Source organism: Mesoplodon mirus (genome assembly GCF_964341445.2).
Source record: "Mesoplodon mirus genome assembly, chromosome: 3".
Taxonomy (NCBI): domain Eukaryota; kingdom Metazoa; phylum Chordata; class Mammalia; order Artiodactyla; family Ziphiidae; genus Mesoplodon; species Mesoplodon mirus.
In genome coordinates, this window is record NC_138978.1 from 87,753,250 (window position 1) to 88,041,607 (window position 288,358).

General features: G+C 39.1%; 4 protein-coding genes and 1 pseudogene across 8 annotated transcripts; 3 read left to right on the top strand and 2 right to left on the bottom strand.

Moving 5' to 3' along the window:
* Window positions 1-46,256: 46,256 nt before the first annotated feature.
* LOC309799822 (protein SPO16 homolog) lies at window positions 46,257-62,939 on the top strand (the record flags this gene model as incomplete). Its single annotated transcript, XM_082613409.1, has 5 exons — window positions 46,257-46,325; window positions 59,691-59,784; window positions 61,265-61,433; window positions 62,062-62,140; window positions 62,805-62,939. The coding sequence occupies 5 exons, from the start codon at window positions 46,257-46,259 to the stop codon at window positions 62,937-62,939; spliced, it is 546 nt and encodes a 181-aa protein (XP_082469535.1).
* A 679-nt stretch (window positions 62,940-63,618) lies between these two features.
* GLMN (glomulin, FKBP associated protein) lies at window positions 63,619-108,673 on the bottom strand. The gene is made up of 19 exons (XM_082613406.1): window positions 108,593-108,673; window positions 107,681-107,756; window positions 107,135-107,260; window positions 100,850-100,969; window positions 99,465-99,573; window positions 97,796-98,036; window positions 96,199-96,301; window positions 88,984-89,171; window positions 87,092-87,145; window positions 85,630-85,660; window positions 85,435-85,524; window positions 84,476-84,517; window positions 84,305-84,378; window positions 82,994-83,078; window positions 79,799-79,905; window positions 78,948-79,011; window positions 65,585-65,696; window positions 64,707-64,789; window positions 63,619-64,597 (listed from the first exon to the last, which is right to left on the bottom strand). Exons 2-19 carry the CDS (start codon window positions 107,717-107,719, stop codon window positions 64,487-64,489), a joined length of 1,779 nt encoding a protein of 592 aa, XP_082469532.1. The 5' UTR covers window positions 107,720-107,756; window positions 108,593-108,673; the 3' UTR covers window positions 63,619-64,486.
* Window positions 108,674-108,733: 60 nt separating this feature from the next.
* RPAP2 (RNA polymerase II associated protein 2) lies at window positions 108,734-192,468 on the top strand. Of its 3 annotated transcripts, XM_082613402.1 has the most exons (13): window positions 108,734-108,840; window positions 109,584-109,629; window positions 116,295-116,409; window positions 117,991-118,089; window positions 118,298-118,363; window positions 120,577-120,665; window positions 134,885-134,920; window positions 136,975-137,911; window positions 143,007-143,089; window positions 145,721-145,801; window positions 157,365-157,433; window positions 188,228-188,377; window positions 191,736-192,468. In XM_082613402.1, the coding sequence occupies exons 1-12, from the start codon at window positions 108,768-108,770 to the stop codon at window positions 188,367-188,369; spliced, it is 1,836 nt and encodes a 611-aa protein (XP_082469528.1). In that variant the 5' UTR covers window positions 108,734-108,767; the 3' UTR covers window positions 188,370-188,377; window positions 191,736-192,468. The 3 variants fall into 3 exon arrangements, with proteins under 3 accessions (XP_082469528.1, XP_082469530.1, XP_082469529.1); XM_082613404.1 differs by lacking the exon at window positions 188,228-188,377; XM_082613403.1 differs by lacking the exons at window positions 188,228-188,377; window positions 191,736-192,468 and adding an exon at window positions 166,233-166,572.
* Window positions 192,469-205,761: 13,293 nt separating this feature from the next.
* LOC309801116 (small ribosomal subunit protein uS2-like) lies at window positions 205,762-206,609 on the top strand (annotated as a pseudogene). Its single transcript has one exon. The product of its transcript is annotated as a small ribosomal subunit protein uS2-like (transcript).
* A 59,964-nt stretch (window positions 206,610-266,573) lies between these two features.
* GFI1 (growth factor independent 1 transcriptional repressor) lies at window positions 266,574-273,729 on the bottom strand (the record flags this gene model as incomplete). Of its 2 annotated transcripts, none has more annotated exons than XM_082615525.1 (6): window positions 266,574-266,752; window positions 269,459-269,624; window positions 270,672-270,809; window positions 270,931-271,412; window positions 273,112-273,294; window positions 273,615-273,729. In XM_082615525.1, 6 exons carry the CDS (start codon window positions 273,727-273,729, stop codon window positions 266,574-266,576), a joined length of 1,263 nt encoding a protein of 420 aa, XP_082471651.1. The 2 variants fall into 2 exon arrangements, with proteins under 2 accessions (XP_082471651.1, XP_082471650.1); XM_082615524.1 differs by having other exon boundaries at window positions 273,606-273,729.
* Between the last annotated feature and the right edge of the window lie 14,629 nt (window positions 273,730-288,358).

The window sequence follows — 288,358 nt, forward strand, 5'->3', positions numbered from 1 at the left end:
CTGCCAATGCAGGGGACACGGGTTTGAGCCCTGGGCCAGGAAGATCCCACATGCCACGGAGCAACTAAGCCCATGTGCCACAACTGCTGAACCTGTGCTCTGGAGCCCCCGAGCCACAAATACTGAAGCCTGCAGGCCTAGAGCCCATGCTCCACAACAAGGGAAGCCACCGCAGTGAGAAGCCCGTGTAGCAGAAGGAAGAGTGTCCCCTGCTCAATGCAACTAGAGAAGGCCTGCATGCAGCAAGGAAGACCCAACACAACCAAAAATAAATAAATAAAATAAATAAATTTATTGAAAAAATAAAAACAGTGTCGGGCCATGTCTAAATGTAGGTCTTTGTCATTTATTTTTGCCAAAAACATGGCTATTCCTTTCTGTCTGCATCTATGGGCTTTTTTCTCATCAAGAAAGTGTTCTTCCCATCAAACATTTGATTTTTCTCCCATTTGTTTTGGCTTCTTCTTCATGAATACCTATTACCTTTTCTCGCCTTTATCTGTATCACCTACCTCTGACCTTTCTCTCTTTATCCTGGAGTGTCTCAAATAATCCTCATTATGTATTCAATATTCCTCCAGAATCAAGTTTTTCTTTATTGCCAATGTGGATATTTTAATTCTGTGGTTGTATAATTTTTGTATCATTCCATTCCTCCTTTACTTCATTCGTAACATTCTATTGACTTTCCACTTCAGCCTGTTGTCTTACATCTTTCTTCTCATACTTTGGATGCATGTTTATAGAACATGCATGGCTTTTTGTACTCTAAGGATGCAAGTCGTCTCTTAAAGTTTTCTTTTGGATCATGCTTTTCCTTTGAGTCTTTATGATGCCATTTCCTTTCTCTTGCTCTGAAATATTCTGTTATAGGCTCCATGTTGACTTTTTTCTCTACTCATAAGTAAGAGTCCTTAGACTTCATATTTATCAGCAGACAAAATGTGTATATTTCCCTTGGTCCTATTCCCTACCCACTTGTATGTATGCCATTTCTTATTTCAATATCCATGTCTACTAGGCATGCACCTACTGCTGTTTGCTCTACTGGCTTTTCCTACCCGACTGTTTGATCATCTGTTATTCTGAAATGGTGGAGCACATGAAAAACTACAGTATTCTCAGTCTGCACTGCTCTTAGGTCCATCCTCTCTCTGCCCCTACCTACAGTGCTATACTAGATTGGGACATTTCCCAACATGCAGTCCACTCCCTCTTTCCTGTTCAGCTGTTTTTTGGGAGCTCATCTCTGTGGGTGTAGAACAACAGGACAAGGTAATGGAGGTAAAGGGAGGAAGAGAGACAGGTGATTAATACAATTCTGGCTGCCTCAAAAAGTGGTGCCTACCAGGTAAAGTGATAACCACAAAATTTCTAGTTGGTGTAGGCCCTTGATCTGAGGCAGAGTGCAAAGAAATCGATACTATGTATCTTTTATCCTTTTTCAGACAGTAACTGAATTATATGACAAAACTTGGCTAGGCCTTGAAAGAAGGCTAGGTAGGAATTTCTTTATCCAGCTCAATATTAAATTTAGGGATTTTTGGAGGCCCTGAACCAAGATGGTAGAGTAGAAGGACATGCTCTCACTCTCTCTTGTGAGAACACCAGAATCACAACTAGCTGCTGGACAATCATCGACAGGAAGACACTGGAACTCACCTAAAATATACCCCACATCCAAAGACAAAGGAGAAGCCACAGTGAGATGGTAGGAGGGGCACAATCACAATAAAAACAAATCCCATAACTGCTGGGTGGGTGACTCACAGACTGGAGAACACTTATACCACAGAAGTCCACCCATTGGAGTGAAGGTTCTGAGCCCCATGTCAGGCTTCCCAACGTGGGGGTCCGGCAATGGGAGGAGGAATTCCTAGAGAATCAGACTTTGAAGACTAGTGGGATTTGATTGCAGGACTTCGACAGAACTAGGGGAAACACAGACTCCACTCTTGGAGGGCACACACAAAGTAGTGTGCACATCAGGACCCAGGGGAAGGAGTAGTGACCCCAGGGGGGACTGAACCAGACCAACCTGCTAGTGTTGGAGGGTCTCTCTTGTAGAGGTGGGGGGTGGCTGTGGCTCACCGTGGGGACTAGGACACTGGCAGCAGAAGTTCTGGGAAGTACTCCTTGGCGTGAGCCATCCCAGAGTCTGCCATTAGCCCCATCAAAGAGCCCAGGTAGGCTCCAGTGTTGGGTTGCCTCAAACCAAACAACCAACAGGGAGGGAACCCAGCCCCACCCATCAGCAGTCAAGCAGATTAAAGTTTTACTGAGCTCTGCCCACCAGAGAAACAGTCAGCTCTACCCACCACCAGTCCCTCCCATCAGGACACTTGCACAAGCCTCTTATATAGCCTCATCCACCAGAGGGCAGACAGCAGAAGCAAGAAGAACTACAATCCTGCAGCCTGTGGAACAAAAACAGCATTCACAGAAAATGGACAAGATGAAAAGGCAGAGGGCTATGTACCAGATGAAGGAACAAGATAAACCCCCAGAAAAACAACTAAATGAAGTGGAGATAGGCAACCTTCCAGAAAAAGAATTCAAAATAATGATAGTAAAGATGATCCAGGACCTCGGGAAAACAATGGAGGCAAAGATTGAGAAGATGCAAGAAATGTTTAACAAAGACCTAGAAGAATTAAAGAACAAACAAACAGAGATGAACAATACAATAACTGAAATGAAAATCAAACTAGAAGGAATCAATAGCAGAATAACTGAGGCAGAAGAACGGATAAGTGACCTGGAGGACAGAATGGTGAAATTCACTGCTGTGGAACAGAATAAAGAAGAAAGAATGAAAAGAAATGAAGACAGCCTAAGAGACCTTAGGGACAACATTAAACGCAACAATATTTGCATTATAGGGGTCCCAGAAGGAGAAGAGAGAGAGAAGGGCCAGAGAAAATATTTGAAGAGATTATAGTCAAAAACTTCCCTAACATGGGAAAGGAAATAGCCACCCAAGTCCAGGAAGTGCAGAGAGTCCCATACAGGATAAACCCAAGGAGAAACACGCTGAGACACATAGTAATCAAATTGGCAAAAATTAAAGACAAAGAAAAATTATTGAAAACAGCAAGGGAAAAATGACAAATAACATACAAGGGAACCACCATAAGGTTAACAGCTGATTTTGCAGCAGAAACTCTATAAGCCAGAGGGAGTGGCATGATATACTTAAAGTGATGAAAGGGAAGAACCTACAACCGAGATTACCCGGCAAGGATCTCATTCAGATTCGATGGGGAAATCAAAAGCTTTACAGGCAAGCAAAAGCTAAGAGAATTCAGCACCACCAAACCAGCTCTACAACAAATGCTAAAGGAGCTTCTCTGAGTGGGAAATACAAGCGAAGGAAAGGACCTACAAAAACAAACCCAAAACAATTAAGAAAATGGTCATAGGAACATAATATCGATAATTACCTTAAACGTGAATGGATTAAATGCTCCAACCAAAAGACATAGGCTTGCTGAATGGATACAAAAACAAGACCCATCTATACGCTGTCTACAAGAGACCCACTTCAGACCTAGGGACACATACAGACTGAAAGTGAGGGGATGGAAAAAGATATTCCATGCAAATGGAAATCAAAAGGAAGCTGGAGTAGCAATACTCATATCAGATAAAATAGACTTTAAAATAAAGAATGTTACAAGAGACAAGGAAGGACACTACATAATGATCAAGGGATCAATCCAAGAAGAAGATATAACAATAGTAAATATTTATGCACCCAACATAGGAGCACCTCAATACATACGGCAAATGCTAACAGCCATAAAAGGGGAAATCGACAGTAACACAATCATAGTAGGGGACTTTAACATCCCACTTTCACCAATGCACAGATCATCCAAAATGAAAATAAATAAGGAAACAGAAGCTTTAAAGGATACATTAAACAAGATGGACCTAATTGATATTTATAGGACATTCCATCCAAAAACAACACAATACACTTTCTTCTCAAGTGCACATGGAACATTCTTCAGGATAGATCACATCTTGGGTCACAAATCAAGCCTCAGTAAATTTAAGAAAATTGAAATCATATCAACCATCTTTTCTGACCACAACGCTATGAGATTAGAAATGAATTACAGGGGAAAAAAACGTAAAAAACACAAACATATGGAGGCTAAACAATACGTTACTAAATAACCAAGAGATGACTGAAGAAATTAAAAATGAAATCAAAAAATACCTAGAGACAAATGACAATGAAAACATGATGATCCAAAACCTATGGGATGCAGCAAAAGCAGTTCTAAGAGGGAAGTTTATAGCTATACAAACCTACCTCTAGAAACAAGAAAAATCTCAAAGAAACCATCTAACCTTACACCTAAAGGAACTAGAGAAAGAATAACAAACAAAAACCAAAGATAGCAGAAGGAAAGAAATCATAAAGACCAGAGCAGAAATAAATGAAATAGAAACAAAGAAAACAATAGCAAAGATCAATAAAACTAAATGCTGTTTCTTTGAGAAGATAAACAAAATTGATAAACTATTAGCCAGACTCATCAAGAAAAAGAGGGAGAGGACTCAAATTAATAATGTTAGAAATGAAAAAGGAGAAGTTAAAACAGACACCACAGAAATACAAAGCATCCTAAGAGACTACTACAAGCAACTCTGTATCAATAAAATGGACAATCTGGAAGAAATGGACAAATTCTTAGAAAGGTATAACCTTCCAAGTCTGAACCAGGAAGAAATAGAAAAGATGAACAAGCCAATCACAAGTAATGAAATTGAAACTGTGGTGAAAAATCTTCCAACAAACAAAAGTCCAGGACTAGATGGCTTCACAGGTGAATTCTATCAAACATTTAGAGAAGAGCCAACACCCGTCCTTCTCAAACTCTTCCAAAAAATTGCAGAGGAAGGAACACTCCCAAACCCATTCTCTGAGGCCACCATCACCCTGATACCAAAACCAGGCAAAGATACTATGAAAAAAGAAAATTACAGACCAATATCACTGATGAATATAGATGCAAAAATCCTCAACAAAATACTAGCAAACAGAATCCAACGACACATTAAAAGGATCATACACCATGTGGGCATAGAGGGAACCTACCTCAACATAATAAAGGCCATATATGACAAACCCACAGCAAACATCATTCCAATGGTGAAAAACTGAAAGCATTTCCTCTAAGATCAGGAACAAGACAAGGATGTCCACTCTCACCACTATTATTCAACATAGTTTTGGAAGTCCTAGCCACGGCAATCAGAAAAGAAAAAGAAATAAAAGGAATACTAATTGGAAAAGAAGAAGTAAAACTGTCGCTGTTTACAGATGGCATGATACTATACATAGAGAATCCTAAAGATGCCACCAGAAAACTACTAGAGAGAATCAATGAATTTGGTAAAGTTGCAGGATACAAAATTAATGCACAGAAATCTCTTGCATTCCTATACACTAATGATGAAAAGTCTGAAAGAGAAATTAAGAGAATTTACCACTGCAACAAAAAGAATAAAATACCTAGAAATAAACCTAACTAGGGAGACAAAAGACCTGTATGCAGAAAACTATAAGACACTAACGAAAGAAATTAAAAATGATACCAACAGATGGAGAGATATGCCATGTTCTTGGATTGGAAGAATCAATATTGTGAAAATGACTATACTACCCAAAGCAATCTACAGATTCAATGCAATCCGTATCAAATTACCAATGACATTTTTTTTTTTTTTTCTGTACGCGGGCCTCTCACTGTTGTGGCCTCTCCCGTTGCGGAGCACAGGCTCCGGACACACAGGCTCAGCGGCCATGGCTCACGGGCCCAGCCGCTCCGCAGCATGTGGGATCTTCCCGGACCGGGGCACGAACCTGTGTCCCCTGTATCGGCAGGCAGACTCTCAACCACTGCGCCACCAGGGAAGCCCCCAGTGGCGTTTTTAACGGAGCTAGAACAAAAAATCTTAAAATTTGTATGGAGACACAAAAAACCCCGAGTAGCCAAAGCAGTCCTGAGGGAAAAAAACGGAGCTGGAGGAATCAGACTCCCTGACTTCAGACTATACTACAAAGCTACAGTAATCAAGACAATATGGTACTGGCACAAAAACAGAAACACAGATCAATGGAACAAGATCCGGAGCCTGTGCTCTGCAACAGGAGAAGCCACAACAGTGAGAGGCCCGCGTACCACAAAAAAAAAAAAAAAAAAAAGAATGAAGCAGATAACATAAAGAACGTGCAGTGGAGCCTCAAAGGAAAATGATTGTTCAACATTTGCAATTGACTAAAAGGGAAAAAATACTGAAATACATTAATTATTTTAGATCTATCCAAGTGTTCAAGCCACTAAGTAGATTCAAGGCTTCATTGTTGCTTCTGAAATGGAGGCATCTCACAAAAAACATTAAGATATTTTTGCAGTCTCATAACAGATTGTCACTCTGCAACTAATGTGGAAACATGGCATTGCAAGGTTTATGAAATATCTATTTCTTATTGATTCTACGCTTTCAAGTTGAATTTTACATTTTCAATCCAGGAATCAATAATTTATGGAATTTATGGATATATTTTGAAGGTACAGGCAACAAGATTTCCTGATGGGTGAGATGGGGTAAATGAGAGGCAAGGTATTTAAATCTAACAATAGGAAAAATGTGAGTTATTAACAGAGATGGGGAAGACTCTAGGTGGTACAGTTTTGCAGGGTGGAAATTAAAAGTTGTCTTGCCATGTGAAATTTGAGATGTCTGTTAGTGGAAATATTAAATAGGCAGTTGTATATACCAATCTGGAGTTCAGGAGAAAAGTTAAGTCTGGAGATAGAAATTTGGGATTTGTCAGCATACAGATTACATCTAAAGCCATGAGTTCATGAGATCACCACAAGAGTAAATACAGTTGACCCTTGAACAGCGCAGGGGTTAGGGGCACAATCAAAAATCTGTGTATAGGGAGACTCAAGAGGGAGGAGATAATGGGATATATGTATATGTGTAGCTGATTCACTTTGTTATAAAGCAGAAACTAACACACCATTGTAAAGCAATTATACTCCAATAAAGATATTAAAAATATATATATATAAAATATAGTAAAGAAAAAAAAATCTGTGCATAACTTTTGACTCCCCCAAAACTTAACTACTAATAGCCTATTGTTGACAGGAAGCCTTACCAATAACATGAACAGTCGATTAACATATATTTTATTTAATATATTGTATTCTTACAATAAAGCTAGAGAAAATATTATTTAGAAAATCATGAGAAAACACATTTACAGTACTGTACAGTATTTATTGATACAGTAAGTTTCCATCATCTGTTTACAAGATGAGTCATCTATCAGTACCTACATCAATATTGTCTTACATGATACAAAACACTGTGGATGTTATATGTATTACTAACACTAGACATCAAAACTGAAAAGATAATGTGAAAAATAAATTAATTTTTATTTACAGGTATAACAACTCATGCATTGGTAAAGAAGCAGCAATATGATTGTTCTATGGTAGCCTAATGTTTTTGATACAATTGCTTCATGGTAACCTAGCCTATACACTAATGAATGAATCATTAAAAATTTTTTATGGCATACATTATTGCAGTCATATTCATAATACAATACTGGAAACACTGTTACTTAAAAAGACACACTTACCTGTGATAATAGGCTGATATGCAGTTTCTCCAACTATGAGAAAGAGGCATACTGTATGGTAATGTAACTGTTTGAAAGCAAAGTTATAGAACAGTAAGAAAACTAACACTATTAATTTTACATTAAATATCACTCATGTCTATGTAAAGATAGACTAATATTTACATATATTTTATGCATTCATGACATGCCTAATTTTTTCTTATTTTTTTCAATATTTCTAGGCTAATGGTTTGTGAGTTTCTTCAAATTGTCACAGATCTCCAAACAGATTTCCAATATATTTATTGAAAAAAGTTCATGTATAAATGGACCCATGAAGTTCAAGGGTCAACTATATAGCCAGAGAAGAAAAGAGGTCCAAGGATTGCAATTGGGGTGCTTCCAAGAAGTTGGGTATTGAGGGAAAAACAATAACGGATGTTGCAAAGTAGCCTGTGAGGTTAGAGGAAAACCATGAGAGCATGGTGTGGGAAAGCCAAAGGAGAACGTGTTTCCAAGAGGAGGAAGTGATCAACTGCAACAAATGATACTGATTGACCAAGTAAAATTAGTATTGAAAACTGCTGAATTTAGCAAGGACCTTGACAAGAGCAATTTCTGCGGCATGGTGGACATTTTAAAAAACCTAATTGGCTTTTAAGAAAAAGCTGTAGAGGTAGAGATGTGGCCTAGACAACTTAGGTTTGAACCCCAGCCCTTTTCTCACTAGCTATATCATCATGCCCAATACCTTAATCTCTATGAGCTCCAGTTTTCTCATTTTTAAAATGAGAATAACATAAATTTTATAGCATCTATGGAGAATATTAATAGAATCATGTATGTAAAGCAGCTGGTATAGTACCTGGTACAGAGTAGTTTCTCAATAAGATTAGTTTTCCTTTCCCTCCCTATTCTGGTGAGTTGCCCAGAACTTCAGTACCCTCCCCAGAATGGACACTTCTTTGCACTTGCCAGGTTCCCTACCACAACTGGAGTCTCTGCTCTCAACCCAGCCAAGTATCCTTGTAGTATCACAGTTGGAGAGGGAACTGCTGTCCTGCATTCAGCCCACTGAGGCCCTCCGCTGCTTAATCTTGGATGTCTCCCCTACGCTTTTGCTATTAGCCTGCTCTGAAACGTGAGGACCTTCCAAGGAGAGTTCTCCGGCCCACACCAGCTGCTGACTCAATTCCTTGAGCTCTCAAACCCAGAAGGGGTGGCTCCAGCCAGGTCCTGACTCTTGTAATAAGTTTTGCCGTGCCTTAACAAACTGTCCAGAGGCAGCAAAAGAGGGCACAGAATTAGAATATCAGTTATAGGAAACTCCACATACAAAAGGGCTACCTTGGAATAATTAATCCACATTACAAGTGTGCGCCAAAGGACTTTTTCCTGGAGCACTCTCCCCCATATTTTATAAAGTAAGACACAAATAGTTTTGCATTCTAGCCATTAGGCTCTAGGCAAATGGTGGCTTTTCTTTACTTTTGAATTTTTACAATTGTGAGCACCAGTGCCTAATAACTTGCTGAGCTTCAGTTAGGTCTGAAAAAATGGAGTCCCAAGAGGAAGTACAAAGGCCTCTATAAGTTACATTTACGGCCATTAATGAAAATGTATTTTTTCCATAATTTGGATAAACCAGAGGTCACCTTGATTTTATGTTCACAGTGGTACTACAAGAATTGAGCCTAAATTTAAGAAAATTGTGAAAAATCAACTGCAGGCAACTCAACCTAACCTGAAAAATCCCTCGGCTTTTTCTTAATCCCTTACCGGTTGGAGCAAATTTTACGCTCTAAAGAGCGGGGCACGCCGGGCTGTGCTTAGCGGGGTCTGCGGCTGCGCAGAAGCCCTGCGAGCAGAGAGGGCCGAGGCGGCAGAGCGCGGAGAACAAGCCTGGGCTTCCTGCTCCGCCCGCGGAGCTTCTCGTGGAAGGCTCTGGAGGTGTGGGAGCAGCAGAGCTGTCCTGGACGCCGTGCTGATCAGGTGTGTTTGCAGGCTTGGGGATGAGGCTGCCGAGAACGTGGTTCTTCGCGTTTTTCTTTCTTGGTTCTTTTCCAGTGTGGTTTTTCCTCACGCGTGTCGAGATCAGATCTTTACCTCAGGGCTTTGGCGGGTGAGAAAGGATCCTCCCCAGCCTTTTCTTCCTTTGGGAATCGTGTGGAAAGGGGTTTTCTTGGGTTTTTCATTTAGAATTGTAGAACTGCCTCCTTTTCCGAAGCTCTGTCTTCCACCCCCCGGATGTATATTTGACTTCGGGCGGTGTTCGTAACCTCTTCCCTCCTTCCACTCCCGAGAGTGGGAGAAAGTCCTAAAAAGAATCGAAGAGGCCGTGAAAACCACTGTAGGCCAGACTCTCACTTGACGACGGAGGAGACTGAGCGGGTTATCGATGTACAGGAGGTTATTGTGCAATGTTAAATTTATTTAAATTTGAAAACTTGGGAAAGACAAAACCGTAATGACGGAAGCTTAGAGTATTAGGGCCTTGGACCTGGCAAAGGCGTTAAGAGGCCATTGGGTCCAACCTGATTTTCAGATGAGGGAACGGGCCACCTGGAGGTGTGGTGAGTGGCTCACAATCAGCGATGAGTGGGGCTTGGTTGCTAGTCTAGGAGCGTTTCCCCACAGAGACTGAGGGAACCTTGCTGCCTCAGCCCTGTTTATCTGACGCGTTCTCAGTCGTTAATAGTATGCTTCTGGGGGTCTGTGACCCCAATTCCTTTCTCACTTATTAGTGCATAAAATTAGTTAACCTTCTAAGTTTAGTTAAATTAGTTAAAATTGTTTATGAAACCTGTATAGAGGGGTGTGAGGATTTAAATGACTATACAGGTATCCCTTGGAGATATTGCAGGGTTTGGTTCCAGGCCTTAGCAATAAAGCGAGTCACATGAAGTCTTTTTGTTTCCTAGTGCATATTAAAGTTATTTCATACTATACTGTAGTCTATTAAATGTGCAGTAGCATTTTGTATCTAAAAAAATAATGTATGTACTTTCATTTTAAAGTAGTTTTTCAAAAGCTAATCATAGTCTGGGCTTCCCTGGTGGCTCAGTGGTTAAGAATCCGCCTGCCAATGCAGGGGACACGGGTTCGAGCCCTGGTCCGGGAAAATTCGCAAATGCTGCAGAGCAACTAAGCCTGTGTGCCACAACTACTGAGCCAGCATGCCACAACTACTGAAGCCTGTGAGCCTACAGCCCATGCTCCACAACAAGATAAGCCACTGCAATGAGAAGACCATGCACCACAACGAAGAGTAGTCCCCACTCACCGCAGCTAGAGAAAGCCAGTGAGCAGTAACGAAGACCCAAGGCAGCCAAAAATAAATAAATAAAATATATTTATTTTTTTAAAAAAAGCTAATTATAGTCTGACAAGGCAGGGTTGCCACAAACCTTCAATTTGTCAAAAAAAATCAAAACAAACAAAAACCACAATATCTGCGAATCACAATAAAGGGAAGCAAAATAAAACGAGGTTTGCTTGTATGTTTTGTGGATGTATTATCAGGTGGATTGTCATTAGCTAGACAGTAAATTAAGTTTATGGGAGGAAATAAAAATTTCAGTCCTTCCCCCAGACAGCCATTTACTCATTCAGAAACAAAGCATATCTGCTTTGTGCCAGATGTTGGAGGTACAGTATTGGATAAAACAGGTCTCTCTGCTCTCATAGAGCTATTAACTTGTCATTCATTCATTCATGCAATGAATGAGGAAATTATAGAGAAGCTGGTTTCAACCCAGCAGGGAGAACTTTCTAATTATTAGAATTGTTCAAAAGGAGAATAAAATTGCCTTAGGAAATATTAGTTCACCATCACTGAAAGTTACTTTCACTTGGATTAGTTGGTTTCTAAATTTTGCTTTAAACTAATTTTTTTATTAAGTAACATGGAGATTATAAATTTGGTTGACATTAAGGAGATTATGATCTAGGGGAAATGAACTATGTTTATAAATAATTTTATGGGGCAAAATATGAGAAGTGCTTAACAGAGGTGTTGTATGGTGGATTTTGAGGAAGGAGAGGTCTCATTTAGTTTGAGGGAGACAGAGATTGTTTCTTGCAGGAGGCAGAATTTCTTTTTTTTTTACATCTTTATTGGAGTATAATTGCTTTACAATGGTGTGTTAGTTTCTGCTTTATAACAAAGTGAATCAGTTATACATATACATATGTTCCCATATCTCTTCCCTCTTGCATCTCCCTCCCTCCTGCCCTCCCTATCCCACCCCTCTAGGTGGTCACAGAGCACCGAGTTGATCTCCCTGTGCTATGCGGCTGCTTCCCACTAGCTATCTACCTTACGTTTGGTAGTGTATATATGTCCACGCCACTCTCTCACTTTGTCACAGCTTACCCTTCCCCCTCCCCACATCCTCAAGTCCATTCTCTAGTAGTTCTGTGTCTTTATTCCTGTCTTACCCCTAGGCTCTTCATGATATTTTTTTTTCTTAGATTCCATATGTATGTGTTAGCATACGGTATTTGTCTTTCTCTTTCTGACTTACTTCACTCTGTATGACAGACTCTAGGTCCATCCACCTCACTACAAATAACTCAATTTCATTTCTTTTTATGGCTGAATAATATTCCATTGTATATATGTGCCACATCTTCTTTATCCATTCATCTGATGATGGACACTTAGGTTGTTTCCATCTCCTGGCTATTGTAAATAGAGCTGCAATGAACATTTTGGTACATGACTCTTTTTGAATGATGGTTTTCTCAGGGTATATGCCCAGTAGTGGGATTGCTGGGTCATATGGTAGTTCTATTTGTAGTTTCTTAAGGAACTTCCATACTGTTCTCCATAGTGGCTATACCAATTCACATTCCCACCAACAGTGCAAGAGTGTTCCCTTTTCTCCACACTCTTTCCAGCATTTATTGTTTCTAGATTTTTTGATGATGGTCATTCTGACCGGTGTGAGGTGATATCTCATTGTAGTTTTGATTTGCATTTCTCTAATGATTAATGATGTTGAGCATCCTTTCATGTGTTTGTTGGCAGTCTGTATATCTTCTGTGGAGAAATGTCTATTTAGGTCTTCTGCCCATTTTTCGATTGGGTTGTTTGTTTTTTTGTTATTGAGCTGCATGAGCTGCTTGTAAATTTTGGAGATTAATCCTTTGTCAGTTGCTTCATTTGCAAATATTTTCTCGCATTCTGAGGGTTGTCTTTTGGTCTTGTTTATGGTTTCCTTTGCTGTGCAAAAGCTTTGAAGTTTCATTAGGTCCCATTTGTTTATTTTTGTTTTTATTTCCATTTCTCTAGGAGGTGGGTCAAAAAGGATCTTGCTGTGATTTATGTCATAGAGTGTTCTGGGGAGGCAGAATTTCTAATGGGCCTTGAAGTAGAGGTAGGATTTTTTTTTTAAATAAACTTTATTTTTTAGAACAGTTTTAGATTTACAGAAAACTTGAGATTCCACTTCACATTCCACTGCACGTTGCATTCCACTGCAATGTGAAGCCCATGCACCACAACGAGGAGTAGGCCCTGCTCACTGCAACTAGAGAAAACCCGTGCGCAGCAACAAAGACCCAACGAAGCCAAAAATAAATAAATAAAACAAATAAATTTATTTAGAAAAAAGAAAATTTAAACAAAAGTATGAGGAATAAAGTAAAAAAAAAATGCTTCTATGGACATTCTTATACAAGTCTCCTAGTACACATTGCATGCATTTCTTTTGAGTATATATTTAGGATTGGAATTGCTGGGTTATAATTTATGTGTATTTTCAACTTTAATAGATAATGCCTGTCAAGAACTGTGAAAGGTCTTTTTACTCTACTTGCAACCTAACAAGCTAACGTATTACTGTTTTATTAATTCTGGCAGAAGATAAAAGATGCCTGGATCAGAAACAAAAGATTTTTAAAAGTTTGTGGCAAAAGCAGTAACAAAAGTTTCAGGTTCTTGTTCGTTCCTCTGGCCCCAAATTCCGCAGGGGTGTGGGAATAACATAAGTAAACCTAGGTGAATGTACATTCAATTAGTTGTGTTAACAGAGAGAAACACTGAAGGGAAGAACACTTGTTAATTAGTAGTAGCAAGCCTGCTTGCCTCATTCCTCAATGTTTATCACAAGTGAAAAATGGCCCAGATAAAGAGTAATCAGGGGCTTATATTTACATACCCAGCAAAAACATGTAGACACTAAAGGCCCCTCACAGATTATCTACCCCAATAATGCCTAATCATCTTCCAAAATGGTTATATCAATTTGCACTCTACCCATGTGTAAGAGTCCTTGTTGCTTCATATCCTTACCAGTTTTTTTTTTTTTAATTCTAAATTTTGTCATTCTAATGCAGCCATTCTCAACAGGAGTTCTATGAGAGAATTAAACCTGTAGAACATGGTTTGAGTGATTATTTTCTCAATTCTACCAAAGTTGGTAGGTGACTAGTACCATTTTAGATGTACAGAAGAAAAGTAAAGTCATATCATGGATGTCTTAGGGAGGGCTTGGCAAACTACGGCCCATGAGCCAAATCTGGCCCTCCACACTTGGAGCCAAGAATAGTTCTGGTTCAAGTGACTGGAAAAAAATCAAAGAAAAATAATACTTGTGACACATGAACATTATATTAAATTTATATCTTAGTGTCTATAAATAAAGTTTTAAGAAATACAGCCATGTTCATTTGTTTAGTTATTATCTGTAGCTGCTTTCACACTACAATTGCAGAGTTGAGTCACTGCAGCAGAGGCTGTATGGCCCACAAAGTCTAAAATATTTACTCTCCAGCCTTTTACAAAAAAGCTTGCTGACCCCTGTCTTAGGGCATTAGAGTTTCATATCCCAGAACCCTAATTAAGAAGGCTGTCATGCGTACAAAATGATATCTCCTTGTGGTCTTAATTTGCATGTAATTTATCATTTTGAGTGTGATGTAAATAAAGTGAGTATTTAAAAGGTAAGTAGAATTTTGGCAGGCAGAGATCAGGGTGGTTGTTTCAGATGGAAGAAAATAGTATGACATGGTAGTGAGGTGAGAAAGTATAGGGTTTCTTTGGTATAATGGGCAGGACTGACTATATAATTTGCAGTCACAGTGTGAAATGAAAACATAGGACCTCTTTTTTAAAAATTAACATTTTCAAGACAGCAATAGGGGATAATAGCAATAAGCCAAGTACAGGATCCTTTTAAGTGTGGAGCCTGTGTGACTCCACAGATTGCATGTCAGTGAAGCTGCCCATGTTAGTGGGAAGTAATTCTGGAAAGGAAACGTGGCATCAGTCTTTGGGGAGAGGAGCTTGAATGCTAGGCTAAAGAATTTGGATTTGATTTCTTAAGCCTTAGGGAGCCATTGAAGTTTTCTGAACAGAACAGTAATCTGTGGGCTTCCCTGGTGGCACAGTGGTTAAGAATCCGCCTGCCAGTGCAGGCAACATGGGTTCGAGCCCTGGTCCAGGAAGATCCCACATGCAGCGAAGCAACTAAGCCCGTGCGCCACAACTACTGAAGCCCACGCTCCTAGAGCCCGTGCTCAGCAACAAGAGAAACCACCACAATGAGAAGTCCGCACACCACAGCGAAGAGTAGCTCCCACTTGCTGCAACTAGAGAAAGCCCGCGCAGCAATGAAGACCCAGTGCAGCCAAAAATAAATAAATTTTTTAAAAAAGAAGAGTAATCTAGTTATAAATCAAGTTTTAGGAAAATTATTTGGGAAGAGTTTGTAGAATAGATTTGAAAGGAGGCAAGACCAGTTAGGAGGTAAATACAGTAGCTCAGGCAAGAGGTAATAAACATGGTACTAATTGAAAAAGGAAGAGGAAAAAGGAATAGATCTAGCATTGGACTCATTCACTTTTTTTCTTTTTCTTTTTTTATGGGAATAACAGTTAATATAGATCTACTCTTTTAATAAAATTTTAAGTATATATTATTGTTGACTATAGGTACAATGTTGTACAGCAGATTTCTAGAGCTTATTCACTCATAAAAGAAAATTACCTGATATAATAAAGGCCATATATGACAAGCCCACAGCTAATATCATGCTCAAATGTGAAAAAGTGAAAAATTTTCCTCTAAGATCAGGAACAAGGCAGATATGCCCACTTTCACCGTTTCTATTCAGCATAGTACCAGAAGTCCTTGCCAGATCAGTTGGGCAAGAAAAAGAAATAAAAGGCATCCAAACTGGAAAGAAAGAGGTAAAACTGTCCCTGTTTGCAGATGACATGATTCTATAAAAAAAACTGTTAGAACTAATAAATCAATTCAACAAAGTTGCAGGATACAAAATCAACATATAAAAATCAGTTGCATTTCTATATAGGAACAGCAAACTATATGAAAAGGAAATTAGGAAAATAGTCCCATTTACAAGAGCACCAAAAAGAATAAAATACTTAGGCATACACTTACCTAAGTAGGTGAAAGACTTGTACACTGAAAACTACAAAACATTGATGAAAGAAGACACAAATAAATGGAAAGACATCCTGTGTCTATGGATTGGAAAACTTAATACTGTTAACATGTCCATTCTGCCCAAAGTGAACCCATTCATCTTCACTCTGTAGGTGTATATGACCTTTGCCACCATCCTCTCTCAGCCTGAATTTCCTAAAGTGTAAAATTATATAAATACTTTCTTTTCCTTTTCACATTTGTTGCTCAAAACCCAGCCAAAACTGAAGTTCAGTGCAAAATTTCTTGTGTTTTCCTTTGAGCATTCCTCATAAGATATATATATTTAAATATGTGTATATGCACATTCTCATTCCATTTCTAACTGACCTTTTGTTTTGTGATAGTTACGTCTCTACTCTGAGCAGCCTTTAATTTTATTATCAAGTTTGAATCACTTCAGTTTCCTCTCTCTCCTCTTGTCTCCACAAACTGCCTCTGCTGGAAGGAAAAGCCTGGTTTGTGGATGCCAATTAAATCAAATAACAAAATGTTTATTAACTGTCTACTGTGGACTAGTTTGGAAGAAGATCAAAAATTGAAATATCATTAGAGAAGGCTTCATGGAAATGCTGAGGCATAATCTAAACTACAACATAACCATAGGATTTGAACATTCTAAGAGGAGTGAAAATAACAGACATGAAATTCTGTTACTTATAAACGTAGACCAGCTTTCCTTTTACTACTTTGAGCACCCAAACTTTCTCTGTAAAAAAATTAAAATTGAGTTCAGACTTCTGGCCTCTAGAACTTTAAAAGAACAAATTTCCATTGTTTTAAGCTGCTAAGTTTGTGGTAATTTGTTAGGAAACTAACACAAGTCTACTTCACAGTCTTTTGTGATTAATTTTTGCTATTTTTTAAATTTGTTACTTGTTAATTGTTTTTGTTAGCTGTTTTTCTTTCAATAAATGTTTTGCAAACATCAGAGCAAAATTATATATTTAAAATGTGATAGGCAGAGTCAAGATGGCAGCTGGGAAGACAGGAGTTCATGTCTCCCCACAACTAGGGTGACTGCTGGACGCTAGTGGGGGACCTCGATGCCCAAGGAGACAGGAGGAGCCCCCAAGCGAACCAGTAGGACGTGGGGGGACTGAGGCAGGAGGACAAGTGGCGGCCGGACAGGACCAGCGCCCCTGAGGGGTGGCTGGGAGGGGGGAGGGGTTCCCACACCTGGAGGGACTCTTGGGGGCTTGGATGGGGGGAAGCATTTCCCCTGCCCAATCAGCCCAGGAAGCCTGCCCAGCTCTCTTGGTCCTATGCCCTCAGAGGCCCCTCCAGGCTGCATTGGCCCTAGGGGCGTAGGAGGGAGGCCGGGGGTGGGGGTGGGGGACAGGAGAGGCAGGTGGGAGGGACCCTCCAGGAGGAGTGGGAGAGGCTCAGAAGGCATTTGCTCAGCCCTCGAGCCCAGGAAGCCTTCCGGGCTCCCAGTCTGGATCCCCCGCCCTCTGAGACCACAGGCCTGGCCCCCTTCTGCTGAGCCTAAGCCCCACCCCGCACCATCCCCAGGGCCTTTTCCAGCCCTGTGGGTCCAAAGCATAGGCTCACATGCCTAAACCCCACCCCTGCCTAAGCCCCACCCTACAGCCAAGGCCTTTTCAGCTTTTTTTTTTTTCCCTCTTTTTTACTATTGTGGTTCTGTTTTACCTTCTGGTTGTTGTTTCATCTCTATTTTTATTTTTATATTCTTTCTAACATATCTCTTAGTTTCCTAGTCTAATTTTATTTTTTCTCTTTGTTATTGTTCTCCTTTTTTTTCTTTTTTTTGCCACCCTGCACAGATTGTGGGATCTTGGTTCATGAGCCAGGGGTCGGGTCAAAGCTTCTGCAGTGGGAGCTCTGAGTCCCAACCACTGGACTAACAGAGAACCTCAGACCCCAGGCAATATTCTTCGGAATGAGGTCTCTCAGAGGTCCTCATCTTGGCACAAAGACCCAGCTCTACCCAAAAGCCTACAAACTTCAGTGTTGGAAGCCTCAGGCCAAACAACCAGTAAGACAGGAACACAATCCCACCCATCAAAAAAAAATGAGATGGCAAAAATATATGTCACAGATGAAGGAGCAAGGTAAAAACCTACAAGTCTAAATAAATGAAGAGGAAATAGGCAATCTACCTGAAAAAGAATTCAGAGTAATAATAGTAAAGATGATCCAGAATCTCGGAAATAGAATGGAGACACGGATTCAGAAAATACAAGAAATGTTTAACAGAGATCTAGAAGAACTAAAGAACAAAGAGAGATGAACAATACAATAACTGAAATGAAAAATACACTAAAAGGAATCAATAACAGAATAACTGAGGCAGAAGAACGAGTAAGTGAGCTGGAAGACAGAATGGTGGAAAAAATTGCCAAGGAGCAGAATAAAGAAAAAAAAAATGAAAAGAATTGAAGACAATCTCAGAGACCTCTGGAACAACACTAAACGCACCAACATTTGAATTAGAGGGGTCCCAGAAGAAGAAGAGAAAAAGAAAAGGTCTGAGAAAATATTTGAAGAGATTATAGTGGAAAACTTCCCTAACATGGGAAAGGAAATAGTCACCCAAGTCCAGGAAGTGCAGAGAGTCCCATACAGGATAAATCCTAGGATAAACACACCAAGACACATATTAATCAAACTAACAAAAATTAAATTCAAAGAAATATTAAAAGCAGTAAGAGAGGGCTTCCCTGGTGGCGCAGTGGTTGGGAGTCCACCTGCCGATGCAGGGGACATGGGTTTGTGCCCCGGTCCGGGAAGATCCCACATGCCATGGAGCGGCTAGGCCTGTGAGCCATGGCCGCTGAGCCTGCGTGTCTGGAGCCTGTGCTCTGCAATGGGAGAGGCCACAACAGTGAGGGGCCCATGTACAGCAAAAAAAAAAAAAAAAAAAAAGCGTTAAGAGAAAAGCGAAAAATAACATACAAAGGAATACCCATAAGGTTGTCAGCTGATTTTTCAGCAGAAAATCTGCAGGACAGAAGGGAGTGGCAGGATATACTTAAAGTGATGAAAGAGAAAAACCTACAACCAAGATTACTCTACCCAGCAAGGATCTCATTCAGATTCGATGGAGAAATCAAAAGACTTTCAAACAAGCCAAATCTAAGAGAATTCAGCACCACCTTTACAACAAATGCTAAAGAAACTTCTCTTGGTGGGAAACACAAGAGAGGAAAAAAAAACGCACCAAAACAAACCCAAAACAATTAAGAAAATGGTAGTAGGAACATACATATTGATAATAACTTGGAATGTAGATGGATTAAATGCCCCAACCAAAAGATACAGACTGGCTGAATGGATACAAAAACAAGACCCATATATATGCTGTCTGCAAGAGACCCACTTCAGACCTAGGGATACATACAGACTGAAAGTGAAGGGATGGAAAAAGATATTTCATGCAAATGGAAAACAAAAGAAAGCTGGAGTAGCAATACTTGTATCAGATAAAATAAACTTTAAAATAAAGACTGTTACAAGAGGTAAGGAAGGACACTACATAATGAACAAGGGATCAGTCCAAGAAGAAGATATAACAATTATAAATGTTTATGCACCCAACAGAGGAGCACCTCAATACATAAGGCAAATGCTAACAATCATGAAAGGGGAAATTGACAGTAACACAGTAATAGCAGGGGACTTTAACACCCCACTTACACCAATGGACAGATCATCCAAACAGAAAATAAATAAGGAAACACAAGCTTTAAATGACACAATAGAGCAGATAGATTTAATTGATATTTATAGGACATTCCACCTGAAAACAGCAGATTACACTTTCTTCTCAAGTGTGCATGGAACATTCTCCAGGATAGATCCATCTTGGGTCACAAATCAAGCCTCGGAAAATTTAAGAAAATTGAAATCGTATCAAGCATCTTATCTGACCACAGCACTATGAGATTGGAAATCAATTACAGGAAAAAAACTGTAAAAACACAAATACATGGAGGCTAAACAGTGAGCTACTAAATAACCAAGAGATCACTGAAGAAATCAAAGAAGAAATTTCAAAATGTATAGAAACAAATGACAATGAAAACATGACAACTCAAAACCTATGGGACACAGCAAAAACAGTTCTAAGAAGGTAGTTTATAGCAATTCAATCCACCTCAAGAAACAAGAAAATCTCAAATAAACAATGTAACCCTACATCTAAAGCAACTAGAGAAAGAAGAACAAAGAAAACCAAAGTCAGTAGAAGGAAAGAAATCATAAAGATCAGAGCAGAAATAAATGAAATAGAAACAAAGAAAACAATAGCAAACGTCAATAAAACTAAAAGTTGGTTCTTTGAGAAGCTAAACAAAATTGATAAACCCTTAGCCAGACTCATCAAGAAAAAAAGGGAGAGGATGTAAATCAATAAAATAAGAAATGAAAAAAGAGGAATCACAATTGACACCACAGAAATACAGAGGATTGTAAGAGACCACTACAAATAACTATATGCCAGTAAAGTGGACAACCACGTAGAAATGGACAAGTTCTTGGAAAGGTACAGTTTTCCAGACTGAACCAGGAAGAATTAGAAAATATAAACAGACCTATCACAAGTAATGAAATTGAAATTGTAATTAAAAATCTTCAAACAAACAAAAATCTAGGACCAAGTGGCTTCACACGCAAATTCTATCAAACATTTAGAAAAGAGCTAACACTGATCCTTCTCAAACTCTTCCAAAATATTGCAGAGGGAGGAACACTCCCAAGTTCGTTCTGTGAAACCACCATCACCCTGATACCAAAACCAGAAAAAGATATCACAAAAAAATAAAATTATAGACCAATATCATTGATGAACATAGATGCAAAAATCCTGAACAATATACTAGTGAACAGAATCCAACAACATATTAAAACGATCATACACTATGATCAAGTGGAATTTATCCCAGGAATGCAAGGATTCTTAAATATATGCAAATCAATCGATGTGACACACCATATTAACAAATTAAGTAATAAAAACCATATGATCATCTCAATAGATGCAGAAAAAGCTTTTGACAAAATTCAACACCCATTTATGATTAAAAAAACTCTCCAGAAAATGGACATAGAGGGAACCTAGCTCAACATAATAAAGGCCATATATGACAAAACCACAGCCAACATCATACTCAATGGTGAAAAACTGAAAGCATTTCCACCAAGATCAGGAACAAGACAAGGATGCCCACTCTCGCCACTCTTATTCAACATAGTTTTGGAAACCCTAGCCACAGCAATCAGAGAAGAAAAAGAAATAAAAGGAATACAAATTGGAAAAGAAGAAGTAAAACTGTCACTGTTTGCAGATGACATAATACTATACATAGAAAACACTATGCCACCAGAAAACTACTAAAACTAATCAATGAATTCGGTAAGGTTACAGGATACAAAATTAATACACAGAAATCTCTGACATTCCTATACACTAATAAAGAAAAATCAGAAAGAGAAATTAAGGAAACAATCCCATTTACTATTGCAACAAAAAGAATAAAATACTTAGGAATAAACTTACCTAAGGAGGCAAAAGACTTGTACTCAGAAAATTATAAAACACTGATGAAAGAAATCAAAGATGACATAAACAGATGGAGAAATATACCATGTTCTTGGACTGGAAGAATCAATATTGTGAAAATGACTATACTACCCAAAGCAATCTACAGATTCAATGCAATCCCTATCAAACTACAACTGGCATTTTTCACAGAACTAGAACAAAAAAAATTCATAATTTGTATGGAAACATAAAAGACACCGACTAGCCAAAGCAATCTTGAGAAAGAAAAATGGAACTAGAGGAATCAGGCTCCTGGACTTCAGACTACACTACAAAGCTACAGTAATCAAGACAGTATGATACTGGCACAAAAACAGAAATATAGATCAATGGAACAGAATAGAAAGCCCAGAGATAAACCCACACACATATGGTCACCTTATTTTTGATAAAGGAGGCCAAAATATATAATGGAGAAAAGACAGCCTCTTCCATAAGTGGTGCTGGTAAAACTGGACAGTTACATGTAAAAGAATGAAATTAGAACACTCCCTATCACCATACAGAAAAATAAACTCCAAATGGATTAAAGACCTAAATGTAAGACTGACACTATAAAACTCTTAGAGGAAAACATAGGAAAAACTCTATGACATAAACCACAGCAAGGTCTTTTTTGACCCACTTCCTAGAGTAATGAAAATAAGAACAAAAATAAACAAATGGGACCTAATGAAACTTAAAAGCTTTTGCACAGCAAAGGAAACCATAAACAAGATGAAAAGACAACCCTCAGAATGGGAGAAAATATTTGCAAATGAAGCAACTGACAAAGGATTAATCTCCAAAATATACAAACAGCTCATGGAGCTCAACATCACAAAAATGAACAACCCAATTAAAAAATGGGCAGAAGACCTAAATAGACATTTCACCAAAGAAGACATACAGATGGCCAAGAGGCCACATGAAAAGATGCTCAACATCACTAATTATTAGAGAAAGGCAAATCAAAAGTACAATGAGGTATCACCCCACACCGGTCAGAATGTACATTATCAAAATATCTAGAAACAGTAAGTGCTGGAGAGGGTATGATGAAAAGGGAACCCTTCTGCACTGTTGGTGGGAATGTAAATTGATACAACCACTATGGAGAACAGTATGGAGGTTCCTTAAAAAACTAAAAATAGAACTACCATATGACCCAGCAATCCCACTACTGGGCATATACCCTGAGAAAACCATAATTCAAAAAGAGACATGTACCCCAATGTTCATTGAAGCACTATTTACAATAGCCAGGACATGGAAGCAACCTAAATGTCCATCACAGATGAATGGATAAAGAAGATGTGGCACATAAGTACAATGGAATATTACTCAGCCACAAAAAGAAATGAAATTGAGTTATTTGTAGGGAGATGAATGGACCTAGAGACTGTCATACATAGTGAAGTAAGTCAGAAAGAGAAAAATACCGTATGCTAATGCATATATATGGAATTTTTAAAAAATGGTACTGATGAACCTAGTGGAAGGGCAGGAATAAAGATGCAGACATAGAGAATGGACTTGAGGACACAGTGGGGGAGGGAAAACATAGGGTGAAGTGAGAGAAGCATCGACATATACACACTACCAAATGTAAAATAGATAGCTAGTGGGAAGCAGCCACATAGCACAGGGAGATCGGCTCGGTGCTTTGCGACGACCTAGAAGGGTGGGATAGAGAAAATTGGAGGGAGGCTCAAGACGGAGGGGATATGGGAACATATGTATTCATATGGCTGATTCACTTTGTTGTACAACAGAAACTAACACAGCATTGTGAAGCAATTATACTCCAATAAAGATGTATGAAAAAATAAAATGTGATGGAGAAATGAAAAAAAATTATACATTTAGTAATAACAGTCTCATGTGCATTGGGTTTGTGTTTACCAGTATTTAACATTTATTGAAGCTTACTATATTTAATTATTTATTAATGCAAAGTGCATTTCAATAATGACTACTACTTCACTTACTAGGTGCTCCACTGTTTTATTTCAAGTGCTTTATGTATAAATCATTGATCTTCCTAATAGCCCTATGGGGCAGGAAGTATTATTACCCCTATTTTAAAGATGAGGAAACTGAGGCATGAAGAAGTTAAGTGATTTGCCCAAGGTCAGATCATTTACAACTGGTAGGTAGCAGAGCCAAGGATTCAAATCAGGCAGGCTGGGTCCAGAGGCCACACTTTTAACCAGTATGCTATCTTGCTACTTTTTGATCTGATTTAATCCTCACAAAATTGTGGTAAAAGAGGGACTCTTCTCTGCATTTTAAAGTGGAGACAGCTGAGGTTTAGAGAAGTAAAGTAACTTGCCCAAGTGCATGTTAACTAGTAAGTGACAGAACCAGGATTTGAATCTGGGTACTCTAACCCCAGAATCTGCACTCTTGACCATTATGTTATACTGCTCCGAAGATGACTAAGACAGTCTTTTTAAAAACAACCTTTAAAACTGCATATTTTAGCCTTTAAAAAATCTAAATACTCTTGATCCCATACTTTATACTTTGATTTTATGTTTGAGAATTTGCAGTATCTGTAGCTCCCAAAGCCATACTGGGTATATCTCCATGCCAGATAAACATTGCGCTCTCCTGAGTTTGTCTCAGTTTCCAATCCGGAAAGGTATACTTATCTGGGGCTTCCTTTCTTCTTTTAAGAACTCACCTAGTGCTGTCTTCTCCTTCCCTCCATGTACATAGAACTTATTATTGATATACCCTCACCGTGGTGATTTCTCTGTTTTAAGAACATGAAGAATAGCTGCTTCTTACAAAAATGTAGGAGATTCCTGTTTCGATAACTAGATCTCTTCCATTCCATACTATTGTAAAAGATCTTACCACTGAAAAAAGATGCTGTAGAAGCAAAGACTTTTTACTAGCCATATAAGCAGTACAGGTTATTTTATCTAAATTTAAATGTGTTTTTCCTTTTGGAAAATAATTGGGATATGGTAACTTTGGGGACATTTTTCAGTGACTATCAAAGTGCTTCAAAATGGTTATTTTTTACTTTTCCTGACAAAAGATTAGTTTTGCTTTCTTTGCTTGATTTCAGCTGCATGGCATTAATTTTGGTTTGCATTACCATGGGAAGAGTAAGCAATTGGTAATAGAGTAGCTAGAATTGTAGATTTCAGAACCCCACCATTGGAAGTGTTTGGAATAGCTCCAGTGTTGAACACCTGTGCTTCTTATTTTGACACAACAGAATTTGTTAGTTAAAAAATGATACACTCATTATTATAAATATATATATAGCTATATTGAGGTATAATTGACGTGTAATAAATTGCAGTGTATGATACCATGTTTTGATACATTTATACACCTTTGAAATCACCACCAATCAATATAAGGAACATAGCCATCATTCCCCAAAGTTTCCTCCTACCCTTTCTAATTCTCCCTTCTGTTCTCATTACTCCTCCATCATAACCAGTCTGTTTTCCATCACTGTGAATTAGTTTGCATTTTCCAGAGGTTTATTTAAGGGGAATCACACAGTATGTGGTTTTTCTTTTCTTTCCTTTTTTTTTTTTTTTTTGGCTGCTTTCAGTCAGCATAATAATTTTTTAGGTTGATCCAGGTTGTTGTGTGAATCAATAGTTCATTCCTTTTCATTGCTGAGTAATACCAGTGTATAGATGTATCCCAATATCCATTCATCTGTTGAGGGACATTTTAGCTGTTTCTAGTTTTGGGCTATTATGAATAAAGCCTTTGTGTTTAAGTCATTGTATAGACATACGCGTTCTTTTTGCTTTGGTAAAATACCTAGGAGTGGAATGGCTGGATTATATGGTAGGTGTATGATTAACTTTTAAAGAAATTGCCAAACTGTTTTCCAAAGTGATTGTATCTCGTATTTTACAAGTAGCAGTGTATGAGAGTTCCAGTTTCTCCACATCCTTATCAACACTTGATATTGTTAGTCTTTTAAATTTTAGCCATTTTGTTAGGTGTGTAGTGGTATCTCATTGCGGTTTTAATTTGCATTTCCCTAATGACTAACGATGTTGAGTATATTTTCACATACTTATTTGCCATTTATCTTCTTTGGTGACATATTTGTTCAAACATTTTGCCTATTTTTTAATTGGGCAGTTAGGTTTCTTGTTAATGAGAGTCTATTTATTTACAGAAATAACTTTTTTTAAATTGAAGTATAGTTGATTTAGTTTGTGTTGGTTTCAGGTGTACCCCAAAGTGATTCAGTTATATATATGTATATATTTTCAGATTATTTTCCATTATAGGTTATTACAAAATATTGAATATTCTTCCCTGTGCTATACAGTAAATCGTTGTTGCTTATCTATTTTATGTGTAGTAGTTTGTATTTGTTCATCCCATACTCCTAATTTATCCTTCCCCCCCTTCCTTTTCACTTTGGTGACTATAAATTTGTTTTCTATGTCTGTGAGTCTGTTTCTGTTTTGTATATAGATTCATTTATATTATTTTTTAGATTCCATATATAAGTGATATCATATAATATTTGTCTTTCTCTGTCTAACTTACTTCACTAAGTATAATATTCTCTAGATCTATCCATATTGCTGCAAATGGCAATTTTCATTCTTTTTTATGGCTGAGTAATATTCCATTGTATATATACACCACGTCTTGTTAAGCCAGTCACCTGTTGATTGGCACTTTTGTTGTTTCCATGTCTTGGCTATTGTAAATAGTGCTGCTATGAACATTGGGGTGCATGTATCTTTTTTTTTAATAAATGTATGTATGCATTTATTTATTTATTTTTGGCTGCATTGGATTTTTGTTGCTGGGTGCAGGCTTCCTCTAGTTGTGGCAAGCGGGGGCTACGCTTCATTGCAGTGCCCAGACTTCTCATTGCGGTGGCTTCTGTTGTTGCGGAGCATGGACTCTAGGCGTGCGGGCTTCCGTAGCTGTGGTGCATGGGCTTAGTTGCTCCACAGCATATGAGATCTTCCTGGACCAGGGCTCAAACCCATGTCCCCTGCATTGGCAGGAGGATTCTTAACCACTGTGCCACCAGGGAAGTCCCATGGGGTGCATGTATCTTTTCAAATTAGAGTTCCCATCTTTTGCAGATATATGCCCAGGAGTGGGATTGCTGGATCATATGGTAGCTCTATTTTTCATTTTTAAAGAACCTCCCTACTGTTTTCCATAGTGGCTGCACCAATTTACATTCCCACCAACAGGGTAGGAGAGTTCCCTTTTCTCCACACCTTCTCCAGCATCTATTATTTGTAGACTTTTTGATGATAGCCATTCTGACAGGTATGAGGTGATAACCTCATTGTGGTTTTGATTTGCATTTCTCTGATGATTAGCAATGTTGAGCAGTTTTTCATGTGCCTGTTGGCCATCTGTATGTCTTTGGAGAAATGTCTATTTAGGTCTTCTGCCAATTTATTGATTAGGTTGTTTGGGTTTTTTTGTTATTGAGTCGTATGAGCTGTTTGTATATTTTGGAGATTAAGCCCTTGTCAGGTGCATCATTTGCAAATATTTTCTCCCATCTGTAGGTTGTCATTTCATTTTTTTTTAATTTATTTATTTTTGTCTGCTTTGGGTGTTCATTGCTGCGCATGGGCTTTCTCTAGTTGCGGCGAGTGGGGGCTACTCTTCACTGTGGTGCACGGGCTTCTCATTGTAGTGACTTCTTTTATTGCAGAGCACGGGCTCTAGGCTCACGGGCTTCAGTAGTTGTGACATGTGGGCTCAGTAGTTGTGGCACACGGGCTCAGTAGTTGTGGCCCACGGGCTTAGTTGCTCCGAGGCATGTGGGATCTTCCCAGACCAGGGATCGAACCCATATCCCCTGCATTCGCAGGCAGATTCTTAACCACTGCACCATGAAGGAAGTCCTGTCATTTTGTTTTGTTGATGATTTCCTTTGCTGTGGAAAAGCCTATGTTTGATTAGGTCCCATTTGTTTATTTTTTCTTTTATTTATTTTATTCCTTGGGAGACTGATCTAAGAAAATACTTCTCCTCTTTAGGTCAGTTAATGTTTTGCCTATGTTCTCTTCCAGGAGTTTTATGGTGTCATGTCTTATATTTAGGTCTTTAAAACCATTTTGAGTTTATTTTGTGTATGGTGTGAGGGAGTGTTCTAGTTTCATCAGTTTACATTGTAGCTGTCCAGCTTTCCCAACACCACTTGCTGAAGAGACTGTCTTTTCTCCATTGTTTATTCTTGCCTCTTTTGTGGTAGATTAATTGACCATAGTTGTGTGGGTTTATTTCTGGGCTCTCTATTCTGTTCCATTGATCTGTATGTCTGTCTGTGTGCCAGTACCACACTGTTTTGATTACTGTGTGTTATTTTGTGTTTTCATATAAATTTTAGGATTATTCTAGTTCTGTGAAAAATGTCATGAGTGTTTTGATCATCTTTTAGATGGTAGGTTAGGTTGTTTATTTGAGATTTTTTTTGTTTCTTGAGGAAAATCTATATCACTACAGACTTCCCTCTTAGAACTGCTTTTGCTGCATCCCATAGATTTTGTAAGGTTGTTTTCATTTTCATTTGTCTTGAGTTATTTTATGATCTCTTCTTTGATTTCATCATTGATTTGAGAGTCTTTAAATATATATTATATATACAAGTTGTTTACAAGAAATACATTTTTCAAGTGTTTTCTTCCATTCAGTGGCTTGTATTTTTACTCTCCAGTGTCTTTTGAAGGGGAGAAGTTTTTAATTTTGATGAAGCCCTATTTATCAATTTTTTTCTTTTATAGATTGTGACTTTCGTTTCATATCTAAACATTCTTTGCCTAACCCAAGGTGACAAAGATGTCATTTTTTTTCTAGAAGATTTATAGTTTATGTTTTGCCCATATACCTATGATCCATTCTGAGTTAACTTTTGTGTATGATGTTACTTATATATCCAATTTCTTTTTCTTTCTTTTTAACATGTTGACAATAAATGTTCCATCACACTTTGTTGAAAAGACTATCTTTCTCCATTCAGTTGCCTTGGTACCTTTGACAAAAATCATTTAACCATAAGTGGAAGGGTTTATGTCTTTATTCAGTTCCCATGATCTATTTCTCTGTCCTCATGCCAATATCACAGTCTCTTGTTTGCTGTGGCTTCATAGTAAGTTTTTAAATCAGGTAGTATAAATCCTCCAAATTTTTTCTTCTTTTCCAAAATGTTTTGACTATTCTAGGTCATTTACATATGAATTTTAGGATCAGCTTGACCAGTTCTACAAGACAAATAAACAAACACCTACTAGAATTTTTTTTTTTTTTCGGTACGCGGGCCTCTCACTGCTGTGGCCTCTCCCGTTGTGGAGCACAGGCTCTGGACGTGCAGGCTCAGCGGCCGTGGTTTACGGGCCCAGCTGCTCTGCGGCATGTGGGATTCTCCCAGACTGGGGCACGAACCCGTGTCCCCTGCATCGGCAGGCGGACTCCCAACCACTGCGCCACCAGGGAAGCCCTAGAGTTTTTTTAATAGGGATTGTATTTGTTGAATCTATAGATAGATTTGGGAAGAATTGCCCTTACTAATATTGAGTTTCCAATCCATGAACATTTATTTAGATCTTCTTTACTTTTTTTTTTCTCATTAGACTACCAGTTTATTATTAAAAGGATTTAACTCAGGAACAGCCAGATAGAAGAGATGCATATGGGGAAAGGGCATGGAGCTTCCATACCCTCTCTAGGTATACCACTCTCCCTGCATCTCCACATGTTCACCAACCCAGAAGTTCTCTGAACCCCATCCTTTTGGGTTTTTATGGAGGCTTCATTATATAAGCATGATTGATTAAATCATTGGCCATTTGTTACTCAGATCTTCTGTAATTTCTTTCACAATGGTTGGTTGTTCTCAAGATATGTCTTACACTTATTTTGTTAAATTTATTTTTAAGTATTTTATTCTTTTTCATATTATTGTGAATGCAGTTGTTTTCTTAATTCCATTTTTAGGTTTTCATTGTTGGTATACATTGATCTTATATCCTGCAATCTTGTAAAACTTGCTTATTCATTTTAGTAGTTTGTGTGTTTGTGTATTCTTTAGGATTTTCTAAATCAGGATAATGCCATTTGTAAATAAAGTTAATTTTACTTCTTTCCTTTCCAAATTATATTCTAAATGCATATAAAGTGACCAGAGCAGGTATCTTTGCCTTATTTCAGATCCTAGGAAGAAAACATTTGGTATTTCACCATTAAGTATGATGTTGGCTGTAGCATTTTCTCATGTCCCCTTTATTAGGTTGAGGAAGTTTCTTTCTATTCCTGGATTGTTGAGTTTTTGTTTGTTTGTTTGTTTGTTTTATTAATTTATTTTTGGCTGCATTGGGTTTTCATTGCTGCTTGCGGCTTATTCTAGTTGCAGTGAGCAGGGACTACTCTTCGTTGTGGTGAGCGGGCTTCTCATTGCGGTGCTTCTCTTGTTGAGGAGCATGAGCTCTAGGTGCACAGGCTTCAGTAGATGTGGCTTGCAGACTCTAGAGTGCAGGCTCAGTAGTTGTGGTACACGGGCTTAGTTGCTCTGCAGCATGTGGGATCTTCCCAGACCAGGGCTCGAACCCGTGTCCCCTGCATTGGCAGGTGGATTCTTAACTACTGCACCACCAGGGAAGGCCCTGTTGAGTGTTTTTATTAAGAATGTATGTTGGATTTTATCAAATGCTTTTTCTGCTTTTAATGAGATGATCATGTAATTTTTGTCCTTTATTTTATTAACATTCTATATTACAATCATTTTTTGTAACATAAAACCAATCTTGCATGCCTAATGTAACAGTCTTGCATTCCTAACATAAATCCCACTTGGGTTAAAAGGTCTATCATTCTTTTCATATTAAATTTTATATTAAATTTCTGGATTCAGTATGCTAGTATTTTGTTAAGGACTTTTCAGTCTATTTCCATGAAGGAACATGGTCTCTAGTTCTCTTTTCTTGAGATGTATTTTTTGGCTTTGATATCGGAAATACTAACCTCAAAAAATGAATTGGAAACTGTTTCCTTCTCCTCTATTTTCTGAAATAATTATTTGATAGGATCCACTAGTGAAGCCATCTGGATCTCAACTTTTCTTTATGGGAAGGTTTTTCATTACTAACTTGATTTCTTTACTTGTTTATAGACCTTTTTAGATTTCTATTTCCTTATTTCTATTTCTTCATTATTGGTAATTTATATCTTTCTATAAAAGTGTCCATTGCACCTAAGTCATTAAATTTGTTGACACAAAGTTGTTTATTTAATATAATATTTTTAACTTCTGAAATGTTGGCAGTGATTGTCCTTCCTTCATTCCAGTCTCTGTAGTGTATATCCTATCTTTTTTTCTTGGTTATTTTAGCTAAATGTTTGTCAATTTCGTTGATCTTTTCAAAGAACCAACTTTTTATTTCATTAATTTTCTCTGTTGCTTTTCTGTTTTCTAGTTCATTAATTTCTGCTTTAATCTTTGTGACTTCCTTCTAATTGCTTTGGTTTAATTTGTTCTTCTAGTTTTAAAAAAAATGGAATAGGGTACTAACTTGAGACCTTTCTTCTTTCCTAATTTAGTATATTAAAGCTATACATTTCTCTCTAAGTGCTGCTTGAGTTATATCCCATAAATTTTGATGTGTTTTGTTTTCATTCAGTTCAAAATATTGTCTGATTTCCATTGTGTTTTCTTCTTTGACTCCTGAGTTATTTATAAGTGTGTGTGTTTAATTTCCAAGTATTTGGGAATTTCCCAATTTTTTATTTATATTGATTTCTAATTTAATTCTACTGTGGTTAGAGGACGGACTTTTGTTTCATGTATTTTGTGTTTCTGTTAGATGGACATACATTTATAGTTGTTATATATTCCTGATATGTTTGACTCTTTTATCATTATAAAGCATCTGTCTTTCTCTCTAGTGTTCTTTCTCATCTTAAAGTCTATTTGTTTTTTACTAATATAACCACTCCAACTCTCTTATGGTTACTGTTTGTATGGTGTATCTTCTTCTGTTCTATTTCTTTCAATCTACTTATATCCTTGAATCTAAAGACAGCATATAATTGGATTTTGCTTTGACTGGAGCATTTTCTTCATGTTAAATATTCCTTTTTCTTTCTTTTGCCTTCTTTTGGATTTCCAAAGTTGTTTTCTTTGTGTATATCTATTTTTCTCTATTAGCTTGGTCATCTTTTACCATAATTGGATGGCTAACTCAGATATTTCAACATGCGTTATTGACTTATAGAGGTCCAACAAAATGACTATGTTTACCACTTTATGAGCAACTTAAGAACCTAAAACACCTTAGGTATATTTACTATTCTCCTACCTTTTTTGCTATTTTTGTCATATATTTCAGTCCTATATCTGTTTTAAACTCCACTATATGTTATCATTCTTATTTATAAAGCCATTACTTATTTAGAGGTACCTATATATTTTATATTTACCCTTTCCATTACTCTTGTTTTTTTATGGCATCTTTGTGCTTCCATGTGCTGTTTGCAGAAGAATTACCCTTAGTATCTCCTTTGAGTGTGGATCTACTAGTGACAAAGTCTCTGACTTTATTTTTGTCTTAATTTTTTTTCTTTCTTTCTCCCTCATTTTCAAAATATATCCCAAACATAAAATACCACGTTGGCAATTATCTTCTTTCAGCACTCAGAAGTTATTATTCATTTATGTCCTAGCTTACATTGTTCCTACTGAGAGGTCAGCTTTCAGTTTTATTATTCCCCTTTCAAAGTAATATGCCTTTTGCACTGGCTTCTTTTTTTTTTTTTATTTTTATACAGCAGGTTCTTATTAGTCATCAATTTTATACACATCAGTGTATACGTGTCAATCCCAATCGCCCAATTCAGCACACCACCACCACCACCACCCCCGCGGCTTTCCCCCTTTGGTGGCCATATGTTTGTTCTCTACATCTGTGTCTCAATTTCTGCCTTGCAAACCAGTTCATCTGTACCATTTTTCTAGGTTCCACATATATACCTTAATATATGATAATTGTTTTTCTCTTTCTGACAGACTTCACTCTGTCTGACAGTATCTAGATCCATCCATGTCTCAACAAATGACCCAATTTCATTCTTTTTTAAGGCTGAGTAATATTCCATTGTAATTATGTACCACATCTTCTTTATCCATTCATCTGTCGATGGGCATGTAGGTTGCTTCCATGACCTGGCTATTGTAAATAGTGCTGCAATGAACACTGGGATGCCTGTGTCTTTTTGAATTATGGTTTTCTCAGGGTATAATGCCCAGCAGTGGGATTGCTGGGTCATATGGTAGTTCTATTTTTAGTTTTTTAAGGAACCTCCATACTGTTCTCCATAGTGGCTGTATCAATTTACAGTCCCACCAACAGTACAAGAAGGTTCCCTTTTCTCCACACCCTCTCCAGCATTTGTTGTTTGTAGATTTTCTGATGATGCCCAATCTAACTGGTGTGAGGTGTTACCTCATTGTAGTTTTGATTTGCATTTCTCTAATAATTAGTGATGTTGAGCAGCTTTTCATGTGCCTCTTGGCCATCTGTATGTCTTCTTTGGAGAAATGTCTGTTAAGGTCTTCTGCCCCTTTTTGGATTGGGTTGTTTGTTTTTTTAATATTGAGCTGCATGAGCTGTTTGTATATTTTGGAGATTAATCCTTTGTCCATTGATTCATTTGCAAATCTTTTCTCCCATTGTGAGAGTTATCTTTTTGTCTTGTTTGTGGTTTCCTTTGCTGTGCAAAAGCTTTTATGTTTCATTCGGTCCCATTTGTTTATTTTTGTTTTTATTTCCATTACTCTAGGAGGTGGATCAAGAAAAATTTTGCTGTGATTTATGTCAAAGAGTGTTCTTCCTATGTTTTCCTCTAAGAGTTTTATAGTGTCCGGTCTTACATTTAGGTCTCTAATCCATTTTGAGTTTATTTTTGTGTATGGTGTTAGGGAGTGTTCTAATTTCATTCTTTTACATGTAGCTGTCCAGTTTTCCCAGCACCACTTATTGAAGAGACTGTCTTTTCTCCATTGTATAGCCTTGCCTCCTTTGTCATAGATTAGTTGACCATAGGTGCGTGGGTTTATCTCTGGGCTTTCTATCTTGTTCCATTGATCTATGTTTTTGTTTTTGTGCCAGTAGCATATTGCCTTGATTACTGTAGCTTTGTAGTATAGTCTGAAGTCGGGGAGTCTGATTTCTCCAGCTCTAGTTTTTTCCCTCAAGACTGCTTTGGCTATATGGGGTCTTTTGTGTGTCCATACAAGTTTTAAGATTTTTTGTTCTAGTTCCGTAAAAAATGCCATTGGTAATTTGTTAGGAATTGCATTGAATCTGTAGATTGCTTTGGATAGTATAGTCCTTTCCACAATATTGATTCTTCCAATCCAAGAACATGGTATATCTCTCCATCTGTTGATATCATCTTTAATTTCCTTCATCAGTGTCTTATAGTTTTCTGTATACAGGTCTTTTGTCTCCCTAGGGAGGTTTATTCCTAGGTATTTTGTTCTTTTTGTTCCAGTGGTAAATGGGAGTGTTTCCTTAATTTCTCTTTCAGATTTTTCAACATTAGTGTATAGGAATGCAAGAGATTTCTGTGCATTAATTTTGTATCCTGCAACTTTACCAAATTCATTGATTCACTCTAGTAGTTTTCTGGTGGCATCTTTAGGATTCTCTATGTATAGTATCATGTCATCTGCAAACAGTGACAGTTTTACGTCTTCTTTTCCAATTTATATTTCTTTTATTTTTTTTTCTTCTCTGATTTCTATGGCTAGGACTTGCAAAACTATGTTGAATAATAGTGGTGAGAGTGGACATCCTTGTCTTGTTCCTGATCTTAGGGGAAATGCTTTCAGTTTTTCTCCATTGACAATGATGTTTGCTGTGGGTTTGTCGTATATGGCCTCTATTATGTTGAGGAAGGTCCCCTCTATGCCCACTTTCTGGAGAGCTTTTATTATAAATGGGTGTGGAATTTTGTGAAAAGCTTTTTCTGCATCTATTGATATGATCATATGGTTTTTATTCTTCAATTTGTTAATATGGTGTATCACATTGATTGATTTGTGTATATTTAAGAATCCTTGCATCCCTGGGATAAATCCCACTTGATCATGTTGTATGATCCTTTTAATGTGCTGTTAGATTTTTTTTTTTTTTCGGTATGCGGGCCTCTCACTGCTGTGGCCTCTCCCCTTGCGGAGCACAGGCTCCGGATGTGCAGGCTCAGCGGCCATGGCTCACTGGCCCAGCCACTCTGTGGCATGTGGGATCCTCCCAGACCGGGGCCCGAACCTGCGTCCCCTGAATCGGCAGGCAGACTCTCAACCACTGTGCCAGCAGGGAAGCCCTTGTTGAGGATTTTTGCATCTATATTCATCATATTGATATTGGTCTGTTATTTTCTTTTTTTGTAGGATCTTTGTCTGGTTTGGTATCAGGGTAATAGTGGCCTCATAGAATGAGTTTGGGAGTATTCCTTCCTCTGCAATTGTTTGGAAGAGCTTGAGAAGGATGGGTGTTAGCTCTTCTCTTAATATTTGGTAGAATTCACCTGTGAAGTCATCTGGTCCTGGACTTTTGTTTGTTGGAGGAGTTTTAATCACAGTTTCAATTTCATTACTTGTGATTGGTTTGTTCATATTTTCTATTCCTTCCTGGTGCAGTCTTGGAAGGTTATGCCTTTCTAGAATTTATCCATTTCTTCCAGGTCGTCCATTTTATTGGCATAAAGTTGCTTGTAGTAGTCTCTTAGGATGCTTTGAATTTGTGCAGTGTCTGTTGTAACTTTTTCTTTTTCATTTCTGATTTTATTGATTTGAGTCCTCTCCCTCTTTTTCTTGATGAATCTGGCTAATAGTTGATCAATTATGTTTATCATCTCAAAGAAACAGCTTTTAGTTTTATTGATCTTTGCTATTGTTTCTTTCTTTCTATTTCATTTATTTCTGATCTGACCTTTATGATTTCTTTCCTTCTGTTAACTTTGGGTTTTGTTTTTTATTCTTTCTCTAGTTCCTTTAAGTGTAAGTTTAGATTGTTTCTTTGAGATTTTTCTTGTTTCTTGAGGTAGGCTTGTATAGCTATAAACTTCCCTCTTAGAACTGCTTTTGCTGCATCCCATAGGTTTTGGATCGTCGTGTTTTCATTGTCATTTGTCTCTAGGTATTTTTTCATTTCCTCTTTGATTTCTTCAGTGATCTCTTGGTTATTTAGTAACGTATTGTTTAGCCTCCATGTGTTTGTGTTTTTTACGTTTTTGTTCCCTGTAATTCATTTCTAATCTCATAGCGTTGTGGTCAGAAAAGATGGTTGATATGATTTCAATTTTCTTAAATTTACTGAGGCTTGATTTGTGACCCAAGATGTGATCTATCCTGGAGAATGTTCCATGTGCACTTGAGAAGAAAGTGTAATCTGCTGGTTTTGGATGGAATGTCCTATAAATATCAATTAAATCTATCTGGTCTATTGTGTCATTTAAAGCTTCTGTTCCCTTATTTATTTTCATTTTGGATGATCTGTCCATTGGTGTTAGTGAGGTGTTAAAGTCCCCCACTACTATTGTGTTACTGTCAATTTCCTCTTTTATAGTTGTTAGCAGTTGCCTTATGTATTGAGGTGCTCCTATTTTGGGTGCATATATATTTAGAATTGTTATATCTTCTTCTTGGATTGATTCCTTGATCATTATGTAATGTCCTTCCTTGTCTCTTGTAACATTCTTTATTTTAAAGTCTATTTTATCTGATATGAGTACTGCTACTCCAGCATTCTTTTGATTTCCATTTGCATGGAATATCTTTTTCCACCCCCTCACTTTCAGTCTGAATGTGTCCCTAGGTCTGAAGTGGGTCTCTTGTAGACAGCGTATAGATGGGTCTTGTTTTTGTATCCATTCAGCAAGCCTATGTCTTTTGGTTGGAGCATTTAATCCATTCACGTTTAAGGTAATTATCGACATGTATGTTCCTATGACCATTTTCTTAATTGTTTTGGGTTTGATTTTGTAGGTCCTTTTCTTCTCTTGTGTTTCCCACTTAGAGAAGTTCCTTTAGCATTTGTTGTAGAGCTGGTTTGGTGGTGCTGAAATCTCTTAGTTTTTGCTTGTCTGTAAAGCTTTTGATATCTCCATCAAATCTGAATGAGATCCTGGCCGGGTAGAGTCATCTTGGTTGTAAGTTCTTCCCTTTCATCACTTTAAGTATATTATGCCACTCCCTCTGGCTTATAGAGTTTCTGCTGCAAAATCAGCTGTTAACCTTATGGGAGTTCCCTTGTATGTTATTTGTTATTTTTCCCTTGCTGCTTTCAATAATTTTTCTTTTTCTTTAATTTTTGCCAATTTGATTACTCTGTGTCTCAGCATGTTTCTCCCTGGGTTTATCCTATATGGGACTCTGTGCTTCCTGGATTTGGGTGGCTATTTCCTTTCCCATGTTAGGGAAGTTTTCAACTATAATCTCTTCAAATATTTTCTCTGGCCCTTCTCTCTCTTCTCCTTCTGGGACCCCTATAATGCGAATGTTGTTGCATTTAATGTTGTCCCTGAGGTCTCTTAGGCTGTCTTCATTTCTTTTCATTCTTTCTTCTTTATTCTGTTCCGCAGCAGTGAATTCCACCCTTCTGTCTTCCCGGTCACTTATCCGTTCTTCTGCCTCAGTTATTCTGCTATTGATTCCTTCTAGTGTGGTTTTCATTTCAGTTATTGTATTGTTCATTTCTGTTTGTTTGTTCTTTAATTCTTCTAGGTCTTTGTTAAACAATTCTTGCATCTTCTCAATCTTTGCCTCCATTCTTTTTCCGAGGTCCTGGATCATCTTTACTATCATTATTTTGAATTCTTTTTCTGGAAGGTTGCCTATCTCCACTTCATTTAGTTGTTTTTCTGGGGTTTTATCTTGTTCCTTCATCTGGTACATAGCCCTCTGCCTTTTCATCTTGTCTATCTTTCTGTGAATGTGGTTTTTGTTCCACAGGCTGCAGGATTGTAGTTCTTCTTACTTCTGCTGTCTGCCGTCTGGTGGATGAGGCTAAGAGGCTTGTCACACTGACTTCTTTTACCATTTTATTCTTTGTCTTTGGTTTTCAGTAGTTTTACTTTGTTAATCCATTACTTTGTTTAATCTGCTTGGAATTTACTATGAATCTTGAACCTACGACTTGATGTCTTTAGTCATTTTTAGAAAAATTTTGGCCAATCTATTTTCGTATATTGGTCCTCCCTTATTCTCTTCTGTTTTTCTCAGATTTCAGTTATTTCTATGTTAGATAATTTCATATTTCGCACTAGTAATGTCACGTATGTGTAGTTTTTCTGTATTCTCCATCCTTTTGTTTTACCTACTTTGTTCTGAATATTTTCTTCTGACCTATCTTCTTCATTTGTGTTTAATCTGCTTTCACCCATCCACTGATTTATTTCCAATTTTTGTACTTTTCTTTTATAGAATATCCATTTGCTTCACTTCTGTGGTTTCGAATTCTCTGCCAAAATTGTCATATAATATCTTGAATATATCAGTCACAGTTATTTTATAGTCTGGGTAGGATAATGCCAGTATTTTAATCTCTTGTCAGTCTCTTCTTTATAGTCAGCTTTTTCTCTAGGCTTTTAGTCTGTTCTTATCTTTTTGTATTCTTGGGTGTTTTATATTATGTGCTTCATGTTATGATTGCAAAATTATAGTGTTAATTTTTAATTGGAGGCTCTGGATGATGTTTTCTTCTTCTGTAGGGGATTTATTTTTTGCTCTGGCAGAAAGTTTTGCTAGATAGTGTGATTAAGTGAGACTCTTCAAAGTCCTAAGTGAAAGCAAATCACCTCCCCACTTCCCACCTCTAACCACTTGAGACTGCTAAAAGGTCTGCTCAGCTTCTCAGGCTCTCAGCCACAAACTTCAAACATAAAATGCCATCAGGGAAAAATGGCACCACATATTGAGTTTCTCTTTATGACTTAGTTCTCTCTAGGATCTTGGTTAGCAAAGTCTTGAGATCTAGGCTGGGCCATTTCATGAATACATTTGGTCTTATGGTTCTCAGTGGAGGCAGCCTACTAAACACTTGCTTTCAAAGTTCAGTATTTTAAATATCTATTGAGTGTCTACTATGTGCCAGTCATTGTGCTGAACCCTGAAGGTCAAATATGAAGACATAGTCCCTACCCTCAAGAAATTTACAGTTGGAGAGCAAGACAGGTGGATTAACAGGTGATCTCAATACAATGTGGTAAGTCACAAAACTATAAAATGAGAAGCTTGACCTGTAGAGAGTTGTTGTAAAAATGAGTAAGATGTGTGACGTGCCTAGGACAATACTTGGCAGTAGGAGGTGCCTTATCTCACTGAGAGATGTTAGAATAAGTTATATGAGGTGTTGCCTACAGTTGAAATCATTTTCTTCATTACTAGAAGCTTACTGTTAATATTAACAGTGTATCTTGTCACTAATGTTGTAGGGGCATAATTCATTGACCAGCTACTTAATAAACAGTGCTGTACTAAGTGTTAAGGAATTATAATAAGAAGGTAAATTCCTATACCAATTAGAGGGCAGTTTTCTAATGATACTGGTTAAAGAAAAATACTTGTGGAATAATATTTGTCTGGGAAGGTTTTTTAGTTTGAGATATGAAATTTGGATTTGTAGAGATAAGAAGGGATGTTTTGAGAGAATTTTGGTAGAGTTTAGAATATGGATGGTATATATAAGTGATAGCAAGGGAAATAAAGAAGGAATTAATCAAGATAACACAGGTTTCTAGTTTAAAATGGCAGATTGACTCCATTTATTTATCTTCTCTGCTTCTCCAAACACTTATGAAATGATAGTAAATAATTAAAAAACAAATTAACCTACATAGACAAAGATATTGTGAGGAGTAAAATAGCAAATGGGAGATTTAAATGAGTATTGGGAAGCTGGAAACCAGAGAGGAGTGGTAATTGATTTGGTTATAAAAGAAAGTTATCTAAGTGCCTACAAAAGGAGAAATTAATGAGAAGAGAAGAGGTTTGCCTTATGAACCCCTTGAGAGGCTTAGTACTGTACTTGAAGTATCAGGTATTGGCACACATTGGTAGCAGGGCATGGAAGGAGGGAAGATTAGTTGAAAGTTTATATACAAATCCATTAGAATCACCCCAGGTTCTCTCCTCTATTCTGAATATCTAGGCAAACTCACCCTACAGTTCTCCTGTGGAGGAAGCTGGAGGTTTATTCTCTGGAGAAGCTGAACTGGGAAAATAGATTTGGGAATACCAGGCACAACAGAGGCTTGGGGTGAGGTATGTGGCTGAAAACATAGGAATTAAGTGAAATATGTACATTAAGCTATTAAATCCTCAGAATCCTTGCTTTCCACCTCTCCCAGAAAGTTTATAATCCCTTAGGTAGGAGATTGGAAGATTATTCTCCAGAGAAACTAAACAACACTATTAAATAGAACTCTACACATTAACTTGGGGAGATTATCTCTGTGAAAAGGCTGACTTGCTGCCTAAGCATTCTACTGTATGCAGTAAACTCCAATTGATAAGGCATGGCCAAAAAATAAAAATCTAGTTTGCTTTTTAATGGCTCAATTTAAATTTTTTTTAATTTGTCTTTTATACAATTTTTAAAGGTTACTTTCCATTTTTAGGTATTACAAAATATTGGCTATATAATCTATAAAAATTTTGAATCACTATGTTGTACATCTGAAACTAATATAATATTGTAAATCAACTAATATAATATCATACCTCAATTAAAAAAAGTATTTTGGATTAGTTGTAAATGTATATTGCAAACTCTAGGGCAATCAGTAAAAAAAAAAAAAAAGTTTTTAAAAATTTCTTAAGAGTTGATTAGGGAAATCACATGGAAGATGACCTGAAAAAATTGAAAACAGGAAAAGACGTTAAGGATCAAGCTATGAGTCTAATACCCAACTAACAGCAGTTGCAAAAAAGAGAGAAAACAGAAGAGTGGGAATATCAAATAAATATTCTAAAACAGTTTTCTAGAAATGAAGAACAAGAGTATTCAGATTGCAAGGGCACACTGAGTACTCAGCACAGTGTAGGTAAAAAAAATCTACCCAAAGGCACATTTCTATGAAATTTCAGAACAACAGACATTAAGAAAGACACCAAACATTAAGGTATAACTGTCAATTAAATATAGAGATAGGATAAAGACTTTTCAGACATGCAAGGGCCCAAAGTATATCTCTATCTTTATATCTACAGATAAATGTATCTGCCATGCATCCTTTTTTTTTCAGAGAACAACTGAAGAATGGTTCAGCAAAACAAAAGAATAAATCAAGGAGAGGGAAACATGGCTCTAACTTAGGAGAGAGGTGAAAGGAATTCCCAGGACCACAGCTAATGAATCAGGCCCAGAGAAATATCCAGTTTATATCGAAGAGGGAAGACTAGAGTCTGCAGGAGTGAGAAGAGATCTCTAGGGGAGAAAAATGTAACTGAGGGATTATTTGTGTTGGAGCATTTGAAAAAAGTACTGAAAGTCTTATGAAAGTGGTTTATTGTTTTGGTTTGGTTTAAGGAGTTGACAAAAGTATATAATGATGGTAATAATACAATATATTTATATTTTAATATGTGTTATGTCATGTGATTTTCTTAACCATTCTCTGAGATAATGGCAAGCCCAGTATTATTCTTCTCATTGTTTGTCATTGTATTCACGTGAAAATAGGCTCAAAGACATTGAGTGATCACAGTGGTAGATAACAAGACTAGATTCCTGGTCTTTCCACTACACCGTGGATCTTCTACCAAAAGGTCTGAATGTGTGCCTTATGTTATTCTTCTAAACTAGCTTAATCCATCTCTAACAGATCTCTAACACATAAGAAAGGCACATGGCAAAAACCTCCCTCTTCTTAGAAATCAACCAGGAACCCCCTTACTTGTTCCCAGTTTGCTGTGACCTTTATTTTGCTTCTGACCTCTGTACTTATTGTTTGAACTTGGTAAAAGTGCCAGGCACTGTGCTAGGCATTGGGAATGCAAAGATGAATAATACATGGTCCCTCTCCTTGAGGAGCCTCCAATGAGAAGTCTTTTCATTGAGAATACAGCTATGTAAACAAATATTATAACTATAGTAATGATTGATATAATAAAGATATGTTTGGACTACTATATTTCCTAATTGCCTGTAAAGAACAGGAAAAGCACAAACTGCTCATTATTAAAATTAAGTAGGAATTGACAAGGAGAGGAGGGGAGTTTTAGTTAAAATATGTAAAGGGACGAGGTGTGAAAAAACGTCTTGTTTTGGACTACAAGGTCTTCAGAATAGCTAGAGTATATGTAATATGTTGGGGAATGGCAGGATGTGAGGATGAAAAGGAAAGAATTTGTATACCTTGAGTTTAGACTTTGTTCTATAGGCCATGGTGAGTTATTGAAGGATTTTAATTGGGGAGGAATATGATATTTGTGGTTTTGAAAGGTAATTCCATGTTATTTCAAAGTCAGTTATAATTGGAAAAATTTGGGAGCAGATCAAATGCCCAATTTAAATTACCAATGATAATTGAAGGGTAGCAGAATATGCCACCTCAGAATATGCCTATTTGGCATAAGGATTATTTTGAGCTGATTATTTTTAAGAAACAGGCACAGAAGAAGTTCTGAAAACAGGGTAGAAGTTACTCTTTTGTGAGGGGCATTTACATTTATGAAGGAAACCTCCATTTGTAAGTGTCTCCTTCTCTGTGTCTAGAGGAGAAGGATGACTCTAAATCACAAGAAACTCTTATCAGTGTAAATGGCACCAACTTAAATCTGCATAACAAACTTCACCCTTGCTTACTGTGCTTTTCCTGATACCCTTCCATAACTGGCCGCCCTCACAACATCTTTCTTTTGTCCTTAACTGAAGATGGTATATAAGGTGGTGGCTTGAGCCATCTCAGGGATTTACTCAATTTTTCTGGGTATCTCTCAGGTATACATGAGGTATACATGTTAATAAAATTCTGTTTGTTTTTCTCTTATCTGTCTTTTATTATAGGGGGTCTAAGCCAAGAACTCAGAAGGGTGGAGGAAAAATTATTTTTCCTTCCCTACATAATGGTCAAATAAAGTGTGGCGTATCCATACAACAGAAAGTTACTCAGGCTTTACATATTTTTTAAAAATATGTAAGGAATGTGCTATGACACAATGTTAAATGAAAACACTTGAGAATAAGTCCTAAATATATGGAGAGATATATTCATAGATGGAAAGTCTCAAGTTCATAAAATATTTAGTTTTGGGACTTGACTGGCAGTCTAGTGGTTAAGACTCCACACTTCTGCTGCAGGGGGCATGGGTTTGATCCCTGGTCAGGAAACTAAGATCCTGCATGCCATGAGGCACAGCCCCAAAAAAGAAAGAGTATAGTTTTTTCCAAATTGTTTTATAGTGAAATGCACTTATAATTTTAAAAAGTCCCCCAATAGGGTTTTCTGTTTTTGTTTTTATTCTTTGGCATTTTATTTATTTTTTTAAAATATTTATTTATTTATTTATTTGGTTGCATTGGGTCTTAGCTGTGGCACGCAGGCTCAGTAGTTGTGGCACTCAGGCTTAGTTGCCTGGCGGCATGTGGGATCTTAGTTCCCCAACCAGGGATTGAACCCACATCCCCTGCACTGGAAGGCAGACTGCACCACCAGGGAAGTCCCTATTTTTTGGCATTTTAAATTTAGGTTGTTTAATATTAAGTCCCTTTTAGGTTGTTTAATGTTAATGTGTTTCAAACAATGCAGATTCTGCATCTGTGGCTCCAGTCAGATAACCAGTAGTACAAATTAGCTTCAAGATACACACACTGACAGATGGGAATTAATGACATCTGCCTTTTCTACTGTGTGAAAAATCCAGAATATATTAATTTAATTTTACCAAGAATTAAAGGAGGCTTTAAAAAATAAAATTTAAATGAAATAATTTTCCTTTATAAAAAAAAAGGATACACACACTGAACAAAAGAGGTTGAGGGAGCTAAGCAGGGTATGGGGGGAGCCAAGGGGAGAAGGAAGGAGAAGAAACAATTGAACACACATGCAGTCTTTTCCATACCGCCTTCAATGATAACCTGCTTCACAGGGAAAGTAAAAGTAGGCAGGAGTGAGCAACCACGGATTGTTGAACTGTTACCAGTACCATGCTTTTCAGCAACATTTCAGCAGAGTGTGAAACACTTTTTACAGCAAAACCATTACAACAAACTCCCCAAACAACCTTTAACCAACAGGGTTTTTTAAAGCAACTGACATGGTGACCCAAAGTTTACAGGGAAGAAAAATGACCAAAGAATAGCTACAGCACAACTGAAAAAGAATAAGATGGAGGGACTTCCCATAAAGATATCAAGACTTTTTATAAAACTATGATAATTAAAAACAGTGTGACTTTGATTTAGGAATAATCAAACTGAGCAGTTGAATAGAGAACCCAGAAATAGACCTATGTATATATGGAAACAATGTATGACTAAGGTGGTATTATAAATGACCAGGGGGAGGAAGGACGACTGAATAAATAGTATTGGGACAGCTAGAAAGCCATATTTTTAAAAAATGAAATTGGATCCCTACTTCAGACTCTATACAAAAATCCAGATGGACTAAAGACTTAAATTTGAAAGGCCAGACTAAAAATTTAGAAGACAATGAAGGAGAATATTTATGACTTTGGAATAGGGAAGGAAAAGAAACAAAAAAGCACTAACCATAAATAAAAAGATTGATAAATTTGACAATAATGAAAATTTTAACTTGTGTATATCAAATACTACCATAAAGAAGGGGAAAAGACAAGTACAAACTGGGAGAAAACACACATAGCTGATAAAGACTGATATCCAGAATACATAAAGAAATCCTATAAATGAATGAGAAAAGGAAAGCTAATAGAAAAATAGGCAGAAGACATAAGCTTGTCACAGAAGTGGAAATATGGCTTAAGGGTGTTTAGTCTTAATAATCAGAAAAGTACCAAATTTAGACCACAATGAAATTCAATTTAATGCTACTAGCTTTGCAGTAATTAATTTTTACCTTTCTTCCCACCCACCTACCTCAGACATGTATACCTTCAACTTTAATGCACTGAACTTCTTAAAATTCTGGTATTACATCATTTTCTTTTATTGTCTGGTTGCCAGCGTATAGTGCTTTGTTGTTATTGCTGCCTAGAATGCTCCTTTCTTCCCTTAGTGCAGTGGTTCTTAAAGTGTGGTCCTCAGACCAGCATCAAGCATCACCAATGTATTTGTTAGAAATGCCCCACCACTGAACTGTCATTTCAAGGATGTTTGTATAGTGAATAACTATAAGTTAGAGATAGTATTTCACTCTAGAGCAGAGGGCAGGTTTCCTTGCAGCCCCATTAAAAAAGGTTGGGATTTCCTGAGCTCAGGGTTCCTTTCCTATAATGCAACCCACTGTGTGTACACAGTGTTACCTGGCTTTTGTCTCATCACCCGACGGAACTGCCCTTGGGGAACTGCTGGAAGAAAATGATGATACTCTTATTACTGTGAGTAGAAAGCTGTCCTTTGTCTCTAATCCAAGAGTCATGTCTTTTGTTATACCAATGAAACTCTGGCAGGCTAACTTTTCAGTTTGCAAGTGGGATAAAATTTCAGACCTTTCATAGTCCTTGACACAACTCTTCCTTCTTTAAGTTAATGCTCTGAAATGGGAACCATTGCTTTTGATAATTCTTAATAGGAAGCATAATATTGAATGAGCTTAATGTATAACAAGACAGACATTTTTTCAGTTTCAATTTTTTTTTTTTTTTTGGCTGTGTTGCGTCTTCGTTACTGTGTGCGGGCTTCCTCTAGTTGCGGCAAGTGGGGGCTACTCTTTGTTGCGGTGCGCAGGCTTCTCATTGCAGTGGCTTCTCTTGTTGTGGAGCACGGGCTTTAGGTGCGCGGGCTTCAGTAGTTGTGGTGCACGGGCTCAGTAGTTGCAGTGTGCGGGCTCTAGGGCATGCAGGCTTCAGTAGTTGTGGTGCACGGGCTCTAGAGCGCAGGCTCAGTAGTTGTGGTGCACAGGCTTAGTTGCTCCGTGGTATGTGAGATCTTCCCAGACCAGGGATCGAACCCGTGTCCCCAGCATTGACAGGCAGATTCTGAACCACTGTGACACAAGGGAAGTCCCAATTTTAAAAAAAATATATTTATTTATTTATTTGGCTGCACCAGATCTTAGTTGTGGCACATGGGATCTTCATTGCCACGTGCGGAATCTTCATTGCCGTATGTAGGCTCCTTAGTTGGGGCATGCAGACTCTCAGTTGTGGCATGCAAGATTTAGTTCCCAGACCAGGGATGGAACCCAGGCCCCCTGCATTGTGAGTACGGAGTCTTAACCACTGGACCACCAAGGAAGTCCCATCAGTGTCAAATTTTGACCTTCAAATATTCTTTAGAATGTCTCCATTACCCTAATTTTATTTCTTTCTGTAATTTACTCATTCATCAAGCAAACATTTCTATGTGTTCTTTTTGTTCTTAATTTTCTCAGATTGTTGGCACCACTAGAAGCTGGTTTGATACAGAGAGATGGCTGAAAGTGATGGAAAAGAAAAAATTAAATGGACAACCACCATTATTATTAGCTCATCTCTTAAGGTAAAAGAGGCATTTGGGCCATTGATCTTGAATTTAAAATTAAAAGCAATAGAACAATATTTTAAAATATCTTTAGCTTGATTATTCGAAGTTGTGTGAATCAGCAAGTACATAATCTAAAATGTATTTTAAAGATAAATTATGAATGTCCCTACATACATTTTCCTACTACTCTAAATATTTGAAGGTTGGAAATTTTCTAAGTTCCTTTTTTTTTCTCACTAAGCCTATTCTAATAGAGATGTTAAATGATTACAGAAACAATGCATATGCACATATATATTACTTAAGGTTTTTTGAAAGATAAACAACAGAAACTGATCTGTCTAGACTTAGTGGCCTTGGGAGGAGGCTGTCTCCCTCCAGTTTGGATGGGGAAGGAATGGGAGTTGAATGCCTGAGGGCAGTTGGTCAGTCCACAACTGTTTTTAACTCCTCAGCCAACAGGATTTCTCCATTGCCCTGATGTTTATCTTATGGACACCACCTAATATCTAGAATGAAGGGGCAAGAAATGATTATTCCATGGTAAAGAGAGAGGCTAGAATAAGACTCTGAATACAATCTTTTTTATTCACCCTATCCATTCACTGCTGCCTCAAGATGCACTTTGCTCCGTTGGCTTTAGCCATCTAGCACCATACCAAATACCCATTTAAGACAGCTTCAAGGTTCATTGGAATTTTTCATGCTTCTTTTTGTTAGGTTTCTGGAATCCATATTTCTCTCTTGTTTCTTTAGCTTTTCCAGACTGATTTTGAGAGGGAGAGGGCAACCCATGCTAATGTGCTTGTTTTGTGCTTTCTATTTGTCCCACCTTTTCTTTTTTTATTATTTATTTGTTTGTTTATTTATTTGGCTATGTCGGGTCTTGGTTGCGGCATGCGGGATCTTTGTTGCAGCATGCGGGATCTTTCATTGTGGTGTGCAGCCTCTTCATTGTGGCACGCAGGCTTCTTTCTAGTTGTGGTGTGTGGGCTCCAGAGCGTGCAGGCTCAGTAGTTGTGGTGTGCAAGGTTCTAGAGCACATAGGTTTAGTCGCCCTGCGGCATGTGGGATCTTAGTTCCCCAACCAGGGATCGAACCTGTGTCCTCTGCATTGGAAGGTGGATTCTTAACCACTGGACCACCAGGGAAGTCCCATGTCCCACCTTTTCTCTGTTTCTTTTTTCTCTTCTTTTTTGCCTCCGTTTGTATTGATTGGTACTTTTTTCTCATTTTTTTTCTTAACTAGCTTTGAAAAGTTTTTTTCTTAACTAGCTTTAAACAGCTCTATTTCTGTTTTTTAATAGTTACCCTACAAAATTTAACATGTGTACTTAGCCCCACAAAATCCAAAGTAAATAATTATTTTTATCTTCCTCTTAAATGACAAACAAATCTTAGAACACTAATTCCAATCAGCCTTTTCTTTTTCTTTTTTCTTTTTTTTTTTTTTTTGTGGTACACGGGCCTCTCACTGCTGTGGCCTCTCCCGTTGCGGAGCACAGGCTCCGAACGCACAGGCTCAGCAGCCATGGCTCACAGGCCTAGCCACTCCGTGGCATGTGGGATCTTCCCGGACCGGGGCATGAACCCGTGTCCCCTGCATCGGCAGGCGGACTCTCATCCACTGTGCCACCAGGGAAGCCCCAATCACCCTTTTCTGTATTATATTTTGTTATCATATACAGTTTAATTTTATCAATTTTTTAACTCAACAAAGTGCTATTATTTTCTAAAGTTAGCATTTGTTTAGATTCACTCATGTCTTTGTTACTTTCTTTGCTCTTCTTTTCTTCTTTTGGCTCAGACCTTCCATTTTGGATCATTTTCTTTTTTATCTGAAGAATATAATTTAGAAATTATCTTAATGAGGATCCTCTCAGTTTTTGTTAGTATCAAAATACAGTTGACCCGGGTTTCCCTGGTGGCTCAGTGGTTGAGAGTCCGCCTGCCGATGCAGGGGACACGGGTTCGTGCCCTGGTCCGGGAAGATCCCACATGCTGTGGAGCAGCTAGGCCCGTGAGCCATGGCCGCTGAGCCTGCGCATCCAGAGCCTGTGCTCTGCAACAGGAGAGGCCACAACAGTGAGAGGCCCGTGTACCGCAAAAAAAAAAAAAAATAGAGTTGACCCTTAAACAACGTGGGGTTATAGGCAGTGACTCCCTCACAGTCAAAACTTCACGTTTAACTTTACATTTGGCCCACTGTATCAGCAGTTCTGCATGCGAGGATTCAACCAAACTCAGATTGTATAGTACATGTATTTATAGAAAAAAATCCACATAGAAGTGGATCCACACAGTTCAAACCTGTGTTGTACAAGGATCAACTATATTTTTGTCTTCCCCTTGATCTTGAAAGATGTTTTAAAAATCAATTTAATTCAGGTATAACTTACATACAATAAAATACACACATTTTAAATGTACAGCTTAATGAATTTTGACAAATGTGTATACCTGTGTAACCATCACCCCAATCAAAATATATAGAACATTTTTGTCACTCCAGAAAGCTCCGTCATGCCCTTTTGTAGTCAGTCCTTTTCCAGTTCCCCACCTCAAGCAACCATTGATCTGATTTATCACTATAATTAGTTTTGCCTATTGTAGAACTTCATATAAATGGAATGATACAGTTTGTACTCTTGTGTCTGGCTTCTTGCATTAAGCATAATGCTTTTGAGATTCATCCATGTTGTTACATATAACAATAATTTGTTATCTTTTCTTTGCTGAGTAGTAGTGTGTTGTATGAGTGTATGCCAGTGTATCTATTCACTAATAGATATTTGGGTTGTTTCCAGTTTTGGGCTATTATGAATTAAGTTGCTCTGAACATTCATATATGTCTCTGTTAAGACGTGTTTGAATTTCTTTTATAAATACCTAATAATGGAACTCCTGGGTCATATGATGAGTGTATGTTTATAAGAGATTACAAACTGTTTTTCAAAGTTCACTACAAATGAACACTGAATCCATTTAACTATATAGCTAAACTAAAACTAAATGCAGGGGTTATGGTTTTATATTCCCATAAGCAATGTATAAGAGTTCAAGTTGCTCCAAGTTGAAAAATATTTTCCACTAGATTTACAGTTATTTTCTCTCAGTGTACTGAAAATATCTTCACTGGATTCTGGCTTCTATTGTTTTTTGTTTTTTCTTTTATTTGTTTTGTTTCAATTTTTTTAATATCTTTATTGGAGTATAATTGCTTTACATTGTTGTGTTAGTTGCTGCTATATAACAAAGTGAGTCAGCTATACATATATCCCCATATCCCTTCCCTCTTGCCTCTCCCTCCCACTGTCCCTATCCCACCCCTCTAGGTGGTCACAAATCACTGAGCTGATCTCCCTGTGCTATGCGGCTGCTTCCCACTAGCTATCTATTTGACATTTGGTAGTGTATATATGTCAGTGCCACTCTCTCACTTCATCTCAGCTTCCCCTTCCCCATGTCCTCAAATCCATTCTCTACGTCTACGTCTTTATTGCTGTCCTGCCCCTAGGTTCTTCAGAACATTTTTTTTTTTAGATTCCATACATATGTGTTAGCGTACAGTATTTGTTTTTCTCTTTCTGACTTACTTCATTCTGTATGACAGACTCTAGGTCCATCCACCTGACTACAAATAACTCAATTTCGTTTCTTTTTATGGCTGAATAATATTACATTGCATATATGTGCCACATCTTCTTTATCCATTCATCTGTCAATGGGCACTTAGGTGCTTCCATGTCCTGGCTATTGTAAATAGAGCTGCAATGAACATTGTGGTACATGACTCTTTTTGAATTATGGTTTTCTCAGGGTATAATGCCCAGCAGTGGGATTGCTGGGTCATATGGTAGTTCTATTTTTAGTTTTTTAAGGAACCTCCATACTGTTCTCCATAGTGGCTGCATCAGTTTACATTCCCACCAACAGTGCAAGAGGGTTCCCTTTTCTCCACACCCTCTCCAGCATTAATTGTTTGTAGATCTTTTGATGATGGCTGTTCTGACTGGTGTGAGGTGATACCTCATTGTAGTTTTGATTTGCATTTGTCTAATGATTAGTGACGTTGAGCATCCTTTCATGTGTTTGTTGACACTCTGTATATCTTCTATGGAGAAATGTCTATTTAGGTTTTCTGCCCATTTTTGGATTGGGTTTTTTGTTTTTTTCATACTGAGCTGCATGAGCTGCTTGTATATTTTGGAGATTAATCCTTTGTCAGTTGCTTCGTTTGCAAATATTTTCTCCCATTCTGAGGGTTGTCTTTTCGTCTTGTTTATGGTTTCATTTGCTGTGCAAAAGCTTTTAAGTTTCATTAGGTCCCATTTGTTTATTTTTGTTTTTATTTCTGTTTCTCTAGGAGGTGGGTCAAAAAGGATCTTAGTGCAATTTATGTCATAGAGTGTTCTGCCTATGTTTTCCTCTAAGAGTTTGATAGTGTCTGGCCTTACATTTAGGTCTTTAATCCATTTTGAGTTTAGTTTTGTGTATGGTGTTAGGGAGTGTTCTAATCTCATACTTTTACATGTAGCTGTCCAGTTTTCCCAGCACCACTTATGGAAGAGGCTGTCTTTTCTCCATTGTGTATTCTTGACTCCTTTATCAAAGATAAGGTGACCATACGTCTGTGGGTTTATCTCTGGGCCTTCTATCCTGTTCCATTGATCTATATTTCTGTTTTTGTGCCAGTATCATACTGTCTTGATTACTGTAGCCTTGTAGTATAGTCTGAAGTCAGGAAGCCTGATTCCTCCAGCTCCATTTTTCTTTCTCAATATTGCTCTGGCTATTCGGGGTCTTTTGTGTTTCCATACAAATTGTGAAATTTTTTGTTCTAGTTCTGTGAAAAATGCCAGTTGTAGTTTGATAGGGATTGCATTGAATCTGTAGATTCCTTTGGGTAGTAGAGTCATTTTCACAATGTTGATTCTTCCAGTCCAAGAACATGGTATATCTCTCCATCTGTTTGTATGATCTTTAATTTCTTTCACCAGTGTCTTATAGTTTTCTGCATACAGGTCTTTTGTCTCCTTAGGTAGGTTTATTCCTAGGTATTTTATTCTTTTAGTTGCAATGGTAAATGGGAATGTTTCCTTAATTTCTCTTTCAGATTTTTCATCATTAGTGCATAGGAATGCAAGAGATTTCTGTGCATTAATTTTGTATTGTGCTACTTTACCAAATTCATTGATTAGCTCCAGTGCTTTACTGGTAGCATCTTTAGGATTCTCTATGTATAGTATCATGTCATCTGCAAACAGTGACGGTTTACTTCTTTTCCAATTTGGATTCCTTTTATTTCTTTTTCTTCTCTGATTGCTGTGGCTAAAACTTCCAAAACTATGTTGAATAATAATGGTGAGAGTGGTCAGCCTTGTCTTGTTCCTGATCGTAGTGGAAATGGTTTCAGGTTTTCACCATTGGAATGATGTTGGCTGTGGGTTTGTCATATATGGCCTTTATTCTGTTGCGGTAAGTTCCCTCTATGACTATTTTCTGGAGGGTTTTTATCATAAATGGGTGTTGAATTTTGTGAAAAGCTTTTTCTGCATCTATTGAGATGATCATATGGTTTTTATCCTTCAATTCGTTAATATGGTGTATCACATTGATTGATTTGTGTATATTGAGGAATCCTTGCATTCCTGGGATAAACCCCACTTGATCATGGTGTATGATCCTTTAATGTGCTGTTGGATTCGGTTTGCTAGTGTTTTACTGAGGATTTTGCATCTGTGTTCATCAGTGATATTGGCCTGTAGTTTTCTTTCTTTGTGACGTCTTTGTCTGGTTTTGGTATCAGAGTGAGGGTGGCCTTGTAGAATGAGTTTGGGAGTGTTTCTCCCTCTGATATGGTTTGGAAGAGTTTGAGAAGGATAGGTGTTAGCTTTTCTCTAAATGTTTCATAGAATTCGCCTGAGAATCCATTAGGTCCTGGGCTTTTCTTTGCTGGAAGATTTTTTTTTTTTTTTTTTTTTTTTTTTTGCAATACACAGGCCACTCACTGTTGTGGCCTCTCCCATCGCGGAGCACAGGCTCCGGACGCGCAGCCTCAGCAGCCATGGCTCACGGGCCCAGCTGCTCCACAGCACGTGGGATCTTCCCAGACCAGGGCACGAACCCGTGTCCCCTGCATCGGCAGGCGGACTCTCAACCACTGCGCCACCAGGGAAGCCCTGCTGGAAGATTTTTAATCACAGTCTCAATTTCAGTGCTTCTGATTGGTCTGTTTATATTTTCTCTTTCTTCCTGGTTCAGTCTCAGAAGGTTCTGTTTTTCTGAGAATTTGTCCATTTCTTCCAGGTTGTCCATTTTATTGGCATATAGTTGCTTGTAGTAATCTCTCATGATCCTTTGTATTTCTGCAGTGTCAGTTTTTACTTCTCTTTTTTCATTTCTAATTCTATTTGAGTCTGTTTGAGTCTTCTCCCTTTTTTTCTTGATGAATCTGGCTAATGGTTTATCAATTTTCTTTATCTTCTCAAAGAACCAGTTTTTAGTTTTATTGATCTTTACTATAGTTTCCTTCATTTCTTTTTCATTTATTTCTGATCTGATCTTTATGATTGCTTTCCTTCTGCTAACTTTGAGGTGTTTTTTTGTTCTTCTTTCTCTAATTGCTTTAGGTGTAAGGTTATGTTGTTTATTTGAAATGTTTCTTGTTTCTTAAGGTGGAATTGTGTTGCTATAAACATACCTCTTAGAACTGCTTTTACTGCATCCCATAGGTTTTGGGTCGTCGTGTTTTCATTGTCGTTTGTTTCTAGGTACTTTTTTTTTTTTTTTTTTTTTTTTTTTTGCGGTATGCGGGCCTCTCACCGCTGTGGCCTCTCCCGTTGTGGACCACAGGCTCCGGACGCACAGGCTCAGTGGCCATGGCTCACGGGCCCAGCCGCTCTGCAGCATGTGGGATCCTCCCGGACCGGGGCACGAACCCGTGTCCCCTGCATCGGCAGGCGGACTCTCAACCACTGCGCCACCAGGGAAGCCCTGTTTCTAAGTACTTTTTGATTTCCTCTTTGATTTCTTCAGTGATCTCTTGGTTATTAAGTAGTGTATTGTTTAGCCTCCACGTATTTGTATTTTTTAGATATTTTTTCCTGTAATTGATATCTAGTCTCACAGCATTGTGGTCGGAAAAGATACTTGATATGTTTTCAATTTTCTTAAATTTACCAAGGCTTGATTTGTGACCCAAGATATGATCTATCCTGGAGAATGGTCCATGAGCACTTGAGAAGAAAGTGTATTATGTTGTTTTTGGATGGAATGTCATATAAATATCAATTAGGTCCATCTTGTTTAATGAATCCTTTAAAGCTTGTGTTTCCTTATTTATTTTCATTTTGGATGATTGGTCCATTGGTGAAAGTGGGGTGGTAAAGTCCCCTGCTATCATTGTGTTACTGTCGATTTCCCCTTTTATGGCTGTTAGCATTTGCCGTATGTATTGAGGTGCTCCTATGTTGGGTGCATAAATATTTACCATTGTTATATCTTCTTCTTGGATTGATCCCTTCATCATTATGTAGTGTCCTTCTTTGTCTCATGTAATAGTCTTTATTTTAAAGTCTATTTTGTCTGATACGAGAATTACTACTCCAGCTTTCTTTTGATTTCCATTTGCATGGAATGTCTTTTTCCATCCCCTCACTTTCAGTCTGTATGTGTCCCTAGGTCTGAAGTGTGTCTCTTGTAGACAGTATGTATACGGGTTTTGTTTTTGTATCCATTCAGCCAGTCTTTTGGTTGGAGCATTTAATCCATTTACATTTAAGGTAATTATCGATATGTATGTTCCTATTACCATTTTCTTAATTGTTTTGGGTTTGTTATTATAGGCCTTTTCCTTCTCTTTTGTTTCCTGCCTAGAGAAGTTCCTTTAGCATTTGTTATAAAGCTGATTTGGTGGTGGTGAATTCTCTTAGCTTTTGCTTGTCTGTAAAGTTTTAAATTTCTCCATCAAATCTGAATGAGATCCTTGCTGGGTAGAGTAATCTTGTTTGTAAGTTCTTCCCTTTCATCACTTTCAGTATGTCCTGCCACTCCCTTCTGGCTTGCAGAGTTTCTGCTGAAAGCTCAGCTGTTAACCTTGTGGGGCTTCCCTTGTATGTTATTTGTTGTTTTTCCCTTGCTGATTTTTTCTTTGTATTTAATTTTTGATAGTTTGATTAATATGTGTCTTGGCATGTTTCTCCTTGGATTTATCCTGTATGGAACTCTCTGCACTTCCTGGACTTGATTGACTATTTCCTTACCCATATTAGGGGAGTTTTCAACTATAATCTCTTGAAATATTTTCTCAGTCCCTTTCTTTTTCTTCTTCTTCTGGGACCCCTATAATTCAAATGTTGGTGTGTTTAATGTTGTCCCAGAAGTCTCTGACACTGTCCTCAATTCTTTTCATTCTTTTTTCTTTATTCTGCTCTGCAGTAGTTATTTCCACTATTTTATGTTCCAGGAAACTTATCCATTCTTTTTCCTCAGTTATTCTACTATTGCTTCCTTCTAGAGAATTTTTAATTTCATTTATTGTGTTGCTCATCATTGCTTGTTTGCTCTTTAGTTCTTCTAGGTCCTTGTTAAACATTTCTTGTATTTTCTCCATTCTATTTCCAAGATTTTGGATCATCTTTACTATCATTACTCTGAATTCTTTGTCAGGTAGACTGCCTATTTCCTCTTCATTTTTTTTTGGTCTGGTGGGTTTTTACCTTGATCTTTCATCTGCTCTGTGTTTCTGTCTTCTCATTTTGCTTAACTTACTGTGTTTGGGGTCTCCTTTTCACAGGCTGCAGGTTCATAGTTCCCATTGTTTTTGGTGTCTGCCTCCAGTGGGTAAGCTTGGTTCAGTGGGTTGTGTAGCCTTCCTGGTGCAGGCGACTAGTGCCTGTGTTCTGGAGGATGAGGCTGGATCTTGTCTTTCTGGTGAGCAGGACCACGTCCGGTGGTGTGTTTTGGGGTGTCTGTGACCTTATTATGATTTTAGGCAGCCTCTCTGCTAATGGGTGGGGTTGTGTTCCTGTCTTGCTAGTTGTTTGGCATAGGGTATCCAGCACTGTAGCTTGCTGCTCATTGAGTGGAGCTGTGTCTTAGTGTTTAGATGGAGATCTCTGGGAGAGCTCTCACCGTTTGATATTACGTGGAGCCAATGTCCTAAACTTGGCTCTCCCACCTCAGAGGCACCGGCCTGACACCTGGCCGGAGCACCAAGACCCTGTCAGCCACATGGCTCAGAAGAAAAGGGAGAAAAAAAAGAAGGAAAGAAAGAAAGAAAAATAAAATAAAGTTATTAAAATAAAAATTATTAAAAATTTAAAAATTAAAAAGTAATAGTAAAAAGAAAAAAAATAGAAAGAAAGAAGAGAGCAACCAAACCAAGAAAACAAATCCACCAATGATAACAAGTGCTAAAAACTATGCTAAAAACAAAACAAAAACAAACAAACAAAAAAATGGACAGAGAGAACCGTAGGACAAATGGTAAAAGCAAAGCTATGCAGACAGAATCACACAAAGAAGCATACACATATACACTCACAAAAAGAGAAAAAGGAAAAATATATTTATATCATTGCCCCCAAAGTCCACCATCTCAATTTTGTGATGATTCATTGTCTATTCAGGTATTCCACAGATACAGGGTACATCAAGTTGATTGTGGAGATTTAATCCGCTGCTCCTGAGGCTGCTGAGAGATTTCCCTTTCTCTTCTTTGTTCACACAGCTCCTGGGTTCAGCTTTGGATTTGGCCCCGCCTCTGTGTGTAGGCCACCTGAGGGCGTCTGTTCTTTGCTCAGACCAGACGGTGTTAAAGGAGCAGCTGATTCGGGGCCTCTGGCTCACTCAGGCCGGGGGGAGGGAGGGGTACGGAATGCAGGGCGAGTCTGCAGTGGCAGAGGCCGGTATAACGTTATGCACCCCATGTGTTCTCCCGGGGAAGTTGGCCCTGGATCACAGGACCCTGGATCACAGGACCCTGGCAGCGGCGGGGCGGCACAGGCTCCCTGGAGGGGAGGTGTGGCTAGTGACCTGTGCTTGCACACAGGCTTCTTGGTGGCTGCAGCAGCAGCCTTAGCATCTCATGCCTGTCTCTGGTATCTGCGCTGATAGCCGCGGCTCGCGCCCATCTTTGGAGCTTGTTTAGGTGGTGCTCTGAATCCCCTCTCCTCGCGCACCCCGAAACAATGGTCTCTTGCCTCTTAGGCAGCTCCAGACTTTTTCCCGGACTCCCTCCCAGCTAGCTATGGCGCAGTAGCGCCCTTCAGGCTGTGTTCATGCAGCCAACCCCAGTCCTCTCCCTGGGATCTGACCTCCGAAGCCTGAGCCTCAGCTCCCAGCCCCCACCCGCCCCAGCGGGTGAGCAGACAAGCCTCTCGGGCTGGTGAGTGCCGGTTCGGCACCGATCCTCTGTGCAGGAATCTCTCCGCTTTGCCCTCTGCACCCCTGTTGCTGCGCTCTCCTCCATGGCTCTGAAGCTTCCCCGCTCCACCACTTGCAGTCTCCGCCCACGAAGGGGATTTCTAGTGTGTGGAAACTTTTCTTCCTTCACAGCTCCCTCCCAGTGGTGCAGGTCCAATCCTTATTCTTTCGTCTCTGTTTATTCTTTTTTCTTTTATACTCCCCAGGTACGTGGGGAGTTTCTTGCCTTTTGGGAAGTCTGAGGTCTTCTGCCAGCATTCAGTAGGTGTTCTGTAGGAGTTGTTTCACATGTAGATGTATTTCTGATGTATTTGTGGGGAGGAAGGCGATCTCCACGTCTCACTCCTCCACCATCTTGAAGGTCACCCTCAGTGTTTCCCTGTCTTATTTGAATAAGGAACATCTTTTAATATCTCATGAGACTAATATTTAATGAAACATAATTTGGAAAATCTAGTCTTAGCTCCTTGTTTTTTTTTTTTTTTTTTTTTTTTTTTTTTTTTTTTCCTTTTTGCGGTATGCGGGCCTCTCACTGTTGTGGCCTCCCCCGTTGCGGAGCACAGGCTCCGGATGCGCAGGCCCAGCGGCCATGGCTCACGGGCCCAGCCGCTCCGCGGCATATGGGATCCTCCCAGACCGGGGCACGAACCCGTATCCCCTGCATCGGCAGGCGGACTCTCAACCACTTGCGCCACCAGGGAGGCCCAGCTCCTTGTTATTTTGAAAACTTAACTCTTGAACTTACCTATTTTTTCGTAATTTAGTACTTTCTAATTTTATCTTTATTATTTTCTTCTACTATTTTCTTTATACTTCTCTTAGTTGGCTCCTGGATAGGATAGAATTGAAATTCATCAGCGTGGCATACATGGTCCTAATGATCTGCCATCAGTTATTCCTAACACTGTCTCCAAATTAACTGACTCATACACAACTGACACCCTTAAAAGAATCATACTTTCAGGTCTGAATGCCTTTGTCTATGTTTTCTGTCTACGTTCTTCTCACATTTTTCTTCTTCCTTCACTTGTCTGCTTAATAAACTCTTTTCCATTTAAAAGATTTACCTCAAATTTTATGAAACTTTCCTGACTCACATCTGTTACATCCTTTTATATAGTTTCTGGTTCTTTGCCAAAATTTTCAACCTTGCCTTTCATCTCCTTGAACATAGTAAACAGCTATTTTAAAGTATATACATGATAACTTTACTATATGTATCCCCTATGACTCTGCTTCTATTACCTGTTGTTTTTCATAGTTCTCTTTCATGTAATTTTGTTTTTGTATGTCTGATTATTTTTAACTGTGTGTTGGAATTTGTATTTGAAAAATTGTGGAAATAATTTGAGGCCTAGAATGGTGTTATATTTCTCTAGAGAAACCTTAATTCTGAGAGAGAATTAAACCTCTAATGTCCTAAGCAGGGTTGCCAGATAAAATACAGGACACTCGTTAAATTTGAGTTTCAGATAAACAATGAATTTAGTGTAAGTCCATCCCAAATATTGCACAGGACATAGTTATACCAAAAAATTATGTTGTTTATATGAAATTCAAATTTAACTGGATGTTCTATTTTTTTATTTGCTAATCTGGCAACCCAAGCCCTAAGGCTTCTATTGTATGTAATAAAGGAGCTTATCTCCTGTTTAGATGATACTAGTCATGTGAGAATTGAGAAAATAGTCATTCAGATAATTTTTTGTTCTGTAGTTGAAATGAGGAGACCTAATTGAGAAGGGTCGCTCTAGGGAGTGCTTCTGCAAGGTACTTGGGAGCACTAGTAATACAATTTTAAGGATTGAAATGGTTTGAAGCTAGGCTGCAGCCCCTGTGAGAGCTGTTCTACTTTTGTCAAAAGCTCTGTTCGGCCTCTCATCTATCTCTTCCTGAACTGACAGATGCCCTCAGGAAAAAAAATCACCTAAGTGCTGATCTCTTATCTTTGAATTTCTGTATAGGTCTTGGTCTTGTAATTTTTCACTATCCTGCTCTCTGATGCATTCAAGCAGATTTTTTAAAATTTCCAGCTTTTCTAGTTGCCTTCAGCAGGAGGGTTGGCCTAAATTAATCTGCCATCACTGGAAGCAATGTGTAATTTTAAAACAGCAGAAGAAAACTCATGCGAAGAGTCTTAATTGAACTCTAGGTCAGGATCTGTTTGAGTACCATAAAATACTCTTTTTAGGAAGGAAGAGAATCAAGTATTCTATATCTAATTCCAACCTGTGTGCTTAAAATATACATGTTCTGAGGCTAAATATAAAGTTTATAGAAGGGATTTTTATCTACTTGGAGACTAACAAGCTTGAGTTTTAACCAATCCATAAATAGTATAAACCACTTATATTTTAGTGCTTTGGGTAATATCTAATTACATGGGTAGAATAGGAAATTAGATGAATTTTGAAATGCTTAGTATTTAAACCAAAAGTCCTATTGCTGTCTTCATGTTTTCTAACTCACCTAAGGCTTAAAACATTTGAAAAGTATACTAAAAGTAATTGTAATGTAAACATGAATTGGAGAATTGGTTGTCTCCTTGTGGTACTCTGTATGGCACTTCATCTAAGAAACACACCACCATACACCTTCTATTTATACATTAATGCATGTTGGAATCCATCTTCAAGTTGTTTTACAAAGAGAAGTTTGTGTTTGCTCTTATAGTTTAATTCTTTAATACTGTCCTTATTTTCTTCCCTAAGTAACATAACTACTACACAACTCATTTCCAAACCACAGTATGTTTCAAAACTAAATATTTTTATTTTTTTTTAAACTTTTTTTCTCCATAGAAAGAGCACATTTGGTATCTCTGTTGATGATCAAATCTTTAAGTGGTACAGTTATAAAAGAAGCTATTAAACTTATTTTAATTTTTTGATTAGCTTTAATTAAACTCTTTAAAACATGTCTTAAGTTTGTATTTCTGAAATTTTTTTTAAGAGTTATGAAGTGGCAACTGCCCTAGAAAATCGAAGCCATAAGGTTCGGTATTCAGATTCAGTGGAAAATGGATCAATTATATTTTCTCTTTCTGGTACAGTATATTTGCTAACTTCCTTGATTTAAGTTTCTTAATAAATAAGTAAGTGTAAATTCTAATAATTTGGTAGTTCAGTAACTAAGTAATAAGCTTAAGGTGTTACCTTTTGGGAGAGGTAAATGTATAAAACTTTGTTAGTGCTGCAAAAGCAGTACATATGGCCAATTACAAAATATATTCCTTTTTAGATTACAATTGTTGAACTAAAGCTGAACCAGTGGGGTCTGGTAGAGGATGGTACAAACTACTTGCTTTGGAACGAAGTTGAAAATAGAACAAAGCCACCCTCCCCAACAGTCAATACTTAAAATATTACCCATGTTAACAGAGGCCAACATCACGATATTGGTCAAAATCCATATACAAAAACAATATAGAAGAATGTTTTTCATGATTTTGTACAAGAGTTTGCTGAACATAATATTGATATAAACAAATGCTAACTAAAGGAAACAAATGGGGACAAATGTTCCTGAAATCATAAAACTGTACAACTGTGAGTCATGGGCAAAGTACAGGAAGGAATTAGATTAGGATATGAGAAAGCTGGGGACATGGGAAGGAGGCAGCTCTACTTCTGCTTGGAAAATGACATAAGTGATTAAAAAAAAACATGGAGGTGAAGGATTTTATTAGAATGGTTACAAACAGACCTGTACTCTAGCAGAGATTTTGGAAAACAGGCACTTTCAAAAGCTCCTAGAAATAGACCTCCAGGCTGAAAATGGTCCAACCTCAAATGCATCTTTCCTGGTTGAATAGAGCCCTATATGCATTCTCTTATTTAATCCTTTCAACAAACCTATCAAAGAACTATTATTCCAACCTTACAGATGAAGAAATTTAGGTTCAGAGATGTTATATAAATTTTTAGCTCAGGTTGATTCAATTAGTATAATCACATAGTTGCTTTCCTCAGATTGTGTCTTCTCCTCATCTTTTAAAGAGCTAAGTAGATTGTTTCCCTTCTGGACCATTCTTATAGGCCTGATGCTGTTTCAGAGATCCTAGATATCTGCTTACTGTTTTAATTTATATAATAGTTTATGTTCTGATATAAAGGATTCTCCAAGAAATAACTAAAGGCTTGCTTAAAACAACTTTTCTTTAATTGATTTCCAGCTTTTGAAAATCATAACATGAAAAATTAACATGTAACTAAAATTAGGCATTACTTTCATTGTGGACAGTGCCTTGGAGTAAAAAAAAAAAGGTTACTGACCAAGAAAGGGTTTTTCCCTTAAATATTTAGATTAAGTCATCCTTTTATATACAGAGCACTTCAAAGAACTACCTAATTATTTTGTCATGTAAGAGTTTCATTATGGTAATTTCCATTTGTTATGGGTTTAGGGCCTGGGCACTTACAGCTACGTTTTACTTATAGTTATTTTTGTTGATTTTACTGAGTTTACAAAAAAAAATTTTATCAGTATGACGAAGTGACATTTTATATTACACTCACCTTTCCTAGGAGTTGCATTTTTATTGATGGATGCTAAAAAATGCTTTATGTCTGCTGAAGAGACATTTCTAGCCAAAATTGAGAAGTTTATTAACATTCACCGAAATAGTTTTTTGGTTCTGTCTGCTGCCCTGCATGGGCCTGAGGAATGGAAACTGATGTTCAGGATTCAGCAGAGGTATGGACAACAGCACTACAGACCTATTTTCCTGAAATTATTTTATTTTTATTTTTATTTTTTGCGGTAGGCGGGCCTCTCATTGTTGTGGCCTCTCCCGCTGCGGAGCACAGGCTCCGGATGCGCAGGCCCAGCAGCCATGGCTCACGGGCCCAGCCGCTCCGCGGCATGTGGGATCTTCCTGGGCCGGGGCACGAACCCGTGTCCCCTGCATCAACAGGCGGACTCTCAACCACTGCGCCACTAGGGAAGCCCCTGAAATTATTTTATTTACTTCAGTTCTGAATTATATTAGGCAAGCGAATTATGTTTTGCCAAAAGGTAAACTTTATCATGTTAACCTGTCATATTTAATAAAATGCAGGCCAAATAGCTAGTCTATGAATCAGGGTGACAAGTTTCAGAGTGCATGCTGATTTATGGGATTCCCCAGCAAGACTAAATCAGAAGTGAACACTGTTTAGTCAATTAAGTTCTGGCTGTAAAGCCATATCAAATTCTCTGTGGAATAAGGCAGGCATGAATGAATAAACAAATGACAAACAATAAGAGGTTTGTCTCTTCTTTCCACTTAAGGTTACAGATGTAAGTCATATGAACTATTTAACTTTTGAATTTTTTTTTCCAGATTCCTGGGTAGTAACCTACGGATACTTCCAGTACACAACACAATAAATGCTATTAATCTTATGTGCACCATAGCTAAGGTAAGTCACCTGAGGAAAATGACATACAAACATACACACTGATACACTTTAAGGTTCTTGACTTCAAAATGCACACCCTCTTCGGTAGAACTGACAAATATTCTGCTTCTGTTCCCCTCAGAGAAGTTGCTATTTCCGAACACATGCAATTCTTTCCCAAGCCTGAACTTAGCCTCTCAAGTCTTCTCAATTTATTTCCAGTACCAACTACCAGGATAAGTCATTTAGGGCCAAAAGAGCATTTGGCCATATATACACAGTGTTGGCCCTATTAGTTACTTAAATCTTCTTTCAAATTCTAAAGTATAAATATTGGTAGTCATGAACTGTCAGAGTGCATACATACTATCTTATAACTTCACTGGTTATCCACTTTCTTTTCATACTTACTCTCTTCTGTAAAGTGTGCTCCCAACTCCCATAGGCAGAGTTAGGTGTTCCTTACTCTTATACTTGGAACAGATCCCTGTTGAAGCAATTCTTAATAGTATTCTATTTTTTGGCTTGCACGTCTGAAATCTCTGAGATCAGGTATTTTTCTATTACTCTAATACACAGTACTGATTGATGCTTGTTGAATAAATAATGTTAGGTATTTTATGATGTGACCCTGTAAAAATACCTTATTTCTCAAATAATGTTGCATGTTTATATCTTCTTCCAGATCACCTCCAAACCACACACAGATAGCATCTGCTACAGAATGATAACAACTAAAGCTTACATCATTGAGCAAAGTCCAGTTTGGAAAACACTTCAAAAGATAAAACTGAGTAGTGATACATTTAACCCAAATTAGATTATCAATTACAAATGTTCTTTTGGAAGAATATTAAAATAAAATACATACAATTAAAAATTATTTTATTTTCAGGAGTTCTGTTACTTCCTTTAATAATGTTCAGAAAAGGGACTTCCCTGGTGGCACAGTGGTTGGGCATCCGTCTGCCAATGCAGGGGACGCGGGTTCAATCCCTGGTCCAGGAAGATCCCATGCCACAGAGCAACTAAGTCCGTGCGCCACAACTATTGAGCCCGCACGCCCTAGAGCCCATGTGCCACAACTACTGAGCCCAAGCACCACAAATACTGAAGCCCGCATGCTCTCGGGCCCACGTGCCGCAACTGCTGAGCTCACGTGCCCCAACTACTGAGCTCGTGTGCCACAACTACTGAAGCCTGTGTGCACCCAGACTCCGTGCTCTGCAACAAGAGAAGCCACCACAATGAGAAGCCTGCAACGAAGAGTAGCCCCCACTCGCTGCAACTAGAGAAAGCCCACGTGCAGCAATGAAGACCCAATGCAGCCAAAAAAAAAAAAAAATGCAGTATCTGCAAAATGCAATAAAAAATGAGGTGTATAAAAAAAAGTTCAGAAAAAATTGGTACATATATTATAAAACTCAGATGCAGTTTCTTAATGATACAAATTAAGTTGGATGAACAAATATTTAATTGCAAATAAATATACAGCATTTTCTAATTAGCCCCTTAGGTTAAAGGAAAAGTCATATATACTTTTTTATAATACAAGCCAGCCAGTATTTCTAAAATTAATCTTCACAGATGCTTTCACATTGTAACTACTGCTGGAGAGCCAGTGATAGGACTTTGCCCCCTAAGACTCCTGAGGCAGGGAAAAAGAAGGAAATTAAGAGAAGTAGTCAGCTGGTCCAAACTCAAAATTTCTCTCTAAGCTCTCAGCTCTTAGTGGTATGATAGCCAGTTTGATACTAGGAGTTCTAAAATGTAACACAGCATCTAACTGGAACATAAAGTGTATCAGTATTTTTATAAACTCACTACAACTGTATGAATGAATAAAGGCAATTCCAGTACATTTTATGAAGTCATAATATAAAATTATTGATTTGTATTGGATTTTCAATAGTAGTATTTAAAATACACATGGGCATTATTTACCATGTAGATATCTTTTTTTTTTTTTTTTTTTTTGCGGTACGCGGGCCTCTCACTGCTGTGGCCTCTCCCGTTGCGGAGCACAGGCTCCGGATGCGCAGGCCCAGCAGCCATGGCTCACGGGCCCAGCCGCTCCACGGCATGTGGGATGTGGGATCTTCCCGGACCGGGGCACGAACCCGTGTCCCCTGCATCGGCAGGCGGACTCTCAACCACTGCGCCACCAGGGAAGCCCGTAGATATCTTTTTAAAACCAAACAATACTACTGATCCATAATGTGTCATTGCTGAAACGGATAAATGAGAAAAGCTACATTTATTTTCTATCAGTGTGTTTTACAGAAAAGCTTTTATAAAGGTATTAAATAAACATAATGGAAAATATAGTATATTACTAGTTTTTATTTAGGGGATGGAGCTTTCACTTTATCCCATATTTTCCTCAGAGGTAGACTTTGTTTTTATTTCAATGAGTTCTTCTACTCGAGCCAGAACACTTTCAATCAAATCAAATGTGAAAAGAGCTGAATGTAGGACCTGCAATGCCAAGAAAAATTAGTGTTATTAAGGCTGCCTTTAAAGCAAAACAAAGCAAAAAAGAGAAAAGACTTCAGCTGTATGTAGCTTAGGAAAATTTCATATCTACCTTAAGCTGCATTTCAGGAGGCATATTCAGGATATCTTCTCTACCTACAGTTATAGAACAAAAATCTTTAGACTTCTGGACTTCTGTAAGAGAAAAAAAAATCGTGTCACACTTAATCATTAAAACAACTCTCAGATTTCAATAATAAATTTATAAGCTACTTTAATCATTTACTAACTTAAAAATGCCAGTTATTTGTGTAAATTAAGCCTTATTGTTTAATAGCTCAGGGTATGCTAAATCAAGCTATGAACAAAAATATTAAAATTCTGCAACATGTGAATTAATGTTTCTTTAGGTGAATAGTATTTTGGCATGTATAGGATGAATGAAAATTTTAAAACTTTTTTCTTCAATATAAAATCAGAAATATACCTGTCACACTAAAAAAGACAAAATTTTTAGTAATGCCTACAGAAATACCACCATAGTGAAATGGAAAAGACCACAAGATTATTATAATAGAATTGCTGACTTTAAAAAGTAATTCTGGATCTAAGATTCTTTTTCATAATTTGTACAAACTGAGTAGAGGGTGAAGTGGGGGATGGACCCCACAATACTAAAGGAAGTATAGTGACATCCAAACAGAAATACTTGTGATACAATTAGACTCTTAATCAGACCTTGAGGTTTGAAACCAGAATATGCTTCAGTTTGCTTTAAATCTTTGTTAACCCAATTTCAGTGTTAACTGGCATATAGATTTGCCAAGAAACATTGTAATTATAAATAAAATGACTTAGCTATCACAGTTCCCTGTTTGCTCTAAGTTAGACAAGCACAAGATAAAGTTCTTTATTTTGAATATAAATGACAGTTCAAAAAAAATGACTAATTTTTAGACCTAACTGAAAATGAAACTTCACATTACCAACCTTGGCTATTTTTAATTTCTGCTTCATAATGTGCTTTTGACATATTAAGACCTGTATGGAGTGGCTTTAAGAAATTATTCTCAATCTTTTCGAGTTCTGTCCATAATCCAGTCTGTTTGGAAGAATTAATGAAACAATTAGTTATTTGGTTCAATATGTATTGATTGCCTACTAGTATTAAACATGTGCTGACAGTTGGAGAAACAGAAATGAGTAAGACATGATCCTTGCCTTTCAAGGTAGAGTTGACTGCTTAATAATATTCATTACTACATCTAGTTATTTTATCTAAATACCAATCAAAACAAAAATGAACTTGTTCATACACTCATTACTGTGCCATTTGGATAGCTCCTGGTTTTGAGATCTGTAACTCAGAAGTTTTATCCATGAGAAAATTATTTGAGAATAATCCACACAGTCTGAGACATTTCTCTTTCCTTATAAAACATCCCCACAATGACTCTACCTTATAAGTCCCTTCAACTCTTTATCTTTCAAATGATATTCCTGTCACATCTAGTTCCAGGGGATTCTTCTCCTTCTCTATTGATGGAAACTTTTCTAACACAAAGCTGATACAGACTTTCTTGGGGACCAATATACATGGAGATTTTACCTACCTAAGATAGCCTAGGGTTATTTTGTCATTTGTATTAGAGGTTTTTATTCCAAGAGCATTTCCTCCTATAGTACTAAAGGAAGGGAATCATAAAGTCTTAATTAAAAAAAAAAGAAATCGCAAAAAAAAAAAGAAAATTCATTGGTATTACTAAGTTTCCAGGCACTTATTACAAAGGAAAGTATCTTAGGCAAAAAAGGGAAACTTAGGAATCCAGTTATCCTTAACTAGAACTGGATCACATGAAAATCTATTTTGTAATGAACTTATTTTGATCCAGGTAGTATATAACATTTAACATATATAGCCCTCCAAAATAAAATCTACACGTCTGTGTTGAATAATTTATAATTATTGTCACATATATCCTTTTAATTTAAATCTGTCCTTTCTCATTATTCCTATATTGCTAGGAAAAGTGGAGTTCTTGAGAGGAACTATCAAGAATCCAAAACCTCAAAAATATGCACACTTTTTCACTCAGAATCTATGAACTTAATCTGGGGAAGAATTAAATATGTATGTTATAATGATTCCACTGAAGAGATGTTTATAAAAATATGTTTAAGTAGTGAAAAATTGTAAGTAATGACAATTTTTCACAACAGGAGCAGGGTAAATTGTGGTATATCCACACAATGGAAAACTACACAGCCGTTAAAATAGTGTTCTTCACTACATATTGGTGAGTGGAGAAAAGGTTACAGCATGACTCGTATAATATGATCTTTTTTAAAAAAGAAGTATGTACAGATTTGCTGGTATAAAGCCTAAAAGGGCATACACTATAATGTCAAAAATAAATGATGAGATTTTGATTATTACTTTTCTTTTTGCTTATTTATCCTAATTTTAAACAATGAACCTGTTTTAACTGTATACTTTAAAAAACATTTTTTAATGTTTTTAAACTTCCATTGAAATTATAAGTTTTCTTGTCCTCACATGGAAACGTGGCTTACACATTAGTACAGCAGAAACTTCAACCAGTAGTCACACAGGATGTCAAGCATGTTACTCTACCACACGCACCCACTGCTCTCATTTCTCTTATGTTCCTCTCTCTCTCTCCAGCGTTTTCTTTACCTTTCTCTATCCTGCCCGCACTTTTTTAAACCTTGTTTCCCTTTACCTCTAAGCTTAAAAGTAGAACCCACTACTACTGGCCAATATCACGGATGGCTTTCAAGGCTACAGAGGTTACTGATGATCCTCTACAGATTAAAACACATTCAGACATAAAGAATATAGAGAAAACACCTTTTTTACTCACACCTAGCTTTGTTAAATGTAAACATCCTACCATATTTACTTTACAAAATACATTAGATATGGTTGAAGCCCTCTTTATCCAAGAGAAAGCCAGTAACTAAGCTATGTAACATTTTCTAAAACTTGAGGTTTTAGCATTCTTAATTTATACAATATGTCACAGTTTTGCATGTTTAAAACTTATACAAATGATATCACAGTGTACATATCCTGCGTTAGCTCCCTTTTGTTCAATCCTATGTTTTTGAGGGTTATTTATGTTATAGCTCTAATCCTTTCATTTTAATTGGTATATAGGCATCCCATTATACTATACCTTTTATCCTGTTACTAGTTTTTTTAGTACTTCAAACAATGCTCACTGAAATTGCTGCGTATGTTTTCCTATTCACATGGAATAAAAGTTTTTCTAGGGTAGCGTTTTTCAAAATATTTTTACCATGGCCCACAGTAAGAAATATAATTTACATCACAATTCACATTTATTTATATAGTTGAAACAAAAGTTTCACATAATGTCCTTTCTATTTATAACATCAAATATAGCCTGGTCCTTTCCTTTTTATATATTATTTTTTAATGTCAGGTATATTGAGGTATCATTTACATACAGTAAAATAAACATTTTTTAGCTGTACAGTTCTGAGTTTTGACAAAGATATATAGTTGTATAACCACCACCACTATAGTTTCATGACCCCAGAAGTTCCCTTGTGCCCCTTTGTAGTCAGTTTTCTTCCCCCACCCCCAGAGAATTACTGGTCTGATTTTTGTTTATATAATTTTTGCCTTTTCCAGAATGTCATATAAATGGAATCACTACTGTGTAGCTCTTTATAGTAGAGTGATATTGTGATTTATAATAAATATATACTGTATTTGGTCTCCATCCTGTTCCTGGCAAAGAGCTCCTAAGACTCTTGAATTTCCTAAGTGAAGAACAGTAAAACTGTCTTTTGTTATTTATAACAAGCCCTTTCAGCCATGAATATGACTTCTGGAAAGCCCCTAATAAGAATGGGGGCTGGTTGCCAGAGGAATCAACCATGTGATTAGAGGGTTCCAACTTTCAGCTCCTCTCACCACAAACTCCTGGTAGGAGAGAGGGGCTGGAGACTGAGCTCAGTCACCAATGGCCACTGATTTAATGAATCATGCCTATGTAATGAAGCCTCCATAAAAACTCAGAAGGATGGGGTTCAGAGAGCTTCTGGGTTGGTGAACACGTAGAGGTGCTGGGACAGTAGTTTAGGAGAGGGCATGAAAACTCAGCGCCCCTTCCCTCATACCTTGCCTTATGCATCTCTTCCATCTGGCTGTTCCTGAATTACATCCTTCTATAATAAACCAGTAATCTAGTAAGTAAAATGTTTTCTTGAAGTTCTGTGAACAGCTTTAGCAAATTAATCGAACCTGAGGAAGGGGTCGTGAGAACCTCTGACTGAGAGCCAGTCTGTCAGCAGCACAGATCAATACCTGGACTTATGATTGGTATTGGAAGGGGGCTAATGTTGTGGGACTGAGCCCTTAGCCTGTGTAATCTGATGCTCTCTCCAGGTAGAGTGTCAGAAAGGGACTGAATTGTAGGACATCTACTTGGTGTCAAAAAAAATTGCTCGCTATGGGAAAATTGCTACACATTTGGTGACCAGAAGTGTAAAAAATGAAGTGAAGTACTGAGAGTAGAGCAGAAACACTGGAATGTTCTCCCTCTACAGGTAGAAACTGACAAAATTATTCTAAAATTCATATGGAGAAGCAAAGGATCTAGAACAGCCAAAAATTTTTTTAAAGAAAAAAGTTGGCAGACTCACACTACTTGAGTGTAAGACTTACTATAAAGCTACAGTAATCAAGATAGTGTGGTACTAGTGAAAGAAGAGACACAGGTCAATGGAACAGAACAGAATACAAAAGTATACCCACACTTATATGATCGACTGATTTTTGACAAAGGTGCCAAGACAATTCAAGTTAAGTATAGCCTTTTCAACAAATAGAGCTGGAGTTGAAACAAAACCTTAACCCATACTTCTTCACCATATAAAAAATTTACTTGAAGTGGATCATAAACATAAAATCTAAAGCTATAAAACTTCTATTAGAAAATTTGTGACCTTAAGTTAAGCAAAGATTTCTTAGAACCCAAAAAAGCATAAATCATTCAAAAGAACAAAACTGATATGCTGGACTTCATCAGAATTTTAAATTTCTGTTCTTTGAAAAATTCTATTAAGATAATAAAAATACAAGCCACACAGACTGGAAGAAAATATTTACAAAAACCATACCTAATAAAGGACATATCCAGAATACAGGGAAAAGTTTCCTTTAAAAAAAGTTGGTCTAAGTTGAAAAAATTTTCTTTCACTCTTACTAATAGAAATTATTTGAAATCTTATTCCCAAAATGATATATTTAATGTCTTATATTCATTCTTTGGTGTAAATGAAGAACTCAGCTTCACTAATTAATTTTCTTCAGCCAACAGGTTTAACCTAACTACTGATTCAGGATTTTTAAAAGGAAATATATCTTTTATCAAGCATTTTTCTTGAATGTTTTAAATTTCTCCTTTAGAAAGTAATGATTAAAAGTTTACAAAAGAGAAATGAGATATAACAATATATCTAATTTTATATTCAGACTGAATTCATTAATAAATTCTATTCAGTAATGTCAGAAACATATATTAGTTAAAGCAATTACATTTAAGCCTTCCTTCTGTAACAGGAATGTCTTCTGCAACCAACAGATAAGTTTAACATACTGAAATATGTAATCATGTCTTCCTGCAGTTTCAGATTTCATTTCTTAGGCATGCCAGAAAATCAGACACATAATGTCAATTTTGCCACTCAATATTATCTTTGAAAATATCTGCCACATAAGATTGCTTTCCAACTAGAAAAACATGAATATTATCCCTGAGTTCTTATGCCCTACTTAGAACTTTCCATAGGAACAATAAATGAATTTTGATATGATACAATGGTCATGCTTAGCTCTAATCATTGAAAAAAGTTTCAAGAGTTTGGTTAATCAGTGAACCTTTAAAATTAACAATTTTCACCACTTTTACAAGATATTTATAATATCCAGAGGGATTTCCTTGGATACCAAAGCTTTTCAAAATAAAATACACTAACTTCAAACAACTTTGGTAGTGCTTCTGACAATTTAAAAAGATAATTGCCCATAGTTCTGCTCTGTTACTTGTCGTTCCTGTAAAAAAATTTCTACTTTAAGTTTTAATGACCCACAATGTGTTTCCAATTCAGTAAATGTAGGTAATCTTTAGGTGTGTGTAAGGTTGAGCTGAAACAACAGAACATCATATTGTTTTGCAAATACCAGATATCAATTTAAGTGTTGCACAATTTATAATAAGTCTCATCAAGAAGCATCATAACCTTTGCATACGTTTTGCAATATAGATTTGATAAAACATCACGTTACCATTAAAACATACTTCTAAATAAATCAATAGACACAATCAAACACTGTATATGCTGGGAAAATAATCTTTCCAGGTCCAAATGAGCCATTTTCTCATTTGCCAAATAATATGCAATTATACACGCTGATAATAAGGTTTCTTTTCTACCTCTACAGAGACTAAAAGAATGTTGGTAACTTTTCATCTTTCAAAACATTAGGGGGCCTCATTCACAAGTTCAGCATGTTGTTTCTAGCTGTCTCTAATTATGAAGGTTTTAAGCTTTCATTTGCAAGAAAAATTATACTTTAGACTATAAGTTTCATTGGGTATTTACTTTTTTTTTTTTTTTTTTTTTTTTCTTTTTGCGGTATGCGGGCCTCTCACTGTTGTGGCCTCTCCCGTTGCGGAGCACAGGCTCCGGACGCGCAGGCCCAGCGGCCATGGCTCACGGGCCCAGCCGCTCCGCGGCATATGGGATCCTCCCAGACCGGGACACGAACCCGTATCCCCTGCATCGGCAGGCGGACTCTCAACCACTGCGCCACCAGGGAGGCCCTGGGTATTTACTTTTGATGAAACTATCTTAAATAGTCTTAGCTTTAAAGTCTTACACTCATTTTCTTTCTTTTTAGAATGTGGCTCAAATTAAGGCTAAGTTGACTAATTATAGAGTCAATACTTTTTTGAATATTGTCACTCTTTTCAGTTTCAGATACAGTTGAATGTGAACATGTTTCTGTATTTTTCACTTATTTTTGTTATTGTCATGAATTTGAAAAAAATAGATCTCCCTCAATAAAAGTACATTCTGAAAATACAGATTAAAATAATTTGCTTGTAAAACTTCACAATTTTACTGACAGCAGGTACAAGTTATTTCCCAATTAACTACATACTATGTTACTATAAAGTTAAACTGTACAGTATCATAGCCTTTCTGCTAACTGACCACTAAATACATCATAAGAGATATTGGTAAGCAACATGCATCTTATTCCTAGCCAATCTGTCATATCCCCTCCACTTTCAAACACTGTTCTTTGCAACTGATCACAAAATTTGCTGCAATATCCATAACTCTAAGAATCGTGTAAGCAACCTGATGTTTCAATTATATTCTATTTCATTTTGTAAAAATTGCCAGTCTGAACCACTAAATTGATTTAATGACTCTCTAATATGCTTGGTTATGACTAGCAATTTGAAGAACACTGCTCTAATTATTAGCTTAGGAGAGAAGTTGCTGAGTTAAGAGTATTTATTCTTCAACTCCACTGGATAATGCCAAATTGCCCAAAAAGGATGATCCGCTTTGTTTCATCACTGTGCTGGATCCTAACCTATGCTACCCACCTTTTTTAACATTCGCCATTTTGATGGGTGCGCAGTGGTATCTTACTGCAGTTTTAAGTTACACTTCCATAAACACTAGTGATACTGGGAATCTTCTCTTGTGGTTATTGGCCATTTGGGTTTCCTCTTCTGTGAGCTGCCTTACAATATGTGTATACTTCACCTATTTTGCTGATGTGTGGTCTTTTTCTTCTTGCTTTGTAGTTACTTTTTTGATACTAACTATTGGATGGAGAAAGGAAGACATTTTTTTTCTCTTTTTGTGGCTTTTTCAGTTTGTACACATTTTCTTTTCTTGAATAGGTTTTAGTTTCAATGTTATTAGGTTTATCAATCTACTTTTTTGTGGTTAGTGCTTTTTACTTAAGGAACCCTTAGGTCACACAGATCTTCTCTTATAATGTGTTCTAAAAATTTCTAAGTCCATTTGCAATGTTAAGTCTTTAATCTGTATGGAATTTTGTTTTGTATATGTGAAATAGGCATCTAATCTCCCCTTCCCCATACATATGACAAATTACCCAGCATCATCTATTGAAGAGTCCTACTCTTCCCTTCCAATTTGTAATGGCATCTCCATTTCAGACAGGAAGTTCAGTGCAATGGTGTAATTAAGAATGTTAGCTCTTGGAGATTGCCCAAGTCCAAAAACTGGCTCCTTCACTAGCTATGTGACTTTGAGCAAGTTCTACTTACCCTCACTATGCCTCAATTTCCTCATCAGTAAAATGAAGAATAAAGTAATACTTACCTTGCAGGAGGATTAAATGAGTTAATACGTGCTTAAAGCACAACTTGGCAAATGGTTCTTAATAAATATAAAGCTACCATTAGCAGCAGCATCATATATTATCTATTATATATTTTTTCCACAGATATCTATTTTTAGGTTCTCTACTGTTTTCTACTAGTCAATCTATCCAGTCCCATGGCAATACTACTCTAAACTACTGTGGCTTTATAATAAATTACGATATCTGGCAAGGCAAGTTCCTGTGCACACACCTTGCTCCTCAAAGGTGCTCAGCCCTGGGCTTCCCTGGTGGCGCAGTGGTTGAGAGTCCGCCTGCCGATGCAGGGGACACGGGTTCATGCCCCGGTCCGGGAAGATCCCACATGCCGCAGAGCGGCTGGGCCCATGAGCCATGGCCGCTGAGCTTGTGCGTCCGGAGCCTGTGCTCCGCAACGGGAGAGGCCACAACAGTGAGAGGCCCGCGTAATGCAAAAAAAAAAAAAAAAAAAAAAAAAAAGGTGCTCAGCCCTTAACTGTTCCGTATGAAACATAATCAATCATCAAATTTTAAAAAACTAATGGGTGCTTTTAATTATACGGAATTTTTAGATTAAGTTGAGAAGAACTGACAGATTTTTTTTTTTTTTTTTTGCGGTACGCGGGCCTCTCGCTGTTGTGGCCTCTCCCGTTGCGGAGCACAGGCTCCAGACGCGCAGGCTCAGCGGCCATGGCTCACGGGCCCAGCCGCTCTGCGGCATGTGGGATCTTCCCGGACCTGGGCACGAACCCACGTCCCCTGCATCGGCAGGCGGACTCTCAACCACTGCGCCACCAGGGAAGCCCAAACTGACAGCTTTAAGATACCAAATCTTTCCATCCACATATGTATTCAAATCTCTACTTATATCTTTTTTTATATCTCTCTATAAAGTATTATAATTTTCCTCAAAAAAGTTTTACACATATTTTTACATGTTTTCCTAAGTATCTCATATTTTTGTTGCAATTATAATAAAACTATTTTCTGGTTGACTAAGAATTTTTATCACGATTATGTACTGAATGTATCAAATGCTTTTTTCTTTTCCTGTAACTATGTATTTACTTTACTTTAACCTATGAATTACATTACCTTGCATTACTGGAATAAAACCAGCTTAGTCCAATGACTTAAACAAATTTTTTTTTGCTAGATCTGGTTTGGTAATATTAGTATCTATATTCATAAGTGAGATGAGCCTGTAACTTTACTTCAGCATACTATCCTAGTCTGTTTTGGTATTAAGGTCATATCTTACTAAACAGATGCATAACATTAAGCACAACTATTCTGTTTCTAGTGTTTTGAACATTTTATATAAGACTTGAATATCTGTTTCTTGAAGTTATAGTAAAAATTATCTGACCTTGTGATTTCTCTTAGTAGATTGTGGCAGTTTTGTGAGATTATATTTTCTAACAAATTCTATTTTATTGAAGTTTCCAAATTTACTGGTATGTTTTCATGTAATTTTCTTCCTGTTTTTCAATCTGTGCTGTATTTATACTTCCTTTTTAATTAACATATTATGTCTTCATGCATTTTAAAAATCAATCTAAACAAGTATGTATCAGGAATTTTTACAAATCGAATTATATAAGATACCCAGCTGATTCTGATTAGGACCATATGCTGAGAAACAATAATCTAGAATGGCCCTGTCCAATGCCAAGGAGGAACTGAATTTTTAATTAAAAATTAAAAAAAATTAAAATTTAAATAGTCACATGTGGCTACTGTCTATTGGACAGTGTAACACTAGGAGGTCTTTATTAAGACTTTAGTTGTTCTTCATGGCAATAATTTAATACACAGCCCATAATCTAAAACTTATAATAAGGTAATAAAATGTGCCAAAATCAGGCTAAAGAAAATTTGTGCACACTCTGTTCAGCATAATTCCACAAATTTTCCATGTGATGAACAACAGTAATATTTTTAGAAGCATGTAGGAGTTAAGAAGCTATGGAAATAAGAATATTTTCTCTCTCCTACATTAAGATTACTAGATCTTTAAAAAAAAAACACTACGAAGAAAATCATCTTAACATTTGTTTTATCTTCAGTGCCTAGAAAGTAACAAGATGTTAAAAAATAGTACTAAGGGGGCTTCCCTGGTGGCGCAGTGGTTGAGAGTCCGCCTGCCGATGCAGGGGACACAGGTTCGTGCCCCGGTCCAGGAAGATCCCACATGCCGCTGAGCGGCTGGGCCCATGAGCCATGGCCGCTGAGCCTGTGCGTCCGGAGCCTGTGCTTCACAACGGGAGAGGCCACAACAGTGAGAGGCCCGCATACCACAAAAAAAAAAAAAAAAAAAAAAAGTACTAAGGATAAAAATTTGAAATGTTCACAAATGCTTACTTTAAAATTTTATACCCAAGTAACTCACTGGTGGAGTAGTTCTGAGATCTTTTCAGTTCTAGAGCTTAACTATACATTTCAAATTTCATTGCAGCCTGTCTCACAAAAGAGAGAAGGCAGTTTTATACCACAGTGAAATTTATTGCCAGAACAGATAGGGACCTTGCAAAGGACAGTCAACCATGATAATGAAGAAACAAAAAGAAGGAAATGAATAAGACCCAGTTTTCCCTTTTCTAATTTGTGTATCACTTCTTATTTATGAAGTAATATTGTAGAACTTCTATCACTTGTAATATTAAGGAATGTGCATAACCTTAAGTCATTTGGATCTGCAAATAACACACAAGGGATATGTTTTAATCTTGGAGAAAGAAACAATTTAAATGAGAACCTAAAATGTGGATTATATAGAACTATAAGTATGTGTTTGTATGCCAGATATTTGTTGTGTTTTCCTAAATGAAAAGCATATATGCATACATTACATAATTCAATTTTTAAAAATTCCTGATACATACCTCTGGCCTTTACAATCTTACATTGCTTCCCTTGACCCTGCTCCCATTCTACATATTACAATCACAAATTATTTAGGAAAAGAATAGGTAAGCAGGTGGACAGGAAAGGATATGAGTAGATGGGACAGAAGGTGAGGGATAAATTATTATGGGCTATGTATTAGAATAAATTACTATAATTAAGCAATTAACACTTACTTAAAGATACCTACCAAATAGTAGGGAACACTAGGTCTAAAAATTAAGTTGGTTTTACCAGTACAGATAGAGGGAGGTTCAAGGTCCAAGAAGTTATGTCAAACTGAAGTGTGGGAGAAAGTGCCTTCAACTTATGCAAAGAGATAAAGAGACATGAAATAGTAAGGTAAGGAGGGGAATGATTTATGAAAAGAATAAGTCAGTTGACAGTAACCCAATATAGCAGGGAAAGAAGTGGATTATTATTCAATTATGAATCACTTTTTTTTGTATTTTAATGATTCTGTTCTTATTTAATTTTTCTATACACCTTTCTGATTGCTTTTCAGCTTTTCATCTGACTAGTTACCACCTCAGCACACTTAACTGCTCAAAAATAGGTACTGGTAGGAATCCTTTTGAATAAAACTACCCACAATTCAGCATCACTAGAGTATCATTTTGTTTCTCCTTTAATCACAATTTCTAAAACTCAGAAGGCTCTTATTTTTTGATTACCCACAGCAGACAGATTTGCCTCTCATTTATATACATGACCTACTGTGACTGCACTTGGAAGAAATGCTTCCATGATGAACAAGCTGCCTCAAAGATGTTAGGTTGCCACCTTGGACTGATTTTTTGGCCAATTTCCTTAGTATGATAATTCTTACAAGTAACTTGAATGGCAATACTATGGAATATTTGATCCCTAAGAAAAAATTTTAAAAACCATTAAATAAGAAAGCAATCTTATAAGCTGGTTATATCCTTTTCTTCACTGTACAATGTTCAAGCCAAATAAATGTGAGGCATTATCTGTGGATATCATAGTAGACATTGCACAATGCTAAAACTGCTTTGCCTCCCCTCTCTAGGCAGAGGCCCGTTTGCTGCCCCTGTAGTACACTGTGCTCACTTAATCAAAAAGATTCTTTTTTGTCCTGTCAGGCAAATCAGATCATTTCTGGGTATGGCCTCATCCTGATGAAAGTAAAAACTCATACCATACTCCAAGGACATCTTCCTGAAGCCTCAGGGCTTCCACTGCCACTGAATTTACTTGTTATCTTTCTCTTTTTATTACAAAAAAAGGATTTAGTTTGTGATTCAAAGGTTCTGGTCACTGCCTGGGGTCATAGCTATTTCTGCCACTTACTAGGTATATGCCCTTGTGCAAGTTAAAGATCCTTCCTGTGCTAACACTGTCTATGAAAAATAAAAACTAAAGAGCACTTATAGCATAGTGAAGAATAAATGATAGCACCTGGCCAGAACAGAGCTGCCACTGGCAAGGGCTAGGGATGGGTGTGGAGTGATGGCATCAGAATTAACTGGGAGGAAAAAAGGGAACTTATTGTGATGATAGTAATGTTCTATATTTGGTAAGGATTTGGATAACAGATCTAAGCATTGGTTAAACCTCAGTGAATGTACAATTAAAATTTAGGCATTTCATTTTATATGAACTTTAACTCAAAGAAAAACTATAGACAAATATTTAACTCTTCTTAATGAAATACATGCTGAAATATTTATGGTAAAGTATGCTGATGTTTGTAATTTACCTTGAAATGCATCAAAAAATAAGAGACTAATGGATGGATAGAGGGTGGAGGGATGGATAAGTGATAAAAGCAGAGTAAAATGTTAACGATAGAATCTTGGTGGTGGGTAAATCAGTGATCGCTGTAAAATTCTTTCAACTTGGCTTTATGTTTGAGGGAAGGAAACTACTACTTTTTCCATAAACTTCTGATCCCAAATTATGATTTACTTAAATTAAAAAAGAAAAAAAAACCCTCTGGCATTCTTATATAAAAATCAATTACTTGCATTTCATTTATTACTTTCTAAAAAGTTTAATCACGCATGTAATTCAGGTAGTTACAGTTAATAAGATGACACATATACAGAAAGCAACTATTAGAATAAAGTAGGTAGGGACTTCCCTGGTGGCACAGTTGTTAAGAATCTGCCTGCCAATGCAGGGGACACGGGTTCGAACCCTGGTCCAGGAAGATCCCACATGCCGCGGAGCAACTAAGTCCGTGCACCACAACTACTGAGCTTGTGCTCTAGAGCCCGAGAGCCACAACTACTGAAGCCTGAGCACCTACAGCCTGTGCTCCGCAACAAGAGAAGCCACTGCAATGAGAAGCCCGCTTGCCGCAATGAAGAGTAGCCCCCACTCTCCGCAATTAGAGAAAGCCCAAGTGCAGCAACGAAGACCAAATGCAGCCAAAAAAAAAGAATAGAGTAGGTAGAAAGAGAGAAGATAAAAAGCAAATGTAATTTTACTGTATGACAAATCTCCCTCAAATAGTTTTCTATTTATTGAACACCTCTAATGGTGCACTATTTTAAAAAATTTCAACTGCCTACACATTATTCAAAAGGTGCTGTTAATGGATTTAGTGCTGAAAATGCTTCAATTTGTCATTTCTGATGAGGGGATATCAAATGATCAGATGATTTTATTTTATATAGCTCAGACTTAAGTCATGAGCAATAGGTGGAGGTTAATGAACAAGATATGCAAATATACGTTGAGTTTCAAAAGGTTAGTTAAGTTAGGAGCTGCAATTTATCTACCTAACAAGGTTAAGCAATGTTTATAGCAAGAGAGCAGAGGTACAACAGGAAAAGAAAAGGGAAAGCTGGATGTGGAGTGGTAAGCGCTCCTGGGAATTAACTTCAAGTTCAAAGAATAATTGTTGGCACTTATCGGAGCTTTATAGCTGGGTAAAATATTAATTATGGCTTAAGTAGGTATTGATAAGAAAATACAAAACGCTCCTTATGCATTTGAATAATAGTTTTTTTCAAAAAATTCACTTACTTGATTGTCATTTTCATTATCTTTGATAACCAAATACCTCAGTAAGTTTAATGAAGCCATTATCCTGTTAATTAAAAATATATAATTTGTTACGTACAGTACAGTTTCATATAATCAACAATTTCAATGAATAAAGGTAAGTTAAAACCTTGGGTATATTTCCACAATTATGTTTGCCATTAGAAGCTTCTCCCTTTAAAATATCTTATCAGGAAATGACGAGGTGGCCGAGTGGTTGAGGCGATGGACTGCTAAAATATCACACATCTCACTCCCTTAACATAACGTATTACTTTTGTTCTCCAAGTTCACAAAATATAATTGTGAAAATTACTATTCATTTTTCCCCCAAGGGAGACTTGTTATCTTTAATGTTCGAGAGTACTGTCTTTTGTTTCCTGAAGTTTAAGATTCCTTTAAAAAATGCTTACAACCATTTCTCAACATTCATTCGAGTATACTGAAAGTAAAATTACTTGTATATGAAAAAAATTGATGTATGTCCTGGAAATAAAACAATAAAATCCAAATGTATAAGCCTTTTATAAGTGATATACACGAAATTCTTAGTGTTTAGTCACCAGTGCTATAGTCCCAAGTCTCTATGAGCTAGGTACATCAAAGGTACAAAATCATACTGTTAGTCATAGTTCTGGAAAGAAGAATTTTTGATTTTGTTTTTATATAATATCTAATTACTTAAATATGAAAATCTTTATGTAATTTGATGAACTAACCATTGATTATAAAATCACAGGAAAATATGTTTTATTTTAGTTTAGGTTCCCAAAGCAGGTGTTTCACATTTTATTCTGAATTTACTATGTGAACCTTAGTAACGGTCACCTCACCTATCTGAGTTTTGCAGTAGATCTGTTTCAGCACCCTCTGGGAGAAAAAGTACCAAGTCTAGAAGGGAAATCAGCTGCGGTCCTGTAAACCATTTGTTATATGTTCTCTGAGAATCAAAAGAAAAATTGAGAAAGGCTTTAAATAGTAAGTTGTTAGATATATGTGTTTTTCTAATACCTTGATACTACAAAAATAAGCTATTACACATTTAAAATATATATTTTTAACTTTAATTTCCATTCTTTCATTCACTATTTCTGGACACCTAGAACAAACTCTGCTAGTTTGAAAGCACTGGTGTGCTCTTTCTCTGTTCTCTATATGGAATTACTGAGCATTCACAAATAGACTTCAGTTTCCATTAACATTTCACAAGTATACAGCAAAACAAAAAAGTTGTATTATCAGTTTAAAAAATTAATACAATTTAAATCTATAGTTAACAAGTTTCAAAATCCAGGTTTTTAAAAAAGAGTAGAAATGGAGAAAAAAATATACAGGCATACCTCATTTTACTGCACTTCCCTTTACTGCATTTTTTACATATTGAAGGTTTATGGCAACTCTGTGTCAAGCAACCCTATCAGCACCATTTTTCCAACAGCATTTACTCACTTCACATCTGTGTCACATTTTGATAATTCTCAAAATTTTCAAACTTTTATTAATATATATTTGTCATGGTGATCTGTGATCAGTGATCTCTGATGTTACATTGTTAACTCCTTTGGGGCACCATGAACCACGCTCATATAAGACGATGAACTTAATCAAAACGTGCTGTGTGTGTGTTCCAACTGCTCCAATGACTAGCCATTCCCCCATCTCTCTCCTTCTCCTTGGGCCTCCCTATTCCCTGAGACACAACAATATTGAAATTAGGCCAATTAATAACCCTACAAAGTATTCAAGTGAAACGAAGAGTCATATATGTCTCATTTTAAATCAAAAGCTAGAAATGATTAAGCTTAGTGAGGAAGCATGTCGAAGGCCGAGATAGGCCTCTTGTGCCAAACAGTTAAGCCAAGTTGTGAAGGCAAAGGAAAAGTTCTTGAAGGAAATTAAAAGTGCTGCTCCAGTGAACACATGAATGATAAGAAAGTGAAACAGCCTTATTGCTAATATGGAGACAGTTTTAGTGGTCTGGATAGAAGATCAAACAAGCCACAACATTCTCTTAAGCCAAAATGTAATCCAGAGCAAGGTCCTAACTCTTCAATTTTATGAAGGCTAAGAGAGGTGAGAAAGCTGCAGAAAAAAAGTTTGAAGCTAGCAGAGGTTGGTTCATGAGATTTAAGGAAAGCAGCCATCTCCAGAACTTAAAAGTGCAAGGTGAAGCAGCAAGTGCTGACATAGAAGCTGCAGTAAGTTACCCAGAAAATCTAGCTAAGGTAATTAATGAAGGCAGCTATACTAACCAAAAGATTTTCAATGTAGATGAAAACAGTCTTACACTGAAACAAGATGCCATCTAGGCTTTCACAGCTAGAGGAGAAAATTCCTGACTTCAAAGCTTCAAAGGACAGGCTGACTCTCAAGAGTAATACAGCTGGTGGCTTGAAGTTGAAGCCAATGCTTAATTTTTACCATTCCAAAAATTCTAGGGCCTTAAGAATCATGCCAAATCTACTCTGCCTGTGCTGTATAAATGGAACAAAACCGGGCCTCCCTGGTGGCGCAGTGGTTGAGAGTCCGCCTGCCGATGCAGGGGATACGGGTTCGTGCCCCGGTCTGGGAGGATCCCATATGCCGCGGAGCGGCTGGGCCCGTGAGCCATGGCCGCTGGGCCTGCGCGTCCGGAGCCTGTGCTCCGCAACGGGAGAGGCCACAACAGTGAGAGGCCCGCATACCGCAAAAAGAAAAAAAAATAAAAAATAAAAAAAAAATAAATGGAACAAAACCTTGATGAGAGCACATATGTTTATAACATGGTTTACTGAATATCTTAACCCTACTGTTGAGACCTACTGCTCAGAAAAAGACTACTTTCAAAATATTACTGCTCACTGACAATGTACCTCATCCCCCAAAAGCTCTAATGGAGATGTAAAATGAGATTAATGTTGTCTTCACGCCTGCTAACACAGTATCCATTCTGCAGCCCATGGAAAAAGGAGTAATATCAATTTCAACTTTAAAGTCTTATTCTTTAAGAAATACATTTCATAAAGCTATAGCTGCCATAGACAGTGATTCTTCTGATGGATCTGCACAGAGCAAATTGAAAACCTTCTGGAATCATTCCTGATTCATGGGGAAAAGGTCAAAGTATCAATCTTCACAGGAGTTTGGAAGAAGTTGATTCCAACCCTCAAAGATGACTAGGAAGAGTTCAAGACTTCAGTGGAGGAAGTAACTGCAGTTGTGGTGGGAATAGCAAGAGAACTAGAATTAGAAGTGGAGCCTGAAGATGTGACTGAATTGATGCAATCTCAATGATAAAATCTGAACGGATGAAGAGTTGCTTCTCATGGGTGGGCAAAGAAAATTGTTTCTTGAAACGGAATGGACTCCTGGTGAAGATGCTATGAAGACTGTTGAAATAACAACAAAGGATTTAGAATATTACATAAACTTAGTTGATACAGCGGTGGCAGAGTTTGAGAGGATTGATTCCAATTTTCAAAGAAGTCCTAGTGTAGGTAAAATGCTGTCAAACAGCATTGCATGTTACAGAGAAATCATTCGTGAAAGGAAGAGTCAATCTGTGTGGCAATCTTCATTGTTGTCTTATGTTAAGAAATTGCCTCAGACACCCCAACCTTCAGCAACCACTGTCTTGATCAGTCAGCTGCCATCAACATTGAGGCAAGACCCTCCACCAGCAAAAAGATTACAAGTCACTGAAAGCTCAGATGATGGTTAGCATTTTTTAGAAATAAAGTATTTTAAAATTAAGGTATGTACATTGTTTTTTTAGACATAATATTGCACTTAACAGACTAAAATATAGTGTAATTAACTTTGATATGCACTGGGAAAACCAAAAAATGTGTGTGACTCGCTTTACTGAGATTTTTGCTTTATCGTGGTGGTCTGGAACTAAACCCGCACTATCTCTGAGGTATGCCTGTACCCTAATACTAGAGATATAAAACATCCATAGAGCAAAATTCCACATTAATATATTCCACAAATGAATAAATATATACTACAAAATAAATTGATAAATGACACCTTAGTTATGCTCTTACCTTTAATGACATGTCAATTTGATTTTTGATGTTTTGAATAATAAAGGCCTCCACACCTGAGTGATTACTTGTATTCAATAAGCACCTTTAAAGCAAAATTACAATACATTTGAAATGATCTAGACTGCATTATAATTAAATGATGATAAAAGTTTTACAAATTCAAATGGAGCATGTGCTATTTCTAGGAATACAAAAACCAGTGCATACAATTAGCAAGGTGATCAACCAATTACAAAGTCACCTATTATGATTTCTGCCCTCACTAACTGGCAAATTCTATTTTAACTGGGTCTTCCCAACACGAAATTTCTATTAAACCAAATTTGAATCTTTTTATGCATATAGTTGAAATGATTTAACATGGAAAGGATGGTGACTAGTGTAACAGCCTAAAATCTCCCCAAATTATTCCCTGTTAGACTAGTCTGGTTAGACTAACTTAATTGCAAAGAAAGGAAACTCAGTAATGAGCTTAAGAAGAAGGGGGAGATTTTTGGGTAGGAATACAGGTAGATCAGAATAGGAAGCTGGTATAAGACATAAGCATCAAACTGAGGTTTCATAAACCTGCTCTGACTCTATCAATAGAAATGAAAAGAAGATAGAATCAAGAGTGCTAGTATTGACCAACCCCAAAGAACACTTCTTAGCACTCTGACATTGCCCCAATTTGGTTTTAACTCATTCTTATTACCTAGGTATCAACAAACTAAGGTTTGCAGGCCAAATCCAGCCTACTGCCTGTTTTGTTTTATTGGAACACACTTACTCCTACTACAAAGTTGAGCAGCTGCAACAGAGACTGTGTGGCCCACAAAGACTATACTTACTTATGGCCCTTTAAGAAAGTTTGCTGATCTTCAACTCAGAGAGTTGCTAGAATCTTTTCCTCCTCAAACAGTACTATTAATAAGCTCCACTGTTAAAGTGTATATAGCCTGTCAAAAGTTATAACTCCAGAGCCATTAATTTCAACCGTGAATAATGGACATTATTGACATATGTAAAGCTCTAGCAGGAGCCCCACCAATCTCAGTTTAATCTTCTAAGTCTATTTTAATTTTAGAGTATTTCAATTAAACTGAAATATATACTATTATTCATGTAATATATATTTATATATGTATCCATAATTTTTGATTAACCCTTCACTACCTATCACAGAGAAGAGAATTTATTATGATATGGCTTCCAAGTAGAGAAGAATTACATGTAAAACATACCAAAATACAGTAACCTAGAATAATTAATGGCATTAATTTGGTTTTTAATCAACCACACATTTTGCCATTAACCACTGATACATACCTAAATAAAGTATATTTGCCTTGTGGATCCAACTTGTTAATATACAGCTGAAGCATAGCTAAACCCTTTTTCCTCTAAAATGGAACAAATAATATGGTTACGTAAACTAAAGATTAAATTATTTATTAAAATTTCTCACTGCAACTCATTTAGTTCCAGACATTTACATACCAATGTCTCAGTGGGGCAGAGTGTCATTACTTTAACTAAGCCCTGGAAATAAAAAAAAATTTTAATTCAAATGTTAGATTATATTGACTACAGAGAAACAACTATATTATCAATGGACACTAAAAATTCAGAGAAATGAGGGTAAGAGATTTAAAGATGAAGTAAATTTTTCCCTGAGCCTTTCATTCTACTGTTTTGTCTACAGGGAGCTTAGTACAATCCATTTTGTAAGTGCTATTGAGTGGGTGTTACAAAGTATATCATTAGAAGTAATTTTCAATTATGTCTAGAGTGGCAAAAAAAATGAAACCGAACATACAGAAATATAATCCATTAATTTAAAATAATCAGGCTTATTATACTAACAAAAGCCATATTTTTCTATTTAAATAGAGGAAAAACAATTTTCTACATTGACATCTAAGACCTACTTGGCTATGATAACTAACAAACAGTATAACTAATAAACAGGCAAAATAAATCACAGGAGGGAAAAAAAAATATCTTTGTAGTAATGAGTTATACACGCCTTGATGGAGTCCTGAGGACTTGAGTTATGATAAAAGTAAAGGAGCTTCATTTTCCAGGGTTTCTACAGAACCAAAGTGTTGAGGACGCAAGTTTTATTTTTCCACTAGATGCTATGCTGTCAACTATAGTAGCCACTAGCCACATATAGCTACTTAAGTTTAAATTAATTTAAATTAAATAAAATTTAGAATTCAGTTCCACATTTGAAGTGAACATCCCAAGTGTTCAATGTGGCTAGTGGCTTTCAAACTGTATGGCACAGATAATAGGACAATTTTACCATCACAAGAAGTTCTACTGGACAGCAAGGCACTAGAGTTTTCAAAGGATATGGAGAAGAAAGTGGGAGAGGAGTCTGAAAAGACCTTTACTTAAGTTCAGAATAGGAAAGGGGCTTTTTTCAAGATTAGAATACATATTTTACTTACCTGAGGTACAGTAAGAAAACTCTTGATTTCTAAGTACTGGTGAAGTAGACTGTTGTCCTCTACTCTCAATAAACCATTCTCCAACAGATCCTACAGATGAAAATATACGCAGAGATACATACATGGTAAAGTCAACAGCTGTATTTGTTAACATGACTATGTATTTAAATTATAATGGGTGCAAACAAATCTTACCAATCCTTTGGAGAAAACAGACTCCTCTGTTCTGGAAGAGAATATTAAAATTTATCAACGTGGTTTTCTAAACTGCTTTAGAATTATTCTTCATTTTAGGAAAAATAAAGCAAAAATTGAAATTTAAATACTTAAAAAATGCATATTAAGGAAAAATTCTGTTGAAGAACCTAGTCAAACTTCTTAACCTACCTTTGATCTGTCTTTTGATTTGGCTACTGATATCCAAATCTAACCAAAAGCAGCCCACTCAGGGCTTATTTCCCGGTATCAGATCAGTAGATCTTCAACAGCAAGTGCTAAGAAATCAATTATACCTGATATAATACTAAGTATTCTAATTGATTAATAGGTAAAATCTTTTCAATTCTTTATATATATATATATATATAAATTAATGCTTTCCATTTGTGATTATTAAGTTTTACAATCATTGTTAACTAAATATTTAAGATCTGTGGCAAAAAATATTATCTCAGGCTCCAGGTTCTTATTCTAACCATACAAGGAATTAAAAATGTTATGTTTTTTGGCTCAATGACTAAACAGTTTGGAAATCTTAAGATTATAGAACTTAAGATTGAAATCAATACATATTCTCATTTTATGAATATAACAGAAGCTAAGTAAAAATGTAAAATCATTAAGACATACATAATACAGTAAATTTACAAAGTTAATAACTACTTGTGCCAGGAGACCCTTGGAAATTCCTGCCTTGTAGGCCGAGGCTTTGGACATTTGCCATATTACAAATCTTCCTTCACCCGGGAAGAGATGGGATTAATAAACTGTCACTAGTAATCCTAGAGGATAGTACTGAAAGGCCCTGACTGATCTCAAGAGATAATTTAAACATGTTATAGAAAAAGAAAACAAAGCATATAGAGTTTTGCAAAATTCTTAAATATCTGTCTGGGAAAACTATGCATACCTGTTACTTGGTAATTTTTTTTAAAAAGAGGAAGTCTTCCTTCTTATTAGTGCCTCAAATGAGAAAAGCTATTGAATGATATCACTATCAATAATCTAAGCTATAAAAGGTGGAGTTAAGACACTTCCTTCCTTCTGATGCAGTTCACAGATTGTGTCCATGAAGCAAAACCAAGGATGAGTTTCTTTTATTGACCACCCCTCCTTAGATCGGACGAGGCAGCAGTGGGACAGAGGTGGTTTAATTTATCAACTTCTGAAATAAGCAAAGAAACCTTAGAAGCAGATGACTGGAAACCTCCTTAGAAGACAATATTTTAAAATTATCTTTAGTTTAAAATATGAGATTTTGTTGTAAAATCCTCTTTGGTTCATTTCTATCTCTGTTGTGAATATCTGCTTCACTATTTTATAAAATAATCAATTAATTAACTAGGGTCTGGCAAAGAGAAAGTAGTCTCCCCTGATCTTGACAAGGACTATTTTAACATTACTGTTTAATTCTGAGATGCCATCTAAATGATCTTACCTTTGTAAAAGGACTTCAATATGCCCCATATTAAACTGCAAAAGGTATGATGGGCTAAAATAGAAAAAAAAATGTATATATAAACACACACACATGCACACACACACATATGCATGCACTTTTAGAAGTTTTACATACATAAATACTGTTATGGGTTGAATTGTGTCCCCTCAAAAAAGATATGCTGGAGTCCTAACTGCCAGTACCTCAGCATATGACCTTATATGGAGAAAAAGTCTCTCTTTTTTAAAAAGTTGGGGTAGTGATGGGCAGGGACAGAGCAGGAACCCCCCACCCCGGGGACAGGATCTTTACAGAGGTAATCAAAATAAACTGAGGTCATTAATATGAGTCTTAATCCAGTATGACTGGTATCCTTATAAAAAAGGGAAATGTGGACAGAGACAAGCACACAGGGAGAATTCTATATGAAAATGAAGGCAGAGACTGGAGTGATGCATCTACAAGCCAAAGAACATCAAGGACTGCCAATAAGCCACCAGAAGCTAGGAAAGAAGCATGGAACAGATTCTCCTTCACAGCCCTCAGAAGGAACCAATCCTGACCACACCTTGACCTCAGACTTCTAACCTCTAGAATGATAAGATAATAAATTTCTGTTATTTTAAGCTATCCACAGTTTGTGGTACTTTGTTATGGCAGCTCTAGCACACTAATGTACATACCTACGTCATTTTGGTGGTAGAGTGTGATTAAGGGTATATGCTCTGGGGTCAGACAAAACTATGTTTGAATTCCACCTATCCTACTAACTAGTTGTATGATCTTGGGTGGTATGTATCGTAACTTGTCTAAGCTAGTTATTTTCATCTGTAAAATGAGATAGTGCTCTATTTAAAAGGGTTATTATAAAGATTAGATAATGTATACAAAGCTGTTGTAGTGTTTAATACATGGTAAACATACAAGTGGTAGCTATTATTGCTATATTTACGTACAAATATATCTCCAGGTATATTCATACCTAAATATACAAATTACACAAATACGCCCAAGGCCTGCAACACAAATATACAATCTTTATTATCATGGACCTTAAAGTCTAAAAGGTATTACATTATAGAAATATGTATTTATTTTTTAAAGTTTTGATTAAAAATTTAGTTTAAAAACTTTATGGGAAATGAAACACAAGGTCAAAGTCATTATAACAGGAAGATTCAGCCTAAATTGGGTGGTAAAGAAGGCTTTCCTCAGAAAGCTACATTTAGGATAAAGATGGTTCTAAGCATGTACAAAGGTCTTATAGCAGGAAGGTTCATGACATGTGAACAAGAAACCAAAAGATCTGTGTTACTGGAGCACAGTAAACAAGAGGAAAGGTGGTAGGAGATGAATCAGGACAATAAAGCAAGGACCAGATCATGCATAAGCTTGTCTCATGGGAAGGCATTTAAGACTTTATTCTTAGAGCCATTTAGGAAGCCACTGAAGGGTTTTCATTAAGGGACGACTCTTAAAAGCTTCACTTTCTATGTGTTGAGAATAAATTGGATTAAAAGGGATTGAGGGTAGATATATAAATATCCACTCAGGATTACATTAATAATCCAGTGAAAAGATGATGGCAATTTAGACCACCCTATTGGTAACTGGCCCAACAGCTTCAAAACCAAGCTCAGTTTAACACTTTGTGACTCTTGTCCCAATCATTCCTTATGTCTATTTCAACACCCACCCACCCAACCACTTTTACTACTTGATGACTACTGGCTTTAAGGGATTATATGCAGTAATATTTAGCATAAAAATAGGTTTTGTTTATACTTCATTGAAAATGTACTAGTACATTAATAAACACATATTGGACATTAGATAAGTGAGTTTGATGCTATTCCTTTCAGAATACATAAATAAACAATAACTCTTACCTTAAGACCATTGGAAGCTGATCAATACTGATGCCCTGTACAAATACTAGATATGCCAGAGAAGCCATAGAGTCTGATAACTGTTTGTCTTCTTCTTCCTCAAATTCAAGATAATCCCAAGTCTTCTCTTTCCTTCCATGATTAAAAATCATTTTGAGGAAAGGATGTCCAATTGCTGATAAAAATCCCTGTGAAACGGATAAAAAAGGAAGCTATAGCAGACACTCTACTGTGCCCTCTCCCACCCCATATTCACATCCTATAAAATCCCCATCCTATAAAATCCCCTCCTCTTGAGTGTGGGTGGGACCTGTGAGACTTGCTTCTAACAGAATATGGCAAGATGCCACCCCTATGATTAGATTATGTTATATGACAAAAGTGAAGGGATTTTTGCAGATGTAATTAAAGTCCCAAGTCAGCTGATTTGAGTTGAGAAGAGACACTATTCTCCATGGTCCCGACTTAACAGGAAGAACGTTTTTAAACAGGATCCAGGCCCTCCTTAAGAGTCAGAAACTTACCCCTGCTGGCTTTAAAGAACTAAGCTGCCAAGTTACGAGGGGGCCTATGAAGAGGGCTGTCTGTCAAGGAACCACAGGCAGCTTCTAGAAACTGAAAGTGTTCCCTGGCCAGCAAGAAAATGGGGACCTCAATCCTATAGCTTCAAGAAGATAAGTTTTTGCCAACAACCTGAAGGAACTAAGTGGGTGGGAAGATGAAACAGTTCTGGAGATGGATGGTGGTGATCGTTACACAGCAATGTGAATGTACTTAATGCCACTGAACTATACAGTTAGTGGTTAAAATGGTAAATTTTATATATATTTTATCACAATTTAAAAAATGCTTCAGAGATATTTGAGAACAATCTAAAAATGTGAGACATACAAGTATCATGAAATGATAGTAAACTACTCAAATGAAGAATACTCTAGGAATGCGCTACTGACCACTGTCTGCCTGGATATGGACTGGGCAGGAGGAACACTGGCCAGTGGCTGAAGAGACAGAGGAAACAGTACTGATGCCTCAGGTCATATGGGCTCTTGTGTTGTAAGAGAAAGAGAAGCATCCCTGCCTGAGTTAACTGACTACAGTTTTATGTTTGTTCATTTGTTTTAAGGGGGGAAGGAAAGAGAAAAAGAGAGACTTAAGAAATACAAGGTCACTGCTATGCCTCTTATACCATTTCCAATTCTAGTGTGCTGGAAAGCACCTGACCTTCAGAATCCAATGAAATTAATCTGAGTTTTGGCTCTACCACCTATTAGCTGTTAGATACTGGGTGGGTGACCTAACCTCTTTAAAGCCTCAGTTTCCTTATCTAGAAAATGACATAATACGTATGTCAATATTTATTGAGAAGCTCCACAAAAAAAGTTTAAGAAAGTTAAGGTCACAACAAACTACTATACAGAAGTCAAGGGAATGACAGAAACAGCTAAGCTAAAGCTGACCTTCCACATATTCACTCATTTATTCAATAAATACTTGAGTGCCAGGCACTGGGCCTGCCATTGTAGAGAATTAGAAAGCCAAATAATACTTTTCTGGTCTTTAGGGAGTTAAAACCTGCCTACTCCAGATGGCTCCATTAGTCATTTCAGAACACAAAAATCAACCATGGAAAATAATCCTCAGTCACAAGAGACTGCTATTCAGCCACCAGATGCTAAATACATACTGATTTTCGAAGCCTTGCATTCTTGTTATATCCATAAAACAAAAATTTACTGTATTCAGATTCCAAATGTCCTCTTAATCATGAAGCTCCATTACTTCATTCAGCCAATGCTAGATGTGTTTTGGGTTTTTTTTTTCCAGAGTAAGGTTATTAGCCTTTTAGAAAATCATTATATGTAACCAGATCCTACAGTGCTGCTGTAGATATTTGGGGTCCCCCGTGTCCAATTAGGGTCTTCACTATCTATCCACACACCATCCAGCAGCCTTGCTCAGATCCAGCATACCTGCCCCTCTACAATTTCTCATGGCAGTCTTTGCCCTTTCATGAAATGTCCCTACGCTGCTGCCCCTGGGACATTCAAGCAGTCTATACCAAAACAACTTGTGCCAGAGAGATGGCTGAGGCATGCCACATTTACCTATACTTCTTCAGCATAGAACAGAAGGCACCTCCTCACTTCACTTCCTACCCTGATTTCACTTCTATTTCTTAACTGCTTTGTGCTTTCTCACTGCTGGCTTTACTTCTAATGTGCCTTCCACTGACTGAGACCATGGAACCTCTTCCCTATACCCTCAACCTCTTCATAGGATGCTTACTCTATCTCACTGCTCTCATTAAACCTGACTGGTTTCTGGTGGGAGCTGCTCATACTCTTACACCTCTTACACTGCACAGCCAGGAAGGCAGCAGGAGGAAAGGGTGGTATGGGTAGAGGCTTAGTATTATCTTGGTGCTTCCTGCACTCTCAGGCAAAAGCACATTTTCCTTTGAGGCAGGTGCCATACTGCTCTTTATGTGTCCTCATCTCTGTCATACGCTGACTTCCTGGTCATTTCCCCATGTTCACGGAAGACTGGTACCTGCTCACATCCTTTTTCTCTATCCAACTCCTGCTATGATCCTAGAAAATTGAATGTTCATGTAGATAACTCCTGTAACAGGCCAGCCTCATGGTTTTTCTGACCACTAAATTCTAATGACCTTAATTTCTAATCCGTTTTGGCACCTAATTCCATCCTGGGTCTCTATCAAAATTTGGAGCTATTCCATATTAGATACCTAAACTCCAGCATCTCATTTTCTGACCACAATTTCTTATTTTACGTCCCATGCCAACCTACTCATCTACCTCTAACTTCTCTAGTCTTGTTATGCCTTCATTTTAACCTACCCATCTGTCGCCTCTTAATCCCCTTCTTTCCCTAACCAACCAACGCACTATTAGTTATTTGAACTATCTGCACCCTATATTTCCATTAGCTACGTCTACCCAATAAAATGCCAGCCTTGGAAAAACAGCTACAAACCACCTTCTCTACTTCTGCACTCAGGTAGCTGAGTACTGCTCGAGAAAAACCACACAAAAATAGTATTATCACTATAGTTGTGGTCTCCAACCACAGTTGCCAAGTGCTTAGCACTACTGACTAATGTTTTCTTCGTCTTCTACCTCTCTTTTCTTTCCACTCAATATTCCAAACCTTTACCAGTTTCCTGAAGCCCCTCATTCAGTCCTCATTTCCACCTCTTATTCTTTTTTTTTTTTTTTGCCGTACGCGGGCCTCTCACTGTTGTGGCCTCTCCCGTTGCGGAGCACAGGCTCCGGACGCGCAGGCTCTGCGGCATGTGGGATCTTCCCGGACTGGGGCACGAACCCGTGTCCCCTGCATCGGCAGGCAGACTCTCAACCACTGCGCCACCAGGGAAGCCCTCCACATCTCATTCTTAAGGGATCTGAGGACAGTGGGTCTGATACCCTCAATTATAATAATATTAATAATTATATAATAAGAATAATATAATTCCCTCAATTATAATACTCCATTTCTGCTACAAATTTTTCTACCTGCATACCAGTTCTTGCGTCTTCCTCTCCAGGTGTCCTCAATCCCATGCCCAGCTGTCTGCTCTCCTTGAGCCACATTATTTCAGTTATCCCATAACACTTCTCTTTTCCCCTGTGATGGTTCCCACCCCTTCAGTCTATAAACATGCTCACACCTCCTGTCTCCCCCAGTTACCTTCCTATCTAAGGCCGTGTCTTCTCTATTGCCTCTGTTCTTCCTTATTCATCCAAACTCTTAAAGAACAGCTTATACTAGTCATCTCCTTTTTCTCATTTTTCATGCACTCCTTTATCTAGTCCACTGATTTTTGTCTCCCACACTCCACTCAAACTGCTCTTGCTAAGACTGTCAATGCCATCTTACTTCCTAAATCCAACGGATGCTTTTCAACTCCTACTCTACAGACTATCTCTGCTGCAATTAACAGTAGCAATCATTTCCTTCTTCCTGAACTCTACTGCCCCAGTTTCTGTGATATTTTCATCACCTCTTTGACTCTCCTTTCTTGGTCTCTTTGGTGGGCTCATCTTAAGTGCTGGTACCCTACAGGATTCAGTCCTGAACGCTCTTCTTTTCTCACATTGATCTACCGCTTTGGGTAATCTCATCTACTCTTTTCCAAAATTTGCTCCTTGAAAACCTGTTCTCTCTGGGTATTAGAGATACATATATTAGAAATTATTGTTAATCTTGTTAGGTGTCATAATGGCATTGTGGTTTTTTTTTTAAAAGTCTTTACCAATTAGAGAAGCATACATAAAGACTCACAGATGAAATGATATATCTAGACTTTCTATAAAATACTACAGCAAATAAAGAGGGAGGCTGGGGGTGGGGGGAGGGATGAACTGGGAGATTGGGACTGACATACATGCACCACTGTATATAAAATAGATCACTAACAAGGACCTACTGTATAGCACAGGGACTCTACTCAGTACTCTGTAATGGCCTATTACAGAGTAAGAATAAGAGTGGATCTATGTATATGTATAACTGAATCACTTTGCTGTACACCTAAAACTAACACAACACTGTGTATCAACTATACTCCAATAAAAATTAATTTTAAAAAATTAAAAACAATAAACTAACTACGTTGTTTATCAACTCAAAAAAAAGAGGGAGGCTAGATAAAACAAGACTGGCAAAAAGGTTGATAATTGCTAAAGCAGGGCAGGAGGTACATGAGAGTATGTTATATTGTTCTATTTTTATGAATGTCTTAAATTTCCATAATAAAAAAAATTTTTTTAAGTACAAAACCCCCTACTGCTTGCTGTGTATTCTCTATCTTAATTTTTGGCAACTTCACCTGTCCTGTTAACTAAGCAAAAACCCTTGTCCATAACTCAACCTTTTTACTATTCTTCTAAATCCGATCCATTACCAAACTTTGCTAATTTTATCTACCTATAAAGTTCTCAAATCTGCCTTCTCTTCTTTCCATACTCAGGCTCTCATCATTATCATTTAACTCCCAAAAGACACCTAACCCATCTCTCTACTTCCACTCTTAGTTAAGTTCATCCTCCAATAAAGTGATGAACTCAAAACAGTTTGATTACATCACCCCCAGGCTTAAAATCCTTAACAGTTTCCAACTTTCATAGACATCTTGGGGTACATATATCACATATGGTGCTGTTTATGTTGGATCCAGAGGTTTACACTGTACTCTAGCATTGGCAACAATGAAGAGGCCCCAGGCTCTTATGTGCTCCTGGGAAAATCCCTTCCCCCATCCCTCTCTATCACTCATAACCTCTTTACCACTACCTTGACCATCAGCATTAACCCCATTAAACTATGTATCTGTTTATATCAGTTACCAAATCATCTCTCATCCTCAGAAGCTATTTCCCCTAAAGGTCTGGCATCTCCTCTCCTAACTCCTCCTATCCCTCCTCAAATTTCAAATTCAGGATACAGAGGGCTGACTGTAAGTTATACACAGATTTTTGACTGAGCAGAGTTGTGGTGCCCCTACCCCCTGAGCATTGTTCAAGGGTCAACTATATAATAGGATCTTTTAAAAAATTATATATGTATATATTTATTTATAAGTATTAGGGTAGAAAAAAGTCTGGAAGGTGTTGTGAGATAACAGAAAATATATATATATTGGTCTCTGCTACTGGTTGCTGGCACGGGGCTCCTGAAAAACCCTTGTTTTTCTTTTTCTTCCTGAAACCCTTATAACTTCCTAAGTGATAAGAGCACTAGGAACATCTCTTGTTCTAATGTTTGTCTTTAACCCTGTCCCTGATAAAGAGCTCTAAAACCTCTGTAAATTCTTAAGTGATAAGACACTAGGAGCATCTTTTGTTCTATTAAAGTGACTCTGAGTGGACACTAAGATGGTTCCTGGATGGGGGGTGGTAATGAGAAAGACCAAGCCATGATTAGAAGCTTGGAATTTTGAGCCCCATCCCCCAGTTCTGTAGAGAGGGGAGAGGGACTGGAAACGGAGTTAATATCTTATCATGCCTAAATGAGGAAGCCTACATAAAATCCCCAAAGTATGGGTTTCAGAGAGCTTCCAGGTTAGTGAACACATCCACATACTGGGAGCGTGATGCACTCCAACATCATGAGAACAGAAGCTCATGCACCTGAGACCCTCCCAGACCTTGACCTATGTATTATTATCTCTTCATTTGGCTGTTCATCTGCATCCTTTATCATATCCTTTAATAAACTAGTAAACATAAGTAAGGGTTTCCTTTAATTCTGTGAGCCGTTCTAGCAAATAATCGAACCCAAAGGGGAGGAGGTCATGGAACCTCTGATTTGTAGCCAAGTCAAAGAGAAGTTGTGGGTAACCTGGGGACCTAACACGAGCACTTGGCATCTGAAATAGGGAGCAGTCTCATGGGACTGAGCCCTTAACCTGCAGAATCTGATACTATCTCCAGGTAGTTAGTGTCAAAATTGAGTTTAACTGTAGGACACCCAGCTGGTTCTGCAGAATTGCTTCGTGTGGGAAAGAAACCCAATGGGCCTTCCCTGGTGGCTGCATTGGTAGGCTGATTCCCTCAGAGGTTAGGAATCTGCCTACCAATGCAGGGGACACGGGTTCGAGCCCTGATCCAGGAAGATCCCACATACGGCGGAGCAACTAAGCCTGTGCGCCACAAATACTGAGCCTGTGCTCTAGAGCCCATGAGCCACAACTACTGAAGCCTGAGCGCCTAGAGCCAGTGCTCTGCAACAAGAGAAGCCACCACAATGAGTAGCACACGCACCACAATGAAGAGTAGCCCCTGCTCGCCGCAACTAGAGAAAAGCCCATGTGCAGCAATGAAGACCCAACACGGCCAAAAATAAATAAATAAATAAATTTATTTTTTAAAAAAGAAAGAAAAGATAAAAACCCCACACATTTTGTGACCAGAAATGCCAGAAGTGAAGTGTTCTGAGTGAAAGTAAAGGAAAAAGACACAGAAGGAGAACTAGATTTTTCCAATACAGGTGTTAATATTATTTATATCTAGTTATTGAAATTATTGCAGTTTGTTTTTCATCTTTTTGTTTATCTATATTCTATAAAAAATACATATTGCTTTATTAATAAATGTATCAATTTACATGCCCATGTGCAGTATATGAGAATACAGCAGGTAATATTTTAGATTATAGCAGATTTTATAACATTAAATTAGTTGTACTTACTATTATTTCAGATGCAAAACACCTTAAAGGATCATCTCCAGTGTCATCAGACTGCTCAAGGAATTGTGCTGTCAGCAAAGGGTATTTCAAGCTTCTGAGACAACTAAAATTTAAGAAATGGGTAACGATGAATACAGCACTTCCTAAGTATAAAATAACTAGTTTTCACATGAAAAATAACATAAGCACCAATAACCCAATGGCCTGTAAAACTGGTGATATAAGATCCTTCTTACTAGTAATGGGGAGAGCATGAGAATACCTTCCTAGATTCAATGTAGAGTCACTTCCATGTCTGGACTATACCAATGGATACTGAATATTTGTCTTAGGACCAGTGCTAGTGTATACGTAGTTTTCATTAGTTTAAGGAAAATCAGGACAATACAGTAATTTTTTCATAAAGCTGTATTTGTTTTATTTAGAAAATCAAATTTATTCTGTGATTAAGCCTTACCTATTTTAGTTAAAATATGTTTTCTTTCATGAAATAATGGGTTTTATAAATGGTAAAAAAATGCTTTAATGTCCTAACCTGACAAAATAGAAAGCTAACAATGGTTTTAGTCTCAAAATTTTAAAAATAAAATTACTGGTCCATGTTGTTCAATATAATCCAGTCCAGCACTATCCAAGAGTCCCATATATAATTAAAAAATTTTTAGTAGTCACATTAAAAAAGTAGTAAGACAAGAAAAATTAATTTAAATAATTTATCTTATTAACCCATATATCAGAAACATTATTTCAATATGTTACCAGTATAAAAATTATTAAGGTATTTTAGTATTTCTTTTAATAACAAGTCTTTGAAATACAGGGAGGATTTTACACTTAGAGCACTAAATTTGGACTAACCATATGTCAAGTGCTTGACAGCCATACTGAACAGTGCATACATAGTCTACAGCAGGGGTCCCCAACCCCTGGGCCACGGACCGGTACTGGTCCGAGGCCTGTTAGGAACCGGGCTGCACAGCAGGAGGTGAGCGGAGGGCAAGCAAGCGAAGCTTCATCGGCAGCTCTCCATCACCCCCCATGGCTCCCCATCACTTGCATTATCGCCTGAACCATCCCGCACCTCCCGCTCCTCCCCATCCGTGGAAAAATTGTCTTCCACGAAACTGGTCCCTGGTGCCAAAAAGGTTGGGGATTGCTGGTCTACAGTACCCCTGGAGTGAATGCTACTGGGTTCTCTGCTACTGTTTTTATTGTCAAATTGGAAGTTCAACTGTCTGGTGCATCTTCTGCTGCTTTCAAAGGCAGAGTAAAAACATAATTCCCCTGTAGAAAACCAGATTCTTTGAGCTACACCTATCTATTTCCTTCACTGCTATTATTCACTTACCATGATGAGTAAAGGCAATCCATAAAAGAATATAAGTAAACTAAACAAATGGATTTTGGCTTCATTTTTTTAAAAATATCGATGCTTCATTAAATGCCCATGTTATATCAACTGAACCCCATATTCTTCTAAAATTCAAAATTAGAAACTAGATTTAAATTTCCATTGCACACAAATAAAACAAAGAAACATAAAATAACTGAACTATCCCTTAAGTCCATTATGAATTATTCTGAAAAATATACTTACAATTTCAGTATTTCATCCTTTAATTTTTCATTTTCCATTGAGTTTTCCTTGTTATCAATGACATCTTCCACAAAAGGCTTAGTGAACTCTATTAAGGCCTTGCAGCACTGACAAAGGCCATAGTCATCTGCTTGTATATGTTGTTTTGAGTATGGAACAGGAAGGAGAGACAGCTGACTCCAAAGCGTAGACAATGCTAATCCAACTGAATATGCCTTCTTGTTACGAAGTTTCTGAATCACTAAAACAGAGAACAAGTTGTTACTTGAGGCAGCCTCATCAAGTATGCTAAACATGGGAGAAGTCCAATAAATGCAGAAGTACAACACATATTTCTCCCCCATATTTTGACAACTCTGATATCAGGATGACATATCATAGCTTAACTGGCAGTATTTTTTTCCTTCTTAGGGGTTCATAAAATAATGGAGCATCTTACAATCATGGCACTTTACAACAGATGCCATGAAATTTTGTTTAGGTATGTTTATACCACAGGTTACATACTTAAAACGAAAACACTTCTTTCCATACTTTTTGGTTGTTATAAGTATAAAATAGGAACAAGTGTCTTGTAAACTATAAAGCACTGTAAAAATGAAAGGTAGTAGTATTAGATTTTTTTTCTAGAAGACTTTAAATATTTTAAGTTATACAAAGCTGTTGGGAATTCACATTTAAAATAAATTTACTCTAGCTTCTGATTTTGGGTCCTTCTACCAGACTCCGAGTTATATGTAGGTTATAAAATGAAAAAGTGGTCTCTTCCCATGCATAAATACTGTCTGCCTTGGTTGCCAAAGTCCATTACTTACCAATACTGTTTTTACACTCAGTTATGGAAACTTTTCTTTCCACACTTGTTTCATTGTTCAGTAGTACCTTTGTTATTCCCAATCCCAACCTCCTAAAGCAAAGGCTGAGCAATGCCCTGCCCGATACTATTCTTAATTAAGATACATGACTACCACAATGCTATCAAACTGAGCACTGCAGAGGCAATCCTTTAAATATGTTTACAGGATAAATTCTAAATATAAGTTGCAGATAGGAATGTTAAGCAAAAAGCTATAGGTCACAACAAAGAACATGAAAAAGAGCATGACATTCAACAAAATATTTACTGGGTACCATCTCTGTGCCAGGTGTTGCCATCTTTCTATATGAGCAGCAGGATTCAAACTGGCATTGCTATTACTAGTTTAAGCAGAGTACTAAATAATTAGGCATAAACTATGGGACTTCCCTGGTGGCACAGTGGTTAAGAATCCATCTGCCAATGCAGGGGACACAGATTCAAGCCCTGGTCCAGGAAGATCCCACATGCCGCGGACGAAATAAGCCCGTGCACCACAACTACTGAGCCTGTACTCTAGAACCCACGAGCCACAACTACTGAAGCCTGCGCACCTAGAGCCCATGCTCCTCAACAAGAGAAGCCACTGCAACAAGAAGCCCGTGCACTGCAACGAAGAGTAGTCCCTGCTCGCTGCAACTAGAGAAAGCCCACGCGCAGCAACGAAGACCCAACGCAGCCAAAAATAAAAAAATAAATTTATATAAAAATAAATTAGGCATAAACTTTGCTATAGTGTTGACATCTTGGAGTAATATCAAGGCACTTACACAAATAAAACAAGAAACACTTAGATGTCAATATACTCATTACCTGTTTGTAATGGCCGAAGTAAAAGAAGAATAATTTGGGATATCTGTTTTCCAGAGGGCTCTTCAATCAGCTCAAGCAAACCCAACAATAATTCCTTTGGATTACATAACTATAAAAATATTCACAATTGAACCTGTTTAATGCAAGTTGTATTTAAAGCCACATGATTATTATTTTTAAAAGGCATACACTGAGATAGTATAATTATTTTTGTTTAACAGTAAAACACCTCATAAAAAAGTTTTTTAAAAATACACTAGCAGGGAGAATGGATACATGTGTATGTATGGCTGAGTTCTTTTGCTGTGCACTCGAAACTATCACAACATTGTTCATCGGCTATACTCCAATATAAAATAAAAAGTTTAAAAAAAATTAAATTAAAAAAAATACACTAGCAAAACACAGAGTCTAAGATTCTGTGAAAGCAAGAAGTCAAGGGTCTCCCAATGGACAACTACATTTAAGAGACTTAAATTACTGACTAATGGAAAAGTTAGAGAAATAGGGGAAAGGAGAGCCTGAACACCAGAGCTGAGGTTTCCTTTGAGCTTTGGCTGTCTACTCTGAAGGCTGCCTTTGTCTCCCAGGGCTTCCAGCAGGTGGGATCTTTCTGTCTCATACTGCCAAGGTAGTTAGATGAGTGCAGAGTCTCTTTTGTTTTTCCTGAACAGACAAAACTTTGTGTTGCTTTCTGACTGGTCATATCTTATCGCCTCACTTGCCTTGTTTTTCTAAAAGCTCTCATAGTTAATAACTAATATCTAGGGAGTTCCCTCTTTTCAAGTACATATTTGTGTCCATTTACAGTGATCTCTAAGTGGATTCTTATAATGTCCTTTTTCTTAGAATTTCTCTCTTGTAACCATCATTTTTAGCTTATAACTCTATTAACCTTTTACTCAGAGTCTATCTAAGGCTGTCAGTCACCACTAACCTATTTCCTACTCTTATTTCCTCTGTTATCACTGGCATTCTAGGTTTTTCATATTCTTTTAGGGAACATACCATAGAAGAAAGAACACTCAGATTTGATTTTAGTTCCAGCGTTGCCAAAACATCAGTGTGGCCTGAAACTACCTCTTTAAAGCATGAATTTCACATCTGAACAATAAGCTACTTTTTAAAAAAATAGAGCTTTTTAGGTCTCTCTCTGAAGATTCTGAATCAGTGGGTCTAAGATGAGGTCAGATAATTCTCACATCCAGAAAATTTGGGAAAAATGAAATGGACTGACCCATCCAATAAATAAGGATGGGTCTTTTTTCCAAAGAGTTCCCGCCTATACTTTCATGAATTAAAAGCTTTCTCACCAAAAACATTAAAGGGAATTATAAAATATTGCTGTGTATTGTGACAAAGAGAATCTAGTTGTGTTAACTTACCTTTACCAATAAATCAAGCATCAGAAAATAATACTTTCTTTTATCATGTTCCTCATCATTCCATAAAAGGCATCGAACAACAGGACCAACAAGATTCCAGCCCATATTCTTAATGATGACCTGTAAAAACATTTTCAGAGTACAATAAAGCAAATACTGCCATCTACAGGACTCTCAGTGAGCTTTCTTAACCTGGAGGAGCTGACAATTTCCTCTAAAACAGGAAAGGTGAGGCAAGTGAATCCATGGACATCTCACCATTGACTTCCTAGGGTTGGCTGTTAACAGGTAACAGCATTCTAAAATAGTTTTTAATACTTTCACTGAGGAAAGGCAAATGGGTCTTTACTTTTAACCAGGTAATTTGGTCTTTCCCAGGATTTAAATAGCTCCTCTAGGGCTTCCCTGGTGGCGCAGTGGTTGAGAATCCGCCTGCCAATGCAGGGGACACGGGTTCGAGCCCTGGTCCAGGAAGATCCCACATGCCGCGGAGCAACTAAGCCCGTGTGCCACAACTACTGAGCCTGCGCTCTAGCGCCCACAAGCCACAACTACTGAGCCCACATGCCACAAATATTGAAGCCCATGCGCCTAGAGCCCATGCTCCCCAACAAGAGAAGCTACTACAATGAGAAGCCTGCGCACCACAACAAAGAGTAGCCCCCACTCGCCGCAACTAGAGAAAGCCCGCGTGCAGCAATGAAGACTCAACGCAGTGAAAAATAAATTTAAAAAAAAAAAAAGGTGTATTATAGGCTGCCAGTTGTTTGGAGCAAAGGGAAAGGCTTCACCCCAACTTCTCAACATCTGGCCTTTGGGTGACTTAAAAGATAAAAGGATGGGGCTTCCCTGGTGGCGCGGTGGTTGAGAGTCCGCCTGTCGATGCAGGGGACACTGGTTCATGCCCCAGTCTGGGAAGATCCCACATACCGCGGAGCAGCTGGGCCCGTGAGCCATGGCTGCTGAGCCTGCGCGTCGGGAGCCTGTGCTCCGCAACGGGAGGGGCCACAACAGTGAGAGGCCCGCGTACCACAAAAAAAAAAAAAAAAAAAAAGATAAAAGGAGATACCAGAACATTTTTATGACTGAGTAACAATTTCTAGAAATCTTCCATTAAGTAGAAAAACTTCTTCAGTCATTTGCTTCTCGTGATTAGAACTTGATGACATGTTTTACTGTAAGTGTTCCGCTTATTGAAATCCAATGCAAAACAGAAAATGTTGCAATGCAAAATGAAATGTTGGTGTCATTCTCTTTTTAAGGCAAGAAAGTCAGTTTTCTAGCCAAACTCTATTTTCCCTTCAAGTGTATTCGTTTTCCACTTTCCCCTGGCCTATTTTTTAAAGTTCTCTTTCTTAATTTAGGCTTTTTCAAAATCAACTTTAATAAACAGAAATTCCCTACTACCCATTCTAAACTTAGAAATCTAAGTTATAGCTCATAAAGAACTTTTCAAAGGAAAAAATACAAGCCACTCCAGAGCAAAACCACTGATTTTCAAAACCATAACAATATACTAGATTTCTCTGGCCTGCATTCTACTTCAACTCATTAGTATTTATCAAGCATATATGTCAGGTCCCTAGAATATTCTAGATGCAGGAAATAAAGCAAGAAACACAACAGATAAGAAATCTATTCTCAGGACTTCCCTGGTGGCGCAGTGGTTAAGACTCCACACTCCCAATGCAGGGGGCCCGGGTTTGATCCATGGTCGGGGAAGTAGATCCCACATGCATGCCGCAACTAATAGAGTTCACATGTCACAACTAAGGAGCCGGTGTGCCACAACTAAGGAGCATGCCTGCTGCAACTAAGACCCAGGGCAACCAAATAAATAAAATAAATAAATTATAAAAAGAAAAAAAAAAAAGAAGTACTGCTTTTAAAAAAAAAAGAAATCAATCCTCATAGAGTTTACATTCTAGGTTCGTTTGAAAGAAAATACATCTAGGAAGAAGACAAATAGGTACAATACCCCCTCTGTAACCCCAGTCTTATAAGGTAATAAAGGTAGGGTATAAAGTATAGCAGGAGGGACTTCCCTGGTGGCACGGTGGTTAAGAATCCGCCTGCCAATGGAGGGGACATAGGTTCGAGCCCTGGTCCGGGAAGATCCCACATGCCCAGGAGCAACTAAGCCTGTGTGCCACAACTACTGAGCCTGGACTCTAGAGCCCGTGAGCCACACATACTGAGCCTGCATGCCACAACTACTGAAGCCCGCGCGCCTAGTGCCCGTGCTCTGCATCAACAGAAGCCACCACAATGAGAATTTTGCGCACTGCAATGAAGAGCAGCCCCCGCTTGCTGCAACTAGAGAAAGCCCGCGCGCAGCAACGAAGACCCAACGCAGCCAAAAATAAATAAATTAATTAATTTAAAAAAATGCTAAAGTATAGCAGGAGAATAGTCACTTCTACCTGGGGAAGGCAAGAAAGGCTTCCCAGAATAGGTGATAGCTATGCTAAGGCTTGTTAAAGAAACAAGTTTATCAGGCGTAGATAGGTGGGAAATACATTCAAGGCTCTTAAGCAGCATTGTGCTAGGACTTAACATGGCCTAGAGAACTAGCAACGGAAAAATGTCAGGGTATGTGGATACATAGTTCAGAAAAGAGGATGTGCTATCTGTTTACATCTTTATTTACCAACTGTAAGTTTTAATGTTTGTCTTATCAACCTGCATGAGGTCCCTATATGTTAATATTCACTTCACTGTATTTATGACAAATTGTCATTTGGTTTTTTGGTTGTCCTAATTTTTTTTTTTTTTTTTTGTGGTATGCGGACCTCTCACTGTTGTGGCCTCTCCCGTTGCGGAGCACAGGCTCCGGACGCGCAGGCTCAGTGGCCACGGCCCACGGGCCCAGCCGCTCCGCGGCATGTGGGATCTTCCCGGACCGGGGCACGAATCCACATCCCCTGCATCAGCAGGCGGACTCTCAACTGCTGCACCACCAGGGAAGTCCGTCCTGATTTTTTATACAGCAAAATACAGTGATTTTTTTTCTTTGGTCCCTTTTCTAGTGCTTTTAGGTCTAAAACAGTTTTCCCCTTGAGATACATAAACACTCATTTAAATTAGAAAAAAAAAAGGGGCTTCCCTGGTGGCACAGTGGTTGAGAGTCCACCTGCCGATGCAGGGGACACGGGTTCGTACCCTGGTCTGGGAGGATCCCACATGCCGCGAAGCGACTGGGCCCGTGAGCCATGGCCGCTGAGCCTGCACGTCCGGAGCCCGTGCTCCGCAACGGGAGAGGCCACAACAGTGAGAGGCCCACGTACCACAAAAATAAATAAATAAATAAATAAAATAAAATAGGAAAAAAAAATATAAATACACAAATACTTATATACATATATACACATATATATACTTATATATATATATATACTTATACACACACACACACACACACACACATATATATATCACCTTTCTTTTCATTCAGTAAGATTTACATTGGAAATATGGCATAAAATGCAGCCTTAAATTGATTTTTTTTAAACAAATAGCAAAACAATCATGTTTTTTATCTAATGGGATAGACAGTTCCATTGATCTCTCTGAATATTCTTTTTGCACTAGTTTTTTCTTCTGCCTGGCACACTCTTACCCAGACAGTCCCATAGCTTACTGTGGGACCGCCTCTGCTTCCTTCAAATTTCTATGCAACTTCACCGAACACAACCCATCCCCCTAACCATGCTGCATTATTCTCTATAGAATTTATCACTTTCTAACCTACTAAATGATTTATCTGTCTTTGCTAGAATTTAAGATCCATATGGGCACTGATTTTTGTTCATTACTGTATCTATTCCCAGCATCTAGAGTAGGGCCTGTTACAAAACAGATGTTCCAGGGCCTCTCTGGTGGCGCAGTGGTTGAGAGTCCGCCTGCCGATGCAGGGGACACGGGTTCGTGCCCCGGTCCGGGAAGATCCCACATGCCGCGGAGTGGCTGGGCCCGTGAGCCATGGCCGCTGAGCCTGCGCGTCCGCAGCCTGTGCTCCGCAACGGGAGAGGCCACAACACTGAGAGGCCCGCGTACCGCAAAAAAAAAACAAAAAAAACCCCCAAATGTTTCACAAATACAGGTTGAATGATGTCTATTACTTCTAAGCATGACAAATTATCCTCTCTCCAAAGATTTGATATTATGTCTTGTTTTCTTCTATCTTTTGTGTGGCCTGACTTTTAATATTTAGGTCTTTACTAATTGGGAATTTATGTTATATGTTATTATAACACATATAATTTTTCCAAATTACTAAATATCAACAGTGCTGATGTTGAAAACCCCTGCACTGTAATGTCTTAGGACAAAGTACCATTCCTGTGACTTTAAAAAAAACTTTTTTACACAAAGCAGATTAATAGTAAATCTTGATCAATATTGATTGTGTCACCTGCAAGTAAACTAAGGTGCAGTTTTAAACTCTGTCTTATCAATATCTGAACCTTTGAATTTAGAAGACCACATTACAAAGGTGATCCTCAAGCTATGACGGCTAACCCTCACTATGCTTAAGTCTATCACAATCACCTAATCTCTAAGAGTGACACACAAATCTACACCTTAATCTTGTATTTCTCTACTGAGCTCTAAACATTTACTTTTCCATTGCCTGCTGCATCTTAAACTCAACGTTGCCAAACAATGCCAACTTATTTGTCCTCTACCAGGGAACTTTCTCTCCTCAAGTTGCCTGTTTCTGTTCAGGATGTATTGTCTTCTCAGAGGCTAGAAACCCCATCATCTTTGTCACCTCACTCTCTCTCACCCTCACAATCAGTCCTCTCTCTTCTACTCTAAAACTTCCTTGCAAGTGCTACACTGTGCTAACCAGAGGCAGAGCAGAATCGTTAAGAGCTCTGGAAACAGGCTGCACAGGTCTGAATGCCCGATGCCACATAAAAGCTGATACTTTTGTGCAAAGCACTTATCATTCAGTGACTCTTTCCTTATCTAGAAAATCTCATCTCATGGGATTCAGGAGAGACTAAGTGAGTTAAAAGATGTAAAGCACCTAAGACAGCACCTGGCACACAGTAGATCTCAATAAATATTATTAGCTTTTATTAATTTTATTATTAGCTAAAAGTAAGGTACTCTCAAAGATAATCCTCTGAGAATGCAATTGGGAAAAATCAAGGAGTTAAAGAAAGCATTAAATTTATTTTATTTGGGGCTACAAAGGTATTATAAACACATATCAAAAACAAATGTACTAAATAAAATGTGCTAATTTTTATTTTAAAAAATTATAAATAAAAAGGGATATGACCTTTAAACTAGTAAGAGATTCTATAACAATGTATGATTTAAAAGTTTTAGTAATCTCCTAAATACAATCAAGGTGCCCTGGATATAATCCTAGGCCAGCATGACTAGATTGTGATATCAACAAAGAAAGAAAAAAAATTTTTTTTTTGGCCATGCTGCATACCATGCCGGATCTGAGTTCCCTGAGCAGGGATCAGACCTGCGCCCCCTGCAGTGGAAGTGCAGTCTTAACCACGGGACCGCCAGGGAAGTCCCCACAAAGAAAACTTCTGTATAAATAAATAGGACTATAAATGAAGAATGATTATGTTCCTGGAAAGAAGATGATCTTCCCTTATATAAGAGGGGTGGGGATGGGGGAGGGGTTCAAAGACACAAAATTAGGCAGTGTTGTCAACACTGTGTCCCAGCTGTTCCTGATCCCAAAAACATCCTTTCTCATTGTGCAGAATTATTTCTCAGACAATTGTAGCTGGATGATATTGGCCAGTAAGGTCATCCAGCTCTCCCAAAATATGATCTTACTTAATATTTGGTTTCCCATATACACCTGGCTGAAGGAAAAGAATGTGCTGATGACCAAAAATGAATATGTAGCCTGCCTGATACTTATATTTCTCAATGTAAGTTGCTAATTCAAATACCACTTTGATCTCTAAACCAGAAGTAATCCCCACTCCTCTAAAGCATTTTACTTATATTTCAACTATAACACTTATTCTGGAGAAGCTAAATGAGTTAACAGATGTAAAGTATCTGTTTATTCTGCCTCCTTATTCCTAGTTCTTTACATGTTTATCTCTTCCACCAGACTGTAAGCACCTTAAAGTACATAATTAGTTCTAATTCCTTTTTATTTTCCACAGTTTTCTACTGTGGAAATTAAGTTGATTCTTAAATGTTTGCTGAAAAAAAAAAAGGATGAATAATAGCATCATGTAGCTATTCTCTTCCTAGTAAAGACTGAAAAGTACATACAAAGATTATACTTACCTTATTCTTTTCATTTTGAATAATTTCTAATAGCTGATCTATGTGCCCTTCATCTATGCATCTTTGGCCTGCTAACTGAAACAGGCCAAAATCTTCCTCTTTAAAGTCTTGCTCTTCTAGGATTTGCTGGCAGAAACAAAATAAACAAAAAAAACAGTAATTTTAGGCAAATGGAAATTCAATAACTACTTGACTTATTTTATCTCTCTCTAAAAAAAGAAATGTTTAAATTCTAGATAAGGTGCACATAAGCATATATATGAAAATTAGGATTAGCCTAAAAAGACTTTAATAAATCATCTTGAAATCCACTGTACCAAAGAAATCTATGAGAAGGATCAGTACTAAAATTATAAAGATTATTTCTCCAAGTGACATACTCCAATCTGTCTTCTTGCCTTCATGCTATTTATTCATAGGTCAAAAAAAAGCAAGGATTAAAGAAGATTAACAATTTGAGTGACCGCAGATGTAATTAAAAGTAATCTGTGCTCTGCCCATATTCTGAAAGATTATTTAACTTCATAAAAAGAAAAAATTACTTACACATCTCTTTATTATGGAATGAAGTTCCTCCACAGCCATTCCTTCTTATTTTTCCTAGTTTTGATGCTGAAATGTACTAACATAAGACAAACTGTTAACTATCAGTAATACTATATTGAAATATTAGTAAGTTGTTTCATTCTGATTATTAATAGATACAATAAAGAAAATGGAAAGTTTTAAAGCTGAAATGGTTTTACTGAAAGTTAGTATGTTAGCCTAAGAAAATTTTAAAAAAGAAAAGCCTCCTGTTTCATCTTTTAAGTTTCCTTGGAGCATAATTTTGAAAGATAAACTCAAGGAAAAAAAAATCCTCTAGTGCATTCCCAAGAGGCAGCACAAATATGGACTACAAGGGCTTAAAAAGGCAGTCTTTTTTTCTCCAAAAGGTGGGCCTGAAATCAGTTCTAATCATCAGGGAATTTTTTATTTTTTAACGTCCCAATTGACAGAAAATGGAGTGCAACACAGCTCACCCGGAGGGGGTTAAAGTTGAGATGTCCTCCACCGCAAGTGTGACCGGGGCATTTGTACGAGATGTAGTCCCCCCAATATAATCAATCGAGCTAGTGAAATCACTGTATCGCACGGAGACAAGGCAACAGGCCGCCCTCAGGACAACACCGTTGCGTTCCCACAAGCCATCGTTTACCCCGGAGGGAAGGCCCGTTCCACGCCCCGCAGGAGGGGCGGGGGTCGGCAGTATCCTCACAGCAGCGCGCTCCAGGGCGGATAAAACCCCAGCGCGCGTGCAGGAGGCATCCAAGGGAAGCCATTTCTCCCGGTTCCTGCCTGCGTCGGCCTTCGGGCCCCAGACCTCGCGGGGGCGGTCTGCCCGCGGCGCCGGGTTCTCTGAGACTCACCGTCCACCGCGAGTCCCGGCCGCCCGGGACCCCCGGTACACCCACTTACCCGCCGGGCCTCTCGCCCCGCTCCTTCTCCTCCTGCTCCTCCTCCTCCTCCGGCAGAGCAGGCCGTTTACCCGGCCCCGCCCCGCCCCAGCCGGCCCCGCCCCGCGCAACGCGACGGGAGGCGGAGTCTTGGGGGAAGGGCCCCAGGGCCGGTTCCGTCGCCGACGACGCTCCCCATGGCCGACTGGGTCGGCAAGTGCTCTGCCGGCCGCAAGGCCCGGGGTCCTCGCGCCTCCCGAAACGTCGCAGGTAGGAAGAAGGGACTGTTCCTACGTTTGGAACTGAGAACTGGTCCCCGACAGAATTCCAGACTGAGGCGTGCGGGGCGCTCCCGAAAGGTTGCCCCAGGGGAGGAGGTCTTCGGGGCAGAGAAGGCCGAGAGATTCCCACCGCCGAACTCTGGCCTTCTGGGAAAGACCTTCGGCCAGACCCCCATCTCTTTACACTAGTATTCCGAGATTTCCCCCAGAATGGGCTGTGCTCCACGGTCTGAGGGAATGAGCAGTAGAGGTCCTGGGAGCCTGCAGCTGGGGTCGCCAGAGTGGGCAAGTGACCAGGGCAGCGTCGGTAGGCCGAGTGCAGCTGACCTCGACTCAGGCACTGGTCCTTCTTCCAGATATGCTGCTGCTTTGGTGCCCTGGTTCTCTGAGGTGTCAGACCCCTCTTTACCCGGGAGCAAACATTTAGGGGGACGGAGAGTGGTTGCCCCTAGAAGTACCCAGATCTCGGACTTTCAGGAGTGCTTAGTTATGCAACTGTGATACAAGAAAAAATTCAATCCTGAGAGAGATACATTTTAGCCAAGAAAAATAATTAGTTTGCAAAACCAAATTGGATTCCCTTACCATTTCATTTGATTTTCACACAGGATTGGAAGTGAGATGTGTGGAAAAGAAGAAAAGATGGTCTACAGTTTATTTGGGCAAGAATCTGTCCTGTAACCTGGTGTGTTTGTGTAGACTTGACCTGTTTTTTGTTTCTTTTAATTGTAGGTACTAAGCAGACAAGTGCCTTGAAACAAGAAGACGCTTCTAAAAGGTATGAGAACTACTCACACAGCTGCTTTCACTTATCTGTTAATCACATACTAATTGAACCATTTTTAAAAACAATAATGGGTGCTACCTCAGAGAAAATTATTTTGAAAGAAGGGGAAGATCTGGGAAGTATGATAAATTCTCACATAGATTGTTATTTTCCCTACTCCACGCCTTAAGAAAGTCCAATGGACACTTTTAGATTGCTGGTGAAGGCATGAGTATCTGTAGAAAGATGTCAATGGGAATAAACATTCCTGAATTAACCAGGTACTTTTTTTTTCATCTCTTCACAGTCTCCTTTTTTTGCATTATATGCCAGAGACTCCAAGAAACCTTTTTTTTTGTTGTTGTTGTTTGTTTACATCACGTCCATATTTTCAGCAAAAAGTTGTCCTGTACTGTTTATAGGCATCTCCTAAAAAGGATTTATCGCCTGTCAAAAAGGTTTTTAGAATAGATGTAGTCTATGAGGATGATTAAAGTATACATATCTATAAGGTATCATTTTATCAAGTATTGGCTTTGGCCTTAATTTACTCATTCTTTCAAAAATTATTTACTGAATGTAAGACATGCCAGGTTTGTGTTAGGCCCTGAGGATATGATTTTTAAAAATTTTTTAAATTGAACTATAGTTGATTTATAATATTAGTTTCAGATGTACAACATAGAGAGTAAATATTTTTGTAGATTACACTCCATGTAAAGTTATTACAAAATAATAGCTAAATTTCCCTGTACTGTACAATACCTTCTTGTTGCTTATTTATTTTATACATAGTTTGTATATCTCAATTCCCATACCCCAGTCTTGCCCCTCCCGCTGCTGTCTCCCCACTGGTAACCACTAGTTTGTCCTCTATATAAGTGATCTTATATAATATTTGTCTTTCTCTGTATGACTTACTTCACTAAGCATGATACCCTCTGGGTACATCCACATTGTTGCAAATTGCAGAATTTCATTCTTTTTTATGGCTGAGTAGTATTCCATGGTGTGTATAAACCACATCTTCTTTATCCATTTATCTGTCGATAGATACTTAGGTTGCTTCTGTATCTTGGCTATTGTAAATAATGCTGCTATGAACATTGGGGGGCATGTATCTTTTCAAACTAGTGCTGTAATTTTCTTCAGATATATACCCAGGAGTGGAGTTGCTGGATCATATGATAGTTCTAGTTTCAGTTTTTAGGGAACCTCTGTACTGTTTTCCATAGTGGCTGTACCAATTTACATTCCCACCAACAGTATAAGAGGGATCCCTTTTCTCCACATCCTCGCCAACAATTTGTTATTTGTAGACTTTTTGATGATAGCCATTCTGATAGGTGTGAGGTGATAGCTCATTGTGGTTTTGATTTGCATTTCTCTGATGATTAGAAGTGTTGAGCAGTTTTTCATGTTCCTGTTGGCCATGTATATATCCTTGGGAAAATGTCTATTCAGGTCTTCTGACCATTTTTTAATTGGGTTGTTTTTTTGTTTTTATATTGAGTTGTATCAGATGTTTATATATTTTGGGTATTAACCCCTTATTGGTCATATCATTTGCAAATATTTTCTCCCATTCAGTAGGTTGTCTTTTTGTTTTGTGGATGGCTTCCTTTGCTGTTTAAGCTTTTAAGTTTAATTAGGTCCCATTTGTTTATTTTTGCTTTTGCTTCCTTAGCCTTAGGAGACAGATACAAAAAAATATTGCTGAGTTCTATGTCAAAGAGTATTCTGACTCTTTTCCCTTCTGAGAGTTGTATGGTTTTAGAGGCCCTGAGGATATGATTTTGAACAGAATACACACAGTTCCTGTCTAGTGGAACAGAGAAATACCAATTAAATTATCACAAATAAATACATAATTACAAATTACGATAAGTGCTATAAAGGAAAAGACTGATGAAGGAACTGAAAACAGGGTCCAGTAAAGCTGGAGGTTGGCAGGAAGGGTGGTAGGTTTTCAGGGAAAGGCTTCTCCAAGAAAGTAATAATTAAACTAAAACCTGAAGGCTAAGTAGGCATTTACCAAACCAAGAGTAGTGAGGCGAGACCTCCAGCCAGAAGTGGCAATATTTGTGACAAGAAAAAGCTTAGTCATTTAAAAAAAAGGAGAGATGCTGAGGGTGGTATGCAGCATTCTGAGCAAAGGAAGAAAGCAGCATAGGAAAAGGTTAGAGGTGGGTTCCATTCAAACAGTACCTGGTAGGCCATGGTGAGAAATTCAGATTTTCTAAGTGCAAATGGGAAAACTTTAATAAAGTAGTAGAATTTAAGTTTTAAAAGTTGTAAGATGTTAGGGATAGTGATCATTTGGGAGTGGAGAAATCAGATAAATTTGAGATCTGTTTTGAAGAGTATTCTCCTGTGGAGCAGCATGATTATAGTGACTTGGCTTTAGGAAATATTATTGGGTGGGCCAAAAAGTGCCTTCAGTTTTCTAAGTAAAAATAAAAGACACATTTTTCATTTTCACCAAGAACTTTATTGAACATCGTATTCACCCTTTTGTTCCACTACCTTCTGCCATTTTTTAGGCAACTTCATAATTCCATCTTACCAAAACTTTTTATCTTTTTGAGCAAAGAACTGTTCCAGGTATCTTTTACAGTCTTCCAGGGAATTGAAATTTTTTCCATTAAGAGAATTTTGTAAAGACCGAAATAAATGGAAATCCAAAGGTGCAATGTCTGGTGAATTGGGTGGATGAATCAGAACTTCCCAGCCAAGCTGTAACAGTTTTTGCCTGGTCATCAAAGAAACATGCTGTCTTGTGTTATCCTGATGAAAGATGATGAGTTTTCTGTTGGCTAATTCCGGACGCTTTTCGTCAAATGCTGCTTTCAGTTGGTCTAATTGGGAGCAGTACTTGTTGGAATTAATTGGTTTTCTGGAAGGAGCTCATAATAGATGACTCCCTTCCAATCCCCCCATACACACAACATCACCTTCTTTGGCTGAACACCGGCCTTTGATATGGTTGGTGGTGGTTTCATTTCACTTGTCCCATGATCTCTTCCATTCCACACTGTTGTACAGTATCCACTTTTCATTGCCCATCACAGTTTGTTTTAAACACAGAATGTTTTCATTACGTTTCAGTTGAGAATCTCATGCGGAAATACAGTCAAGAAGGTTTTTTTATTGTTGTTTTGAAGGTTTTTTTTTTTTTTTTTTTTGGCTGTGTTGGGTCTTCATTGCTGCACGTGGCCTTTCTCTTATTGTGGTGAGCAAAGGCTACTCTTCGCTGCGGTGCACGGGCTGCTCATTACAGTGGCTTCTCTTGTTGTAGAGCATGGCCTCTCGGCGCACAGGCTTCAATAGTTGTGGCTTGCGGGCTGTAGAGCACAGGCTCAGTAGTTGTGGTGCACAGGCTTAGTTGCTGCACAGCATGTGGGATCTTCCCAGACCAAGGGCTCGAACGTGTGTCCCCTGCATTGGCAGGTGGATTCTTAACCACTGCGCCACCGGGGAAGTGCTGGTCAAGAAGGTTTTTTTCACTTAACTTATGTGGAACCCAAACATCAAAGCAATTCACGTAACCAACCTGGTGCAAATGATTTTCAAGGCTTGATTTGGATATTTTGAGTGTATCTTCTATCTCCCTTGTGGTATAATGTTGATTGTTCTCAATTATTGTTTCGATTTGATTGCTGTCAGCTTCAACTGGTCCACCCACCTGTGGAGCATCATCCAGTGAGAAATCTCTAGCACGAAACTTCTCAAACCATTTTTGACATGTTTGATCAGTCCCAGCACCTTCTCCGTACACTGCACAAATCTTTTTTTTGCATTTCAGTTGTGTTTTTACCTCTCTTGAAATAATAAAGCATAATATGCCAAAAATGTTGCTTTTTTCTTCCATCTTCAATGTTAGAATGGCTACACAAAAAATTCACCAATTTTGATAAGTTTTTTTTTTTAATGTACGCTGATATGACAGCTGTCACATACAGTCTAACAAAATTGTTCTGAATGAAGTTAAAGACAACTAAGTGCTACTAGAGCCATCTTATGGAAAAAACCTAACAAACCTTTTGGCCAACCAAATACAAAAGTAAAGTTTAGTTTATAATGATAACAATGTAATTTGCAACTCTCTTCAACATGGATCTGGCCATAAGCTTGAGGAGATTATATTTTATTCTAAGCACTGTGATTTGAAGAATATAGATAAGCTGAAATGCATTTTGAGTAGATCACGCAGGATGATGAAACAATTAAAAATCCTTGGGGTAGCCAACTAGTTGTTGAAAGGAGTGATCCTTCATAAATTTATTCCAGCTGAAAAATACTTCCACATTCAATCCAGGTGAATAGTATTAAACCAGAAATTAAAGAGCTTTGCAAAAATATAAAACAATTCCTCTCTTCACAATAAATTTTTCATTTAAAAATATGTTAAGCACTTCCCTGGTGGCTCAGTGGTTAAGAACCCACCTGCCAATGCAGGGGACACGGGTTTGAGCCCTGGTCCGGGAAGATTTCACATGCCGCAGAGCAACTAAGCCCATGCACCACAACTACTGAGCCTGCGCTCTAGAGCCTGCAAGCCACAACTACTAAGCCCATGTGCCACAACTACAGAAGCCCGTGCACCTAGAGCCCATGCCCTGCAACAAGAGAAACCACTGCAATGAGAAGCCCATGCACCACAACGAACAGTAGCCCTCGCTTGCGGCAACTAGAGAAAGCCCACGCACAGCAACAAAGGCCCAGTGCAGCCAAAAATAAATAATAAATAAATTTATTTTAAAAAATATGTTAACATGTAATGGGTGCATTCCTATTAAATGAATTAATAAATGAATGCTTGAAATTTTTCTCACCTTTAATCCTAGTATGGTAAATATCAACAGGTGTAATATCTATATAAGCGAAAGCTAAGAGTATAAAGGAGCACTGAAACCAAAAAGTTTGAGAACCACTGCCGTACACCACACTACCTGTCATTTGGGTTAGAGGGCAGCAGTGAGACAGGGCTATCCATGGGAAACAGCTGTAGGTATCCATCAGTTAAGAGGAGTGCGGCTGTTCCTGCAGGTTGAGGTGATTAACCGCTTAAGTTAGCAACTCCTAATGTACATTCTGTTCTGATCTTAGTATATGACATAGCTTTTAGTGGTAGGCAGCAAAATGAGAAAAATAAAACAATGTTTGTCATGAAGCTGAATATATATATTCAGTACAAAGAACTGTCTTTTAACCTCTGTCCATGTCTTTTTTACATATTTGACATAAGATTGGTCTTTATGAAATGGTGGGAGAACAGGTGTTAATTGCAAGTTTCTTCTTGTTTTAATGTCCCTGTTTGTCCCCAACTGGCAATCTTGTGTCATTTCTCCAAATTGTTTTTGTAAGACATATTGCTCCAGGCCAGGAACTAGTCTAAAGTCTTGGAAGTCAGTGAAGGAAGGGAGAAAAGGTGAGTACATTCTAGGTCCAGGTGTGAGAGCCTAGTGAATGTCCAAGAGGGCAGCAAAGGTTGTTCTGGTAGGCAAGTAGAAACTAGTGCAGGAAAGGAGCAAATAAGTCACCAAGATAGTTGGTATCTTTGGTCCCATGGCAGTGGTTCTCAGCCCTGTTACACGCTAAGATTATCTGGAACACTTAAGAAAACACCAGTAACCAGGCCCCGTCCTCAAAGATTGTGATTTAATTAGCCTGCAGTGGGACCTAAGCATGGTGTCTTTTAAAAAAATCTCATCAGGTGATCCTAAAGTGCAGCTAGACTTGAGAACCACTGTCCTAGGGCCATTGTTTGATCAGATAGCCTCTGCTTTTATATTCATGATGTGCATTCATGGGGCCAGCAAAGGCTGACAGAGTCCCACTGGTGCCAGGATAAGGTCCAGCCCTCCTAGGAAGATTGTTGCTTTCCTAAACTATATACTCATATCAATATAGTTATTTAATAAGACTTTACAACAAAAGTAAGTAAATACTTCTTTGCAAATATGACTCTGTCCTGTCAAACTGGGCCAGCCACTACTTAACTTTTGAGAATTAGCACAAAGAAATTTTTACTTATAAGAACAGCCGAGGGCTTCCCTGGTGGCGCAGTGGTTGAGAGTCCGCCTGCCGATGCAGGGGATACAGGTTCGTGCCCCGGTCCGGGAAGATCCCACATGCCATGGAGCGGCTGGGCCCATGAGCCACGGCCGCTGAGCCTGCGTGTCCGGAGCCTGTGCTCCGCAACGGGAGAGGCCACAATAGTGAGAGGCCTGCGTACCGCAAAAAAAAAAAAAAAAGAACAGCCGAAATCCTCTTTTACCTCTCCAGTCACTTCTGATTTCTAACGATTTCAGGGGGAAAACCTCCATTTTTAGGTACACACAGGAGTGATAGAGTATAAAATCTAACTGGCAAAAAGATTTCCCCTCATTTTCTTTTCTGTAGGAGACCCTAAGTTCTTCCTTGTCCTCTGAGCTCTGGAAGTCAAATAATCCTGTTGTTATGGCAGACATCGATGTGTGCAGTGTAACAAGTAGCTTGTTTCCTTTTTGAAAAGTATTGGATCAAAAGAAACAGCATTTAAAAATATACATTTAACTTAAATAGCAAAATAGTAAGTCGTTAGTGTTGTATTTTAAAATATAGAAAATTAGCTGTGCTAAAACTTACAAGTAGAATAACCTTTAAATTAAAAATACATATTTTTTTAATTTTAGGAAAGCCGAACTAGAAGCAGTTGTCAGAAAGAAGATTGAGTTTGAGAGAAAAGCTCTACGTATTGTTGAACAGCTTTTAGAAGAGAATATTACAGAAGAATTCCTAAGGGAGTGTGTATGTGTTGGTAAATTATTACTTTTGTTGTATAAGATCTTTAAATATGTGTAATGTGAAACTTCTTTGCATTATTGAAATCTTTGAATCTATTGTCAGCTACATGCTATAGAATTTATGCATTTAAAAATTATCAACTATTATGCATTCCTTGTTTTATAGTGACTTTAAAATGCACTAAAGAGAGATAACATGCATATTTTACCCCTTTGTGCTAGTTCTTTTAACCAGTCTGCTAATCTCACCTGATTTTCATTGCTTTGCACTGCTGATCCCCATGTCACTTTTCATATTCTGTATGTTATCCTATTTTAATAATGGAAGATCATTATTTTTGTTAATGTAATTTCATTAATTTTGATATTTTAAAAACCTGAAATATAGACCATTTATAGTTTAACACATAACAAGAGAATTACCATCTGCATTAAAAAACTTTTTTTTTCGTTAATGGCTTATTGCATTAAAAACTTGAATGGAAATGTTTGTTATATCCTCATAATCCTTAAGAGAAAAAAGAAATGGAAAATTAAAGCTCAGAACTTTTATTGCAGAAATAATTCTTAGTGTGGCTTAGAGATTTTCCTAAACAAGAGGAATATAAATCTGATAATATTTAAATTCATACAGGTAACTGCATCAGAATCTCCATACTTGATGACTTTAAAGACAAAGACAGACCAGAAATGTTGGTTTGTCTCAAGAACTGAGATTATTTGGAAATGAAAATGTCAAAGGAAAATATCTGGCGTTAGCTTATAACTATCACCTCACTGTTCTCTGTACAGCTTTTTCAGGAGATAGAAGATTTTGCACAAAAATTTGTTCAGGAGTCAAAATGACACCTTTAGTATACTTTGAGATTGTGCTTTAAGAAATAGGTAAAATTATATCTTATTATTTTATTTGGTTTATTTTTGAGTAATACTTTTTTTTATTATTTAATTGTTTTTGGCTGCGTTGGGTCTTTGTTGCTGCACACGGGCTTTCTCTAGTTGCAGCGAGCGGGGGGCTGCTCTTTGTTATGGTGCGCTGGCTTCTCTTGCGGAGCACGGGCTCTAGGCGCACGGGCTTCAGTAGTTGTGGCTCGTGGGCTTAGTTGCTCCATGGCATGTGGGATCTTCCTGGGCCAGGGCTCGAACTGGTGTCCCCTGCATTGGCAGGCAGATTCTTAACCACTGCACCACCAGGGAAGTCCCAAGTAATACTTTTTTAAAATAAAATATACTATTAATATTTTCCTTTGGTATAGCAGTCACTGTAGCATCACTTCTTCCTCCTTTCATGAATTGTACAATCTACAAGGATGCATAGTCTACCATGGCAGAAATTTTTTGGGCTTTGTGGGTTTTTTTTTTTTTTTTAATAATAGCTAACATTTTCTGAGTACTTAGTATGTGTCAAGAAGCACTTTTTTGAGTCCTTTTCCTTTATTTTCTCTTTAATTCTAACATCAAACCTATGAGATAGGTACTGTTATGATCCCTGTGTTTTCAGATGAGATCGGTAAGGCTTAAAGAGCTGATAAATAAACTTTTCCAATAATCTGGTGGGGGAAATGCCCCTCTCATTTCTTTATAGGGGAAGTTCATCACACCTGCTCACTATAGTGATGTCGTGGATGAGCGTTCTATTATCAAACTCTGCGGCTATCCCTTATGTCAGAAGAAGCTAGGAATTGTAAGTAGCTACTTTTTTTTAACATGTAGACTTTTAATTTTTATATTTAGCAAAATACTGTGTAGAAAGAACAATAAATGAAACTGAGGTCATGAACTAATGATGTGGGTTAGCCAAAGATATGATATGTAGATTACTTACTCTTGTTAACTGTAAAGTTCATGTTTATTATTTGAATTCTTTTTAAGCTATATGTTCTTTTCTTTAGGTACCAAAACAGAAATATAAAATTTCTACTAAAACCAATAAAGTCTATGATATTACTGAAAGAAAGGTAAGTTTAAAGGCTATTTTCAATGTGGCAGTTAATTTTTAATATTATACTAAATGGAATTCTAAAAATATCTGTTTAAAATCTTGCCTTTTAGAAAATAGCCATGTTAAAAGTTTTTCATTTATAAATATTTCATTCAAGGTGTTAAAAAAAAACTCTTTGCTTACACTTTACTTAATATGTGAACTTTTAAAAATTAAAAGTGCATATTGGCACAAATTTAGGCGAGTGAATCATAGGACAGAGTAGAGAGCCAGAAACAGACTCACTACTTATGTGGACACTGGACATATGACATCAGGAGTATTTTAGATCAGTGGAGAAAGGATGGATGTTTTTAAATAAATTGTACTGGCATGATTAGTTATCCATATGGAAATAATGAAAACTGACACCTATTTCAACGTACATACAAAGATAAATTTTAGGTAGATTAAGGACCTAAAGGTAAAAGAGATACCTTTTCAAAGACAGTATGAGAGAATATCTTTATAAACTTGGGCTAGAGAGAATTTCTTAAATAAGATAGAAAATTATAGACCATAGAGGAAAAATTGATACATTTTTTTACATTAAAATAGAAAACATTTACTCATTAGAAGTTTCTTTAAAAAGAGAGTGAAGGGCTTCCCTGGTGGCGCAGTGGTTGAGAGTCTGCCTGCTGATGCAGGGGACACGGGTTCGTGTCCCGGTCCAGGAAGATCCCACATGCCGTGGAGCAGCTAGGCCCATGAGCCATGGCCGTTGAGCCTGCGCATCCGGAGCCTGTGCTCAGCAACTGGAGAGGCAACAACAGTGAGAGAGGCCCACATACTGCAAAAAAAAAAAAAAAAAAGAGAGAGAATGGAAAGATAGGCTACAAATCAGAAGGAGTTATATTTCTCACATGTAACTAACCGTAGTTTCCTAACCAGAGTACGTCATCTATAAGAAAAAGACAAAGACTTAATTAAAAAAATTTTACAGAAGGAACTTGAATGGCTAATGAATATATGAAAAGATGCTCAGCCTTATCAGTAAGCAGGAAAATAGCAAATGAAAACACATTGAGTTACATTTTTACAGTCCCCAAATCAGCAAAATTATAAAAATCTGACAGCATTAGTAACTCTGTATACTGCTAGTCAAATAAAAATTGGTACAACCTTTTTGAGCAACTGTTTGGCAAAGTCAAATTTACATATTCTTTGTGACCATTCTTTCTATTCTTTGGTATAAATCCTTGTCCATATGCACAAGTATATATGTGTATAAATGTTCCTAGTAGGATAAACAAAATATGGTACATACATAGAATGGAATAATTATTTGACCTTAAAAAGGAAGGAAATTCTGACACAAGCTACAACTGAATGTACTTTGAAGACATTATCATCCTAAGTGTGAGATAAGCCAGCACAAAAAGAAAAATATTATATGGTTCTACTTATATGAGGTAATTAGAGTAGTCAAATTTATAGAGACAGAAAGTAGAATGGTTTTTGTCAGAGGAGGTGGAAATGGGGAGTTATGGTTTAATGGGTGTGGAGTTTCAGTTTTGCAAGATGAAAAGAGTTCTGGAGCTGGATGATGGTGATGGTTGTAAAACAGTAAGAAGGTACTTAATGCCACTGAACTATATACTTAAAAATGCTTAAGATGGTAAATTTTGTGTATTATACAACAATTTTTTAATTTAAAAAATTGTTATTAAAAAAAGGTTCATAGTAACATTGTAATGATAACAAAAAATTACAAACTCAACTGTCCTTAAATAGTAACTAAAAGGCAGTATACTTAGGCAATGGAATATAATACACAGTGTAAATGAATAAGCTATAGCTACACAAATGAGTCTTAAAGACATAATGTGGAACAGAAGAATACATAACAGTATGATTCCATTTAGACAAAGTTTAAAAATAGGCAAAACCGAATGATATATTTTATAGGATATGTATGTAAGCAGCAACACTAAAAAAAAACAAAAGAATGAATAGCACAAAATTTATAATAGTGGTTACCTCTGAGGAATGTGGAGAGTGATACCATCGGGGAGGGATACATAGAAGCCTTCAAAGGTACTAAATCTTACTGCTTACCTTGGGTGGTAGATTCATGGGTTTTCGTTTTTTTCTGTGAACTACATATTTATGTTTTATATTCTCTTCTGTACATGTTGTATTTCACAATAAGAAAAAAATAATTTGCTAGTTTTAAAATGTTCTTTTCAGTGTTTTTGCAGCAATTTTTGTTATAAAGCATCTAAGTTTTTTGAAGCACAAATTCCTAAAACTCCAGTGTGGGTTCGAGAAGAAGAAAGGTAATTTAAATCATTATGTATACATTTGTTCATAAATTCTAATAATTTCTTTCTATTTTTTGAGATATGCAAAAAGTAGGTATAGTTTTCTTTGGAATGCATTTACTGTACACATTTTAATTGTGGGGAAATGGTTATATTTCAAGCAGAGCTTTTGAGGATTTTACACTTAAAATCAGAAAATTAATACATACAAATGTTATGTGTTTGCTGTTTTAGCTTTAAGCACAAAATCTGAACTTTGCTTCCTATTGTGATGGTTATTTCTATTAATTCTATTAATCCTGAGATAAAAATTATAAATTTTTTCAGAAGGTACTGGATTTTGGGATCCAGCTGAACTCACTTTGTTGTTAGGAAACTATATACTAAAGTTAAAAAGTTCAGGTTACTAATTCATTTAATCTGTATTAAAAATCGGTATAATATAAACTTAAAGAAAGCCAATTTAAAGAGTCATTTTTAGCAAAAAAGTTTATAAACATTCCTGGGATTTTGCCTTTTGAGAAATGTTTAAACATTTATAACATTTTATTAGTTGGTGAATTTGAAAGAGAATTTACTACTGAGGGGAAAATTATAAAATATTTAAAAAGTAACAAAAATTATTGTTATGTAACTGAACTGTGTATTGTCTAGAAATTCCAAAGGCTTAAATTAATGAGATAATGTCTCAAGTAATTCATGTTTGATAGAGAATATTATAACAACACAAGGCAGTGTTATTTGGGGTAAAATAGGATCTATGCTAAATAAACTTAAAGTCTTATTTGATACACAAGTAACATGACACTACTGTATGTTCAACTAGCATTAATTTTACTGATGACAGTACCTTTGTTTGCAGACACCTTTGCCTGCTGCTCCAATTCTGTGTGGTTCAGAATATGTAAAACATACTACAGTACGGCCTTTGTTAATTGAATTCAACATAATGGAGACTAAATTGCTCATCATTTCTTTACCAGCCTATCCAACTTTCTTGTTTGGAGGATAAAAGATTGTAGCATTGTCCAAAGTGACTGGGAAGCTACAAGCACCTTTCTAACTATCACTTTTTCTCTTTCCTTAATATTTCTTTCACCAGCGCTGCCCATTACCTCCTCAGTCCTAATGACGGTGACATATTCCATTTCCCAGTGTTAAGACCGGTGTTTCCTTGAGTTGTTCTTAACTTTGCTTCCAGAGATCTCTACTTCTTGAAGTTAGCTCTCTCATTTAGCCCATACTCATATCTGCTTCAAAACCATTTATCAAAGCACCTTTGCTGTCATCTCTGTTTTCTTCCGATATAGTTATTGGTACTTCCTTCAGCTAATTTAAAACAGTTCTTCCCTCTAACCTTTTCCAAAAATCTTACCATGCTCTCTTCAGAATGCCCACTTTTTCCCAAAACGTGAAGCTCTGTCATTTTATATTTGTGGTTCTTGAAATTCTACCGTATCTATATGCCCTTTCTTACCTCACTTAGAAAGATGAAAATGACCTTGGTTTCCCTAAACTAATCAATTTAATTTACATTTAAAGTGTATAGCATGCTCTTACTACCCTGCACATGTGTAAAAACCAACCTGTGAGTTTAAATTTAAATCTCATTGGGATGACAAAACAAATACACATGAGTGAAACAAGTTTGTACTTATTCTAATGGGGACCTGTAATGTAAGTTAGTGAGGATAAAACATTGCATAATGAAAAACTGTAAGCAGAGGTGAGAAAATAAACTCATAGGAATAGGTTGGTATTGGAAGTAGATAGTGAGAACATTGGCTCACTTGAAATAAGGGATGTGTTTGGGAAACAAATAGAAAATAATGATACGTATCAAGGAGCCAAGCTAAGTTTGGTATATCCTCAATTGCTGGGGAGATATCAAGTGTTTTTGAATAGAATTTAGTCTGGCATTGGTGTACAAGATGAATTAAAGAGAGGATCATAATGAAAGAACTGAAAGGGTCCTTAGAGAAAATTTAATCCAACCTTATTATCAAAAAGCTCAGAAAGATTAAGTGTATTTCTTAAGCTAGTGATAGATTCTGAACAAGGCTAGGATTCTTTTGTCATATTCCTCTTGATTGGAAGTAACCAGTGAGTAATCTATAAATATACAATTGTCACATTGTACATAGTGTAACTATAGCCCTTATTTATGTATAATACTTGTCTGTATATAATAACCATGTCAGTATTTTTCATATCTGGATGCGTCAGTGTTACCTTAATTTCTAAATTCTTAGGGGCAAGAATTATGTCAGTTTATCTAATCCACTAGAGGTCACTGTGTTTTCACAGAGAATGTTTGATATTTTTATGTGTGCTAATGATCAGAATTCAGGAATTCAGCATTCGTTTAAAAAGCTTGTCTAGCTATTGTACATATAAGCTCTACAGAAATGTGATATTTTAAAGAAAGTCTGTTCACATAATAGTGTGGGGTACAACATTCATAACCTATCTTCTTTTAAAGGGGAAAAAAGGCTTTTTTTAGATGGCAGCATTAAGTATTTAATGCAGAGATATTTTTATTAGCTTAGAGTGAGTTGTAATAAATAATAAGCTATATCACCATCATAATATTAAGTTATAATTTTATTAATATTAAGTACTATTTTTATTATAATTTTAAAATAAGAATAAATTTTAAAATTCACTCATAGAATTAGTTATTTTATTGTAATGACTTCCAAAATCTTTCTTTAATTGAAATATAGTTGACATATAGTATTATATTAGTTTCAGTTGTACCACATGGTGATTTGACATTTCCATACGTTATGGAATGATCACCACAATAAGTCTATTAACCATCTGTCCCCATACAAAGTTATTACAATATTATTGAACATATTCCTCATGCTGTACTTTACATCTCTATGGCATCTTTATTTTATAACTGGAGGTTTGTACCTCTTAATCTACCCTTCACCTATTTCATCGACATTTGTTTGTTCTCTGTATCCGTGAATGATTTCCAAAATTTTTGACCACTGTAATAAATGCATTTTACATTATCCAACATATACATAGAACTGAAGCAAAAGTTTTAGGAAACAATTTTTATCCTCACTACATGAAAGGCCTCTGATATTTTCTACTCTGTTGCTTTTTTGAAATGGTGGTAGCAACCCCCTTAATTGGTTGGTCCTGATCTGTAGTTTTTGTTTGTTTGTTTGTATAAATTTATTTTATTTATGTTTGGCTGCATTCGGTCTTCTTTGCTGCACGTGGGCTTTCTCTAGTTGTGGCGAGTGGGGGATGCTCTTCATTGCAGTGTGCAGGCTCTTATTGTGGAGCACGAGCTGTAGGCGCACCATCTTCAGTGGTTGTGGCATGCAGGCTCAGTAGTTGTGGCTCGCGGGCTCTAGAGCGCAGGCTCAGTAGTTGTGGCGCATGGGCTTAGTTGCTCCGCAGCATGTGGGATCTTCCCAGACCAGGGATAGAACCCATGTCCCCTGCATTGGCAGGTGGATTCTTCACCACTGTGCCACCAGGGGAGCCCCTGATCTGTAGTTTTAAGAGCACTGTTTTGTTGGATCTAGCTTAGATTTTTAGTTGTTTTAGTGTAAGAAAGTCTGTTACCAGCGCTGAATCTTATTTTCCTCATTTGTAAGTGGAAAGTTGCATTTAACCTTAGTTCCCTTTAATTCTAATGTTTTACAATTCTAAGTCAGTCAGTGCTGCTATAGTGAAAGTTTTCTAGATAAGGAAATGTCTCCTTGATAAAAATGATGAAAATTAAAATGATCAGTATAAGCCTAGGGAAATTTATACTACCTTGTAGAGAAGTCTGTCTCATTTAAGAGTACAGAATACAGTATTAGAATACAAATTACTGACTAAATAAATTTGAACTCTTCAGTCTGTAAAAGATAAAGACTGATAAAGGATTGAATTAAAGTTTTTAAATTATGAAGAAAAACCAAGAATATTTTATATTTTATAGTATGTCCAGAACAACTTGAAGTTTACATCTTTAGGGACACCATGGTCTTACATAGCATTGGAAATAGAATATTCAGTTTGACAATTTGACTCAATTTGTTTTTTCTTACATTATTGTGAAAGCTAATATAAATTTATTCACCAGATTCTAAAATACTAAAACCTATAGTAAAATTTACTATAAGATAAATTTATAAGATACTATTTTGTACCATAATAAACTCACTACCTCATTGGTAAAAACGTATAAATCAATTTAAGAAAATCTTAGACAAATTCATGAATTCTAGCTCCATGCTTCTGTTGAGGCTTTGGAGTCAAAAAGGGTCTTAGAGGTTTTATAGTCCTTCATTTTCGTTATTAAGGTAAAAATATCTGGAGTGTATCTTTAATGTCATGAATAACAGCAATGCTTTGCACAAAATGTCTCCTGATGCTCTGTCAGAGACAAAACATTGACCATGACGCAGTATGATGCTTCTCATGTTGTGAGTTAGAAATTTTTCACCCACTTGGTGGCCAGAAACAGACCACATACAGTTTTGTTCCTCTGAGACAGTATGCTCATTTAGGTAGTCATATAGTTACATTTATAAATCCTGTTTGGTTGACTTTAGGCTCTGACGTCGTTGAAGAAGGGAAATTTCTTGAATTGTAACATTAAAAAATCAGGAGTTAAAGCTGAGAAGGAAGGACAAATGTTTAGAATCAAATTTTGATTTAAAAGATGAAATTGGGGTGAATGGTTAATGCTGACAGAGCTAAAAGCGCCATCATGTGGCCCAGAGTAGGGGATTTTCACACATGCTTCTTAGCAATAAACAGTGTAATCTCAGAGGTGCGGAAGCCAAAAACCTCTGCAGAACAACTTCTATAACCTCTTCCTGAATAGTGTTGCTTGGTAGACAGAATAAAAACTTTCTGAAACAGGTTTTAACATGTTTCATATTGTATTTGAAAAATTCCCACCACAGGGGGGAATTGTAGCCTGCTGCTTCTGTTGGTTTATATATAATACACATATTCTAAGTGATACACACCCACCAAGGTCTTTTGGCGTGTTATTTCTAGTTTTAGATGTACTTTGCTAAAGTTACAGTTAATCATCTAATTTTCACTTCAGTGAAAATAATGTGAAAATGTTTATGAAGAAGAGCTTGAAGGTATTCTTTAAGATAGTTTTACTTAGTTTTTAAATTGAGCTTATCTGAATTAAATGTCTCAGGACAACGTAAACTTTGAAAGGAATGGAAGATACTTAGATTGATGAGAAATGGTACTTTTAACAAAGAAAAAGCTTTTGAATTTCATCTAAAAAAGGATAGAAAAGAAAGAGCAAATGTAACTTGGTGCCTTGTTTCTAAAACAGCTCATAGCAAAAACAAACCGAATTTTATATTGAACCTTTTGTCCAGTACCTCATTAAATTCAATTTTGGTTTATCTTAGTGTCAGGTACCATTCTCCCTTTTATAGATTGGGAATCAGAGAGTATTAAAGTCACTCATAAAGCATCTAGAAACAGTGTTCAGCGTAGTTTTCTTTATGTGAAGTCAGAAAACTGAAACAAAGGAGAGGAAAAGAGTAAAGTATATTGAATTCCTTTGGGAGGGGATAAGTAAAGATGGTATCCTCGCAACTTTTGGGGTTCCTTTTTCTGGCTTTAATTAGAGGCATCATGTTAGAAAGAGAGAACTTAGACTTTGAAAGACCTAAATTCAAATCCTAGATTTACTACTCGATACGTGTAGTGATCTTAGGAACTCAGTTAACCCCTCAGAGCTTCAGTTTCCTCATCTATAAAAATAAAGTTGTTAGTTATGTGAAGATTAAATGAAATAATATATATAACCATGTAGCAGAAAGTATGGGAAGATGAAAAAGTCCTGGAGATGGTGATAGTTGCACAACAGTGTGAATGTACTTGATGCCACTGAACTGTAGCTAAAAATGGTTTAAATGGTCAATTTTATGTAAGGTATATTTTACCACAATTTTAAAAAAAATTCACTTACCATATAATAAGCAATCAATATATGCTAATTTCCCCCTTCATTAGAGATTGAATTGTCCTTTAATTCTTAGTGTTTTTCTCAAAAAATATCAAGTTGTATTGCTGGAGATTTCTCATAAAACTACTTAAATTGTATTCATGATTTAGAATAATGTTTACATTTTTATTACCCCTTGATTCAGCCATGCTTGAACCTCATTCTTATTTGGAACCATTCTGCCAACAAGATCTTGAAATAAGAGCTTCCCGTCTCTGACCACAACCTCTATCTCATCTGCATCTGTCACTCCTGAGTGTGCTTTGTGACCTCGTTTTGACCTCCTGTCTCTACCTCAGCTCTATTCTTCTAGGTTGGCAGACCCTCATTAAGTTTGTTTTCTTGAGTTCCACTGTCAGCAGTTGTAATATCATCCTTAAACGATCCCAGATTATTTCTCCCTTAACTTCTATTATGTCCACCTTCCCAAGCTTCAGTCATCCTTCTTTTCTGTTGCTGAAGATTATTGGGTAAAGTTCTCAAATCAGATCATTAGCACTTTTGATATGCTGTCTCATTTAATTCAATCCTCACAACATCCCTGGGGAAGTACCGTTACCCATTTTATGGGTGGTGAAACTGAGGCTTAGAGAGGCTTAGTGACTCTCTCAAGAACACTTAGCTTATATATATATAGATTTGGGATTTAAATGCAGTTTTGTCTGACACCAAAGCCTGCACTCTTTGCATTCCTGTGGCCCTGTTCCAGTTCATTCTGTCTAGTCTCAACAGTGTCCTCAAGTGTTTATTCTTTGTTTCTTAATGACTATGATACATTCAGACCTTTTCTCCTCTCCTTAAACTTTGAACCCCACCCCCAACTCATAGTAGATATAACCTACTACTTAACTGAAATGATTGAGGGCATCCACCAGAAGCTCCTTCAACGTTATTTTCTTCATATGCTCTCTCATTTCTCTGCCTCCTCGTTGCTAATATAGTACTTCTGTGTTACCGATTCTGTTCTCCTCTCACCAAGGCCTTGCTGTATGGTTTATTCCTATTTTCTTACTCTTTCAAACTCTCCTTTCATTCTAATTCTTTTTCCTGTACTTTAAAAAGGAAAAAAAAAATCCTGAAAAATATCCTTTAGATTTAGCAGTCCTATGGTAATTGGTGATCTTAGCAAGAGCCATTTCAGTAGAGTAATGCATACAGGTTCCAGGAGGCAGAGGGTTGAGGACTGAATAGGAAATACAGAATTGGAAATGATGAGTGCAGACTTCTTTAAAGAAGTCTGAATGAAAGGGGGAGGGATTGTATGGCTCAAGGACAGGGTTGTTTTGTGTGTTTGTTTGTTTAAGAGATGGGCTAAGTTTAAGCATGGTAGTTTACTGAAAGGAAAGAGAAAAAAGGGAGAGAGGTTTGTGGAGTAAAACCTCAGAGTAAAATCCATAGGATTAGCCTCAAATGCCTTTATATACAAACTATATTGATCTTTATAGGCCCAGCTGAATCTGAAGCTTTTCTTCATTGGCTCAGCCAGAAGTTTTTCTTTCTTCTCTAATTTTCTGGAGCAGCTCATCTCTCTCTCATGAATTATATGATACAGGAGTGTAGTTCTTACGAGCGATCCTGGCTGGCTGTGATTCCTGGCTTTACCACTTACTAGCTGTGTGACTTTCGTCACATTAGTTAGTCTTTCAGTACTCGGTCTTTTTATCTGTAATGTGGGATGGTAGTAGTAGCTATATCATTCTTATGAGGATTATTATTTATAAATCTCTTGGAACACGAGCTTTCCTCCTACTAAATTGTAATGTCCTTAAAAATAGGAACCTATTCTTTGTATTACTTAACATACCCAACATAGTCCATACATATAATAGTTCAGAATTTTATTTTTGAAGGAATTTGTTGATTGATGGAATATACCATGCATTTGCAGGTTAGCCATTTAGTTAGTGTAAGAATCCAATTGAGAATCACTGTGTCTACACATATTTTTTTTTCCCTGCAGTGATACTCAGATCCTGGTGTAGGACCAAATACCAGACAGCTGCATGGTACTGAACCTTGATAATTTTAGCCAGGAAAACTTGGGCGGGGAAGTGGGATAGGAAGAGTGAGAGAACTACAAATGGAAGTGGGAGGAAGTAGTCAACAGGCAATAAAACACTCTGTTGTAAACGTTAGCATATTATTTAGTATGCTAAAAAAGCTCTTAATGGGAGTTATAAATATCCCCTGGAGTAGTCAAGGCTAGTCACCATCCAAGCAGTGTCATTTGTTTTCTTTGAGTAACACCAAACCAAGGTAGCTTCTGTGACTAGAGTTTTCATGAGTGGGAAGAAGGAGGGTAAACAGGATAATTTGGATGATTGGGAAAGGACACACCTCGATTGGCTGAAGGACTAAGGAAGAAGAAAAAATAGCTCAAATTTTTACTGTCAGGGAACTTACTGCCTATTGCCTTATTTTGTCTTTTTCTTCTAAATTTTTTATTATTGGTCTTGGGGGAATTCCTGAACTGCAGGGAAATCTCTAGAGCAGGGATGTACGCATCCTGATGTGTGATACTTAGATGTTTAATGGGAAAGAATGCCTTGATCAGTTAGCAATGCCTCCCATAGCTAAGGAGAAGATTGGCAACAGATCCATTCCCTGCAGTGCCTTGTATGCTTGTGACTGAACAAAAGATGAATGGATTATCTAGGCAGTAGTTATATGATTGATGCTGTGATGTTTAATTATATAGAAAAATACTTGCAACTGATATTTTTGATTGGTAGCCTTTAAGTGTCATAACTCAAATGACTTCTGGTTCCATCTGTCCATTTAGCTTGACTCTTTTTTTAAATTAATTTTTATTGGAGTATAGTTGCTTTACAATATTGTGTTCTTTCTGCTGCACAGCAAAGTGAATCAGCTATATGTATACATATATCCCCTCTCTTTTGGATTTCCTTCCCATTTAGGTCACCACAGAGCACTGAGTAGAGTTCCCTGTGCATAGGTTCTCATTAGTTATCTGTTTTATACATAGTAGTGTATGTATATCAATCCCAATCTCCCAAATCATCCCAACCCTTCTCCTCCCTTGGTGTCCATATGTTTGTTCTCTACGTCTGTGTCTCTATTTCTGCTTTGCAAATAAGATCATCTATACCATTTTTCTAGATTCCACATATATGCGTTAATATACGATATTTATTTTTCTCTTTTTGACTTACTCTGTATGACGGTCTCTCGGTCCATCCACATCTCTGCAAATGACACAATTTCGTTCCTTTTTATGGCTGAGTAATATTCCATTGTATATATGTACCACATCTTTATCCATTCCTCTGTTGATGGGCATTTAGGTTGCTTCCATGTCCTGTCTGTTGTAAGTAGTGCTGCATTGAACATTGGGGTGCATGTCTCTTTTTGAATTATGGTTTTCTCTGGGTATATGCCCAGTAGTGGGATTGCTGGGTCATATGGTAGTTCTATTTTTAGTTTTTTAAGGAAGCTCCATACTGTTCTCCATAGTGGCTGTATCAATTTACATTCCCACCAACAGTACAGGAGGGTTCCCTTTTCTCCACACCCTCTCCAGCATTTAGTGTTTGTAACTTGACTTTTTTTAATCAGAGATTTTTGCAATATGACCTTCATTACAGCCCTATTTTGCCCTTTAAGTGGGATTTATGTTCAGTGCCTTAGCTTCTCTTTAGTGCACACCTATGTTCTTGTATTTTTTCTATTAATTGACTTTGTTTTTTACTTTTATTATTTTTTTTAATTAATTTATTTGGTTGCGCTGGGTCTTAGTTGCGGCAGGTGGGCTCCTTAGTTGCGGCTCACAGGCTTTTTAGTTGCAGCTCACCGGCTCCTTAGTTGTGGCTCGCCAGTGCCTTAGTTGCGGCATGGGAACTCTCAGTTGTGGCACGCATGTGGGATCTAGTTCCCTGACCAGGGATCAAACCCGGGCCCTCTGCATTGGGAACTCAGAGTCTTAACCACTGCACCACCAGGGAAGTCCCAATTGACTTTGTTTTTTGAGCAATTTTAGGTTCACAGCAAAATGGAGAGGAAGGTTCAGAGATTTCCCATAAACGCCCTGCCCACACACGTGCATTACCTCCCCCATTATCAGCATCCCCCATCAAAATGGTACATTTCTTACAATTGATGAGCCTGCATTGACACATCATTACCACCCACATCCATGGTTTACATTAGGGTTCACTCTTAGTGTACAGTTTTGGGTTTGGACAAATGTATAATGACTTGAATCTACCATTACAGTGTCATACAGAGTAGTTTTATAGCCCTAAAAATCCTCTATGCTCCACCTATATGTCTCCTACCCCCAAACCTCTGTAACCCCTTATCTTTTTACTGTCTCCATAGTTTTACCTTTTCCAGAATGTCATATATATAGTTGGAGTCCTATAGTATGTAGGCTTTTCAAACTGGATTCTGTCACTTAGTAAAAAAGCATTTAAGTTTCTCCCTGTCTTTTCATAGCTTGATATCTCATTGCTTTTTAGCCCTGAGTAATATTTCATTGTCTGAATGTACCATAGTATTTATCCCTTTACCTAGTGAAGAACATCTTGGTTGCTTCCAAGTTTTGGCAAATATGAATAGAGCTGCTGTAAACATAGCATACAGGTTTTTGTATAGACATGTTTTCAATTCCTTTGGGTAAATATGAAGGCGTATGTTTTCTGGATTGTATGGTTAGAGTATGTTTAGTTTTGTAAGACGTCTCTAAGATGTCTTCCAAAGTGATTGTACCATTTTGCATTCTCACCAGCAGTGAATGAGAGTTTCTGTTGTTTCACATCCTCACCAACATTTGATGGTTTCAGTGCTCTGGATTTTGGCTGTTCTAATAGGTGTGTAGTAATATCTCATTATTATTTTAATATGCATTTCTCTGATGATATATGAGGTGGAGCATCTTTTCATATGCTTGTTTGCCAGCTGTATATCTTCTTTGGTGAGGTCTTTTGTGCATGTCTTAGTCTGTTCAGGCTGCTATAACAAAATAGCATGGATTGGGTAACTTAAAAACAAGAGGAATTTCTTCTCACAGCTATAGAGGTTTTAAATCTGAGGTCAGGGTGCCAGTATGGTTGGGTGAGCACCTCTTCTGGGTTGAAGACTTCTGGTTATGTCCTCACATGGTAGAATGGGAGGGGATCTCTCTGGCCTCTCTTATAAAGATGCTAATCCCATTCAGGAAAGATTTGCCCTCATGACCTAATCACCTCCCAAAGGCCCCATCTCCTAATAGTATCACATTGGGTTAGGATTTTTTTTTTTTTTTTATGGCTGCGTTGGGTCTTCGTTGCTGCGCACGGCTTTCTCTAGTTGTGGCGAGTGGGAGCTGCTTTTCATTGCGGTGTGCAGGCTTCTCGTTGCAGTGGCTTCTCGTTGCAGAGCACGGGCTCTAGGCTCACAGGCTTCAGTAGTTGTGGCACACAAGCTCAGTAGTTGTGGCTCATCGGCTCTAGAGCACAGGCTCAGTAGTTATGGCACACGGGCTTAGTTGCTCCACAGCATGTGGGATCTTCCTGGACCAGGGCTGGAACCTGTGTCCCCTGCATTGGCAGGTGGATCCTTAACCACTGCACCACCAGGGAAGCCCTGGATTAGGATTTAACATATGAATTTGGGGGTGAAGGGACACAAACATTCAGACCCTTTGATCTTGTCAGTGTTCTGGATTTTGGTTATTCTAATAGATGTATAGTGGTATCTTGTTGTATTAATTTGCATTTCCCTGATGACTTATGTAGAGCAGGGGTCCCCAATCCCCGGACCACAGACCAATACTGGTCCGTGGCCTGTTAGGAACTGGGCCACACAGCAGGAGGTGAGCAGCAGCTGGGCAAGCAAGCGAGCGAAGCTTCGTCTGTATTTACAGCCGCTCCCCATCACTCACGTTACCGCTTGAGCTCTGTCTCCCATCAGATCAGCAGCCGCGTTAGATTCCCATAGGAGCTTGAACCCTACTGTGAACTACACACGCAAGGGATCTAGCTTGCACACTCCTTATGAGAATCTAATGCCTGATGATCTGAGGTGGAGCTGAGGCAGTGATGCTAGCACTGGGGAACAGCTGCAAATACAGATCATCATTAGCAGAGAGGTTTGACTGCACAGAGACCATAATAAATCAATTGCTTGCAGACTCTCATCAAAACCCTATTAGTTAAAAAAAAACAAAAACAAAAACCCTATCAGTGAGTAGCAAGTGAAAACAAGCACAGGGCTCCCAGTGATTCTGCATTATGGTGAGTTGTATAATTATTTCATGATATATTACAATGTAATAATAATAGAAATAAAATGCACAATAAATGTAATACATTTGAATCATCCCGAAACCATCCCCCCATCCTGGTCGGTGGAAAAATTAACTTCCACGAAACCAGTCCTTGGTGCCAAAAAGGTTGTGGACTGCTGTTGTAGAGCATCTTTTCATATGCTTATTTACCATCTGTTTATCTTCTTTGGTGAGGTATCTGTTAAGGTCTTGGGCCCACTTTTTAATTGAGTTGCTTGTTTTCTTACTGTTGAGTTTTAAGTGTGCTTTGATATTTTGGAAAACAGTCCTTTATCAGATATGTGTTTTGCAAATGTTTTCTCCTAGTCTGTGTCTTATCTTTTTATTCTGTTGACAGTATTTTTCACAGAACAGAAACTTTTAATTTTAATGAAGTCTGACTTATCAATTCTTTTTTCATGGATAATGCATTTGGTGTGTATCTAAAAAGTCATCAAGGTTTTCTCCTGTATTATCTTCTCAGAGTTTTGTTGTTGATGTTTTTAAATTTTATTTATTTATTTATTTATTGGCCACACCAAGCAGCACGCAAGGTATTAGTTCCCCAAGGAGGGATCAAACCTGGGCCCCCTGTAGTGCTGCAGTGGAAGCATGGAGTCCTAACCACTGGACCACCAGGGAAGTCCCTCTTCTAGGAGTTTTATAGTTTTGCATTACAGTCTGTGATCCATTTTGAGTTAATTTTTGTGAAGAGTGTAAGTTCTGTGTCTAGATTAATTTTTTTGCATGGGGAACATCACTTGCTGAAAAGACTATATTTTCTCCATTGTGTTGCCTTTGTTCTTTTGTCAGAGATCATGACTATTCCCGTGGGTCTATTCTGGTCTCTCTATTTTGTTCCAATGATCTTTTTTGTCTCTTCTTTCACCAGTGCCACACTGCTCCATCTTGATTACTGTAGCTTTATAGTAAGTCTTAAAGACAGGTAGTGTCAATTCTCCAACTTTGTCCTTCTCCTTCAATATTATATTAACTATTTTGGGTCTTTGCCTCTCCATAAAAACTTTAGAATGAATTTGTCAATATCCATAGAATAATTTGCTGAGATTTTGATTGGGATTGCATTGAATCACAGATCAATTTGAGAAGAACTAACCTCTTGACAATATTGAATCTTTCTATCAGTGCACATAGAATATTGATCCATTTATTTAGTTCTTTGAATATTTACTTTTATTTAACATGTTTTGTAGTCTTTAGAAGCCACTTTTTCTGAGTACTTCAGAAGCACTTTACAGAGTCTTCCTGTCCTCTTGGATTCATTTGCTATTATATTTGTTCCTCTTTGTATAGGGCTTTTTAAGAGTTTTTTCCTCCCCCTTTTTAATGCCCAGCCATATGTGATTTCTGGTATTGCATAGTAAAATTGTCCCTAGAGTTAAATCACCTGACCTACATACCTCACATCCATGCTACAATACAACTGCTTTCTCAAAATTAGGGCAAAAAGTCTTATTGACTATATAAAGGAAATACAGGAGAATTATAATGAATAAATAATCTCTGACCTCAACAAGCTTGTAGTCTAGTTAAGAAACTAGACTTAACCATACGAAAAGTAAGATATTTAGATAAAATTTCTGTGTTAGGTCATAGAAGAGCACATGATTAATGTGTATTAACTCTTCAGACAATGATGACTCTGGAATTTAGAGAAGGGAGAGATTTACTTTAGCATGTTAGTCAAGGAAAACTTAATTGGGCTAGTGGAAGTTGAACTTAGTCCTGAAATATAAGTAAATTTTGGATTGGAAAGATTAATTCATATTTCTTGTGGATGAGTTTTATAATATGTTGTAGTTTAATGTTTTTCTTAAAAAATCTTTATATGAACTATTTCCTTTTAATTATATTTTCTATCCAAAGTGGTTATAATAAACACTTGAAAGTGTTTGACATATCAATTGATTTCAGTTTTTTACTTCTGTGTTTTTGTCACAGACATCCTGATTTTCAGCTGCTACAGGAAGGACAAAGGTATGGTTGAATCAGTATCACTTACCTTCTATGTATTCTTGTTAATAGAAGCATTAAGAGTAAACCAGGTGATATGAACTCTTGGACTTCCTGTGCTGATGCATTATGTAAGTGCCCATTCTAGCCCACAAAAAGAAATATTTGCCTTGTACAGCTTTTTTTTCTTTTGTGATGGTAAGATGATGTGTTTGATCTGTATGATTTACTGTACAGCTGTTCCTACCAAGGAAGTCTAATTGAACCTGTTGAAATATGATACAAACACAGCTTCCCTCTGAGATATTGTGCTTCTTTGTCGACTAGATTGTGCCAATTACATTTGTTGAAAGGTTTTTACAGTTTTATAGAATTTCAGAACATTAATATATCAGTTAATTATTTGAAAGAGTGTCTAAAGCATTAATAGAAATTCCAAGTTGTGATTTTTTTCTAAACTTTCCTCATGGTATTGCTTGCCCAACCATGATCATCTCTCAAAACATATCCTTTTATCTTCCAGAATAAATTTTCCTAGTTATTAGTCACTACCTTAGTTAGATGGAATTGAGCACAAGTGAGAGATATTTATTATTTGCTATAAATCTTTAACTTACACCTTCAAAATAGTATAGAGAGGGGCTTCCCTGGTGGTGCAGTGGTTGAGAGTCCACCTGCCAATGCAGGGGACACGGGTTCGTGCCCCGGTCCGGGGGTAGGCCCGTGAGCCATGGCCACTGAGCCTGCGCCTCCAGAGCCTGTGCTCCACAATGGGAGAGGCCACACAGTGAGAGACCCATGTACTGCAAAAAAAAATAGTATAGAAAAATATAATTACCATACAATTCCAAGAGAAAGTATACGTGAAAATTGAGTTCTAAGTTTTTTGAAATTGTACTTACTTCAGATACAGGAGACAGTCTGTGGCTATGTAGGCTAGACTCTAACTAAAAAATGTTATAAAATACTGAATGAACTTACCTTTTTTCCTCCATTCCCATCTACAACCTTATTTTCAACTGTTTTTCTTCTTCTTTTACACTTCCCCCAAGCATGCTTTTCTGTTTATTGCTGAATTATTTTATTTCATTTTATTTTTAAAAATTGTAATAGGCTTTGGGGGGATAGGTTTACAGAAAATACAAAAAATAGGTTTACAGAAAAATTGTGTGAGAAGTAGAGAGTTCCCATATACCCTTTCACCACCCTCCAAGTGCTTCTTGACCTAGAATCCTTGCCATCCTGATCTTTTAAAGTTATTATATAGGCATTTGCTTAAGGGTAATTGCTCTCCTATCCTTATTTATCTCAAGTTTGTATAGACAAAGCTCTCTTTGCCTCTGCTCTTTTCATATTTTTTAATCTTTTATAAACCTAATCTGAAAATTAAATGAACATAGGCAAGGGGAAAACTGTTGTCTTATTATCATTGTGATTTAACTCTGGAATTTTTAAGTATAAGTATCTTTCATTGGTAAATGTTGATTTGCCAACTTTATTTTCTGCTATGACTTTCTTGAATTTTTCATTCAATGGAATTTTCTGCATAACTATCAACCAGAATTGGAAAATGCTTAAACGTCTCTTTTTATGTTTCAAAATCTAAACAGTTCCTCTCATTTTTTTTTGAGAAACCAATAATGAAGTTTTCAAAAGAATTCTTTTTTAAAAAAAGATATATAAAGCAGTTACAGAAAGGGAGAAAGCAAAAATCAAAATAATTCAGTAGGATGGAATTATCAAATGTTGGTTTGTGGGGTTTTTGTTTTTGTGTGTATGTGGGTTTTTTTTATTTTTGCTATACTCTTATAACACTTTTTAAATAATTGGAGAGAAAATACAAGGGAAGAAGATGGAAAGAGAATTATATCAAATAAATAAGATGTAGAGAAATTATAGAATTATAACTTTCTTCTGAAATGTGTATGTGTCTGTGTATATAGGCCTAGGTAAATATAAGCCTATAAATAAGGCCTTGCCTAGGGAATAAAAGTTTCTACCTTGAAAGTTACAAAGTATAAATACTGTGTGACATGTTGCTTTTCTGTTACAGTTGTTTTGTTTCTTTCCCTCAACAGTGGTCATTCTGGAGAAGAAATACAGTTATGCAGTAAGGCCATTAAAACATCAGATGTTGACAGTCCTGGCCATTTTGAGAAGCATGAAGAATCTAGTTCTTCTGGCACTCATAGTGATAGTAGCAGTGATAATGAGCAAGACTTTGTTTCCTCCATTCTACAAGGAAACAGACCGAGTGCAACGGGTATAAGCCCACAGCTGCACAAAAAAAGCATAATGAAAAAGAAAGCTGGTCAAAAGGTTAACTCCAAACAGGAAAGCAAAGAACAGACAGTAATAGATGTCACTGAGCAGTTAGGCAATTGCAGATTAGATAGTGAGGAGAAGGCTGCTGCTTGTGAACTTCCTTTACAGAATGTATATACTCAGATTTCTTCAAATAGGTCTCTGCAAGAAAAATTAGAAGCTTCAAAAATTTCTGAAACTAAATATAGTAGTTCAAAAATAACTCTTGTAGGCATAAGTAGGAAAAGTGCTGAGCATTTTAAGAGGAAATTTGCCAAATCGAACCAAGTTTCTAGGTCAGCTTCTAGTTCAGCGCAGGTGTGCCCTGAAGTTGCAAAGGCAAACTTACTTAAAGCCCTGAAGGAGACTTTGATTGAGTGGAAGACAGAAGAAACTTTGAGGTTTTTGTATGGCCAGAATTATGCTTCTGTATGTCTGAAACCCTCTTCAGCCCCTCTGGTTAAGGAAGAAGAACTTGATGAAGATGATGTGAACTGTGACCCAGACAGTCATTCCCCTGCCTTGCAGGAATCTCAGAATAGCTTGGATGAGTCTTTACCGTTTAGAGCCTCAGATACAGCCATTAAACCACTGCCAAGTTATGAGAACTTGAAAAAAGAAACTGAAACGTTAAATCTAAGGATCAGGGAGTTTTATAGAGGACGATATGTTTTGAATGAAGAAACCACCAAATCACAAGACTCGGAAGAGGTATGTCTTAATGGTAATGATTTTTCCATACTGCTAACATGTGGAACACTTACCATAGTAAATCTTGGAGCAGGAATAAAAGTACTGAAGGAATAATTTTTTTAGTTTTCAGAAGACTTCTTTAGTCTTTCAGTCTTTTGGTTTAAAATGCCATCTCCAGTATTGACATTATTATTTTCCAAATAAGTTAAAGTTTGCCCCAGGAAATTTTCATCAATATTTAACATTTTTCTCTAATGTAGAAATAGCCTACAATTGTGGGACAAAGTTTTCTTTAAAACCTAATTCTTCATATAATATCTAGACTCTCTGAAAAGGCTTGTTTTTTCTTCATTGGTATGTATGCTTTCAGATTTCTACAGAGGGTGTGTATCTTTGTGTTTTATTTCCAATGGGACTATATGCAGTGGAGTAGACATACTAATTGAATAGTAAAATATTTGGATAATATTTGGCAAGCATGCTCACTTAAAATATTATGAACGAAAATTATTTAGTAAAGGAGACTTATTGGGGAAATAGTGGACGTAGGAGAAAACGGAAAGAGCACATTTAGGTAACGTAGATTTGATTATCTGCTCTGTCATTTACTAGCTGTATGAAAACTTAGTCTCTTGAGTCTGATTGCTTATCTGTAAATGGGATTATAAATGGCTTCCCTTACTCAATTTTTATGAGTTTTAAAGATAATGCATATAAAGCATTTATCCCAGTACCTGACATATAATTGGTACTCAGTTATATGTAAATAGTTATATGTAGAAACTGATGTTATGCTGCTGAGATTTCATGAGGTTCTTTCAGTATTTCCATTACCCATTTTTGGTTGATGTGTAGTTTGGGAAAGGAAGTCATTTGGCATGAAGAGGAATAGGTGATAACCTTGCTTTTACCATAGGAGTTTGTTTTCTGAGTAAATATGGCTCTAAATTTAAGAACACATTTGGAGATTTAAAAAGTGCGAAAGTGGAAATACAGTAAAACTTTAGAAATTTCTTATATTTCTACAGAATGTTATCTAGCACAGCACTATATTTGAAATCACTTCAACTGGATTATTAGACAGCATCCATAACTTTATGTGAAGTCTGGAGAGACATTGTTCTTTGTCACTAAGCTGCATAACTTTAGTATATCACTTGTTTTATTGTTTTTATGCTAATAAGCCTTAAGAAGGAAAAAGTAATCCCTGAAATTTGACTGCTTCTCTGTTGCTAAAACTTTTTCATTGCAGAAACTAACACAACATTGTAAAGCAATTATACTCCAATAAAGATGTTAAAAAAATTTTTTTAATATATATTAGAAAAAAAAACTTTTTCATTGAAGTGTAACACAGATAGTAAGTGTACAGCTCATTGCATTATCACAAGTGAACACACCAATGTAATCACTACGCAGGCCAAGAAATTCGAGTAAACCAGAAGCCCCACTATGTCTCCTCCAAATCATTACCTCTTTCCCAAATTAATGACTATAATAGCATAGATTAATTTTCCCAATTTTGAACTGAATGTAAATGGATTCACTCAGTATATGTTCTTTGGTATCCAATTTATTTTGTGCAGCATTATGTTCATGAGTCATTTGTGTTGCAGATAGTTGTAGTTCATTCTTTCATTGCTTCATAGTATTCCATTATATAAATATACCACAATTTATTAATGTTAATAAGCATTTAGGCTGTTTCCAGTTTGGGGCTATTATGAACTATGCTGTTATGAACTTTTCTTGTATATGTCTCTCTTTTAATGTGTATGCATTTCTGATGGGTATGTACCTAGGACTAGAATTTCTGGGTCAGAATGTATGCATATATGCAACTCTACTAGATAATGCCAAACAGTTTTCCAAAATGGTTCTGCCATTTTATATTCTACTATCACTGTATGAGAGTTTACATGACTCCACATTCTCACCAATACTTGATATTGTTACTTTTCACTATTCCGATGGTACTGATTTTAGGTTATAATACATTTCTCTGATGATTAATGAGTTGAGCACTGTTTCATCTGCTTATGAACCATTTGGATAGTCTCTTTTGTGAAGTGCCTGTTCAAGTCTTTTTTTCCATTTATCTATTGGAATATCAGGAATTCTTTATGTATTCAGGATTCAAGACCATTTTTGTGTATTACAGATATCTTCCACTCTGAGACTTGCCTTTTCACTCTCATTAATGGTGTCTTGAGTCCAGTTTACTAATGGTTCCCTTTAGTGACTTCTTTAAGGAATCTTTACTTAGCCCAGGTTATTTCATCTTCTGGAAGCTTTGTTTTTCCTTTAACATTTAGATCTGTAATTCATCTGGAATTGATTTTTGTTTACGGTGAGGAGTATCAGTCAGATTTCATTGTTTCTCTCTGGGGAAATGTGTACACATTAAAGCACTGTTGATTTTTCTTTTTCTTCTCTTTCTTTTTTTCCTTCTTTCTTTTTTGTTTTGTTTGTTTGTTTGCTCATTCCTTAAGTTACTGAGAGAGATGGGCAAGGTGGGTCAAAATCTCTCAGCATAATTATAAATTGATTATTTTTCCTTTTAGTTTTGTGAATTTTACTTTTAATATTTTGAGACAGTTATCTTGGGTGCAAATGTGAGCTTATGTCTTCCTGGTAAATCTAACCTCTTAGCATATGGAGTGACTTTGCTCTCCATTGATTTTATTTATTTATTTATGTATGTATGTATGTATGTATGTATGTATGTATTTATGGCTTTACAAGATCTACTTTCCTGACACTCACATTCTTTTATTAGTATTTTCAAGGACTATCTTTTTTTTTTAATCTAGGTTGATAATCTTTGTCCTTGATGTGGAGAATTTAGTCCATTTACATTTAGTGTCATAATTGATATATTTGGGTTTAAATCTAGCATCTCACTTGTTGCTTTCTGCATGTCCCACCTGTTCTGTGTTCTTCTCTCCTTTCTTGCTTTCTTTGGATCAGATATCATTATTCCATTTTTTGCCCTCTGTTAGCTAGTTTTTATACATTCTTTTACTGATCATTAATTGGTTTCCCTAAAGATTAAAAACTGAATCTGTGTCTTATTAAAATCTAATGTAAGTTAATACTTTTATTGTTTCCTGGACAATTAGTACCTTAGAAACTTTAATTCCATTTACCCCATCTTGACTTAATGTGCTCTGTTGTGTACTTTTATTCTCTCTGTATTTTTAAATCCTACAAGATTGTTTATAGTCGGTATTAAGTTGGATTTATCCAATTAATTACTCTTTTACTGTTCTTCACCCCTTCCTGCATCTCCATTCTTTCATCTGGGATCATTCCCCTTGGGCCTGAAGAATATCCTTTATTTCCATTAGTGCCACTTTGCTAATGATGAATCTTCTCAGTTTTGTCAGGACATTCTTTATTTTACTTTCACTTTTGAAAGATGTTTTCCTGGACATTGAATTCTAAATTAATTCTAAATTAGTAGTTATTTTCTTGCAGCCCGTTGAAAATACATATTCATTGTCTTTTGGCTTCCATTTATTTCTCTTATTTGAAAATACTGTTTCTTCCTGTAGCTACTTTTAAGATTTTTTTTTTTTGTCTTTGGTTACCATCAATTTTAGAATGCTTTGCCTAGGTGTGATTATATTTGTATTTATTCTTTTGGCTGTTGTATACTTAAATCTGTGATTTGATTTCTTTTATCAGTTTTGGAATATTCTCAGTTATTATCTCTTCAGGTATTGCTTCTGTCCCATTCTCCCTTTCCTCTCTACCTGGTACTCCAGTTGCAGATACGTTAGTCTTTTTCACTGTATCTTCTGTTTTTTATATTCTCTTGTGCTTTGCATTACCCCAAGCCGGGGGGTGGGAGGAGAGGGGTGTGTGTCTGTGCTTCATTCTGGATATTTTCCAAATCAGTATTCTCTCTTCAGTCTTTTCTACTATGTTATTAAATCTATCCATTGAGTTCTTTTAAATACTATATTTTTTCAGTTACTAGGAGTTTTGTTTTTTTATATATATAGCTTCCAGTTCTCTGCTAAAATTTTCCATCTTGTTATTTTTCTTTGAATATATTCAGCATAGTTACTCTAAATAAGGTTGATAACTTCATTACATGGATTTCCTAGGGGTTGATTTCTATGAGCTGATGTTTCAGATTTTGATCATATTGTCTTGTTTTCTTATTTTATTATGTGGCAAACATTGCATAATAAAAATTAGAGATAGCTTGAAACCCAGGCTGATGTTATCTTCCTCTAGAACAGATTTGTGTTTGCTTCTGGCAGATGATTTGCTGGTCTAGTTCCCTGACCAGGGGTTGAACCCAGGCCCCCTTCATTGGGAGTGCAGAACCCACTGAACCACCAGGGAAGTCCCACCAAATCACTTTAATCCAATCAGTGATTAAGGTGATTTGAAGCTGAGCTTCAGTCCCTGCAAGAGCCAGTACGTTTCCTCTTCATTCTTACTCCTGGAGTATGGTCCTTCTAAGTCCTGGTCTCAAGTTTGGGGTAGGTTGACAGTACCTCTTCCTTCTTGGCATGCCCTGAACTCTGATGCTCCGGTTCTCATTATCTAAATTGCCTCTTCTGGAATTAGTCAGTGCCTTCTCTGGAATTACTTTCTCCAGAATCTCAGACCATAATTCTTTACTACCTTATTAGCTCTCTGATGCTTTCAAAGAATCGTGGGTTTTTTCCAGTTTTTTCAGTTTTTCATCAGAAGTGGTTTGAATTATCTTGTCTGCCGTTTCTAGAAGTGGAATTTCCCATAATACATTTATAGTATTTGATGATTTTAGTCCCTTAATCTCCTACATTTATATAGCATTTAGCATTTTATGAAGTCTTTTTATATACATTTTCTCATTTAATAAAGAAAGTATTAGTATCCTTATTATACAGATGAGAAAATGCTCTCAAAAGAGGGCAGATGGCTCAAGCAAGTTCATACCAGCCTGCTGACTGAGCCGATACTCAAATTTAAATATTCTAATTCTGAAGTCTAATTTTTATTCTACCATACCACAGGTATAAACTTTTTGTGTTTTAATGTTTGTTGTTCTTATCAAAGAAAGAATGTAAATTTATGATTTTATTTTGCTTTGTTTGAAAATGTGATTCAGCATGATCCCACCTTTCCACTGATAGATTCAAGTTCTCAGAACCAGATTAGAAAACGCATCGTACTAGAAAAATTGAGTAAAGTGTAAGTATGTAATTATCATTCCATGTTTATAATATTTAAATTAATTTGGTATTTGTGGGTTCATAACTTATTGGTGTAATCCTTGAATTTTGAACAGAAGGATAATGTGTAAAGTTTACATGGATTTTGTCACCTGAGAAATTTAGATTTTTAAGATGTCCTACCAAAGAATATTGTAATTGTTCTGTGTAGAAGACATAGAGACACATAATAAAGAGGAAGTTTGAAATTATGGGAGTAGAAAACCAAACTGCTTCACTCCCATTAAATAATCTAGTGAAGTCAGGGAAAAAATATCAGAGCTAGACCCATTTAAATACTGATTTGTGGTAAATGTGTCACATCAGTTTCACGTGTAAATAAGATTTTATAAAGGTTTAATGGTTTATTGACTTACTCTGTATACATATTCATAGAACCGTTTCACACTCAACAACTTGAATTTTGCACTTTAGTTTTAAGCTTCCCGTAGTGGAAGTTGTTGTTCTTGTAATTAGCCCAGTCATAAATGACATTTGAAAATTGCAATCTTGGTTTCTCTTTCAAAAGGAGCTTGAAAATCTTTTTTCAGAGGTGTGACGGCTATCTTGAACTTTTCAACCAGCACTTTTTTTCTTCAGCATAGAAGACAGAAAGGTGTTTTCAGTCATTATTTAAGGTGATGTGCACGTGGAGAAGTCTTAATTTTGTAGTAGTTCAAAAATAAGAAAAGCCTATTTTCTTAGAAGCCATAGTATTTTGAACAGCTTACTTCTCTAAATTTTACATGTTAAATAAGTGTTTAAATTAATATTTATTGAATGCCTGTTATGTGTTAGACTCTTCATATATAATCTGTTTTGTCTTTTACCTGCTCTTCATACTTGTACATTTGTTTCTGTTAAATATTAGTTTAGACAACAGTGTAAGTCACCATCTGTCTGATTCATAGGATAAGAAGATATCAGTCCTTGATTTTAGTTACATAGGTTTTGAAAGTTGGGATAGATTAACTATACTAGCATGTAATTAGTAGGTAGGGATTTATGTGAAAATAGTTTTCTAGACTTTTTATCTAATGAAAGTACCCAGTTTTAAATTTAAGACCACATAGGCATGTCATTGAGGAATTCTGTTCCTTATGGGTTTTGGCTACAACAGAAGATACCAAAAGGAACCCTGCTAGAAGACCAAGTTATTGATATTAGGGCAAGAACTAAATTTGAGAAGTGGTGGAATAATTTAAGAAGAAGCACAAAGAACACTGAAAACAAAATAATTATAGTGACATAGGGATTTTTTTGTTTGGTTGTTTATGAAAGCAGTTGAGTTTTTTCTCATTGTAAAAGTAGCACCAACTGTACAAAAAACTTTTAGAGAATCAAAGAACATGAAGTATGCACTGAGTATTAGATGATATTAAGGAATTGTTAATTTGGTTAGGTGTGATGGTTTTATTATGATTATATACGAAAATGCACTTGTATTTAGAGGTAAATAAGGAAAAATTTAGGGGTCAAATGGCAGGATGTCAGGGATTTACTTTAAGATATTGCAAAAAAAGGAAGGAAAAATGAAGCAAATGTAACAAAATATAGGGAGATTGAATCTGGGAATAGAAATATGGGGTTATTATTGTTACTGCCTCTATTTTGAAATGTGTTTTAAACTTTTATAATAAGTTTTTTTAAAAAGTAATACATGCTTATTCCAGAAGATTTAGGCTGTAGAAAGTGATATAAATAAGGAAGTGAAAATCACCTGTAAGCCCACCACTCAACAGTAACTATTAATATTTTGATGTTTATCCCTGACATATATGTGGTATAGATGGTGTGTGTATATTCATTCCCTTTGGTTCCGTCTGGTATAGTCTAAACCTAGAGAGAATGACATACGTTCGATATATACTATGTGTGATATGCAATTGCATTATAACATGTATGTTTTTATAAAAATGGAACAATACTACATATGCATTTTTCACTTAACATTTATCATGAATATCTTTCCACATTAAAAAATATAGATTTATATTATTATTTTAAAGATTTTATTATTATATGGTTGTATCATAATTTATTTAACCACCTGTTGATGGACATTTGTTACCATTTTTTCACTACTAAAAATATTTCTCCAATAACCATCTTTTTTATGTTTGATTATTTCTTTAGGATAAATTTTTTCATAGCAAAACTATTGGGTCAAAGAGTGTCCACATTTAAAATATTAGTATATATTGTCAAATTGCTCTCTAGAAATGTACCAATGTTTACTCTTACCATAAGGATGTAATGAGAAATATGCCACACTCCCATATTGGACCATTTGGAGGGAAGTTCTTCTGGCCTGTGTTCTTTCCATTTATTTAATATTTGAAAGTAAAAAGATAAGAAATACTAGAGACAAGAACATAGCTGGCAGCCAAAATGATATTTTTGCATTTCAGTGCCTCATTCTGTAGCATAGGCTACAAAATAGAGTGTGGGGTTATTTTGAAATATTTCTTTATGACTTCTTACCAGTTATAACCTTACTTAGTTGACTCCACCTCAGTGTTTCCCTATGGAAAATCCAGACTTAGGTAAGACCCCCAGAAACGTATCTATGTAATTATATTTTAAAGGAAATGTAATTTTTTATTTTCAGATTGCCTGGACTTATGGGGCCTCTTCAGATTACATTAGGAGATGTTTACACACAACTTAAAAATCTTGTCCGAACTTTCAGGTTAGTGTTAATATTAGGATTTTCCTTCTCAGTTATTTTGACTTTATGTAATTGCCTTGCAGAATCCATAGTAGACTAAGGCATGAAGAAAGTAAATGAGTTACCTTCATTGTCTTAAATCTAAATACTGTTTTATTTTCTCTTCCACTAAACAACATTACTTATATCTTTTGTTTTCTTTTGTTTTTGTTTAATTTTTATTGTAGTTGATTTACAGTGTTAGTTGCAAGTGTACAGCAAAGTGAATCAGTTATATGTATACATATATCCACTCTTTTTTAGGTTCTTTTCCCATCCCTGTGCTATACAGTAGGAAGGTCCTTATTAGTTATCTGTTTTATATGTAGTAGTGTGTATATGTCAATCCCAATCTCCCAATTTGTCCCTCCCTCTCCAGCTTATATCTTTTGTTAAATGCAACCCCTTATTTGCTCAAACCTTGATATGTTTAGTTTGGGGTAGTTTTATTTATGGAATAGCCTAAAATTAAGAAGGAGAATATCTGAGACACAAAGGTGGTTAGTCAGTGACATCTTGGATTTTAGTGAATTAGTAAATATATATCAGATGACCAGCACTATGGACAATACAGAAGAAGACTAATGCCCACCCTCGAGGAAGAGGTCCTGTGAGAAGACAAGGTGAGCACAGAGAGCAGTGCAAAACAGTGGATAATTTAGCTTTGAGTAGTGTGGAACAGACTTAAAGTGATAAGACAAGGACAGGAAGAATAGAGAATATCAATTACGAAGTGGAGCAGTTGGGATTTTTCTGCAATTATCAAGGTAAAAATATTCAACAGGCTAAGAGGAGGTTCTCTACTTAGAAGCCTAGAGATAGGCCTCTAAATACGTTATTAGTAGAGGTGTACCAAATATGCATTTTGACCTAATGCCAGTGACCCAAAGTTAAATTAATATTTGTCTGTGACTAAAGCCAGATAGCACCAACATAGGATGAACTTCTAGGGTAAAAATCAATTATTATTATAGTTTATTGCCAACAGTAGTAGTAAGATTTTTAAAGTTTACAATTATAATACAGGAACAATTTCTTGGCACTGTCAGCAATTGGATTTCTCTTGCAGTCCCTGTATTGTACATAGATAATACCAAATAGATGTACACTTTAAACCAGTACATTTGAAAACATCACTAACCTTTTCGTGTGCCACAAAGTAATTCAGGAAAATGTTTTCCAATAAATTATTTAATAGGAACTAGGATTCAAAGTTTAGGCATGTCTCAAAAATTCTTCATCTTCAGCTACTGAAAAGGATTGTTTGTAACACTTTATGTTTGAATCTTCAGCCTTCATAGACCTAAGACTATATTAAGACATTCTTGTAGAGTTGTTTACTGTGAAGTTTTACTAAACAAAATGTGTTTGGGGTACCCTAATTTTCTCTAACAGGCTTGTCTTAACATCTTAAAAATTATTTTGATTAGAGATTATATTTGAATTATTGCCCATCCTTTATTTACATAGTTTAGGTATTTTTCCATCCCATGGTATTATGAGGTAACATTGTTTTTAATTCATCATCACAAGGTGTGAAGAATTCCCCAATAGGATGTTTTCTTGAAAAATTTATGACTTAAATGGAAGTAAATAACTGAAATTTAAATACAGCTCTTAAATGTTATTTTCTTTAATGTTATGAATGGTAGTACATGATACAGTTCTGCAAAGACTGAATTATGATAAATCTAATCTCTATTATTTTGTCTTACATTATTTGAATTTTTATAAACATTTTTTCCAAGATATAATGTTCTTGAGGAAGTTATCTATTTAATGTATGACATATTTGTATTAACTGTCAATCTATTTTGCTAAATAACTGAAAATTTTTACTAATTCTTTTATGCATAAAATTAAGTTTTCATAAGCAACATTAATTACTACAGCATTTTACTCTTATATTGACTGATAAAACAAGCACATAAGAACATTTTCACTCCATTTCATCTAGAATGTTTATATTTGAAAGTGAATGTTCAGGGAATAACAATAAATCTGAATGACATGATTGTGCTAATTACTGACATTGTTACACTCATTGGATGTCGTGGTAACTATGCAATCACAAGATCATTGATCACACACAAGTTTAAGAATGCCAGAAATGATGCTCAGATTGGCCTAGGCCTTTGGAAGACTGACTAAATGCTTTACTAAAAGGAGGGTTTGGGCCAAATACCAAGACGAAAGCTGAACTTCTTTGCATTTCTATTTAGTTAGGAAAAGAGAGACACTTGTTTTTTAGGTCTAGGTCGTATACCTGTCACAAAACCATGCATCCAAAAGAAAACAAAAGTTTTTCAACTGTCTACACTGATGATAAAGTTTGAATAGATATGTACAGTGTGGATTTATTAGGAAGTAAATATCATATTAAGAAAGGTTAGCTGAGGGAAGATGAAGACCAGGTTCTACTCTGTTTCATTGATTTTTAAAAGACTTGTTACTCAATTTCTTGCAGACAGTGTTTATTTAATCACCATTCTGAGCAAACTGGTAAAGTCACTAAAGACACATTAGATGAAATATTAGAATAAAGCCTTTGATTTTGAACTACAAATATGAATTTTTTACCCCACTCATTTAGAATAGATGAACAAGTGATTCAACTTACTCTGCCTATATTTTCTAAAGCCAATTGTTTTTCTACCTAATTGTATGTTTTCTTTCTTTTTTTTTTAACTATTCTGAGGTTCTCAGAACTTACTAGAAACCCATTGGAAAAAAATGTTTGGCTACAACTGCAAGATTGCCACATTATTACTTTCATGTGCCCTAGAAATTTAGGTATTTCAGGTTGGAAACCACTCACTGTCCAGGCTGTTTGTTATTTTGGTCTTTTGAAGCAGCCCTGGTAATAATGTTTAGTCCATGTCAATACATGTATTCAATATAGTACTTACTATCTGCCGGACTGTGCTTGGCACTTTACACATTTAATTTCCAAAAAATAGTGGTATTATCCTCATTTTACAGATGAGAGATGAGAGATTAAGTAATCTCAAATCACACAACTAGTAGTTGGGTTTAGACCCCAAATCTAAGTCGAGAGGATAGATCTTAAGTGGCCTCACCAGAAAGAAAGAAAGAAAGAAAGGGAAAGAGAGAGAGAGAGAGAGAGGGAGGGAGGGAGGGAGGGAGGAAGGAAGGAAGAAAAAATGGTAACTGTGTAATGGAAGTGTTATTTAGCTTGATTGTGGTGGTCATTTCACATCGTATACATATATCAAAACATCAACTTGTGTACCTTAAATATATATAATTACTGTGTGTCAATTATACCTCAGTAAAGCTGAAAAAAAATTTTTTATAAATTTATTTTATTTATTTATTTTTGGCTGCATTGGGTCTTCATTGCTGGGTGCAGGCTTTCTCTACTTGTGGCAAGCGGAAGCTACACTTCATTGCGGTGCGCGGGCTTCTCATTGTGGTGGCTTCTCTTGTTGTGGAGCACGGGCTGTAGGTGCGTGGGCTCAGTAGTTGTGGCTCGCGGGCTCTAGAGCACAGGCTCAGTAGTTGTGGCACATGGGCTTAGTAGCTCTGTGGCATGTGGGATCTTCCCGGACCACGGCTCAAACCCGTGTCCCCTGCATTGGCAGGTGGATTCTTAACCACTGCACCACCAGGGAAGCCCCTGAAAAAAAATTTTTAAAGGAATCTATTGGTTGTCTCGGTAATTATTAGTATTAAAGATTTTTTTTAAGTAATTTCATTTATCACCACTCTAGACCCCAAGTAAGAACTCTACTTGAGAGGATTCTGTTACCTGTGCCTTCTGTGACACATAAGCTAGCCAAGACAAGAGGCACAGTGTTCTTTAGTTTAGTAAGAGGTAGCCAACAGACTGCAGAAATGAAAAGACTCAAATGTCATTTTCCTTTTATATTTATAAACTGTTATTTTATCACCTTTTTCTGTCATTCTTATTTAGTTTTTTCAAGTTACTTTCTGCATTATTTACACTAAATTAAAATAAAGCCTAGATGAAACAATATGATGTGTGGGATTTGCTTCATAATTATCCAGGTTAGGGTGATGTTGAATATGAGGTTGTATAGATGAAACATGATTGACCAGGAGTTGATAATTGTTAAAGTTGTGATGACTATATGGGAGTTGATTTTATGTTCTATTTTTATATATGTTTGAAATTCAACAAGTTCTGCAGAAATAATTCAAAAAATTCTTCTTTGTTTTGGTGTAGGGGGTGCTATATATAAAAACGTTGTTGTTAAGTTATTTTTGAAAATATTTACTCTTTAGTACTTGCAAGTCAAAGTCTATAGCTTTAATAAAAATTGCTTAAATTGACTTTGCTGCTTTTTAGCAAAATGTCAGTTACTTACAATACAGAAAGACCTCTGGTAAGATAACGCGTTTTGGGGTCTTCAGATTGTGGCAGGACAGTTTTAACAGGTATGTGACCATAGGCTAGGTCTTCTAGGTGAAGTCTCTGGGAAAACACCATATTGATGACAGTGACTAGTGTTGGGAGATCTTTTCAATCAATACTGGTGGTGGGAGAGTTGACATAAATAACCATATCTTTCTCTTTGAAATGATAATCAATAATAGGAACTTGTAGAACAGTGATTCTTAAGCCAGTTGTGCATCAGAATTACCTGGGGAGCTTTTAACAACTGCAGATGCCTGGCTCCACCCCTAGAGATTGAGTTTCATTTGGCTGGGGTTGGGCTCAGACATTAGTGTTTTTCAGAAGCCCCCCAGGTGATCCTAATATTCAACCAGCGTTGAGAGCCTGTTAGAAGTAAACATGAAGCAGCTTTTTCAGCTCTTTGAAGAATCTTTCCCCAGTGAATAGAGCTGTGCTTTCCACTGAATTGCATCATAGTCATTTATCTGGAATGTTACATTGATTTACCTGTCATAGTGGTTCCATCAGAAGCTGCTTGGTAATGATTCACTGTTGTCACTGTTGAAGCAAGATACTTTTCTAAATATGATTTGAATTAAAATTGTATTTTGACACACAAGTCCTTTTTAAATTTCATCAGTGATGACTCAATGTATTTTTTCTAAATCTGTATTGAATTTCCAATTATATTTTGAAACTGCTTTTAAAATGTTTTCTATCAAATATTACTGTTTTAATTTTTGAATTATCACTCAGAAAATAGTTAAGTATGATAATTTAGCATCTGTGCTTGAAATTATTTTGGCTCAGCAAAAGGGGAAATATGATAGCAGGTAAAAATTTTGCTGTTCTGCCACTTAAAGTGCTTTGAAGTGAAAGCAGAGTACTTTGAAGTGAAAACAGAGACCTTGTGTTTTCCCTAATGCCTGAAATGGTAGCATAGAGCAGGCACTCACTAGATTTTTTTCTGAACGAGTAAATAAATTCATGAAATCTTAAATTTGTCTTGGCTTTGGGAGATTTGAATACAATAGAAAAGGAAATTCTATTTAACTGTTTTTGACATTTTTTTTTCTTACATGCTTACCCTTCTTTGGCCTTTTTTGGTTATGTGCTAGATTCTGTTTTAGTTGCTACAGATAAAACAGTGAACAAAATGAAAAAAATTCCTTCTCTCATTAACTATTCTAATGGAGAGGATATGTAAAATTTTAAAGACAATATGTATGTTATTATTATTATATGGTGATATACCTTTTTCCCTTTCCCAGTTCATTCTCCTCCTTTTCTCTCCAGAAGCAGGGAAAAAGGGATGGTACTAAGAAGGAAGTTGTGATTTTTAAATAGGCTGGTCAGGGAAGACCTCATTGAGAAGGTGCCATCTGTATAAAGACCTAACAGTTGGTGAGGGAACAAGCCATGTTGCTATCTGTGAAAATATATCAGACAGGGAACAACAGGTGCAAATGCCCCGAAGCAGAAGCAGGCCTGGTAATGTTCACAGAATATTAAGGATGCTGGTGAGGCTGGAGAAATGAGCAGAGGCAAAGGTACAAAGAGATATGGTCAGAGAAGTAAAGGGCAGGAAATGGCTATAGTATAGTTACATAGTCCTTGGAGCCATGGTCATTCTTTGACTTTTACTCTGAGTGAGATGCAAAGCAGTTTGTGGATTCTGAATAGGGGAAGGATGTGATCTGACATATATTTTTAGCAGTATCACTCTGTCTGCTGATTTGAGAATTATAGTAGATGGTCAGAGGCAGGAAGACCGTTTAGATGTTGTTTAGGATATTGTTTCCGTAATCTAGGCAAGAAATGATGTTGACCAAGGTGAAAGAAGTGGAGGTAATAAAAAGCGATAAGATTTTATTTTGAAAATAGAACCATCAGGATTTGATGACTGATTTGACATGGGATATGAAGAGAGTCGAGGTTACCCACAGAATTTTTGGCTTGAGCAACTGGATTCTAAAAGGATTGGGTAGCCATTTACTGAGATGGAGATACCTGCAAGAGGACCCAGTTTGCGGGGGAAGATAAGGAAATCAATTTTGGCTATACTAAAGTTTTGAGATGCCTGTTAGACATTCAAGTGGAAATGAAGGTAGATCATTAGATATAGAAGTCTGTAATTCAAGGAAGAGGTACAGGCTAGAGATAATAAATTTAAGAGTTGTGAGCACATAGTTATCTAATATTTAAAACTATAAATTGGATGACATCACCAAGGGAATGAACACATATAGAGGAGAGGAGAGACACAAGGGCAGAGGCCCTGGGGTGATCCAGAATCTCAGAAGGAGTGCCAGTGAGAGGGGAGGGGAATCAGGCGAGGGGAAACCAAGTGAAGAAAGTGTTCCAAGGAGAAGGGAGTGATCAACTGTGTCAAATGCTCCTGGTAGATTAAGGTGGGAACTGAGAAATGTCCATTGGATTTGGCAACATGGACGTCATTTGTATGTTTAATCCTCACAAGAACGCTGCGAGGTAGGTAGTACTATTGTCCCCATTTTACTAAATTAAAAAAAAAACAAGTTTTATAGCCATTGAATGTGTCCAGCATAAAACACTACTAATGACAGATCTGAATATTGAACCCATATCTGTCAGACTCTTTAACCACTATACTGTACTTGCTTTTTATATCATATAGACTTTTAACTATGGAAACATTTGTAGACATTTTAACTATGGAAAAAATTCAGAGTAATGTAACAAAGATACACATATTCTCCACTCAGAATTAATATATTTTAATATTTATTAGATTTGATTAAGACATACATTTTTAAATAAAATGTTATAAGTTCATTCATTCATTCAGAAAAAATTAATTGAATCTCTTCTGACTCTTATTCTGGGCACTTGGAATAAATATGTGAAGAACACAAAGATTCCTGCCCTCAGCCCAGGCAAAATAGAAAATAAACAATAACTGTAGGTTAGGTGGTAAGTGGTACGAGGATAAAGAAAAATACATAGCAGGATAAGGAAAGTCAAGAGTTTGGGGCTGGCTGGGGCTTCCCTGGTGGCGCAGTGGTTGAGAATCTGCCTGCTAATGCAGGGGACACAGGTTCGAGCCCTGGTCTGGGAGGATCCCATATGCCGCGGAGCAACTAGGCCCATGAGCCACGACTACTGAGCCTGCGCGTCTGGAGCCTGTGCTCCGCAATAAGAGGCCGCGATAGTGAGAGGCCCGCGCACCACAATGAAGAGTGGCCCCCGCTTGCCACAACTAGAGAAAGCCCTCACACAGAAATGAAGATGCAACACAGCAAAAATAAATAAATTAATTAATAAAAAACTCCTACCCCCAACATCTTCTTTACAAAAAAAAAAATAAAGAGTTTGGGGCTGGGAGGTGGAGGGAGTTGCACTTACTAATAGTGTGGCCCAGGTAGACCCTACTGCAAAGGTGACGTAAGAAAACTTATCTATCATTCAGGCAGATGGAATCACCAATGCAAAAGACCTAAAACATGAAGTCCTCTTTGTCCTCTTCCCCAATCCATTCTCCTTTTCCTCCCAGAAGCAACCAGTACTGTGAATTTCGTGTATATCTTTCCAGTCTTTGTTTTTATAATTTTAGTACATATATTTGTGTCCATAAATATGAATATTGTCTGTTCTTGAATTGTATAAATAATGTCATACCATACTTGCTTTCATTCAAATTATGATGAGCAAAATGTGTAAGTTGGGCTTCCCTGGTGGCGCAGTGGTTGAGAGTCTGCCTGCCGATGCAGGGGACACGGGTTCGTGCCCCAGTCCGGGAAGATCCCACATGCCGCGGAGCGGCTGGGCCCGTGAGCCATGGCCACTGAGGCTGCGCGTCCGGAGCCCGTGCTCCACAACGGGAGAGGTCACAGCAGTGAGAGGCCCGCATACAGCAAAAAAAAAAAAGTGTAAGTTCATTCTTTTTAACAGCTATTTAGTATTCTATAAAAATGCCACAATTTATTATTTTTTCTATTATAAGCAGTGTCACATCAAACATCTTCATACACATTTCCTTATGCATAGTGAGAGAGTTTAAGGTTTATATTTAGAAGTTATTCATATGCATTTTCAGTATTAGATATTGCTAAATTGTTTGATTACTCACATCAACAGTGTGTTAAAAGTAGTATTTCTTTTTTTTTTTTTTTTAATTTATTTATTTATTTTTGCTGTGTTGTGTCTTCGTTTCTGTGCGAGGGCTTTCTCCAGTTGTGGCAAGCGGGGGCCACTCTTCATCACGGTGCGCGGGCCTCTCACTATGGCGGCCTTTCTTGTTGCAGAGCACAGGCTCCAGACGCGCAGGCTCAGCAGTTGTGGCTCACGGGCCTAGTTGCTCCGTGGCATGTGGGATCCTCCCAGACCAGGGCTCGAACCCATGTTTCCTGCATTAGCAGGCAGATTCTCAACCACTGCGCCACCAGGGAAGCCCCAAAAGTAGTATTTCTTTATGTCCTCACCAACCCTTGGTATTGTTAATCTTTTATTTTTGCCAATGTAATGGAGTGAATTATTTTTATATTAATTTCCCGGATTAATAGTGAGCTTGAGCTCCTTTTCAAATGTTTACTGGCCATTCAACTTTCCTCCTCTGTAAATTACCTGCTCATGTCCTTTGCTAATTTATTAATTGGCTGGGTTTTTTCCCAAAGACTTTATTTAAAATCAGTTTTAGGTTCATAGCAAAATTGGGAGAAAGGTACAGAGATTTTCCTTATGCCCCCTTCCCCCACACAAGTAGCCTTCCCCGTTAAAACCATCCCCCACCAGAGTCATACGTTTGCTATAATTGATGCACCTATGTTAATGACATCATTATCACCCAGAGTCCATAGTTCACTCTTGGTGTTGTGCATTCTGTGGGTTTGGACAAATGTATAATGATGTCTATCCATTATTATAGTAAGAGTATTTTCACTGACCTAAAAATCCTCTGCACTCCACCTATTCATCTATCCTCCTTCACCCCACAACTCCTGGCAACCACTGATCTATCTATCTATTTATCTATCTATTTATTTATTTATTTAGCTAGCTAGCTAGCTAGCTAGCTAGCTATTTGGCCGTGCCGGGTCTTAGTTGCCACGTGCAGGATCTTCGTTGCCACATGCGGGATCTTTTAGTTGAGGCATGAGGGCTCTTAGTTGTGGCATGCCAGTTCTAGTTCCTTGACCAGGGATCGAACCAGGGCCCCCTGCTCTGGGAGCTCAGAATCTTAACCACTGGACCACTAGGGAAGTCCCTGATCTTCTTACTATCTCCATAATTTTACCTATTCCATAATGTCATATACTTGGAATCATACAGTTTGTAGCCTTTTCAGTCTGGCTTCTTTCACTTAAATAATATGCAATTAAATTTCACTTAAATAATATGCATTTAAAATACCTCTATGTCTTTTCATGGCTTGATAGCCCTTTTTTTTATGGTGTTATTTATTTATTTATTTGGCTGCATCGAGTCTTAGTTTCAGCACTCGGGATCTTTGTTGCGGCATGCGGGATCTTTCGTTGCAGCACATGGGCTTCTCTCTAGTTGTGGCACGCGGGCTCAGTAGTTGCGGCGCGTGGGCTTAGTTGCCCCACAACATGTGGGATCTTAGTTCCCCAACCAGGGATCAAACCCGCGTCCCCTGCATCAGAAGGTGGATTCTTAACCGCTAGACCACCAGGGAATTCCCAGTAGCTCATTTCTTTTTAGGGCTGAATAATATTCTAGTGTCTGGATGTACCACAGTTTATCCATTTACCTACTGAAGAGTATCTTGTTTGCTTCCCAGTTTTTGACAGATATATTAGTAGAGCTGCTATAAACATTCATGTGTAGGTTTTCGTGTGGGCATAAGTTTTTGACTCCTTTGGATAAATAAATACCAAGGAGTGTGATTGCTAGATTATATGATAGGAGTATGTTTAGTTTTGTGAGAAATACCAGACTGTCATCCAAAATTGCTGTGCCATTTTTTTTTTCCCACCAGCAATGAATGAGTGTTCCTCTTACTTCACATCCTTGCCAGCATTTGGTTTTGTTGATGGTCAGGATATTGGCCATTCTAATAGTGTGGTATATCTCATTGTTTTAATTTCCATCTTCCTGATGACATATGATGTGGAGCATCTTTTCATATGCTTATTTGCCATCTGTATATCTTCTCTAATAAGGTGTCTGTTGAAGTCTTGGACCCAATTTTTAATTGGGCAGTTTGTTTTCCTATTGTTAAGTTTTAATATTTCTTTGATATTTTGGATAACAGTCCTTTATCAGATATTGTTGGCTATTTTTTTAATTGATTTATAAATGATATTTTTAAAATGCTTTCTGAGAAATAAGATGACTACAGTGTATTTTATTGTCATCAACTGCTAAGTGATAGAATTTACTTCTGATTTTTTAAAACTTAAGTTTTCTTGAATAAAGACCTAGCATTATAATTTATTAAGTCAACTCTCATTTCTGTAAATTAGGGATTATGACATCCCTTAATTGCCTGCTGCCAACCTAGCACAAGGTAGAAAGGTACAAAAGTTGAATTAAAATTAAAATCAGAAATTGCTTACCTTATCAGCTTTAATAAAACATTTGATTAGGGAAAAACATAGAGGATATGGTTACAGGGAGGTGTATGTGTTTGTGTATTTTAATAAACCATGCAGTTCAGTTTCACATATTGTTCCTATATCACCATCTTGTCTAATAGTAGTATTGTTATAAATATATAAAAGTGGGGCTAGAACACTTCCTTTTTTTTTTTTTTTTTTTTTTTTTTTGCGGTACACGGGCCTCTCACTGTTGTGGCCTCTCCTGTTGCGGAGCACAGGCTCTGGACACACAGGCTCAGCAGCCATGGCTCACGGGCCTAGCCACTCCACGGCATGTGGGATCTTCCCAGACCGGGACACGAACCCATGTCCCCTGCATTGGCAGGCAGACTCTCAACCACTGCACCACCAGGGAAACCCTAGAACACTTCCTTTTAAGATGGCCATTATTAGATACTGAATATCAAGCCACATTATTATAGTATTGACTCTGTTCCATCAAATATAACAAGAATTTAAAAATAGTGCTCTTTAACACGCGATATCATAAAACTGATTATATCTAAAAATGGAAAGGTTATGTATTTAACAATCTTTGGGTAAATTTTCTCTCACTGTCTTTCAGATTAACAAACAGCAATATTATACATAAACCTGCAGAGTGGACCTTAATTGCTTTGGTGTTGCTGTCATTGTAAGTACTCTTTCATATTTTTAACTCTAAATACTAAATATGAAGAATTTTGATTAGGGGAAAACAAAGTTATTCACTGATTTTCTAAACTTTCTTGGAAAATATTGTAACTCTATTTTGTGCCTATTTTCCTTTCCTATATGATAAAATAACTTTCATGTAAAGTGATATGCTATATTTTGATAAGTTGTAATCATTCTCTTTATATTTTTTACTATCTTTTCTTCTAAGGGCATTTTTCTTCTCAAATATTATTTGTAATCATTTGAAAGAGAAGAACATCTCCATGTGGGATATGATATATACAGGCTAGTCCCTTAATTTCATTTTTAACAGTACATTTTATTAATGTTAAATGGCCTCATTATTTTACATCTGTATTTTTACTAATATAGCTAATGCTATTTCATTTTTCATCAGCATTTTTATCAGTGATATCATCAGAAAAGTTTTGTTTTCCAAATTAATGTACATCTTTAAAATCAAACAGATTTAAAGGAACTAAAGTAGATACTACACAAGCATATATAAAACATTTAATACTCATTCACCTTTTAAGAAATCACTAGTGGTGTCTAAGGCTGTCTTTCAATAGAGTTAAAACCATCTAGTAAGTGTAGTGTTTTTCAGCTTGAATTGCAAAAGTCTTCTTTTGAAGACCATTCATTACTGCATTACTGTTGCTACTTGGTACTTGTTAGGTCATTGAAGCCCATAGGACATTGAATACTTACTGGACACTCACAGGTCAAGAAGTGTTATGAGCCAACCTCATAGCATCTCCAGCCCTACTTTTCTTTCTTTGATGTTACTTCGGTCTGACATGTTATTCTGGCCTCACTATCCCATAGAAGGCTGTGCTGGGAGGCATTAGAGTAGGCTTCAGTGAGCCAGCATACGTGTCACCCAACGAGATACAGCTCACATGATTCATTAAATCAGAACACAGAAAATAACTTTACTTGAATGCCCTGACATAAATTTTTTATCAACCATAAGAACAAATCTTTTGTCATTTCTGCTATTCAGTGTTCCAGTTGAATTGGTAATTTGAGAAACAGATCTTAATTTTTTAGAGAGTTCTTTCCAGTTTATGAAATTTGTAAATATTTTGGTCACTGGCCAAAAAATATCAGAATCTCTGCTCACCCACCATATCCTATGCCTGCTAATAAACCCTGGTAGATAACTGTTTAACTGTACTTCTGTAGTTCATTATACTAAAGGGGAAGTAGCTTTTTTGGTTGACAAGTCAGAGGCCCAGGCTCAGCAGTAATCTCAGAATCTTGCTTTCTAAGCCAGTAACTGGAAGTATTATCTTAATGAGCAGCTGCTTACTGAGGACACGTTAGGTCCTACTTCTTTTTGTATCAAACTGTTGCCTTATCTTCTCCAAAATGTATAGCAAGGAAAAACAACAGAAAAAAGTATGGAAAATGAAATTGAAAAGTCTACTATCAAAATTTCCTAAGTTTATTCCATACAAAAGTATACCTCTAGTATTTGATTTTAATAGAGGCACCCATGTGGCCCAAAATACTGAAAGCTTTGCTAGTCCTTTTATTTGACTTGCCTAACTTTGGATGTAGTGTAGGTATTTCAAGGGTCAGTGACCCATAAAAATAGTAACTTAATTGAATTCAAGAAACGAAACTGCACACATGTTAGACGTGTTGCATATTTCACATTGTGCAGTCAGTCTTAAGGTTGTAGCAGTAAACACTGTTTCCTTTTGTCATTCACCTTGAATCCTTCTCTTTCATTATTCCCTAAGCCCTACAGTTAGATCTACCCATCCTTCTCCTAGTCTTTGGTCCTTTTGATCCCTTGACAACTAAAAACCTTTCCAGTTAGGGCCCTCTTGGCTTCTTTAAAAATCTTTGGTCACTATAGACACCAAGTTAGCTGGTACCTCTTGGGTTTTGCCTTTCAAATCTTGTTTTCTCATAATTTTCTGTAACTTTTGCTATAGGCCCTCTTTGAACATTCTTTATCTTCCCTAGCTGAATCGCCTTATTGTTTGGTCATCTGACCCTAAGACTTCTGTCTCCTGTCCCCATATTATTTTATTTCTTATTTCCTCATTTCTCAGAAAATCCCCTTTAGCTTTTCATATTTCTGCCCCCCAGGGAATCTGTGACTCAACTGATAGCCCCTTTCCTTCTCAGCCTGTCCTTTTTTCATCCTTTTAGAATAAATATTACTATATGAGATGGGGATAAAATTAAAATACATATCCATTATGTTAAAACTAATCTCATTGGCTTCTGTAAAGTATAATTATACTTTATATTTGCACCCCTCTTTCCTCCCACTTAGAGTTCACAGTTACTTTTTAGGGAAGATATTTTGTTACTGGGGAAAGAAAAAGTAGGCATGAGGGCCAGCATTAGATAAAGAACCTTAAACCCAGGGCTTCCCTGGTGGCGCAGTGGTTGAGAGTCCGCCTGCCGATGCAGGGGACACGGGTTCGTGCCCCGGTCCGGGAAGATCCCACATGCCTCGGAGCAGCTGGGCCTATGAGCCATGGCCGCTGAGCCTGCGCGTCTGGAGCCTGTGCTCCGCAACGGGAGAGGCCACAACAGTGAGAGGCCCGCGTACCGCAAAAAAAAAAAAAAAAAAAAAAAAAAAAAAGAACCTTAAACCCAGTGAACAGTATGGAGACTTTAGGCACTCAAAGAGGTATGTGCACATGAAGAGAAAGGAGGTAAATGCTCACATGTGTTTGTAGAACAGTAACCCCTCATTCAGCCTTTTGATTTATCGCCTCTAAGATTGAACGTAGGCATACATGGGATTACCTTTTTTAAAATAATTATCCTATGATTCAGAAACTCTTTGTATCTACTCTCAAATTGCCAATGGAATTTTTTTAGTCATTGTAGACATTTCTGGAATTCATATTAAAAGGTGAACTTCTTATAAATCTTTATAGCTAGGAAAAAGGTTCTGAATGGCAGTTGTAGACACTGAAGATATGAATATAGTAAGATAATATGTTCAGTATTATTATAACAGTGGTACTGTTCTTTGTATATGAATATTGCCAAGTTTTGTTAATATTAGCATTTGTTTAATGCATGAAAGGTGTTTTCAAAATTCCTGAGAACCACTTAGAAAAGGATACATATACACATATATAATTTTATTAGTAAAATAAATGGCTGAAGTCTAGCTCTTGTTAGAGGGAAAAATCAACATTTTGAGCAAAACATGATAGTCCAGATGAAAGAAATCTGGGTCTTGAATTTTCACATCTGTATTCTTAAAAGTAGATAAGGTGTCTCTGTAGCAAATCATCTTTTCCTAGTAACTTCCCTTGCACTTTCACAGATGTATTAACATTTTAAAAATTTGAACCACAATGTGTAATTTATCAGTGTATACTGATGGGAACTTTATACCCATATAATCTCAGAAAGAAATTCATCAAATCAAATTGGTTCACTTGATCTTTCCACACTCAATGCGTCTATATATAAAAATACAATATGACCCATTTAGATTTCATTTAGATTTCTCACTAATTCCATAGGACTTGGATGGCCAGTGTGACTGCAACATTTATTGATATTTATACTATGCATTCAGACCCTAAATAGTTACCAAGAGCACACTGAAAGACTTTCAAAGCTTAAGCAGTATACATTTTTTTTTTTTTTTTTTTTTTAGCTGCGTTGGGTCTTTGTTGCTGCACACAGGCTTTCTCTAGTTGTAGCAAGCGGGGGCTCCTCTTCATTGTGGTGTGCGGGCTTCTCATTGCAGTGGCTTCTCTTTTTGTGGAGCACAGGCTCTAGGTGCACAGGCTTCAGTAGTTGTGGCTCACAGGCTTCAATAGTTATAGCACGCGGGCTCTAGAGCTCAAGCTCAGTAGTTGTGGTGCACGGGCTTAGTTGCTCCGCAGCATGTGGGGTCTTCCTGGACCAGGGCTGGAACCCATGTCCCCTGCATTGGCAGGCGGATTCTTAACCACTGCACCACCAGGGAAGTCCCAGTATACATTTATTTAACAGTGAAGGAATTAATGTTCCTTTACTCCTCTCATTTTTATTTAATAAATGTTATAATTAACAAAGGTAAGTTCTCAAGAACTCCTTACACATAGAAGGACATCTATAATAGTGATAATGCTGTTTTTGTTTGTTTTTGCTTTTAGTAACTTATTAGAAATGCAATAAAGTAACCTGGTAGTTGGTGTTATTGCTTAAACTCCTGGCTATAGTAATTTTTTGTTTTTGTTGAACCTTATCATACTTTATGATTACATACTATATGTTGAAATTATATAAAATCAAATCTGATTTTCTCACATAAATATGCTCTAATGAAGATATTAGGCTCTTTCCACAGTCTTGATGCATGATTTTTCATAAAAATCATAAAAATGTATATGAATATATATAGTCTGCTGTAAATATTTTAGTACCTGTATGCTCTACTGTATAAAACTTTTAATGTATTTATATATTTTGATGTGTTTATACATCAAGTTAGAAAGCACAGTAAATTACATTAAAGTGTGTTTTCTGATGCCTCCTCATAGTATATCATATATTTGTTTTTATATTCCTCATAATTTTCATCTACCCTTACCCTACCCTTCTGTATAGGAAAACAGAAAACATCACTTTTTATCATGGTCATGGTTTTCAGAGTAGTTTCTCTGAGAAGATTTTGACTGGTATTTTGAGATTTTATAGCTGTAGGACACCTTCCTCAGCTTGGTCCTTATCCTCCTTTCCCTCTTCCCTCTGCCCTTAGTCTTCCCAGTGTTCTTTGACCTCTGTCATTATACTTGAGCCTGTAACATGAGTGGGGACTATGCAGATGTTGACCTAAAGCTGAGAAATCTAGGGAAGGGTCCAGACCAAGGCTGGCAGCCAAAGAGAAGCCATATAGAAGGCTATGGAGAAGCAAACTGACTGGCCTGAGTTCTGTGTGCAGCACACATGCCAGAAATACAATAACTTCTTGTATTTAAAATGTAACTTTTTCACCCAAGTTTAATGTGGAACCTTTGTAAAAAGCCCACTGCTTATGTATTGTGATGATCTATGGTTAATTTTAGCATAGGAGTCCAGAGTCTCTTTGTGGATAGCCAGGGAGAGGTGTGTATTGTGTTCCATGGGAGTGATTTGGTTATCTGATGAAGGAGTAAGTAGGTAAATACTTACTTACTTTGTGCTACTTAGAAAGAATGGAGGGTAGAAAGTGACTTGTGGTAGTCTAACATGGATACATGCTATTCCTAGTTTTATGCCCTTGATGTTCTCTAATGGAAAGCTTTCAAGATCATCTCCAAAAATGTCTGCTTTCATTTTATTTATCTGAACTGTCTGTTTTCAGTGAACTGTGGCCCACTTCCTAGACAGAGACCATGCAATAGTTTATTCCCCCTAAAAGCTTTGAGTATTCCCGTCGTTCCAGGAGTAGCATGTAAGTCCTGGGAAATGGTATTTAAATAAGCTCAACTTGACCATGATCACTAAAGAAAAGCCTTCACTGGACGTGGGCAGCCACTTTAGGTAACCATCATAAAGATAGACACTCAGGAGAGTCACTTCCCTAGGGCACTAGATGTGAATGGAAAGATGTGACCAAGGCTTTTTGCCTCAGCAGATTGTTTTTTATAGCGCGCCCATCACTAATTTCCTTAGAGAAATATGTGAGCACACCATGAAAATGAAGAGATGATTCCTTAGAAATTTATTGGTTCTCAGAAGTATTCCAAAGCCTTTCTCTTAACATTCCCAATTTAGTTCTCAGTATTTGCGACCATAATAGATAACTGAAATAATTTTTGTTTCCTTATAATTATGGAATTTTTTATACTTAATTGAATTTATTGAGATATAATTCCTATAACTTAAAATTCACCATTTTAAAATGTATAATTCGCTGGTTTTTAGTATATTCACTATTTAGTGCAACTATCACCACTGTCTGATTCCAGAACATTTTCATCACCCCAAAAAGAAACCTCATATCTATTAGCTTAGTCCCAGTTTCCCCTTCCTCCATCCCCTGGCAACCACAAATCTACTTTCTGTCTCTATGGATTTACCTATTCTGAACATTTCATATAAATGGAATCATATAATATGTGGCCTTTTGTATCTGGCTCCTCTCACTTAATGTATTCAAGGTTCATTCATGTTGTAGCATGTAACAGTACTTAATTCCTTTTTATGGTTGAGTAATATTCCATTGTATGGATATACCACATTTCATTTATCCATTCATCAGTTGATGGACATCTGGGTTGTTTCCACTCTTTGGCTCTCAAGAACATTTTGTTTACGAGTTTTTATGTGAACGTAAGTTTTCGGTTCTCTTAGGTATATACCTAGGAGTGGAATTAGTGGGTCATGTGCTAACTCTGTTTGACCTTTTGAAGAACTGCCAGACTGTTTTCCACAGTGGCTTCACTGTTTTAAATTTCCACTGGCACTCCATAGATTGAACTTCAAAGGTCATCTCTTCTTGCCTTACACCCAGTAGTCCCACCAGGCTTATGTTTGCAGTTTTTCCAAACTTTAAATATGCTTGTTCGTATTAAATTTAGGCCTTCATGGACCTGTAACATCAATTTTTTATGTTCTAGGAATTTCTACTACGTATGCAAAATGAGTACCTATGAGCCCCCTCACACACACACAAAAAAGATCATAGTGTTGAATATGAGACCATATAAATTAAATGTCTGAACCATAACTAGTGGTATTTATTTTGGATTCCTCAATATCCATAAAATTCCTGTTTTGGTTTGTTTTTTGCTTGTGTAAATCTTGGATTTGTTTATCTTATGATATTTACTATCACAATACCCTTGTCATTGTGAAGTTTAAGTAAAGTACTTATTTACTGAGGGTTAAATAATAATTAGATTATTTCTAAGCCCCCTATACTTATTGCTGAGAGTTTATCTAAGAAAAATAAAATATTTTTTAATTGAAGTAACTTTATCCTCAGCCAGCAGGCTCTGTGGGAACCCAGATATTTTCTAAAGGAAAAATAATACTTGGGTAAATTTTTAACCAAAGACTGCTTTCTTCAGTGATTTTTTTTTCCCTCAGAATTCCTCATATTTCTGGCAATTTTATAATGTTGGTTTTTTAATCCATAGGTAGCTAAGAGTCCCCAACCTCGGGCCAGAATACATCTTAAAGTCACCAAGGATCCTCAGCAAAAAGATGTGCTCCCCAGCTTCCCCTTCCCAAGCAGCACAGTAACAGCAGTGGTGACAGCTAGTATCAGGCAGCACTTAGCCCTTACCAGTCACAGCCTCGACTTGAGGAGTCAGTCTCCCTATGTACTCTTGATATCTTCACATCCTGACTGAGCTCACTGAGAGCACAAGTCAGGAGAAGCCAGGAAGCATGAGGCGTAAGGGCACTGTTATCCCTAGCCTCAGGGTTCTGCACCGTAAGAGTGTGATAATCATTGTGTGTGGACACCACTGGTTGGTCCCGTTTCTGTCTTAGAGCACTGAAAAAGTTGGAGCCAGTATGCTGAGAGAATTGTTACATAGCAGTAGTTATGAAGAAAAGTTTTTCCAACACACATCTCCAAAGCTGCTCTATAGAGCTGTCACAAACAGGATCTAGATATAAAGTTTAAAGTCACTACAGCCCAGCCCTTTAAACAAACCTATGTGTAATATATCACTATTAAGTGAATTACAAAGAACTTGTTTCTTTTCAATTAGAAATATCAATGGAAAGCATCCCTGCTTCCTTATTAATAGGTAATCCTAAAGCATTAAATGCAAACATTATCAGAACATAAACCATCTGTTATAAGAAAAACATTTTATTTTATTTGGCTGTCATGGTCTTTTATATAATCAAAGTTTTTATCAAAGTGTTTTTTTTTTTTTTTTTTTTTGGTATGCAGGCCTCTCACTGTTGTGGCCTCTCCCGTTGCGGAGCACAGGCTCCGGACGCACAGGCTCTGCGGCCATGGCTCACGGGCCCAGCCGCTCAGCGGCATGTGGGACCCTCCCAGACCGGGGCACGAACCCGTGTCCCCTGCACCAGCAGGCGGACTCCCAACCACTGCGCCACCAGGGAAGCCCTATCAAAGTTTTTATCTCAGTTTTTTAGACAATAGTTCTGAAATAGAAAGCTCATGATAACATACTTCATGGTATGTTCTTGTCTACTTTGTTTTTCTTTTAGAAGTCCTTAATAGTAATAGCCTCACATGCCTCTGGGTTTTTTCAAATTTGGGGACTTTAGATTTGTGCCTAGGATAAAATTAAATTTATATAAATTATTATTAAGCATTGTTACGATATTTTTAGTAAGTGTAATTCCCTTACCCCAAAGACCACCTTGAACTATGCAAGGGTCTCTTAAAACCCTAAGTTGAGTCTCATTCTGGATTTTGCCTTGCACTAGCAGTGTAGCCTTGCACAAGTTTCTTAACCTCATTGTGCATTTTTTGTCTTGTTGGCAATAAAAGGGGACTAAATCCTGGTTAAATCAACTTGGCAGTGTGAATTCAACTATGAGATGTTATAACTAAGAAACAGTTTTAATGCAGTATGTCAAAGGCTACTGAAGGAGACAGTGGAGATGAGTATATTTAGCGTAGGAAACAATGTAATTGTGCTGATAGCCATGGTGACACTGCCCAAGTGTTACTACTTTGTTTGGTATCTTAGTCCTTAAGCTTGGCAAAGAAATACGTTGATAATATTGCTAGCCATTCTTTCTGTGGAAAGATTACAGAGTACTCATTGAAGTAAATGGGATGAACACCCCCAAAGATTCCTTAACTCTCTTTCTACTACAGACCTAGCTGACATTATATTGCTCTCCACATCAAAGATGAGGGACCTGCCCTGGATATTTAAGGAAACAGTGAAGTGATTTAGTACCTCAGCAATATAAATACTAAAGGTGGTGAAGAGCAAAGTAAAATGTGTAAGTTGATTTTTTTAATGTAAAACTATGTTTTAGAACTCATTTTCTTACAGAATTCTCACTATAACCATGGACCTTTTCTCCCCTGCTTCCATATTATTCTTTTTTTTTCTTTTTCTTTTTCATATTATTCTTTACATTTTATTCTGGGAATAAGTCTTATCAACAAATAGGGACATGTAGAAACCTGATATTTTATGTCAGAATTTCTGACTCTTTGTTCAGATCACATTTAAGGAATTTTTTTTTTTTTTTTTTTTTTTTTTGGCTGCATTGGGTCCTCGTTGCTGTGCATGGGCTTGCTCTAGTTGCGGTGAGCGGGGGTTACTCTTCGTTGCAGCACATGGGCTTCTCATTGCGGTGGCTTCTCGTTGCAGAGCACAGACTCTAGGCGTGCAGACTTCAGTAGTTGTAGCACACGGGCTCTAGAGCACAGGCTCAGCAGTTGTGGTGCACAGCCTTAGTTGCTCTGCAGCATGTGGGATCTTCCCGGACCAGGGCTTGAACCTGTGTCCCCTGCATTGGCAGGCAGATTCTTAACCACTGCACCACCAGGGAAGCCCCAAGGAAAAATTTTAAAGTAGTTCTAGAATAACTTTTTTTTCTTTTATTGATGAAAAGATCCCAACCATTCATTGATATAACTTCTTTGAACTAGGTATGTTGGAGTAATCTGAGTTTCGTCTTGGAGATAGTAGATTGTTAGCTATAGGAATGATAAGCTACCTTGCCTGTAGCCCTGATTTTCCTTATAAAGAGTTTATTTGCACTTTTTAAAAATGTTTTTAATATCATGCCACTAAAACCAGCATAAATAGAGCCCACATTATACCAGAAAAGGATGAGACTCACACTTTGCTGTAGCATCATAACTGTAAATCAGTGTAGAGGCTGACTATACAATAATGGAAAAGTTTTCAAATATTAGAAATCTGACTTTAAAATAACCAAAAAATGTTTATTGAGCAGCTGCTATGGGTAAGACTGTATCTTAGGCCTTGTGCGGGATACAGAGACTAAACAGAGATTAAACAAAGATCCTGCCCTGGAAGACTACTGGAGGTTGAGGAAAGGGGGAGATAGATATGTGCACAGGTGACTACAGTAAAAAGTTGCATGTATTATTAAATGGCAAGAAAGAAACACAAACTGTTTGGGGGTTCAGAGAAGCAAAAGAGCTCTACTACGGAGATGAAAAAAGGTTTCACAGAAGTGGGATTTGTGATAGGCCCAAAAGATAGAAACTGTTTCAAGAAATAGAAATGAAAGGATGCGAGCATTCTAGGAAGTACCTGTGTAATGAAAAAAGCAAAAAGAAGAGATGTAGTGAAGAGTATAAGATAACTGGAAAGAGTGGTTGGGAGTTGGGTGTATTGTAGAGATAGAACCTTTTAATGGCAAGGAAAGTTATTTTAGTGGACAGTGAAAGTCATTTAAGTTTTGAGCAGAGAGTACCATCATGAAGCCAGTGTTTTAGGAAGATCAGTCTTGCTGGAGTCACATCTGATCCTGTCTTCCACCTTGTGCCAGTCCTTCGAAGGCTTCCAGTTGCTCTTGTGGCCTACATGGCCCTGCATCGTCCTGCCCCTTCTCCAGCCTCTTCTCCTCCAGCCTCATCTCACATCACCCTACCTTGTTCTCCCATTCCTACCACTCTGACCTTCTTTCCAGCCCTTCTCATCATGCTCTCCCTCAGCATAGGACACAGGTTGTTCCCTATATCCAAAATGTTCTTCCCTCCCCTCTTCCTTTGGTTAATTCCCCTTCATCTCTCAGAACTTGAGCAAGTGTTTCTTCCTCAAGAAACGTTTCATGGACTTCCCTGACTAGATCAAGTATCTTTATAATATGCTATCATAACACCATGTACTTATCTTTCCTAGCACTTGCCCTGTTTTCAGTTTTATATTTAATTGTATGATTACTTGATTAATGTCTGTCTCACTCAACTTGAAGATTTTAGGGGCAGGTTCTATGTCTGATTTTACTCACCATTATATACCCAGCACTAAAGCATCGTGCCTAGAACATCATAGATTTACAATAAATACCTGGCAATGAATGAATGAATGATTATTTAGGAAGCTATCATTTCTAGCTTTTTGTTGACTCCTTCCCTCCTGCCTTCAAGTGCTTATTCATCTTTAAAGTTTAAAAAACAAAAGAGGGGCCTCCCTGGTGGCGCAGTGGTTGAGAGTCCGCCTGCCGATGCAGGGGATACGGGTTCGTGCCCCGGTCTGGGAGGATCCCATATGCCGCGGAGCGGCTGGGCCCGTGAGCCATGGCCGCTGAGCCTGCGCATCCAGAGCCTGTGCTCCGCAATGGGAGAGGCCACAACAGTGAGAGGCCCGCGTACGGAAAAAAAAAAAAAAAGAGAGAAAAAAAAAAACCTATCCTTTGTCCGTAACTTCACTGACCACCCCCCCAGACTATCATCCTTTCATTTGCCAAACTTCTTGAAGAGCTAGTCTGCTGTCAGTGATTCCCGTGCTTTTCATTAATCCCTTGCATTCTGGCTCTTGCCCACAGCATTTATGAAATTGATTTTCTCAAGGCCTCCACTAGTAACAGCCTAATTTACCAGCGAGCACTGAGGCAGTGAACTAAAATGATTACAATGAAAATGAAATGGGAGAGACAGACGATGAGAGGCATTACAGCACCAGAATCTACAAAGTTTAGCAGTGGGGGTAAGGGGAGCCAAACATGATTTCACAAAATTAAGACAGATAACTGGGAAAAATGGTGGTTCTTTTAGGGAAGAGAGTATGAGGAACTAATTGAAGGATATACTGCATTTGGTTTAATACCTGTTCTCCAAGCACTGAGACTGTTCCTGTTCAGGGAGATTTAAGGTTAAGGCAGATTATCCAGTTGGGCGGTTCTCCAGTAGGAGTTGAAAATGTGGAATTGAAGCTAAAGAATGGTAAGAAAAATCATAGACTCAGATTTTAGAGTCATTATTGAGATGGGTGAGAGGCAGAGGTAGAGCATATTAAGTGCAGAGGAAAGAGAGAATCTGTGGAACAGCTGCATCTATGCCAGGGTTGCCTGAGGAATACAGAAAAGGGCAGAAAGAGGGGAGAAACAAACGTTTGTTTTTTGGAACACCAACTCAAACATGCTAGACACTTTACCTACATTATTTCATTTGATCCTCACAATTCAGTGAGGTCAGTGGTAGTGTCCCACTTCGCAGAGAAAGAAACAGACCGTGGGAAGACAAGCACTTTGTCCAAGGTCACAGCTGGGATTTTGATTTCAAAATGTGTGCATTTGCCACTGCCCAGTGTACCTTAGAAAGGTATATGTACAATCAGAACACTGTCAAGGAATCCAAAGGAGGTTTGAGGTTCAAGAAAGAGGTGGTAACTACCTTCCTGAGAACCAGGCAGTTATCCTCTGCTGAACAAAGACAAGGACTGAACAAAGGCTATGGTTTGGGCAACCACAGTGTGGGTGACCTTCAAGGAAGCAGTTTCTGTAGAATGATAGTGGAGACCAGATTGCAAAGGCTGCTCTAGTAGACAGTTGTGAAGATACTAGACATAGCAAATGTTGACCACTCTTCATATGGTTGGCATAAGAGGAAAGAAGAGAGGGATTATAATCCAATGGTAAGTCTTCAGAAGACTTCTCAGGATAGTGGAGGCTTGAGCATGTTGGCAGCAAAGGGGAAGGAGATGTCAGACAGGCAGGGTTGGGAGTACTGAAAAGACAGTGTAACTGATGGGATGCGTTCCATGAAGAAACTGGGAATGTCACCAAAGGCATATTTGCCGATTATTTTTTCTTCCCTCATCCCTGTCACCCACCTCCCTTACCCACCTTCCCCCACATGTTTCTCTCTCCTTGCCTTGAATGTGAGTGTTCTTTGGTAACATTTTGCCTCCTGTACTTAATTTCAAAAGTGAATGGACCAAATCTTGTATGTTTCTCCTTCCAAAAACTCATATTAGTGTTATTGTTTCATTACTTGTTCTAGTTTATCACCCTCCACCACAGGTTAGTGATCTGCTTTAGAATTAATTTAGGGCAGCATTTCTAAGTTTGACCTGTATAGCTACTGTGTTTAATTCTGGTGTCTAACTTTTTTTTTTTCATAGTTATGATTTTTACCTGCCTTCTCATCTTTTATAATCCACAAATCAGTCTTAGGGACATATACATGTACTTCACAAAAAAATACACACATATACACACACATACATACACACACACACACACACAGTTTCTACATGAGAATAAGAGACTTTCCATTCATCCAAAAATTGTGTTTGGACAGTGTGTAAACAATACTAAACCAGGAAAGATGTCTACAGTAAGTGAGGCAAATTTGAAATTGTTTTCTTACCAAAACATAATCTCCATGCAGCCAAGGACATTGTCTAGATTACTTTTGTCTCCCTAAATCTGGCACTCAATCTGGCATCTAGTAAGCACTAAGGGAATATTTGTAAAATAAATCAAATGAATGAATGGACAGGAAAAACTTGGATAATTATTGTTGGTGTTATGAACTTCAAAATAGAATTGGTAGCACTGGTAAAATTGCACAGGAAAAAACAAATAGTTGCTTACTATCATGAGTAAAAAGAAGGACAGTAACCTTTGTCTTGGTAATGATTCATATTTTCCAGGGTGGATATTGTCTGATAAGGATGTGACTAGCCTAAAAAGAATTGCTGCTTTTAACCAAATCTAGCATTGCTTTCTTGCAAATAGATATTTATAAAATCTTTAATAAAATTAATGAAAAACAAAACTAGATGTAACTGGGAAATTATCTTTTAATTCATATAATTATAAAATTAGTAAGCATTTTAATTTTTTTAAATGTCTTTGATTTTAAAACTATATTTCAAATACTGCTTTTCTCTGATTTCCATGGACTTACTCTTTCATATTCTGTGGACTGATAAATAGAAGAATTGGTTATAGAGCAGTTAATCACCAAGTATGTAGATATGGCACTAAATCTTTTATTTATCTGATGCATCACAGACACAATTCTGGAGAATTCTTTAAATGTTTTACATGTTGGTATTTGTTCGTTGAATTGGAAGCATTTATCAAATATTAATGGGTCTTAATGGAAAATTTCACTCTAGAGGCAAACTCTTCCTTTAACTAGTCTTACTGAATGTATTTTATTAACTAGTCTTGCAAACTTGCATGAAAATTATAAGGAAAAAATTATTATTCCTAGGCATATTGAGTGCTTGTTAAATTCAAGAACCAAATCACCTAGTATGTTTTTTCTCTGTTGTCTTTAAACACTTCCATTTAGATTGTGTATTATAGAGACTTAACACCTTTTTAATATTTTTCCTGCCTCTGACTTTTCTCATTCTGATAGTTCTAGTTAACAGTAAAGTCATATGGTTCCTGAAGGCAAAACTAAAATACTTCCGATTTACTCCTGGTTTAAATATTTTTACAAAGTTTTAGAGCAGATTATAAAGGCCAAAGGGTAAAACGAGGCTTGCTGTTATCTAGTTCTCACTATTGCTGTTTGTGTCGTCCCATGTCCGCTTTCAGTGAGCAGTCTGAGAGTTGGCTCTTTGTCATTTTAGTACAGCTCAGGTATACTGTGCCTTAAAAGACACAACATATCAAAATACATAAAGCTTAATACTGAAAATTCCATTGGAGCAAAAGTACTTAGGAAACTGCTACAAACTGCTTGAACACCTGTAATTTCTGTGGAGGTGAAATCACATTACAGTAACTGAATTGTCTGTACAATTTCACGATTTTATTTATTTACTGATTTTCTTTCCAATGAGTTTTTCAGGCCCCATGTTGTTTGTCACATGGAGGTTTTTAGTTTCAATGAGTGACAAATCAGCCACGCTGCAAAAATGTTTTTTAAGAATAATGCAACTGCCAGGTTATAACTAGTATTCCTGTGGTTTCATTGCAGAGAAGTATGTTGCTCATTCAAAACACTAACACTTATACAACTTCCACATGCTCCAGAATTCCTCAAACTGTGTAAAACTAAATGCCACTAATCCTCTACAGCTCACATTACAGATTGAGAGATATGGTTATACGTTGAAAGTAGAAATAAAGTTATGTATTCTTTCCCCAAAGGAAAAAAAAAATACACATTTGGAAGAAAAAAAACCCAAAAAAACCTTTTTATGTAATTTGAAGGACTATATGAACCCCAGTATCCCAGGTTAACATGAGGAAGTGGAGTCAGCAAATGTAGGTTTCTCTTTTGAGAAAACTGATGATAAGAGTAGGAAAGAAATTGAACTGCAGCAACTTGTTTTGGAGAAAAGAGACTTAAGCATGTTTGTAGGGTATGGAGAAGGAGCCAGTTAAAAAAAAAAAAAAAGAATCTGAAGCTGAGGGCAGGGTTGGGGGGTAGACATGCATGGTGGAACAGGGTCCCAGAGGAGGTACAAAGAAGTGGGATCATGGTTACAGGCAGCAGTAACTTGAACAGGAGAGAGGTACATCTTCTGGGGCAGGAAGAAAATAAGTGAAGAGTAATGTGGCTATAGGTAAGTTTGTAAGTAGAAGGGAGATATTTATGTATGTACGTATGGCTGTGTTGGGTCTTCGTTGCTACGTGCAGGCTTTGTCTAGTTGCAGCGAACGGGGGCTACTCTTCGTTGTGGTGAGCGGGCTTCTCATTGCAGTGGCTTCTCTTGTTGCGGAGCATGGGCTCTAGGCACGCGGGCTTCAGTAGTTGTGGCGCACAGGCTTAGTTGCTCCGTGGCATGTGGGATCTTCCCGGACCAGTGCTCAAATCCGTGTCCCCTGCATTGGCAGGCGGATTCTGACCCACTGCACCACCAGGGAAGTCCCTAGAAGAGAGATTTTTAAATTACGCCTGATAACTTCAAGTAAGATATGATGTGTTCTGAGAGTGAAGAGATGATGGTTGAGTAGGGCGTGAAAAAAAGAGGTAACAGTCATTGAGAGTATCGGAAAAGGACCTAACCAAGTGCCAGAGAAAATTGACAAGTTACCCAGCTGAAGCCAGAGATCATGGATTTGTAGTTATGTCTATCCTTGAAGTTCCCTTCTTCCTTCCACTTTCCTATCCTGCAGTAGTTTTCAGCCATCCTGTTGTAGGTGTGGAGAAAGCAGGTTGTAGCACTACTTAGTTGTAGTTTTGACAAATAGGAAAGCTAAGACAAGGATGCAAGAGATTCAGAAGAGTGCTGGTGAAAGATTAGTTCAAGGAATCAGGACAGATATAATTGGTAAAGGGTAATGGAGTTATCTTAGGAAGAAAATTGGTTGTCCTAATGAAATGTTTCTTTTGTCCCTCCCTGCAAAGTTGTGTCTTCAGCTCTGACATCTCTCCTAAGTTGCAAACCAAAATTTTATGGGGTGGGGGAGCATCTCCATTTGATACCCCTCAAGCAATTGACACTCAGAAATCTGAGACTGAGCTAGTCTTCCCTTTCTTTTCCTTTGGTGGCATTTCCATCTTCCTAATTACCCAGAATTGAAGTTTGACTTGGCTTTGGTGCTTCCTTTGTCTTTATCTCCTATATCTAATCAATTGCTAAAGCCCTCCTTGTAACTTCTCTTAACCCAATTGTTTTTCTCCTTTCCCACTGCTACCAACCCACATCAGGCTTTCATTACTTGCTTAAACTGCTGCAATTATAGCCTTCTTAAACACATCTCTTGCCATGTGTCTCTTCCCTCAACTAGTCCATCCTTCCTCCAGCTACCAGAGTAATCTCACTAAAGCTCAGTTCTGATCAGGGCAGGCCTTTGTTCAGAAACCTTCTAATACCCCACTTCCTATCATGTAATTTTGCTTGAAATTCAAGGCCTTCCTAAAGTGGCCCCAACCTGCCTACCCAACTTATTTCTCTTTTGTGTCCTTACATTGTATCCACTGACTCTTTTCCCCTACAAGCATCTCTGTTAGCTTGTATCTTTGTGGACTCTGCTTAAAATGCCTTTACTTTTCATGTTCCTCGGTGCTAGCATTCAAGACCCACTTCAAATGTCACTACCTCCTTATAAGTCTTTCTTAACCCCCCAGAGGTACAAATAATATCTTCCTTGTACAAATCTCTATAGGTGAGACCTTTCTTTTGGACTGTATTACCTTCTGCTTTGTTACATAGGTATTTATATAGAGATCTTATTTCCTTTGCTATTCAGTTTTGTCCAGCAGTATAGTTAACAAGTATAACAAATGATCAGAACTGCACAGACTATCTCAACTCAAAAATTTAACAGTGGTTCTAAACACTGGTTGTCCATTAGAATCACATAGAGAGCTTTTAAAAATTACTAATACTTGGGAGTTCCCTGGCGGTCCAGTGGTTAGGACCCCACTCTTTCTCTGCCGAGGGCGTGGATTCAGTCCCTGGTTGGGGAACTAACAACCCGCAAGCCTCGCCGTGTGGCCAAAAATAAATAAATAAAAATTACAAATACCTGATCCAAAGATTTTGATTGACTGTTCTAGGGTGGAAGCTGGACATATGTATTTTTAAGTTCCCCAACTGTAATTTGTGCAGACAGAATTGACAGCCACTATCCTTAATTCTAGTGCAATTATTAGTGTGCTAGATAAAGATATGCTAAATCAGTTAATTTAACTATGTCTGCCAGGATTTGCTTGCTGAGAGGCATGTCTTAGCCTTCTTCTAAAGTCTTCATTAGTTGATGATGTTGGAAGATGCTTCTTGGCTGTCACAGAAAGGATGAGTTAATTAGAAACAATAGAATTGTCCGTTTTCATTAGCATGTTTTATTTTGTAATGACAGATTTCAAAAATTATTTGAAGAGCATATACAAGTGGGCCTTTGAAATCATAAGGTCTACTCAGTTCTTAAAATGAATCAGACATGTGAGCTTGTGTGGTATAGTGGTTAGAAGTGTAGACCCGTGGGAGTACTCTGGGGTTATTTGCTCATCTCTTACTGACTACGTGACCTTAAGAAAGTCACTGGAGTCTCACCTTGGAGTTAACACTTGCTGTAACTTCACAGAAAGGTTGAAGATCAACAAGTTAGTTTCATAAAGAAAAATTTCTTTTTACGAACTTGGAAATCAGTGTAGCTTCTTATGTTTGACTCAGTGGTTGAGATCCTGCCACAAAAGGAGTAACTGGGAAAAAGAACTGGTGTTCTTCAAAGGAAACAATTTGCTCGAATTTAGAAAGCCACCCATCACCCATTTTAAAGAATCTGAATTTTAAACTGAGCTCTGACCTCTTGGCATTTGTTTCCTTGTCAAACTGTTTACTCTTTACTGAAAAACAACATCAAGAGCAGCTTAGGAAAGTGCCATGAAGGAGTTATCTCTGCCCGTGGCCCAGTCCATGTTATTTTATGGAAAGGGAAAAGCTCTTCCACAGGTTGACTTCTTTGGTTCTTTCCCTGTGCCCCCAGGGCTATTGTGTTACTTCAGGGAGGAGGCCAGGGGACACAGATTAGACAAATATTTTTAGAGAATCACTGACAGAGTTGAATCTTCTTCTGCCTTCTCCCCAGTAAGAAACACGCAAGGTGGAAAGAGTTATATTAAATATGAGCCCTGAATATACAGATGAAATCCCTTTTGAAAGTTTACACTAAAATTTTTTTTTTATATCTGAAAGAGACGTTTTAGAAAATGCCTTGAGTTTGTGTGAGCCCTCAAATTTCTGAAAATAGATGACATTTTGACCCTTTGAGTTACTTACTGGTCACAGCTCTCCTTTGTTTCAGTTTTGAGTGTATATTTTCACAGACAGAGGTTATCATTTAGCACTTCTTCATGTAGAGAAGGAGGGAAAATCCCAACTCATTTTTTTGAAGAATACAAAGTATGGGTAAAGTGACAATTGTTACTGCAGTGCATGAAGGAATATCGAGACTTCATAGATAAGCAAGATACCCTTGTGATAAAGGTGTCCATTTTTAGCACTGTTCTTAACCAGTGTGATCCTGGATAAATCCTTTACCCTGTCCAAAGCCTCTGATACTTCAGCTGTCAAAAGGAAACTAGCTGGGTTGTTGAGACTAAATCACACTTGAGGAAATTAAGTGGTATAGCCTCATCAAAGAAGACTGTGCAGTTAAACCTCATCTTTCAGATTTTTCAGTTACTCAGGCCAGTATTAATAAAGATGCCTCATCTATCCCGGAAGACTTGGTTTTGTTTGATTCTAAGCCCCTGAAGTGTCAGGTATTGTAATATCTGTTCTGTTTTCACTGTTAAAGTAATAAGCATAGTGCCTGTGCATGTAAACATTGAAAGTACTTCTTTTTAACAGAAATACTCCTCCTTCCCAGCCCTAACTTCTGAAGAATGAGAGAGTGAGTGTTAAAAAAATTTCTTTTAAGCCCAGCATTATCTTTTAGCGGTCTGCATATTCATCACCTTTATGTGTGGTAATCAGCAGAAAGGTTTCCCTACTGCAACAGAACTCTGTAGGAACCCAGTAATTTCTCAAATCTGATAGGTACAGAAAAAGAAAAGTGTGGCTTTTCACTTCCTATCCTTTCCTCCAACCCCAAACCATAGAGAAGCATGCTTTCTGGTGACATTTATTCACATAGACATTCTCACAGCATTTTCTTCACTTAAGATTATATTGAATATGAGGAGTGTTGTTCAGTGTCATTTTACAGCAGCCTACCAGTTTGATTGTGCAAGTTTGGAAATCAGTAATAAACCCTTAGGAAACTCTAAGAGTTACTGCTTCTTAGTGTTGACGGACAGGTTAATGGATGTCTGTGCTATATCTTTAAGGCAAATGCCTGATGTGATCTTCACCCATATTACCCAGATTATTCAGGAAAGGATAAATCAGACCATGCTGTGATTTCCAGTGTTCCAAGAGTTGCACTGTATATTCCCCAATGGGAATGAATGCAGTGATCAAAGCAATACCAACCACAATGGGAAGACCATTTAAATATCCAAGTTCATTACTGACTTTTAATGCATTATAGGAGATGGATAACCTAGAGACCCATCAGTTGTTTAGCTCCACTTCTTTATATAGCTTTATATAGCTTCTTTATATAGCTTTCTCTGTTGATGTGAAACAAACCAGTGACTCACAAAATCATAGGTAACTTTTTTCTGAGCTTTAATCAAGAGTTTGTACAGCTCTAAATCCTTGGATAAAAAGATTTATAAAAAGGCCACTTTTAATTAAAAATCTCTTGTTTCAGTTGTCAAACTTTGAAACTCCTCTTAATTCTGTGTATAATAATTCCTGTTAACCAGATGTTGTTTGATAGCTCAGTAATAACAAATGGAGGGTACCTGTCCTAACCTGACTTCCAATCTCTCCTTTTGATGTGTAGCATATGTGCAGCAGTCAGCTAAATAAAGGTCTTATCAATAAGATGCAGTTTGACACTTGGCTTTTTTTGCTTTTGTCATCATGCCATTTACCATATGGTAAAGAACTGGTTATAGAAGGCTGCCTTTCTTTTCAGAATAGAGATTTGAATCAGTGGAGTTTTCATGAGAAGTTTCCTCTCTTGTTTGTGATTTATACATTTGCAAGTTATGTCATTTTTGTCAAATTATATTCTCCAGCATACAGACTTTTTGTGGTAAACCATCCTTTTAGTGTCACCTTTAGAAGCTTTTATTCATATTTAAAAGTACTCGAAGGAAATAAATTGAAACATAAAAATATTTTGTTCTTACTCACTGCCAATCACAATTTCTGTTGATTATTTTAAAGGTATTTCCTATATAAAGCACATTGTTAAATACCAACTGTGGTATATTACTATATTATTTAAGTAGAGTAGTTATTTGGGCCCAGTTTATTGTAGTTTTCTTTGACATTCACTATTAGAAGCTGTAGGACTGGAACAGAGGTTTGAGTCCCTTTCAATAATAGGATGGAAGTTGTTCTTTAATTAAAAGGTTAAACAGGTAAGTGATTAGCATACACAGATAAAGGATTAAAAGGAAGGGAGGAGCCTAGGGACTCTAACAAAAAAGGGGAGAAGGTTGATAAGATTCTGAGATTGTACTTCAAAGATAACTTAGATGTGAAAGATTTTACATCATGATATCTTTCTCTGAAGGTATATTCTATGTTTTGAAGTAATGAATTTGAAAAATATTTATATTCTGGGACATTGCATTTTAGGAAAATGAGAAGCTAGAAGTGGGGGACATAGGGAATAACACCAGTCTGAATAAGGAGCAGTTAGATGGCATCTATTAGGAAAGATTAAAAGGACTTGGAATTGAGAACCATTTTCAAGAATATGAAGGAATAACTTTTAAGAGGGGGCCCCCAAAAAATTCTGCAAGGGCCATTTAGATTATATATGAGGAACAATGTCCAGGATTTAAAATGCATTAACCGTTGCAGCATGCTACAACATAGAAGTAGAATCTCCCTCCTTCACAATCATGGAGGTAGTTTATTAACTGTCTTGTGTAAAGGGTCCCAATCACTACATCAAGGAAGGACCTTGAGTCTCTTTTCTTAGATCTTTTAACTCTTAATGGGAGGAGACTAAAAGGGAGCATAGATTCCAAAAACAACTGAGTCCTCGTTTTGTGGCTGGCTACATTGTTACTTTCATTGATCTAGAAAGAATAAGAACACACCCATTCAAAAGCAGTAGTAACAGCCAGAAATACACAGAAATAAGACCTGTATTAGTTGGATTGTAGAAATCCTAAAGTGCTCTTCCTTTTGGCCAAGTGTCATCTCCTTTAGAGTGAAAGGAATTTCCTTTCCTTTCCTTTCACATTTAACCTGTGAGGCTAAGTACTTTTGCTCCAGAGGAAGGCACCAAGCAACGACTCAAGGGCCAGCCCCTTGCTCCACAGTTTCCTCTACAGGACTGGAGTGAATTAAGCGACTAAACAAGCCTGCTCAGTGACACTTAGCCCTACTCACTCTTGGCCAACACTGAGTTTCAGGACACATGGAAGGGAGGAGGGGAAATGCAGGAACAAGTGATAGGTCTTGATTTAATGCTTGGCCTACCTGATGAATTCCAAGCTCATCTCACCTCACTGATCGATATTCTGAAATATTCTAGCAGGAGGATGCCACTACGTGCGAGCAGGAGTCGTCAAGAAAATGTTTCCTCCCTTCCTTCCTCTAAAAATGAAAGGAGAAATATTTTATGAAGAAAAAGTATTTCAGTAAGCACAATAAATTAGTGACCTCTTAAGCTATTTCTTCATTCAACAAGTAATTAGTGATCATTTACAATGTGCCAGGCATGAGGGATACAGTGAATGCAGTGAATACACGAGTCATTGCGCTCGTGACATTCACCTTCTTTTGGATGAGAAATAGATGGTAAACAAGCAAACAAATAATAGAACTAAACAATAATAAGGACTATGAGACAAATAAAACAAAGTAGGTAGGTAGAGAGGGCGAAAGTGAGGATAGATTTCAGGTGGGAGAGGTGACATTTAAACAAAACTGAATTACATGAAGGAGTCCACCATGTAGAGATCTGGGGGAAGAGCACCCCCAGGAGAGAAAACAGCCAGCCCTTAAGTGAGGACAAACTAAACCTTGGCATAATTGAGGCAAGGTTGGTCAGTTTGGCTGGAGTGGAGTAAGCCAGGGAAAGTTCTCTCTCCACCTGGTAGATTTTATGAGATATTGTTGGTTTTTTTAAGCATCTTCCATACTGAAGTGATTCAGTGTACAGGAGATCTTTCACAGACCAGACCTTGAATATCATAGAGCCAAGTGGTTCCTTTGAATTTCTCATCTCCTATTTTAATAACTCCCATCATCAGACTTATATTATATAAAACATTATATTAGTGACTGAGTTATTCACTTTAAATTAAAGTTGGTACATAATAATCTTCTAATATAAGAGTTGGCAAACTTTGTGTAAAGGGCCAAATTATAAATATTTTCAGCTTTGCTGGCCCTACAGTCCCAACTACTCAACTCTGCTGTTGTAGCACAAAGGCAGCTGTAGAATACATAAATAAATGGGCATGGCTGTTTTTCAGTTTATTTACAAAAGTAAATTATTTACAAAAGCAGCAAGCCAGATTTGGCCCACAGACCATAGTCTGTCCAGGACCTGTTGTAGTACACTGAGAAGTGCTAGTATGGGGTAGCAGCAGTTTCAGTTCTATAATCATTCACCAAATTATGGATTAAGAGAACAAGCCTGTGAGGAATACAAGATGGATGAGTAAAATGTGATCCCAGTCTTCCACCTTTCTGCTTGGTGCGAAAAATATATACAGCTAACAATATATACTTTTATATTATTTGAAATATTTATGAAAATATTCATGTGATAGAAACAAGGAAAATAAAAGGCCCAAAGAAATTTGATTCCTCCTATAAGTAGTTATTAAAGCAAGAGAGTGACTTAATCAGATCTGTGAGAGAGGATTGTGGTGGCAATGTGGAGACTAGACGGAGTGGGAGACCACTTAGGCTATAGCTGTAGTCCAAGCAGGAGCTGATGCATCTGAATTAGGACAGGGACGGTGAGAGTGGGGGAGATGAAATGGATTCAAGAAGCACCTCAGAGGAGAATCAGCAGGACTTGGTAACTGACTGAACAAAGAACATTAAGGGTTAAGATTTAAAGGTGACTGAGGTTTCTAATACTAGAAGCTTTTGATGAAAATGAGAGCTCAGAATTTCAGGTTTGAACATAATGTATTTGAGGTACCTTTTGGACATCCAAGTGGAGAAAAATCCCAAGAGAGAAGTTAAAGATTTGAACCATTGATAATCAGAGCCATGAGATGGGATGTAGTGCAGAAGAGGGTCAATATGAAACCATAGGTAAGACCTATCATTATTAATCGGCTGATAAAAAAAGAAACGCCAACGAGAGATCATAAAGATTCAGTAGGAGGAGGAGAACTGTGACAGAGAGTTCCTGAAAAGCCAAAGAAGGAGAATTCTAGGAAAGGAGGAAGTGACTGAGGACATCCAGTACTGCAGTCAGCTGGAAAGAGAACTAAGAAGAGGCTTTCAGAGTGGCAATTAAGAGACCATAATTGACATGTAAAGAATAGTTCCAGTAATCAGTCTTTGTTCATTTGTCCTTGGGCCTGCTTCTAAGCACACATAGACTATGTTGCTTAGTGCTTTGTGCTTTCCAAAGCCCTCTTCCATGGTCACTGCTTACAAAAGTAGATTCTGCACAGAACCCTGTCTCCAAGCTCAGTGCAGTGCTCCTCACACCCCAGATAGGTCCTCACACCCCATTCAGCCGATGATACCTATCATTAGGGTGGCATGTACCCTAAAAAGAATCCTTGCAGTTTATTAGTAGCATCTTTGGCAGTGGCAACAGCCAACTCTTATCATTGACAAAAACCATAACAGTCTGATAAAAAGTTATGATCTTGCCTCAGATTCATCTGTGCAAATAGGCACAGAAGCCTCTTGCTACAGAGATGACATGGAAATTCAGCAGATGTCCAGTAAGCAGTCAGTCTGGTAGAGTGGGCAGGTAGCCAGTTGCTATTAAGTAATAAAACATGTTAAAGTAGATGAGTCAAGGAATCTGGAAAACATAAAGATTATATATAGCCCTTATTCAACTTTAAATGTAAATTACTTTGGAGATAGAAGCAAATCATAATTCTTTTGAAAGAATCATTCATAAAATTATATTTTCAGGGTTTAGCATCTTTCTTGACATATTATTATGACTTTATAACTTGTCAAAAACATCCTTTTTTTTTGTATTAGCCTAGTTTCTAGGGAGGATATGTTAAAAGGAAAAACACAATTTTTACATGACTCCCCAAAAGTAATCCACTGGATTACTAATGTTTAGAGGTGCACAGGAACTGTTAAGAGTATTTATTTATTTATACCTCAGCTTATTCCAAAAAGGATTTAAGTCAACTTAAAATTTTTAGAAAGCTAACATATTTCTTATGAGCATTACATTCTGTGTTAGGGACTGGGGGATGGGGAAGAAGTCTTTTCAGTTAAAGATTGAAGGAGAAACACAAGGGAATAAATAAGGTTAAAGGAAATCTCATTGGCTAACTTTCCAGGAGTATAATTATGCAACAACTCTTAGGGCTCAAGTGTTAAGAGTAGTCAGGAAATCCTGGCTCCAGATGCCTAAGGATTGCTATCTATCTGCTTGATGACTTGCTGCAGAAATCCCCAGGTCCCAAACTGTTATTCCTGTCTCCTAACAGACACCAGACCTTGCGTGGTTTCTCTGTTAGCATTTCCTTCTGCCTGCCAGCTACTAGCCATTTTTATATTTGTAGTCCTATAGTTCTCGAAAGCAAATTTAAAACATTCTGTTTCTTCTGCATGTTCATTGAGGGCACAGTACACATCAATCAGGCAAGTAAAGATTATATAGTGTTCTATAACCTGCAAAGAATGAAAGCTATAGCCTACACAGTATGAAAACTTGCATATTAGCCAAGAGCATGGACTTTCTGAGATAAGCTGCCTGGGTTCAAAGGCCTGACCTGCCGCTTACCATCTTTATGACCTTGGGGAAGGCACTTCCATTTTTTGTGCCTTTCTTTCCTCACTCATAAAATGGGAACAGTACTATATCCCCCAGCATCATTGTGCAGTTAAAGGAGATAATTCATGCTTAGAACAAGTACATAGTAAAACTCCAAGGTAGCACATGGTAAATGGTATTATAATCATTATTATAATTGATTTTTTAAAAACCTGTTTATCTACAGTATCCTACTTGACTTTTGTAATAATAACTTCTAAGGAACTTAAGTATTATTAGCCCTATTTTATAGATAGACCCTAAGGCTTTGATATTCAACTTGCCAGAAATCATAACAAGTGGTTGCTCAGAACCCTATTTTGAGGTGTCTCAAAATAGTCCAAAGCTCATTAAGAAAAGAATGATTGATTCACAGTATTTGTCATGGGCTCAGGAGCGAGATTGCATTGTTGCTTTCCTTTTTCTTTTCACTCCTAGCTAAAGTTTCTCATTAACTCTAATTTTTCTTTATGAACAAAACTTTTAGATAAATTTGAACACATCTTACAATAAAGTTATTATAGAATAATGTTAGCTTTATAAGTTTGCTGGAGAAGTATCACTATTCCCAACCCATTTTTTCTTTTCTTTTTTTTAAATGAATTTATTTATTTATTTTTGGCTGTGTTGGGTCTTTGTTGCTGCACGTGGGCTTTTCTCTAGTTGCGGGGAGTGGGGGCTACTCTTTGTTGCGGTGCACATGCTTCTCACTGCAGTGGCTTCTCTTGTTTCGGAGCACAGGCTCCAGGTACTCGGGCTTCAGTAGTTGCAGCACGCAGGCTCAGTACTTATGGCTCACGGGCTCTAGGGCGCAGGCTCAGTAGTTGTGGTGCACGGGCTTAGTTGCTCTGCCGCATGTGAGATCTTACCGGACCAGGGCTCAAACCCATGTGCCCTGCATTGGCAGGTGGATTCTTAAACACTGCGCCACCAGGGAAGTCCCCCAAAATATTTTCTACCTAGGGTAATTGATAGAACAATTCTCGTACAAACTTTTTATCTATAATACTTTTAATTTTCTGCTTTCATTAGGCACATGGGTTGAGAAATCTAGTAGTCACCATTTATTTCTAATTTGAGGGTTAAGTTTTAAACATATTAATGGCACTTTGAGAAGTAATTGAGAAAACTTTGTTTTCATACATGAGCCAAATAGTAGTCTCCTTGATAATCAGAGAAATTGTTTTGGATATATCATATAATTACCATTTTTAAGAAACACAAAAACTAGATTTCTATGGAGCTGACAGCTGATCTGAAGAAAAAGAAATAAATACAAATTGGAAAAGAAGAAGTAAAACTGTCACTGTTTGCAGATGACATGATACTATACATAGAGAATCCTAAAGATGCCACCAGAAAACTACTAGAGCTAATCAATGAATTTGGTAAAGTTGCAGAATACAAAATTAATGCACAGAAATCTCTTGCATTCCTATACACTAATGATGAAAAATCTGAAAGAGAAATTAAGGAAACACTCCCATTTACCACTGCAACAAAAAGAATAAAACACCTAGGAATAAACCTACCTAGGGAGACAAAAGACCTGTATGCAGAAAACTATAAAACACTGATGAAAGAAATTAAAGATGATACCAACAGATGAAGAGATATACCATGTTCTTGGATTGGAAGAATCAATATTGTAAAAATGACTATACTACCCAAAGCAATCTACAGATTCAGTTGAATCCCTATCAAATTACCAATGGCATTTTTTTACGGAACTAGAACAAAAAATCTTAAAATCTGTATGGAGACACAAAAGACCCCGAATAGCCAGAGCAGTCTTGAGGGAAAAAAACAGAGCTGGAGGAATCAGACTCCCTGACTTCAGACTATACTATAAAGCTACAGTAATCAAGACAATATGGTACTGGCACAAAAACAGAAACATAGATCAATGGAACAAGATAGAAAGCCCAGAGATAAACCCACACACCTGTGGTCAACTAATCTATGACAAAGGAGGCAAGGATATACAATGGAGAAAAGACAGTCTCTTCAATAAGTGGTGCTGGGAAAACTGGACAGCTACATGTAAAAGAATGAAATTAGAACACTCCCTAACGCCATACACAAAAATAAACTCAAAATGGATTAGAGACCTAAATGTAAGACCGGACACTATAAAACTAAGAGGAAAACATAGGAAGAACACTCTTTGACATAAATCACAGCAAGATCTTTTTTGACCCACCTCCTAGAGTAATGGAAATAAAAACAAAAATAAACAAGTGGGACCTAATGAAACTTCAAACCTTTTGCACAGCAAAGGAAACCGTAAACAAGACCAAAAGACAACCCTCAGAATGGGAGAAAATATTTGCAAACGAATCAACAGACAAAGGATTAATCTCCAAAATATATAAACAGCTCATGCAGCTCAATATTTAAAAAACAAACAATCCAATCCAAAAATGGGCAGAAGACCTAAATAGACATTTCTCCAAAGAAGACATACAGATGGCCAAGAAGCACATGAAAAGCTGCTCAACATCACTAATTATTAGAGAAATGCAAATCAAAACTACAATGAGGTATCACCTCACACCAGTTAGAATGGGCATCATCAGAAAAATCTGCAAACAACAAATGCTGGAGAGGGTGTGGAGAAAAGGGAACCCTCTTGCACTGTTGGTGGGAATGTAAGTTGATACAGCCACTATGGAGAACAGTATGGAGGTTCCTTAAAAAACTAAAAATAGAATTACCATATGATCCAGCAATCCCACTACTGGGCATATGCCCAGAGAAAACCATAATTCAAAAAGACACATGCATCCCAATGTTCATTGCAGCACTTTTTACAGTAGCCAGGTCATGGAAGCAACCTAAATGCCCATCAACAGACGAATGGATAAAGAAGATGTGGTACATAATTACAATGGAATATTACTCAGCCATAAAAAGGAACGAAATAGAGTCATTTGTTGAGACGTGGATGGATCTAGAGACTGTCTTACAGAGTCTGACAGTTGTTTTTCTCTTTCTGAAGTAAGTCAGAAAGAGAAAAACAAATATCATATATTAATGCATGTAGGTGGAACCTAGAAAAATGGTACAGATGAACTGGTTTGCAGGGAAGAAGTTGAGACACAGAAGTAGAGAAAAAACGTATGGACACCAAGGGGGGAAAGTGGCAGGGGGTGGGGTGTGTGTGTGTGCTGAATTGGGAGGTTGGGATTGACATGTATACACTGATAATGTATAAAATGGATGACTAATAAGAACCTGCTGTATAAAAAAATAAAATTCAAAAACTAAAAAAAAAAACAAAAACTAGATTTCTGTGGAGCTGACAGCTGATCTGACTGCTCTGACTTCTTTTTTTTAGCCAGTGCTATCCCATCCCCAGTATCTTTGGTCTTACTGTGGGGAGGCAGCAACTTGATGTTTTAATGTTGACATCACCTAAGTATGAGAAAAGCCAACAGAGTTGACTTCTGGGTTCCACTTTCTCCACAGGAAAATGCTTCAGGAAAAGCTGGCCACAACTGCCTATAAGTTCACCCAAGTACCCGGCTTGAGCTTGGCATTAGAAGACTTGGGTAGTCCTATTTTCAAGTATAAACTACCTTTGGAGAATACCTGCAGACAAAGCTCATATGAGAACCTGGTACTCCATCCGCTAGCTGTAAAGAAATAGAGGAGAGGTGGGGAAGGAATAAGTGGTTTTCTTGGGTAGAACTCTAGATTTCACTGGACTATTAGAGTTACCTAGTCTCCAATTCTTGCTAAAATACCTTCAGGAATATAGAGAATCTACCACCTCCTCAGAGTCTAGGGCATCTTTGGACAACTCTAACAAAATTTTCCTTTTATTTCTGCTCTCTGTATGAGATGGCTAATAAGCAAGGAAGAAATCTGTCTCAGAAAATAACATTTCTCATTCCACACTCACTACTGTGGAATTGTTCTGCTCTGATTTCTTGAACATTATTGATTTAAATCAGAGAGTTATTTTATTTATATTTGATGTGCCCACTGGCAATGACCAAGGTTAAATAAGCATCTGTAAGAGGTTTGTGTGGGAAGTATAGACTACTTGGGGAAAAAAGAATTTTCTTCCAAGAAAACTTCCCAGAATGTTCTTGAAAAGGCTCTGTGAAGCATGCTCTCTGGAGACACAAAAACTTACGAAAAGGAATGGTCTGCACAGTTTGTGATTAGATATTGTTCACTTTTTAAAAATCATGTTTACTGGGCTTCCCTGGTGGCGCAGTGGTTGAGAGTCCGCCTGCCGATGCAGGGGACATGGGTTCGTGCCCCGGTCCGGGAAGATCCCACATGCCGCGGAGCGGCTGGGCCCATGAGCCATGGCCGCGGAGCCTGCGCGTCCGGAGCCTGTGCTCCACAACGGGAGAGGCCGCAACAGTGAGAGGCCCGCGTACAGCAAAAAAAAAAAAAAAAAAAAGTGTAAAAATCATGTTTACTAATCACATTCAGTGAAAATTACTTTTAAGAATCTATTATAGGACTTCCCTGGTGGCACAGTGCTTAAGAATCCACCTGCCAATGAAGCAGACATGGGTTCTAGCCCTGGTCCGGGAAGATCCCACATGCTGCGGAGCAGCTAAGCCTGTGCGCCACAACTACTGAGCCTGTGCTCTAGAGCCCGCGGGCCACAACTACTGAGCCCGTGTGCCACAACTACTGAAGCCCATGCACCTAGAGCCCGTGCTCCACAAAAAAGAGAAGACACCACAATGAGAAGCCCGCACACCGCGGCAAAGAGTAGCCCTGCTCGCCACAACTAGAGAAAGCCTGCGTGCAGCAACGAAGACCAAACACAGCCAAAAGTAAATTAATTAATTTTAAAAAAAAGAATCTATTATATGTAATCAGTCTTTAGGGATATTTACTGGAAATGGCTAGAGAAGAAAGCATTGTGTTCCTTGTGAAGTTTGTATTAAGTGCCTTTTAAGATGTAATTCATCTGTTTAGTGTTACAAAAATAAAAATGTTAAGGTTTCATCCAAAAGGTAATCTTGTTCATTGTCTATTTTTTTCAAGTGATATAATCTAAACAGTTGATGTAAATTATGTTTTTTTAAAGCAGTTCTCACCTCTTAGCTTCTCTACACAACCTCCTTTCACCATGTGGAAAGACTTCATTTTATTTTCTGGGCAGAATTTTGGTAGTTTTTGCTGGCATAATGAAGAACATGTTTTGGATTCAGGCTTTTAGGCTTCTTTCCTTATGTAACAATATGTTTGATTTTTCAGTCTTTTCCTGAGATTTCTCTTCAGCTTTAGTAAAGCCTTCTCTCTCTGGGAATTTGTTAAATCAGAGAGACTTCATTATCCTCACAAAAATCCCCTCTGCCATGTTAGAGACTGGAGCCCCTTAGTCCTTCCAATTTCATGGATATGCATTTAGTATTTTTGGTATTTCAGACTGACCTCAATTCTTGGCATTCAGAAGCATTCTCAGGAAAATGTAATGTTTACACAGTTTGTGACCACCCTGCTTGAAGAATTACACTTAAAGAATGAAGACCTTGAAGGTTTAACCATCATATTTAGAACCAGCTGTTAACCACAGTGGTGAGTTTCATTGTGCTTTACTTTAGTTTGTTGTTGCTGTTGTTGTTGGGTTTTGTTGTTTTTCATCTGTTGCCTGTTTGGATTCTATTTTCAAATTGGAAATTTTAAAAATCAAGTAGAGACCTCCAGATGACTTCAGCTTTGCTATGGTAGAACACAATATCCCTTAGTTCTCAGCTGCTCCAGTCATTTCCTGTCCACTCTTGTTACTTCATGCCCCATCCTTGTTGTTATTTTTCCTATATAGGCTACCACAGTTAGTTCTGTTTCTTGCAATCCAGGAAACTCCCTGCTATCAGCTTCATACTCAAATCTAGACCATCCCATCCTGCATGTCCCATCTGATGTTTCTTCCCAGCAAGTAGCAGTTTACTTCAACCAAACTACTGCAGTGATCTTTGAGAATATCCTCATCCTAATTCCCTCCTCAGCCCAGCCAATACCTTAGTCATCTCACGTGCAGATGAGCGGGTGAATTTTCAAGTCTGGCTTTGTCGAATACTGACCTTGCTCCCAGATACATAAGCCCTTTTCTACTATCCCAAGTTTTTGCCTCTTTTTAAGAACTACCCCCACCTCAAAAAAAAAACCTGCCCATCAGAATGTCCCCTCCCTGATTCTGCCTTAATCACAACTTTCCATCTCTTCTTCCCTTTACTTCTTACTTCATGTACTCTCAAGTGCTCAGATAGGTATTGATTTAATGTTATGATTAACGAAATTCATTCTGACTACAAATGAGATCCTCTTAAGGAGGATTTCCTCTTTTTTAACTTTCAACTATTTTTTAAATTATAAAAGCAGTACAAGCTTGTTGTAAAAATTAAACAGTACAGAATTGCATGTATAATTTTAAAAAGCAAAATTCCCCCCTCACTTCTGCCTCCAGTCCTGTCTCCTTCCCAGAAGTACACTACTGATCTGTATCATTTTACATTTTATTATTTGAATATTTGTTTTAAAAAAACAGCTCTTCAAGTAAATCTGTAAATATATGACAAGGATATTTGAGAGCCATATTTGGCAGGCAAGAAAGAATGCCATCATCACTTTATTGAACCTGCTAGAGAATAGAAAATAAGGAATTAGCGCTGTAACTGCCTCCAGACTTACACCTAGTGACCTTTTCATGCAACCCTGCTCCCCTGAGGACCCTGTAAAATAAAGGCTTTTACTTAGGCAGTGAGCTCAGGTTGGCCTGTGGAAGCACCAGTTCAAAGGCCCTTCTAAGAATACAGTAAGTTTGGAGTTTTTTTGTTTTATTGAGCTTCAGGTGCAGAAGACTGAATTAATCATACCCTTCAGGGTTCACGAAACCCTATCTCCATTGGTTGAAAGGTTGCTTTTCCAGATAGACTGAGAACAAAGAGTGCCTAACCAGAGGTCCTTCCACACCTGCTTTAATGATTAGGTACCAATTAAGAACCATTTTTAATTAGCATAGTTAATGCTTGTATATAAACAAATGGTGTTAAAGTACTTTTTTTTAAAGCTGAAACTTCAAATTCGTCTTTTTTTATGCAGTTCATCATTTTTTTAACATATTTATTGGAGTATAAATGCTTTACAATGGTATGTTAGTTTCTGCGCTATACATATACATATATCCCCATATCTCCTCCCTCTTGCATCTCCCTCCCACCCCTCTAGGTGGTCACAAAGCACCGAGCTGATCTCCCTGTGCCATGCAGCTGCTTCCCACTAGCTATCTATTTTATACTTGGTAGTGTATATATGTCCATGCCACTCTCACTTCGTCCCAGCTTACCCTTCCCCCTCCCCATGTCCTCAAGTCCATTCTCTACATCTGCATCTTTATTCCTGTCCTGCCCCTAGGTTCTTCAGAACCTTTTTTTTTTTTTTTTTTTTAGATTCCATATATATGTGTTAGCATATGGTATTTGTTTTTCTCTTTTTGACTTACTTCACTCTGTATGACAGTCTCTAGGTCCATCCACCTCACTACAAATAACTCAATTTCGTTTCTTTAAAGTACTTTTAAGGATCAAACTCAGGCCGCAGCAGTGAAGTGCCGAGTCCTAACCACTGGACTGCCAGGGAATTCCCTAAACAATATATGTTTTAAGTAGACTTAACAGTTGCCCTGTGATCATTGGTTTTTTTACATTGTTTATTTGTGTAAGTAATCAAAGGTAAATCTTTGCCCAGACTTTGTCAGTATTAAAAGGGACACTGAATGAATGAGGCCTTGTTACATAATTTTCCATATGAGAAATGGAGATGGTTGTGAATAGGTAAATGGTTTTTTTGTTGTTGTTTGTATGATATTTGTAAACCATAAGTTCACAAAATTATTTGTGTATAATATGGTGTACCCTTTTCAAGATTAGATTACTAATAGCTAGTATATGTTAATATGCTTTCAGTTACAAATAACAGAGAAGAAAAAAAAAAACCCAGCTCAAACTAGCTTTTCTTACGGTAGTATATTATCTTTTGCAGCTTAACAAATTACTGTAAAATTTAGTGGCTTAAAACTAACTTTTTTTTTAATCTCAGTTTCTGTGAATCGGGAATCTGGGCACAATTTGGCTTAGGGCCTCTGCCTCAGAGTCTCTCATGAGGTTGCAGTTAAGCTGTCTGACAGGGCTGCAGTGTCATCTGAAGGCTCAGCTGGAGGAAGATTCCCTTCCAAGCTCACTCATGTGGTTATTGGCAGGATTTAGTTCCTCACAGGCTGTTGAATTTGGGGCCTCAATTCCTCATTCTCTGTTGTCTAGAGACCTCTCCCAGTTCTTTTCCACATGGGCCACCCCACAGTGTGCCTCACAGCTTGGCATGTGGCTTCCCTCAGAGTGAGCAAGTGAGATGAAACCCAAGATGAAAGCCACAGTCTTTTTGTAACTAATGTCAAAGTAACGTGCATCACTTTTTCTGTATTCCATGACTAGTTAGAAACTAATCACTGGACTCAGCCCACATTGAAGATGAGTGGATTATATAAGGGGATGAATACCAGAAGGCAGAGTTCATTGGGGGTCATTTTAGAAGCTGTCTACTACAGGTGGCAGAATCATTCAGTAGTTCCCAGCTTTACAGCATACCTCACTGTCCTACTGAGAGTCTTAAACATTTCACACTAATTGAGGGCACTTCTGAACTAATCCATGTCATTCTAGCAAGGAATGGAGGAGAGAGAAGAGGATTTTCTAATTGACCTAGACCTATCAGGGCCTACCCCTCAAGCTGAATATGAAGCTGGGTTTATTCTACCCAACCCACTATTGCTACATAATAGGGGAAAATGGAATGTATATTGGGGAGACAACACAGTGTTCCCCAAAACTGGTAAAAATATTTTAGGTGTCTTATTCAGGTGTCCTTTTTTGCTTCACAGGTAATCCGTGAAGACCAAATAGGTGAACTTACCTTGACCATTTCTGGAATTCTACCCACAATAATTGTACAGTTAGAGCTACTTATCAGTTACCACCAGACAGAGTGACTTCCCCAGACAGAGGAGAACCATTATCCCAACAAGGATAACCAACTCCTTGCATCCTAGATACAAGACATAGTATTTCTGCTTATTTGAAAATGAAAGCTGAAATCTTAAGTTGAAACTTCAAGAAAATATAATGACCTATTTCTTCTGGATTCTTACAGCCATCATATCAGTTGACCAGAAAATTGAGAGAAGTCCCATTTTAGCCTCAGAGTCGAACTCTAGATTCTAAAGGACAGTAAAGAATTAGGTCAATAAATACAATTTAGGGCTTCCCTGGTGGTGCAGTGGTTAAGAATCCGCCTGCCAATGCAGGGGGCACAGGTTCGAGCCCTGGCCCAGGAAGATCCCACACAGAGCAACTAAGATCCTGTGGAGCAACTAAGCCCGTGCACCACAACTACTGATCCTGTGCTCTAGAGCCCGCATGCCACAACTACTGAAGCCCGAGTGCCTAGAGCCTGTGCTCCACAACAAAAGAAGCCACTGCAGTAAACCCATGCAACACAAAGAAGAGTAGCCCCTGCTCACCACAACTAGAGAAAGCCCGCAGGCAGCAATGAAGACCCAACACAGCCAAAAATAAATAATTTATAAAAATAAATAAATACAATTTAAGATGAAACCTTTTGGAAGTCTAGTCTTTATTCTTTTAAAGAAGCCAGCTATGCTATAAAGTGGTCCTGAGCAATGTACACCTGAAACTTACATAAGAGGGAAAAAAAACATTAAGAAAACGAACTGACAAACCACAGACTGGGATAAAATATTTTCAAATCATACTTGATAAATGACATCCAGATTACATATTCTTAAAACTCAAAAATACGGCAACTCAATTTTTAAGTGGGCAGAATTTGAATAGACATTTCAGAAAGAAGATATCCAAATGGCTTCCCATGTGAAAAGATGCTCAACATCACTAGTCATTAGGGAAATGCAAGTTAAAACCAAAATAGATACCACTTCACAGCCACTAGGATGACTATAATAAAGACAAAGATAGTGTTCATGAGGATGTGGAAAATCTGGAGCCCTAATACACTGCTGGTGGAAATGTAAAATGATTCAGCCACTTTGGAAAGTGATCTGGCAGTTTCTTAAAAAGTTAAGGGCTCCCCTGGTGGCGCAGTGGTTGAGAGTCCGCCTGCCAATGCAGGGGATGCGGGTTTGTGCCCCGGTCCGGGAGGATCCCACATGCTGTGGAGCAGCTGGGCATGTGGGCCATGGCCACTGAGCCTGCGCGTCCAGAGCCAGTGCTCTGCAACGGGAGAGGCCACAATAGTAAGAGGCCCGCGTATCGCAAAAAAAAAAAAAAAAAAAAAACAGTTTACTATGTGACCCAGCAATTCCACTCACTGTTCCATCCTAAGAGAAATGAAAACTGTTCACAAAGACTTGTAGGTTCATGTTCATAACATGATCATACTAGTGAAGAAAAGGGGAAACAATCCAAATGGCCATCAACTGCAAATGGGTAAATAAAAAATTCATAAAATAGAATACTGATATATGCTACTACATGGATGAACCTCAGAAACATGCTAAGTAAAAGAAGTCTGACACATAAGCCATATAAGGTATGATTCCACTTATAATGAAATGACAGAAAAGGAAAATATGTAAAACAGATGATTCTAAATTGGTAGTTACATGGGAGTGGGGATCATCTGCAAATGGCCACAGGGATCTCTTTGGGGTGATGAAACTGTTCTACAATTGTGATTTTTGCACAATTTTATAAACTTTAAAAATGTGCACTTAAAACAGGTTGAATGTAATGTATATAAATTACACTTAATAAAGCTATTAGAAATAATGTCCATACTACCAAAGCAATCTACAGATTCAGTGCACTCCATATCAAAATTCCAACGGTATTTTTCATAATCCTAAAATTTCCATGGAACTACAGAAGACCCCGAATAGCAAAATCAATCTTGAAGAACAAAGCCAGAGACATTACACCCCTGATATCAAACTACATCATAAAGCTATAGTAATCAAAACAGTGTGGTACTGGCACAAAAGCAGTCATGTAGATCAATGCAACAGAACAGAAAGCCTAGAAATAAACCCATGCATAAATATGGTCAGTTAATTTACAACAAAGGAACCAAGAATATACAAATGGGGAAAGAACTGTCTATTCAGTAGGTGGTTTGAGGAAAACTGGACGACTATCTACATCTTACACAAAAATTAACTCAAAATGGATTAAAGACTTGGACATAAGACCTGAAACCATAAAACTCCTAGAAGAAAACATAGGCAGTGAGCCCCTGACAATATTGGCAATATTGGCAATATTTTGGATTTGACAAACCAAAAATAAATTGGACTACATCAAACTAAAAAGCTTCTCTGCAGCAAAGAAAACCATCAACAAAATGAAAATGCAACCTACTGACTGAATGGGAGAAAATATTTGCAAAGCATATATCTGATAAGGGGTTAATATCCAAAATGTATAAAGTCATACAACTCAACAGCAAAAAAAAAATCATTTAAAAATGGGCAGAGGATCTAAAGAGATATTTTTTACAAAGAAGACATACAGATGGCCAGCCAACAGGCACATGGAAAGACACTCATCACTAATCAGAGAAATGCAAATCAAAACCACAATGCAATACCACCTCATACCTGTTAGAATGGCTGTTATCAAAAAGACAAGTAACAAGTGTAGGCAAGAATGTGGAGAAAAGGGAACCCTTGTGGTGTCTTGGTGGGAATGTAAATTGGTGCAGCCACTATGAAAACAGTATGGCAGTTCCTCAAAAAATTAAAAGTAGAACTACCATATGATCCAGCAAATCCACTTCTGGCTATTTATCCCCCAAAATGAAAACACTAATTCAAAAAGATATATTCACCTCTATGTTCATTGCAGCATTATTTACAATAGCCACAATGTGGAAACAACCAAAGTGCCCATTGATGGATGAATGGGTAAAGAAGATGTAGTATATATATTTATGCAATGGAATATTATTCAGCCATGAAAAAGAAGAAAATCTTGCCATTTGTGACAATATGGATGGAACTTGTGAGCATTATGCTAAGTAAAATAAGTCAGAGAAAGACAAATACTGTATGATCTCACTTATAAGTGGAATCTGTTTTTTAAAAAAAGGTCATAGATGGAATCTATTTTTAAAAATAAGCTCATAGGTACAGAGAACAGATTGGTGGTTGCCAGAGGCAGGGTGTTGGGGGTGGGCAAAATGGGTGAGAGGGATTGAAACGTACAAATTTCCAGTTATAAAATATGGAGGGCTTCCCTGGTGGCGCAGTGTTTGAGAGCCCGCCTGCCAATGCAGGGGACGCAGGTTCGTGCCCTGGTCTGGGAGGATCCCACATGCTGCAGAGCAGCTGGGCCCGTGAGCCACGGCTGCTGAGCCTGCGCATCCGGAGCCTGTGCTCCACAACGGGAGAGGCCGCAGCGGTGAGAGGCCCGCGTACGGCAAAAAAAAAAAAAAAAATATATATATATATATATATATATATATATATATGTCATGGAGATGCAATGTAAAGCATGGTGACTATAGTTAATACTACATTGCATATTTGAAAATTGTTAAGAGTAGATCTTGAAAGCTCTCATTACAAAAAAATGTGATATGGTAATGGATGTTAACTATACTTACTGTGATGATCATTTTGCAACATATACAAATATCAAATCACGTTATACACCTGAAACTTTTTTTTTTTTTTTTTTTTTTTTTTGCAGTACGCGGGCCTCTCACTGTTGTGGCCTCTCCCATTGCGGAGCACAGGCTCCAGACGCGCAGGCCCCGCGGGCATGGCTCACAGGCCCAGCCGCTCCGCGGCATGTGGGATCTTCCCAGACTGGGGCACGAACCCGTGTCCCCTGCATCGGCAGGCGGACTCTCAGCCACTGCGCCACCAGGGAAGCCCACTAATATAATTTTAAATGTCAATTTTACCTCACATACTACAATTGTATCCCAATAAATTGGACAAACCAGAAGAAATGGACAAATTTTGAGAAACATACACCCTTCCAAAACAATCAAAAAGAAATAGACAGTATGAACAGAACAATCACTACTAGTGAAGTTGAATTTGTAACCAAAAAAAACTTGCACCCAACTAAAATCCAGGACCAGACAACTTCACAGGGGAATTCCACCAAACAAAAAGAAAAGCTAATACCTATCCTCAAACTATTCCAAAAAATTGAAGGAGAGGGAACACTCCCAATTTCATTCTATAAGAGCACCATTACCCTGATGCCAAAACCAAAGATACTAAACAAAAGGAAAATTACAGGCCAGTATCTCTGATGAATATAGATGCAAAAATCCTCAACAAAATATTAGCAAACTAAATCCAACAATATATAAAAAGGGTCATATTCCATGATCAAGTGGGATTTATCCCAGAGATGAAAGGATGGTTCAGTATCCACACTCAATCAGTGTGATACACCACATTAACAAAAGGAAGGATAAAAATCACACAGTCATCTCAATAGATGCAGAAAAAGCATCTGACAAAATTCAACATCCATTAATGATAAATTCTCATCATAGTTGGTATAGAGAGAACACATCTCAATATAAGAAAGGCCATTTGTGACAAACCCACAGCTAACAGCATACTCAACAGTGAAAAACTAACTTTTCCTCTAAAATCAAGAACAAGACAAGGATACCTACTCTCACCACTTCTACTTAACACAGTATTGAAAGTCCAACTGACAAGAAAAAGAAAGAAAAGGCATCCAGATTGTAAGGGTAGAAGTAAAACTGTCACTGTTTGTAGATAGTGTGATACTACATACAGAAAACCCTAAAGTATCCACCAAAAAACTATTAGAACTAATAAATGAATTCAGTAAAGTTGCAGGATACAAGACTAACATACAGAAATCTGTTACTTTTCTATACACTAATAATGAACTGTCAGAGAATTCCAGAAAACAGTTTCATTTACAAGTGTATCAAAAAGAATAGAATACCTATGAATAAACTTAACCAAGGAAGTGAACAACCTATACTCTGGAAACCGTAAGATACTGATGAAGGAAACTGAAGACAATACAAATAAGTAAAAAGATATCCCATGTTCATGGATCGGAAGAATTAATAGTTAAAATCTCCATTCTACCCAAATTAATCTACAAATTTAATGCAATTACCAAAATACCCATGACAGTTTTCACACAACTAGGACAAATAATCCTAAAATTTATATAAAACCACAGAAGACCCCAAATAGCCAAAGTAATTTTGAGAAAAAGGAACAAAGCTGGAAGTATCACACTCCCTGACTGCGGGCTATACTACAATGCTACAGTAGTCAAAACAGTATGGTAGACCTTCAAGATGGCATAGGAGTAAGATGTGGAGATCACCTTCCTCCCCACAAATACATCAGGAATACATCTACATGTGGAACAACTCCTACAGAACACCTACTGAACACTGGAAGAAGACCCCAGACTTCCCAAAAGCCATGTGGCTCACAGGGTCTTGGTGCTCCAGCCAGGTGTCAGGCCTGTGCCTCTGAGTTGGGAAAGCCAAGTTCAGGACATTGGTCCCCCAGAGACCTCCCGGCTCCACATAATTTCAAACAGCAAAAGCCCTCCCAGAGATCTCCATCTCAACGCTAAGACCCCACTCCACTCAACAACCAGCAACCTACACTGCTGGACACCCTATGCCAAACAACTAGCAAGACAGGAACATAACCCCACCCATTAGCAGAGAGGCTGCCTAAAATCATAAAAAGGTCAGAGATACACACCCAAAACACACCACTGGATTCCATCCTGCCCACCAGAAAGACGAGATCCAGCCTCATCCACCAGAACACAGGCATCAGTCCCCTCCACCAGGAAGCCTACACAAGCCACTGAACCAACCTTAGCCACTGGGGGCAGACACCAAAAACAACGGGAACAACGAACCTGCAGCCTGTGAAAAGGAGACCCCAAACACAGTAAGTTAAGCAAAATGAGAAGACACAGAAACACAGAGCAGATGAAGGATCAAGGTAAAAATCCACCAGACCAAACAAATGAAGAGGAAATAGTCAATCTACTTGAAAAACAATTCAGAGTAATGATAGTAAAGATGATCCAAAATGTTGGAAACGGAATGGAGGAAATACAAGAAACGTTTAACAAGGACCTAGAAGAACTAAAGAGCAAACAAACAATGAACACAATAAATGAAATTAAAAATTCTCTAGAAGGAAACAATAGGATAACTGAGGAAGAATAACGGATAAGAGAGCTGGAAGATAAAATAGTGGAAATAACTACCGCAGAGCACAATAAAGGAAAAAAATGAAAAGAATTGAGGACAGTCTCAGAGACCTCTGGAACAACATTAAATGCACCAACATTCAAATTATAGGGGTCCCAGAAGAAGAAGAGAAAAAGAAAGGGACTGAGAAAATATTTGAAGAGATTATAGTTGAAAACTTCTCTAATATGGGAAATAGTCAAGTCCAGGAAGCACAGAGAGTCCCATACAGGATAAGGATGAACACACCAAAACACATATTAATCAAACTATCAAAAATTAAATACAAAGAAAAAATATTAAAAGCAGCAAGGGGAAACGCAACAAATAACATACAAAGGAATCCCCATAAGGTTAATAGCTGATGTTTCAGCAGAAACTCTGCAAGCCAGAAGGGAGTGGCAGGACATATTTAAAGTGATAAAAGGGAAAAACTAACAACCAAGATTACTATACGCAACAAGGATCTCATTCAGATTCGACAAATTAAAACCTTTACAGACAAGCAAAAGCTAAGAGAATTCAGCACCACCATACCAGCTTTATAACAAATGCTAAAGGAATTTCTCTAGGCAGGAAACACAGAGAAGGAAAAGACCTACAATAACAAGCCCAAAACAATTAAGAAAGTGGTAAAAGGAACATACATATCTATAATTACCTTAAATGTAAATGGATTAAATACTCCAACCAAAAGACATAGACTAGCTGAATGGATACAAAAACAAGACCTGTATATATGCTGTCTACAAGAGACCCACTTCAGACCTAGGGACACACACAGACTGAAAGTGAGGGGATGGAAAAAGATATTCCATGCAAATGGAAATCAAAAGAAAGTTGGAGTAGCAATTCTCATATCAGACAAAATAGACTTTAAAGACTATTACAAGAGACAAAGAAGGACACTACATAATGATCAAGGGATCAATCCAAGAAGAAGATGTAACAATGGTAAATATTTAGGCACCCAACATAAGAGCACCTCAATGCATAAGGCAAATGCTAACAGCCATAAAAGGGGAAATCGATAGTAACACAATCATAGTAGGGAGCTTTAACATCCCACTTTCACCAGTGGACAGATCATCCAAAATGAAAATGAATAAGGAAACACAAGCTTTAAATGATACATTAAGCAAGATGGACTTGATATTTATAGGACATTCCATCCAAAAAAAAGAGAATACACTTTCTTCTCAAGTGTTCATGGAACATTCTGCAGGATACATCATATCTTGGGTCACAAATCAAGCCTTGGTAAATTTAAGAAAATTGAAATCGTATCACGTATCTTTTCCAACCACAACACTATGAGACTAGATATCAATTACAGGAAAAAATCTGTAAAAAATAAAAACACATGGAGGCTAAACAAAACACTACTTAATAACCAAGAGATCACTGAAGAAATCAAAGAGGAAATCAAAAAATACCTAGAAACAAATGACAATGAAAACACAAGGACCCAAAACCTATGGGATGCAGCAAAAGCAGTTCTAAGAGGGAAGTTTATAGGAATAGAGTCCTACCTAAAGAAACACCTTACGGGCCTCCCTGGTGGCGCAGTGGTTGAGAGTCCGCCTGCCGATGCAGGGGATACGGGTTCGTGCCCCGGTCTGGGAGGATCCCATATGCCGCGGAGCGGCTGGGCCCGTGAGCCATGGCCGCTGGGCCTGCGCATCCGGAGCCTGTGCTCCGCAACGGGAGAGGCCACAACAGTGAGAGGCCCGCATACAGCAAAAAGAAAAAAAAAATAAATAAATAAAAAAAAAGAAACACCTTACACCTAAAGCAATTAGAGAAGAACAAAAAAAAACCAAAGTTAGCAGAAGGAAAGAAATCATAAAGATCAGATCAGAAATAAATGAAAAAGAAATGAAGGAAGCAATAGCAAAGATCAATAAAACTAAAAGCTGGTTCTTTGTGAAGATAAACAAAATTGATAAACCATTAGCCAGACTCATCAAGAAAAAAAGGGAGAAGACTCAAATCAATAGAATTAGAAATGAAAAAGAAGTAACAACTGACACTGCCGAAAAACAAACGATCATGAGAGATTACTACAAGCAACTATATGCCAATAAAATGGACAACCTGGAAGAAATGGACAAATTCTTAGAAAAGCACAACCTTCTGAGACTGAATCAGGAAGAAATAGAAAATATAAACAGACCAATCACAAACACTGAAATTGAGACTGTGATTAAAAATCTTCCAACAAACAAAAGCCCAGGACCAGATGGCTTCACAGGCGAATTCTTTCAAACATTTAGAGAATAGCTAACACCTATCCTTCTCAAACTCTTCCAAAATATAGCAGAGAGAGGAACACTCCCAAACTCATTCTATGAGGCCACCATCACCCTGATACCAAAACCAGACAAAGATGTCACAAAGAAAAAAAAACTACAGGCCAATATCACTGATGAACATAGATGCAAAAATTCTCAACAAAATAACTAGCAAACAGAATCCAACAGCACATTAAAAGGATCATACAACATGATCAAGTGGGGTTTTTCCCAGGAATGCAAGGATTCTTCAATATACGCAAATCAATCAATGTGATAAACCATCTTAACAAACTGAAGGAGAAAAACCATACGATGATCTCAATAGATGCCGAGAAAGCTTTTGACAAAATTCAACACCCATTTATGATAAAAACCCTCCAGAAAGTAGGCATAGAGGGAACTTACCTCAACATAATAAAGGCCATATATGACAAACCCACAGCCAACATCATTCTCAATGGTGAAAAACAAACCATTTCATCTAAGATCAGGAAGAAGACAAGGTTGCCCACTTTCACCACTCTTATTCAACAAAGTTTTGGAAGTTTTAGTCACAGCAATCAGAAAAGAAAAAGGGAATAAAGGAATAAAAAAATAAATAGAAAATAAAAGGAATCCAAATTGGGAGAAGAAGCAGTAAACCTGTCACTGTTTGCAGATGACATGATACTATACCTAGAGAATCCTAAAGATGCTACCAGAAAACTACTAGAGCTAATCAATGAATTTGGTAAAGTAGCAGGATACAAAGTTAATGCACAGAAACCTGTTGCATTCCTATACACTAATGATGAAAAATCTGAAAGAGAAATTAAGGAAACACTCCCATTTACCACTGCAACAAAAAGAATAAAATACGTAGGAGTAAACCTACCTAAGGAGACAAAAGACCTGTATGCAGAAAAACTGTAAGACACTTATGAAAGAAATTGAAGATGACACAAATAGATGGAGAGATGTACAGTGTTCTTGGATTGGAAGATTCAACATTGTTAAAATGACTATACTACCCAAAGCAATCCACAGATTCAATGTAATCCCTATCAAACTACCAATGGCATTTTTCACAGAACTTGAACAAAAAATTTCACAATTTGTACAGAAACACAAAAGACCCCAAATAGCCAAAGCAATCTTGAGAAAGAAAAAAGGAGCTGGAGGAATCAGGCTCCTTGACTTCAGACCACACTACAAAGCTACAGTAATCAAGACAGTATGGTACTGGCACAGAAGCAGAAATATAGATCAATGGAACAGGATAGAAAGCCCAGAGATAAACCCATGCACATACGGTCACCTTATCTTTGATAAAGGAGGCAAGAATATACAATAAAGAAAAGAGAGCCCCTTCAATAAGTGGTGCTGGGAAAACTGGAGAGCTACATGTAAAAGAATGAAATTAGAACACTCCCTAACACCATACACAAAAATAAACTCAAAATGGATTAAAGACCTAAATGTAAGGCCAGACATTATAAAACTCTTAGAGGAAAACAGGCACGACACTCTACGACCTAAATCACAGCAAGATCCTTTTTGACCCACCTCCTACAGAAATGGAAATAAAAACAAAAACAAGTGGGACCTAATGAAACTTCAAAGGTTTTGCACAGCAAAGGAAACCATAAACAAGACCAAAAGACAACCCTCAGAATGGGAGAAAATATTTGCAAATGAAGCAACTGACAAAGGATTAATCTCCAAAATATATAAACAGCTCATGTAGCTCAATATCAAGAAAACAACCCAATCCAAAAATGGGCAGAAGACCTAAACAGACATTTCTACAAAGAAGATATACAGATTGCCAACAAACACAAGAAAGGATGCTCAACATCCCTAATCATTAGAGAAATGCAAATCAAAACTACAATGAGGTATCACCTCATAACGGCCATCATCAAAAAGTCTGCAAACAGGGCTTCCCTGGTGGCGCAGTGTTTGAGAGTCTGCCTGCTGATGCAGGGGACACAGGTTCATGCCCCGGTCTGGGAAGATCCTACATGCCACAGAGTGGTGAGGCCCGCATACCACAAAAAAAAAAAAAAAAAAAAATCTGCAAACAATAAGTGCTGGAGAGGGTGTGGAGAAAAGGGAACCTCTTGCACTGTTGGTGGGAGTGTAAATTGATACAGCACTATGGAGAACAGTATGGAAGTTCCTTAAAAAGCTAAAAACAGAACTACCATATGACCCAGCAATCCCACTACTGGGCATATACCCTGAGAAAACCATAATTCAAAAAGAGTCATGTACCACCGTGTTCACTGCAGCTCCATTTACAGTAGCCAGGACATGGAAGCAACCTAAGTGTCCATCGACAGATGAATGGATAAAGAAGATGTGGCACATATATACAATGGAATATTACTCAGCCATAAAAAGAAATGAGATTGAGTTATCTGTAGTGAGGTGGATGGACCTAGAGTCTGTCATACAGAGTGAAGTAAGAAAGAGAAAAACAAATACCATATGCTAACACATATATATGGAATCTTAAAAAAAAGGTTCTGAAGTACCTAGGGGCAGCACAGGAATAAAGATGCAGACGTAGAGAATGGACTTGAGGACACGGGTAGTGGGAAGGGTCAACTGAGAGGAAGTAAGAGAGTGGCATGGACATATGTACACTACCAAATGTAAACTAGATAGCTAGTGGGAAGCAGCCGCATGGCACCGGGAGATTAGCTTGGTGCTTTGTGTCCACCTGGAGGGGTGGATAGGGAGGGTGGGAGGGAGACACAGGGAGGAGATATGGGAAAATATGTATATGTATAGCTGATTCACTTTGTTATAAAGCAGAAGCTAACACACCATCGTAAAGCAATTATACTCCAATAAAGACGTTAAAAAAGAAAAACAGTATGGTACTGGCACAGAAACAGACACACAGATCAAGGGAACAGCATAGAGATCCCAGGAATAAACCTACGTACCTATGTTCAATTAATCTACAACAAAGGAGGCAAGAATATACAATGGAGAAAAGACAATGTCTTCAGTAAGTGGTGCTGGGAAAACTGGACAGCTACATGTAAAAGAATGAAATTAGAACATTTTCTCACACCATATACAAAAATAAGCTTAACATGGGTTAAAGTCCTAAATGTAAGACCTGAAACCATAAAGCTCCTAGAAGAAATCACAGGTAGACACTCTGACATAAATCATAGCAATTTTTTTTGGATGTGTCTCATAAGGCAAGGGAAACAAAAGCAAAAATAAACAAATGGGACCTAATTAAACTTAAAAGCTTTGGCACAACAAAGGAAACGATCAACAAAATGAAAAGACAACCTACTGAATGGGAGAAAATATTTGCAAATCAAATATTAGATATGGGGTTAATATCCAAAATATATTAAGTCGTCATACAGCTCAGTAGCAGAAAAAAGAAAAAATTATTTTAAAATGGGCAGAGGATCTGAAGAGACATTTTTACAGAGACATACAGATGGCCGACAGGCACATGAAAGGATACTCAACATCATTAATAATCAGAGAAATGCAAACCAAAACCACAATAAGGTATCACCTCACACCTGTCAGAATGGCTATCATCAAAAAGTCTACAAATAACAAATGTTGGTGAGGATGTTGAGAAAAGGGAACCCTAGTACATTGTTGGTGGGAATGTAAATTGATGCAGCTGCTATGGAAAACAGTGTGAAGGTTTCCTAAAAAACTGAAAATAGAAATGCCATATGATCCTGTAATTCCACTCCTGAGTATATATCCGAGGAGAATGAAAACACTAATTTGAAAAGATACACGCACCCCAGTGTTCACAGGAGCATTATTTACAATAGCCAAGCAACCTAAGTGTTCATCAACAGACGAATGCATATAAAAGATATGGTGTTTATATATACAATGGAACATTACTCATCCATAAAATAGAATGAAATTCTTCAATTTGCAACAAAGTGGATGGACCTATAAAGTATTATGCTTAGTGAAATAAGTCAGAGAAATACAAATACTGTATGTTATCACTTACATGTGGAATCTAAAAAATAAATGTATTTAACAAAAGAGAAACAGACCCACAGATATAGAGAACAAACTGGTGGTTACCAGTGGGGAGAGGGAAGGCAGGAGGGGCAAGGTAAGGGCAGGGGATTAACTGGTACAAACTACTACTATGTATAAAATAAGCTACAAGGACATATTGTACAGCACAGGGAAATATAGCCATTATTTTATAATAACTTTAAATGGAGTATAATTAATCTGTAAAAATATTGAATCACTATGCTGTACACCTGAAACCAATATTGTAAATAAACTATAATTAAAAATAAAGTGAATTAACATTTCACATTACTAAATAATTTGCTCTCTGTTATTTATGAGAACTTATACTCTGCAAAATAATCAATTATGACTCCACTGGAATACTATGGTTTATGAACACATTTTCCTATGCATTTAAACACAACTACACTATTTTTATAAGTGCGTTAACTCAAACCTCAAATTGCAAAACAAACATCATATATACCTCAATTTTTTTAAATTAATAAATATTTTAAAAATCATAGATGACAGGGCCCCTCCCTCTGACCTATTAGCGACAACTCTCCAGGATAAAGAGGGGAAGAAGCTGCAGTATCCCACTGCTCCCCTCCCTGTGCCCAGAAACATGTCTTTAGTTATCTCCCACACCCTGCAGGTCTAGGACCTCAGGTGAAGGGCCAGTAGCTCACTAGAAACATTAGGAAGCCAAATGGACTGATGCCCAAGTGGACCACTACTGCTTCTGCCAAAAGGTCGCTGCGGGGCCAGCAGCTTTTCTGGGTGCTGCATCTGCCTCCCTCACACTCCTGCCAGGTTTATGTTAACTTGGGAGGACTTGAGCGGACTTCAGTTTAGCTCAGAGAACTGTGCTAGATCTTGATTTCTAAATGTCATTAAAGGAACTAAATGTCATAAAAGAAACCAGAGATCCTTGGGAGAATAGCTAGTTCTAGGGCTGGGGCAGAGAAAATACAAGATAAGTCTGGAGCACCTTATAGTACCATAAGGTTAAGCAAGTGCTCAAAAACCAAATGAACTATGTTAAAGGGACACAGGAACCAACCTGAAAGCACCCACTGGCCAAGGCCGTGACAATTTCAGCAATAAAATAAATAACAATATAGTACAGAATTATGACCCTAAGTATAAAATAAATACACATACTGATGTAAGTGATTGAAAAATAAATGAGGTAGAAGAGACACATCTTCCTTACAGAAGCTCTCCAAGTGATATATGTAGAGCCCTTCTGCACTACCCAGAGAGGGATCCATATGGCATTGTCCTCCATTCCTGTAACAAAGGGGAATTTTCATAATGTCCACAGTTCTTGATGTCCTGCAAATGAAAGAGGAGGGTATCCTCAAATTCCTTGCAGCAGGAACCCACCTAGGTGGGACCAACCTTGAGTTCCAAGTGGAACATTTCATCTACAAAAGGAAAATTGATGGCATCTATATCATAAATCTAAAGAGAACTCAGGAGAAGCTTCCACTGGCAGTTCATGCCATTGTTGCCATGAAAAACCTGGTTGATGTCAGTGTCATCCTCCAGGGATACTGGCCAGCAGCCTCTGCTGAAGTTTGCTGCTGCCACTGGAACGACTCCTGTTGCTTGGTGCTTCACTCCTGGAACCTTCCCTAATCAGATCCAGACAGCCTTCCAGAAGCCTCATTCTTCTGGTGGATATCACCCCAGGGCTGACAACCAGCCTCTATGTTAACCTGTCTACCATCACTCTGTGTAACTCAGAGTCTCCCTTTTTGCTATGTGGACACTGTCATCCCCTGCAGTGACAAGGAAGCTCACTCAGTGGGTCTGATGTGGTGGAGCCTCATCCAGGAAGTTCTTTGCAGGCTTCTATGAACACCCATGAGAGGTCATGTGTGATTCTACTTATACAGAGATCCTGAAAGGACTGAAAAGGAAGAGCAGGGTGTGCTAAAAAGGCTGTGACCGTGGAGGATTTCCAAGTGAATGAACTGCTTCAGCTTCTGACTTTACTGCTGCTCAACCTGAGGTTACAGGCTGGCCTGAAGGCAAGCATGTGCCCTCTGTGCCTATCTGCAGAACACTGGAGTGCTCAGCCTGCCACTGAAGGCTGGCCTGCAGCTCCCACTGCTCAGGACACTGAATGGGTGGGAACAACCACTGGGTGGTCTTAAGCTGTTCTTCCACAGGCTGTTAAACAGAAAACAGAGATAAGGTTGCCAGAAAATAATCAGTTTTGAAATAAATAAATGAATAAAACTATATGTAGATACTATCCCTTCCAGAAGGTAGAGTTAGAGGTTCTTCCACCCTTTGAGAGGAGATTAAACTTAGTGACTTGTTCCCAGTGAACAGAATAGGGAAAGGAAAAACACATTCCCCAAGTGATGAAGGTTCACATCCCCAGTGATGTCATGTGCATAACATGTGTCGCCTGATACATATGATGAAAAGGGCACTTCACCTCTGTGGTATATTTCCCCCAAACCCATAACTTTAGTCTAACCATGAGAAAACAGACAAATCAAGTTTGGGGGACATTTCTGCAGGAAACTTTGCCAGTACCCCTCAAGACTGTCATGAAAAGGGAAGGCTGAAAAATTGTCACAGACTAGGGGAGACATGTAAACCAAATGCAGTATGGTATCCTGGTCTGGACCAGAACAGAAAGAGGACATTAATGGAAAAACTGGTGAAATCCAAATAAAGTCTGAAGTTTAATTAACAGTAATAAACAAATGCAGCTTCTTAGTTTTAACAAATGTATCATGGAAATGCAACATGTAAACGATGGGGGAAAATTGGGTGAGGGATATACGGAACTCTGTATTACCTTTGCCACTTTCTGTAAATCTAAAATTATTTCAAAATAAAAAGTTTATTTTTAAAAAAGTATACTAACTGGGCTTCCCTGGTGGCACAGTGGTTAAGAATCCGCCTGCTAATACAGGGGACAAGGGTTCAAGCCCTTGACCGGGAAGATCCCCCATGCCGAGCAGCAACTAAGCCCATACGCCACAACTACTGAGCCTGCACTCTAGAGCCCACAAGCCACAACTACTGAGCCCACATGCGACAACTACTGAAGCCCATGTGCCTAGAGCCCGTGCTCCGCAACAAGAGAAGCCACCACAATGAGAAGCCCACGCACCGCAACAAAGAGTAACGCCCATTCAGCACAACTAGAGAAAGCCCGCACGCAGCAAAGAAGACCCAATGCAGCCAAAAATTAATTAAATAAATTAAAAATATGTATATATATACTACTAACTGGACATGAGAAGGGATGCAAAGACGAGACAGTCATTGCCCTCAGAATCTTCAGCCTGCCTATGGGAGAGGCAAGACTACAGTAAATGCCCTGAAATGGAGCATCCATCCTGGTTTGCCTGAGACGGTCCCTAGTATATAACTGTAAGCGCAGCATCATTATTAATTACAAGTACCCCCTTTACTTCCAAAAGTATTCTAATTTAGACATTAAGTTATATGCTCATACCACCTAAAAAGCACAGGGTATGCTGTGGTGGTCAGACATAGGAGGGGACATTTGTGAAGGCATGGAAGGATGGATGGGGAGCTATGAAGTGGAGATAGAAGTCAGAGAGATAGGAAGGGGGAGGAATGGCCCAGGCAGGGGCAGCTTCAAGAGGAAAGTCCCAGAGGCAGGTAAGACCCAGGGTGTGTTCTTTTCAAGACACAGATATCTGAATTTGGAGAAAACTGATTAAGAAGAGGGGGTCAACTGGGGTTTGGAGCAGGCTAAATGGACTAGATCTTTATTGGGGCAGTAATGTATTTTCAAGCACATAGGAGGGAAAGTGACCAAACCACCCTACAAATGAAAAACCTACAAAATTAATTTTCTTGAAAAAGATCCTTTTTCTTCCCCTTATGTATCCATTCTTTCCCTAACTTTTCCTATAATCTCTCTAGACCCTTGATATACACTGAGCTCCAGCTCACCTAAGCTAACTCTCAAAGGTATCATGAGATCCCTCTAAATACTGATATTGCCATTTACTAAGCTCTCAACCTATACAAGATTAAGCAGCTGCTTCCTTAGGCCTCTGGTGTCTGACCCAATCTGTGGTTCAGTCACGTGCTCTGCTACCTCAGAGACTACACTGTCTTCTCTCCAGGACACCACTCCCTGACCGCGTGGCATTCTTCATTATTGAAGTAAAGTGTTGCCTTCAATAAAGCATAACCCCCAGGTTTTCATATGAACTCCAAATTTCAAAGAATGGGAAGAAATATTTTACAAAAATCCTTTTGCTCTTTCAGGGAAGAAGATTTGAATTCTCAATAGCTTTTACTCTGAAAAGTAAACAGTATGATTCAGTTTCACTTTCTATTTAAATACTTCAGGAACTAACTCATATGCTGTTATATTCAGAGAATGGTGACCTTTATTTAAATCTTGCCCTTTGAATAATTCAATTCCCTTCAGATTCTCAAACACTTAAAATCCCCACCAGGCTTAGTATATTTAGTGGAGTCTCTTTAAGGTATTATTTAGCATCTTCTGCTAATGGTCATGTCCAAAAGCCAGGTAATCTTCCTACTCATTAGGGAACAGGGTCAATTCTTTAAAGATTTACCTAGACTCAAGGAAGGTGATACCATTGTGAAGTTTGAAAATGTTTAATAGCTTTACATTATAAGCCCTGGTAGAAAAAGAAGAAGGAGGATATCTGGAAGGCCACCTCTGCTGGGCTGAGGGTGGGGTAGGGAGCAGGGGTGACTTTCATCTGAAATGTGCCTAGAAAAGCCTGAGTGAGGTTGGGACTGGCTCCTGGGGCCTCTGATGTCCAGGTTCTCCTCTCACTGCAGCACAACCTGGAGCTAAGAAATACGGGGCAATGACTGTATAGGGATGCCCAGTGTGACTGCTGATGAAATACCCTGATGAAATTTGTTCTTTTGCAATAAAGCTCGTTTTCTTTGGGAATTCGTGTGCCCTTTTCCAAATTAAGCTAGCAAAATAGGAACTTTTGTAACATCTCAGCCATCTAGCACTCTTCTCTCTAAATTTTCAAGCTTTGTGTCTCCTACCTTCAGCAAAAATACTTATGTTTCAGAAAACTGATTACCACTGAAGGAACCAGGAGGTGAACTGGATCACAGTACCTTTAGTTGGAAGCAGTGCACCAAGCCCTTCCCTCTAAATGAGCTGGCCTCGCCTCTGGGGGGCCTGTGGAGAAAAGCCCGCTCCAAGGTGCTAGTTTTCAGTTTGTTTCTCAGCACCCGTGCAGTCATAACTAAAGCAAAGGAGAATATTGCATGACTTCAGAAGAAAGCCAGCCACCTTGCAACATCTTCAGGAAATTCTGCACTCCCCTAGGGCTTGCAAAACTCCCTATGTCTTGCAGACCAAAGGCAAGATCTCAGTCACCTAGCTCTAGTTTGCATAATTAAAGAAAGTGGAAGCTGGTTTTTTTCTGGGTGACCCTTGACCCAACCAAGCTCACAGGGCCTATCACAGAAATAAGATAGCATAAAACAAAGTGTTGTAGTAATGAAAGCTGTTATCATTTAGATGAGCAGGAAAAGCCAGGTCCCTGGATGACTATCTCAGCCCTGACTTACTAGGGTCATACAGCCAAGACAGTGTCCACTTAAGGTACTATAATGTTATTCTTTTGAGTTGGCATACGTACAATATAATTTCATGTCATAATTTATAAGACATTTCAGAGAAACCATGTACTAATGTCTTCTATAATGTCTTTTATCGGGACTTCCCTGGTGGCACAGTGGTTAAGAATCCACCTGCCAATGCAGGGGACACGGGTTCGAGCCCTGGTCCAGGAAGATCCCACATGCCACAGAGCAACTTGGCCCGTGCGCCATAACTACTGAGCCTGCGCTCTGGAGCCCACGAGCCACAACTACTGAGCCCATGTGCCACAACTACTGAAGCCCACACTTAGAGCCCGTGCTCCGCAACAAGAGAAGCCACTGCAATGAGAAGCCCGTGCACCGCAACGAAGAGTAGCTCCCGCTCTCTGCAACTAGAGAAAGCCCGCGCGCAGCAATGAAGACCCAATGCAGCCAAAAACAAATAAATAAATAAATAAATTTATAAAATGCTATTGTTCATTGGCGGCAAGGATGTGGGAAACCACTGTACTCATATGTTTGTGGTAAATAGCCCCTTGTGAAATATTAACATTTATCCATAGTCATTACCATTTGTGTCCATGCCTGGAAATTTATCATAAGTCACTAATTCAATAAAGGAAAAATCTGTATGCTTGAGGCTGTCTACTGAATGAAAAAAATCTAATGTCCAAAAATAAAATTATTAAAAAAAACCTCTTATCTCCATTTTTTTATATGGAAGCATAGCCAATGATCTGTTAACTCACTCCCTCCCACATCATTACCTCTTTCTTATCTTTCTCCCATTGTCCTATTAACATATTATCCATCTTTGGGGAAAAAAATTAAAACAATTTTAAAACCACATTCAGTATGGCCACATGATGGGGGAGAGTCCACCTTCAAGTCAAGCAGTTCTACCTCTTTTCCATATTGGGCATCCAGACAGATTTCCTTTGTACAAAGAGGCTTGCAACTAGGGGAAAGAGTTTGAAAATCACTGGGCTGTTCTAAATCCCTTACTGTAAAAAAGCACAAACTAAGACCCAGAGCGGTTACCTGACACGAGTTCAAGCGACTTTTAGCAGAGTGATTGCTAGAAACCAGGTCTCAAACTCCTAGTCTATGGCAACAAAAAAGCCCAATGAGCTTTGAAGAGAGAGAGGAACTCAAAACAGGACTCTTTCAATCAAAACCCACCTGGTATCAGGGCAGCCACCCTGTCTGGGTGAGCTAAACTGAGATTCCTCCACCTCCGCCCCCATTTCCGTTGCAGAACAAGGGTCATTGCCACAGGAGAGCTGAACTTATGGACTGGGTTTGGGTTTGGGTTTGAGTCAGAACAATTTGGTTTTAAGGCTCAGAAATTTTTGTTTGAAGCCTCCAAGCTTGATTAGGGGTAAAAGATCATGGCGCCACAGAGCAGCCCTTGGCTTTCTAGAGTTTGGGAAAAAAACTCAGTTGCATTAGAAGTTTCTCAGGCGGGACTTCCCTGGTGGCACAGTAGTTAAGAATCCGCCTGCCAGTGCAGGGGCCAGGGGTTCGATCCTTGGTCCAGGAAGATCCCACATGCCTCAGAGCAACTAAGCCCGGGCGCCTAGAGCCTGTGCTCCACAAGAGAAGCCACCACAATGAGAAGCCCACGCACCGCAATGAAGAGTAGCCCCCCACTCGCCGCAATTGGAGAAATCCCGCACACAGCAACGAAGACCCAACACAGCCAAAAGTAAATAAATAAATAAATTTAAAATATGTACAGCTTTAAAAATAAAGAAGTTTCTCAGAGTAAGGCCTCTAGGACAGAGAAGGAATATTCACTAAGTGGGAGAGGAAGCTAGTATTTAAGACCTTTGTAACCCATTTCTGTGAGGTTCAACTCAATAAAACCAGCAAACACACCTATAACAACTTTGTTTTCTCTGTGATTAAAGCCTTGGGTTGTTTTGTGGAAAGTGACACACCAAGAAAGCCAGCTTGCTCATGTTGGTGACAGAAGCAAGGATATCTACACAAGTAGGGTTCTGGGCCATTTGGGGGGTGGGGGGGTAGGAGAAATAAGTCAGCATTAATATGAGGGTCTGTGAAGGTTTCTGGGTTAATTTTTTAGGAATATATGGAATTCACTGGCTGGGTAAATGCAGTCACACTCAGTCTTCAGCTTGTTCAGCTCCAGGCCCTGGGAGGGGGTGGGCAGGCCTGACAAAGCAGCGTGAAGCTTTTAGAGTCTCCCCTGAAGCTGTTTCCTCACTCTCCACCCGCCCCAGCCTGCATTCCTGGGGATCATCTTAACATCTGCCCAGGGCTTCAGAACCCTGCACACTCATTCATTCATTCAACAAATATTTGTTCAGCACTTACCATGGGCCAGGCCTTCCCATCAGGAACTACTCACTGAGCATCTTCCATGATGCCCTGTGCAATTTCTCCACTAGGCATGTAGGACTACACCCTGCTCACTCCCTCACTCCCCACAGGAGCTTATGATCTAGCTTGGGCTGTGAAACATTCAGTAAACCATGAGCACAGGAGGCAAATGGGAAAAGGCTGGGATCTGTGGCCAGATTGGCCCAGCTGAAATCCTGACATTAAGGCAATTGGCAATAATTAGCTGGTTGATCTTGGGCAGGTGTTTAATTTCCCTAAGCCTCAACTTATTTAAAAATGGAGACTAGGGACTTCCCTGGTGGTCCAGTGGGTAAGACTCTGTGCTCCCAATGCAGGGGGCCCGGGTTCTAATCCCTGGTCAGGGAACTAAATCCCACATGCTGCAACTAAGGGTCTGCGTGCCGCAACTAAGACCTGGCACTGCCTAAATAAATAAATAAAATTTTAATGGAGAATAATGAAATATATTCCTTACAGGGTTATTGATTTGATGGGACATAAAGACATAGAGACCACCAATATTAGGTAAATACATAAAGGCCACCAATATTAGGTAAAACCTTTTAAGATTCAGCACAATTTTTGTTTTTATTTTTATTTTAATACTTTTCAAAGTAATGCCTATACATAATTATAACAGTAACTCACAGCACTTACTTTGTACTGGACACTAGTCCAAGTATTTTACATAGATTAAATTAGTTCACTCTAAAAACAGCTTTCTGAGGAAAGCACATTATTACACCAATTTGCAACAAAATATGTAACCGAGCAACAGAGAGGTTAAATGACTTGCCAAGGTCACACAGCCAGTAAGTGGCAGTACCAGGCTTCAAATCATGTTCATATGCACATAGTTCAACAACTCAAAAAACTCTACAAGACTTATTATGAAAAACAGCCACCCTCTTCATTCCCTTCCCTGCCCTTCCCACTCTATATATTCAACTAATATGCTTATAGAAGATAAGGACTTAAGTCTCTTTTACCACTACTGGAAACCACCACATACCTGTGACACTCCACATTTTCCCTCTTCCATCCTTTCAATATCATTTCTAATTAGATTAATATTCAATGTTTACATTATCATCTGTAATGCTATTACAGGCAAGCCCTGCAGTATGCTATCTTTCTCTTTCCTCCTTATACAATTAGTAACAAGAATTAATACTGGTCTTATTACTTTTCTTAGTTTCTATGCATCTTCCACTAATCTATCACCAAACTCTCCATCCTGTTCATCTCCACTCATTCTACTTAAACACATCAAGTTTATCAATCCCTTGAACTCACCTTTCCCAGAGCCTTTCTGCTCCAATCTAGACTGGATGACTCTAGTTCTGCTGCACAGCCATATCTTAGGTGCTCCTTTCATCATCTCTGTAATTACATTTGCTTCTTTCCTGGGCTAGTTCACCTGGGTTCTTTAAATTTTGATGAAGTTAAATTTCAATTTTCTTTTCATTTGTGGTTTTTGTGTCCTATTGAAGAAATCCTTGCCTACTCCAAAGTTGTGAAATTTTTCTAAGTTTTCTTCTAGAAGCTTTATAATTTTAGCTTTTCTGTTTAGGTCTGGGATCCATTTCAGTTACTTTTTGTGCATGGTGTGAGATAAGGGATAAGGTTCTTTATTTCCATATAGCTATCCAGTTGATTCAGTGTCATTTCTTGAAAAGATTTTCCTTTTCCCCATTGAAATACCTCAGACGCTTTGTCAAAAATCAATTGACTATATGTGTTTGGGTCTATATCTGGACTCTCTATTATCTTCTATTGACCCATATATCTATCCTTATGCCAATACCTAGAATGTCTTGATAACTGTAACTTTATAGTAAGTCTTCAAATTAAGTAGTGTAAGACTTCCTTCTAACTTTGCTCTTTTCAAAATTGTTTTGGCCATTCTAGGTCTTCTGCATTACCCTATAAATTTTAGAATCAGCTTGATTGTGATTGCATTGAATCTACAGGTCAATTTGGAGAAACTGATATCTTAACAATATTGTCTTCCAATTCATGAACATGGCATACCTCTCCATTTATTTAGGTCTCCTTTCATTTATCTTACCAATGTTTTGTACTTTTTAGTGTACAAGTCTCATATAAATCTTGTAAACTATGTCCCCGAGTACTTCACGTGTGTGTTTTTTTAAATAAACTTTATTTTTTAGAGCAGTTTTAGGTTCATGGCAAAATCCAAGTACAGAGAGTTCCCATATGCCCCCCACCCCCACATACACACAACTGCCCCCACCTCAGGTGTTTTTTATGCTATTATAGTAAGTAGTATGTTTTAAATTGCATTTCCAATTGTTCATTGCTGGTATAGAGAAAAAGAATTTTTATATATTAACCTTGTATCCTGTGAACTTGCCAACCTACTTATTAGTTCTAGTAGCTTTTCTGTAGAATTTTAGGATTTTCCACATACCCAATCATGTCATCTGCAAATAAATATTATTTTACTTCTTCTTTGCTAATTTGTATGTCTTGCCTTATTGCCCTGGCTAGGACCTTCGCAACAATCTTAAAAATAAGTGGTGGAAAAAAAAGTGGTGAAAGCAGACATCCTTAGATCTTAGAGGGAAAATAGTCTTTCACCGTTAAGAATAAGATGTAGGTTTTCGGATGGGAGGGATTGGGGAGTTGGGATTGACACATATACACTACTGATGCTGTGCATGAGATAGACAACTGAGGGAAACATACTGTATAGCACAGGGAACTCTACTTAATGCACTGTGGTGTCCTAAATGGGAGGGAGGTCCAAAAGGGAGGGGATATGTGTATGTATATGGCTGATTCATTTTGCTGTGCAGTAGAAGCTAACACAACATTGTGAAGCAACTATCCTCCAATAAAAATTAATTAAAAAATAAATTTTAATAACTGAAAAAAAAAAGATGTAGGTTTTCATGGAAGGCCTTTATCAAGTTGAAGAAGTTCCCTGGTACTTATAGTTTACTGGAAGGTTTTCATAAATGGGTGTTGAATTTTGCCAAAGGCTTTCAATGCATATCTATAAAGATATTTTTTCTTCACTTCTAATGTTGTAAATTACACTTATTGATTAAAAAAATTTTTTTTAATTTATTTATTTTTTTATTTTTGGATCTGTTGGGTCTTCATTGCTGCGCATGGGCTTCCTCTAGTTGCAGCAAGTGGGGGCTACTCTTTGTTGTGGCGTGCGGGCTTCTTATTGCAGTGGCTTCTCATTGCGGGGCGCAGGCTCTAGGTGTGTGGGCTTCAGTAGTTGCAGCACACAGGCTCAGTAGTTGTGGCTCACGGGCTCTAGAGCCAGGATCAGTTGTTATGGCGCACGGGCTTAGTTGCTCTGCGGCATGTGGGATCTTCCTGGAGCAGGGATCGAACCTGTGTCCCCTGCATTGGCAGGTGGATTCTTAACCACTGCACCACCAGGGAAGCCCCCAATTATTGATATTTAAATGTTAAATTAACCTTGCATCCCTGGGATAAGCCCTACTGAATCATGACATATTTACCTGTTAGTATATTGCTGCATTCATTTTGCTAATAGTTTAAGGATTTTTCCCTGTTCCTGATGGATATTGGTTTATAATTTTTTTTGTAATGTCTTTGTCTGGTTTAATATCAGCCTCATAAAATAAACTGGAAAATATACTATCCAACTCTATTTTCTGAAAGTTCTTCAGGGCTAAAGGATTGGTATTATCTCTTCCTTAAATGTTTGACATAATTCACCAATAATACCATCTGGGTCTAGGAATTTTCTTTGTGAAAACATGTCTTAATATGACTTTAATCACCTTTATTGACATATGGATATTCAGAAATGTTTCTTCTTGAGTCACTATTGGAAAATTGTGTCTTGCAAGAATTTTTCCATTTCATCTAAGTTTTCAAATGTATTTGCAGTTATTCATAATATCTTTTTATTATCCCCTTAATTAATGTAGGATTTTAGTAGTGTTTTCTCTTTTCCCAGATACTGATAATTTATGTCTTTTTTTTTTCTTGATCTTTCTATTTAGATGTTGTCAACTTTATTGATTTAAAAAACCAAAATCTGGGCTTCCCTGGTGGTGCAGTGGGTGAGAGTCCGCCTGCCGATGCAGGGGACACGGGTTCGTGCCCCGGTCTGGGAAGATCCCACATGCCGCAGAGCGGCTGGGCCCGTGAGCCATGGCCGCTGAGCCTGCGCATCCGGAGCCTGTGCTTCACAACGGGAGAGGCCACAAAAGTGAGAGGCCCGCGTACCGCAAAAAAAAGAAAAAAAAACTAAATCTTTCATTTCATTGATTTTCTCTATTTTTTTAATTTTTGGCTGCCTTGGGTCTTCATTGCTGCGCGTGGGCTTTCTCTAGTTGCAGCGAGCATTGCGGTGTGCAGGCTTCTCATTGTGGTGGCTTCTCTTGTTGCAGAGCACAGGCTCCAGGAGCGTGGACTTCAGCAGTTGCAGCACATAGGCTCAGTAGCTGTGGCTCACAGACTCCAGAGCGCAAGCTCAGTTGTTGTGGCGCATGGGCTTAGTTGCTCCACGGCATGTGGGATCTTCCCAGACCAGGGCTCGAACCCGTGTCCCCTGCATTGGCAGGCGGATTCTTAACCACTGCGCCATGAGGGAAGCCCTCTATTTTTCTGTTTTCTGATCTTTATTATTTCCTTCCTTTTACTTCCTTTGGACTCAAATTGCTCCTCTTCTCCTAGCTTCTTAAGGTAAAAGCCTCAATCACTGATTGGAGAACTTTCTTCTTTTCTAAGCTATTAATTATCTTCTGAACACTGCCTTAGCTGTATCCCATGAGTTCTGAAAAGTTTCTTCACCTTTATTCAAAATATTTTAAAGTTTCCTTTATGATTTCTAGTTTGACCATTAAATTATTTAGAGGTGCACTGTTTTTACCAAATATCTTTGTTATTTTTAATTTAATTTCATTCTTATTAGAAAACATATTCTGTATGATTTTAATTGTTTTAGATTTATTGAGACTTGTTCTATGACTCATAATATGGCCTAATGCTATTGTTGGCTAGAGTGATCTATAAATGTCAATTAGGTCATGTTGGTTGATAGTATTATTAATATCTTCCATATCCCTACTGATATCGTCTGTCCTGTTACTGAAGAAGGAATGTTGAAATCTCTAACAATAATAGTGGGTTTGTTAATTTCTTTATTAGTTTTTGTTGCCATGTATTTTGAAGCTCTGTTATTGGATGTACATACATTTAGAATTTTTATGTCCTCCTGATGAATTGTACTCTCAACTACTATGAAATGACCTTCTTTATCCCATATGAAATTTCTTGTTCTAAGACACCCTTTGATATTAATACAGTCATGCTAGCTTTTTTATTTATTTATTTATTTTTGCTGTGTTGGGTCTTCATTTCTGTGCAAGGGCTTTCTCCAGTTGCGGCGAGCGGGGGCCACTCTTCATTGCGGTGCGCGGGCCTCTCACTATTGCGGCCTCTTCCATTCCGGAGCACAGGCTCCAGACACGCAGGCTCAGTAGTTGTGGCTCACGGGCTTAGTTGCTCCACGGCACGTGGAATCCTCCCAGACCAGGACTCGAACCCGTGTCCCCTGCACCAGCAGGCAGACTCCCAACCACTGCGCCACCAGGGAAGCCCATGCTAGCTTTTTTATGATTGGTGTTTGCATGGTATTACTTTTCCATCCTTTTACTTTTAATCTACTTGTGTATTTATATTTAGATTCCCTCTAGAAAGTACATAGTTGGGTTTTGCTTTTTTATCCAGTTGGTCTGACTATCTCTGCCTTATATTCGGGGTGTTTGGAACCTTTATATTTGATAACAATTATTAATATGGTTGGGCTTAATTTCTACCATCTTCATATTTTTTCCTATCTTTTTTCCCTTTTTGTTTGTCTAATTTTGTATTGAGTATTTTTAGTACTCCAATTTATCTCCAATACTGATTTATTAGCTATAGCTCTCTGGGTTTTTGTCTTTGGGTTTTTTTTTTTTTTTTTTTTTTTTTTTTTTTTTTTGTGGTACGTGGGCCTCTCACTGTTGTGGCCCCTCCCGTTGCGGAGCGCAGGCTCCGGACGCACAGGCTCAGCGGCCATGGCTCACGGGCCCAGCCGCTCCGCGGCATGTGGGATCTTCCCAGACCGGGGCACGAACCCGCGTCCCCTGCATCGGCAGGCGGATTCTCAACCACTGCGCCACCAGGGAAGCCCGAGTTTTTTGTTTTTTGTTTTTTTTGTGTGCGTGTGGTTGCTCTGGGGTTTATAATATGCATACTTTACTTGATCCAGAATGTACTTCCAGGTAAAAGCCTAAGTGATGATAGAGCTCACCTCATTTGTCTCTCTTCCCTTAGGGATCACAGTCCTGTACTACCTCTAGTCCAACATCAGAAAACAGGTGTTTCATACATTTTGTACAGTTTCTAGTTGTTTCCAGTGGCAGGGTAAATGTGGCCCCTATTACTCCATCATAGATTAAAGCAGAAGTCCACTTATGCTTTTTTAAAAATCCATTTACTAACAATTTTGAGGAAATAGTGGAAAGTAAACACAAGTGTTTAGTCTACCACATTTAGTTGGAAACCCACTTCAATTTTTTAAATTATAAATAAAACATAATACTTTTCAAATTAATAATTAACCCCAAACAGTGAGAAGGATAAAAATTATTTTCAACTTTTCACCAAAGTGTCTATATAGTCAGATCAGTGAGGACTGACTTGAGCCATAAGTCAGGTTCCACATCTAACTGTTTTCTTTACTTTCAGAAGGATCTCTTGATAAAAAGAATTGTGCCCAAAGCTTGTTCTGCTTTCTCTCCAAGCCCAATACTTATCATTAGCTCAGCTTAAGCTGGTTATTCAGGTGTCTTCACAGCAATATGACTTGTATATGATTTTGCTCTAAGAAGTACAACTTTGAACAATATTTTTGTAGTTTTGGTCTCCTCCCTACCTTTACTGACAAAATTAATCAGTTTCCTATACTTACTCTGGAAAATATAATTGGCTTTGCCAGAGATGTAACCATACTTTGTTTAAAAATTGTGGGGAGTTCCCTGGAGGCCTAGCGGTTAGGATTCTGGGCTTTCACTGCCAGGGCCCAGGTTCAGTCTCTGGGTGGGGAACTGAGATCCTGCAAGGCACGTGGAGTAGCCAAAAAAAATTGTGTCAAAATTTGATAGCTTTGTGCCACTATAGGACAAAGTCCTATAGGAACAATATCTTTAGGGACACTTTTCAAACGTTTAAAAGTCCACTTTTACAATACAGTCCACTTTTCAAACGTTCAGCACTATATTTCTTATTTGAACTTCTCATTTTCAGCTACTGTGCCAAATCAACACTCCTATAAATTATTTTTTCCTAGCTCATACAGATTCATGGTGTATATTCATACTAGAGCCGTATTCAATATTTATACTTACAGAGTTATCCTGTATTGCACTATTGATAATAGTATCTTCATCATTCATTTTACTTTTCAATGAACTACTCTGGAATCATGAGAAATTTAATGCAACACAAGAGTAACAAAAAAATGTAGATTTCTACAATTAAGAATTTTAACACTGTCCTGATATGAAACACATTATCTAAAATAATCTATAATTGATAACTGAAATTAGCTATGATGAACTGACCAATGAAGTCCTTGCAGTGAATATGATAAAACAATTACTAAGAAAGTAATAGGGCTTCCCTGGTGGCGCAGTGGTTGAGAATCTGCCTGCCAGTGCAGGGGAACGGGTTCAAGCCCTGGTCTGGGAAGATCCCACATGCTGCGGAGCAACTGGGCCCGTGAGCCACAATTACTAAGCCTGCGCGTCTGGAGCCTGTGCTCCACAACAAGAGAGGCCACGATAGTGAGAGGCCCGCACACCGCGATGAAGAGTGGTCCCCACTTGCCACAACTAGAGAAAGCCCTTGCACAGAAACGAATACCCAACACAGCCATAAATTAATTAATTAATTAATTTTTTTTAAAAGTAATAGAATTTCTGTGGAAATCTTAACTAATCTTTCATTTTAGATTAGTTAAGTGTGAACAAAATTGTTCCATCAGTTTTTCCTCTAAAACCATCAAATCACTTGCAAACTCCTTGATAGATCACCAGTTTGTGGACCACCTTTGAGAAACCCTGTTTTAAGGATAGGCATTTATATCTCTAATCAGTAGTAGTAATTATTGATTTTCAGTGCTTTACACAAAGAAGATATTTAATACCCACATAATAAATTTTTAAACAATATTTTTTGGTTTTGTACATGTTAAGCACTATTCTAAACTCTGAGGATAGAGCAGTGAACAAGACAGGTATTGTCTTCCTCTCTACTGGAAAGAAGCAGACAATATAAAGAAAACAGGTAAGTTCAGAAAATGTTAATGATATAAAGGAAATAGTGTAATGAGATAAAGTGTGACTTGAGGAGGGCAGGAACTACTTTAGATAGGGTGGTCAGGAAATATCTCACTAAGGAGACCACAGTCGAACAGAATGCTGAGAGATGAGAAGGAGGCAGACATTGGGGAACTGAGAACATTCTAGATAGAAGGCCCAGAAAATGCAAAGATCTTGAGGGAGTGGTAGTGGTTTGGCCTTTTGGGGGAACAGAGAGAAGCCTGAGGTGCCTGAAGCGGAATGAGCAAGAGGAATGACAGGATGAGAAAAGGCTGGGAAGGCACTCAAGTGCCAGATTAGCAGAGCCCTGTGGGCTGTGGTGAGGAGTTTGGGTAGCTACTAGAAGATTGTAAGCAGGGGAGCGATAGGAGCTAATTTACCTTTACAAAAGATCGCTGGATGCTCCAGAGTATGGAAAGGTTGGAGAGAAGCAGAGCAAGAGCAAGGAGACCAGTTACAAGGGTATTTAATAATCCAAGCAAGAGGTGACTAGGGTGGGAGCAGTAGAGACGGAGAGAACTAGGTGGATTGGGGAAGTATTTTTCATAGAGAATGGGCAAGACTTGCCAATGCGTTGAATAAATTAATGAACGAGATAATTAATGAATAGTCACTAAAATGGGGAGATCCACAAGGAGAAAGGTCAGCATGTGCTGTAGAAGAAGTTAAGGAAAGCTTTCTGGAGGAGGGAGAATGAGATCTGGGCTTGAGAGATGATCTAGCTATGGCTAAGAAGCGAAGCAGTAGGGATCCAACTGCAAACAAATCAATGAAGTGGGACTGACTTTCTATGTGCTTGGAGACTCATGAGTTGCTAGCTTGGTGTAGGTGTTGACTGTTGAGGAACAAGCAGGAGAATGGGGTAGAATGGGATGGGAAGGGGCTGAATCATGGAAGATCCTGGAAAGCCCAGAGGGGTGAACTCTGTGCCTACACCCTACCTAATCCCCAGGACAGCTGTACCTTAGACTTCCTACCAAGCAGACTGGCAATGAGCCCTTTCGCCAAGTTCCATGCCTGGACCCAGGCACCCATCTTACTGCCTCCCAGGAAAGGCCCAGAGCACTCACTGATCTGCCCAACATCAAGGTGACCTGTGAGTCAGTGGGCTGGGAGCTGGAACAGGTCCCTGGTACATTTATTGTCCCTGGCACATTTACTGTCCCTGGCAAATATGGCAACTCCTAACACTCTATAAATGTCTCAGATAACAAATAAATTATACCTTTTTTTTTTTTGGCATCAGTCTGTCTCTGCCAAAGGTGGTGGGTTTTTGCCAACACCAGATAGGAAGCTCCCCCAGGTCCACCTTGGAGACCCCCACCCCCTCCTCTCAGCAGTCTGGCAGCCCAGCCTTTCCTGTCTCCACCAAGGAAGGGGTGTGCTCCACCACTCCATAATAAGAATCTGTTACACCTGGAGAGAAGGCCTGACTCTGACAGACCCCACTGGTGAGGATTAGATTCCCAGATTCTGCCCCCTCTATGACTGTACTAGATATTTCTCTGCCATGTGGTTCCAGCTCAACTGTGAGCTCCACATGGGCAAGGACACTGCCTGTCTTGTATATGTTTGCCCCAGCCACTGGCACAGTGTTTGGAACACACTTTCTGAACAAATGAATAAATTATTGACTTTGTTGTGGATTTGGGGGAGGGGACACAAAAACTACTCAGTGCAGAAACAGCTCTCCTGGAGGTCTGCTCACTCCCCTCATGGAGACAACAGCTGCCTTTTACTCGGTTGTGTACAATGTACAACACAGGTGCTAGGCACATTTCCCACAGTAGCTCATTTAATAGTCACAACAACATCCCCCCTTCAGTGCGCTCTTATCCACATTTTACTGATGAGGAAACTGAAGGTCAGACAACTTAAGGTCATACTGTTAGCAAGAGGCAGAGCCAGGACTCCTACCTAGAGCTGACGAACCCCAAAGCCCTCATCCTTTCAGATCATAGTCCTAGAGCGATTCCATGGGCAAAGGCACCGGAGTCTCCCACCTGCCACTCTGGAGGGCAATTCAGCAGATCTTCAGCTCACCCTCCCACCTTAGCAGGAAGCCGTTTATCAGATTAACAACCCACCTGCTCTCACGGTAGAGAGCAGGGCCCTGAGGAAATAGAACTCAGATTGGCTGGAACTTCTGTGAGGACAAAAGACACAGGGACACTTCAAGACTTGGAGCAGGGAAGCAATCTTGTGCTTTTCCCCTTCCCAGGGGGAGACTGGGATGTGTCCTTTGACTTAAGTGTCAGCATGAAGTAATGAATAGAACACAGGATTTGGAGCCAGACAGATGTGGGTTTGAGTTCTGACATGCTGAGTGACCTTGGACAAACCACTTAGCCTTTCCATGTCTCAGTTCCTTCAGCTGAAGAATGGTTTAATGCCTCCTCCTTCATGGGATTGTCTTGGGTATTAAATGAAATGGCATATTTAAGGTGCTCACTCCACAACTCAAGCAAGAGCTGTCCTTTTCTCTCTCAACTGGATAGGGTACCCATTACTGGTCCCACTTGTCAGATGAGCAAACTGAGGCTCCAAGATATTGAGTGGCCTACATTAGGAATAGAGGCCATCTCCTAACTCACAAAATGAGGCTCTTTCCACTGCTTTTTTTGGGGGGGGAGGCTTGCTCCTCAAAAGCAAAAACAGTAAACTCCCTAAAACTGGTAGTTTCACCTTAAATATGTAACTGTCTGGATCCTCCTCTTCTTGCTCCCCTTCCCTGAATTCTTATCTCACCAGTCCCTTTGCACACAAATCAGACTGATCATCATAAAGCAATAGAGAGGCTCACGGGCAGGATGGGAGGTAAACACAATTCTCTCCACAAGCAAGACAAGCCCTCTCTGTTGGTGCAAAATCATGACTCACTCAAGGCCTTTTATGAGGGCCAGATGCTGAGCACGTCTAAATTGCTTCAAATTGCTTCTATGCTGTGTGTTGGTGGTGGGGAGGGGAACAGCCAACATCTATATATATTTATACATTTACCAGGAAATGTGTTGATATTGTTTTCCAATCAGGATTTGCCATAAGCCAGAAGTCCCACACCTATTGAATAGGCCAAACCCAGCCCACTGTCAACAGAGAAGTTTATCTCAAACATAAAAGATTTTAAATCAAAATGGATGTTAGAAGAGCAGGATTCCCAGCATTGTTGGGCAGTCAGGACTGTCTCTAGCAGCTGACAGGGTGAGTGATGGTTGTTTCTGAGCTCAGACTTCATCCTGGGAGCCCTAGAAGCCCTAGAAGCCCTAGAAGCTAGGCAAGGGAAGCTTCCAAGGAAGGAAAGGATCTCTTTTTGGACTGCAACTGCTCTACATGTAGGTCTTTGGAAATTCCTGGTATGGCCTCTGACCACCCAGAGCCTATCTGTGGGTTGGCCCGCTGTCAGCAGCCCCGCACCAGCCCGAGTCTCTATGGAGCCACAGCTTGGGTGTTCCCCAAGGCAACCTGACCCCAGAGATCTGCGTGGACCCCCCATGCCTAGATGTTACACCTTGTAGACTTAAGTCACTGTCCAACATGTAAGCTTTCTCCTTTTTTCTCTCTGGCATTCTCAACCTCACACTCTTCTATGTCTCTTCTCCCAAATGCCAGCTGCTCCTCTGCCCTGCAAAGCTTTCCTCTGTGCCCACTGGACTCCTTATTCCATGGCATTCCCTTCATCCTTCACCTCCTCACAGAAGGCTCTCTTCTCTTCTTGGACCTCACTGGGACCTGGTCACAGGCACCTCCTGCAGCCATCCTCAGTGATGACTTTTTGCTCTCTCATATATGTTTATCTGCCTGAGTCAGCAGATGAAGCCAGATGGTGGGGCCAGTGTCCTCACACCCCCGTGTGCAAGACCATTGCTCCACACCAGTGTAACTCCCCTGGGGATCACACTGTCTGGCTGCACCAGCTTGCCTGTGTTCCTCTGTCTCCCTGCTCCCACCATCGTCCTGGAGTAGTTCAGCGTGCAGGGGGAGGACCCTCCCATGCCATGCCTTACCCCTTGCATCGAGTCATCCTGGTCTCCCATGTCCATCACCTGCTGCCACAGACACACTGTTCATCTCGTCACTGCCAGATATGCCATTCGCTGGCTCAGGCTCCCAACCCTCTAGCTGTATATCTGTTTGATACCTCCTCTTTCTCCCAGTCCATCATCCTCAGATGGCCTTCTCTCCTTTCGAACCAAGCTTAAACTATTCTCTCGCCCACACCCTCCATGCCTGGCACCCCTATTCTTCTGCTGTCCCCCCACCCCAGCCCAGTCCTCTGCACCACGTGCCATTCACCTTCTCTTTCTCCTTCTGTGCCGACAGCTGAGAACTACAGAAGAAAATCACATGCCCCACATCCCCATAAATATGCCTGCACCAGACACGGCTGGTTGCCAATTCCAATATGTCTATTATCACCATCTTAGAATCTTGATTTAGATAAAAATCTTTATAATCTTTAGAATTTTGATCTTGAATAAAAATATTCCCCAACAGTCCTTGGAGCTAGACATGGCTATATATAACTTAGTTCTGACCAACAGGATTAGCAGAATTATTGTTTAGCAGCTTCTGGGAAATTTCTTTAAGATACACCTGGGATGTGCCCTTTGTCTCTTCCTCCTCATCCCTCATCCTCCTGTTTGGAACACTGATGCGATGCCTGGAGTTCATCTTGGACCATAATGATGAGGGCCATATCTGAAGGACAGCAGAAAGCAGTCTGGGTTTCTGAGTACTGTAGAGCCTGAATTGCCTACAGTAGACGTCTTTTATGTAAGAGAGAAATAAATGTTTCTCTGCTTAATCCACTGTTTTTTAGGTCTCCGTTACTCACAGCTGCTCACAGTAGAACTGAACTTAACACAGTGCCCTGAACACACAATCAGTTCTTCTTCTTGTCCTTGGTCTGCTTTCTTCCCTGATACCCTCAGGCTCCAGGCCAAGCTAGCCCTATACCCCATAGACCCCAACACATTCAACTCCCTCCTCTTCCCCAATCTCACTAAGTGACCTTACATTCTTTGGTAGGTGGCTGGATATAAAATAAATAATAAAAAATTCATAACTTTATTCTATTGGAAAATAGTAGCAAAGGAAATAAGGAAAGTATTACATTTAAGCAACCAAAATTATAACACACTTAGAGATCTATATAATAAGAAGGAGACAGGACTTAAATGAAGTAAATGTATTGGAATATATAAAATGAGATCTGGATAATGGAAAATTATACTATGTTTTTGGAGCAGAAGACCTAAGTAAAAATTTCAGTTTCCTGGGCTTCCCTGGTGGCACAGTGGTTGAGAGCTCACCTGCTGATGCAGGGGACACGGATTCGTGCCCCGGTCCGGGAAGATCCCACATGCCGTGGAGTGGCTAGGCCTGTGAGCCACGGCCACTGGGCCTGCGCGTCCGGAGCCTGTGCTCCGCAACGGGAGAGGCCACAACAGTGAGAGGCCCGTGTACTGAAAAAAAAAAAAAAAAAAAAAAAAAAAAATTCAGTTTCCTCAAATTATTAATATATACATTGAATTAGTTCCAATTAGAATATAAACAATGTATTTAATGGAATTTTATAAAATTATCTTCAAATTCATGTAAAGAATAAATGACTGAAAATAGCTAAGAAAATTGTGAAAAGAAGAAAAGTTAAAGCGTTTTGCCTTACCGGAACATATTATAGAGTCAAACAGAAATAGAAAAACAGGTCAGTAAAAAAAAGAAAAAAAAATAGAAAATAGAAAATCTACAATCAATAGCAGTATTTATGAAAAGTTAACACGGGAATTCCCTGGCAGTCCAGTGGTTAAGACTCCTCACTTTCACCGCTCAGGGCCAGGGATCAATCCCTGGTCAGGGAACTAAGATCCCACAAGCCATGTGGAGGGGCAAAAAAAAATGTTAGCACATGATACACGTGGAAGTTCAATTTGCTAGGAAGAGAACAGACTATTTAATAAATGATGCTGGCACAATTGATTATCCATGTGGGAGGAAGTAAAAAGGGATTCTAATCTTATACATTATACAAAAAAAAAAAGAATTCCAGACAGATAAAAAAATAAAAGTAAAGAGTAAAACAGTGAAAAAAATACTGCAAGAAAACTTTGGAGACTATGTCATAAACTGAAGATAGGGGAGACCTTCCTAACAAAGACTGGAAACCTGGAGACTGTAAAAAAGATGAAAGATTATTTTAACCATATAAATGTTTACAACTTTCGTACCATAAACAAAAGCCATAGAGAAATAAAGTATCTGGAAAAATATTAATTTGTATTTTTTTTAAAAGCGAGCAACTATGATGCAAAGAGTACATTAAAACGACACCAAGATCATGTGTATATATGTGTCTGTATGTGTGTCTGCAAAGATTATATTGGGGCTCCAAGAAGTTCTCTATGAATAGCACCCCTCTTTCTTGCTCAAGGTTCTGAAAAAGTTGAAAGTAAATGAAGAGTAAAAATGGGACCAAAATATCCAACTTTTTTTTTTTTTTTTTTTTTTTTTTTGCAGTACGTGGGCCTCTCACTGTTGTGGCCTCTCCGGTTGCGGAGCACAGGCTCCAGACGCACAGGCCCAGCGGCCATGGCTCACGGGCCCAGCCGCTCCACGGCACGTGGGATCCTCCTGGACTGGGGCACGAACTCGCGTCTCCTGCATCAGCAGGCGGACTCCCAACCACTGTGTCACCAGGGAAGCCCTAAAATATCCAACTTTTAATGATAGAGGTTAAGTCCCCTTCGCTGTATTCCACCCCGACCCTTAGGCCTCTCCTCTATTAAACTCTAGGCTGTTCATAGTCAGGCTGAAAACTTACATCCTTCCTCATTCAGTCACATAGAAAAGGTGACTCTTCTGGTAGCTCTTAAAATTTCTAGTTTCTCCTTGATTCCTTATTTCTGAGTATACCCCCATTCCTGACCTGATCACAGTGTCAGAATGAGACATATTGATTGGCTTTAACAATCAGACCCTGGAGTTGGCGGGGGAGGGGTGTCAGTCATACTAACTGGGAGACTAACTATGAGGGAGCTGTGAATTTCCCCAACAAGTCCAAGAACTTCCTGTAAGAGAAGAGGGGAAATGGAAGTGCAAACACCCCCTACCCAGCCTTGGAGAGCCCCAGGTGACAGGCAAGCTGAGACCTGAAGAATGAAAAGGAGTTAGCAGGGGAAAAGAAGGGTGGAAGGCATTCCAGGCAGAGCAAACAGCATGTATAAAGCTCTGGAGATAAGAGATAATACGAAGCACACAGAAACTGCTAGTATTTCAATATGTCTGGAGCGCAGGGTGAGATGGGCATTGACAAGAGACAATATTGAACTGGTGGGCAGAGAGCAGACAAAGATTGTGTGCTCTTTGATGATGGGGATGGAATTTATATTTCCTAGGCAGTTTAGTACGGGCTTGAGATAAACAGATATGGGATTGGGTTCAATCCCGAATCTCTCTCAATAGTTATGGGCAACCTCTCTGAGCTTCAGGTTTCTTTTTCTTTTTTTTTTTAAACTATCTAATCTTGGGCTTCCTTGGTGGCACAGTGGTTAAGAGTCTGCCTGCCAATGCAAGGGACACGGGTTCGAGCCCTGGCCCAGGAAGATCCCACATGCCGCCGAGCAACTAAGCCCGTGCGCCACAACTACTGAGCCTGTGATCTAGAGCCCGCAAGCCACAACTACTGAGCCCACGTGCCACAACTACTGAAGCCTGCATGCCTAGAACCCATGCTCCACAAAAACAGATGCCACGACAATGAGAAGCCCACACACCGCAACAAAGAGTAGCCCCCGCTCACCGCAACTAGAGAAAGCCCACACACAGCAACGAAGACCCAACACAGCCAAAAATAAATAAATAAATAAATATACTATCTAATCTATAAAATGCAACGATTAATAGCTCCCTCACAGAGCTGCTGGAGGATTAAATGACAACGTGTATGTATGGCCTCTGACATACAGATGGTCTGGATAAAAAGTAGCTGTTATTATTATTATCAGCGCCTCTCACAGGCCTGGCATTCCTGCCCTCAAAGACCAAACAATGCCTAGGTAGCATGAGTGAACACTTGTGGGCTGAAGGACTAGCACCCCATGAATTTGCCCCTGGACACGGCTCCTTACTCCAGCAGTCCCTTAGCACCCCCAACCCTACAGTGCCCTCCCCAATCTCAAGGTGCTCACAACTGCCAAGAAGCACCTAAAACTCAGATACCAAAGGGCTGGGGCCCCAGACTCCTGAGCCTCCAGAGATAACTCTGCCCCATAGATGTGCTATGGCTGGCAGGTCCTGAAGTAATCAGGGCTAATCTGGACTGGGGAGGGGCCAGGAGGAGCCCAAGGAGAGTCATAGCTGCCTGAGGGAGATTTGGGGAGGGCTGGGCTGGGTGAGACTTCTCAAAGCCTTTGTTGGCCTCCTCTGGGAAGCCTGGGAGACTAACTCCCTCTAGCAGGAACTGCGGAGCCTTAGCACCCCTTTCAGGGCCTTTGCAAGTGAAAAGGCTTACCATGTCTGAATATCTGGACACTAGGTCTGTCACTCATATCTCCCTGGAGGCTGAAGGCCTTTAGGTGTCTCTGTTCAGAAGCTGTTGGACACAGACTTTTTCCAGGTACTCCTGAAGGGTCTAGGGAAATGGCAGGTGTTGACTATATGCTACCTACTTGATCACAGATATGCACAGTCTGTAAAAGCTTCAGCTTTGAAGTCACACAGAACTGGGTTTGAACCTCAGCTCTGCTCCTCACTCACTGTGTGACCTTTGGGAAAGGTTCTTTACACCCTAATCCTCAATTTTCTCATCAGTAAAATAGGGAATAGTACTGTTGAGAAGATTAAATAAGATAACATATGTGAGGTACTAGATATGATCCTTCATAAATCAGTTCCTATCCTTCCTTTGATGCCACCAGGCTCCGTTTCCCACTCTTGGATCCTTCCTCTTATTCTTTAGCACCTATCTTATCTCCTATCCAAGTGGAGCTGCCCAGCTGGTGACCTGAATATACGGGTCTGACGTTTACAGAAAGACAGACAGGTAGGAGAAATGATGTTGAGAAACACCAGCATGTAAATCATTAAAACTACGGGGACAGATGATGGCTATCTATCCCCAGGAAGAGTATGGCAAGGGAGAAAAAGAGAGGGTCTGGGGTGGACACCATCCTTAAAATCAGGTGGAGAAAGAACTCATGAACGTGTCAGAGATGGGAACAGCTAGAAGAGTAGGAAGAAAATCAAGAGATCATGGTGCCTTAGAGGAAAAACAGTTTGGAAAAGGGAATGAATAATGGTGTCAAACAGTTCTGAGAGGTCAAGGAAGAGGAAGACTCAAAATGACCCTGACATGCCCATCAAGATATCTGGGTTTCCTGGGAGGTGCCACTCAGAATGATCCTAGATAGGAAGGGCAGGTAATGGAGCCTCTGTCCTGCTTATGGCTGTAGCTGAGCTGACCTTTGCCCTTTGCTTTCTAGTTCCAACAGTGCAGGACCCAAACCTTGTCACTACACTCTCTCAGCCTGGCCTGTTACATTTTGAGTTCTATGAAGTCTCCTCAGATGGAAAGGGCCACAAACCATGAGTACAGCGCACATAACACACCTGGGAGAGGCAGCAGTCCTGGTGCATCGCTAATTTTCTCTTTGATCCTGAGCAAGCCATAGTTCTTCAATGGACCTCAGTTTTCCCATCAGTAACTTAGAGGATCAGAGGGCATTACCTTTAAGGGCTCCTTCCAACTCTCATATTCCATGATCCAATAAGCCACATGAAGAGACAGACTCTTGCTTAGCTCTTTCTGAGCAGGGACCATTTTCTGATGTAAAAAGCTTGCTCAGAAATCACAGGCTGTGTGTTAATTAGCCATAGGCAAGAAAGCATAAGCCCGCCTGAGTGACTCCCTCACTCTGCATCCAACTGCAGGACCTACAGTCATGTAGATTTCAAACACAATGAAGAAAGGATATCACACAGAATAGATGTTTGACTTCAGAGAAAGCCCAGCTCTTTAAGCCCTTCTTTGGTGCTTGTGTCCAATGAGGGACAGCATAAGATTGGTGACTAAGCCCAGCTTCAAATCCCTACTTATGAGTTGTGTTACCTCAGGCAAATTATCTAGTCTTTCTGTATATTGTTTTTCTCTACCGTTAAATAAGGATAATAATATACCTATTTCGTAAGATTGACATGCTGATTAAATGAGTTAATATTTATAAAGCACGTAGAACAGCACCTGGCACGTTAGAAACATAACACACATGATTGTTAAATTTAATAATAATAATAATACATACATGCATGCATATGCTGACTCACTCTGTGTCTCTGCTCTGTCTTCCAGGATGCCAGCTTCATCTTCCACACAGCCTGCAGGCAGCTCCAGGCACCCCTTCATGCTAGCAAAATGGGTAAACAATTCTACCTTAAATCTTTACGATACAGGGCTTCCCTGGTGGCGCAGTGGTTGAGAGCCCGCCTGCCGATGCAGGGGACACGGGTTCGTGCCCCGGTCCGGGAAGATCCCACATGCTGCGGAGCGGCTGGGCCCGTGAGCCATGGCCGTTGAGCCTGAGCGTCCAGAGCCTGTGCTCCGCAACGGGAGAGGCCACAACAGCGCGAGGCCCACGTACCGCCAAAAAAAAAAAAAAAAAAAAATCTTTACGATACAACATGTAGGGGAAGAGAAACACATCTTCCAGCAGCTGTTACAGAACTAAAAGAAAGCTTTTCTTTTCAAGAAAAAAAAAGTTTTCTTGTCATTTGCTATAATTGGGTAATGTGGCCAATAAGGACCTACCCCTTCAACAGGGAATAGGTCAGTCCCACCCAAACCTATGGCTCAAGAGTAAGGCAGTGGAGAGGTCCCCAGAGGAAGATCAGAGTATGATTTGATTAAGGGATGGAAGATGTTTCCTACAAGTCTCTACTCGATGACAAGTACCGTGCTACGCTCTGGGGATACAATTCTCAAAGTCACAATTCCTGACCTCCAGGAGCTCACAGCTTAAAGGAGGAGACAGGCAGTTCTAACACAGTAAAAGGAAGGAAACACAAACATGAGGGTATAGAGAAGGGTCACCCTAGTCAGCCAGGCCAAGGGGCAAAGAGGCATAAAAGAGTGGAAGTGGGGGGTTGTCAAGGAGCTTCCTAAAAGAGGTGAATTTTGAAGGATAAGTAGAACTTCATCAAGTGAAGAAGGGGAGAAGGAATTTCTAAGCACAGCAGGATCAAAGGCATAGTAAATACAATTAGTTCAGAACGACTGGGGCATATATGGATGGGGAGAGGAAGCTGTCAGGGAAGAGTGGTGAGATGCGAGGATGGAGAGGCCAGCAGACCCCAAATCAGGTCAAATTTATGGTGAGATCTATGTGGCAGTGGCATGAACCCAGTAGCTGAAAATCTAGAGCAAGAGGAGAGAATAAGTAAAAGATCAGGCAGAAGAAAAGGAACCAGGAAAGAGTCTGAAAAGACTCAAAGGACTCAGATAAAATAGTAGGAAAAAACATTTTTAAAAGAAAAGCACAGGGCTTCCCTGGTGGCGCAGTGGTTGAGAGTCCGCCTACCGATGCAGGGGACATGGGTTCATGCCCCGGTCCGGGAAGATCCCACATGCCGCGGAGCGGCTGGGCCTGTGAGCCATGGCCGCTGAGCCTGCGTGTCCGGAGCCTGTGCTCCGCAACAGGAGAGGCCACAACAGTGAGAGGCCCACACACCGGGGGAAAAAAAAAAAAAAAAAAGAAAAGCACAGAAAGTGGCAGTTGCTGCAAAGAGATTAGGCCAGATAAAGTCTGGGAAGACTTGTGATTAGTAATCGATGTTGACCTTAACCTCTGACAGAGCAGCTTCAGTGATGGTGGAAGGGCCAGGACTGCTTGGAATTTAGTGAATGGGAGTTAAAAGTTGAAGGGATAATAGTAGGCTACTCTTTCAAAAATGTTTATATTTTGCAATAAAATATGCACTCAGGAACTTCCCTTCAGAAATTTATACTAAAGAAATAATCGGGAATATGTGAAAAGATTTATTTGCAAAGGTTGTACTATAATGTTAATTATAGCAAACAGTTGGAAATAACCCTATGATTGTGGTTTAAAATGGCTAAATTACAATGCATCCATACAATGGAAATTTTAATGCAATAATTAAAAATCATGTAGAAGAATATTTACTGACAGAAGAAAACTGTCAACTTACAAAATAGAATATCCAGAATGCTCTCGATGTTGAAATAAATGAATATTATAAGTGCACAGAAATATATTGGAAGGATAGAAACCCAAATGTTAACACTGGTGATTACTTCCAGAACTGTGATTATGAATGTTCAAAATATGTTCCATTATTTCTACTTCCCAATTTTTCTACTACTATGTTACTTTTATAATGAGGGAAAAAGTTAAGAACTTGCCAGTAATTAAAGGAGAAATAAATTAACTTCAAGGGAAATATGGTTAGGCTTCTATAGCTTGAGGAATATTTGAGCTTGTTCATGAGTGAAGGAAAAAGAAGAGGAGAGATTGAAGCTAGGAGAGAGGGAGTAAATGAAGGAGCCAGGCCCTGAAAGATAAGGGGGGGACTTGGGGATAAGAGCCCCAGGGAGATGAGGAGAAGATGACAGAGGACCCCAAGGCAGTGGGAAAGAGAACTGATCACAGAGGCACAATCACCTGCCGCTCAGTGTATGGAGAGCAGGGAGAAGATTAAGGGGATGGAGGAGAGTGGAAGAGGTTTACTTATAACAGCTGCTGTGGGGAATTAGGAAATCAATTAGCAATAAGTGAAGGGATTGTAAAGAGGCTCCAAGGGAGGGCCCAGCTGCCACTGAGGAGCAGGAATTGACCCCACTGTCAGTTAATTTATTAGCTACAGCTAAAGAGAAATCCAATGAATGTTCAAATAATATCCAGAAAATCTGACCCAGAATAAGTACACCCACTAAGGACCATACTAATGTATTGGCTTATATAAGCCCTGCTTGCCTCTTCTACTTTGGTCTCAGGCAGTCTCTTCACTGTAATCATTATTTTAAAAAATAAATAAAGGAAATGAGTAAAGGTAATAAAATGAAAAAGGGTTTAAGGAAATGGCACTTTATCAGCCAAAATGATGAATTGTTAAAAGATCACTAACACGCTGGACCAAAATACATAGCCAGCTGTTTCCAAGACTGCTGGTGCTTGTTCACTTCCTAGATGAGTGACTGCAGAAGCTGTCCTAGTGTCTGATAATAAATAGTCTCTGCTTTGGCCTTACAGGTAGGTGATTACAAGATATCCCTGTCTCATAAATAAATGGTATCAGATTTTCCTATCTGACAGTATAATCATTACTATTCACCTTGAAGGGGCAGTATCAGGAAATTCAAGATTGTTAGAAACCAAGCAGAATCCTCATATTATGTAGTTTGTGTTTATTGGAGTCACTTCCTGGACTTCCTGGAGTCACTTCCTGGAAGGAAAGGAGCTACCATCCGTTAAGCATCTACTATGTACATAGTCTTTGCTAGGCCCCTTACATTCACTATTCTCATTTAATACAACAGTTCTGCAAGGCAGATATAATCTTCTTCATTTTATAGACAACAAAAGAAGCTCAGGGATGGTTAAAGTGGTGAAAATGATAGCACCTACTTCATAAGACTGTTTTGAGTATTAAGTGAGATAATACATGTAAAACATTTAACACACAGCAGTACTTAGTACTCTCCTCATAAACATTAACCACAATAATGACTATTAGCCATAATAATATTCCAGGATTTATGTCATTGTTTGGATTCTTCTTCTCATCATCCCCATTTCACAACAAATGAAACTGGCTTAACTGAGGTTCCAGCAAGGCTCTCTATAGTCAATATTTGAACAGTTGCTCTCACTAGGCTCTGCTGAACCACCATGATTCAGTACTAGATTTGAGTTCATCATGTCTTCATTTTGTTCACAGTTAAATAACTTTACAATCCCTTGAGCACATACCTGTGAGGGTGAGGAAACCCCAGAGAAGCAGTCTGGCCTCCAGCCAGAATAACTCTGGCATCAGAAAAGCACTACTCATAGGGAAAGGAAAGTCTTTTCAACAAATGGTGCCTATAAAACTGGATATCCACATGCAAAAGATTGAAATTGGGACTCCTACGTTACACCATACACAAAAATTAACTCAAAACGGATCAAAGACCTAATGGTGAGACCTGAAAAACTATAAAACTCATAGAAGAAAACATAGGGAAAAGTTTCATGACATTGGATTTTCTTGGATATGACACCAAAAGCATAGACAACAGAAGACAAAAATAGATAAACTGGACTTCTTCAAAATTAAAAACTTTTGTGCAAAGCACACTATCAATAGAAAGAAAAGGCACATTACAGAATGGGAGAAAACATTTGCAAATCATATATCTGATAAGGGATTGATATTAAGAGTATACAAAAACTCCTACAATGCAACTACAAATATAACCCAATTAAAAAGTGGACAAAGGATGGGAATAGACATTTCTCCAAAGAACATATACTAATGGCCAACAGACACACAAAAAGGTGCTCAATATCACTAGGGAAATGCAAATCAAAACCACAGTGAGATTTCACTTCACACCCATTAGGATGGAGATTTTTTTTTTTTAAGGTAAATAACAAGTGTTGGCAAGGATATGAAGAAATTTGGAAACTTGTGCTAGTGGGAATGTAAAATGGTGCAGCTGCTGTGAAAAACAGTGTAGTGGTCCACAAGAAATTAATCATAGAATTAGCATATGATCCAGCAATGCCATTTCTGGGTATATACCCAAAATAATTGAAATCAGGAATTCAAACAGATATTTTTACACCAATGTTTGTAGTAACATTATTCACAATAGCCAAAAGGTGGAAATAACCCAAATGTCCCTTGATGGATGAATGAATAAACAAAATGTACATATATACAATAGGTTTTTGTTCAGCTTTAAAATAATGAAGTTCTGATATATGCTACAACATGGATGAATCTTAAAAACATAGTGCTAAGTGAAATAAGCCAGAAACAAAAGGACAAATATTGCATGATTTCACTTATATGAGGTAACTAAAGTAGTTATATTCACAGAGACAAAAGGTAGACTAATGGTTGTCAGGATCTGGGGGAAAGAAGAATGGGGAGTTATTGTTTAATAGATATAGAGTTTCGGTTTGGGATGATGAAAAAGTTCTGGTGTTGGAAAGTCATGATGGATGCACAATAATGTGAATGTACTTAATACTACTGAATTGTACACTTTAAAATGGTTAAAATGGTATATCTTATGTTATATAAATATTTTATCGAAGTAAAAATTCTATTTTAAAAAGTGCTGAACATACAAAAAAGATGGGAAAGTTACATTTAAAGGTTCATAGCAGTTACCTTTAGGGTTTCGGATTACAGGTTCTGTGTTTTTTTCTTTACACTTTTTTCTTATTTTCCACATAATGAACTTCTGAAATGAGAAAAAGGTGTTTATTTTTTTAAACTGCTGTACCTCCACTGGGATAATAGTGAAGGTGATAAAATATTTCATCAAGCACCAATTTTTAAAATGTCAATAATGATTTTCTCCAGAGCAAACGTGGAGTTTAACACTATGCATAAAATAGTTAAAAGTAGTCTGAATAGCAGAGAAGCAATTTTGATACTTTTTTGATTTGGATTTTTTTTTCAGATGATTATTTACTGTGTCAGCAATTAACTTTAAACTACCAATATATACGGAAGATAAGATGCAGCTTCTTAGTCAATTCAACAAACATTAGTTGAACACTCAGGATGTGTTGGACCTGAGCCATGGTGCTCAAAAAACCCTTGCTTTTGAGCCTAAAATATAATGGGGTGATCTTGATTGAGGGAAAGTTCTCTCACCCTTTCCTATCACTATTTCTATCACTGGGGGTAACCATGGTTAATAATTTGCAGTATATGTCTCCAAACCTTTTTCAATGCACACCATATAAAAATATTCTTTTTACAAATATAGTTTTAAAAATTACTTTTTAAATTCCACACTTACTAACATCTTTCCTTGTTAGTATATGAAGAACTACCTTTTATTTTAAGTTACAAAGTATTTCAAAGTAAAGATACTTCATTATTTATTATTTATTTAGCCATTTCCTCACTGATGTACATTTAAATTGCCTACAATTTTTTGCACAACTACAAAAATGATACAACAAAAACCCTTGAATATTTATCCTTGTAAGCTCCTATAATTATTTCTGAAGCACGAATACCTAAAAGTGAAATTGCTGGATCATGTCATACACTTTTAATTTATGCTACTTAATTGTATTTTATAATCCATGTGAGTCACCTTAAATCTTTCCTGGAACAATGTATAAACACACAGGGTGGGAATTTACTTTCAAAAGACACAAAACTGAAAATATTTGCAAACGAAGCAACTGACAAAGGATTAATCTCCAAAATATACATGCAGCTCGATATCACAAAAACAACCAACCCAATCCAAAAATGGGCAGAAGACTTAAATAGACATTTCTCCAAAGAAGACATACAGATGGCCAACAAATACATGGAAAGATGCTCAAGATCACTAATCATTAGAGAAATGCAAATCAAAACCACGAGGGGCTTCCCTGGTGGCACAGTGGCTGAGAGTCCGCCTGCCGATGCAGTGGACATGGATTCGTGCCCCGGTCCGGGAAGATCCCACATGCCGCGGAGCGGCTGGGCCCATGAGCCATGGCTGCTGAGCCTGTGCGTCCCAAGCCTGTGCTCCGCAACAGGAGAGGCCACAACAGTGAGAGGCCCGTGAACCGCAAAAAAAAAAACAAAAACACAATGAGGTATCACCTCACACCAGTCAGAATGGCCATCATCAAAAAAGCTACAAACAATAAATGCTGGAGAGGGTGTGGAGAAAAGGGAACCCTCCTGCACTGTTGGTGGGAACGTAAATTGATACAGCCACTATGGAGAACAGTATGGAGGTTCCTTAAAAAACTAAAAATAGAACTACCATGTGACCCAGCAGTCCCACTACTGGGCATATACCCTGAGAAGACCATAACTCAAAAAGATAACATGTACCTTAATGTTCACTGCAACACTATTTACTATAGCCAGGACATGGAAGCAAACTAAATGTCCATCAACAGATGAATGGATAAAGAAGATGTGGCACATATATATAATGGAATATTACTCAGCCATAAAAAGGAACGAAATTGAGTTATTTGTAGTGAGGTGGATGGACCTAGAATCTGTCATATAGAGTGAAGTAAGTCAGAAAGAGAAAAACAAATACCATATGCTAACGCATATATATGGAATTTTAAAAAGCGGTACTGATGAACCTAGTGGCAGGGCAGGAATAAAGACACAGACATAGAGAATGGACTTGAGGGCACAGGTGGGGTGGGGGGAAGCTGGGATGAAGTGAGAGAGTAGCACTGACATATATACACGACCAAATGTAAAATGGATGGCTAATGGGAAGCAGCCAGATAGCACAGGGAGATCAGCTCGGTGCTTTGTAACCACCTAGAGGGGTGGGATAGGGAGGGTGGGAGGGAGGCAAGAGGGAGGAGATATGAGGATATATGTATACATATAACTGATTCACCTTGTTGTACAGCAGAAATTAACACAACATTGTAAAGCATTTATACTCCAATAAAGATGTGAAAAAAAAAAAAGACACAAAACTGAAAGAGGGAACTTTGTGTCTTTTTAGGAAGCCCACAGAACTGGAAGTGGGTCAGGAATGTTTGGTGGAAGTAGGGTAGACTGAGGGATTTTATTTTTTGTGGTCCTCACTCTCCTTTTTACTTTTTTTCTTATTTAGACAATAGAAAACCATTTTGTTTGTTTGTTTTTGCGGTACGCGGGGCTCTCACTGTCGTGGCCTCTCCCATTGAGGAGCACAGGCTCCGGACGCGCAGGCTCAGCGGCCACGGCTCACAGGCCCAGCCGGTCCGCGGCATGTGGGATCTTCCCAGACCGGGACACGAACCCGTGTCCCCTGCATCGACAGGCGGACTCTCAACCACTGCACCACCAGGGAAGCCCTAGAAAACCATTTTGGACAACTGCCTATAGCTTATACTAACAAATAAAAAGAAGACATTTTAGGGGACTTCCCTGGTGGCACAGTGGTTAAGACTCTGCGCTCCCAATGCAGGGGGCCCAGTTCGATCCCCGGCGAGGGAACTAGATCTCACATGCATGCTGCAACTAAGGAGCCTGCCTGCTGCAACTAAGACCTAGAACAACCAAATAAATATTTTTTTAAAAAGAAGAAGAAGAAGACATTCTAACTAATGAAGCCGCCCACCAACAGACTGGAGATCCCCAAGAAGCTTCCCATTACAGGAACTGTTCAACCTGAGGTGAAATGGTCTACAAGAGAGGCCACACACTGTGCTGTTTAAAAGCACAGACCCTGGAGTCAGGATGCCTGGATTTGAGTCCTGGTTCTGTTACTTAGCTGGGAAACATTGGGCAAGTTACTGAAACTTTTTGTGCCCCAGTTTCTTCATCAGTAAAACAGGAATAATAACAGTACCTACCTGATAGAGTTGTTATACATCACTAGTTCTCTCCATGTTTAAAAATATCTTCCAGAAGAAACACTATGGGGCTTCCCTGGTGGCGCAGTGGTTGAGAGTCCGCCTGCCGATGCAGGGGACACGGGTTCGTGCCCCGGTCCGGGAAGATCCCACATGCCATGGAGCGGCTGGGCCCGTGAGCCATGGCCGCTGAGCCTGCGCGTCCGGAGCCTGTGCTCCGCAACGGGAGAGGCCACAACAGTGAGAGGCCCGCGTACCGCAAGAAAAAAAAAAAAGAAAGAAAGACTATGCACGATTAATGCACTATTTAAAAAATTTTAAATCCATGAACAAAATACACAATATCAAAATTTTAAATAAAGACAGAATTGGACCCTGCACTTGTGCAAACCTGCCTCACCTATCTCATCCTATTGGAACCCTGGTTCCAATAAAATTTTGTTTACAAAAGAAGGTGACAAGCCATAGCCATAGTTTGCACATTTGATTGTTTATCATATTGCATTAAAACATTATTTATCTTTATTTCTGACCTTTTTGATGCTCCCCCCCACCCCGCTTAAATTTTGTGCCCATGGGGAATGCCTTACTTTCTGCACCCTAGTCGGCCCCTGGGCAAGACAAGGAATGTCCGTGTCCTCAGGCCCAGAGCATGCTATACCTAAAATGTAAGGTTTCCTGACCTGGGGTGGACAGCTCCCCCAAGGGAGTATGTGGATGGGTTCTGGGGATCCACGAATCTCCTCAGATTATAGGCAAAATACTGTGTTCACAGATAATTTCCTGGGGAAAAGATTTCATTCCCATTTAATTGGTTTATTTGTTAGTAAGTTGGCAACACAAGGACGGGTGAGGGTGTGCTCTCAGGCAGGCTCCTGCGCAGGGCGGGCTCAGGCAGGAGACGCTGCCCTGGGGCGGGAGCAGGGCAGGGCAGGGCCACCCTGTGCCACAGGGATGGAAGGAAAAGCGCCCCCTCCCCGACTTCTGGGGGAACCCCCTGGGATGAACGCAGCGGCCACACAGCAAAGGGTCCTCACCTTTCATTGAGTCTCAAAAGGACCCCCAAAAGATTAGGAAGCCCAGCCACAGAATGAGGCAGGAAGTTTGCTTCTAATACACACCCACCCTACCCGCCACTCCCCCCGCCCCGCATTTTCCTGTCTCCTCATTCCTCCTTTATTATTCTTCCTGCATAAAATGCACCTCTTTAAGAAAAGGCTTTCTCACTGAAGTGCAAATGACTTGATAAGGCACAAAGCCCAGTTTATTCATTTAGCTCAAAAGCCTTAGGCCCATGTTAGGAGTCTCTTAAGGCAGCAATTTAAGTAATAGCAACAGGCTTTAGGAGGCATCTCCCCGGCCCTTCCACCTCAAATCACGTCTGTCACCACGCGTCCTCAAAGACTTCCTAACCCTTTCCTGGTGTGTCTCAACACTTCCAAATGGCCACAACCAACACCCTTCGACAAGTCGTGGAGTTTAGGTAAAAAGCAACACCTCCTGAAAAAGAAACGATCTCTAAGAAGGAAGCAACTCAGCACACCAGCCACCCTTCCTCCCTGCGCTTCGCCAGCACAGGCCTCAGAAAGGATCCGGCCCCAAGCACGCAGGACAGGAAGCGCGGGGCAGGGGCGCGCAGGGGCTCACGGGAACGGGCGGGGCCGCTACACCCTTAAGGCTGCGCGGTCCCTGATGGAAAGTTGATTGATGGCGCCCGGCTTCAGGCTACCAATGTTACTGCAATCGAACTGGCAAATATTTACCTTGGAATCCGAGTGACTGAAAATATTTGGTTGGAGCCAGATGCGTCGCGTGTCTGTCACAGAAATATTAGCTAAAGGAGTGATTTAGGAAAATAAAATGATGGGTGGGGTGCCTGCCTGACCGAGATGTTTACTTTCTTTTGGCTCCTGCAAAGCAAGGGGAGCTTCTGACAATCCCGGAGGGAATGTGAACAGCTGGGAAGCAGGCCAGACTTGGGGGGGTGGGGGGAGAGAGAGAGAGTCAGTTTTGGTTTGGGGCAGATAGTTTTACATGAATCAAAGATGTGGAAATTACATCTTCCTTAAAGGCTCTTAGTAATGCTCTCAAAACAATTGACCCTGGAGACATAAACTGTGAAGTGGTTTCAGTTATATTTTCAGTTCTAGAGTTCATCTAAAACAAGGGCACGGTGCTACTACTTGGGAACCAACAACTCCTATCAGAAATGCTGTTTTCTGAGCGGTTTGTCTGTCCTGAGGTGCGGGTGAGCCAGGTCATATAGCTTAACGTTGAAAAAATGCTTTCAACATGCCTGGCACTGTGGTCAACTACACTGGCCCATTGCCTAGCAATTCTCATAACCAGCACAGACCTGGGATTAGTTATCATTAGCTAGGTCCATTTTACAGATGAGAATCAGCTACAGAAACATTGAATGACTTGCCCAAGATCTCACGACTCACGAGTGGCAGAGCTGGAATTGAAACCCAGACAGCCTGACTCTGCTCTTTGCCTCCCCTTGAGAGCGTCAGTGATCGTGAGGTGCATCTCTGGCCTGTAATTCTACAGGTGAGTGGAATGAGATTCCTGCTGCTGACTGGGAGGCTTTGTGTGTCTGTGGCCAAAGGTAGCCTCTTTTATTGATCTCCGTTTCTATCCTATGTGGTGCTAGGAGATGCTGCTAATGAGGAAAGTAAAATTTAAATGTAACTAAAATAAGCCTCTAGTAAAGAATTTCAAAAAAGGAGTCAATATTTGATTTCTTTTTCAAATGTAAAGAGAATACAAGGTATATGGTGGTGTGGACTCAACTGATAGTCTTCACCTCTCAAGGGAAGAAACAAATACTCAGAGGAGGCGTATTGAGTACCTGACACCCATTACAGATTGGACCCACTTTCTCCAACCATCCTTAACATACCCTTAAACTGTGTCTAAAGACATGACTTTTTAAAAGAGGTTACATTCAATCAAATAGTTACTTTACATTCAATCAAACAACTGATTTTGGGGGGGATCAACTGATTGTTTTAAATTGAACTCAGCACTGTTTTTCTAGATCTAATTCTGTGTTAACAGAAACCCTGTGATATGAAATTAGAGTTACCAAAATATAATTTCCAGATTCCCAGTCTCTTAGCCTAGAAACCTTCAAATCATCTTAGCCCCCGTCTCGCCTTTGCTACTCACACCTTCCTCAAAACTTTCAGCAACTCCCTTCTGTGTTGAGATGACCACCAAGCTTTAGCCTACCATTCTAGGCACTCCTTGATCTGTCCCAGATCTGTCCACATTTGTGGAAGCACAAATGTGGGAACCAAGAGAGCTTGAAGTTTAATTCCATCCCTACTACTGAACAGCTGAGGAGACTTCCTTTCTCTGTGGGCTTTAGTGCCTTCATCTGTAAAATGAAGATGTTGGGATAAATGAGTCACTGGCCCTCATTAGTGGAATACTCTTGGCATCTGCCCCTCTAGCCTTCTTTCCTGTGTCTCCCCTTCATGTACCACAAACCTGAGCCCCAGTACACCCAGGAGACTGCACATTCCCATCTCTGCCTTATCTGGAATGTCCTTCCTCCCTCTTCTCCAGATAACCAAATCCTTTGCTTAAAGACTCAAATGTAATGCCATCTCTCTCATGAAGCTTTCTCAATTTCCTTGGTGGGAAGTCATTTTTTCAGTCTAGCAACTGCATAACCTAGTAGCTGACCCTCCTTTTGAGCACAGAGCCATATTTGGATCATCTATATACCTTCAGGGTCCAGGTCAGCTTTGTATCCTCTCCAATGCCAGGCAAAAAGAAGGTATTAAAAGCAGCAGGTAATAAATGGGAATTAAATGTTAGCTTGTGTTAACTACCAGCAAGTAGTATATACCTATTAAGTGTAAGCTATTCTTTTTTAATGTTGATAATAATAGATATGTATTGAATGAGTGAATGAATGAAATAAATTGCAAACAAAAAAAACCTATGAAAATATGCCAAGTTTTGTTAGGCTGGGTCTCTAGACATGAAGTAAAAGAACATATATTTTTCCTGGAAACATCCAGTAAACTGAGGCAATATTTGGGGTCAGAATTTCCAGTTGTGCATGTATAGACATATTTAAAATTTAAAGAGCCATAGGAACCTTAAAATTTTGAATGGGTAGTCTACATCAGGTTTTTTAAATTTATTTTATTTATTCTTTTTTTTGGCTGCATTGGGTCTTCGTTGCTGCACACAGGCTTTCTCTAGTTGCAGTGAGCGGGGGCTACTCTTCATTGCGATGCACAGGCTTCTCATTGCGATGGCTTCTCTTGTTGTAAAGCACGGGCTCTAGACGTGGGCTTCAGTAGTTATGGCGCACGGGCTCAGTAATTGTGGCTCTCAGGCTTCGCTGCTCCGTGGCATGTGGGATCTTCCCGGACCAGGGTTCGAACCCATGTCCCCTGCATTGGCAGGAGGATTCTTAACCACGGCACCACCAGGGAAGCCCCTACATCAGATTTTAATCTCAGCACCTTGAAATTCTCCATTCTTTCTGTTGCAATAAATATCCTCATAAATTGAGTACTTTTTAAAAAAGTAAACTCTAAAATAGAAATAAATGACTTTATCAATTTAACCAAAAGTGACATATAAATAAATTTCAAACTCAGTGGTCAAATACTACAAGTATTCTAATATATAAATGCCTACTGGTACAACATGTCCCGTTGAGAACAGAGCCACTGCAAAAGAGTGAAGGCAATAAGCTGCTGGCTGTTGCGTGCTGTGGAATAAAATCTGCAACTATGGAAATAGAGTGCCTCTGTCTTGAGGAAAAAGCATTTGACCATGAATGCAACTCAGCACCAATCCTCATCTTGGCTAACTAGAGGGTACAACATCAAGACCCAGGGGTCCAGGGAACGAAATGTTTCTAACACTGCCTTTCTTTCCTTCCTTCTTTCCTTCCTTCCTCACTTCTTCTCTCGTTTTGATCCAAAAGGAATACAAAGTTATATAAAATTGAAACATTGTAAACACAACACATACAGCGAAATCTCCCAAATTCCATCCCACTTCACCCCATCCCCAAGTATCATTGTTAATATTTTGGCCCACATTCCTCCAATTTTTTCCCTACATATACTAAAATTATTATTGTTACCACTGATTTTTATCACAATGGAATCATACTTTATATACCACTCAGTGACATGCTTTGCTACATGTCGAATTCCTAGCTTTACAATATATTGCCCACAACTCTGCTGATGGGTTTTTACTGATATTCCACAATTTTAAACAGTGCTCTGGTGAACATCCTTGTACACATACTATTTTGCTTATGACACTGCTTTCAGGCAGGGCAGATTCCATCTTCAAAAGCTGCAGAGGAGGGCTTCCCTGGTGGCGCAGTAGTTGAGAGTCTGCCTGCCGATGCAGGGGACACGGGTTCGTGCCCCGGTCCGGGAAGATCCCACATGCCGCGGAGCGGCTGGGCCCGTGAGCCATGGCCGCTGAGCCTGCGCGTCCGGAGCCTGTGCTCCGCAACGGAAGAGGCCACAACAGTGAGAGGCCCGCGTACCGCAAAAAAAATAAAAATAAAAAAATAAAAAAGAGTATGTGTTCTATGTGTACTTTATTTTTTTAATATTTATTTATTTAGGCTGCTCCAGGTCTTAGTTGCGGCACACGGGATCTTTGTTGCAGCACGTGGGCTTCTTAGTTGCGGCATGTGGACTCTTAGTTGCTGCATGCATATGGGATCTAGTTCCCCGAACAGGGATCGAAACTGGGCCCCCTGCATTGGGAGCATAGAGTCTTGCCTTACCCACTGGACCACCAGGGAAGTCCCTCTATGTGTACTTTATTATTATTATTTTTTTAATGTAGTTTAATTTTGTTTTTTTTTAGAAATTTATTTTTATTTATTTATTTTTGGCTGCATTTGGTCTCTGTTGCTGCATGTGGGCTTTCTCTAGTTGCGGTGAGCGGGGGCTACTCTTTGTTGTGGTGCACGGGCTTCTCATTGCAGTGGCTTCTCTTGTTGCAGAGCATAGGCTCTAGGTGCTCGGGCTTCAGTAGTTGTGGCTCTAGAGCACAGGCTCAGTGGTTGTGGTGCACGGGCTTAGTTGCTCTGCGGCATGTGGGAACCTTCCTGGGCCAGAGACCGAACCCGTGTCCCCTGCATTAGCAGGTGGATTCTTAACCACTGTGCCACCATGGAAGTCCTCTATGTGTACCTTAAAAGAATATGAAGTCCTCTATGTGTACCTTAAAAGAATATGTAGGGTCTTCTCTGGTGGCGCAGTGGTTAAGAACCCACCTGCCAATGCAGGGGACATGGGTTCCGCCCCTGGCTCAGGAAGATCCCACATGCTGCGGAGCAACTAAGCCCGTGCACCACAACCACTGAGCCTGCGCTCTAGAAGCCCAGGAGCCACAACTACTGAAGCCTGCACACCTAGACCCCATGCTCCGCAACAAGGGAAGCCACTGCAATGAGAAGCCCGTGCACTGCAACAAAGAGTAGCTCCTGTTCGCCACAGCTAGAGAAAGCCCGCACGCAGCAACGACGACCCAATGCAGCCAAAAATAAATAAATTTTAAAAAAAAAGAATATGTATTCTGTTCTTGTTGGATAGAGTGTTCTATATATGTCAGTTGATCAAGTTTATTGATAGTGTTGCTTATGTCTATTTGTTCTACCAATTAATTAGAGAGTAGAGTTGAAAAATCTGTGTATGTATCTTTTTTCTCTGCAGTTTTCTTAGTTTTTGCTTCATATATTTTGAAGCTCTGTTTTTAGTTGCATAATATTTAGGACTGTGACATTTTCTTGAGGAATTGTTCCCTCTGTCCCCATGAAATGAATCTCTTTATCTCTGGTAATTTTTCCTCTGAAATCAGTTTGGTCTGACATTAATACAGGTTCACCGGCTTTCTTTTAATTAGTTTTATCATAATATGTTTCCTTCTATTCTCTTACTTTTAACCTATTTGTGTCTATATTTAAAATAGATCTTTTTTGTAGGCAGCATATAATTAGATCTTGCTTTCTCATCCACTCAGATAATCTCTATCTTTTAATTGGAATGTTTGGAACTGTGCTGCCCAATACAGTAGCCACCAGCCACATATGCCTGTTTAAATTTAAATTAATTAAAATTTAAAAATCAGTTCCTAAGTCACACGAGTTGCATTTTAAGTGCTCAACAGCCACATGTGGCTAGTAGCTGCTGTATTGGACAGCACTGGTTTAAACCATTTACGTTTATATATAATGGGATTATTGATATGGTTGGGCTTGAGTCTAAAATCTTGCTATTTGTTTTCTATTTATCCCATCTGTTCTTTGTTCCCTTTTTATTTCTAGAAGTTCTGTTTGCTTTCATATCTGCTTGGTCATTCTTTATTGTCATTATTCTCTGCTCGTAATTTCAAACATTCATTTAATTTCTTTAAATATGTTAAACATAGATATTTCCTTTTTTGTGTCAATAATTCCAACACCTGAAACATCTGTTGGTCTATATTTGCTGAAATTTGTTTCTGATGGTTCTCATTCATGGTGTCTTGTTTTCAATGTTTTTCTTGTGATTAAAAAAAAATTGCAGTACCTCATTGTAGTTTTGATTTGCATTTCTCTAATAATTAGTGATGCTGAGCATCTTTTCATGTACCTACTGGCCATCTGTATGTCTTCTTTGGAGAAATGTCTATTAAGATCTTCTACCCATTTTTTGATTGGGTTGTTTGTTTTTTGTTATTGTTGAGTTGTATGAGCTGTTGTATATTTTGGAGATTAAGCCCTTGTCAGTCACATTATTTGCAAATATTTTCTCCCATTCCATAGATTGTCTTTTCTTTTTTTTTTATGATTTCCTTTGCTGTGCAAAAGCTTGCAAGGTTAATTAGGTCCCATTTGTTTATTTTTGTTTTTATTTCTATTGCCTTGAGAGACTGAACTAAGAAAACATCGGTACGATTTATGTCAGAGAATGTTTTGCCTATGCTCTCTTCTAGGAGTTTTATGGTGTCATGTCTTATGTTTAAGTCTTTAAGTCATTTTGAGTTTATTTTTGTACATGGTGTGAGGGTGTGTTCTAATTCCATTGATTTACATGCAGCTGTCCAACTTTCCCAGAACCACTTGCTGAAGAGACTGTCTTTTTCCCATTTTATATTCTTGCCTCCTTTGTGGAAGATTAATTGACTGTAGGTGTGTGGGTTTATTTCTGGGCTCTCTATTCTGTTCCATTGAGCCATATGTCTGTTTCTGTACCAATACCACACTGTTTTGATTACTGTAGCTTTGTATTGTCTGGAGTCTGGGAGAGTTATGCCTCCTGCTTTGTTTTATTCCCTCAGGATTGCTTTGGCAATACTGGCTCTTTCAGAATAGCCATATTAAAAAGTAGACAAATAACAAATACTGGAGATGGTGTGGAGAAAAGGGAACTCTTCTACACTGTTGGTAGGAATGTAAGTTGGTGCTACCACTATGGAAAACAGTATGGAGGTTCTTCAGAAAATTAAAAATAGAATTACCATATGATCCAGCAATCCCAGTCCTGGGCATATACCCAGACGAAACTATAACTGAAAAAGATAATGCACCCCTATGTTCATAGCAGCGCTATTCACAATAGCCAAAACATGGAAACAACCTAAATGTCCATCAACAGATGAATGGATAAAGATGTAGTACATATATACAATGGAATACTACTCAGCCATAAGAAGAACAAAATAATGCAATTTGCAGCAACATGGATGCAACCAGAGACTATCATACTGGGACTTCCCTGGTGGCACAGTGGTTGAGAATCCGCCTACCAATGCAGGAGAAATGGGTTTGATCCCTGGTCTGGGAAGATCCCACATGCCACGGAGCAGCTAAGCCCATGTGCCACAACTGCTGAGCCTGTGCTCTAGAGCCCACGAGCTACAACTACTGAGCCTGCGTGCCACGACTACTGAAGCCCGCGCACCTAGAACCCGTGCTCTGCAACAAAAGAAGCCACCTCACTGAGAAGCCCGTGTACCACATCAGAGAGTAGCCCCTGCTCCGCCACACACAGCAGCCCGTGCACAGCAATGCACAGCAATGAAGAGAAAGCCCGTGCACAGCAATGAAGACCCACAGCAGCCAAAAAAAAAAAAAAAGTAAATAAATAAAACAAAAAGAGACTATCATACTAAATGTAGTAAGTCAGAAAGAGAAGACAAATACCATATGATATCACTTATATGTGGAATCTAAAATATGGCACAATGAACCTATCTACAAAACAGAAACAGACTCACAGAGAGATCTGACTTGTGGTTGCCAAGGGGAGGGGGGAAGGGAGAGGGATGGACTGGGAGTTTAGGGTTGGAAGATGCAAACTATTACATTTAGAATGGATAAAAAACAAGGTCCTACTGTATAGCACAGGGAACTATATCCAATCTCCCGGGATAAACCATAATGGAAAAGAATATAAACAAAAGAATGTCTATATGTGTATAACTGAGTTACTGTGCTGTACAGCAGAGATTGTCACGACATTGTAAATCAACTGTACTTCAATTAAAAAAAATTCTAGGGGCTTCCCTGGTGGTCCAGTGGTAAAGAATCTGCCTTCCAATGCAGGGTACGCAGGTTCGATCCCTGGTTGGGGAACTAAGATCCCACATGCTGCGGGGTAACTAAGCCCATGTGCCACAACTACTGAGCTTGTGCACTCTGGAGCCCACCAGCCACAACTAGAGAAGAGAAAACTTGCATGCCACAACTAGAGAGAAGCCCGAGTGCCGCAACGAAGAGCCCACATGCCACAACAGGAAGATCCCGCATGCCTCAACGAAGATCCCGTGTGCCTGCAACTAAGACCCAACGCAGCCTAAATAAATAAATAAATAACTTAAACAAAGAATCATGAAAAAACATGCTAGCTATAAAATAAATATCACAGGGATGTAATACACAGCATAGGGAATATAATCAATAATCTTTTTTTTTTTTTTTTTTTTTTTGCGGTATGCGGGCCTCTCACTGTTGTGGCCTCCCCCGTTGCGGAGCACAGGCTCCGGATGCGCAGGCCCAGCGGCCATGGCTCACGGGCCCAGCCGCTCCGCGGCATATGGGATCCTCCCAGACCGGGGCACGAACCCGTATCCCCTGCATCGGCAGGCGGACTCTCAACCACTGCGCCACCAGGGAGGCCCAATCAATAATCTTATAACAACTTTGTATCCTGACAGATGGTAACTAGACTTATTGTGGTGAACATTTCATAATGTATAAAAATATCAAATCACTATGTTATATGCCTGAAACTCATATAATATTGTATGTTAATTATAATTTAATAAATAAAATTAAAAATTTTCCTTAGAACTCAACAGGCAGGAATTCTTTGAGATCTGAATTAAAGTTAGGTTCCTCCAGAGAAATTTCCATTAGTTTCTATCAGTTGCCTGGAGCGCTACCAATCTGGGACTACAGTTAGATTAAAATTTTAACCTAAAATTCAGCATTTAAATGAAAGTGAATCCTGACAGAAAATACATGTGAGGACCAACATGATTTATGAATTCTTGAGGAAGATTTCTGCCCCTTCCACCAACACCAAGGTGAAAATAGGCGTTTCTTCATTATCGCCTGTGCAGTGTGATTTCTTATTCACCCCTGCACTGAGGGTGTAATAGGGTAGGTTTTCTATTAGACTCTCCACCTTGGTCAGCCCACGCTTTAACTCCCAATTCCATGCTCTGCTTCATGCAGGCATCAAGGAAGAACGACCCTCTGGAGTTTGAAAAAAGCCTCAGGGTGATAGCAGCTTGGCACTTGTTTCCTGACCAGATTTCCTACTTTCACTACTGGTTTTGAAATCAACAGATTCCTTACTTTGGATGTATCTACAATTATTTTAAAATATTTTGCCCAGAATTTTAGTTGCCTCCATCTGGAGGGTTGTTCCCATAATACTACCAGAAATGGAAGTTTCCAGCCCTGTTGTGTTTCAAATTGGGTGCTACATGATAAATTTCAGAGCCATCGGTTAACAAAAGCAGCATAACAACCATTATGTATTGAATGCCTGCTCTGGTTCAGGTATTTTGACATGTATAATCCCCAATTCTCACAATAACGCTACAAGTAGATACTATTCTTTGCATTTAACAGATGAAGCAACTAGGATTAAATTGTCCAAAGTCACACAATCAGTCAGCAAAGGAATTTGAACTCTGCCCTTTGCAATCAATCCTGATCTCCTTTTCAAGCTGCTGAGTCTTTGTGTGTGTGTGGGGGATCATAGTTCCCCCACCAGGGATCGAACCCATGCCCCCTGCAGTGGAAGCACAGAGTCCTAACCACTGGACAGCCAGGGAGTTCCCAGAGTCTTTTTTCTTAATACTGAGAGCGCACAGTGGCTTTTATATTTAACAGCAGGCACTGAAAGCAGGTTGAGCAGAGGCGATTTTAAGGGGTAAGATTTTCCATTTTAGTGTCCCAACTCATAGGCTCCCATCATCTCAACCCATAGCCCTGACATTCTTCATCAGATTCAAAATGCTCTTCAGTGAAATGGTCATGCAGAAACTGACTTCATAATATTACTAGTCAGAACTCTCAGATCTCCCCATTTCTCTACAATTCCAAAGCTCCAGGTGATCTTTATTTGCATGAGACACAAAACCCATTATCTGAATTCTCCTTTAGACCACGATATATCTAGTGGGACTTTCTCACAACCGCAGCCTTTAGATGTCGTTTTTCTTCATTTTTTGGGTTGGTGGCTTTTGTCCTTAGCAGCTGTGGCCTTCAGCTTTATCTGGGTTTGCAATCAGGAAGCTGTGATACTTCCTGAGACTGTTGGGGGGTGCAATTTACACAATACAACTTGAGTTCACTTTCTTCACTTTGGAGTTGCTCTAGGCTCCTGAAAGGGTTGGCTGTGCTTTGTCCAGTTTTCTACAGGTTGAATCCAGCAGTTGGTGAGAACCAACCTCTGTGGTTTACAACTACTTGTGCTTCCTGAGCAACATATGTGGAGAATTTGGAAAGAAGGCAATGATTAGGATTGGAGGCTAGAAAACCGTTAAGAAGGAGGAAGTTTATCAACTCAGTGGGAGTAAATCTGCAAACCACCTTCAGAATGCTAACACGCACACACTGTTCCTCGTTGCCAAGACCAATCAGCAGGTTGTTGATGAAAAACAACCCAATACCAGAGGCAGAGAGAAGCTGGAGGAGAATCATCATTTTTAGTTATTCAGATCCTTTGACCAAAGGAACAGAATCAGGAATGGCATTAGTGGGTGCCACTGATTATACACAAGCTTTTTCATTTGTGAAATGCTCCCAAAGCTGTGACCATTATTCTGTGTTTAAGAGTTGTTTCCTGGGCTTCCCTGGTGGCGCAGTGGTAGAGAATCCGCCTGCCGATGCAGGGGACACGGGTTCGTGCCCCGGTCCAGGAAGATCCCATATGCTGTGGAGCGGCTGGGCCCGTGAGCCATGGCCACTGAGCCTGCGCGTCCGGAGCCTGTGCTCCGCAACAGGAGAACTCACAACAGTGAGAGGCCCGCGTACCGCAAAAAAAAAAAAAAAGTTGTTTCCTTGCTGGCTATACCTTGGTATGATAAGCTAACCTATTTTTATATTTATTGATATAAAATGTATACTATTTTAAAATATTATGAAACTATTTGTGAGCTTATTGTTGAGTTTGTGTGCTAGGAGTCTTGCTTCTGGGCCTTCTTCCCCAGGGTCCTGTCTTTGTATCATTTTGGTGAGAGGACTTGGAGGAGTAGGAGAGGAGCAGATACACAAATCAATCTGTGTGAGCAGATTGGGCATATAGAAATGGGTGAGCACAGGGGTGACCTGAATTTGGGGATCATGTCTGCATTAGAGGTGTTCAGCTTTCCTGGTCTCTGTAAATGATGGTCCAGAACTAAATGTCCACTCATTGCCTGACCCCCAGAAACTAATATAAACAATGTCTTTGATGGCTATAGTATCTATCCTCTGAAATTCTAAGGATTACTGTAGTAAGCCCCACAAAGTCCCTGTGAAGTGAATGAATAGGATTGGCATTACCATTTCCACAAGAAAGGAGGGGGGCAGATATCTAGGAATGAGATTGCCTGATTTTCATTAGGCTGGACTGTCTCCCTCACCCATCATAGCCACAGAAGACTTGGATTCAAATATTGGCTCTACCACTTAGTACCTCTGTGACCCTGGGCAATTGCTTCTCTGAGTTTCAGTTTTCTCATCTGTCATATACACATAATGACAATTACCTAATACGAATTTTGAATTGGGAAAAGACTGGCAAAAAACTTGACACATTATAGGCATTTAAAAGATGCATGTTCTCTTCCCCTCCCTCACAGTTCACAGAGCCTAAATTATCATTGCATGTTTTCTATACTTGGAATGGAATAAAAGTATCTGAATATCCTTGAGGCTGCCAGATATGCAGTCAAACCACACTCCATTGAAGATGTGCTAAACAAGGTTTTTAAGAAAGTGACCACATGGGGGAATAAAAGAGACATTTATAATGGCAACCAACACAGAAAAAACCCACAAGGATACAATGAAAACTGAAACCACAATAATCTCTAAATAGAGAAGTAATAATTGTAGCCTATATTTAAGTGTACGGGAAGCAAGGGTTTGGGGAGGGGGTGTGCCTGCCATGGAAATTATGCTTATTATTTCTAAGTGTGGAGAGAACTAGAACTGATTTTTTTTCCAAGTCACAAAATGTTTCAAGTCTTTCTAGTCTTACCAAGAAAAGTATATAAATAAAAGAAGTAATAAAGAGTGATGCTGAGAGAAATGGGCCAGGGCAGGAGTATACAGGTAGAGTCAATGGGTATTGATAAAGTTCTCATTTTTAAGCTTGGGCCGGAATCGCAGTTGTTCAGTTTTACTATTATACTCACAGCTTACACTTTCATTACATATATTCTTCTGTATATAGCAAATATTATATAATAAAATTTTTTAATGAATTGGAAATTTGGTGAGTTCCATAGCAATAAAAAAAGAGAATATTCAATATCTGTGAGGAGATTCTGTCCAAAATCAAAGATGGTATGTGTAATCCCACTTCCCAAATGCTGCCAGAGAATATATTTGCCTTTCCAATTTTAGAATCAGTAAGTTAGTGAAAAAAGAGAGTATAGCTTTCCCTCTGGACATCAGTAAATTTCTGGATCAGGTGTCTTATACAATTGTACTTATTCAAGGTCATAGAGAAGTCTGATCTCCATCAGGCAGATGGAAACAACTTGGGTGATAGCGTCAAAGGACATCAGGCAATGGAATGGTTTCAGGCTTGAGAGAGTTGGTCTATAAATTGCAGCCCTCCACAATGAGTGGCTGATTTCTTAAATACCCTTGTGAATTGTTTGAAAGAAGAAATATACTTCTCTTAATTGAATGTATGTGATTTAATAATAAATTATTAGGGTTTCTAGAATAAAAACTTGTCATATTCGGGACTTCCCTGGTGGTCCTGTGGTTAAGACTCCATGCTCCCAATGCAGGGGGCCTGGGTTCGACCCCTAGTCGGGGAACTAGATCCTGCATGCATGCCGCAACTAGGAGTCCAAATGCCACAGCTAAGTCCACATGCCACAACCAAGAAGCCCGCATGCCGCAGCAAAGATCCCGAGTGCCACAACTAAGACCCAGTGCAGCCAAATAAATAAAATTTTTAAAAAGTAAAAAAATTTTTTTCAAATGGGACTTCCCTGGTGGTCCAGTGGTTAAGAATCCATCTTGCAATGCAGGGCACGCTGGTTTGATCCCTGGTTGGGGAACTAGAATCCCACATGCCTCAGGGCAACTAAGCCCGCGGGCTGCAACTACAGAGCCCACGCGCTCTGGAGCCCGCGCGCCACAACTAAGAGCCCACACGCCTCAGTGAAGAGACTGTGCACCGCAACAAAAGATCCCACATGCCGCAACTAAGACCTGATGCAGCCAATAAATAAATAAATATTTTTAAAAAACTTGTCATGTTCTAATTGAGAAGATCAACCAGTGACATGACCTGTCCCCAAAGAAGGGTGCAAATAACCTGAGATCAGCCTTGAGAGCCAGACAGACTGCCTAGTTCTGTTTCTCTGGTGAGCCTTGACTAATAAAATACTTCATAGGAATATCAATAGGATTAAATGAGAAAATGCAGGCAGCACACTTAGCACAGTTCTCAGCACAGAGTAAAGTCTTAATAAGTTACTAACATGAGAAGATATCAATAAGGATACAAGTATTAACAACAGTAGGGCCATTTATTGAGTTCCTACTCCACACTAGACTTCTGACTTATATGATATGATATGTTTGCTCCTTTTGTTTGCAGACTTAAATCTTACAAATTGTGTTTAATTTGTAAGGTGGGGTGGTGAATAAAGAGACAATGATCACAGTGAAACTGAAAGCATAAGCTAAGGAGAGCTCAGTCACACCTTTTCTTCAGGGACAAGAAGAGCTGCAGGACAACTAGATTTTATTTGATACACAAATAAGAAGTAGAGCTAATTTCTATACTTCATGGGACTAAAAAGAGACAGCTACACTCTCTAGGGTAGAAATGCACACTCATATTCTGAAACTGACCATTGTCCAAAGTAAGGACAATTTGGCATATAGTCTTCTTTGTGGAGAAAGTGCAGCTCAACTGAATGCTGACAGCATATGCTTCCCAGCCTGGAGAAACAGCTCTTACACCCTGTTTTAACGTTTCTGAAACCCCAAGTTTAGGTTAAACCATGAGGGATAGTCTGTTATTGGTCTCTTGCTCATTATTCTAAAATTACTAGTGTTAACAGTAAACTTAGGTAAGATTAAAACATTACTAAGTAGGCAAATATATGGATTATTACTAACATAATTTCCGCAAGAAATCCTATTGCCCCGAATTTAGACTAAATTAAAAAATTTTCAGTAATATTTATTCATTCAAAAATGTTTACTTTATGCCAGGCACCATTATAGGCCCTGGAGATGCAGTAGTAAATAAAGTAGACAGGATCTCAGACTTTGTGGAGTCTAAAATCCAATGGGGAGTCAGATAATAGACAAGTAAATTAAAAATCATCAGAAAGTGCAGAAAAAAAAAAAAAAAAAAACACTTGTGAACGCAATCACTCTGACACAGCCCAGTCTTTTGTGAAACCTTCTTCTAGGCTATCTGGGGCTGAGGTGTATATAGCTTTTGCCCCTCTCTGTTGGTACTCTAGAATCTTAGGGAAGGAGCCCAAGCAGTCATCACTTTTCACAGCATGAGAATTGTAAGAAGAGGCGATAAGGAGGAAGTTTCATGGTCACATTAGTATTTGCACAAATACTGGGTAAGAGGGGGCTGGCACCATGACCTAGGGTAAGGCTATACACTGAGAGACGGGATTATCTTGAATATTGGGAACTTTAGGCAGTGAATAATCTTCCCAGAGGCTGCAGGTATAGACCAGAAAATCCTTGGGGGCACACTGAGCACTGTTCTTCCCTCTTGGACTGGGAGAGACCATCTCCAAGCTGAGTGTTTACAGGGCCCAGCCAGGGTTTTGATAGAATTATAGAACTTAGATGGTCAGAGCTGGAAAGTCCCTTAGAGAACATTTAGTCCATCCTCCTCACTTTACCAGGAAGGAAATAGGCTCAGAGAGGGGATAAGCTCAAGTTTAAAAGCTGGTTAGGGCTCTGGCAAAGACTGGCTAGATAGATAGAAAGAGCTGAGATGTCTCAATCATCTGTGAAGGCAGCGACCCGAACACACCCAAACCAAATGTGACGTGTGTAAGAAATAAACTTTATTGTATAAGCCACTGAGGTTTGGGATTTGTTACACAACTAGTGCTCTTTACTCTGACAGATACACTGACAGTTTGGAGACTGTGATGGTTATTTTTTTTGTTGTTGTTTTTGTTTTTGTGGTACACGGGCCTCTCACTGCCGTGGCCTCTCCCGTTGCGGAGCACAGGCTCTGGACGCGCAGGCTCCGGATGCGCAGGCTCAGTGGCCATGGCTCACGGGCCCAGCCGCTCCGCGGCATGTGGGATCTTCCCGGACCAGGGCACGAACCCGTGTCCCCTGAATCGGCAGGCGGACTCTCAACCACTGCGCCACCAGGGAAGCCCTGTGATGGTTAATTTTAAGTGTCAACTTAACTGGGCCATGGGGCACCCAGACACTTGATCAAACATTACTCTGGGTTGTCCGTGAGGGTGTTTCTGGATGAGATTAACATTTGAATTGGTAGACAGTATAGCAGATTTTCCTTCCTACTGTACGTAGGTCTTACCCAATCAATTGAAGACCAAACGAACTGAATTGAGCCAAAAGGCTCAGAGGGAACTTTGCCAGCATGATGACATGTGCTAGGACACTGGTCTTCTCCTGCTCTTGGACTGGAACTTATACCATCAACTCTCCTGGTTCTCAGGCCTTTACAATCAGACTGGGAACTACACCACAGGCTTTCCTGGATCTCCAGCTTGCTGACTGCTGATCTTAGGACTTTTTGGCCCCCCTAATCATGTAAGTCAATTCTGTATACACACACACACACACACACACACACACACACACACACACATAGGTTCTGTTTCTCTGGAGAGCTCTGACTGATACAGAGACTATACGTCAGAACTTCTGACTCCCAATTCAATGCTGTTTTTCACTAAACTATTATATCTCTCCAAGCAAATACAGAGAAGATTCCCTAGGAAACTTCATACCCACTTGACATACCTAGAACCTCCCAGTCTTGGTCCAAGAGTGAAAGTGAAAAATAAATCTCCATGAAGACACCAGGGGATCCTTAGCAATGCACAAAGTATAAGTTTGTGAGTGCCCTGGGATCAGCTAACCCTCTGGCACTAGTGCTTGGACTATAATGTGTCTCCTAATCTACTGTCCACTATTTCATGTGCCTAATAAGAGCACATGTGCCCAGCAGTCTGTCAGCCAGAGAACTCTACCTTGATCAGTACTGCTACACACCTAATAATCACCTGAAGCTTGAACTGTGAATCATCAAATAAAATTAAGTAAAGTTTTAATATTGTATGACTTTGCTATAATCTGATTTTTTTTTTTTTTTTTTTTTTTTGCGGTACGTGGGCCTCTCACTGTTGTCCCTCTCCCGTTGCAGAGCACAGGCTCCGGACGCACAGGCTCAGCTGCCATGGCTCATGGGCCCAGCCGCTCCGCAGCATGTGGGATCTTCCCAGACCGGGGCACGAACCTGTGTCCCCTGCATCGGCAGGCGGACTCTCAACCACTGCGCCACCAGGGAAGCCCTAATCTGATTTTTAATGTAATAATCTATACATGGTACAAACACAGAACCACAGTCCATTGACACAAACGTATAACCATCTAGTGACTAGAATTGTCTATTCCTGTCTTCTCTGAACTACAGATGGAGAGACAGATTACCAGATGGAGAGAGATTATCAGATGAAATAGCTAGTCACAAAGCTTGCATCCCTGGGCAACTGGTGAAATAGAGTGATCTGGATCTCTTTTCCATAGCTTCATGATATTAACTCTCTTCTGAGTGAAAGGACTTAGTTGGACATACCTGAAACATACCTCTATAGTTGTTATTTTAGATAAACTCTTAGAAAAAAAAAAGAAAACTTAAAATCAGAGAACCTTTGGATTGAAAAAGTTTTGGAGTTCATCTGATACTTCATTTACATTTTTTAATTTTATATGTTCTTTAGTGCCTAAACATGTGATATAACCAGTGACCACACAAAGATAAATCAGAAAGATGGCGTGCCAAAATATGATACTGTGGTAGGACTCCCTCAGCTGGGTTAAGAACTTGTCATCCTTGTTTATTAGAGTCCCATGAATGGTAGTTTCAGTACAAGGAAAGAGGAAGTCAAGTTTGTGTGAAATCTCTGGGAAGGTATGTCCAAAAGATAAAATATAGACAAGTCTACCGAAAGGTAATGGAAGGGTGGTTCCTGACTCTTCCGAAAGTCAGCTGATAGGAGATATCCAGTCAGCCTTTCTTACCCTAAGAACAACTAAGGAATTGCCATTGCAGCAAAATCTTATAGAGGCACGTCAATCAGTTCTACTTCTCAGAAAGGGCAACCTAGGAAATTGTCTAATTCATGCTAAAAGACAGAATTGAAACTATGCTTCCTAATTTACCAAAAATAAAAAATTCTCAATGAAGTTTGTAGAACTAGCATCAAGAAGCAAGTCTAACTTCCTGCTGTTTCTCCTCTACAGTTACAAAAAATTGAGGCTTTAAAAACTTTGCAAATTAGGATCCTTCCTCAAATACCAGAAAAGGAACTGGCAGAGTAAAGCAATATATAGTCTTTTGGACAGAGTAATTGAGTACTTTTTTCTCTCAAGTGTGTGTGTGTGATCAAAATGTCAGATGCTTTAATACACACACACACACACACACACACACACACAATCAAACAGTATCAGAAATTAAGATTTCGATTGGAAATTATATTTTACTCATGTCTGAAAGACTTTTAAATGGTAAATCATATAAACATAAAGACCAACAAAAGGAAAGTTGGCATAACTATACTGTCACCAGCAATCAGAAAACATACATTCTTTTCAAGCATACATTATCTATAAAAATTGACCATGGATAAGGCTATAAAACAAATCTCAACAAATAATATCAAGAGAATTAATATCATGCAGGTCATGTTCTCTGATCAAAATGTAATTAAATTATAATTCATAAAAAATTACTGGGCTTCCCTGGTGGCGCAGTGGTTGAGAGTCCGCCTGCCGATGCAGGGGATACGGGTTCGTGCCCCGATCCGGGAAGATCCCACATGCCGCGGAGAGGCTAGGCCCGTGAGCCATGGCCACTGAGCCTGCGCGTCCGGAGCCTGTGCTCCGCAACGGGAGAGGCCACAACAGTGAGAGGCCCGCATACCGCAAAAAAAAAAAAAAAAAATTACTGAAAAAATATGATTAGAAATTTTAAATGCACTTCTAAATAATACATCTGTCAAGTAAGAAATCTTTTTAGCTAAGATGTAGAAATAAATGAAAACATGCTGCAAAAACTAATAAAATAGAGACCTTTGGCAAAATTGATCAAGAAAAAAATAAAGGCACAAGTAACAATATTACAATGAAATACTGAATGTAATTATAGGTACAGTAGGGATTTTTTAAAAATCAGAGAATACTATGATTTTTCATAGCATTTCATAATGATTTTTAAATACTGTGACAATTAATTTGAAAACTTAGAAGAAACAAAACACCTCCTGAAATATATAATCTATTACAGCCAATTTAGGAAGAAAGTGAAAAACTAAATAGACCAATAGTCACTAAAGCTTAAAGTATACCCTCCCCTTCCCTTTCCAAAAAAAAAAAAAAAAAAAGGCCCAGATGAGTTCTATCAAATACTCAAAGAACACCTAATCTCAATCTTTCACAAATTGTTCCAGAAAACAGAAAATGAGGAAATGCTACCCTATTCATTCTGAGACAAGTTAACCCTTGATATCAAAACTACATATGGACAGTATAAGAAAGAAAGATTATAAGCCAATTTCACTAATAAGCATAAACGCAAAAATCCTACGTAAAGTTCAGCAAACAAAATCAATAATGTAGTTTTTCAAAATGACCAAGTTGGGGTTTGCTCCCCCCAGCAATGCAAGGATAATTTACCATTAGAAAACCTAGAAAGTCATTTGCCACATTGACAAGTTAAAGAACAAGAGCCATAAGATTTAGAAACTAAATAACACACATTTCTCAACAGATGCCTAAAAATCATACAATAAAATTAAATACTCATGAACACAAACAGAAATTCTTATCAAATAGTAATAGAAATTCTTAACCTTTTATTTCAAGTTATCTACCAAAACCTACCCCCCAAATCATACTAAAATGTGAAAAATTAAAAGCATTTCCCTGGAAATTAGGAATAAGACAAGGATGCCTACTATTCTGCCCCTATTTAATACAGTGTTAGCTACCGCAGTAAGAAGAGTACATTAGAAAGACCAATATTCATTTGCATATTTTATGATTATCTTACATTGAAAATCTAAAATAACCTGCAACAAACTGAAGTTTCAGCAAAGTTGCAGAATACAAGATCAACATACAAAAATAATAATTTTGCTCCCATACACCAGCAGCAGGCAGTTAGAAAATGCAATTTTAAAAAAGAACTATGAGAGCAGTGAACAAAAAAAAAAGACAGAAAATTATGCCCCAAATTATAAAGTGTTATTGAAACACATAACAGAAGACCTTAATAAATGAGCAATATACCATATTGATGGATGGGAAGATCAATATCAAAATGATTTCAGTTCATCCCAATTAATTAATAAGTGCAGTACAAATAAAAATCCCAACAGAGTTTTTCACAAGCAAGAGCAAAGGACCAAAGGTAGCCAAGATATTCCTGAAGAGGACGAAATAGGTGAAAGGAAAGCCTTGCCTACCAGCTACTAAGAGTTTATTACAAATTTAATTGAGACACTACAGCTTTGGCTTAGACATCGACAAAATGACCAATGGAACAGATCAGGAAGCCCAGAAGCAAACTACACAGAAATAGAAACTTGACATATGATGGCAAAATGGCATTAAAATCAGAGGGAAAAGGATGTAATTTGCTATAAATAATGTTGGAGTAATTGGTTATCCATGTAGGAAAAAAATGTTTAATTAGATCCTATTTCATATCATACACATATAAGTGGATTAAAAAGCTAATGTTGGGCTTCCCACCACAAACAGTAACCTCCACTCACCGCAACCAGAGAAAATCCTGTGCAGAACAAGGGAGACACAACGCAGCCAAAAATAAAATAAATAAAATAAAATAAATTAATTTTAAAAAAGCGGGGGCAGTGGTTAAGAATCCGCCTGACAAGGCAGGGGACACGGCTTTGAGCCCTGGTCCAGGAAGATCCCACATGCCGTGGAGCAACTAAGCCCGTGCACCACAACTACTGAGCCTGCACTCTACAGCCCGCGAGCCACAACTGCTGAAGCCCGCACGCCTAGAGCCCGTGCTCCGCAACAAGAGAAGCCACCGCAATGAGAAGCCCGCGCACTCAAGGAAAAGTAGCCCCCGCTCGCGGCAACTAGAGAAAGCCCGCGAGCAGCAACAAAGACCCAACTCAGCCAATTAAAAAAAAAAAAAAGCTAATGTTATAAGTAAGCATTTTAATGCTTTTAGAAGAAAGTATAGGGGATAAGCTTATGATCACCAACTAGGGAAGGGTTTCTTAATTCAGACATAAAAAGCATAAACCATTAGGGAAAAGACAAATACATTTTAATACATTAACGCAAAACAAAAACAAACAAATCCTCTTCAACCAAAATGAAAAGGCAAGCTACAGACTGGGAGATGTGTGCAACATATGTAACTAACAAAACAGTGAGTAGTGAGAAAACAGTTAGAAAAATTCATTGATAAAAAGCAAGAAACCCAATCAAAAAAATGGATGAAGTACATGAATAGGCATTTCACAGAAAAGGAAACCTGTCAGGCCAATAAACTTATGAAAAGATTCTCAACCTCACTAGGAATCAGGAAATGCAAATTACATTAACATTTTACATCCACCTGATTGGCAAACATGTTTAAAGTCTGACAATACCAAGTGTTGGTAAGATGTGGAGCAACAGGAATTCTCTCATGCTATTGATGGGAATGTAAATTGGTACAACTTTGGAGAGCAATTTGGTAATATCCAGCATTCCCATTCCCAGGAACATACCCTGAAGAATCTCTTTCACAAAGAGATATGTAAAAGGTTGCTTGCATCAGAATTGTTTGTGACAATGAAAACTGGAAATATCCAAAACTCTCCCAACAGGAGAACACATAATTAGTCACCAAGTATTCATACAATGAATTCTATATGCAGCAGTTAAAATAACTGAACAAAACTGCATGTACCAACATGGATAAATCTCAAAAAACAAAGTATTGAGGGAAAAAAAGCAAGGTGCAGAAGGATATATACACTATGACACCATTTATATTAAGTTAAAATATGTTCAACAGTATTACATGTTGTTTATGAGAATATGTATAAGTAAAGGTATAAAAATATTCACGGTGATGATAATGTGCCAGTTTGGGTATAGTGGATGCCTCTGATGAGACAGGAAAGGGATAAACATATTCCAGAAGTTATTCAACCATGTCTGTAATATTTTATTTTAAAAATAAAGTCTGAAGTAAATATGGCAGAACAATGGGTAAACTGATGTTTATTGTATTAGTCTTTTTAATTTCCCATATGCTTGATATGTTTCAGTTAAAAAGTGAATAACTTTATAAAATAAAACTTCAGAAAAGACTTCAACTTAATGGCTGATAAAATCCCTAATACCTACTAAGATTTCAATAAAATCTAACCATAAAATGGTCAAAATTCTCATTGTGAAACACAAATATTTCCGTTTTAAGCAAACATGTGTCCATACTACCAATCAATAAATAAGAGCTATCTAGACATAAATTGATAGCAGGGTAAAAAATACATAAACATACACACATGTGGGTAGACTGGAAATGAGCACTAAAAAATTAACATAAGCTTGGAAGCTAGAAGGGTTTGGGATGAAATTTCTTAAAAAAAAAATTGACTCCGTGAATGAAATGTTGAATAAACGTTAAGGAACAAGTGTATTATGTACTTCCTGCAAAGTTGTTACTTTAGAAATCATATAGCAGCAGAGATTTAAATAGTGCTCTAGAAATGCACAGTAAAAAGTAGTCAAGTCCTTTTTGGCCTTCCTCTCAATTCATTTCTTTCTGTTAAATGATCAGGTTAAACAAGCAGGCACACAACAAAATGACACAGGCCAAATCACTATCGACACTTCAATAGAAAAAAAAAATCACTATTGACACCCAATTTTCAAGGGCAATGGCACTCAAGAACTCACCCAGTGATACTTTGCTATGCCTTTAATTAAGGCGGGGCTTTTAAAGCTCAATTGTTCCATTCGTGTCTCAAATCAATCAGATGAATTTCACCTTTTACGTGGCCTGAATCCTGATAGCTCAGCACACTTGATAGGTAATTTAATCATCTGTGGTGTAGATGAACGCAAACTCAAATTAGCTACTGAAAGAGTTGGTCTTCTCTGAGATAGCTGTGCTTTTCCACTTTTATGCAAGAGCTGAGCTTCACCAACTGGCTAGCTGGAGGTGTTATTAAAAATTTAGTGAAAGAAACAAAGGTGTGCTCTGGTGTCTCTTGTTACCCTTTCTACTGTTACTCCAGTGGACAAAAGGCATAGGGCCTGCCTCATGAATAATGTGACATGGAATATTCACATGTATTTTTAATGGAGTTAAGTAATAACATTAAGAGAGATATTTGCAATCTTCAAATTTCACACGGTAACAGGGGCAGTAATTTGTTTTGATTCTGAACTGAGGATATCAGGATATTTTTTTTCCAAAAAAAGCACACTATTAACATCAAAATTAAAATTCCACATTTATAGCATAAATAGGAATTATGAAAATGGACCAAAGTTCTAAAAGTCACAAGGGTAGAGCAGGACAAGGCAGCCAACTAGATTTCAATCAGTTCTACTTACCCCCCAATGTAACTTCTTTACTTTTCAAACCAAGTTGGAAATAATCAACCAATGTGCACAGTGAATCCTGTGAGAAGGTCGTTTTGTGATCTTTATTCACTGGGAACTTTGTTTCCCAGGACACTAGAAAGAGCTTCCTGGATGCTGCAACTGTTCACCCAACAGTTCTGGGAAATTATCTTAAACTGCCTTATAAAGTGAACAAATTTCAATTTTGAATGAGAGTAAACTGACATGAAAAGACATGGTGTTGAAAACCAAGTGAGGATAGCCAAACACCGAGATTTGGAGAGACTGGAGAAAAGCATGCTCAAAGCCAGGGAGAGTCCTATGTGTTCTATTTGCTTCCTTGGCCCTCAAGCAATTTCTCTTCCCTTTGTGCTGGAGAGAGCAGAGCCAGCCAGGATGAAGCAGGAGTTTATTTTCTCTGCTTATTCACTTACCACCTCAGCAAATATTTATTGATCTCCTACTGTGTGCCAGGCACTGTTCTGGGAGCTGAAGATTCAGCAGTGACCAAATATATAAAGCTCCACAGGACACTGTGTTCACTGCTGTATCCCTAGCACCTAGAACAGTGCCAGGCACATACTCGGCGCTCAATCAATATGGGTGAAATTGATTTGAAAGAAATGGACAAGCTGCTGATGGTCACCATGGGCTGTGCAATACCTTGGCTGGGTATTAGAAAGAGTACAGGTAACTGGGATTTAGGCCAGGATCTTATTCTGGTTTCATTCTTTTAAAGGACTGATTTATGCCAGAAATTCCCAAAGGTGGGATAGAGCCAGAAATAACCCAGATGCCAATTTTACTGCCCCTCATCAGTCTTCAGATTTATAACTTGCCTTAGGTGAGGCAGCTAATCAGTCTCAGATATTTTCTTTCCCCTCTGTCTCCAGAGAATCAAAGTAGTCAGGTTTGGATTGTGATGATAGAACCATATCTTCATTTTATGGTGAAGGAAACCAGTATCGGGAAGGTCAAAGGATTTGCCCAAGTCACATGGTATGTTGGTGACAGAGTTGTGACTAAGACTCAGTCTCTAGACCTAAGGCTCGTAATGCCTTTATTCATCTGGGAGCCTTCTGGCCTGTTTAAAAACAAAAACAAAAAACCTGAACCTCTCAGAATAAAAAGCCCATATACATGTAGGACATCAGAGACTCGGCAAGGTAGGAACTTACTTTTGTATCCCTAGTTCTTCTGCTAAGAAAGAAGGAGCTCAGGCACAGAAGAAAAGAAAAAAGCACATGAAAACCAGAGCAATTGGATTTTACTCTCTTCTGGATGTTGGCTTGTCTGCTTTACTTTTATACTCTGCTCCAGTTTCCTTCAATGCCAACTGCCCCTAGAGACCAAAACAAAGTTCTTTCCCAAATTCCCTGCCTAAATGAAAAGCAATAGGTAAGAGTCTTAATACTTTATTAACTTAAAACACCACTCTAATAAATATGTATGAACAAACATAATGCACTCCAGAAGATCTAAAAACTTTTACAAACTTCATCATAGTAAAAACACCACTTTTTTTTTCCTCTGTGGTATGTATGGAGGGTTCAAAGAGTTGAAGACAGAGCCTTCACATGCCTGCTAGCTTAGACATCTTAAAAATATCAGCTTAACAATAAAAAAACTGAATATATACAAAAATCTTTGAAGTATCTGTTCAGCTATTTTTCATTTACGTTTGATAAAATCCAAACAGTCAGAAGGGAAGTTTCAAGATTCCGTTTTACCTTCTCAGAATTCCTTTGGGCCGGGGGGAGAATAGACCCAGCTACTTGGAGTTGCGGGGCAGAGGCAGACAGACTTTACTCTCTGGCTCCCCAGTACCTAGCATAGGGCCTGAAACCATGGTAACTGGTGGTCAATAGACATTTGCTGAATGAATGGATGACAATCTTGTCCAAAGGCATTGCTCTGTGCTTCCACCTCTTCTGAAGAAGCCTTCACAGGCCTCCTGGAGGGAGGACGTCTAATCTCTTCTCCTCACCAAGCCGACTTTTCTTCTGCTCCTTCTTGGGGCAGGATCCACAGTGTATCTTGTAATTTCAAAAGTATGAAATTCCTTTCCCAGATCAGTTTCTGAACCAGTCTCCAAGTGGAAAAAACGATTCCTCCAACCTTTATAGGCAGCATCCAACAAAAAAGGGGTCAAAAAACTCCCCAGAAGGAAAACAATAAAATAACACTCATTCTTCATTCCAGATAAAAACATTGATATGTTTACCTTGTAAATGATGATTCCTCCTATTCCACACAAGTATCTGGGGTAGGTCAGGAGGAGGAGGGAAGAAACCTGAAGGACCTTCCTATCTGTGGAACAGGGCTGGGAATAGGAAGGACTGTGAGGCCCGATATTTTATCTGATTGCCGCTCCACTTGGAGTCTTCAGATGTAGAGGAGAGCCTATTGGGTGAGTCCCATACCCAGGCAGTCATTTGGTTCCCACTCCAGGCTGAAATTTCAAAAGGTAACTTATCCCCTCTGGCGGCTCCAGGGAAAAAGGGAAGGGGGATCACCCTGGTGGGATCTGCAGAAGTAGCTGGTGGCAAGTGGGGAGGCTGCCCTCCGTAGTGTTGCCTGCGTAACTGCGCCTGCAGCCGGCCAAGGCGCTCACTTGAGCCCATGCTGCGTCTCCCGGTGCCGCCTGAGGTCCACCTTCCTCTGGAAGCCCTTTCCACACAGGTCGCAGCCGAAGGGCTTGAAGCCTGTGTGCTTGCGGCTGTGGGTGATGAGGTTGGAGCTCTGGCTGAATGCCTTGCCACACACCTGGCACTTGTGGGGCTTCTCACCTACAGAGATGGAAGGGGGAGGGGAGGAAGCATGAGTCTATGATAGAGCTAGAGGGGACTCACTGTGACCCGCAAGCTCTTGGCAGCGGCTGGCTGCACCACAGTCTAGGGCCTCTGAGCAGCTTGGAGGGTGCCGTGTGTGGCAGTGCAAGTCCCGGGAAGCCAGGGGTGCACCAGGTGAAAGGGAGACTCTCCGGGTGGGGGTTCCCAGCCAGAGGCCTCAAACCGTTTCCTGCTAAACGGAAACAGAGCAAAGGCCACGTGCCCTCCCCAGACACGCAGCTGAATCCGCCCTGGGAGGACTCCCTTGGCTTTAGAAGTAGAGAGCTCCCATAGCAGATGTTCAGCGCAAGGGGCCGGGGTGCTGTCTTTCAAACCATGTGACTCTGTTCTAATTGAGAGGAAGTTTTCAAATCTGAGTTTCCAAGTGGGTGTTGGTTTGTATGGACCAGTGAGCCTGTCTTCTTTCTTGCTCTTGGAGGACAACAGGATGCATTTGAAAGCATGGGCATTTCTAGAAGGCTTATTTTAAAAAAATCCACATCTGGGTCACAAAGTATTTCTTAAGGCAGCTGATCCTTTTCTATCTTGATTTTACTTTCTTTTTACGAGGTTAATCACAGGATTCTTTATATACCAGCAACTCTTCACCATAGATTAATAAATAGCAGATAGGCTTCCCTGGTGGCGCAGTGGTTAAGAATCCGCCTGACAATGCAGGGGACACGGCTTCGAGCCCTGGTCCAGGAAGATCCCACATGCCGCGGAGCAACTAAGCCCGTGCGCCACAACTACTGAGCCTGCGTTCCAGAGCCCGCGAGCCACAACTCCTGAAGCCCGGGCTCCTAGAGCCCATGCTCCGCAACAAGAGAAGCCACCGCAATGGGAAGCCCACGCAACGCTACGAAGAGCAGCCCCCTCTCGCCACAACTAGAGAAAGCCCATCCACAGCAACGAAGACCCAATGCAGCCAAAAATAAATAAATAAAATAAAATACCTTTAAATAAGTAACAGAAAAGGGTTTGTTTCCCCCCCAATTCATATGCTGTTTAACATTTAGGAAAGTAGCATGATTTTCCAAATAGCCTCAGCATGGTGTTATAGTCAGAGTTTGGCCTTGGAAAAAATGCAAAATAGATGAAGTCTGTTCTTGAGGAAGCCTCTGTTCCTCTTGCTGTACCCCTTTCTATCTTTGTGCTTCAGATTTCCTTGATAAGGAACCAATCATCAAAACTTATCCTATCCCTTAGGGTCAAACAAATCTGAGAAACGAATTCTAGCTATAATGTAAATGTTTGATAAGGGCTTAATGTTTCATTCAGTCAAGATCCTAGTTGCATTTTCGTGAGCGTCTTGAATACCTTTACTCAAAAGGAGCGAGTTGCATGGAAATTTCACGCAAGAGAGCATGATTAAAGTAGGATATTTTTCTAGGTTTTCTGATGGGGGCATCTACACTGCCCAAGCATATATGTAAACATCAACAGTGATTGTTTGGAACACACTGCAATTTGTTTTAAGTCAGTATTCATCTTCTAAAATAAAATAAAATTCTGGATCTCGTGTAAATGTCTTGTTGACTATTAAAGAGAGTGCTCCTGGCATTAAACCTGCCACCTACACACAATCAAAATATTAGAGAAAGAGTTCCGGATTGGAAGCCAGAGCATTCCACAGCCCTATGATTTACTCTCAGTCTGACCTTTGGTAAATCATTCCATCTCTCTGAGTTTCAGGATGGTAAGAGCAGCTCCTTCTACTATATGGGACGGCAGTAAGAATCAAATGAAGAGATAGATTTGAAAGCACTTTGTACATTATAAAGCATCATAATGGGTGAAGACTTATCATTGTTATGACAAACTTGCTGATATTTTAAAAAGGGCAATAAGTGAATAGAAGCTTTCTATATCCACCAATCCCTTTGGCTTTGAAAATAGAATATAATAAACAGTGGTCAACAGGATAGACATTTGAGAGCAGACAGACCTGAATTCAAGTCCTGGCTTTGCCACTTGCTAGCAATATGACCCTGGGCAGGTGCCTCACTTTCCTCATCTCTAAAATGGGGATAAGGGGTAGTCTTTACCTCCCTGAGTTGTTGTGAGCATAAAATGAGATAATGCATTTTAAAAGCACTTAGCAGAAAAAGCCTAGTAATAGTTACCATTTTTTCCCTTGCTCAGTCAGAATAAGCTGTCAGACTCCTAAAAATGCAGCCAAGAGGTCACACATAAGACCCTCCCCCAAAAGGCTGGGTGGTAGCCCTAGAGAAAGTCTCAATCTCTAGGTAAACATTTAGAGCATCACTCTGAGAGGACCCTGGAGCTTCATATTTCACCTAGAGCAGGCAGCAGTTGGAGCAGCTGCTAAACTAGAGGAAAATATTTTTTGCAAGGATAGAAAACTTGCAGCTGACCTGCTGAGTGGTTCTTCAGATATAACCCCAAATCAAAGCCTCTCTGGGGAGAACCACGTATGTAAATGAACCTAAGAGAATCTGTGCCTCTTGTTTTTTTTTTTTTTTTTTTAACGCACATGCAGTGATTAACTCCATCTGGAAGGCCATTTCCACCACTCATTCTGGGGCAAGAATATCACAAAGAAGGTGAATTATGTTGGCCTCAGGGAGAAAAACAATGACCTCCACCTCCCTTTCCACCCCTCAACAGGTGTTTCCTACAAGCCAAGGGCCTTCAGCTCACCAGTGTGGATGAAGGTGTGTTTCTTCATGTCTGATTTCTGGTGGAACCTCTTGCCACAGTACTGACAGGGGTAGGGCCGGGTGTCTGAGTGGATGAGCAGGTGTGTGGACAGTGTAGATGACCTCTTGAAGCTCTTGCCACAGATCTTACAGTCAAAGCTCCGTTCCTGTGGAGAGAAAGAGGTGGCATTACTATTGCAATGGTCTAGGCTGCCATTCTCCTCACCACCAACCTGACACTAAAATCCCCAAAGCTAGGGCTCTCCCTTCCTTCAGACTCCCCTTCCCCATAGCCTGCCCCATTATCCTCTCTCCTCCCATTTATTTCCAACCTCCACCCTTCCCACCCATATCCTCTACCCCTTTAACACTTTTTCAACCCAAACACTTTTCAGCCACAAACTTCCACACCCCTTGGCCAAAACGCATCCCCACCCTGCTTTTTTGACACCAATTTACAAACACTTCTCCACCCTCCTCAACAGGAGGTTTAGACCTCAGTCACTTGAGAGGCTCCTCTCCCCTCCCCCCAGGCAGTGTGGATGTTGAAGGAGACGGGAGAATACTCTTTTTTAGTAAATAGGTCTCTCTAAGTAAGCATTCTTCTGTCATAGTTACTTGTGAACTTATTTGCTTATCTACGTAGCCTCTATCTCTCAGCTAAACTGTAATCTCTGTGAGGGTATCCTGTCAGGGACCTGGTGTGTTACTGGATTCTCATGTACCTGGAAGTTGAGCAACAAATATTTATAAGTGAATAACTGAAAGAACAGCGGGACAAATACTGGATGCTCTAAATGAGCTGAGATTCCTCTTCTTCAGTCAGGAGGGGTCAATGCAGATTAAGTGACAGCCATTTGGTGAAAAGAAAGAGGCCAAGAAACAGAGCTAATGAATCTGACATATCCGCTGCAAGAGTGCATACAAGCCTTTCTCAAACCCAAATTAATGATGGGGATCACATTCTGGGGTCTCACAATGATGTGACACCGAACTCCAGGGCTGCCTCGAGCCCTGAGCCGGCAACCACGCACCTTTCCCTGCACGCCTACGTCTGAGCAAGGGGACGTGGCAGAGGATACTGGGGGCAGTCGGGGCAAGTCCAAGGAGAAAGGTGCCAGGCGGAGAGCGGTCGGTGCTGCACAAAGAAGCAGAAGATGCCGGAACGCGAAAACCTGAGCAGGGCGGCGCGCGGCCGTGCGTCCCGCGCTTACCTGCGAGTGCACGGCTTTGTGCTGCTCCAGGCTCACCGCGTGCCCGAAGGTCTTGCCGCATATCTCGCATGCAAAGGGTCTCGTGCCGCTGTGGGACCTGCGCACGTGCACCTCGAGCCCGTGCGGTGTGGAGAACACCTGAGGCGGGTGGGGCCGGGGAGAGGGCCGCTGAGAGGGGCCGAGGGGCGCGGACGCTGGCTGGGCGCGGGCCGGGGGCGGGGGCGCGGGGCCGCTAAAGCCAGGCGCGAGGGAGCCTCACCTTGCTGCACTTGATGCACTTGTAGGCGCCGCCGCCCATTAGCAGGCGGGTGCACAGCAGCTCCGACTCCACCTTGACGCCGGTGCCCTTGTCGCCGTGCAGCCCGTGGCCGCTCTCCGGGTACAGCCCGCCTGTCGCCGGCCTCTCATACAGTCCTGCCGCCGCGGGCCCAAAGTCGCGGTAGAGCCCCAGGCCCGCGCCGCCGGCAGCTCCGCCTCCTGCGCTGCCTCCCCCGGGCGCCCCGGCCCCCGCGCCGCCAGCAGCCCGCTCCCGGCCGTACAGCGCCGCGGGGTGGCCTGGCTCCGGGGTGCGCTCACAGAAGAGGCCCAGGCCGGCGCCGCGCTCCAGGGCCGCGCACGGCCTGTAGCTCTGCACCAGGTGCCGCAGGTCGGAACCCGCCAGACCGCTCCACGAGTACGGCTTGAAGGGCAGGGGGAAGGGCTGAACTTCGTCCAGCGAGGGGCACACCGACTTCTCCGAGGCTGTGGAGGCACAAGAGGGCGTCCGGTTAGGTCAGGCCTGAGACCCGGCGGTGTCGGCTAGTCGGTGTGTCTGCGAAGTGCCAGGCACCCAGCCCTTGTGCAGCACTCGGTGCGCCAGGCCTCTCGCTGCGTGCCAGGGAAGCCCCCAGGCTCAAACGCCGGCCGGGTCCCTGGGGCCTCGAGGACCACTGGAGGCGACAAGGCAGCACACAGAAACTTAAAATGACATCGGGTGAGGAGAGAGGTAAATTCTGTGCCAGGTCAGCGGAAGCGCACGGCATTAAGAGAGTCTTTTCTGGCTGGACCAGCACATCTGGCGGCCCCATAGAGAAAGACGCGCCACGCTTCAAAAATGCTCCGAGCAGAGCGGAGTTGCGCGGGAAGAGAAAGCGGCGGCCGTTCCGGCCCTGGACCGAGCTTGTGGGCAGAGGGCCCAGCTCCGGCGCTCTCCCAGCCCCTACGTGTTTCTACTCCGTCCTTTTTCTTTCCCGGAATCGGGAAGGAGGGAGGCAGAGAGGACCAATAAAATGCGGCCCGGCCTATCCGAGACATATCTGTCTGGGAAAAAACAAAAAACGGGAAGGCGTTAACATTTCTCAAAGTTATTAAATACCCAATGCAGGTAGCCAGGGCCAGTGGGAAGGGAGCTCGGGCTTGCTAAATACTCCCTATTCCCAGTCCTGTCATAATTTGACAGAGGAAGAAAAAATCCCACGAATTTCTTAGAGGAATGATTTACAATTTAAGGTTTAGTCACCACCTGCCAGACAAACAGCTTTCCGAATTCGCGGCCTTCTGCACCCGACCCATGCGAATTTTGCTAAAACCAAATACCAATATATACTTTTCCCTAAATGCATACGGATTTACAAATCTGTTCACACACACCGCAGACTCCAGTCCAGGCTAGCCGCTTCAATGAGAAGCTGCATTTCGAGTTTCCGTCGGAGATTCCGGCGGTGCCCAGTCCTTGCGCGGCGGTGTCCTGCACAGCCAAGAAGGACCCTCGGGTCGCCGGCTCCCAGACGCACCCTCTTTAGCCAAGTCGACGCACTGAGTGTTGGACGGGGTTGGGGGTATCTTTTAAAACTAGTAAATTAAATCTGGAAATAACCGGCCCTTGGCAGAATCCCGCTGTTCAGCGCACTCCATTCCCCACCGCCGGAACCCGAGATTCGCTCCCACCCAACGTGCAGTCGGTTTGCGCGAAGCTCGATTGCTCTCTGGAAATGAAACCAACGGGCTGGTCCCCAAAGCCGGGCCAACCCGGCAGAACGAAAACTGAAATAGGCCCCCAATCCGCGCCTGCGAAGACCTAGCGGGGGCCCGAGATTTTCGTCCCGGACCGGTCCCTCCCGCCTGGCGCCCAGCTCTGCCAGGCCCAACGCCGCGGGAGCGAGCTTAATTTTTAAAGGCAACGACACTTTTCTCTCAGACTGCCCAGGTCTCCGTTTGAGACTTGGGGGTCTGGATTCTGGGATCCCATCACTGCCTGGGATCCAAGCAGCCGACCCCGCGAGCAGGCTGCCCCTGTCCCACAGAAGCCGATGCCTCCCCGTGGGGCCCAAGAACAAGCTCCCTCCTCTCGGAAAGACTCTCCGCCATCCTTTTGGCATTTCTGTGCCCAAAGCCGCTCCGGTTCATTCCTCACCGCTGGGTCTCTGCCGCCCGGGCCCCAGAGCTCCCAGCGGGTCTCTACCTGGAGACACAGAAGGCGACGGAGGCCTCCAGAAGTCCTCACACTCCGAGCTCCGATCGCCGACGCTGCCTTCACAGCTGCCGGGGGACGTGGAGGCTCTGTCGGGGGCTTCGGTCAGCTGAGACTCGGGGGATAAACGGCCCCGGGGCTCCGCCTTCGCCCCGCCTGTGCTCGAGGTGCTGTCTGCGGAGAGGAGGTAGGATAGGGGCTCAGGTTGTGTCTGGATGGGCCCGATGGTTCTGAAGCGGCGCCCCCCAGACCGTGGCACCTGGGCTCCCTCAGCTCTCCCCAGACCCGGCCGGAACCCTCCCGGATCCAGGGGCGGGAGCAGAGAGGCCTTGGCACCTAGGCGACAAGCCTGGAAGGAACCTGAAAGGTAGGTAACAAAAAAGGCAGCAAAGGGGCTTCGGGACCGCCCTTCCCGGTTCCTGGGGGATGGTGTGGCGGGACACAGAGTCTATGGCCCCGGGAGCGGCCCCGCCCGGCCCGCGCACGCCCCGCACCTGCTCCGCCTGGCGCCAGTACATTCTCCAGGCGGAGGGAATAGTCGGGTCCCGGGGAGCGCGGCTGGTGGTAACTGTGAGCCTTTTTGCTCTTAACCAGGAACGAACGCGGCATGGTGGTCGGGCGCGCTCCCCACTCTGCTCCAAGGGTCCCTGGAGCCTCCGTCAGCCCACCGTAAGCCCCAGCCAGGCGGAGACCTGCGAGAGGAGAACAGGGTGGAAACGCAGGTCAGCACGCACCGGGACCCGGGACTGGGCAGCGGAGTAGACAGAGTTCGGGCCAGGGAGGAGGGAGAAAGGCCCGTGGGAGGAGGGGCTTAGCCCCGCTGCGCCGCGCTCACCAGGTGGCACTCGGACAGGTGGCGCGAGCTAGCCGCCGCCGCTCAGCGGTAAAACCCGTCCCTGGGCTCAGACTCAGGCCTCTTCCTTCTGCCCTGCCCACGCCCCTTGGCCCCTCCCCTTCCCTAGCAAAACTCGTTTTGGTAATCAAACTCTCCGAGAGCCGAAGTCCCCAACGGGCCAGTTACCCCAACTCGACCACACACTGCCTGTCTGGATCCGCTCTTGGGCTGGGGAGAAAGGCGTAGACGCGCGGATCAGTTTAGGGCGGGGGAGGGCGGAATGTGTCGATGGTCGCGGACCGGGTTGAGGCAAAGAACCAAGCCCTCCAAGAGACAGCTACAGACTGTAGTGAAAGGGGGTCGGGGGAGAGACGCCTCCGGCTGATTGAGGGGCGGGGTCGGGGGAACTGCATCAGAAGGACTGGGGGAAGCAAAGGCCGGAGAAAGAAGGCAGGAAGGTAGGGAAGCAGGTGGCAGAGGACCAATCAAGGCCCCGGGAAGAACTCGCTTCCCGGTGATCTTGATCGCCCCTCACTTGTGCCCCACGCGGGGAAGAAATTGGCCCGGAGACGCGGGTGCGGAGGGAACAGGCAGGGATCGGCGCAAAACACACCAGACCATGGAGACCTAACCTCGGAAACAAAGTCCCGGGAAAAAGCACTTTCCGTTCTGCTCACCAAAAGCCTCGCCCTGGGGAAGTCGAGCCGGGTTCGCGCGCTACGGCTGTGAAACGCGCGGTGTGCTGGAGTCCGCAGAGAACCAACCGTTTAGAGGACGCGGGAGAGCGCAGGCTGCTCTGGCAGCAGCTAGAGAGTCGGGATGGGGGCGCGGGCCTGGGAGGGAGCTAGCTGCCCGCTACGCCGCTCTCATTAACCCCCCAATCAGTTCACCTAATCCCGGGGTCGAAACCTGAGCCCGGCGGGGAGGCGGGGCAGAGCCTACGGCCTTTCCTGGGGCTCGCTCCGGGGGCGGGACCTGGCGGGCTAGGAGGTTTGGGGAAAACGAATCTGCCTTTCTCTCAGGGTGAAGGTGATGGGGGACGGGTTCAAGTGCGAGCTGCAGGCTCTTCGGGCACCGCAGCTCTCGGTTGTCTTGGTTATTTCAGAAACAAGGGCCCTGGGGATCCCGGGTCTGGGAAGGACCCCTCATCTTTGAGCTTCGCGCGACTTATTCTGCCAGACCAGGCACAGTGCGGTTCCCAGAGCAAGATGCAGGACAGAGTCTAAGTCTGCCGGTTGGCGCTCCGGAATCAACACGAGTTCTCGCTCCACGTCCCACTGTGTCCCCTTCCCCGGAGGAGGAATGGACAGGCGTGGGAGAAAAGACCGCTGGGACATATAGCTGAGTCTCAAGGGACGTTTCCCTTGTCCTAAACGCCAGAAGGCCCCTAGGATTAAAGGTGTTGCCCGCCCGTACCCGGGCCGGCCCCTAAGGGACGGGGCTTCAGGAGGCCTCGAGGTGCTCGGCTGCCCTAGGGCGAAGCACTGCCGATTCAGTTTTCCCTGCGCCCCGGCGTGAGCTGCTCCGTCGGCTGTATACTTAGACACCACAAATCCAAAACCAATTTCTTAAACAGCCATGAAACTCGGAGGAGAAGGAAAATGGGGTGAAAATGTCCCGAGGGCCCTGCTGCGGTTTGGGTCTGCGTTGGCGCGGAGCGGGACGGGGGCGAGAATGCAGGGGGTGAGCTGTCCCCGCCACAGCTGAGTCTGGACTGACTGGCACGGAAGCGACCTCCCGACTCAGGCCACAGCCCTGCGCCTCCTTTTCATCCTGGCTGGCTCTGTCCGTTCCAGGGAGGGTTGAATGGGTAGAGGGGTGGTAGGACCAAGGGCTGATCGCGTGGGAAGGCGACCTCTCGCAGCAGCTGGCGCCCGGGGGCGGGGCGTCCTCCTCGGCGCACGCGGGCCGGCCGGGCCTCTCTTCACGGTCAGGGCCTGGGAAGGCGGGAGCTGGAGGCGCAGAGCGGGCAGCCTCCTGAGCCCAAATGCCGCCGCCTCCCCACCAGATGTTTCCTTCCCGGTGGATCCCGCTCCCCTGCAGAACCACCATACCGCCTGGAGTGCGCCCCCTGAACCAGATCCCCAGCCCCTCCGTGCGGATCGCGCGGGGACCAAGAGGATAGAGCTCTTTTGGCTCCCGAACTGCGGCCGGCAGCGGGTGGGAACCGGCAGCGCCCTCTGGTCGCCCCCGCAGTGCCGGTGTCCCGCCAGTTCCTGCGTCCGCCCCCGCCAGGGAGGGAGGCGCAGCGGACCTACCTGCGGGGTCAGGGCGCGGGTATCGCGCTCCGAGAGTTTTCAAACTGAGTTGCTTTCGGGAGAGACCGCGCTGTCTCTCTCTCTCTCTCTTGCTCTCTCTCTCTCTCTCTCTCTCTCTCCTTTTTTAATCTTCCGAGCTCAGCCCCCAAAACCACAAGCTTCACTTCCTGAGCGTTAAGGAGTAGCTCGCTTAGCCCTGTCAGACCTGCCCCCCCAAGCCCCAGTCGGGCGGCGGGCGCGCTCCCCCTTTGCGCAAGGCTATAGGAAGCGGACAGGGGGCCTGGCCTTTCTAGCCGCCCTCCCCTGAGGCCCTCCCCGTTTTTTCTCTGCGGAACGGCGGGAGATGGGGAGACCCGGAGGGCTCAAACACCCAGGCACTAGAAATGACTCGAAAGAAAATGAACTATTCTTGGCTCCTGGGAGACTTCCGCAGCGAGAAGAAGTCACAGATTCAGGACACAGATTGACTGGAGTGCAGGGGGTGGGAGCGCCCAGCTCCGAGGAAGCCTCCCCGCCCATCTGGTCCGGGACACCCCCCCACAGCCCCGCTGCCTGCTTGGGCTGCGCCGCCCCCGGGTCGGGGCCGTGAATCACCCGCCAGCGGTGCCGCCGGCCTGGAGCCCGGCGAGTGGCCGCGGCGTCCGCAGAGCGAAACCTGCCCCGCGGCCCCGAAATAGCTTGTTGTGGAAACACTTCGGGATAAATACGCCCAACAAGGCTGAAAATACCTTGACACCCAATCCCAGAGGTTTGCTCATTTCCCTTCGGATTTAGGTAATGGTTAAATTTGGAAGAGGTGGGCGAGCGCCGAGCCCCCGACCGAGAGGGCGCAAGCGGCGCGTCCCGCGGGCGCCCGGCTGGGCTGGCGGGCGCGCCCTCCCCACGTAGCGCTCACCCGCGCTGGGCCGGGTCCGCTCGGCCGGCGGCTAATTTCCGGTGGTCGGAGCTGCGAAATTAAAGGCCGCGCGGGAGGGAGCGCGCGGGGGCAGCGACGGCGGCTGCTCGGCTGACCCCGCCCTGCCGGGGCAAGCCAAGGAGAGCCGTACCCCAGGCACGGGCTCCGCCACCGCCTGAGGTCAACCCAGGCATCTAGTCGGACGGGAGCGGTAAAGCGCCATAAAAGCACTACCCTGCTGATTACTGAAAAGTCTCTTCGCTGGGATTGTGTGTTCCATGAGGGTAGGGGTGGATCTACAGCCTTGTGTCCTGGTGGGCTCGTAGCAAATGTCTGTGGACTGAGTAAATGAATGAATGGCACTAATTAACTAATTAATTGTAGTAGAATAGGAAAAATTAAAACCTCACCCATAAATTTAAAAATGCAGCGACCTCCAACGCTAGACTGTATGTCATGATCCATAGAGTGTGGCCTGTGGTGTGTACTTAAAGCCTAAACCCTTTTCTAAGGGGGATGGATATCGTTATAATTACCTTACTTTCCTAAATGAATTGAGTTAGATTTTGATCACTACTTCCTGCACAATAAATTTCCAGTGTCAGATACCGGGAGAAGGGAGTGGTGTTCCTCAGTTCTTGCAAAATAACTTGCTATATTTTAGATTAATCCAAAGTTGTCATGCAAAAAAAGTCCTTAGAGAATGCTTTTTAAAAATGATTTTTAATTTGCATTGTAAATCTAAAGGTTTGTGGAAAATATTTGACTACTATTGCCGTGCTTCAAGCATGCTTTAATAATTTAGACGTTTCATACAGCAATGGCTGCACACCTACTATGTGCCAGATGCGAGACCATACACGCATCTTAATTGTGTGACTGTGTCCTCCTTACGCCACTGTTCATTTGCTTAACATACTCTTTTTTTTTTTTTTTTTTACCGAGCTGATCTCCCTGTGCTATGCGGCTGCTTCCCACTAGCTATCTACCTTACGTTTGGTAGTGTATATATGTCCATGCCACTCTTTCACTTTGTCACAGCTTACCCTTCCCCCTCCCCATATCCTCAAGTCCATTCTCTAGTAGGTCTGTGTCTGTATTCCTGTCTTACCCCTATGTTCTTCATGACATTTTTTTTCTTAAATTCCATATATATGTGTCAGCATAGAGTATTTGTCTTTCTCTTTCTGACTTACTTCACTCTGTATGACAGACTCTAGGTCCATCCACCTCATTACAAGAGTATGCTTAACATACTCTTTATAAATAAATGCAGAGGTAAGCAACCTTAATCAGAAGGACTACAAATATTGAATTAGCTGAAGGGAAATTAAGGTCATTTTGTTAAAGTTTTTATTTGTGTGTTTTGTTCTGGCCTAAGGTATAAAAATCTTAAAGCAGTAGAAAACACATCTTTCTTTTTTCCTTCTATCTTATGCAACAGCAAAAAAAAGACCAAACAATTTTTTAAATGATAAATGGGACCAAATTTATTATCAACCAAGTTCTAGAGAAATGGCTGAACCATTTCCTTTGCACATTAGCAAGTTCAAAGTCAAAATTTCTTGTGCTGTGATTAGTTAGTAGTTTAGTGTTGCTGTTTGAAGTCTCAGAAAACATGGGAAGACTTTGAAGGGGACAAATAATCACCTTAGAATAAATCCCGTTCATTCAGAGTAAATCTAGTCATCTTGGTTTTTGTTTTTGTTTTTGTTTTTGTTTTTTTTTGTTTTTGCCCTTCACAGCCTCTGAGTTTGCAAAATAAAACTGGGGACTGGAACAGGGACACCCAGAAAGGAGCAGGTGGGAGGGGAATGGCACCGAATTCCCCTCTACATACTTTATGTTATGAGCCATGTGGATGTATTACTAATTCAAATAAATAAATACACATTAAAAATATTCAGCCATTGAGATCAGGTTATCTATCAGGTGCATAGTGTTGGAAAGTGATTCTCACGCTTAGAGGGGACAGAGGAGAAAGGTAAGAAGAGGGGCACCCAGAAAGGTTAAGAAACTTACCAAGGGGCAGCATAGAGCCAGGACTGGAAGCAATGATAGAATGAACCTGACTTCCTACTACCCCAGACTCCCTCTCATTTACCACTTAACGGAGAGTGAGGAGAGTAAGCCCCCCCTCCACGAAAAGTACACTTTTTTAAATCTAGGAAGAATCCCTCCCCCCAAATATTCCTTTGGAACTGGATATAATGGTAAGCAGAACGTAGGCTTGGGGCATAATTTTCTATAAATACTGGTTTTCCCAAAAGAGGATGTTAAGTTTACTAATTTTGTCAGTAATTTACTAATTATTATTAAATAACAATAATAATGTATCTACAGATGCCAAATAACAAATGACCTTCTTCATATGGCAAACATTTCCAAGCTCTGGCCAGTGGCTCATTTATTTCAAGCAGCATCTCATAGATCAGAATTTCCTTACAACAAAAGATTTGAGACATTTTAAAAAAGAAAATTGTAACAGGATATTACCAGTCTCTTGTTTTTTTCACAAAGCTTTACAGTTACCATCTCTGTTCTGTTTGTGGGAGGCATAGGAAAAATGGGTGATCCTGAGGAGGGGTGATGCTTCCATTTCCAGCATACATTTCTGTGATGTTTGCATCATTTGATCCTCACAGCGATGCTATCAGGAGGGGAGAGAGTCTGCGCTTTTTGTCGATGGTTATTTGTGGTATCTATCTCTGTTCTGCCAGTTACTACTGTGACCTTGAACAAATTAGTTCAACTCTCCCAGCCTCAGTTTCTCATCTATAAAGTCAGAGTACCTACCAATCTTGCAAGACCATGGAGCAGTCCTTTGATTTCCACTCTTCACAGGATCCTCTGGGCACCAAGAATGGAAGAATGCTCCCAGTGAAGGTGTCCTAGTTTTAACCTCCTTGTCCCATGTCCTGATTCAATTTGTTCAACTTTGCATAAGTAAACTTTGTGACAGCAATTTGCAGGGACTTGGATTTTTTTTTAAATCAAACGTCAGGGAAAAAATGAATCAAGGATCTATTTTCATTTCTAGATATTCTATGGAATTATTTGGGGGAAGTTAAATGAATAACTAACTTGTTTCAGAACTTAGTTTACCCATCTTTAAAACAAGAAATGCCTCCCATGTATCAAATACCATGAGCTATTGGCTGAGGAGTAGCTGTGGGAGAGATACTGAGAGTAAAATCAATGTTTAATACACACAGTAAAAAGAAAAAAAAAATCACAGGATGGGACTAGGCATGAGGCTCCTCTGTAAACCAGACAAGAGATTTTGTCTATAAGAAGGTGGTGCTTTATTTTTTAAATATATTTTTTCATTATAAATTATATTAGATACAGTTTGATAAAGAAAGAAAAGAAGAAACCCAAGACAACATTCTAATATTTTTGCTCTGCTTCTTAAAAAAAAAAGTAATTGTAATCATATCACAGATACAAATGTGTATTCTGGTTTTTCCACTGGATAATAATATTTCTTTTTTCTATTCTCTTTATTTTTTCAGATTTTCTTTAATTGAACAAAAAACTATTTTATAGTAAAAATTATTTAAATAAAAATTGTAACAATCATGTTCCTTGCTTTTATATTGTCTTTTATCATTCTCAATTGCTATAAAAAGAATTCTATCAAGTAGGTTACTATAATTTACTTAATCATGCCTGTCTTAGTATTTAGCTTGTTTTCATTTTTTACTATTTTAAGTAATGCAGTGATAAGTTTTCTGGCTATAGCTTTGCCCACATTTTAAATTGTTTCTTTAGGATATATTTCTAAGTGTGGAATTTCTGGATCCAACAATGAATATTTTTTATGGCTCTTGATACATACCAGAAAAAGTGTTTTGGATAGCATGTTTGTGTAATGCACAAGCCAAAAAAATTCATATCACTTAGCAAACAGTTAAAAGATTATTAAAAAAATCAACTATGGAAAAGTTGGACCTTGATAAAAGACCAGACATAGAACTGGTTTTTATTTTATGCACAAGAAGTATTTGTGAGACAGTGGCCACACCCTGTCATATTGCTATAGTTTTGTTCTCTTGCTATTAAAAAACTATTTAATTTTTGTCTTTGGATTAGCTGTTTTGGTGGGTGAAGTTAGACAGAAATAAGAGATACATATTTTTTCTAAATTGTATTAATTCAAGGAATATAAATGCAGAGTGATAATTCTGTGATGCCTTAATTGAAATGTTTGAAATGTTAGGTAATATATTTGTCTCCCTTCCACTCTTATAAGTAGCAAGCTATCAAAATAAAATTCAAATGACACTATAAGTCAGAATAAAATTTGATGGTATCATCATTTATGGAAAGTGGGTAATGCTTTTTTACCAACATATGCAAAAATTGGGAAATGGGGTAAAGGAGAAATTTGGAGATAAAAAAATTAGTATAAGACTTACGCCATGAGTAAGACCCAATCTTGTATTAATATTCAGAACCTTTTCAAACATGAAGAGAAACACTATTTTCCTTTAATAAACATTTTGGAACTGATATATTTAAATCTTGTCACATTATAAAACATGTTCTATTAGTATAAAATTCTAAATTAAACTTTTACATAAAGGATTTCAAACATCTGAAGAGGGAGGGGCTGTCAGCTTTGGTGTTCAGAGTTCAAATAAGAAAATTGTTAACCTCACCACATGTATATTTTTACATTGTTCCTAAGAACAGATTGACTGAATAAAGTGTCATCTTATGTGTGGGCTGCATGAAATGACTCTTCATAGAAACATACCCAGCGTGAACTTTCATGGAAAAAAAAAAGTAGGTTTTAGTTGGTGAATGGAAAATGTAACGAGAGAGAAAATGTAAAATTATTTTTCTTTTTTTTCATCATTTCCTCTAAGATGTTTGGTGATCATTTTACCCTATGTTTACCCCAGCTGAGACACTTCACTTTCAAACAGTAAAGCCTATATATTGTAACTTTAAAAAGTTACTTATAAAGCATAGCTCTGCTACAGGGAATGTCTGATCCCATACCTGGAAGCAAGGTGGGAGTTGAGGCTCCTGGAAAACTCAGGCAGGCTGCGAGGCTCAGAAGATCAGGCCTCATGGATATCCCCAGACTCTCCCTGAGAGACAACTCCCTGGGAGAAGGACAGCAAGACCCGTGGTTGGCAGATGCAACCCGCTGGGTGTTCTAGCTCTGTCGCTTACTGGTCTCGTGGAGGAGAGGGAAAGGCTGGGACTTCTCAGAGGCAGACATTAGAGTCATTTCTATTTCTGCATAAGGACATCAGTGGTTTAAGAAGCCCAGGTTCTGATAACTAGCAGCTTTTTAAAACCCAACCCAAATCTGTTGAGTCCCAATCTTGTCTCTTTCCACCAAACCATACTAATAGTTCCACATCCAGCACAGGGAGCAAAAGCCTTGAGCCAAAAGCCATTAGAGCCTGTTAGAGCCTTGGGGAGTGATAAGGATGGGGGAGATCAAGCCGATAACCAAGTTTGATTGGTAGAGGAGAGGGAACACATTTCCTCACCTACTGCTGCGAGCTTGTAACCAACCCCAGCCCACCTCCGCCTTGCCCCCCTGGCACGCTGCTCATCACAAGCCCAGAAACAGCATTAAATGAGTGAGTTGCTGAAAGTAGAATAGCTGCGTGACAGAACACCTGTAAAGTTGATAAAAGGAAATATTAAAACACACTTCCATATCCCACTACCTTAGCTTAACCACTAGTAATACTTTGGAGTGTTTTTTCCTCAATCTTAAAAAAAAAAACTCAAGGTGTATATTTTGCATGCTATGATCGTGTTGTATAATTGTCTGTGTAAGTGACGTGTTATGATTTTATTTATTAACATTTTTCTGGACAATTGGATTGTTTCTTTTTCCCTACTATGAATGATGCTGTGATTTTTTTTTAAGTGCATTTGGGTTTCTGTGTATATATAATTCTTTCTTTAGGATTGATTGCCAGAAACGGAATTACTGCATCAAAGAATAAGGACCTTTTTAAGTTTATGAACACATATTGACAAATTATTTTCCCAAATGAGTATAATAATTACACCTCTGCCAAGAAAAATTATAAAGACCATAGTAACCAAGGAACAGAAGAATGTAGTCATTAAAGGCGTGGACTCTGAGCCAGATTTCTACAATCTAGAAATTCTGGCTCTGTCATTTATTAGCCTTAGACAAGTTCCTCAACCTCTCAGTCCCTCAATTTCTTTACCTGTGAACATACTTATAATAATAGCACCTACCTCATAGTTTGTTGCACTGCACAGATTTAACGAGATAATAGACGTGAAGCATCGAGTAGGCATTTATGAAGTGTTAGTTATTGTCACTATATACCAAGCACTATCGAGGCCCTTTCATACATTTTCTTGAACCATCCCAATAAACATGCTGTGGAAATAGACTTGAAGAGATTTGCCTTTCCTAGATCACGTAGCCGAGAAGGACAGGGTCGAGATTCAAACCCAGGCCAGCCTGGCTGCAGACCCTGTAGGTGGACTCTTGGAGGTAGGGCCCACAGTGTGGGAGCAGTAGCTTGCATACTCTGGACAATGACCAGGAATTGCCAGGAAGCGTTTTACTATGGATTTCTGACATCCCCAATCAGACCGACCACCTGAGAGATTCAGGCTCTCAGACCTCATCTCCCACAGGAGGCCTTGGGTTCTGGGCTTTCCAAGATTACTTTCAACTCTCATGGTCTGTGTCTCCATCAAATTGAGTAGTTCATCAAGGCTGGGGCTGGTAGAGAGTGGCAAATGATCACTGCCTCTTCCTAAAATACCCTTCTTATTAATAAACAAATATTTATTTTGTGTTCCCCTTTCTAAAATATTTTTAACTCTTCCTGTTGTCAGGTAAGGGCCAATTCAGTGATAGGGGCCATGAGGTTTCATTTGAGCTTTAATTAAAATGCACCCACCACACACACACCCCTGCACATGACCCCCAGTCCAGACGTGTCTGATGAAAGAACGAACAGGGCATCTGTGCGAATCAGGAATTTGCTTGTGCACTGCATGGTTTCTTTGTCCACTAGTAGAAGAATGTCCTGGTTGCAACAAGGAAACACAAGGGACAGCACCAGAATGAACTCTGACTCAGGATGGTAACCTGGGTGACCAGTGTGGCAGCTGAGTTTAAAAGCAGTCCCTGAGGCCTGAAGGATGGAAAGGCAAGTGGTGGCATAGTTGTTCCACAGGAGGATGGGGTTTGTGGATTCAACAGCACGATTCAGTTTAATTCAACAAATATTTAGTGAATACTGGTTGAATGTCATGTACCGTGCCCTATGTGGGGTACAGAGATGGATATGGGGGTCTCTGCTCTCCTTTACCCACAAAGAAGGGACTATAGCAGGGAAGGTAAATAAAAGAGAAAATTAATGAATGAAGAATATTTCCCTCCAACCCCAGGCCTCTGAGATGGCCATTTGGCCTGGCATACAGGGACTTTTTCCTTTTTTCTTTTTTGGCTGCACTGCATGGCTTGCAGGATCTTAGTTCCCTGACCGGGGATCGAACCTGGGTTCATGGCAGTGAAAGCCTGAGTCTTAACCACTGGACCTCCAGGGAATTCCCCAGGGACTTTTCTTTTGACCAGTGTGATAGTTAATTTTTCGTGTTACTTTGACAAAGGGACACCCAGATAGCTGGTAAAACGTTATTTCTGGATGTATCTGTGAGGGTGTTTCCCAAAGAGATTAACATTGCATCAGTAGATAAAGTAAAGAAGATCACACTTAACAATGTGGGCTGGCATCATCCAGTCTATTGAAGGCCCTAATAGAACAAAACGGTGGAGAGGAAGGGTGAATTCTCCACCCCACCCCCCTTCTCTCTCATCTTCTCTTAGCCTTGGACATTGGAATTTCTGGTTTTCAGACCTTCAGCCTCGGACTGGAGTTGCACCATCAGCTGCCCTGTTTCTCAGGCATTTAGACACAGACTGAATTATACCACTGGTCTCCTGGTTCTCCAGCTTGCAGATCGTGGCACTTCTTGGCCTCCATAACAGTGTGAGCCAATTCCTATAATAAATTTCCTCATATATATCTAGATATATCCTATTGGTTCTATTTCTCTGGAGAACCCTGATGAGTACAACCAGTCAGCACCATTGCACAGTTTCTGCTAAAGATCTGAAATTAACAAAATACATGAGGCTGGGGTTAGAATTTTGGAGCATCAAAATATTCGACCAGTTGTGAAGAATGTGATGTACTTTTTGCACAGACATTTTTCCTTCTGGTTTGGGAAGTATTTTGGATTGTAGAAAGGCATTTATTTGATTTTGGCATATTCCATGATGCTTGTCTAGCCAAAATTTCTCCATGTTTTTGCTTGGATTCTCTGGGAAGGAGTCAGAGAAGGTGGATGAAAATGTTTTCTTTCTTTCTTTCTTTTTCTTCTCTCTCTCTTTCTTTCTAATAGCAAAGTTGAGATTAACTATTACTATTAACTATTTTTGGTACTAAGACCAGCTGTATTTCTCTCTGGAATCCTAAAAAGTGGTTATTGTGTGATAGAAATGAACAATGTTTCATGCTTCCTTATAATAGATGCAATACTCAATACACAGTGTTGATATCACAGAAAAGTACAAATTGGTAAAAATTATACTTTAGGAAACTATGGCACTGTCTAGCAAGGTACCAGTTGTCTAATGATCTGGTTTAATCCATGGATATGTTTTAGACTAGACTGTCTGAAAAAGCACATAAGCTGATGTATGCTTCAAACAATCCTCCCTGAAAATTGCTTCTCCCTACTGAGTTTTTAGTAAATATTGGATGGGCTTCCCTGGTGGCACAGTGGTTAAGAATCTGCCTGCCAATGCAGGAGACATGGGTTGGAGCCCTGATCGGGGAAAATCCCACATGCCGCAGAGCAACTAAGCCCGTGCACCACAACTACTGAGCCTGCGCTCTAGAGCCCATGAGCCACAACTACTGAGCCTATGTGCCACAACTACTGAAGCCCGCGCACCTAGAGCCCATGCTCCTGACAAGAGAAGCCACCACAATGAGAAGCCTGCGCACCACAACGAAGAGTAGCCCTGCTCGCTGCAACTAGAGAAAAGCCCACGTACAGCAGCAAAGACCAATGCAGCCAAAAATAAAATAAAATAAAATAATTTAAAATAAATAAATTAATTAATTAAAAAATAAATATTGAATGACAAAATGAGATTATATTCCCAGCCAAATCCTGGAATGTAGCTATCCTGAGTTGTCTAAATTCAGACACACATGCCTTAATAGACAATTCAAGGGTAGAGTTTGGCCTATTATGAAAGCTGAGGTCCCTAAGGACAGCTGGCTGGGTAAAAGGCTTTTCTCACCTACAAGGGAAAACCAAAGTCAGGTGTAGACTTTTCCTGAGGAAATTGTTTTGAGTTTTTGTAGCACACAAACTCAACTCTAAAAGCTCACATCCATAGAACATGGCCAAAATGATATTTTTCCAACTTTATATTTTCAATACAGAAAAGTTCAAAGAATAGTGCAATGAACATCCAAATAATTCTAGCTAGATTCAACTCCAACATAACCTTAATATAAAATTTGAATAAAAATATTAACACCAAAAGAAAATCTTAATTAAGCATCCCCAGAATTCATAACTTTTAGTAGGGCTACTTCCTGCCATATCTACCCTCTGGGTAGATGTACAGGGGGATAATTAAACAAAGTAACTTACATAACATTGTTTTAACATTATAAACCAGTTAAAAGAGGAGAAATAGGGGCTTCCCTGGTGGCGCAGTGGTCGGGAGTCCGCCTGCCGATGCAGGGGACACGGGTTCGTGCCCCGGTCTGGGAAGATCCCACATGCCGTGGAGCAGCTGGGCCCATGAGCCATGGCCACTGAGTCTGCGCGTCCGGAGCCTGTGCTCCGCAACGGGAAAGGCCGCAACAGTGAGAAGCCCGCATACCGCAAAAAAAAAAAAAAAAAAGAGAAATACCTACTGAATACAAACCAAATGTAAATTTATTTTGCAAGTATATACCTTCTCTGGCAGCAATTACCCAAGAGGGTTTTATCAAGAGCTCTGAGTTTGAGATGATAAGACTCATTTTATCTGCATATACAGAAGTGCTTGCTTTTCTTTTCTTTTTTTTTTTTTTTTACAACAGAAGGGAGTTGTCAAGCTCAGCTATGAAAACTGTTTTATTGCTCAGGTTCTTTAAGATTTAATATATGTGTTAATAGGGTGCAGAGATAGAGTGTATCTGTGTTGAACTTGTGCAGATGGCTCCATAACCAATTCATGCCAACAGACCTAAAGGCTGAGAAAATGTCAAAGGAATATTATGTTGAATGTAATAGACAAGCTATGTCTAAAGTCTGCCTATTCCTTATGTACAACACTAGCCAGAAAAACCCAGGCTCAGAATTTGTCAATCAAGATAATAACTCATTTTTTTGGTTGTTGACTATGAGTTCTTTCCCCATTTTATCTCATTGACTACAACAACCCTATGAGGTAGGCAGTGTTATTGTTATTATTCCTATTGTATGGGTGAGGAAACTGAAGCTGAGAGGTAACTTTGCCCGAAGTCACACAGTTAGTTAACAGGATTCAAACCTAAGTGGATTTGATATTAAAGCCCAGATTTTTAACTCTGGTTACACTACTCCCCTATAATAAGCAAACAGACTAGATGGTCCTTTAATCAGGCAGGCTTTTTCAAAGACAGAATAAATGCTGGCTGCTCTTCTGCCAGGCATGGTCATGTCTGTGGAGGGAACCAGTCAGAAATACCTCTTGTTTATAAGGACCAGAGCTTGTGATTTCACAGCGATTGTTAAACAGCTCTAGAAATAAAGTCTTGGGTACTTTATTCTCTTTTATAAACTTTTATTGTTATATAATATATATATATATAACATATATAAATATATATAAAAATATAGATAGATAGATAGATACAGTAAAAGTGCATACATCTTAAGAGTATAGCTTGGCTAATTTTTTTTTTTTTTTTTTTTTTTTTTTTGCGGTACCTGGGCCTTTCACTGTTGTGGCCTCTCCCGTTGTGGAGCACAGGCTCCGGACGCGCAGGCTCAGCGGCCATGGCTCACGGGCCCAGCCGCTCCGCGGCATGTGGGATCCTCCTGGACCCGTGTCTCCTGCATCGGCAGGTGGACTCCCAACCACTGCGCCACCAGGGGAGCCTGAGCTTGGCTAATTTTTACATAGATATACACCCAAGTCAAGATCTAGATTATTTTCAGGACCTCAGG

Coding starts and splice junctions, on each gene's coding strand:
- GLMN (XM_082613406.1), bottom strand. CDS start 107,719: ATGGCTGTGGAGGAACTTCATTCCATAATAAAGAGATGT. Junction 85,525..85,629: donor CTGTTTTCTCCAAAGGATTG/GTAAGATTTGTT, acceptor TTTCATCTGTAG/GATCTGTTGGAGAATGGTTT. Junction 79,906..82,993: donor AAATTGACATGTCATTAAAG/GTAAGAGCATAA, acceptor TTTGATTCTCAG/AGAACATATAACAAATGGTT.
- RPAP2 (XM_082613402.1), top strand. CDS start 108,768: ATGGCCGACTGGGTCGGCAAGTGCTCTGCCGGCCGCAAGGCCCGGGGT. Junction 116,410..117,990: donor AAGAATTCCTAAGGGAGTGT/GTATGTGTTGGT, acceptor ATTTCTTTATAG/GGGAAGTTCATCACACCTGC. Junction 118,090..118,297: donor GTCAGAAGAAGCTAGGAATT/GTAAGTAGCTAC, acceptor TCTTTTCTTTAG/GTACCAAAACAGAAATATAA.